The 222707-nt window shown below is 49.5% G+C and overlaps 2 protein-coding genes across 3 annotated transcripts; both read right to left on the bottom strand.

Moving 5' to 3' along the window:
- Positions 1–57288: 57288 nt before the first annotated feature.
- LRRK1 (leucine rich repeat kinase 1) lies at positions 57289–178281 on the bottom strand. Of its 2 annotated transcripts, none has more exons than XM_047736287.1 (34): positions 177890–178281; positions 172642–172858; positions 137611–137774; positions 129012–129183; positions 125645–125824; positions 125081–125229; positions 104762–104988; positions 103585–103712; positions 103331–103494; positions 102317–102454; positions 100266–100378; positions 98901–98977; positions 94054–94183; positions 93389–93501; positions 92748–92962; positions 90492–90656; positions 89829–90001; positions 88726–88846; positions 88285–88444; positions 87587–87863; positions 83931–84102; positions 81166–81329; positions 79787–79926; positions 77550–77799; positions 76183–76349; positions 74073–74270; positions 72567–72844; positions 70485–70679; positions 69797–69948; positions 65539–65656; positions 64350–64466; positions 60994–61844; positions 60539–60640; positions 57289–58672 (listed from the first exon to the last, which is right to left on the bottom strand). In XM_047736287.1, the coding sequence occupies exons 2-34, from the start codon at positions 172736–172738 to the stop codon at positions 58495–58497; spliced, it is 6045 nt and encodes a 2014-aa protein (XP_047592243.1). In that variant the 5' UTR covers positions 172739–172858; positions 177890–178281; the 3' UTR covers positions 57289–58494. The 2 variants fall into 2 exon arrangements, with proteins under 2 accessions (XP_047592243.1, XP_047592244.1); XM_047736288.1 differs by lacking the exon at positions 177890–178281 and adding an exon at positions 175775–175793.
- A 2687-nt stretch (positions 178282–180968) lies between these two features.
- ALDH1A3 (aldehyde dehydrogenase 1 family member A3) lies at positions 180969–218404 on the bottom strand. The gene is made up of 13 exons (XM_047738267.1): positions 218130–218404; positions 212288–212392; positions 210116–210256; positions 205154–205283; positions 204751–204812; positions 201980–202108; positions 199871–199984; positions 197543–197645; positions 195261–195445; positions 191731–191895; positions 190396–190553; positions 189056–189130; positions 180969–182840 (listed from the first exon to the last, which is right to left on the bottom strand). Exons 1-13 carry the CDS (start codon positions 218226–218228, stop codon positions 182768–182770), a joined length of 1539 nt encoding a protein of 512 aa, XP_047594223.1. The 5' UTR covers positions 218229–218404; the 3' UTR covers positions 180969–182767.
- Positions 218405–222707: the final 4303 nt, after the last annotated feature.

Here is a 222707-nt window from a genome sequence, read left to right as displayed (position 1 = left end):
CCATCACAGGCAGGTGGGTAGCCCCTCATTAGACGCTGCCAGACTGTCCCCTGGGACCATGGTGCTGAAACACTCTCCCATTTAACAGATTCCCATCTGGAAATTGGCTTTCTTTGCCATTTGAGGTTAAACAATGTTTCCTTTCTTTGCGATGTGAGCTCCTACTTTTGCAAATGCCTCTTTGTGGCTTTCGTTCATTTTTCCATTGGACTCCTGTCTTTTCATTTTTCCACTGGACTCCTGCCATGGATCGGAGGAGTTCTTTCTATACTTTGCCTACGAACTCTTTGTCAGTTCGAATCGCTGAAGATCCTGTCGGTTTGGGGCTTGTGTTTACCCTCTTCATGGTGCCTTTGGAGAACGGACGTTCTGTTGCTGTGTGGTCAAATAAGTATTTCCCTTAAGGCTGGTGCTTTTTTGTTTCCGGCTTGAGAAAGCTTCCCAGGCTGAAGTCTCAGTCCTGGCACTGCCTGGGTGCAGACAGCCTTTCAGATATTTGGGTAACGAGTTGCGGGCCAAGAATTGGTGCCCAGGTTCTGACCTAGCCTGTTCCCCTCGAGGCCTTGCCAGCTCAAACTGGTCACCCAAGGCCAGAGCGAGTCTGGGAGGTACCTGTGTGTCCCTAGACCTGCCAGGGACATGTTGATGCTGTCTCCTCTGCTGACCACCCTAGGCGGGTCTCCCCATCTTCACACACCATAATCATCCCTTCCTTTGGGCTTAGAGTTTGATTTTTCTAACAGGCTTCCACATAGTGGGACTGGCCTATATTCCTTGGGATACAATCCAGGATCCATCTCTGTGACTGCTACATGGTGCCTTCCAGGGGTGGTCTCTCTGGGGCTGGAGTCTCTGAAAATACAGATTTATTGGGGGGCAAATGTGGTTTAGCATGGTTCTGGCTTTGATGACAAGGGCAGTGCTGATGACGATGCCTTTTTGCTATGTGGATCGTACACGGGCTGAGAGGTAGAGCAAGGAGGTCCCCCTATCTTTACCAGGAGGCACCCAGGCGGCAGGCTCTGGTCTCTGCCTCTTGAGGACAGGCAGAAAACCCCAATGGCCTCCTTTAAAGGCAAGAAGAGGGAGTGGAAGTAAAGAAGGAAAGAATGAAGGAGGGAGGGAGCATCCCCTGCAATCCCGACATCCCAACATCCCAGCACGCAACCTCCTTCCAGGTCGCTGGCTGGCGGTGGGTGCATTTCATGTCAGTTACTCCACCAGCTGATTTGTGTTCCTCTGTTTATCCTTGTGAAACAGACGTCATCGGTAACAGCCCCCGAGGGCTCCATGGAGTTGACAGCTGTGCACAAACACAGCCATCCTCCTGGTGCTGGACAGACACAAGGCCATTTCCAGAGTCACCTTAGAAGTTTCAGTCAAACCCTGCAGTGGGTAGCTTAAACTATGCCTTTTTATTTCCTCCTTCCTTTTAATTATTCCCTTAAGCTACATCTCAGCAAATGAGATTGCTGGGTAAAACGGGATGGACTCTTTATGGCCTTTGACAGATGGTGGCAAATTTCTTTTCAAAGATGCTGTGCTAATTTGCAAAACTGCAAATGAGTTTCTTACAATTTTTGTAAAGCTCGAGCGAGGCAGGAAAAGCTCACCAGCCTGTCTCTCTGGCACCCCAGAGGGCACTGGCCTTAGTGCTTTGGGAAGGTTCTAATCAGTGGTGCTATTTTTGAGTGGCCTGGCTGTGGGGACAGGAAGGCTCTGGGCTATCTGGACTGATAAGATTCTTTGAGGACTGTTCTGGCCAGTGTAAGTGCCTGCTGTGTGGGGCTCCAGGCTGGGGACCTGGAAGGCAAGCAGGGCAGGCTAGTCAGCCAGAACATTTGCCTTTGGTGACTGGGCCTTCTCAGGACTGACTGGGACCCACAGTGCAGGGATGAGGGGCAGGTGGTCCGACGCTGGCCGAGCCGGAGACCCATATGCGTCCTGCATCAGACACTGCCGATCTTCTTGACGGTGCCTGGTGTGGCCCCAAACCCCCTCTTCTGGCCACCCCCAAAGAGAGGCCAAAGCCTCAGCAGGGGTCTGCTCAGGACAAAACTACGGCCACAGTTCACTTCCCCTCGGAGAGTGGGGTGGGAAGCTCAGTGGGGACAGGAACCCGAGAGGTCTGCATACTTAGAACAAGTATCATACAAAACCAAACCACTTCCTGCGTATGTGGGGGGGAGGGTGTGCAATGCCTGGGGCGTTGGGGCCCCAGTGGGCTTGTGGGGCTTCTAGGGTCAGGTGGATCCTGGCCACCTTCCCCCTTTACTGCCCCAGCCCCATGGTTTCCGGGGCTCCTCCACCTACCCTGGCTTTCTCCAGAACACCAGAAATCATAAAAGAGCAAAAGCAGGTAGTCAGCCCACATGCCAGCCACAGCTCTGAGCACCTTACAGGGTCTAGCTGCGTGCCTGATGCAACTCTCCTGACCCCCATCTTCCAGATCAGGGAACTGAAGCACAGAGAGGTTAAGAAACTTGCCCCGGGTCACTCAGCCGGTGAGCAGTGGAACCGGGAGCCGCGCCGAGACTGGCCATCTTGCCAGCCTGTGAGTTTACTCACCTTCAGTTTTGGAAGAGGACAAATGCACACACATGCACGCCTCCAAGGAAATGCAGAGTGGCCGCAGCTGGGTGTAGGGTACGGTGCTGGCTTCCAGACCTGCGCTGGGGCTGCCTGCGAGCACCGGGGCTCACTAGCTAGGCAATGTCGTCTAATGACTCTGTTTCTCTTAACCTGCTACTTTATCTGTAAAATGGGTATAATTCCCCCATCACAGGGAGGCTGGAAGGATTAAATGAGATCACATCCGTGACCGTGAGCAGCACTGGAGCCCCCTGGCTGTGGCGGACATCTAGGAAGCGTGGGCTCCCAGCCCCAGTCCTCTTCCTTCTGTTTGCGGAGGGTCCCTGAGCTGTCCTGGGTGCAACACAAAACAGTGACGGCTCTATGCCTGCTGCCACATGAGGCTGTTGGAAGAGGCAAAGACACTCAGCACCATAAGACTCTATGGCACAAGGTTGGAGCCTTCTGGAATTCTCTAAGGTGCTGAGGGAAGGATAATGCTTTCCCCACACTTTCCTGCCCACCAGAAGGACCTGTGGTTTAGCTGCCTGACGTCCCGCTCTCGGTCTCATCATTTCATCAGATGGCTACTGGGGACGAGCCAGCCTGCAAGCCCAGGGCACAGGCCCCTGTGCAGTAATCAGTTTCTCCTTCCAGAGTCACCTCCGAATTCCCAAAAGGGCCTTTGGGGAATTTACACGTCTTGCTGACCTCCCTGTTCTACAGGAAAAGTCAGCCTGCCTGGCCAAAGCAAGAGTGAAATATTTATGAATGCCATAAAAATTTAATGTTGATTTAGATTTTGGTTTGGCTTTTCGATTCCACTTAAATAGATTGGGAGAATACCCAGTGTGTAGATCGCTGCCTCGTGAATATCACCGAAGTGGTGTTCCTGTCTTCGATAATAGATGGTATTAGAAAATGCTTAGCAAGCTTGTTTACTCCTCTGGGCTGCACTCTCCCTTCCCCTCCTTGTCCATCTCCCTTTTATGTTCCCAGCGTGCTGCGTGCTCCTCTCCTAGCACTTCCTGCCTTGGTTCCTTGAGAGTGGGGTCGTATCTGACGCTCTTGGCAAGCTTGCTCTCCCGCTCACCACCATTTCCGGCCTCTCCCCCTCTCCTAACCTCCCACATCTCTCTGGCTTCCTCACACTGGTTGATGACCTCCCTTCACACCGCATCGTCCCAAGATGGCTGCTGCCTCACCAGCATCACCTCTCCTTTCTGTGCTGGAAGAGGAGAGGGGAGGGAGAGGCAAAGGAACGAAGGTAGTCTTTCTTCTAGCAAAGCTTCAACTTGTTATCTAAAAAGGGTTCTTCTCCCCAGAAAGCCACATTTCAATGGCCAGACCTGCGTCCATGGCCACCTCTAACAGAGAAGACGAGTATTTAGGAAACCCTTATACTTCCTTCTACACCAGGACTCTGTTAGCAGGAAAGGTAGGGTGGGATGGGTCCTGGAGAGGCCGCAAGCAGGAACTGCCACACAGGCTCCTTCTTTCCTTCCAATCTCAGATCCACCCCAGCTGCAAGTTGCCTTGGGCTCTGTGTTCAAAAATAGCCCAATTCTCTCCCCTCCCCTCTGTCCTGCTATCATCGCTATCATCTAGCTAGGCCTCAGTTCTCACGAATAGGTCTCTCTGCTCCACTTGTGTCTCTTCCAGTCCATTCTCCACACAGCAACAGAAGAGTGCCATTCCTCAAGCTTACGTGGGAGCCCTGTGCTTCCAAGAGCTTCCAACAGCTTCCTACGTAGCTAAGAATAAAATCCACACTCCTTATGGCTTATGTGGCCTCAGCTCTCTGTTCCTACTTCTCTTGTCCTGCTCCAGCTGCCTTAGTCTTTCAGGGCACTGGGCACGGCAACTTCTTCTCCGCCCCAGGGCATTTGCACATGCTAGTTGCTATCTGTCATGTTTTCCCTTGCATTCTTTCCACCACGGGCTCACTCCCCATCTCCCTATCTTGGTTGAAATGGCATGCTGTCAGAGAGGACTCTGATCGCCTAGTGTTACTGTCGTCTCAGTATGTTTATTTTCTTTGCAATACTTGAACATTTACTGGTCTGTAATAGTCTTATTTATTTGACTGTCTCCTTATCTCCTCCTCAGATTGAATACCAGGCCCATGAAGGGGAGACCGACCCTGTCTTACTCACTTACCGGCGGAGTCCCGGCAAAAGTAGGCACTCCATAAACTCATCTTGTTTGAATATGATTTTTCTGTCTCTCAAACCTAGCCCGGTCCCTGGTGCTCCAGAAATCTCTCAACTCATCTGGCTGGATTGCTTAGGCAGATGTTGCCTGTAGCAGGTGTTTCTATGGGGAAAACAGGGTTTGGCCAACCCTGTGGCCCACTCGGCTCTCAAACGGCATTTACAAGGAATTGCCCAGCAGTGAAATGCGGCCAATCAGCTGGCCCTCAGTGGGGTACAGGCCCCGTCTCCCGCCCACCGCGAGTCGAGGCTCCGTGGCTGTTCACAGGCTTGTAAAAGGTGGCTCCCCGGAGGCCTCAGACCTCCTGGTTGTTTGGCATGTTGACGTGAGCGATGAAAATTCTCCAAAGACTCAGGTGAAGCGTGGGGGGGGGGCAGATCTCCCAGGCAGGTCAAAGGTGTTTTGATTTATGACGTGTTGCCCTTTCCTGTTGGGTACAGGCCAGAGACGGTGAGCAGGATGGTTTTGTTCAGGCTTGTGAAGTTATAGGAGCAATCCTGTGGGCCTTGAGTCACTAGCTGAGAGCAGTAGAGTATGTGAGAGTGGAAAGGGGGCCCTTCTCGAATGGTAACCGTGCGTAGCACTTGCTAGGCGCCAGCTGTATGCCAGTCCTCAGGGAGGCCATTGTCCACATTGTGTGCAGTCTTCACACTGTTCTGCGAGGCTGGTGGGTCTGCATTTTGTAGTCAGAGCCTCTCGAGCTCTGAGCAGCCCCCACAGCTCAAGAGTGGGAAAGCTGGGACTGTGGCCAGGCCCACCTTTTCTAAACCCTCTGCAGGGAAGCTGAAGCCAAAAAGGCAGCCTTGGCCAGGCTCCTCTGCAGGTGAGGTCACCCCTTGGGGGTTCCTGGGTTTGTTCCCCTGGTGGGGGTGGAGACTTGGCAGCCTGGAAGTGGGAGCCACAGGGTGGGCAGGTAGGGGGCTGGCCAGAGCCTTGCCTTGGCCCAGTGGCCTGGCCAAAACAGGTCCTGGGAGGTCACTCAGCCTCCCACAAACTTCCCTTAGGGTGTCGGGCCCAGTCCCAGCATGTGGATCGATAGCGTCAGCCCACTCCGGGGGAGTACCCTCTCCTAGGGGAGAAGGGGCCTGGGCAGGCTCCTTGGTGCTCATCAGTTTCTACCATTTACGGTGTCTCCATGTGGCCTTCATTCCACATCTGTCAGAGCACTTGTCCCACCACTGACAGCTGCTGTGCCGTTGTCATTGTTATTATTATTATTTTGCTAGTGGTTTTCATACTGAGGTGGGAGACTGGCTCATTTGTTTTTGTGCCCACAATGCTTGGAAGGCAGGAGTACGGACCTGATGGAAAGCAGTACACAAGGATGGATGAATGGATGGGTGGACGAGTGGTGGGTGGATGGGTTAAACGAATGGTGTGTGGCTGGTGGGTGGGTGGTTAGATGGATGGTGGGTAGAGAGGTGGTTGGATGTGTGAGTGGATGGGCAGATGAGTGGTGGGTGGATGGATTAATGGATGGTTACGTGCGTGGATGGACGGGTGCATAGATGGAGGGGAGGGTGGGTGGGTGGATGTTACGGTGGATGGATGAGTGGGTGGGTAGATGAGGAAGTTGAGAGCAGATAGAGGATTTGTTTCCACTTGCCCCGTCAGCCAACACAGAGGCCAACAGTACCCCCATCCTCCTCAACCATCTTTCCTCCTCTCTCTGCTGGTCTCTTCTCCCTTTGGGCCCCCGCACCATCCCATTGTTGGTGTGATGGGGCCAGAGTGTGACTCTGGTAAGGGAAGAAGCAAGGGGGTGGGTGAATGGGGGCCACCACTATAGCTCCCCAAGTGGAAACGTGAGGACTCTGAACCTCATCCTTCTGAGGCAGTGTTGCCACCAGAACTTTCTTCAATGATGGACTTTGTCTGTGCTGCCCAATATGGTAACCACCAGCCCCATGCGGCTATTGAACACTTAAAATGTTGAAATATTAATGTGATAGAGGAGCTGACTTTTTATTTAAATTTCCTGTAATTTTTTACTGAGATATAATTATATATAACATTATATTAGTTTTAGGTGTACAACATAATAATTTAATATTTGTCTATACTGTGAAATGACCACCGCAGTGCGTCTAATTAATATCCATCACCACACGTACTTAAAATATTGTTTTCTCATGATGAAAAGATTTTTTAAAAATATTTTATTTATTTATTTGACAGACAAAGATCATAAGTAGGCAGAAAGGCAGGCAGAGAGAGGAAGGGAAGCAGGCTCCCCTCTGAGCAGAGATCCCAATGCGGGGCTCGATCCTAGGACTCTGGGATCATGACCTGAGCCAAAGGCAGAGGCTTTAACCCACTGAGCCACCAGGCAACCCTTGTGATGAAAAGTTTTAAGACTGACTGTCATAGCAACTTTCAAATATGCAACGTAATATTACTAATTGTAGCCTCCATGCTGCGAATTACATCCACAGGACTTGTTTTATAACTGGAAGTTTGTCTCTTTTGACCACCTTCCCCCATTTCACCCACCCCCACCCCTACCCCAGCAATAACCAATCCGTTCTCTGTTATCTATGAGTTTGGGTTTTTTGTTTGCTTGCTTTGTTTTTTAGATTCCACGCATAAGTGAGATCATATGGTATTTGTCTTTCCCTGACTCCTTTCACTTATTTGCCATATTTTCTTTACCCATTCATTTCTTGATGGACACATAGGTTGCTTCCATGTCTTGGTTCTTGTAAATAAGGCTGCAGTGAATATGCGGGTACAGATACCTTTTGGAGTTAATGATTTCCCTGCCTTTAGGTAAATACCCAGAAGAAGGATCGCTGGGTCATGTGGTAATTCTGTGTTTAGTTGTTCAAGGAGCCTCCCCCCTGTTTTCCATATCAGCGGTGCCAATCTGTATTCCCACCCAGAGTGCACAAGGATTTCCTTTTCTCCACCTCCTCGTGGACACTGGTTAATTCCCGTCATATTGACGACAGCCATTCTCATGTCTGAGAGGTGACATCTCATTGTGGTTTGGGTTTGCATTTTCCTGATGATTCGTGATGTTGAGTGCCAAAATTTATTTGATTTTAATTCATTTTAAGTTTCTATGTCAACAGCCAAAGACGAGGAGTGGCTGACCATTTGAGGAGGCCCAGCTCTGGTGGGCTAGATCAGCTCTTACTAGTAAAATGACCTCATCCAAAGAGTCCTAGGCCAGAGAGAATCCCTGCCTCCAGAGCCTAAGAACCCAGAACGGACAAGGGGGAGAGATGTTGCTACAGCAAAGACGCTGGCAGGCACAGTCTTGGGCTCTCGGATGCCCTTTGCTGTGCAGCAGAAGCTGGAATCTTACAGGGCAGGCTCCGAGCATCTCCTGCTGGCTCATGGCCTCCTGAAATAAGACCCCACTTGGGCTCAGCCTCTCTGACACTCGGTGGGTATCTGTCCTCATGGAAGGGTAAAAGTAGAAGTGTTGCTGGGCAGGGATTGCTAAATATCGTGAAGACACATCTGTGGGACAGCCTTTGCTCTCCTTCCCCTTTTCTCCCTCTGCTGCTTAGAGCATGGATGTGATGGGAAGAATTCCACCACCTGTAATGAGAACCAGGGGTCCCCCCTCACCCCCCTCCCCGGCCAGGGATGATGGAGGAGAAAGCCCAAGTGGCCTCGGCCCCATGTTTAAGCATACGAGCTCACCCGCCATGGTGGGCAATCCTGGCAGGACCCGGCTTACAGGGCCTGACTCTCTTCTGTCCTGTCCGGACTCCACGAAGCCGTGGCCATGTGCCCCCATCAGGCATGCGCACCATCTAGACCTGGACTGAGGGGCTCAGAGTGGTCGCCGCTCCTCCTTCCCACCCTCCCCCTCCTCCTGCCCTCCTGGACCAGCTTCTTCCAGGAGGCAGCACTGGCTTTGAACGCATTCTTTCTTTTCTATGGTCTAACCCTTGTCCTCTGGGGGTTTTTTTGGACCAAAGCCAAAACACAAAACCAAAACTTTCCTTCTCGAAAGATCTGGGCTCTTCGAACATTAAGCTTTGGCACCTCCTGTTCCTCTTCCCCGAGTCTCAGAGCCTGCAGTGGACCCCAAAACCTCCTCGTGCATGCTCTGTTCTCTGCTGCCTGACCCCCACCCCCCCACCCTGAGGACCTCCGGTCTGAAATAAACCCCATCTGAATGGGCTGAATGATCGAGTAGCATGAAGTACCAAAACCCCCCAGCCAGGAAACAAAGCCCTTAGATGAATAGGTCAGAGTAGTATCCCGTCACAAACAGAAATAGCTCCGTGTGAATCGAAAAGAACCCTTTCCCTCATTCTGTCAAGGAGGAAGAAACTTCTTGGCCTGAAATGTGTTTGGATCCCACAGGGAGCAGGTGGGAAGGGCAGAGTGGAGGGATGGGGCCAGAAAAGAAAACTACTCCTCAAAGCAGATTGAGGAGCCTGAGTCAGGCCCCATGACTACCCCCTACACACACTCACGCACGCACGCACGCACACACGCACGCACGCACATACCGCCGACCACCACTCTTGTCTGGTTTGATGTTTTCACTCCCTGCCTCTCAACTCCTCAAAGATTTCCATTGCCATTTTTTGGGTAGGAGACTAAGGGGTTACCAGGGAAAAGGAAACGCATGGAATTCTTCATTGACCATCATGAGTTCAACGTATTGGAGCCATAGAGGGCGTCTGTGCCCCAGCAGAAGCTAGGGGTTCTGCAGCTAGCCCTAGGAGCCCTGGGGGGGGTCTTGGAAGTTGCTGGGGGGTGATGTATTTTTTTCCTAGAGCAGTGGGTGGGCGGGGGACTGGGCCTGCCAGATTGTGACACATGTCTGTGAGGTGGGGCCTAGGCCTAGACGGTCCCCAAAGTCTGTCTAAGTCCCCACGCTCCTCCCCAATGCAGGGGGGGGGGGGCCCTCTTTCCAACCTCAGGGCCCAGGCACCTCAAGGTGTTTGTCCCATCGGTGACATCTGCTCTTGGGAACACCGGAACCCTTAAAGTGAGCCCTTCAGGGAGGTTGTGCATAAACACGGATCTACTCCATGTTTAAGAATGAATGGTGGAATTTCAGGCATCAGCTAATGAGTGGACAGCTCGATTTTGGTGTCTGGCCTTTCCCGGTACCCTTGAAATTACTCATCGTCTGGGTTTAAAGCCCTGACGGCAGGGCTGAGACCAAATATATGAAGAGGACCTTCATGAGGCCTCTCGAGATGACCATGAGCTCCAGGCTGTATGCCTAGAACGGAGGAGCTTAGCAACCTCTCCCCACCCCAGAGAGTCTTGGGGAGTCGGGAGGCTGGAAGCTTAGTCCCCACTCCGCCCCAGCGGCCTGTGGGAACTGGCGGGCCCCAGCCCCTCTCTGCTGTTGGATCTTTCTTCTGTAAAGGGAAGTGGGTCACCTTTGCAGCAGTGAGCACAGGGACGGGACGATCCTGGGTTCTAAGTCCTTCTCCCATGTGGGGGCCCTGTGGCTTTTTGGGACGCCAACTGGTACTAGGCCTGGGCCAGGAGCAACACGAGGCAGGCCTGGGACATCTTGTGCCAGAAAGCAAGCAAGTGCCGAGAGATTTCTGGGATAACTAGGACATCAAAAATCATAATGACCATAATTGAGCACAAAGAACAATACATACAAATCATAGGCCTATTGTGATCATTGGAAAAAAAAAAAGAAAAAGAAAAAGAAAAAAGACAGGGGGTTAAAGCCTCTGCCTTCGGCTCAGGTCATGATCCCAGGGTTCTGGGATTGAGTCCCGCATCGGGCTCTCTGCTCAGCAGGGAGCCTGCTTCCTCCTCTCTCTCTGCCTGCCTCTCTGCCTACTTGCCATCTCTGTCTGTCAAATAAATAAATAAAATCTTTAAAAAAAAAAGAAAAAAAGAAAAAAGACAAGGAAGGGAGAGAGGGAGGGAAGGAAGAGAAGCCCATTTCCCACCATTGGGGGTGAGCCTGACACCTTTTTCAGAGAAACGCTTGTCCCTCCCAGGGAGTAAGGAAAGATCTTCATAGGAGGTTGCCCGAGGCAGAAAGGAGAGAATCAGGAAGTCAGGGATCTGCAACCCTCAGTGTGTAACTGATTCAGGCCGGGACTGTCTGTGGAGGCTGAAACCATTTAGTGAGAGGTTGCTGGGGACTGGGGCATTCACAGGGCACCAAAATATCACCCTATGGATAACTTGGCATCACAGAAGTACACCCGCCCTTTGGGAAAGAGAGCGAGCCCTCTCTGAGCTGACGAAGAGCTGCCCTGGGTGAGGGTCCCTGCCCCAGCTTCCCAGACCCCCCCGTGGGTCCTCAGGAGTGGAGGGCAGTGAGTCTGGTCATGTGTGTGGCTCAGGGGTCAGGGGCTCCAGGGTCCACTGTCCACAGTGTCAGGGGCTGTGCTCCTGACAGATGCTCTGAGCTGATGCTTCCTTTGAGCGTGGTGGGCAGGACCCTGGGGTTCTGACTCTACCCTCTGGCCACTGTGTGGCTTCTGGACCTCTCGGTCTCTGAACCTGGAAAAACACCCCTGCCAGTTTTGGACAGTTTAAGAAATAAAGATACGATAGCAATCTATCATTACTGTTTCTCGGTCATTCTTTGTCTTGAGTGAGTTCTGAGATAATCCAAACACCGCTCAGCAGGGGCACCTGTCTACAGAGGACGTTCTGATGTCCCGTCAGAACAAAGACCTCCCTAAGTCCTGGTGTTAAGTAACAAAAGCAAGTTGGAGCAACACATATGCTACGAACAGATCTCCCAGGTGCACGTGCGCATGCGTATGTGCACGCGCTCGCACACACGCAGACACACACACACACACACACTCCTCATTTGGGGTGCCGAGCGTATGGGTACTAAGTGTAGAAGAACAGGACCCAGCCCACTCTGCTACTGATGGGGAGAGGAAGCAAGGGTTTGGTGTGTGTGTGTGTGTGTGTGTGCGCGCGTGCGCGTACCTCTGCACACATGCACACCTGTAAGTCCCTGGCTTGGTCTGTCCTTGTATGTTACCTGCAGAATCAGAAACACAAAACAGGAAGCCCAGCAATCTGGAATGTATGTGGAGCCGGGAATCATATGGAGGAGGTACTACGTGTCCCAGGGTGTTAGATGTCTGTGTCCAGATCAGTCTCCATCACATCCCTTCTCAGGAAGCCACACAGCCACCTTGGTGCCAGCACCTTCCCTTCTGTCCTCGCTGGCGCAAACCGGGGGACTCTCCACATTGTGTCCCCTCCCGGCTCACACAGCTTATCACAGCTGTGGGCTTGACTTCCAGCAGGTTGGCTTGTGAACCACACTTCACAGAGGAGAAAAGCAAGGCTCAGAGAGCGTGGGGGACTTGCTCAAGGTCCCACAGCTGGGAGCGGCTTCTCCTAAACCCACATTCTTTCCACACCCTACTCCAGGCCCCACGCTGCCCCTCCACTCCACTCCTGCATTGACACCCAGCTCCCTGTTCACGTACTCTCCTGTTCCGGCCCAGAAAGAGACCCAAGTCCTTTTCTTAGTGGTTCAGCCCTGCCCTCCCTGTGTCCTTAATCCCAAGGGCATTGTTACCCACACTGCCTGGTGCAGCTATGACGGCTGCTCCCTCCTCCTGGAGTGCCCAGACCTTGGTCTCTGCCTCACCACCATGGCCCACAAACACTACCCAGGAGATGCTGGACCTAGATTCAGAGGAATGACAGTCTTCCTGGAAGATGCATTGCATCTGGATTGAGATGTTCCTCCTGGTGGGACAGACGCATGAGGTTAGTCTGTGTGTATGCAAGATGAGGACTGCTTGAGACCTCTAGAAGAGGGCAGGTGACAGCAAGCAACACCAACAGAAACCCTCAGAGTCCCCCTGTGGGTGTGGGGATTGTGTCCTGTGGGCCGTGCATGGGAGCTGAGCCCAGCTCTGCAGAGACGGACAGGTCTAGAGGGGGCCTGTGACACCTGGATGACCTCCGCCCAGTGCTGGTCTCTAACTTGGGAGCCTGGACTTCAGGTTCAATGAAATCCTGAATTAGCAGATTATAATAATGATAAACGTTGACAATGAGCACTCGCAGGTTGCTTGGCACTGACTCAATGTTTATATGTATGTCTTCAACTTAAAAAAAAAAATTATTTTGGGGCACCTGGGTGGCTCAGTCTGTTAGGTGACTGTCTTCAGCTTGGGTCATGATCCCGGGCTCCTGAGATAGAGCCCTGCACTGGGCTCCCTGCTCATCAGAGAACCTGCTTCTCCCTCTCCCTCTGCCTGCTGTTCTGCCTACTTATGCTCTCTCTCTAGCTCTCTGTCAAATAAATAAAAATCTTAAAAAAAAGAGATTTATTTATTTACTTATTTATTTTAGAGAGAGAGAGAGCGCATGAGCAGAGGGAGTGGCAGAGGAAGGGGGAGAAGGGAAGCTGACTCTCTACTAAGGGCAAGGCTGACCCTGGGCTCTATCCCAGGACCCTGAGATCATGACCTGAACTGAAACCGAGTGTCGGATGTCTAATTGCCTGAGCTACCCAGGTGCCCCCTATCCTATTTTGTCTTTATAGGTACTATTATTTACTTTTTCAGGAAACTCTGCATTCCTCCCCCTCTGGGCCCCTGTGGGCATTGCCCACCAGAAGGGCAGGGCATAGCCTGCGGCAAGCTCTCACTTTAGTACAGCCTGTGAGGTGAGTCCACGGGTCAGGAGAGAGCATGACATGTGGACACTTCACAGCCCTGAGTTGAGAGCCCCCTGCAGGATAAATGGGCCCTTCCCTGGCCAGGGTTCAGAGCTGTGTTCATGACATGCATGTACTCATTTCCCCAAATGCTAGGGAACCCTTTCAACATTTTCATGAGCCTTTTAAAGAGTGGGGTAGGGGGATTGGGGGGGAAGATTTGAACAGATACTTCATCAAAGAAGATACACAGCCAATCAGCACATGGAAAGACGGAACGTCATTAATTGTTAGGGAAATGCAAATACATTGAGGATAAGACGCCACCATATACCTGTTAGAACAGCTAAAATGAAAAACACTCACAGCACTCGGAGCTCATGAGGACTTGGAGGAACTGGAACTTCTGTGCACTACCGGTGGGCATGGGGAGCCGTAAAACCACGCTAGAAACCAGCGCGGCTGCTCCCTATAAAGGTAGGCAGATAACCTACAACCGGTAGTCCTACCCCTAGGTATTCACCCTGGAGTTGAAAATGCGTGCGCTCACAAAAACATGTCTGCAATTGTTCACAGCAGCATTATTCGCCACGGCTACGGAGCGGAAAAACCCAAACATGCATCCGCTGGTGAACGAATGAACACAGCACGGTGTAGCCTCACACATGGGCACTACCCGGTGTAGGTAACAGAGTTACACTCTGAAGCTCGCAGTGATATGGCGGAAGCTCAAAAACATGAATAAAAGAAATTAGAGCCACAACTTTGAGGGTTCCAATATGATGACCCTCCGGAAAAGGCAAAACTCTGGGGATGGAAAAGAGATCAGCTGTTGCCAGGTTTGGGGATGGGGTAAGGAGAGTGACCAGAACAGGACAAGGTGATGGAGATATTCTTTATCTAGATTGTGGTGGTGGTTGCATGACTCTTGCATGACTAGCCACTTGTCCCAGAGCATCAGGTTGTATGCCTAAAAAGCCAAATTTTATCGTAGGTAAAGTACACCTAAAAAATTTGATTTAAAAATAGTTCAACCTGGGGGCACCTGGGCGGTTCAGTAGGTTGAGTATCCGACTTCTGGTTTTGGCCCAGCTCGTGATCTCAGGGTCGTGAGATTGAGCCCCGTGATGGGCTCCATGCTCAGTGCGGAGTCTGCTTGGGATTCTCTCTCCCTCTCCCTCCGCCTTCCCCCTGCTCACGTTCTCTCTCTCTCTCACTCTCTCTCTCTCTAAAATAAATGAATAAATAAATAGACTCTTTTTAAAAAAAGTTCAACCTGAAGGGCCCCTCCTCCCCATATGATCAGGCCATGCCAGTCGGTAAAGGCCTCCCTTACAGAGTCCACAATTGAGGAGGCCACAGCGGAGAGCCAGCAATGAGAATCACATTCACAGAAAAGATCCAGCTCTATCTCGCAGGCTCTGGGGAAATGGCTTGGTCATTGGGTCTCCCTTAAAGGAACACTGGGCAGGCTATCTTTGGGGAGGGATTGTATCAGGACCTTTCAGAGCCAGATTCTAGAAGCATCCAGCCTGGGAAGGACCCCTTCCAGCCCCGGCCCTGCTGGGCACTCCTTGCTCCCCTGGAGGCTCTGGGCACCCTGGCAGGAGCTCCCTGGGGGCAGGCCAGGCCTGAGTGGGCAGCCCCTCCTTGTTCCCACCCCCTCCCCCACCACCAGTGGCCTGGGAGCCCGTGGGCATGGGCTGTCCCCTCCCACCTCATGGCCCGAGTGTCAGGGAATTAGAAACATGTGGCTGAGATGCTCTGGCAGATGGGTAGGTGTCAGAGGCCCCCAACAGCTGTGGCCCAGCCAGACCCAGACCCTGGGACCCCGGGGGGCCTGTCAAGCAGGAACATGAGGCCGGGGTGCAGGACGGCAGAGGGGAAAGGTCAGGGAGCACAAGGACGTTGAAAAGAGCAAATGGAGAATATTTCATAAATAAAGGAAGAGTTGCTGCTGGTCGAGAAGGGCCTTTGTGGTGCTGAGCTGGGCCTGGGCCGGGCTGGACAACTTGGCTGCTTTCTGGTGGGGCTGGCCAGAGCCTCTTTCTAGAACATAGTGGCCAGATTTGGGCTGCTGGGATGTAGAGAGTCAACCCCTCATTAGGCCCAAGCGTGGGGGTCTATGCTCTCCCCCCATGTCACTTGGACCCATGGCCTTTATCTTTAGTGTCCTTATCCTTGACCTCAAGTGAAGACCAAATCAGGCAAGGTGGTGGGAGGTGAGGGACAGTGAGGGTTGGGGTCTGGGATCAGCTCAGACCCTAGAAGCCATAACCTGTCACTTTGCTCCTATCTCAGTGTGGGGGGGGTTACTTAGGTGAGAGAAGCTCGGTGGCCTTTCCTTGATGGACAAGGCACAGTCACAACACTCACCTTCTACGAGGGGCTATCATGGAATGACATGGCCCGATGAGGGGGAAAGGGGTGGAGCCAATGGGCCTCCTAGAACAGGCTGGGTGAAGACACTGCATTTCTCCCCTCCCCTCTAGCTGACGGTACTCACTACCCTTCACCCTCCAGGCAGCTACAGGAGCTCAGGAGCAAGGGGAGCTTCTACCTGCGTGTGGAGTGGGGACCACAAGGGAAGGAGGACAGGCTCTGAGTGGGGAAAGATGGGAAGAAAGGAAGAGGGGCCATTGTGGGAACTGCAGCTGAGTCGGACCTCCCTACCCGGGCCCAGAAAGGCCAGCCACGGGCCTCTCCATACACGTTTCACAGAGACTTGAGCACTCCCAAGGCTAAGCCATCTCTTCCCTTGAACGAGCCTTTACGTTTGTACCATGTTTTAGTCACAGGGGCTCCACCAAGCAGCTGTGGTGGCCTCTCCTTGCCAGAGCTGAGGCCGAGGAATTGCAGTGGTCAGCATTTATGGTCTCTCTGTGCGGCCCCATGCCCTCCCCTCCAAGGGCCATGTCCCTCCAGTCCCCACTGGAGTGGGACTGAACGGACCCAGGTTTGTCCGTTGGGCCAAGGTGAGACGAAGTCAAGGGATGGGCCAAAGCCCACACTTGCCTCCACTCTTACTAACCACTCATACCACTGGCCTGGTTCTCCTCCCCGTGGAGATCAGAAGTGGCCTTCCTGTGGATGCCCACGGGTGATGGTGGTTATAGATGTGTCTGGTTTGGGGTCCAATCTGGACTGTGCTACAAGGAGCACCTGCACCCTTGCCTCACTCGGGAAGAGAGCTCACCCCACACCTGGGTTTGTGCATTCACGTGTAGGTTCCGTGTGTTTCCCAGGATGGGTGTTCATACAGAAAGACACTGAGCCATGGGGATGAGTGACTCTCTCAAAGTCAGAACAGGCCCCAGGCTCCTGAGTGCCACGAAGTCCAACGTTAATTCCCATAGGAAAACAGGCACGGAGGGTGGTGTTCTGATTCTTCCAGCCCAACCTCTGCTCTTCCCTGGCCAAGCACCACATTCCCATGGCCAGTGTATTATATTTCTGCAAACATTTTTTTTTTTAAATTTCTGAATTGTCAGTAGTTGTTCATTGGTACAAAATTCGAAATGCATCAAAAGGCACATAGTGAAAATCTCCTTTCCCATCCTTGCTTCCAGCTCCTCTCCCCTGGAGGCCAACCCTTTTCTTGGATTCATTTTCTTAGGTGTCTTTCTAAAGATAATTTAACTTACTTAAGTAAATACATTTATAGATTCCTTTGACCACGTTCGACCTGAATGGCAGCCTACCATAAGCACCATGATTTGTCCCTTCCATTTTTCCATTTACCATACAATGGAGATTCTTCCTTGTGCTTGTAGAATTGCCTCTTTCATTTTAATGGTTGCCTGGTATTTCAATGTAGCAGACAGTATTGTTCTTTGCACAACTCCAGGGAGGTACCAGTGTGGTTTTCAGGGTAACTCTGGAGAGATATGCTATAATTTATTTGACCCATTCCCTATTAATGGGCTTTTAGCCCATGATTCATCTGCTCCAATTGCTGTAGCAAAACACCATAGACTGGGAGGCTGGAGCAACACTCATCGATTTCCTCTCAGTTCCGGAGCCTGGAAGTCTGAGATCTAGGTGGCTAGGGTTGGTGCCCGGGGAGGGCTCTCTTCCTGGCTTGCAGGCAGCCACCTTCTCACTGTGTCCTCACATGGCAGAGAGTGAGTGAGCTCCGAGTCCCTTTCTCTCCTTATCAGGCCACCAATCCTACTGGCTGAGGACCTCGGCCTTATGACCTCAGTTAACCCTAATTGCCTCTTTAAAGGTCCGTCTCCAAATACAGTCACACTGGAGATAAAGAATTATAAGAATTATAAGAATAAGAATATAGAATAATAATAAGAGGAATATAAGAATAAGAATTATAAGAATATAAGAATTATAAATATAAGAATTTCAGGGGGAATGCAAGTCAGTCCATGTAGCTTGTTTCCATATTCAATTATGATCAAATAAAAGACAAAACTGAGGATTAGGCAACCTGCACATTATGCATCTTGGAACCAGAAGGTCGTGTTGGCCAAAGAGACAATGTAGGACCTGATTGCCTGGTGTTCTGGTCTGACCTCTGCTCAACATGCTATGTGTTTAACGAACAGCCACAGATGGAGGGTGTCTTGGATGTGTCTCTTGTTATTTCTGATGAACAGCAGGTCTTTCCAGAAATGGCCTCTAGGATTATTGGACCTGGAATTTCATTGGTTGTAGCTGATACAGAAGAGTTGATGATTGTGGTAAATGAAACCGTAATCTTGCCCTTATTAGCCACCTCTTTTCCTAATGAGCTGCTTATGCAAGCCTTCTTTCCCCACTGGAGATGCACATCGACAAAAACCCTCTCTGAACCAACACACTGCTTTGTCACCTTGCCAATTCCCTGGCTGGGACGTGAATAAACTTTGACGTAGGCCTGAAGCCATTTGTGCTAGGAAATTTTGCTTCAACGCCACTACGAACAACCCCGCAACATCATCGGTCATATGTCATTTTGCACGTGTGCGAGTCTACTGTAAAGTGCATTCCTGGGAGTGTGGGTGATGGGTGGTGGCTTGGTAGCGAGCGTCCTTTCCACCTTCCCTTTAGTGTTCTTTCAAAGGCTGGAAAGTGAGCAGCTGCATTTCCTGCTTCCCTTGCAGCTAGAGTGGTGTGCCGGTAAATACTTAACAACCAGCTCTCCAAAAACCCAACATATAAATAAATAAATAAATAAATAAATAAATAAATAAATAAATTACACTCAGGCTTGTTGTAGTTCTTGCTGATTTTCATGGTGTAAATACTCCCAGCGTGGTCTATTTCGATTTAACTATTTGTATGATGCCACTGAACGTGAACTTGGGATGCTGTGTACCACTGACACTTGTCGGGGGAGCTGGCTCCAGCACATGCCCAATTCTGCCACTTAGGGGCACGCTACTATGGTTCAAGGCCAAGAGCATCTCCCCCTCTGCTTTTGGCTGTTCCTGCTGGCAAGCAGAGTTGTGGTGGATGTTTCTGTGACAGCGGCAGCCCAGGGTCCACTTGGTCCTTTTGTGAGGTCTGGAAGCAGGTGCAGTCACCAGCGGTGATGACCTCCTAACCCCACCTGGCTGGCAGGGTTGAGGCAGCAGCATCTGGCTGCCTGGTCCCCAGGCATCGTTCTGGGCATCTCTCCAATAGGCCTGCTCCTCCAGCCCTTTCAATAAAACTGTAAGCCCATAATTTCCTGTCTAAACCCCCTTTTGCTTCAAAGTGTTTGAGTGGTTTCTATTTCCTGCAAGTAAACCCTGATGATATCAAGTGGAATCTGAAACTTTTTTTTTTTAACAGATATACATATCCCTCAAGCCCATTCCCTCATCTGTCTGTGCAGAAGGATCATAATGAGTCGTAAAGTCTTGGAGAACGATGATAAAAAATCGGCACATGTTAAGCTTGGTAAATCTGGCCAGTCTGGAGGGAAGCAGCTGAGGGCACTGAGAAGGACAGGACCCATTTCCAGAGTGTGTAAGGCTCTGTCCTTCCCCCTCCTCCTCTCCAGGCCCTACTGAGGCCCTTCATCAACTCTAGGCTTTCACGAGGCCTACTGTCAGGGAAAACCGTTAACCAGACCTATGCTGTTGGAGTATTATCAGAACCTAACTGTTCTGGGGGAAGACGGATAATAAACTCCAGGAAACTATAGCCATCCTGTCCCAACTTAAGGGGAGAAAAAACCCGAGACACTCCTGTGAGGTTCACAATCCAGAGAAACAGTCTCACTAAAAGACTGAGACATAATTCTAGGACCGTAGAACACTTCCCCTCCCCACACATCTGACCACATTACTAAAGGTTACTTATGGCAATTCCTTTTACCTGGTACATCATACTCAACTACCAAGAAAAATGACAAAGGCATACCAGCAAAGGCATTACAAGAGAAGAAGACTACAGACCAATACGTCTCATGAACAGAGATGCAGAATTCCTCAATAAACTATTAGGAAATTACACCCAACAATATGTAAAAAGAATTATACAACATGGCCAAGTGGGATTTATCCCAGGGAAGCAAGCCTGCTTCAAGACTTGCAAATTATTATAACCCATCACACCAATAGGCTAAAAAGGGAAATCACTTGATCATATGAAGAACAAGCATTTGACAAAACCCAACAATTATTCATGATAAAAACGTAGTAAACTATGAATAGAAGGGAACTTCCTCAACCTGATAAAAAACATTTACAAAAACCTATCACTAACGTCATACTTAATGGTGAGAAACTAGAAACTTTCCCACTAAGATCAAGAACAAGACAAAGATGTCCCTCTCACTACTCCTTTTCAACATCATATTGGTAGTATTAGCTCATGTAATAAGACAAGAAAAGGAAATAAAAGTATATAAACTGGGAAGGAAGAAATAAAACTGAAGAACAAATCAAGAAAGTTAAATATTACCAAAAATGTAGTAGTTGCCCAAGTTTTATCTGGTTCAGATGTTTTGGGGTCTTCTGCCAAGATATAATTTACACACCATAAAACTCACCATTTTAAAGTCTACAATTCAGTGGTTTTCAGTATTATTCACAAGGTTTAATAGTCATCACAATTATTTAATTCTAGAACATTTTAGGGAAGATTTTATTTATTTATTTTGAGAGAGAGAGAGCATGAGCAGGGAAAGGACAGAGGCAGAGGGAGAGAGAGAGAATCTCAGACTCCACACTGACTGTGGAGCCCAATGCGGGGCTCACTCTCACGACCCTGAGATCATGACCTGAGCTGAAATCAGGAGTTGGATGCTTACCTGACTGAGCCACCCAGGTGCCCCTAGAATGTTTTAATTACCTGAAAAATACCCCATTTATTAGCTGTCACTCCTCATTCCTCCCCTTCCAAATCTCTGACAACTGCTAGTCTGGGTCTCTAAGGATTTGCCTATTCTGAGCATTTAATATAAATGGAATAATGTAATATGTGACTTTTTGTGTCTGGCTTTTTCACTTAGCATATTTTCAAGATGCGTCTACACTGTAGCATGTAACAACACTTCCTTCCTTTTTATGGCCGAATGATTTTCCATTTATGGAACTATCATATTTGTTTATACATTCATTAGGTGATGGATATTTGAGTTGTTCCTACTTTTTGGTTATTATAAGTAATGTGGCTATGAAGACCCATAGGTTTTGTGGGGAAATGTTTTCATTTCTCTTGGGCATACACCTAGGAATGGAATTGCAGGTTCGTATAGTAACTCTGTGTTTGACTTTTTGAGGAATCACCAAATTGCTTTTCAAGGTGGCTGCATCATTTCCCATTCCCATTAGCAGTGTAAGTGTTCCACTTTCTCTATGTCCTTGCAAACATTTATTATTTGCCTTTTATGTTTTGTTTACTTATTTATTAAAGATTTTATTTTTAAGTTACCTCTATATCCAATGGGGCTTGAACCTATGACCCCAAGATCTAGCGTCTCACACTCCACCAACTGAGCCAGCCAGGAGCCCCAGCTTTTTTAACAATTATAGCAATTCTAATGCATTTGAAGTGGAATCTCATGTGGTTTTCATTGCATTTCCCTAATAATCAACCATGTCAAGTATCATTTTGTACATGTTTTGTGCGAATACTCATTAGCCAGTTGTATGTCTTCTTTGGGAAAATGTCTATTCAAATTCTTTGCCATTTTAAAATCAGTTACTGAGTTTTTAGAATTCTTTGTGTAGTCCAGAAACAAGCCCCTTATCAGGCATATAATTTGCAAATATTTTTTTCCCTTTCTTTAGGTCTTTTCACTTTCTTGATGGTGTGCTTTAAAACACAAAAGAATTTAATTTTGATGATGTCCAATTGATTTATTGTTTTACTTTGTTGCTTATGGTATCATGTCTAAGAAACTCTTGCCCAATACAAGATCAAGATTTATGTCTATGTTTGCTTCCAAGAGTATTTCAGTTTTAGCTCTCACATTTGGGTTTTTGATCCATGTTCAGCTAATTTTTTATATTGTGTGAGTTGGGGGTCCAATTTCATTTCTTTGTTGGTGTATGTACAGTTGTCCCAAAATTATTTTTTGAAGACTTTTCCTCTCCCATTGATTTGTGTTGGCACCATTGATAAAGCATCTATTGACCATATGTAGCTATTTAATGTCTCATTTCTGTTGGACTCCCCCTTCTTATCTTGAAAAATGTAAGTTGCAGACCTTGACTCTTCCCTCTTATTTCAGTTAAAAATTCTTCCTAAATCAGTCAACAGGTGGCCCCATTCACAACACTGGTGGTTGGTTGGCTTCCTGGCTTGGTGCCTCTGTTGTCCTCCACATGCTCCCTGCAGCAGGCTGACTCAGTTTTCCTCCTAGAGAGTTCCAAACGAATGCAAGTGGAAGCTGCAAGGTCCCTTCAGTTCTTGCTTGGAGTCACATGGCTTCACTTGTGCTACACTCTATTGCTCAAAGCAAGTTTACAAGTTGGCATCTATTAGAAGGGTGTGGAAATAGACTGTGCCTTTTGGTAGAAGCTGCAAAGAACCTTCGAAGAATCTGTGGCCATTTTTAATTCACAACAATCTCTAAACACACCTGTGTATTTTCTAAGAACAAGGAAATTGTGGATTACATATGGATTACACATGGTTGTAGAGCCAGCCTTTTCAGGGGAAAAGACATTTAATAGAGGCCCAAAGGAAGGGAATACAACATGGGGAAGAGTGCTAAAAGCAGGAGGGAGAGCATGTGCAAAGGTCCTGGGGCAGGAAAGCATTTGGTGTGTTCAAGGAATAGCACAAAGACCAGTGTGACAGGAGAGAAGTGGGGCTGTTGAACATCAAATGGAATAAAATATGTAATCATGTTATATTATGGGATGGGAGAGGTGTACTATTGCCTATCATTGCAATTCTCTCAAGATGTTTCCAGAGGGTGAGAGAAGACAGAAAACAACAACAACAACAAAACCCAAACCAAACACACCTTTAGTAGTAATATCCAGCTGTATCAGGGCCAGGGAGAAGCATCAGGAATCCCACATTCAGGGTGCCTGGGTGGCTCAGTTGGTTAAGCGTCTGCCTTTGGCTCAGGTCATGATCTTGGGGTCCTGGGATCAAGTCCCACATCAGTCTCCCTGCTCAGTGGGGAGCCTGCTTCTCTCTCTTCCCCACCCCCTCCTTGTGCATGCTCTCTATTTCTCTCTCTCTCTGACAAATAAGAAAAAAGAAAGAAAGAAAGAAAGAAAGAAAGAAAGAAAGAAAGAAAGAAAGAAAGAAAGAAAGAAAGAAAAAGAATGCCACATTTCCCTTAGTGTCCAACTCCCGCTACCCAAAACGGGCTCTGTATTGGGAACCTGGGCCAATCCATTCTGGTGGGCTTGAGCACCTGCTTTGGATCCCCTTTATTCCTGGCTGCTCAGCCCCAGCTAGGTGGACCTCTCATGTGCCAGCTGGCTCCCCAGGCTCCCCTGCCTTTCAGGGTCCCTGATTTCAGTGACTTCTAAGGGGCAAGAGGGTTCAAAGGTCTTAGCATTTAGCAGTACAGGGCTTTCCCTGGGGCTGCTCTAGGGCCTGGAGCAAGTGATGGAATCCACAGGAAGCCAGTCATGCTCTCAGCTGGGGCATCTCCAGAGCCACACTAGCCTTCCAGGTGACCTCAGGTGGAGGTCTTGGCCGCTCTTGCTTTTGGAGGCTTTCAATATATTAAGAAAAGAGAGGGAAGGGAGGAAGGAAGGAAGGAAGGAAGGAAGGTTGGAAGGAAGGAAGGTTGGAAGGAAAAAAGGAAGGAAGGAAGGAGAGAATGGGGGGAAGGACGGGGAGAGGGAGGGAAGGAGGTCAGCTGAGGAGAGGGGAGCCGGGCCTTGGAAGCAGGGAGCTCTGCTCACATGCTGGTTGGGGAGTCAGTCCAGCAGGAGGGCGGGTCAGGAACCCAGGCGTTCAGGAGAGAGCTGCCCCACCTCACCATGATTTCCAGCTGCCCTTATCCTGTCTGAGAGTTAGAAGTTCTCTCTCCCCGTGTCTCTGTCTCTCTCTTCTTTGTGTGTCTTTCTTTGCTCTGTCTCTGTTTTTTTCTCTCTCTCTCTCTCTCATTCTAGCTGCTGACGCAGGGGCCTTCCCCTCCCCACCACCAGGCCTCCTAACGGTAAAGCTGCCTTTGGACATCCCAGCCTCGGAAAATAGCAGAAGGTTGCTGGCAGGCTAGGGAATTTCTTCTCTCCAGGCTGGCCTTCGTCCAGCTGGAGGGCCCAGCCGGCCCTGCCCCCAGGACCCCCTGCCGTGTGTGGTTTCTGGCCTGGGCTATGGCCAGGGCCCTGGTGTCTGGTGTCTCAGTGGGGCCCACAAGGCTGGAGCAGATCAAGGATGCGGTGGACCGTGAGGGCGTTTCTCGCAGGCCTGCCCACACTCCAGTGTGAGGGAGAATGTTCTGGAGAGGCCTTTCTTTCTTGGTCTCCTTCTGACCTTCTTTCCTCAGCAGTCACTATTTTCCCCAGATGCTGGGAAGTAGGAATGTGTGTGGACATCACAGGGTTTGTTCTCTTTCTTGGCCCTGCCTGGCCCCTCCAGTGCTGGGGGCACGAGAGTGTCATTGTCCCAGCTGGCCGAGGGCAACGGCGTGCCTCTGAGGCCCGGAACAGCCTGGTTCAGCCACACAAATGTGGTGTTTCAGTATTTATTTTTAGTGGCCACTAGTTAAATAGAGCCTTCCCTTTGATGGGGGCAACCCTAAAAAGTAAAAATAAATGAAATCTTTGCCTTGTCAGGAAGTACTACCGGTCCCTGCTGGGTGGACCCTGAGCCCAGTCCCCAAATGTCCAGGGCAACCATCAAGTCTCGTGATTTGAGGGCCCCTCAGGGAGCCAGGCCAGTGGTGACCACAGCCCCTCACCGGGAAGACCACGGACCTTCTCTCCCCAGCCTCCTGGCCCGCACCCAGTTCACCTGCCCCACACGGGCCCTGTAGAACCTGGCAGGCTATAGACCACGACTGGGGGCTTGGGTTTCCTGCGAGCACTAGCTGACCTCTCTGACCTTGGCTCAGGTCAGGAGGTCCTACATGCTTGGAGAGACACATGAGAGTCTGTTGGCTTAGATGTTCTGGAAATCTGTATGAACCCAACAGCACCAGCTCTCGGGGTCATACCGGCCAGAGCCCTTCTGATTGTTCCAACTGAAACTGGCTTTGGAGGTCAAGGGCTATGGTAGCTTCTCTTGTGCTAAAGCATTGGAAGGCTCAGGTGAGGCTGAGTTCACCCTTGGGTTTGGATTTGAGAGTGTCAGGTGGGGGGGATCCTTGCTCCCCAGCAGAAAGGGCGGCTGGCCCTGGTGGGTCTTGGGGGACACTGCCCCAGAGCCCACAGCCAAGCCATCTCCTATCCTGTTTGTCAGGGGCCTGGCATCTCCGCCAGAAAAGGGTTTTTCTTGGTTCAAGATGTTTCTCCAAAGGCGTCTGGGTGCACCTGGTCCACCCTGGATAGGGTGATACCCCAAGGTCAGGGACCACCTAATCTTTACCCATGTTCTGGTTTTCAGCTGTGAAAACTGGCCCAGAGCCACCAAGTCCCTTTTCCCAGAGCTCATACCCAAAACTATCTCTGGGTTTTTGACCCTTTCCCAGGCTACTTTCTCATTGGGCTTATTGTCCCTTGTCCCTATTGCAGAGGAGATTGATTATTTTATCACAGTGTTTCTTAAACCCAAATAATTTAGGACCCTCCCCGCAGCAACCCGCCTTTTGGAGGAAAAGCATTATCTTGGCTTCCTAGGACTGATCTAAATTATTTTCATTATAACATTACTTAAATACATTAAAAAACACCCACGAAAACAGGCATAACCCTTATGCTTGTAGCTGTTCTGGACCCAGACCCCCCAAGACCATTCACCAAGCACAGACAAAATGAAAAGAAGAAAGAGACTCCGACTATGGCCATCAACCTCATGAGGTAGGGCGACACCCACCCGGTCTGTGGCGGCTCCCCCTAGTGCCTATACTTGAGCTGGGAAACCCTTTGGAGCGTGTCACAGGGTGGAGTTCCTTCGTCCTCTGCATGATAATGGCAGGAGCCTCCTCACTCTTCAGGAACTGGTCCACGGGACAGAACACCATGGGGGTGAGGCTGGGGTCTGCGCCCTGGTCACTGAGCAAAGCCCCAGAGACACATGGTGCTGGCCAGGGCGGTACTGGAGCAGGACTGGAGCAGGGGACCTCAGCGCCCAGGGTGGACGGGGGAGTCCTGGGCTTGGAGCAGAGGACAGGAGGGGACAACTTTTGGCTAGAGGAAAGGTGGCAGGACAATCTCAAGGCTTCCAACCGGTAGGTACATGTGAGTGGGGGAATCAGAATGAGCTTCCTGCCCATTAGCAGTTCTAGAAACCTCCTAGGCAGGTCTCCCCTGTGGTGTTGCCTGGCCTGGGCCCCCAGGAATGGGCCACTTGGGCCACCTACCACTACTGTCCTGTTGGGCCCTCACTGCCCCCGACCAGTCCCTGTGTCTCTGAGAATGTAGGGTCAGCGCAGCATAGAGCAGACCCCAGGAAATGACCGGCAGATGGGGTAGGGAGTCCCTGTTCTCAACCTGGGAATGGCAGGTCACGAGCGCCTGGCTCACAGATCTGAACCCCACACCGAGGGACGGACTTTGTTCCATCTCTGCTCTCAGTTACCCTCTTCAGCCCCCTCTCAGACGGAACGGGGCTGCCAACAAGTGTGAGACCCTTTGTCTCTTGGGCCTTCTGTTTAAAGCCTCTCCACTTACTAGCCGACGGCCTTTGGGTTTGTCAGTCGATCTGACTGTTTCTCAGTCTGTGAAATGGGTCCATGTGTGAATTCCACGAGGTAATAAGGATCTTCTGCTCTAGATTCTAACTCACCTACACATACCTGTAACATGTATGTGTGTACAATTACACATATGTGTATAGACATGGATATTCTTCTATAAGCAAGCTAAAAACAGCAGCAATGAAAATAACTGTGAGCTTCTCTCCAGGGGCCTGGGGCACCAGGCTTTGCCTCCCTAGGAGACCCAAAGCTGTGTGACCCCAGGAGGAAGGAGCTGGAGCAAAATGGCCACCTCAGGAGCAACCCAGCAACACAACAGCACTTTCGTTGTGTCTGTTCCTGGTTTCATCGGGGAGCAGGGGAAGAAAAGCAGCTCAACTTTAGTTGACCTCGGTCAGGTCACAGGGCACCTCAGGCAGGAGATTCTGCTCACTGGGGGCACCCACTTTTTTGGCTTCCATCGCTCACCATGGGCACCCAATGGAAGCCCTTTGCAAGGACTGCAAATAAGCCAAAGATACACGGTGGCCTTGGATCACTTTTGGAAGTAGATGACATGTAAATTATTATTAAGAAGATGCAAAATATTATATCAAAGGTTTTCATGCCCAGAACTGTCCTGGGGAACACAGTGAGTGACAGAGGATAGTCTTCCACATCTCTGAAACTTGCCTCTTTCGAGCTCTGTTTTATCAGAGCTGCCAGAACTTTTACTTTCCCAGGAAAGAGACTGTTTTCAGATCTGGATGGGGATGGAGCATTGACAGCCTAACCATGAGGACCGAGGGGCTGTCCTTCCATGGGGTTGCTAAGCTGGCAGGATATACATTTCTAGCTCCCCTCATAAGAGGGAGGCCTGCCTGGGATAAGGTTGAGATGGAGAGATGAAGAGGAGATCCTGGATCAAGCCATGCCTTAAGGCACATACGCAGATATCTGTTATACGAACTTTCCTTCCCATCAGCAACCCCATCCCTGCCCCCTCATCTTTTCTTACAGAGGTGGTTTTAGCCAAAAGCATCCTGACCACCCACCAGTACCATTAGGCAGTAAGAAGTATGTGGACCTGCTCACCCATCCACTCACAGGCTACCATTGTGCCAGGCCCTGGGATAGGAGCCAGGGGCACAGAGACAAATTAGATCTTCAATTAGCACCTTGGTTGGCTGAGGGGGCAAATGCGAGATGAAACCACACCACCTAGTGCTGAGCATTAGAGGAAGAAAGGAGCGGGGAGAAGAAGTCAATCTAAGAGGACTTCCCTGAGGAGGCGACATGTGCCTCAAACTTGAGGGAGAGATAGCATTTTGCTAGACAGCGAGGAGGACCTATGGGCACAGACCAAGTTGCTGACAGAACACGGAGTATGTGCAGAAACCCCAGGCCGGGAGCTGGCAGCCAGTGTTCACTGAGCCGGGAAGGGTGGGAAGACAGCTGCAGCCTCCGCCCGGCTTCTGCGGGGGCTCCTGGGGCCAGCCCTCCGACTCAGTCCCTGCCTGCAGCACTGGCAGGGAGAGACTGCAGGAAGCCTGGGGACACGCACGGCTGGGAGAGGGAGGGATGTAGTCACTTTCTTTCCAGCTCTTCATGGTAAAGAAATGACTTCCCTCCTGCACAAGTGGGACTTCCTCTGCAGCTGGAAAATAGATATTAATGCTGTGTTTGACGTGTCACCTGGCAGGATGGGGGCCCCCCAGTAGCCCGGTGTGCTCACGGCCAGCCCCGCTGCCCTCCATAAGAGCCCCGCGACTGTCCCGCTGGCCCGGAGGCCCCCGCGTCCAGGCAGGGAGAAACTTGGCTCTGCCGCAACTCTCCGAATAAGTGGTTTTTATTTCGTGTTCACCAGGGAGGTTACAAAATAGAATTGGGGCTGCAGCTCCACATATTAGTTATGCCATGTTCACCCATCTCCCTTCCCAAAAGCCACTCACAAAGGGGTCTTTGTTCTTCGCAAGTTCAAAGTCAGCTTCTCCAACGGGAAACGGATTGGCGATTACAAGGAGGAGACTGAGTTTTACTGGCCGTCCGACCAGAAATGTGGGACGCCAGGGCGAGTGCGGTCTGCTGGCCGCAGGAGCCCGTGTGAATGGATTTCCAGTGTGAGCCGAAGGCAGGCTGCGGGGGGCAGCCCACAGCGGCTGCCCCCCGGCGGCCATGGTCCACTCTCTGCCTCCACTGCCTGGCTTTCCCCACCCAGAGCGTGAGGGTCCTCATACCCCAGACTAGAAGTAAATCAGAGGGTTTTGTTCAGTTTCTGGACCTTCTGGGGCTGTTAAGAGGGTCTCATAAGAGGGTGGGCAGGTCTCCGGGTACCCACGCCGCTACAACCCTTCCAAAGCTTGGACTGATTGAATGAACGTCCAGGTCAGGCTTTAAGGGAGAAGCCTTTTTCAAAGAAAGTTTGCCAAGGGCTGACCTGGGTGCCCTTTAGGCCTAGGAGATGCTGGGCGCCAGGAGATCGTGGGGTTAGGAGGCTCAGAGCCCAGGATCCTGTGCAGCCTCGAGCAGGGTGCCTTACCTTTCTGGGCCTTGTCTGTCCCTTTGGAAAGTGGAGTCACAGTCGTCTGTGGGAGTGGACCCTAGGGCTGGGGACCACTGGCTCAGAGGTACAGAGGTGAGCACCCACTGCTTCACTGAACCAGACTTTTGAAGGTCACAGAGCCTTCTCAGAGCACCTGCTCCTCGCCTAACGTAGGCCCATCACCACGGTGTGGCCCTCACTGAGAGCAGGAGGGGCAGGGGCTCAGCACTGTGGGCCCTGGGCTGGGACTCCGGCTTTCATCCTAAGGGGACAGTCCTACACAATGCTTCTTACAGTGGGGGGCTCATTCCCAGCATCCTGGAGGAAACTGAGTAGTAGCATGTCCAGAACCTCGGCTCAGCTGCCCAACCCCCTCCACCCCGACCATGGTGGTCCCGAGGAGGAGGCCAAACCACAGGGCTCTCGGTTGCCAGCATCGTTAGGGTCTTAGGACACAGCAGGCCCATGGAGGCCCTCAGGGACTATGCTGGCATCCTTGGCTAGAGAGCTGGCCCGGGACCCATGTGTGGTTGGGAGTCTTTGAGGCAGTGGCTGTGGTCCAGATCACACCCTCAGACCTCAGACCCACTCCCTGGGGCCTGCCCCCAGTGGAGCCTCCCCACCCTGCCATCCCCTGCCGGCCTGTCCGTAGCCTGCAGCTCACAACACCCCAGGTTTTGTTCCAGCAACAACAGCCTCGGAATTTGGGGATGGGGAAGGGGCACAATGGTGGGTCCCAGGTACCCGTCCTGACTGTAGGGTTTTCTCCATCCCAGAGTGGGGGCTAGTGGGATGACAGTGGGGACACCTGCCTGCCCCTCTGCCAGGAGCCAGAGCCTCCTTTGGGAGGTCACTCATGTGTTTCGATGTGTTTCTGCCGCTCAAGGGTCTCGCTGGGACAGAGCAGGGAACTGCCGGCAGAAACAGGAGGGGCTTTAGGAAAACAAAACCTCCCTCTGGGCCTGTGGGAAGAGACTCTGGGCTCCCTGTGCCCGCAGGGAGAGGAGGCCCCTGTGTGAGTCTTACAAAGCTAGGAGGAGAAGGAGGGTCTCTCAGAGCTCCCCCGCCTGGCTCCAAGATTCCAGATCTTTCCAGAGCCCTGCTTTCAGGGCATTTCAGAGCAGAAGTCAGGCCCAGATGGAGGCTGATACAGGGGCCCTTTCCAAGGCTGGGTGGGGGCTTTGCAGAAATGGCACTTCCCGTGGCTCCCGAACGGCCTCCCTAGGTGTCCTGTCTCCGCCTCCAGCCATTGCATTCCCTGATAAACACCGGCTCTGGCTGTTGAGCTGTCGGGCCCTGGTGACCTTCTGGGCAGGCTAGAGGTACTCTGTGGAAACCACATCTCAGGGGAGGCCCCTCCGCTCACACCGTCAGGCAGAAAAGCGGGGTTTTGCAGTAACGGCTTCCACATCGACCAAGAGGCCAGCGGTGGGGGTGCAGGGAACTCTCCGCAATCGTGGGACCCTCGCCACCACAGACACAAGTCCCCATGGGAGGCAGGATGCTCGGGCCGCCTTGCCCCGGGATCTGCTGTCATCTAACCAGAGGACGGATCGGGATTCTCCCCACGTTTTACCCGGGGAATACCTAGGTCAGCAAGTCAGGAGAATTTAGGATTAGGGTCTGCTTGCTCCAATCCCGGGGTGCTCCCAGTTCACGCTGCCTCGTGGGGAGCAGACGCTATGCTCTGCGTTTCCTCTTTAATACTCTCCCCACAGCTGCACTGTGGGTATCTACCCCTTTGACAGATCAGAAACTGAGGGTCTGAGCGGTCAAGTGAGTTGTGCTTAGCGAGCTAGGGTTGAAACTCAGACCTATTTGACCCTAAAGGTCTCACCCACCCTCCCCCTGCGGGGCTTTGCTGCCTTCCTGTGCTGCTCCCCGAAAGCTTTCCCTAACTATTCCCTGGGGAACTCCCCAAAAGGGCCATGTCTGGACTCCAGGCCCAGAGATTCTGGGGTGTGGCCTGGGTGTCAGGGGTTCTTAGAAGTCCCAGGGCCTTCTGAGCCACAAAGACCCTTGGTGACTAAGCCAGTCCTCGGGACCCCAAGGATGGGTGAGAGGGGCTTGGGGAGGCCATGATAGGGGATGGGGATTGAGCCAAGATGGAAGGTATGTAGGTTCTGGAAGGGAGCAGGCTGCATTCTAGGCAGGTGCAAAGGGCTAATAGAGTAGAAGCGTAGAAATCAGAGGCAGGTGGTTCATCCTGGGAGAGCCCCCAATGGAGGCAGGACACATTAAAGTTTTAGTTCACAGGTGAAATAGAACAGGGACATCTGCTCCTTTCCCGCCACTTCCCCCCACCCCCGCACCATAGTTAGGAATGACCTGGGTGCCACCCAAATGTTAGAAAAAGTCGGTTTTTGTGAAGGAGTCCTCTCCTTTGGCATCCTGGGGGGTGAGTTGGACCCTGTTACCCTATCACCCTGTTAAGTCCCCTGTTACCCACCAATATTATTTTCTTGGACTATAACAACTAGTACCTTGGCTTCTGATTTCCCTGGACTGGAAGCAATGCCTCGATGTTTAAGAATTACATAAATGAGGGGCACCTGGGTGGCTCAGTCAGTTAAGCCTCTGCCTTCAGCTCAGGTCATGATCTCAGGATCCTGGGATCGAGTCCCACGTCAGACTCCTTGCTCAGCAGGGAGCCTGCTTCTCCCTCTACCTCTGCCCCTCCCCCTGCTTGTTCTCTCTCTCAAATAAATAAAATATTTTTTTAAAAATTACATAAACAACATCACAGCATGTCATGAAGGCAATAAGTACCTCAAATATTTCTGTTATTATTGTCATAATGTCCTTTGTGTGGTAAAGATCACCCTCACCCCCACCAAGTTGAAGCCACAACACCAGCAACCATTGTGTGCCTTTCCTCCTTGAGATCTCAGGCAGATACATCATAAACAAATACATGAAGAAGGGTCCTATTTTCAGGACGAATACATGACATCCTTATCTGACAAAAAATATATATTTTTTTCAGATTTGTAAATTAGGTCTAAATATTGCAAAATCATTTTCACAAATTTATGATTTGCCAAAAAACAGAGGCATAAAATCAAAGTATGCTTTGTTACCCAGTCAACAAAACCACAAGAATGACATGACATGAGCAAACGTTAGGACCATTGCCAAGAATGAGTCTGTGAAGGGGACATTTGAAAGTTTGAAACGGAAACTTCCCCCCAGCTCTCATAGCCTGGTTAGGCTGAAATTCTCTTTTCTTCAGATTAACCTGTGGGTCACAGGGCCATGGATGGATGTCATAAGGGCAGCAAGGAGATGGACTTTGTGAGGGGAAGGCTCCTGGGCTAGGGCTGGGGGGGGTGGTGCAGACCCTTCCCCATTGTACCTCCATCCACCCTGCTGAGACTCTACACCAGGACATGTGCCCGCTGTTGCCTGGCGGCATTCCTTGCTTATCAGAAAAAATGACCCAGGGAGGTCACACAAGGTGGGAGCACGCTACATTGTTCCCCTAGTGGCCTCAGCTCCCTTGGGCCTGCCCGGAATATTTCCAGGCTCCGAGGCAAGGGCACAAAGGGACCTCCACATACGATATGTAAAAACATTGACAAGTTATAACTTCCATTTTTTTTTTTTTTAGATTTTATTTATTTGACAGAGAGGGAGAGACATTTATTTGACAGAGAGATTTATTTGACAGAGAGGGACAGCGAGAGAGGGAATACAAGCAGGGGGAATGGGAGAGGGAGAAGCAGGCTTCCCACCGAACAGGGAGCCCGCTCTCTGGCCTTGATGCTGGGCCCGGGGATCATGACCTGAGCCAAAGGCAGACACTTAACGACTGAGCCACCCAGGTGTCCCATTCCGTTATTATTTTTTTTTTTTTTGAGGAAATATTTTCTTCCCTCCCACCTGGGTAGATATATTTTTGTAACGATATGAAAGGCCTGGTTCACATTAGGGATTGTAATGCTTTATAAATCTTGCTGCATGAGAATGGGATAGAGAGGAGAGCCCTGGAGCCCGGCCATGGCCTGTCCCCTTCTCCTCCTCCCACACCAGGCTCTGTCTGTGAGGGGTCACGAACCCGCAGGTTCGAGCTTTATCCGGCATCCCTGTGGTGTGCAGCCCAAGCGTGCACCATTAGTGGTGTGGCCTCCCTAGAATGGATAGATCTGGCAAGAGGCCCAGGCAGGCCCATGAGGATAGGGTGGGGGATTCTGGGCTCTGGGGCGTGGGCTTTGTGTGGGCCAATCCCTTGCAGCCCCTCGCTCCTGGCCTCTCTGGGAGAGGATAGCGCTGAGTAGGCTCCTCTCCACGGCAGGTCCTGGGGTCCCCACACTGCCTTTGCTGCTTCCTGGCACTGTTCACAGATTGCCGGCTGAATGTAGCTGGTGCTGCCTCACGGGGGGGGGGGGGGGGGGGGGGGGGGTTGGGCAGTGCAAAAGCTGGCAATCAAGGGAGGACCAGCACCTGGAACAGGTCTTGAGGTTGGGACCTGGCTAGGGAGCCTGCTTCCCAGCAGAAGCAGGGGACCCCAACTTGGTCTCTGCTCCTTTTGCCCTCATGGTTACCTCTCAGGGGCTTCCTCTGTGTTCTGAGCCTCCCAGGATGGCTCAGGTGGGCAGGGACTCCCAGGCGGGGAGGGAGGGAGGAGGGAGGGGGAGGGGTCCATCCACATTGTAGCAGGTACCAGAATCTCCTCCCTTTTCAGGACTGAGTAATATTCCATCGATGGATCGGCCACATTTAGTTTATGCTTTTATTCGTCAGTGGACACGAGTTTTGGCCACTTCTTGGCTATTGTGAATAATGTTGCTGTGAACATGGGTATGCTGCTTTGGGGGAAAAAAATCGTATCATGAATATTTTCCTTCCTGGTGTCTGGCTGCAGCAGGCAGTGGGAGGCGGAGCGGAGAAGGTCAGGGAGGGGGTGGGTACATGCTGAGCAGCGCTTCCGAAGGGGCATCAAGTCAGGAAAGATGGTGCCATGAGTTCGTGACTTGAGTCCGGTCCTGGCTCAAGTGTGTGGAGTGTGTCAAGGGTTGGGGAACTCTGCTCTCGAGATGTTAGATCCACTGTCTGCAAATGGATCATGACAGTATCACTTGGCTGATGTTGGTTGCAAGCAAAGTAGCCAGTTGGCAACTGACATTAAACAAAGAGACGGGTTTTGAAAAACAGCCCTGTGTGAAAATGTAGTCAGCCAAACAGAGAATGAGCGACTAACTTCCCGAGGAGTTTCTGTCTCCATGGAAGGGATGAACGGGTAGGGTTTGGAGTGACTCTGAGAATATGGGACGTGGCGGTGGGGCGTGTAAGATCTGCCATCTTTGAGCCAACACTGAGTGCCAGGAGTTGTGGGGATTGCTTCTCAAACAAACAGTAACAATGGGGGAAAGGTTGTCCTCTGCATCTGGTTGAATGGTGACTCCCCAAAACATCTGTCTCCATCCAGATCCCTAGAAACCTGTGAATACAATCTTGTTTGAAAAAAGGGTCTTCGCAGATGTAATTCTGTTACAGGTCTTAAGATGAGATCATTCTGGATGATTCTGTAGCCCTCATCCAGCGACAGGTGCCTTATAAGAGACAGAGGAGACACAGGTCATGTGATCAGGGAGGCCAAGACTAGGGTGACCAAGTCACCAGGTCATCCCTAGACCCTCTGTTGGTGAGCATGACCCTGGGACCCTTTAACTTGGGACTTCGGGCTCCAAAACTGTTAGAGAAGAAATTTCTGTGGTGTTAAGCCACTTGGTGTTAACACTTGGTGTTAACCAAGTTTGTAGGAATTATCATGGCAGCCCCAGGAAACCAGTTGAAAATGGAATCATTAAAATCTGCTGACAAGCAAATTCCATTTAATGGAATTCCATTTAATGGAATCATTAAAATCTGCTGACAAGGGGGGAGTGGTTTAATTAAAGTGAATTCTGGGATTATCTGTTGGTTTGACATCAGCCAGCACTTGGGCTGGGTGAGGCAGGACAGGAGAAAGATGGGGGGTTAGAAGGAGGTTTGTGGAACGAAGTGGTGTCGTTCTGCATGAGGTGGGTTATAGAATCCTGAGGCTCTGTGGGAAATGGCCCAAATGTTGGATTCGAATTTCATTTATCAGGTATTTCTAACTACAGATGACCTTTGAACAGTGAGGGTTCAAACTGTGTGGGTCCACTTATATGTGGGTTTTTTTAAAGTACAGTCCCATAAATGTATTTTCTCTCCCTTATGATTTTTTTATTATTGCTATTATTTTTTTAAGATTTTATTTATTTGAGAGAGAGTGAGAGTGAGAGAGAGAGAGCACAAGCAGGGGGAAGGGCAGAGGCAGAGGGAGAAGCGGACTCCCCGCTGAGCAGGGAGGCTGACATGGGGCTCCAGCCCAGGACTCTGAGATCATGACCTGAACTGAAGGCAGGCACTTAAAGACTGAACCATCCAGGCACCCCTCCCTTATGATTTTTTTATAGCATTTTATTTTCTCCAGCTGATCTTATTGTAAGAATACAGTATAGAATACCTAAAATACACAAAATCTGTGTTAATCTATTGTTTATGTTATTGGTAAGGCTTCCGGTCAACAGTGGCTATTAGTAATTAAGTTTTAGGGGAGTCAAAAGTTTTATGTGGATTTTTGACACTGGGCAAGACAGTCGGTGCCTCTAAACTGTGTTATTTGAGGGTTAACCCTTATATTTGTAAATTGTCTTGAAAATCTCTCCCTCCCTGCCTCCCTTCCTCCTCCTCTCCCTCCTTCCTTCACTTTCTCGCACACACATGCACACTCGTTCAGTGTGACCAGCTATTTACACACCGGTGGCCACCAACACATTGACCTGTACTTTTGGGTTCACTTGATTTCATGTAAACCTTAAAATAAAGCTTCTGCTATGTCTCTGACAAACTTATTAACAACAGTTACCATTTGCAACTAATTGTCTTTGTGAATCAGAATTTCCTTAAAATTCTATAGCCAGGAAAAAAAAAAAAGAATTGGAAAACAAGGCTGATAAGGAGCCATCAACCATAACCTTCGATTTTTAATTGCATCCAGACCCAAAGCTGTGTCTTGCTTGTACTGAAAGAAACACAACCCAGATCGTAATTTCCAACTTGATTCACATCTTCCAAAAACATTTAAGAATCTGGTCCATAGCAATTTTTACTAAAACCTCCACATGGATTCTTTTTTTTAAAAAAAGATTTTATTTATTTATTTGAGAGATTGAGAGAAGGATAGAGCGGAGAAGCAGATGGAGAGGGAGAGGGACAAGCAGACTCCCTGCTGTGTGTAGAGCCTGATGTGGGGCTTCTTCACACAACCCTGAGATCATGACCTGAGCCGAAACTGAGAGTCAGACCCTTGGTCTGGAGGCAGGATCTCCCACAATTCCTCACCCCTGTGCACACCAGTGCCGCCATTCTTACAATTTGGCTTTCTAGAAATTCCAGCCAGAAATTCTTCTGGGCCATCAATTAATGTCAACCCCTTGAAAAGAGCATCCCATCAGTGTGAATGATCACTTGGCTGTTCTGTTTCATCAAGAGTTGGCTTCGGCAAGTCGTCTAGTTGCAACACATGGACAAGATCCTGGGCCAGCCAAGAACCATGGGCCATTTGCCTGTAGAAGGCCATGCTGGGGTTTCCTGGTGAAAACCCAGGTCGTCACCAGCTTTTGCCAACTTTTGTCCAAGTGCAATCAGATGGTAAACAACAGAGGGGTCAGCATTAGTTGGTCGAGAGTGGTACACTCTGGTGCAAGACACCCAACTTCAGGCAGACCACCACCAGACAAGGATTTGTGGGGCGTGGGACACTCTGGAGAGACTCTGCCCATGGGGAGCTGTCCCCCATTATCCCAGCCTGAATGTCATGGTTCTTCTTCATGGATGCTTGGCAGCCACTCGGGGTCTTTGATCTGTGGCACGGGTCTTGAGGGAGGCTTTCTAGTGTGTCTAGAGCCTTGGAAGAGTTTCTGTGTCCAAGTGTCTGAGAACAGTGGCTGAGTCCCTTAGAGGAGGGTTTTTGGTTGAAGCTTGGATGTCTGCTAATCTCATCCCAAACTGTGTCTCTCAAGGAGCTGGGGTGAGGGGTGGGCATGTTTCTGGGCGTCCAGGGAGGGAGTCCTGTGCTTATCCATGAGGCTCCCCTGCAGGGACAGACTCTAAATGAAATCAGACTGTGGATGGGTAATGACCCTGGGCAGCCTACCTCCTGGATCATGACAAAAAAGCAAGCAAACAAACAGAAACCATGCATTTAAAAAAGGCTGGGCTATCTGCAGGTTCTCTTCTACCTTTCTGGCAATGACAACGTTTGCTTCTTTTAACACCTAGAAAGGGAGCCACCCCCGTAAGTGCACTCAGAGCTCTGAAGGCTGTGTGTGTGGGGTGGGGGGAGGGTGTCCTGTAGTAACTTGTGCATTTGGCCTTGAGATTGGTTGGCAACTCCAAAGTGGGTCTGAGAGTGAAGTTGCCTTTAATTTGGAATTGACGGAGCATGCCTCCTCAGTTCCTATTAGCATGTGGGACTTTGAAAGGAGCTTAATAAATCCCCTAATGCTGGCGAGAAATCAATGTTCTAATTAGCATTCAGAGCAGACAGCCATTTCCAAGAAAAACCTCCTGTCCCAGTAAAATCAGTGTGGATTTCCTCTCTCAAACTTCTTTGGGAGAGTAATATCGCACCCTTTAAATTTATTAGGGCACCTTTCAAACAGATGAACACAATTTGTGGGTATGGGGAATAGCCCCCTGGGGTCTGGCCCCTCTGTGTCCAATGGGGAGAATGTTCTGGGCTTTTTGGTTTGAAGATGGTGGCTCCAGGAGGACTCTCGGGGCAGACATCTGGGCCACCTCCTCCCAGCATCACGCCTGGGGCAAACATCACCAATTGATCACAGCCCCTCTGCCTGGCTCACAGACCCTTCCAGACATGGTTGCTCAGGCAGCACTCAGCGTGGAGCAGAAGAAATGAAGTCCTTGCTCTGGCACAGTTTACAATCTAAGAAGGGACTGGTGGGGTGAGGGGTCCCCAGGAAAACATGCACAATGACACCAACAGTACAGGGAGGGAGGAGTGGTTCTAGAACATCTTATCCTGGGGACACTGAGGAGGGACAGTTGAGTTCTGGAGGATTGGTAGGTAGTAGCTGGAGGAGGAAGGCTTGTCCAGGGCACAGAAAAGCGTGGGTAGCCATAGCAGACAGGCTATGACTCTGGAGAGCTGAGAGGACCAGGCCGCATGGCCTTGAAGGCCACATTGAGAATGATTGTCTTCATGGAGAAAGTGAAAAGCAGCCCCTGATGCCCAGGAGCTGGCTTGGCCCCCAGAGCGGGGACCTTGGCTTTGGAGTAGCCTGGCCTGGCTCTCCCAGCCCAGCCCCGGTGTCCTGTGGGCCCAAACAGCCTCATGGAGCACCCGTGCCAGGCAAGACATCCCCGAGGCCATGATGGAGTACAACAGAACAAGGCCACTTCCTAACCGTGTCTAAGCGCAGACGCTAACAGGGTTGCTGTGCATGTCACAACACAGCAAATGTCCTCTCTCAATTAAAACGGGTGACCGCTGCTCCCTCACCTTGCTCTAGGCTGCCCTCCCGGCAGACAACATTAATTTATTGGGACACTCTTCACCACACTGCATCTGCTGCCCGAACAGCCAATCTAGAGCCACGTCCGGCTTCCTTGGGTCGGCCCCAGAGCCACCGCACAAGCCAGGCCTTCTGCCCTTTCTCACACCCTCCGCCCTGGTGGCCCTCGGTAGCCCTGGGTATCCGGCCTGGTTCAGCAAGGTGTTTGTTTCTGGCATCTTCTCTTCTTCCAGCTCCTCATTCAGCTCAGGTTCTGATGTCCTCCTGCTCAGAAGGCAGAAGGGAGATGAGGGGGAAGCCAGTCAGGAAGCCATCGTTTGGCTGGTATTGTCACTGTGATCTCACATGGGGTCCCCCTGGACCAGGTAGCTGGGTTTTTTTGTTTTTTGTTTTTTGTTTTAAGAACTTGCTTTCCTGAGCACTGAGTTCTCCAGGGAACCCTACCCCCATCCTCCCTGGGGTAGGCTCTGCTGAGTGCCCTTGGCCTCAGTAAGCATGTTTCCTCAAGGATTGGCATGCCCAGCCTGTCTCTAGCCAGGCCCTTCAGCGGCTCTCCATGACACGTGGCCTGCGGGACTTACCCTTTGGACTGACTTCGGGGGTGTGGTCCCCCCTCACCCTCACTCTGCCATCTGAGCGGTGAGCCGGCCCACTGCATGTTTCTGATTGTCCAGGAGGTGTCGACCGATTGTGTGTCTTGTGCTGCAGGGGACAATATGAACATTCGGAGGGTTCTTCTCGGGGCTCTGCTTATGAGATTTAAGGGGAAGGGGGAAATACCCTTGACTCTTCTTCTCTTTTGCAGGGAATAGAGGAGGGACTCACAGGACATCAGTGACTCTTTCCAAAACTCTGCTCCCCATCCCCTGTGATCCCTGGGGCTTTTGACCCTCAGTGTGGGTGAGGAGTTTAGGTACTGTCATGCTTTCCGCTAGAATGTGAAATCAATTGTCCTGGTGTGCCAGAGGACACTTCTACAATATTCAGATGGCCCCCACTGTCCCCGCTATCTGCCCTCACCCCTCAGAGGCACCCTGGCCTGGAATGAATGATATCTTGTCTTACACGTCCTCATCCTGGGGCGGCTGCTGATTCTGGCTGGACTCCAGAGGACCAGAGTTTTTGTCTCTGTCCCATGTCCCGTGGTACCAGGGCCCGTGGCCATCAGGGTGGAGTGGAGCTCCAGAGCCAACGTTGGTGGTAGGACCTGGCCGACAGAGAAGCCAAGGGGCCCATGCCAGACGGCCTCCCCTCACGAGGAGAGGCTGTGACAGCCACCAGTAATCCTTGGAGTCTGTGTCAGACCCGGTGTGAGTTGAGTGGACCCCATCGGTCCTCCTTAAAAGCGTGACCACTTAGTTTGAGGGGACAGGGGCGTCCTGAGGCCCAACAGTGGCTAAGAGGGCTTCCAGCTGCTCATCGGTCTTCCCTGCTCCGCCACGGAAGCCGTGCCAAGACCCAGCTGCGGGACAGTCTGCAGTTCCCCATGCCATCCACTTAGAAAGGCTCTTGGCACAGCCAGGGACCGGCATGACAGGGAGAAAGAGCCCAGTTTTCTTTTCGGAAGCTGCAGCCAAATCGGGCTTGTTGAAGCACTTTACTGAATCCCGAGAGAAAGACCCTTTGCGTCCAGCTCTGAATGTAGGATTCCCATTCTCATGTGGATTCTCTTCCAGTGGAATTTGGAGAGAGGCCTGAGCTTGGAGGCCGCCACTCACTGCGTGATCACAGGCGAGCCACCCAACCTCTGCGAGTTTGGGTTTTCTTGTTTGCACGGTAGGCAGTAGGAAGCACCCGTATGCTGAGTAGTTTCTGGACACTGGATCGCCTCTGGTGCTGGTCACGAGCATCATGGCTGCCTCACAGGTGACGACTGTCCCGGGGGCCACTGACTGGCCCCATTGGGTGACCTACTCTTTTTCTTCTGGCACAAAGTCCCCAGCCCCTCGACTGCAGAGATTGTGTCTTCCATTCCAGGCCCTCAGCCCTGTGACTACCACACGGAAGGTTCCTGACTAGACGTTGCAAGGATGAGTGTTAATTGGGAGGGAGTGGACTTCCGGCGTTCACACGTAAAATGAAGTTTTCATGAACTCATGAATCAACAAGAGAAAATAAGTAGCATTTTACCAAACACCTACTGTGCCCAGTGATTTACATACATTTTTTCCTGTGATCTTCACACTAGTCCTGTGAGGTACCATTTCCCATTTTACTGGTGAAGAAATGGAGGAAGCTCAGGCTTGGTCAAGATTGGTCAATACGTAAGGAGGAGGGGTAGGACTTGTATGGAGTCTGACCCCTCACATGGTGTTCTTTGCATGTCTGTCTGTCTGTCTGCCCACAGATAGACATCTGGTAGACCATTACAAAGTAGAATCATGGTCTAGCAGGGAAATAATGAACCCCAGACCCGAGTCTGAAGAAGGTGCCGGCAGATGTCTCATGTTTCCCATTGGTTGTGGGGATGAAGGACTGGCATCCAGGGCTTCCCAGGGAGCGCATGGAGACTCCTCCACCCTGACTGACTCAGCCTCAACCTCAGAGTCACCCGAGGAAGCAGCAAGGGGTGGCTGGGCCAAGCTCGGTCTGTCACCTCTTAGCCCCTTGACCCTCCAGGTGCTGCTTCTGCAAAAACCACACTATTTCATTTTGTCTTCCTCTGGGGTTCCCAGAAAGTTTATTCACAGAGGTGAGATTGCCTCATAACTTAATTTTTTTTTATTATGGTAAAATATATGTAACGCTAAACTTCCCTTTTTAACCATTTAACTTAAAAAGTGTACAATCTCATGGCAAAATTTGCAATTATGCATGCATTCCCAATGTTGCAAACCATCCCCACCATCTGTCCTCAGGACCCGCAAACTATTAAACACTTATCTCCCATTTACCTCTCTCCCCAGGCCCTGGTAATATTTAGTCCATGTTCTTTCTTCCTTCCTCTCTTCCTTTCTTTCTTTTCTTTTCTTTTTCTTTCTTTCTCTTTTTTAATATTTTATTTATTTATTTGACAGAGAGAGAGCACAAGCAGGGGGAGTGGCAGGCAGAGGGAGAGGGAGAATCAGACTTCCCACTGAGCAGGGAACCCGATGTGGGGCTCGATCCCAGGACCCTCGGATCATGACCCGAGCTGAAGGCAGATGCTTAACTGACGGAGCCACCCAGGCACCTCCCATGTTCCTTCTTTATGAATCTACCTACTTGAGGTGCCTCATAGAGGAGGAATCATACAGTATTTGTCCTTTTATGACTGGCTTATTTCATTGAGCATCAGGCCCCATGGGTTTATCCACATGGCAGCCTGTGTCAGAATTTCTCCTTTTAAAGGCTGAATAATATTTCACTTTTTATCACATTTTGTGCGTCTATTCATCTATCGATGAACACTTGGGTTGTTCCCACCTTTTACTTATTGTGAATAATGTTGTTATGAACAGGGTTGTACAGACACCTGTTCGAGTCTGTGCTTTCAGATCTTGGGGCGTATACCTAGGAGTGGAATTGCTGGATCATGAGGAATTCTAAATTTAATGTTTTGGGGAACTGCTATATTTTTTTCCACAGTGGCTGAACCATTTTTACACTCCTACCCACACACACTGCTTGAGGGTTCCCTTCTCTCCGCATCCTTGCCAAAACTTGTTATTTTCAGGTTGTTGGTTTTTTTTTTTTTTTTTTTTTTTTTTTTTTTTAACAATAGCTATCCTAAAGGTGTGTGCCTCTTAACTTTCTGGAAACCTCATGCCCAATTAAAAAAAATTGTCTGCCCTGTTTTACCTTATTCATTATAATATTTTTTATTACATATGCAATACCTGAACATATTCTTTGGAAAAAAAAATATGAAGGGGCACCGGATGGCACAGTCAGTTAGGCGTCCAGCTTTTGATTTCAGCTCAGGTCACAGTCTTGGGGTCATTGGATCGAGCCCTGTGTCAGCCTCTGTGCCGGGTGTGGAGCCTGCTTGGGATTCTCCCTCTCCCGCTGTCCCTCCCTGCTCACGTGATCTCTATCTCTCTCTAAAAATAAAATTTAAAAAAATGATAAAATAAAAATAACAATAAAATAAAATAACAAATCTTAAAAAGAAAAAAAAAGGAAAAAAAAAACCTTTGAGGAAATGGAAGAGTTGTGTCTAAGGGTACACGGATTGGAGTTTAAAGGCTACTGTCAAATTGCTCTCCAAGGCGGGTGTTCTTAACATACCTTTCTGTCGACAGTATCCAAAGGATAAAGTTTCCTCACAGCCTCACTAATATTTAATATTATTCATTTTTTAAAAACTTGACAATCAATGGGGGAAAATGTGGCAGGTAACGAGATTTCCAAGGTCTTGTTGTTAGATGTCTCTTGGGTCCCTGTGGTCAGCCCTTGGAAAGGACAGGAAACAGCACAGTCATGTTGTACCAGCCCCCTTCCCCTCTGCTTGGCTGCCCCGTCTCCCCTCACTCAGCCCTGCAGATGGGTGTCCAGGAGTTGCGCTGTGATCCTCCTTCAGACCTGAGATGTCTCAGGAGCATTTGGAGAAGGAGGGCAGGGCAGCCCTGTGAGAAGGAATGGGGGCCTGGGGCGACGGCTGGGAGTCAAGAGAAGGAGGTCAGCTCTGGACAGTCTGGCTGGCTTCCAGGTTTGTCCCAGCAAAATGCTCAGGATGTAATGAGTGGAAGGAACCTCTAGCCGGGCGATGCTAACTTGATTTCTTTTGAAACGAGGGGAGCTGGAATTCTGCCACTAATTATCTCCATGACTCACAAAGAAATCTGGAGTCATGTCCCACGCAGCTGGATTAGCGCTGCTCTTTGGTCTGATGTGACAATTAATCGAATGTGTGTGACAACATGAAATCATGACAAATGGCCCTTCCACTTGGAGATTTCTCACTGTTCAGAGAAGAGAAAATATGGCAACCGCATCAGATCACGAGCAAAGAACTCAATCTTTTAACTTCCTTCGTGCATAAAAGTTGCTGGTGGGAATGAAAGGGACAAATACCCAGAGGAAAACTTTGGTCTTGGGCAGGAGCCGCGCACGGGTGTCTGGGAATCTGCAAGGGTTTCTGTTGGAATGTGTCTGTGCTCTGCCTGGATCAGCCCCTACGGGCCGTCTGCAGTGGGACTGGGTCCTGGGGCAGAATTTTAAAAAGTTGATTTGGTTCAAGCTTTTAAAAAAATCAAAACAAAACAAATACCCACCCCCACTGGGCTGGGACAACAACTCTTTCCCAGGCTGGGGAGCAAGCAAGCCCCTCGGCCAGGTTGCCCCTGGTGACGACACATTTTGGGTTGGCTGCTCCTCTGGGCCTTTGTTTCTCCTTTGCGCAATGTGGTGGGAGAAGGTCAAGGTCGTTTCCTGCTGCACATTGTGGGAAGTCAAACCCATACCTTGGAGCCTCTCACTTACCTCCTGGCTCCCTGGTGGGCAACCGAGCAGGCAGAATAAAGACATCTGTGTTGCTGGTTTCCCAGAGGCCTGGGGGGAGCAGATCATCTGTGGCTAACAAAGGCGGCCATCTTGGGGCCCTGAGTGCTGTGGACCCCTGGGGTCCCTGGAACTGGGAGCCCTTGTCCAGAAGACCCAACCCCCTGCCCAGCCCCACCTCTGCAGCCCCGGGGACATGACATCTTTTTTCCCTTTCCTGGAAACCTCTGTTCATCTGTCCACTCCCAAGCAGTGAGAGTAGTTGAGGGAGAAGAGGGCAGAGCCCAGGCCTACAGCAAGGGGCAGAGGGAAGGCCTGTTCCCTAAGTTCACCAGTCAGTGGTGACAGGGGTTTGCTCTCCACTTGTGAGGACTCGGGTGCTGCATTCATCTGTCAGGCTCAGAAACACTGAGCACAGCCCGGCAGGTCCAGCTCTGGAGCTCCGCCAGAGTCAACGGCCACTTCTCGGCTACCAGTGCCTTCCTTGGGCCTGGAGGACACAGGCCAGCTCTGCCTGATGGGACTCTGGTTCCCTGGGCCTGAGGCCTCAGGGGCTTTTGGTTAAGCTGTGTCATAGGAGGCAGCTCCCATGGCCCAGAACCCAGGTCATTAGCTGCTAGAGAGGGTGAGGGGCAACCCTCCAAGGGACCCGTGGCCTCTTGCAGCCTGGTGGCATTCACAAAATGGGAAAAGGACAGGAGGGTGGATTGGCCCAGCTTTAGGAATGCCCTCCTTGGCCACCTGTTCCAGGTTCTGTCAGAAAATAACCAGCTACCCCCAAACGTCACTGCGTATAATGATTGTCCAACGCTCACAGTTCTGTGGGTCTGGAATTTGGACAGGGCACAGGAGGCTGGCTTGCCTCTACCCTGTGATGACTGAGGCCTCAGGCGACAGCTAAGCATGACCAAACAGCGGACAATCATCTGCAGGCACCTTCCCTCATGTTTCCCCCACATGGTGCTGACTGCTGGCAGGGGCTGGAGGTCAGGGCAGCTCTGTGTGGTGTCACCATGTAGCTTGAGCTTCCTCACAGCATGGCGGCCTTGTCATCGCCACACTTCTCACAGGGTAGCTCCGGGCCCAGAGGTGAACACCCAGCTTCACTGCCTCTTCTGCCTGAGTTTTGCAAGTCTCCTGGCATCATGTCTACTGTATTCTTTCACAGGAATGATGTCAAGGCCAGTGGGAGTAAGAGGGGAGGCTGTCGTGGCCATCTTTGGAAAGCACTCATTGGTTTTCCTCTCACTCAGCCCCAGCCATGGTCCAGCTGCACAGGTGGCCTTGAGCAGGCCTCTCCCATGCCTTCTCTTCTTCCTGATCAACAATCGGGCAGGTCCTCCGCAGGCCCATTAGTGAGCCGGGCCTCACAGGATTGGGGAGGTCCCTGCATCTCTGCCTTTCTCACCGTGGCTGAGCTAAAGGGGCACATTCAGGGTTCATGGGAGCTCAGAGGGCCACTTGGTTTCGAGAAGGATCCCAGGAGGCCTGGGCTTGCCTGCCTCCCTCAGTATCTGTGGCTGTTCATGTGGCTTTGGGTCCTGTGTTTCTTGGCTATTAACCCGAGGCTCTGGAATGAGGGGAGGCAGGCAAAGCCTCACTTTGGGGGCCCAGGAGCCCCCCCAGTGGTCCAGAGGTTTCTCTGTGGATGGTGGTCCCCTCTGTAGCTGTGGTTCAGGGGTGTTGGGACAGAGCCCTTTCCTATTTGTGTAGAGGTCGTTTTCTGTGGAATGCAGTGTCTGTGGGGCTGAGACAGAGTGAGCTGCCAAAGTGCTTCCTGTGGCCTTTGGGACAGAAGCTGTAGACCGGGAAAGGAGAGTAAGTCCCAGCTGTGAGAATTGTGGCATCTTTGTAGTTCCAGAAGCTACTTTTTCCAGAGACTCTCACAGGAATAGTTTTCTCTGGATTTTCCAGACCCCCCCCTCCACTCTCTATCTGTTGCCCATGTGCTGCTCACCCTCCGACCCGAGCAATCCCCAGAGTGGACATGGGGCCTGACTCAGGCCTGCACCTGGCTGCAGGCAACATGCCAGGGATGGAAGCCTGTGTGTCTGTGCACATACACACACACACAAACACACACACACACAAATGGACGTATCTACCACCTATGACACCACACATACCTCATGCCACATACCACACACACCCACACCATAGGTATACCATACACAACCACCACACACGCACACGTGCACACACCACATTCTACACACACCCACACTATGCACTCCTCACACATCATATACCACACCCCCCCAAAAACCACACATATCTGTACCACACACCACAGGCCACATACACACGTACACTTCCACACTCACATCACACACACACTCACCCCTTTATCATATATACACCCATACCACACCCCCCAGATAGACACACATCCACAAACCAGACCCATACCTGCACACAGACACCAGACACAGCACACACACATTCACCTGCATGTGCCACACATGCACACTTACAGACCACACATGTACGCTAGACATACCTATGTACATACAAGGACACATATCATGCAAGGACACACTATACACCACATGCACACCCACACCCTTCACACGCACACATGCACACACCGTACCCATGCGTGCACAGACTACATGTGCTCATGTACACACACACCACACACATGCACACACATGCCACACCACACACATGGACACACACATGCACACACCGTACCCATGTGTGCAGACACATACCACACGTGCACATGTACACGCATACCACACCATACACAAATACACACCACACATGTATGCACACACACACGTACACCAGACACTCCCTCACATGGGGACTCACACTACACACCACACCCTCTGCACACATGCCCATGCACCCCGCATACACAGAGAAAAGACTCCACACCAGCCTGCAGCGTATGCAGAAAAGCCAAGTTACATTCTTAAAAATTTCTATTACACGGAGAACGCAAGCTGTCAGTCAGAAAGTTCCAAGGAGTCCGGAGGAGAAGACAGGCGCCGCCTCTCCCGCAGCGGGCCCGCCAGGCCTCCCGGCCCTCCAGGCCTCCTCCGGGCCTCGGCTCACCCCTGCAGCTTCGGTGGCTCTATTTACATAGGTCCACACGCAGCCACAGGGTTCCTTCTTCCCTAGATGGGCTCATACTTGGGAATACTTGGTAAAGTAAACTCATCAAGCCCACAAACTCTCCTCAGAGGGCCAGGAGCCTGGAGACATCCATTTCTCCTTAGACCCCATCGAGGCGGGGAGGGCAAGGGCCGGGCCTCCGGGCGCAGGGCGCCCCCTGGCTGCGGATGGGGGAACAACCGCGGGGAGTCTTGAACTTGCTGGGGTAGCCGGTGGCTGTAAGGAATGGGGGTGGAGAGGCGGCATCCCCTTCTTTCCTGCCCTGGGCTCCAGGGAGGGAGAAGGGCTCTTCTGTTTTGGGAAACAGCATATCCTTTGGCTGAGCACCCAGCAGCTGGCCACCAAGGTCTGCCAAGTCACCTCTGTGCTGTGTGAGAGGCGGGTCTCCACCTCTGGCCTTGCCCATGGTGTTACTGGCACCATCTAGAAGCTTCTCCTAACTGGGGCCAACTGGTTTTCTGAGAGAACCCCATAACTGTGGCACACTTGCTGGGGTGCAGAGGAAGAGTCTGCCCCCACCCCCTCCACTGCCTGGCTCAGGGTCCACCTGCCTGTCACCCATTAACTCGTAGGTCCTCTGGGAGGACTTGGGGGTCCTGGTCCTGAAGGGAATATTCAGGAAGGTCGGCCTATGAACATACCCTCACAACCTGTTGTGCCAGGCCTGTGTGAGCTCCCCAAACCCGGCCACTGCTCCAGGGACACACACACACACACCCCCCAATGGGCATGCTGCTGGGTCAGAGACATTCACTCTGACTCTGTCGAATGCCTATCCTGGTCCCCAAGTGGCCCTTGCATTCCGTGAATGAGGAAACAGGAGCCACAGCGCTGAGACACTCTCCTGGGCCTTTCAGGGTGGTGGGCAGTGGCAGTACCTGAACCTGGGTCTCCAAACCCCTCGCTCGCCACCTCTTTGGGGAACAGCTACTCCTTTAGACCTCGCCAACCCTGAGAGGGAAGTTTGGGGTGAAAGTTCGGGCATTTGGCTTTGGGGGTTTAGAGAGGCTGACTACAGGACCTGTCAGAGACCTCAGGCCACCCCTTATCAGGACTTCTCTGTTCCGAGGACCGCTCTCCCCCCATGCTGGGGCTGAGGGGTGTACTGAGTGCTCACTATGGGGTTTGGGTCACCGCCCAGGAGGTGGATGGGACAGGAGCTGGAGGTCCCAGGAGAAGGGGGCTGCTGTGGCGGGGCCAGGCGGGGGTAGACGGAGGGAAGCCCGAGTTTCCTGACTCCCGCCCAGCTGCTGCTCACCACGCAGCATAATTCAGTGTGACTCTCTCTGCTCTCTCAATTCCGACGTCTGAACATGGCTGTGAATGCAAAGCAAACCGCTAGCAGGCAGCGTCAAGGTCAGGAGTTTGGGGGATGGGAGGCCCAAGGGCTGGAAGGGGTCCCCGCCCAGCAGACCCCCGTGGAAGGAGGGCTTCCTCACTGATGCACAGGCTCAGCCCCAGCCCATACTCTGCTCCACAGAAGGCGACAAACACCTAGCGTGTAAAAATATTTTAATAAATGAAATTGAGGGGAGCCTGGGTGGCTCAGTGGGTTAAAGCCTCTGCCTTCAGCTCAGGTCATGATCCCGGGGTCCTGGGATCGAGCCCCGCACCGGGCTTCCTGCTCAGCAGGGGAGTCTGCTTCCTCCTCCTCTCTCTCTCTCTCTGCCTGCCTCTCTGACTACTTGTGATCTCTATCAAATAAATAAAATCTTTAAAAAAAATAAATGAAATTGAGCTTAAATGTGAATTCACTTTCATTTCTCGAGCTGGATTTGGTTGGAGGCCTCAGTGTCGCGTCCCAGCTATCACAGAGGTGGAGGAACCTTCTAGCTCCCAGGCATAGACTGTCTCCTCTGTGGAAGCTTCCACCCCACCCGCCTCTTTCCTGCCCTCTCTCATCTCTGCCATACCTGTGGAGAAGTAGACAGCTCTGAGAGCAGGGTTGACACAGGCTGACCTTGGCTGGCCTTGAAGACAAAGGACCTATTTGGGGCCCATAGGAAAGATGTCACCTTGCCCCGTGCAGCACACAGCACATCTGGGAGGCCACCTGAGGAGGAAGTGAAGAAGCTGGCTCCATGTCTGGCTGCAGCGGAAGTCTGGCCATCAGGCAGAGCTCCCGAGGGACCAGTGTGTACTTGGTGGGGTGGGCAGGACAGGCTCTCTGGGGCCGTCCTGGAGCTTCAGAACATGCCCCGCCCCCTACTCTGATGTTATATTTTCCCCAACATTACTGAAGTATCATTGGCAAGTAAGAATTGTGTGTATTTAAAGTGTACAGTGCGACTTTTAAAAACATTTTATTTATTTATTTGAGAGAGAGAGAGCATGAACAGGGGCAGAAGCAGAGGGAGAGGGAGAAACAGACTCCCTGCTGAGCAGGAAGCCCGGTGCGGGGCTCGATCCCAGGACCCCGGGATCATGACCTGAGCCGAAGGAAGACACCCAAACCATAGGGCCACCCAGGCGCCCCGTGTGACGTTTTGATACAGGTGTGTCCATTGTGAACTGAATACCGTAATCAAGCTAATCACCACCCATGACCCGAGACTTAACCACTTTTTCTGTGTGGTGAAAACTCTTAAGATTTACTCTTTTAGCAGATTTGAAGCATGCAGTCTATTACTAATTTTTTAAAGATTTTATTTATTCATTCGACAGAGAGAGAGATCACAAGTAGGCAGGGAGGCAGGCAGAGAGAGAAGAGGAAGCAGGCCCTCCACGGAGCAGAGAGCCCAATGCGGGGCTCGATTCCATGACCCTGGGATCATGACCCGAGCCGAAGGCAGAGGCTTTAACCCACTGCCACCCAGGCGCCCCAGTCTATTACTATTGAGTACAGTTGCAATGCTGTACATGAGGTTTCCAGAGCTTGTTATTGAAAGTTTGTCCTGCGGCTCCTGACCGGCTTGGTCCGAGGAGCATGTGACTCTTGATCTCGGGTTTATGAGTTCGGGCCCCACATTGGGTGTAGAGATTATTAAAAATAAAATCTAAAAAAAAGAAAGAAAGAAAAGAAAAGAAAGAGAGAGAGAGAAATAAAGAAAAGAAAGAAAGTTAATTTGTACCATGTGATCAGCACCTGAACCTGAAAGGAGTTTCCATCTGTCCCCCAGCCCATGGTAACTACCATTCTACTCTCTTGTTACTGACTTTGACTTTATCAGATTCCATGTGTGAAACCAACCAGTATTTGTCTTTCTGTATCTGGCTTATTTCACTTAGCCTAATGTCCTCCAGGTTCATCCGTAGCGTGGCAAATGCCAGGATTTGTTTCCTTTTAAAGGCCAATTAATTTTCTGTATATATGTATCCACACCACATCTTTGTCCATTCATCTGTTGACAGACACGCTCTTTCCGTATCTAGGTGGCTGTGAGTAACGCTGCAATGAACGTGAGAGGACAGGTATCTCTTGGAGATAGAGATTTTGTTACTTTTGGATACATACCTGAAAGTGGGATTGCTGTATATGATGGTAGTTCTATTTTTAGTATTTCGAGGAACCTCCATACTGTTTTCCACAATGGCTATACCAATCGAAAATTTCCACCAGAAGTATGTATAAGACCTCCTTCTTCTCCACATTCTCACCAATATTTATTATCTTTTGACTTTTTTATAATGGCCGTCCTAACAGTTAGTGAGGTGCTATGCCATTATTGTTTTGATTGGACTTGCTAATGATTAATGACATTGAGTGTATTTTCATAGATCTGTTGGCCATTTGTACATCTTCTTTTTTGCCCATTTATAAATCAGGTTGTTTGGAGGGTTTTTTTTTTCCTTTCTTTTTGTTTGTTTGCTTGCTATTGAGTGGTACAATTTCCTTATATATATTTTGTATATTAACACCTTAGTGGATACATGGTCTGCAGATATTTTCTCCCATTCCATAGCTAGTTTTTTCACTTTCTTACTGCTTCCTTTCCTATGAAGAAGCTTTTTACTTTGATGTAGTCTCACTTGTTTGTGTTTGCTTTTGTTGCCTTTGAAGTCAAATCCAAGAAACCATCGCCAAGACCAATGTCAAAGAGTTTTCCCTTTTGTTTTCTTCTAGGAGTTTCATTGTTTCAGGTCTCATATTTAAGTCTAAATCCATTTTGAATTGATTTGTGTGTATTGTGTAAGACAAAGTCCAATTTCATTCTTTATGTGTGGATATTCAATTTTCCCAACACTATTTACTGAAGCGATGATGTTTTCCCCATTGTGTATTCTTGGGGCTTTTTTTTTTTTTTGAAGACTAGTTGACCATATATGGGTGGGTTTATTTCTAGGATTTTGACTGTATCCCATTGGTCCATCTGCCTGTTTTTATGCCAGTACCATACTGTTTCAATTAGCATAGCTTGGTAATATCAAGAAGTTTGATACCAGGAAGATAACTCCAGCTTCGTTCTTCTTGTTCAAGAGTGCTTTGGCTATTTGGGATCTTTTGTGGTTCCAAACAAATTTAGGATTGTTTTTCCTATTTCTGTGAAAAATGCCATTTGAATTTTGAGAGGAGTTGCATTTATATAGATCACTTTGTATAGTATTTATAATATTAATTCTTCTAATGTATGAAGGGGTATCTTTCCATTTATTCATGTCTTCTTCAATTTCTGCCACCTGTGTTTCTGGTTTTCAGTGTACAGATATTTCACCTCTTGGCTTAAATTTACTCCTAAAGTATTTTTTTTTAATGCTATTGTAAATAAGATGGTTTTCTTAATTCCTTCTTGGGGTAGTTCATTTTCATTGTATAGAAACACAGCTGATATTTGCATGTTGATTTTGTATCCTAAAATCTCACTGAATTTGTTAGTTTTAACAGTTTTTGTCTATATATGGAGTCTTTAGGGTTTTCTTTATATAACAACATGTTACCTGCAAAGACAATTTGACTACTTCCTTTACTATTTGGATCTCTCCATTTATTTTTCTTGCCTAATTGTTTTGGCTGGGATTTCCAGTACTATGTTGGGTAGAAGTGGTGAGAGTGGGATCCTTGTTTTGTTCACAGTCTTTGAGAAAAAGTTTTTAGCTTTTCACTGATGAGTATGATGTTAACTGTGGGCTTATCATACATGATCTTTATTATGTTAAGGTATATTCCTTATATGTCTAATTTGTTGAGAATATCTTTATATTGTGAAAGAATGCTCAACTTTGTCAAATGCTTCTATTGAGATGATCATATGATACTTGTCCTTTATTCTGTTAAATGTAATCTATTGACATTGCATATGTTGAAACATCCTTGCATTCCAGGAATAAATTCCACTAGATCGTGGTGTACCATCCCTTTAATGTGTTTCTAAATTAGGGTTGTTATGTTTTGTTGGGGATTTTTGCAGTTGTGTCCACCAGAGATATTGACCTGTAATGTTATTTTCTTGTAGTGTACTTGTCTGGCTTTGGTATAAGGATTGTTGCTGGCCTCAAAAAATGAGTTTGGAAGTGCTCTCTTCTGAATATTTTGGAAGAATTTGAGGATTGGTATGAATTCTTCTTTAAATGTTTGGTAGAATTCACTAGTGAATGACTTTTCTTTGTTGGGAGATTTTTGACTACTGATTCAATCTCTACCCATTATTGATCTGTTCAGATTTTCTATTTCTTCATGATTCATCTTGGTAGATTGTATGCTTCTAGGGATTTATCCATTTTTTCAAGGTTATCCTATTTTGTAGGATATAACTGTTCCTTGTAGGTTCTCAGACCCTTTCTATTTCTGTGGTATCAGTTGTAATCTGTATCTACCCTTTTGTTTCTAATTTTATATATTTGAGTATTTTTTTCCTAGTCTAGCTAAATGCTTGCCAATTTTGTTTATTTTTTCAAAAAAGCAAGTTCACTTTCATTGAGGTTTTCTATTATTTTTCTAGTCTCTGTTTCATTTATTTCTGCTCTGATCTTTGTTATTTCCTCCTTTATGTAAACTTTATTTTTTAGTTTATTCTTTTTACAGTTCTTTGAGGTGTAAAATTACATTGTTTATTTAAAATCTTTTTTTCCCTTCTTATTGTCGACATTATCTCTGTAAACTGCCCCCTTAGAAAGCTTTTGCTCTGTCCTATAACTTTTGTCATGTAGTATTTCCATTTTTGCTTGTTTCAAGATATTCTTTGATTTCTCTTTCAATTTCTTTTTTGATGCAATGGTTGTTCAAGTGTGTTTTGCTTAATTTCCACATATTTGTGGTTTTTCCAGTTTTCTTCCTGATATTAACGTTAGTTTCTTACTATTGTGGTAAGAAAAGATACTGATGTGACTTCAATCTTCTTACATTTCTTATAACTTATTTTGTGTCCTAACATATGATCTATCCTGGACAATGTTCTGTATGGACTTGAGAAGAATGTGTATTCTGATGGTGGTGATGAAATATTCTGTGTATGTCTGTTAGGTCCATTTAGTCCAAAGTGTAGTTCAAGTCCAGTGTTTCTGTAATGACTTTCTGTCTGGGTGATCTGTCCATTGTTGAAAAGGGGGTATTGACCTTCAATGCTTTAAAGACCCCAAGAATCAGATAAAACATACATAAAATGCTACATCTATTATAAAACTGAGTACTACTATAAAACAGACTCAACAACTATTGCCTTAGCTTCACACCTTCCTTGTTCCAGATGAGCCCCCTTCTTACTCATAGCCATAGTTCTTCCAAGTGTTTCTGAGCCTTCCTAGGTTGTAATGACAGGAGAGAGGGTGGTCACAACCGGGAGGCAGGGGAGGGCGTCCTGGCCCTGGGTAGGGGGCTGGGTTGGGGCTGTCATGTACACTGCCTCTCCTGATCCCAACAGGGTGAGAATTGTCATGCCATTTCACAAAGAAGAAACCAGGGCCACAGAAGTGGGGTAGCATGCTCAGAGTCGAGGGTTTAGATTTGCAGGACATCAAAGCTGGCCTTTGGGTGACTAGGGTGCAACCCTGAACCTCTTTGTGATTGTGGTTGTTCCAAGGAAAAGAACTATAGTCCAGGTCCAGCTCTCACGATGCAGATGTAAGCTCTTGGGGCAGTTCTGGCCACGGAATGTTCCAGTTCATCATTGCTCAGGTCCCTCTGCTTGAGCTTAAACAGAGACTTGTGAAGACCAGCCTGAGAGCATCCCTTGTTTGCCTCGGGGCTTGGGTTGTGCTAGTGGAAAATGTACCTTCAATTTTAGGAATTGCACTGGGCCGCTGGTAGTGGAGAGTTGGAAAATACTGGTTTAAACCAGGAAGTGATTTCCTGGTCCATGAGGTAATGAGGAGGCTAGAGGTCGGCATCCCGGGCTGGAGTGGTGGGCTGTCTCCCCATCGCTGTCCCCAGGTCTTCCTGGTATCCCTAGAGGGCCCTGCCCTCAAGCTCTGTTGAGGACCAGGTTGCGGGGGAAGGATGGGGTTGAAGGGCTCCCACTGAGTCAGCCATCCGATAGTGCTTCCCTGAAGTCCTCCTCAGCCATCTCTGCACCATCCCCAGCTGAGCTCCGTCCCAGCCTCACCCCTCCCTGGGGTGGGAGGCTGAGAAACGATGTGCCAACAAAAGCAGGGTCTATTACTGAGCAGTTTCTGCCAGTGGCTCTCCAAGTGCTATTTTAACTAACCACCCCCACCTTCCTGCCCCTATTTCCTTCAAGGCTGCTCCATTCAGCCCAGGATGGGAAATACCACTGGATGCTCAGGGAGGCAGAGGTTTTGAGGCCCCGGGGCCCTGACATGTCAGACACTGTGGCTTCTTCTGGGGCATGGGTCTGCTGGCATCTAGAGGAGGGGGTTCACCATGATGTCTTTCTGTACCCTTGGTTGGGGGGGGGTTCTGCATCCCCATGCCTCCTCTGGGGGATCAGCAGATACTGTCTGCAAAAGGTGCAGACAGTCTGAGGGGCTGTGCAGGGAGGTGGGATCTAGGGCCCCCCAGGTAGGGCCATTGCAGAGACTCCGAGTGACCAGTGGCCCTGGCAAGTGGTGACCAGCTGAGGACTGGTCATCAGAAAGGCTGCTGTGTTCCCTGGTGCAGGGCGGTGGCGGGAGTTGGGAGGAGGCTGGGTGCTCATCCGTGGGTGTGGTGGGTGTTGATCCTGCAGCTGGGCTGCACGTGTCCACAACACCAGGGCAAGGGCAGACTGGGGACAGAGTCCATTGGCCTTTGTCAACTGTTCCCAGTCCCTCCCACCTGTCCTCCTCAGCCTGGGACTCTCTGCCTACATCCCAACGACAGCCGGGCGAGGGGGCATGGTTTCTGTTTGAGCCAAGCCATGGGGTCAGGTGGATGTGATAGATTACTGGCCCCGCCCCTGGGACCTGATATTCTCCATGGGAACTTCCTATGACCTCTGGACACCAAGGTCGAGGAGTGTCCTTCCTGGGGCCCTGGGGAGAAGTCCCTCCCAGCCTGGCTTACCGTCATGGAAAGGCTTATCTATAATTTAAACAGTGCAGTGAGGAAGTATAAAACAAAACCTGGAGACCTCCTGCTCTATGCCAGCCCTCGACTGTCCTCCCCAGGGGCAGCCAATGTCTGCCAGACTCCTGGGCACCTTTCGGGATATTTCCCCTGTGCATGCCCATGGAGCTTTACTTTTTTCACTCAAAGAGTAACTATATACACACCACACTGTGAGTCGCTTTTTAGGAAAACAATGCATTTATGACACCCTGGAGAACATGGCAGAGCAGGACCTCTGGCACCGCCCCGTTCCGTTCTCTGACCAGCTGCAGAGGACGGCAGGGTTGGCTGGTCAGACATTTTTTACTTTCCTCCTGCTAGAGGTTTAGGTCTCTCCTGTTTGGGGCCACTACAGGTGATGTCACAATGACACTTTTGTTCTGTAGCATTGGGCCCTTTCACGGAAGGTTTGGGATCAAATGTTGAAGTGGGACTGTTAGGTCAAAGGGTATATGCATTTGAAATTTTGATGGGTATGGCCAAAAAGCCCTCTAAGGGGTGGCCTGACTGTCAATTAGCTCCCCTTTAGCCCACTTGCCACTCAGCAAGGAGTTAAAGACAATTAGGTCACCAAACATCCCTGCTTAAAACTACCAGCAGCTTTGATGGATATCTATGCCTACAAAGCCATGCCTAGCAGGCCTCTGATCTCCCCCTTCTTACAAATACTCCAGCCCCACCAGCTCTTCATCTGTCCTTCTGGCACAGCAGCTCATTCCCACCACAGGGCCTTTGCACGGGTGGATCTTTCAACATGGCATCCTTGGATCCCCACAGGAATGCCAACATGAGGGGTAAAGGACATTTTGTTGTTGTCCTCATGACTACTTCCCAACTGTTGGGGGAGGGTGAGTGCTATTTCTGTCCTCTTCCTGTTTTCCTTTTGTGTTTTCTCTTTCTTGTCGATAGGTACCAACTCCTTGCATATAAGATAAATTAGCTATTTGGCTCTCATTTGTCACCAACATTTTTTTCTCCAGTTGACCGTCTTTTGACTCTGTGGTAGTTTTTCTGTTTGTTTCTAATTTTTATGTAGTGAAACCATTTCCTGCACGGGTTTCTGACTTTTGTGCAGAGGTGCCCTAAGCCGGCTCCGGGAGGCCATGGCCTAAACACCCAGCCTGTCCTTGCGGCAGCTTTGGGCCTCAGGCTGGGAGGAGGCCAGGTCAGAAAGTGGGTTAGGACTGGATGGTGGGGGCCCTGAGCATTGGCCTAGCAGTCTGGCTGCAGGTGGTAGAGCATGGAATGGGGGTGGGGGAAGGATGGGACCCGGTTTGCATGTGGGGAGCAGTGGGCAGCTGTGGGGTGCCGGGATGGCAAGGGAAGGAGAGTGATGAGCACCAAGGCCGAGCAGGATGTGTTGGTGACGTAGGTGGGAGGCATAGACTTGCAGTCCCCATTGGACTCGATGCCCAGGCCAGCAGCGAAAGGAAGTGGGTGGGCTGAGGCTGATGCAGCGGCTGTCTCTGCTCAGGGAAGCTGCGATGGGGCTGCTTGCATGGGGACAGCTGTGCACTGGAGGTGTGGGGGGCTGCCATGGGGCTGCTTGGATGGGGACAGCTGTGCGCTGGTAGGGGGGTGCTGCCCATTCCACCCTGGCAACAAGTGGGCCTGTGTCCTTCCAACACGCTCTACAGACAGAGGCTGACATCATTCTCAAGAGAACCGGTTTATTTTCAAATAAAAGGAACCACCTTTGCCCACATATCCCAGCCAATCTTAAGTCTGATCTGCATAACTTAATTTTAGAAAAACGTCTACAACTTGAACCAGAGGATGAGCTCACATTCACACCACCGTTCCAGGTCCAGTGGCCTCCAATGATTACTTTTGGGAGCCACATGATCCGTGGGCACATGTGTGTGCATTAATTTATATAAACGGTGGCTCTCAGACCCATAAATCCCCCATTAACCATTTCGCTCCTTGGATTTCGCTGTCCATGAGTGCCGTCAATGCTGAGCCAACTCCTGATTTGGTGGAAGCTCCGAACGAGGTGATTTTACAACCAGAGCCTAACTACCGAGCTATTACTTAATTTGTTAAAGTGATAAACAAGATTATTACGTGCAAACAAACAGGGCTTGTGCTCCAGCTGCGTCCGAGTTTACTTTACGAAGCTATAAACACACGGCCCTTTCTTAAGTCCCACTGATTGAGTTTCCCCGGCCTTTTGTCGGCAGGAGAAGAATGTAGGGGCCGAGTAGGTGCTCTGGGCCCTGCTTGAGCTCTTGGCTTTCTGGCTGTGTCACTTAAATGAACTCATTCATCCCCTAGATTGGGCAGTGCTCCTCCCCGACGTCCTTCTGAGGGCTTCTCACACAGAGACTTTCCTGAGCAGGAGACATCTGATCTCAGCTTGCCCAAGTGGGGCCCCAGGGCCCCAGGGACTTGTGAAATGGGCTGAGAGCCTGGAGACCACTGGGGGAAGGGGCAGAGGTCACGGCACCCTCCCACCCCTGCCCCAAACTGCTCCCCAGCTGAGAGCGTCTAGTGTAATTCCATCTGAGACCTGGGGAGGGACTGGGAAGACCCAGCCCTGCTTTGTGTGACCCAAGCCTGAGCCTGGCCCCCCTCCCACGCTCCTGGACTTCCAGGGAGGAAGCAGGGGCAGTGGCTCCCAACCAGGGCCCACCGTCTTCCCTTGGGTTGTAAAACCCGTAATGGGAGAATGGAGGTAAGCAGCTAGCTCTGCCCTGGAGAACCGGGGAGCCCCCCAGACCACGGCCAAGGTGGTGACTCCTCAGCACTTCTAGCAGCAAATGTTTCAGGGTCTTCTGGGTCCTCAGGGGGCAGCAGGCAGCAGGTGGAGGGGTGGCCCAGGGCAGCCAGGTCTCCATGACTGTCATTCCATAGGAATCACCTCCTCTTCCGCGTGCAAGCTTCCAGCCTGCCCAGCTCCTCATAGGACTGGTAGAAAATGTCAAACTCCCTGGTGCCCCAGCCCCTCCAGACAGCGAGGCACCACTCCGTGTTTTCGTTCTCGAAGCCACACACGACTGTGTCCTTTGCCACCACGGCTGCATCCACAAGCACCCTACAGAGAAAGGAAGGGTCTGAGAAAATCGACAGGGGTCCCCACTTGGTTGGGGCCAGGACCCTCAGTGTGCAACTTCTTGGGAGCCTGGCTGAGGAGGGGCATCTGGACATCCTAGCCCGGTGGCAGGCTGTGCTCTGCTGCACCTGCTTCCCCCGGGGGTCTGGCCCATGGGCGGAGGCTTCCTAACTAAAGAAGAGCTTAGGGCATCCCTTCGTGTGCATGGGGACCATCTGCAAGGGACTCACTCCACAGAGATCAGAGAGCCTCTGTCACTGGACTGAGACCCGCAAGTGTCCAGAAAGCACCATCACCTCCGACTGCTGCTTGTCAGCGGACACTAACGGATTTGAAGCACTGACTCGGTTCTCCTTGCTGTCAGCTCAGGCCCAGCTCTTCCTCCCACGCTAAGTTCTCGGTGCTTAGGAAATCCAGGGCGGTATAACCGACAGAAACCCGTGCCAACATGCCCTAACTATACGCATTTGTTTTCGGAGGCTGTGGATTGTTTTGCCGATCTGTGTACACACCACAGGTTTCCTGCTGGGCCTCAGCCGGAGCGGGCAGCCCATGTCCCAGCGCTCACCGCCTTGCCCTGTGGCCAGTGTGCAAACCGGTATGACATGCAGGACCTCTGGCCACCTCAGGGCCGTGCACGCTGCAGGAATTCACTAGTTATCTGCTGAGAGAATCGATGTCTCAGATGCATGGCAAAAGGCTGGTGGGATCGGGCTATGCCCCTCAGTGTCAGCTGGCTGCCTGGGCTGCTTTCTCCCTACAGAGAGTAAACCTGCCTTTGGGGGCTGCACAGGAGAACACCACCAGTGAAAAACTTCGGGACATAATGATGGGCAAGGTGAGGTCCACAGGCCTGGGCTCTACAGACATGCCTGCTTCCCCAGAAGCCCCTCGACCCCCCTGACCTGTGATGTCGTCACTACTTCACCCACAAACTCAGCTGCGACTCAGCGTGCGCGCGTGCGCGTACGCGCGCACACACACACACACAGAACACATCCCAGATCTTGTTTCTGGACTCACTGGCAGACCAGGCGTCAGTGGATCTGGTGGGTCCTTGAGGATGCCCTGTGCTTTCAGGCAAGGAAAGGGACCTGCCACAGATGTTTCCTCTTTCACCATTACCCTGCTCTGCGGCAAACAAGCCACGTGACATTTCTCCATCAAGGAGGTTCGCGGGATGGGGCTCAGTAGACAAAGTGAGGTGTGCATACTGCCAGCTGGCAGGGGACTCTGGGGATACTGGCCAGTGCCAGCCTCCCACGCCCATAGCCATGCACACTGCATCCGGATAGGCTGTCTTGCCCCAGAACAACCCTCACAGTGGAGTCTGGTCTGCCTCCTGGTAGGGCCCCCTGACAGATGGGTATGGAGCCAAGGCTGAGCCTGGGCTTGGGCACAGGGAGGGGTGGTGTGTGCCAGGTCTGTGCCTCCCCTAGGGGCTGTCTGGGCAGGTGGAGACCCCAGAAAGAGCCCTCCTACTTGATGGGAAGAACAGTGAGTCAGTCAGCTCCTCGTTTCAATGGCAGCTGAACTCCATCCCTGGACCTATGGACCCCAGGCAGGACCCTCAGTCCGCAGGTGCACTGGGAACCCCAGAAACAGCCAGCCATGATCTGTGGACCCATGACCCGTGATGCCCGGTTCAGCTAGTATTTGCTGATCAGGCTCCGAGGAGCTGCATGGAGGACCTCATCTTGTTCCTTCTCTGCCTTCTGGCCACCGTGGTATTTATTGGTGGAGGACAGAAGGGTGAGAAGCCCCTGCGTGTGTAGGGGGTGCTGGCAGAGGAGTCCTGATTCCCCGCACCACAGCTGGGGGGCCTAAAGGAGGCACCTTCAGGCTTACCCATGCGGAGTCAGCTCCCGGGCTTTTAAGACGGCGAGGACGCGGCCCCGCTGGCCCCCCGCGTCCTTCTCCAGGCCGATGACAATGACATCGCCGCCGCGCCTGCGAAACCAAACCCGAGAAGGGGAAGCGTTTTGTCCAGGGCCGTGCTCTCGGGGGGAAACTGAGCCAGCGTGCACAGAGGCGAGGCAACAAATGCGCCGTCTCTGAGAATGGATTGGGTTACCGCGAGGGCGCCGCGGCCGGGCCCAGGAGGCCTTTCCCAGCGGGAAACCGAATCGCTGCAGACCAGGGCTCTGCCTGGCGGTCCTCGGGGGGCAGATGAGCACTTGTGGGGGCCCTTCTCAGGTTTCCTAAAGAGATCCCTCCAGGCTCCAGAACACAGGGAGCATGGTGGCCTCGGCAAGCTCCCGTGGGCAGTATGGGAGAGTTGCCCCACTCGCAGGGAAACGTACCTGGGGACCCAGATGACGTCTTTCACGGCTAGGATCCTCACGGCCTGCAGGTGCTGGCTGAAGGCGTCCCCGTCCACGGGCGTCAGGTCGTGCTCAGACCTGTCGGAGCCCGCAGCGGGCTCGTGCAGCCGGTCGGAGTCCTCGCAGTCGGTGGAGAAAGGCACGCTGGAAGAGCTGGCCGGGGAGCAGGGCAGGCTGGAGGAGGATGCGGGGGCCCGGTGGGGAGAGGATGAGGAGTAGGAGGACATGGAGCAGTAGTCAGTCAGTGAGTCCTGGTGCGTCAGGATCTGTGTGCCTAGCTCCTCGCTGTACATGATGCTCACGTCCGCGATGGAGTCCCCCTCGGGCTCTTTGGAGCCGGCTGCGTGGCTGCCTGGGGACTCCGGACCCAGAGGGCGCACTGGAAACATGTCTCTGAGCGGGCTGGGGTCCCCACAGAAGTACCGGGCACACAGCTGGTAGGTGGCCGCATGGTACATCACCAGCGAGTTGGCCCTGTCGTCCAGGCACCAGACGACCTCCTCCCCGCGGCACTCGGAGCTGCACACGACCGAGGTGACCACCGAAGGGGCCAAGTAGGGCTCCAGCCTCCTGCTGATCTCCAGGGCCGCACAGTCAATGACCAGCAGGCCTGGCCCGTTGCTGTACCAGACCTCAGAACCGCTGTTGACCACCTCCATGGCCTTCACGGGGTAGGGGTTCTGTCGCGTGTCTTCATCTGGGATGCTGAACTTGGACCTGTTGGCCGTGTGTGAGCACAGGTAGGAGCAGCTGTTGTCCGGGGCACCCCGCACCACAGGAAACACTGCCACAAGCCCGTCATCCAGGCCTGCCAGCACCAGGTAGGAATTCTGCGAGGAGAAGACAGGACTGCCCATGAGCCTCCCGCAGGCTGGGAGAGAAGCGGAGTGGGCACAAAACTCCTCTTTGCACTAACCCCAGCACCCTCAGAGGAGTGATGTTCCCAGAAAGGCAGAGAGCCGCCAGCAGGAGCTTACGGGCATGCTCCCAGAGCAGGTGCAACTCAGGCCCAGAAGAGCCACACCCACCCTCCCTGCCAGGAGCAGGAGAGGAGCGTGCAGGGGAAGAGCGTGGTCCCTGGCACATGGGGGAAGGGCGGGTGTGCCCTGAATCAAGGGGCCTGCCTGTAGGCTGGCTTCCGGCAGTGTGAGCGGGAGGGGACTGCCTTCTGCCTCGGGTCACACGGGCCTCCTTCAGAGGCAGGATGTGGTTCCCTCCTTCCCATGAGCTCTGCTTGTTAACGATGTGACAGCAGTCATGGGCAGCATGTGGGTGTGCTTGCGACCTCCTGCCGTCTGCCCCACCAGACGGCGGCTCCATGACAGCAGGCTTGGCGTGCCTGCCACTGCCTCCTCGGTATGGGCCTGCCACGTGGAAGGACTGAGTCTCCACCATCTCTGTGAATCCACCTGGCGTTCTGCCCTAGCAGATGATGTGTGCAGCTGAGCCTACCCTTGAAGAAATCGCTTCCAGCTCAACCTTCTCATGGAGGCACTTCTCGGACCCTGTGCCTATACCCCCCACTTCCCACACCTATTCTGAAATGCCTAGATGGCCATGCTAGGGTCCTGGGGTTGCCCTCCGCCCCCACAGTGAAGCGTGCCATCTTCTATAGCCAAAGGTGCAGGGACAGTGCTGGATGCTGGGCCCACCCCAGGCCTCCCTGGAGCATCTCTGCAGAGCCGGGAACAGAGGGCAGCTGCAGAGCCCAGATGCCTGGCAAGGGCTGAGGTGGGAGGGAGGAGTTCAGGAGAACAAAGCCGAAGCCACCACAGAGCAGGGACCCAGGCTTCATGCCAGCATGGGTGGGCAACAGAAAGTCCCCTTTCTGGGACCTGGAGCTACCTGGGAACTGGGGAGGCCAGGCTGTCCAAGGTAACGAGAGCACAACAGCAAGGTCAATGAGCCCTAAGAACATTTATCAAAATCCATCCTCAGAAATTTCGGGAAGAAGGCAGCCAAAGCAAATAGGAGCAGCGTCTCTATCTGAATCCCAGCTCTGGGCCCCAGTCAGGGCGGTGAGCCCCACGGTCCGGCTGGGTGTGAATGTGCGCGTGCAAGAATGCAGGGGCCTGCCGTCGTGGCCACGGGCAGCACAGCCTCCGAGGCATAGGCATGCTGACAGGGAGGCTCTGCACAGAGCCCGCTTTATTCCCCTTGGTTGTGCGGGTGGTGGTGCCCTGGTTCGGGGGCTCTGGCCAGCAGTGGCCTTAAATAACGCTTTGTGTCATGTCCTCCTGGGCTCTGGGCAGACGGGGTCCCGAGCTGCCCAGCCTTGCCCATGGGGCACGGTCGTAAATGATTCTAGGGTTCATTTCAGACTTTTAAAAAAATTTTTTTTAAAGAAATAGACTGTAGTTGGGCAAAGAGCATATCTATTTCATGACTGTTAAGAAGTCATAATAATGCTCTCACATTTATCCAAGTGCACAGGTCCAGAGCTTGGAGGATGTTATGCTCAGAGAGCCCTTTTCAACCTCTTCTTATCCTTGTTTTCCAGATGGGAAAACTGAAATTGGATGATGACAGCCAACATGTTTTAACCAAACACCACTGATAATGACACCCTGAGCGTTGACGAGGAGCAGGGAGGACCAGCAGGGGATGGGGCGGCGGGGTAGGGGGCGAAGGCAGAAGAGCAGTGCCTGGGGTCGGAGGCCCGAGAAGCCAGATGGCACCACTGAAGGGCTGGGGCAGCTTCTCAGAGCAGGCTCAGTGGTCCCTGACCTTGAGAACTGAATAAAAGGTGGTGTGGCAGAGGTGCATTCCTAGCAAGAAGGGTCACCCCAGGGTGCGGTGCTGGATGGGCGGGGAGGCTTGTCCACCCTGCCGAGGTGCCGGAGACCCAGGCTGTGGGGATTGACCACCTGGGGCTCCCTTTCAGAGAGGTGGGGGCTAGAAGATCAAGGACAAAGAGGGACCCAAGGTGTAGGGCTGACTGTGAGCACTCCAGAGGCACATGGAGCTAGCTGCTCCCCAGGGGTGTGGGCAGGACTGCCTGCACATGTCCACTGCTACCCGAAGGGGAAGGGCACACGTGCAACGGCTATTTATACCATCTGTACCCCAAAAGCGCTTCACCTGAATCTGGGACTGTGGCATTTGCAGGTGGAATGCAAGCTTTCCCCTCAGCCCTGAGTTCTGCTCTGCGAGTGCCATGAGGTCCTGAAAAGGCACTCATGATGGTCTGTCTCTCTGAGGCTGACTGGGACCTTTCCCCAGGCTCGGTGGTCCAAGTGGAACTGGCTTTGCTCCCGCTTCTCATACCCCTACCCCCAAGCCGAGGGGGGACACCCCAACAGAAGGGCATCCACCTCCCCCCTGCCCGACCTTACCTTTTTAATAACAGGCACTGCCAACAAGCAGGTGACGACCGCCGGGGTGTCCAAAGCCCGTTGGGGTGTGTTTAAGGGGCACATGCCCTTGAGGCTATAGATGTAGATCTTCTGGTCCTATAGAGGTAGACAAGCCAATGTAAGACCCCAGTGGGAACATGCCTGCCATTTTCTCTCAGGGTCCCTTCTGCCTTGGGAATCCCTTTGTGCCTTAGGAAGCAACCTTGACCAGGACTTTCTGGTTGGCTGGTTGCATCTTCCTGTGCTTTGCAGGGATCTTGAAAATGACACGAGTTTAAAGAAGAAATATAGAATCGCCCCTACCCTGTTACCTGGAGAAAACCACCACGGGGACTTGGGGCCCAGACTTCGTTTCCCCTGAGTGTCTGTGTGTGTGTCTCTGCATTCCTGGCCAAAGTGGGACTGCCTGACTGCGCTGTTCCCTCACGTTTCCCGTGACAACTCATGGCAGGTGGAGGGAAGCCTGTGTGAGCGCACTGCCCATCGCCGGGGCCGGGGGGACAGCACAGCCTAACCTGCTGTCAGAGCTCGGTCTGTTCCCAAGTTTTCACTACTGGGACTTGATGAGCCTTCTGGCAGACACATGTATCTGTCCTCTGAGAGGCGGGGCGGGAGGCACCAATGCCACGCCCCCTCGCCACGCCCCCTCGCCACGCCCCCTCGCCGCGCCCCACACAGCTCTGGAGCGTCAGAGCATTCACTGGGGCCTGTCCCTCTGGATTTCTCAGAAGACAGCTCCCAGGGCCTTCGGCTGACTTCCTTGATGTGAAGGCAAAATGCCTTCAGGGCTGAGTGGAGGATTGGCTGGGGAGACCCTGCAGTGCTATAAGAAACCCGGTGACTTCACCAGCCTAATGGAGTTCTCCTTTCGCGGGATCCCGCCCCTGAGACTTCTCTCAACTGAGTCCAGGTCACGCGCAGGGACAAGGCCGGTCGTTACCTTTGGGGACACGCTGCGCTGCTGCTTCTTCCCAGGGCTGCTGGCACTGCTCTGGGGGGGTCTCACACGTGCGGGCTGGGGTTATCTGGTAATCCCACATACCTGGGCATCCTGTGATCCTCTTTGCTAAATCGCTACCCGCCCCCCCCCCCCCCCAAAAAAAAAACACAGCATGGATTGCGCCCTGTGTTGCCCAGCTGGATGAGAGCCCTGCGTGGGGGCACTTACCTCGGTGGCCGTCCACAGAGAGTTCTGGACCTTGAGCTGGCAGCTCAGCTTCATTCCTGCACAGCTCATCCGCTGTACTTCCATAAGGCCCTTCTCCGTGTTCACCACCGTGTAGTTCCTAGAATCGGGGACAATTGTGGGGTCAGCACGCGGTGGCCTCCCTTCTCTTGGCTTGGCCTGAGCAGCCTTGGGGGAGGACGTCAGCTGCCTCCTCCAGCCCCTCCAACCCAGGGCTGAATTTGGCCACGTTCTGAGAGAATCGAGGACCGTTCACGGCGTTGGGTGCAGGTGGATTCTGCTTCCCTTGTTTGAACGTTCAGGCTGTGGGAGGGCATTCCCCATGGGAAGAAAGGCTCTCTTCTGTCTGTGATGTTGGAAGGTCCGAGAAGTTGCCCCCCGGTGTGAAGAAGGGACACAGGTGGCCGCATTTCCATCAAAGCCACTCACCCCTCCCGCTGGCCCTACCTGCTACAACTCAGGAACAGAGGAGCCCCTCCATATCAGAGCAGACAAAGTCAAGGCTAAAGACAGATGGGTACATTTCAGAGTAAGCTGGGGGTCCTTGAAACACGTCCCCCAACACGAGTGCTCTGAGAACTAATAAGCTGTCATTTATGAGGGCTACTGTTTGCTCACTGGAGCTGACCTGCCCCTCGCATTTCCGTCTCCCCACTATTCTTCATGGGCATCCAGTGTCCTCACTGTCTGAAGTGGAGACTGAAGTTATTGACCAAGTCACACATTCTTTTGCACATTCATGTCTCTCAGTCTATAGACTGGCTTCCCCTCCCCTTTCTCTTTTTTCTCTGGCAGGTTATGTGCTGAGAATGCTGGGGGTGTCTTGTGCAGTCCCCACATCCCTGGGGTGTCGTCTGTCTCCCCTCTCCCCCAAGTCTCGAGTCTTGATCAGATTCTGTCTGCTATTTTTAAGGCAAGAACATTTCCTCAGTGGGGGTGTGGATTTCTGTTGGGAATGTCCTGTTCTCACTCCTTCTGTAATCATGAATGATCACTGCCTTATATCCATTATTTCAATAGAGATTGCAAAAGGCTGACATTCTATTTCCGGCATTCTTTACTTATGTATTAGCCTCATTTATTCTAAAAAGAGAAACTTCCTCCTTTTCTCTCTTTTGCTACCCTGGGGTAGAGTTCACATAGGAAAGGCAGAATAAAACCTTGATTCTTTCTGAATATACTAGTTTTCAAAATAATGGGTCAGAGCCTCCAATGGTCATCAATGAGGGGCTTTTGTTTAAGACTTAATTTATTTAGAGAGCATGAGCAGAGGGAGGGCACAGGGAGAGGGAAAGAGAGAGAGTTTTAGGCAGACTTTGGGCTGAACATGAAGCCCGATGTGGGGCTTGATCTAAAGACCACGAAGTCATGACCTGAGCTGAAATCAAGAACTGGACACTTAACTGACTAGAGCTACCCAGGAACCACAGTTTGTCTGTTTTTATTTATTTATTTTTGTTTTTATTAAGTAGCATTAGAAACACATGAATTAAAAAATTTGACATGTCTCATCCCACAGCAATTCTTCTTACTAATGGCCAACTGCCCTATCCTTGGCCAGCAGGAACCACTCTGGGTTGACTCCTAAATCCCTTTAATCTCTCCTCACGAGTACCTGATGGCATCCTTGATTCTGGTGTGTCAGATGTTCCGGCCATCTTCCTGTCCCAGACCTGGAGTCAGCCACCCCTCCAATAAGCCCTGGTTCCCTATGATACTTAGAGTACTAAGTACTAGGGTGCTTAGACCCACCATCTGGGTCCCGGAGGTCATCATTGCTAGGTGGTCATTACTGGTAGGCCTTATCAATGGGCAGGGCTAGGAAACATGAGTTTATTTTTCTTAAAGATAAAATCTATCATGAATCCAAAAATTTAAATTCAGAAGTACTGTTTTTTTTTTTTAAATTTAATCTATCTTTCATACTTTGCATGCTGAATATCACAATGTGTAATGCCCGGTGATTTAATTACTGAAAAAATATATATTTGCATATATAAATATTAGTAAAAATAAATAAATATACACATGCACCAATATACATATTTCTTTAGGGCATGGTTTCTTAGACCATGTCTTATGTCAGAGTGCTCAGTCCCCACGGCATTCATCGTGGCCCAAACATCACCTGGACAGATCTTGGGAAAATGGCAAAGTTCTTCCATTTATCTCCTCGTGTCTCAAGCTCCACTTTATCTAAGCATTATTGCCTATGTTTGCTATGAGGCTTAGATTATTCAGGCCATGAAATGCTCTTGTGACTCTGAAGATGTCCCATGAGGGGGTGGAAACACCTCATACCCTGACCAGGACTGGAGGATCTCACACCAGATGGTGGGTTTCCAATACCTGGCATCTTGGTCCTGTGACCTCCTATTCGTTTCCCAGTGATCTTATTCTCAGTTTACCCCAGCCACCCTCTCCCAAAGTTGCATGTTGCATCCGTCTTTGCTAATATTTGCACCCCTCCCACCCACTCAGTGTCAAGGATCTATTTTCTGACCTCTACCCCTGAGCTTTCCAGAACATTCCACCCACTACCATAACATCACAGAGTTTTTGGTTTTGTTTACACTCTGCTAAGATCTAGGACTCTCTGGTACTTTCCATGATTCCTTATCCATTTTATGGCCCCATCGTTTTATGACCCATCTCTATCATGACCCTTTTGAAAATACCTGCACTGCCCATGTCCTTCTCTCCCTCCTGCCAAAAACCCAACTCTGCTTAAAACCAACTGTTACCCAGCTTGCAATCTGGGGGCAGCAAAGCATGCTGGGGGCACAGAACCCTGTGCATGAGCCTTATTTCCAACACATGACCTCCATCCCCCAGAGGGCCTCAGGGCTGCCCTGTCACCACCCTGGTCTCATGTGCCCATGCTCATGTCACATGTTGTGGTCTTCTCGAATATTCAAAACCTATCCCGATGCTTCGTCCTTCCTGTCACCTCACTGAGAAAAAGATGCGACTAGAAGGGAAGGCCCACAAATTGCTTATGCAAGGGCATAAGATTTAGGCAGAGGAAAGGGAACCCTTGTGCACTGTTGGTGGGGGTATGAACTGGAAAAACAGTATGGAGGTTCCTCAAAATATTAAAAATAGAATAGCATAAGATCCAATAACTCCACTTCTGGGTATTTACCTGAAGAAAATGAAAACACTAATTTGTTCTTTTTTTTTTTTTTAAGATTTTATTTATTTATTTGACAGACAGAGATCACAAGCAGGCAGAGAGGCAGGCAGAGAGGGAGGGGGAAGCAGGCTCCCCACTGAGCAGAGAGCCCGATGGGGGGCTCGATCCCAGGACCCTGAGATCATGACCTGAGCTGAAGGCAGCGGCTTAACCCACTGAGCCACCCAGGCGCCCCGAAAACACTAATTTGAAAAGATATGTGCTTTGCAGGGTGTCTGGGTGGCTCAGTTAAGTGGCTGCCTGTGGCTCAGGTCATGATCCCAGGGTTCTGGGATCGAGCCCCGCATTGGGTTCTCTGCTTAGTGGGAAGTCTGCTTCTCCCTCTCCCTTTTCCTCTGCCACCCCCATGGCCCTGTTTGTGCTTGTGCACTCCCTCAAATAAATTTAAAACAACAAAAAAGAAAAGATATGTGCATCTCTGTTCACTGCAACATTTTTTACAGTAGCCAAATATGGAAGCAACCTAAGTGTCCATCCACAGACGCATGGATAAAGATGTGGCACACACACACACACACACACACACACACACACACACACACACGGAATATTACTCAGCCATTAAAAAGAATGACATCTTGACCTTTGCAACAACACGGCTGGACCTGGAGGCATTATGCTAAGTGAAATAAGTCAGAGAAAGACAAACACCATATGATTTCAATTACATGTGGAATCTAAAAAACAAAAGAAAAAATAAAACAGAAACAGACTCCTAAACGCAGAGAACAAACTGTTGGTTGCCAGAGGGGAGGGGGATGAGGGTGGGTGAAATAGGGGATGGGAATGAAGAAGGAAAAAATAAGTACAAGAGCAAAGGCCTCTGTTGACCCCACGCACCCCTTCTCTTTGCCCCTCTCAACCGCAAACGCCTACATGCCTTTCTATTTGTCGGGACTCAGTTTTCTCTCTGGAGTGAACTCTGCCAGGCTTTCAACCCACTGTCCACTAGACTCCTCTCAGCATGGTCATCCCTGACTGCTCCCCAATTCCACAGTCCCCCCCTCCGATACTAGCAGGGTGCGGCCAGCCTCGGGACATTACCTGTACTCCTCTTTCCCATCCCAGAACACCACCATGTACTCCTGGCCTTGGGAGGAGAAGAAGGACGTCTGCTTCCCACAGGGTAGCTGGTACATGAACGTGGCAAAAGTTGGGTCCTTCATCTGGCTCACCACCGACAGGGCCAGCGGTCGCTGAGGGAGAGAGGCCACCGGAACCGTGAGCAAGGGTCTCTTGTGGCCAGATGGACGCCTACCCTGCCCATGAAACCGATGGTCTTGAACAAGGGAGGAACGACTAGAAACTGCTCAGAAGAAGAAGCCAAGACAACTCCAGATGCCAGTGTCTGGTGGCCTGGGTCCTCACTCTCCATGGGAACTTGAACTTAGGCAGTCCCATCAGCTTAAACTTGATATTCCAACCCCCATGCCCACAGACATGCTATCTTGTGGAGAATTTTCCTCAGACCTTATTTTACTCCCAATACATTAAATCCATACTGTCTAATTTGATAAATGCATTTTATTTAACCTTGAAACCCCTGGCCTCTTACCCCAAACAGCTAAGCTTTAAAATATTATGACTCCTGCAGAGAAGGGTTGCCCCATTTGTTCTAGACCCTTAGCAAAGGATGGGCAAGTAGACATACATGTGGGCTCTGGACATCCAGAGCCTCCACTACCACAGGGGCACGAGCGGCCAGGCCCCCAGACCCCAGGCCATCGGGTACCTTCTCGGGCTTCGTGTCCCAGCACTCCATCATGAGTGCCTGGAGCCGATGGAACTGGACTTCCTCTGGCTGCCCCAGGACAGGGCGGATGCCCTTGGACAGCTTCTTGGCAATCTGAAGCTGGTGGTGGCCCAGTGCTGGCCGTTGTCCCGACAGCAACTCGTAGAGCACCATTCCATAGGAGAACATGTCTACCTGGGCAAAGAGGCAAGCCAAGTCAGGTCCCCAGCCCGGGCCCAGCAGTTTTCATAAGCTAGCCCTGAGACGGAGGGAGCAGAAGACCAATCGGACCAGGGATCCTGCCCAAAGGGACACAGTCATCGATCCATCCATCAATGCATCCCTCACTCCCCACCTGTCCAAACCTCCAACCAACCATTTGACCATCATTCTGTCCCTTTAGCCATCTTCCAATCCTTCCCTCCTTCCTTCCTTTTCTTCTTTTCATCCATTATCCAACCATCCATCCATCCATCCATCCATCCATCCATCCATCCATCCATCCACTTGACGGCTTATCCTTCTGTGTATTTATCTATCTATATTCCTGTCTACCCATTCATCCATCTGGTGGTCTGTTCTGCTGTCCACATACCTATCCATCCTCCCATACTTCCTTCCATCCAACCATCCACCCATCCACTCATCCATCCATCCAATAAATACACACGGGGACCATGCTAGCCATCAGGTTAAGGGCTCCAAGGATGCTACACTCCTCATCCTTGAGAATCAAGAAAAGGCAAGAGAACACGGACCCTCAGCTAAATGTGCTTGGCACCAGAAGGGCAGTGTATGCAAATCATAAAGGGGGAATATCTCCTAAATCACGAAATGTTGACTCCTCTAAGTTTAATGTCCTCAAAGGGCCCCAAAAGGAGAAGTTAGTTTAGGCCTCCATGAGGGCCGAGAGGTAGATAACATTTTAGCAGGAGGATGGCTGAGGTGGACCTGAGAGTTTTCGATGTGAAGGTTCCTGTTATAATCTTAGTTTCAAGGTGCCTGGTCTGTGTCACCTGCCACTTAAGAAGCTCTTATTTTTATCACTGTGATTTGCCTTTTCTATTTTGGTTAATAGCCACAGGTGATGAGTTAACCCACACATGCTAAGGTCATTCCTTTTTTTAGAGGGATGGAGGATGGGCAGAGGGAGAGGAAGAAAGAGATCCCAAGCTCAGTGGGGCTCAATCTCATGACCCTGAGATCGTGACCTGAGCCGAAACCAAGAGTTGGACAGTTAATTGACTTAGCCCCGCAGGTGCCCCACTAAGGTCATTCTTTTCTCCTTTTTTTTATCTGAAGGTGGCCACTTATAAAATATCATGGGGATGTAACATACAGCATGGGGACTACAGGCCTGTTTAGGTCATTCCTGAAGCAATCAGGCAATGACTCATCTGTAAATCACCAAATAATGAAAAACTGTAGACCAGGGGAGTTTCAGTGCTAGGGGACTGATGAACCAGGGCTGGTACTAGCTAGAACATGGGTCTAAGTTGTCTCTGTGCCTGCCGCTACCAAGTGGCTTTCAGGGAAGAAAGTAAACCTTCAGCTAACATCTTGGCTGAGGCGGGCCAGGCAGCAGCTCGGGGAGGCCATGCTTGTCCTGTTAGAATTCACTCTCTTCTCCTGGCTTTGGCGATGCTGCCTCAGCACTGACCTTGGGAAACACCTTGGGGACAGCACCTATGGGCCAGGAGCCTTTGCCGTCCTTCTTCTGCTCCATATGAGCCCCCACGAGGCTGGTCCACTGTCCCCACTGTATATGTCTAAATGGCAGAGCGGGGAGCCAAATCCAGACCCGTTTCTGTCCTGGACTCACCTTGACTATGTCTCTGAGTCAAGGTTAGAGACTTCAGAGGTGAGAGACTTCACTGTTCCTAAAACTAAGGAGAAGTTAACCTTGACTTTCCTAGTGGGCACAGACCCCTGTGCATTTCTGGTCCAAGCCAGAGCCCCCTGGTGAAGCACGGGAGAGGGAGAGGACTGTGCCTGGGGAAACAGAGCTCAGAGGCTGCATGAGGTCTGCCTGGCTGGCCTCCCAGAGGCCGGGGGGCCGGCAGTGGGCCGGGGTGTGGGTACCTTCTCGTCATACACGATGCGAGGCCTGATCTCTGGGGCCTGGTAGCCGGGGGTGCCCTCCACGCCGAGGGCACCCTCGTGAAATGACTGTCGTGAGATCCCGTAGTCTGACAGCTTGATGTTGATGTGGTCCTTGACGTCCAGAGACCAGACCAGAATGTTGTCCGACTTCAGGTCACAGAAGATGATATTTTTCTTGTGCAGGTAGGCTAGGCCGGATGCGATCTGGTAGGCTATTTTCTGGGTGAGCATGTGTCCCAGGGGCATAAAGGAAGAATCTTTGCAAAGAAAAAAAAAATACCAAACTACCATTATGACAACAGTCTTTCCTCACCTTCTCTCTCCCCAGATACTTTGTATCCTATGGACACTTCTCATTCTCCATGCTGGAGGCCCACGGAGACAGAGAGGGACCTTCTGAAATAAAACGGTATTTAGGAGAGAGATGCTCATTTCTACAGCGCCATACATGCTACTTCATGCCTGGAATTGTTGGTGTTTTTAATGAAAAGGGCAAGGATTCAAAATTCCTAGAGTTTATCGCAGGCCAAGCTCGTGCTACGGTCAAGGGGTAGACTGCGGGAGTAAGAGTTTCATTTAAAAAAAGTTCTCCTGGGCGCCTGGGTGGCTCAGTGGGTTAAGCCGCTGCCTTCGGCTCAGGTCATGATCCCAGGTCCTGGGTTCGAGCCCCACATCGGGCTTTCTGCTCAGCAGGGAGCCTGCTTCCTCCTCTCTCTGCCTGCCTCTCTGCTTACTTGTGATTTCTCTCTGTCAAATAAATAAATAAAATCTTTAAAAAAAAAAAAAAGTTCTCCTCCACTGAGGGAGACATGATTTGAGTTTAACTGTGTTTCTTCTGCCTGAGTCATGAGACCACAACCTCTCTCCTTCTGTCCGCTCTTTGGAATTTAGTTCCCTATTCATGTCCTGAGGAAAATTATTGTAAAAATTCATTAAAAAATAATAAAAAAAAATTGACCTCAGTTTTTTGTTTGTTTGTTTTTTGTTGGTTTTGAGCGATGATGGATATGCGTTGTGCGTTCTGGAGAAAGGAGAGCTTTACGTGGCTGGTGGGCGTGTGGGCACCAGGCTGCTGCTCAGGCTGCCCTGGGCTGCCTTGTTTGAGACCCTCAACTGCCCCCCTCCTTAGTGGGACTATTATCACCCTCCTTTTACAGGCCAGCACACGAGGCACTTACAGGATTACAGCAGAGAACCAGGACTTGGAAGGTGGTTCCTTCCAACTCTAAACCATAAGCTTCTGTAGCCTCACCACCACCACCACCACTCAGGGTATAGACCCGGGGAAGTGCCTTTCTTGACCCACAGGGAGTTGGTGCTCTGCCCCTGACAGCCAGGCCAGGCAGGAGGAGGGAACCCCCGGGGATCCAGCTTCTCTGGGGTCTGGGCTGCCAGCCTCCCACGGGGGTGGGGGGTGGTGTTTGGGCTGTTATCTGGCCGGGCCCCAGGCAATGCCCCGGGAATGTTCCGGAGCACGACTGGTACCTTTGGCGTTCTCCGACAGCACGGTGTTGAGGCTGCCAAGCGGGGCGAGCTCCAGGGCGAAGCAGAGCGGGTGGATGCTGATGCCGATGAGCGACACGATGCAGGGGTGCTGCAGGGCGTGCAGCATGCTGGCCTCCTGCCGGAACTCCGAGAAGTTCTTCATGGCGTCGGTGGCCCGCAGGTGCCGCAGCATGGTGTCTGCGAGGGAGGGCGCGGCCGTCAGGGCTGTCCGGGGAGCCCCTCTAGGGACACTCAGGGGGGTCCTGCCACACTCAGAGCTGCCCCGCGGGGACCGGGGACCGGAGGGGCTGAGGGGGCAGCACTCACATTTTAAGGCACTGACACATCAGGGGTGCGAAACTGTCCCCCAAAATTCAGCCCCAGACGGTGGTGTTCCTGAGGCATTCAGGCTGGTACGGGGCGCCTTCCTCCTCAGGTGCTAAACTCATCCCAACACAGTGGGAGGTTCCTGCCCCCGCTCCTGCGTGTGTCCCTGCCATCCTGTCACTCTCGGAGCCCTCACCCACCTCCCTGCTGGCCCCCGGAGGGTCACAGCAGCGGCTTATTCTGGTTCTGCTTCCCTGAATGTCACCCGGAGCCTGGCTCGAGCCCCAGGACGGGCAGGTAACCGGGCCCCGGCTGCTCGCCCACAGGGATGCTGAGGGCGGGCCCACCTGACTCCCCGCTGGTAGCCTGGACCTCCAAAGGCAAGAAAGAGCCAGCTTTCTCTCCTCAGCCAGAGAGAGACCCGGGGCCACCGTAGGCCTGTGACACGTCATCTCAGGCCAGAGGAGCAACATCTATCAGCAGGAGTGGCCAATTTCCAGCCTGTGCTGTAACCCCTGGAAGGTGGCTGCCCAAGGGGTCCCCTTCTTCCCCACAAAGGGCCTCTCCTGCCAAATGAGGGGTGGGCAAGATGCCACCCACTGGTCTGTGGCTGGCCCTGAGGTCACCAAGTGGGCTCAACCAGGCCTTGCTTGTCCTCCTGCGTCCCCATCTGTACCTCCCCTACGTTCAATCTCAAAATCAGGGATCCTGCTGGGCAGGTCTATTTCCTTCGTCTCCCTCTCTAGGACTCTCAGCTGTTCTGGGGATTTTGCCATTTTATAGGCATTTAGACTCAGTGAGTGAGGCCTCCTTCTCTCTCTCACATACACACAGGCACGCACATCCTCACTAGGATTTAAATGAGAACTGAACGATATACAGTAGTTATCCCTCCACACTCGACGCTTTATTGCTGCCTTCGTCGTCTGTGAGAACGCTGCAGAATTCTGAGGTTGAGCTCACGTCTGGCAACTCTGGGAAACTTTTACTGGCTCTCACACTTGTCAGCAGACTCTCTGGGATTTTTCTGTGCAGGAAGTCATTCTCTTCCTATGGTAACAATTGGTCTCTTCCTTTCTGATCTTTCTCTCTCTCTTTTTTTTATATTGCTCTGATTCTGATTTTTCTACCAAGCGTGTAAATGACCTGAATGATTGTAAGGATGAACACGCTGAGCCGGGGCAGGAGGGGGGGTGAGACACATGATATCCCGCTGGCTGGGAGTGAGGGGCTCACCCAGTACCCGTGCCAGCCGGGTGTAGAGTGGTGATGGGTTGCTCTAGGTAGAGGACATCTCTGAGCTGCACACAGAGTCTGGGCCTGGATGTGCCAAAGCAAGAGATGGTTTCCTCCTTCCTGTGGGTGGCGGAGAAGCCGTCCCACGCTGGCTTCCCCATCCATTCACCCGGACCTGGCCTCCCACCTTCCCTCCTTTAGTGGACATGGCTGAGAGGGGTCCTGCGGGATGAGGGTCCACCTGACGTCTGAGTGTGTACTCATCACGTGCCAGGCTTGTGCTGGCTGCGGAGCCGATGGAAACTGCAAGGATGGCTCATGCTCTTGGGGTCTTGCCTCTAGACGAGAAAATAATCTCCCAATTTCCAAGCGTGGCTCAGCCCAACCTTTAAGCCTGTCCCACATCCTGCCAGGAACAAGGCAGGTCGGCTGCCCAGGGACCTCCGCCGGCCTCGTCCACCCTCCTCCTCCAGTCTTCCCAAGGTGGTCGCAAGTTTGGACCAAGGGAGCACGGGTCTCGAAAGAAACGACACGGGGCCCTGTTTACCCGCTGGGGCATTGGCCAAGTTCTTGAATTTCTTGATCTGGAACCGTTTCACCGCCACAGGCTGGCCTTGGTACCGGGCCCGGTAGATGACAGTGCCGCTCCCGCCCTGGCCCAGGACACTGCTGTCGTCCTCGCTGTGCTCCAGCTTGCTGTTCTCCAGGAAGAGTCTGCCGGAAGCACAGCACACGGGTCAGACCGCATCTCCCCAGCTGGTCCCTTACCGCCCTCCAGAGGGGCCTACTGAGGCGGGGGCAGCCCTGGGATAGGTGGATGCGAGGACAGCCTTGGTCATTTCTCCCACAGCAGGGAGTCATAGTTCAAAGCCACCCATGGGGTCAGAGCCAGGATAAGCCATGGCCGCGGGCAGGTTACGTAGCCTCAGCAAGCGTAGTTCTCCTGCATAAAGTGGGCTTGTAATGGAAACTGCCTCGTAGCGTGTTGGTGGCACAGGTGGATAGCACAGGGGATGTCTTGCAGAGTGGCCCACATGGAAAGAATCTCATACAGTAGACGCCCCAGCCCAGATTCAGTGTGGGCAAAAAACCCAACAAGGTTCAGCAAATAAATGAAAATCCTAACATTTGGGGCTGCCCCATTGGGCGCCCCCCGAAAACCTGGTCCATGCTTCTATATGACTCTGGATATGGTCTCCGAGAAAAGATAATCCTCACGTTAGGAATAAAGGGAGCTCGTTTTGCAGAATTATCATTTCGACCAGCGAGGTAACTGGGGCACCTGGAAAGGGTTATGGGGTGACATCATCCAATGTAGGAAGCAATTTCTTAATTCGATACACTGACCCATATCCTGCACTATCTCAGACTGCTGCACATGGATTCTCCGGGATAGGGGCAATTTGGAAAAATGAGAATATAAATATTCTTACCCCCACCACCCAAAAGTTTACTTTTCTTTAAAGAAGCCAGGTATAGCCATCTTTTGACTAAGGCAACAACGGGACTTCATAATTGCAAAATAGTGGGTCACCGCCAATGTCAAATTATCTCCAGGGAGACCTAGTCATAGCTTCCGGTTTCCACGACTACAGAACAGCCACTCTCTGACCCAGCACTTGGATTTTGTGACCCTTTCCTGTTGGGTGGGACCAAAAAGCCTTCTCTATTTCTCCAGCCTTCTCTCTGAAGTAATTATCTGAGGTTATAGGCTGACTTAACTGCAGGAACAGAGAGGTAGGGGACCCAAACGCCCAGCCTCGGGACAGCCGGTAGGAGTCTGCATTTGCCAACAAAGGAAAGCGAGGCTGTAGGTCTGGGAGCGCCCCCTTCTCGAAGGCCAAGGAGAATTTTCCTTCTATTCCTAAAGCTGGCAGGAGAGTAGGGATCAGGGGAGCAGCGCTGTGGCCCTACCTGGCCGGGAAGTCGGTCATGAACAGCTCGGGGACCAGCTCCTGGAGAGGCACGGGCAGGTCGGGGTGTCTGGGGCAGGAGATGAAGTCCTGCTCAATGGCCGTGAGCACGCAGTCTTCCATGTCAAAGTACTGCACGCCCTCCGCCTTCTCACTCGGGTCCGTGTGCTGGGCCCAGGAGGTCTCGCACACCGGGCAGGGGACATACTGTTCCATGAGCGGGGTCCCATCACTCTCTGTGGCTGTCAGGGCTAAGTGCAGACAGAGCAGGAGACAGTTTACATGAAGGCGGCCACAGGTGGGTCCCCAAGCAGTGTCCAGGTTGGGTGGGCTTTTCATAGGAGGGGATCTGGGTGCCCCTGCCTGGACCTAGGGAGTGGCTGAACCATGACTGTGTCCTTGGGTTCTTTCTTGGAGAGCGAGATCCTGAAAGCTCAGCATCGGGAAAGGTCAGGGATGCACTGGACAAGACAGTGGGTGGTCTAGACCCTCAGCAGGCTGGCTAGGGAGGGGCTGAGAGGTTGGGGATCCCTCCTGCACAGCTGGGCCCCGACAGGATGCCGCGGGCTGTGTCTGAGCTATGCCATGCTCCGGCAACTGAACCACAACCAATAAGGAGCCATTCTTAAAATTAGAAACATAAGGCTTGCAATTACTATGATCCCTCCTAGAAGGGCAATGCAGGGGAGAAATGAGTACAAATTATAACAGACAGAACCCCGTCATTTTACCTGGGGTCCCTGGGGCAGGAGACACACAGCTTTTCCGCACGCCTCTGAAAGGAGGTGCAAAGAAGTAGCCTCCAAGGCGTCTCAGGGAGAACTGATGGCCTGCCTTGCGCAGGGTAGGAGGGGGGACTTCTAGAACTTTCTGGGAGCATCTTATATCTGCAGGCCTGGTTGTAACACATCCTGCCTGCTGGCTCGTGGTGCTGTCTCCTGAGCAGCCCTGTCACAGGTGATAATGGAATGCCCCTCCCCCACCCCAGCTGTTAAATCTCCCCCGGGGACCAGCTGTGGGAGGGGGGGGGGTCACTGGTTGGCGGGGCATCCCCAAAGCCCAGTGAGGCTCATATGGGTCTAGAGGCTTCCTTGGATGACCAAGGACACCCAAACTGTCACAAGTCACACACCAAATGCCTTCTCTTGGGCCCCTTTCTTTCATTTTTTAAAAAGACTTACTTATATATTTTAGAGAGTGAGAGAGAAGGGGGGAAGGGGAGAGAGATCGCAGGCAGACTCCCCGCTGAGCACGGAGCCTGACATGGGGCTCGATCCCAGGACCCCGAGATCATGACCCCAGTCGAAATGAAGAGTCAGATGCTTAGCTGACTGAGCCACCCAGGTGTCCCTCGTGGGCCCCTTTCTAAGCTTTTTTCCTTATAGGTCAGCTTTTCCATCAGCCCTAGAAGGCCCCCAGGCCCCAGTGTCCAGACCATGCATCTGAAGCATGGCCTGCCATGCTCCTCTCCTGAGGCTGGCCTGGGACGCAGCGATGGCTGCAGGAGACACACCAGCTCAGAGAGGCGAGGGCACTGGCCAAGCAGGTCTTGGCATCCAAACCCATTCTCCACTCTCTTGCACACCAGCCTTCAGAGGCTGGGGGCTCGTGGGGAAGAGGCTGCCAGTTCTGCCCCACGCAGCCTCCGCCCGCAGGACATCCCGCGGGTTTGTCTCTACTCTGGTAGCAAAACAAACAGAGGGCCTCAGAAGCTTCACTTCAAACAGTATTTTCTTTGGGTGGATTGTCAATGAAGAAGTGGATCAAAGGACCATGTGGTGGTTGGTCACCTCTGAGATTTGGGGGTGGGAGCTGGCAGGAAAGGAAAATGACAGGTGTGGCTCCCTTGCCGTCCCACCCCATCCATTGGGTCCCCCCAGATTTCAGCACCGTCCTCTCTGTGTAAACAGGACTTGTGTGAAGCATCCATTGAGGGTCTCCTTGGACCAGGCAGGGCATCCAGGCCTGTCTGTCTTCCCAAACACTGTGGGCAGCCAGGAAGCCAAGGCCTGCACACGCCCTGTGGGGTCTGGGCCCACATCTTCCCCATAGTGCCCAAACCCATGTCACAGCCAAGCTCCGCCAGGGATCAGGATTCTGCCAAAGGGCCATTAGGACCTCTCTGGTTTCCATGGGCTGAATTCCAGTGAGACTTCTGCTCCCCGCAGAATGAGCCCCACCCTGATTTGTAAAGAAATATTAACTGAACAAAGACTTGGTTCCAGAATGTTCTCTTACCGGGAAACCACTGATCGATCAGGGAGTTGACATGGTCTGTGATAAACGCCATGGCAGAGAAGTCCCTCACTTCTGACTGGCAAATGATTTTTATTCCTCCACTTTTCTTCTTTTTCCAGTTCACATCTGATGATTCCACGCTGCAACCCAAAAGGGAGAGCCCACTGTGATCTCGCCGTGGAGGGCCCTGGGATGATCTCCTTGCCTCTAGGCTGAGACCCGAACTCCAGGGAACACCTCACCCCTACCCTGACCCCAGGAACCTGTGCCCAGGCAGGACAGTCAGGGGGACCCCTGTGTTTGTGTACTTGTGTGTGTGACCCTGCCTTGTCCGCCCACCACTTCCCAGTCCAGTGACGCAGACATCACGGGGACTTTGCAGGAAGGTATGTTCAGGCAGGGATCCACCCCTACGGGTGACCTTGGGGAAGGTTCTCACCTTCTCTAAACTACAAGACACTCATTTGCCAGGTGGCAGCTGTGAGCTTTAAGTAGGAACATCCATTTTTTTAAAAAGTTTTTAAAGATTTTATTTATTTATTTGACAGAGACAGAGACAGGGAGAGAGGGAACACCAGCAGGGGGAGTGGGAAAGGGAGAAGCAGGCTTTCCGCTGAGCAGGGAGCCCAACGCACATGGGGCTTGATCCCAGGACCCTGGGATCATGACCTGGGCTGAAGTCAGATGCCCAACGACTAAGCCATCCAGGCGCCCCTGGGAACATCTATACGAAAGCACCAGCCACCGAGAAAGGTTCAAGTCAGGCTCTCAAGAGAAGATCCTTTCTCCCTCCCTTCTCATGGAGCTGAACAGTATTTTGAAAAACTCAGTGTAAATACAAAACCATCTTGTGTGTTTATTAAAGCTGATTAAAAGTCATTTATCAAACCTCTCGAGCTGGCTTTGTCTTTGTGTCTCTCAAAAACGGAAAGAAACCAGGAAAAGGGAGCTAAGTTATGTATCTTGTTATGTCACGTGAGGGATCAATGGCGTCCTTTGGGCTATCATCGCTTAGGACCAGGGGACAGGGCCAGATGGCAGCAAGGCTCCTGAAGGTGTCCCCTAAGTGACCACGGGGTTGCCGGCATCTCTTACCCCAGAGCTCAGTAGCTACCCACTTCCCTCAAGTCCTGGGCTGTGGTCACTATACCTCCCTTCACCTTTCCTGTCCTGCCAGGGGAGAGGAAGAGGGGTGAGGAGATGGGGGAGCTTGGGACAGCTGCTGGGGAGGGTCTCCTCTTTCTAGCAGGCTGCCATGATAAGCTGCTCTTGGAAGAACTTTGGACACCAAGCAGATGGTCCCCTGGAGGAGGCTGCCTCGGGGGCTGCTCCCACGGCACCATGGTGACCCAGTCAGGCACGTTTCCGACCATTCCTACCTGAGGTAGCCCCCATCAAAAGTGACCAGGAGCCCTTCCTGCCAATAGATGGTCTGATTTCTTTTCACTCTGAATGTGCTGCAGCGATTTCTCTGGCTTCCTGTAAAACTATAAATGGTGACTTTCCTGTGTCTGCTTTTAGTATTCTTCCTGTTTTCGAAGAGCTGAAAGACAGAGAGAAAAGACCCTGCTTACGGATTCCAGCCTCCTCGCCAGTGCCGGACAGAGCTCTGAAGAGGCCGGCCTGGTCCCATCGTGATAAATGACGCCCGTCCTCCCCAACTCCCTCCTACCACACCGCACATCCCGTTGCCAAATTAAACAGTGCACGATCTGGAGGGGTCCTCACAACACTCTGGGAGCACAGTTTTCCCAAAGGACTGATAATAGGCTCTTCTTTTTCAAACCTTTTCCCTCCCTGATTTGACAAGCAAAAATTCATGTTAGAAAAATGTAGAAAATACAGGAAAACATACAAAAAACAAAAACAAAAACCCCAAAACAACTTAACACTAAGCAGAAAGATTTTGGTGTCTTTTATTCCAAGATTTTTTTTTTTTCTGTCTACGTATATGTTTGGGAAATGGCCGAAGCCATATTTTCTAATTTTGTATTTCTAATTTTCTAAATTTCTCATTTCGGATGCTTTCAAAAACTTCATTTCCCCTAGGCCACTAAAAAACTCACATAACAGTCATTTTTCTAAAGCCCAGTGTTTTGTGAAATATAGTGACTTCCGGATCATTCGTTTCTTGGAATGTCTGGATTGTTCCCATCGTCTGCTCCCTCAAGCAAGCCAGGCCAATGATCCAGGAAAAGTCACAAAGCGTTCTCTGATTCCAAGTGATTTCCTTCGCTCACGTTTTTAGCGGTAGGATTACTGCGCCCAAGGGTCTGAACGGTTTTTAGGCTCTGGATATGGACCGAGGAGCCGCTGTGGGAAGAATTCGACAGTATATACACAGGCCACGGCATGGGAATGTGTCCTGCTTCTGGGGCTGCCCACTATGGCTTCAGTCTGGGGCTTGAGACGTGCAAAGTGGTCAACATTTCATCTGTTGCTTGAATTTGTATGCCTCTGACTACTTTTGAGACTGAACTCCTCCTCATCTGAATTTTAATGGGACTTCTCCTCTCATTGGGAGGGAGGGCTGCCGCCTGGAAGGGCGCCCGCCCCCACGCCCAGCTGGGCCCCCCACCCTCCCTCAAGGAGCCCACTTGGGAGCTCAGGCCTCCCACGATGACAGCAACGCTGTATTCTGTGACCTCCCACTTAGAACGCGGCAGGAGGACAGTTCAAAGGGAGGGCAGAGTGACCGAATCAGAACTGTAGACCAGCCAGCTCCTGTACCCACTTTTCCCATTATCACTGGGCCCCCCAAGCCTTGCAAGCAAGCCCTTCCCCCACCCCCCACAACATGGGCCATAGCAGTTACGATTTTCAGGCTCTTGTATTGATTTTTTAACATTTCAGTAAAATGTTCAGAAGATCAAAGAACATCTTTAGTCAGCCATGGGGTTGTTAATTCCATAAGGGCCTTTTTCATTAGAATGTGGCAAAAATAAAACTCATAGTGAATTTAGCATCAGTTATTCAACAATTATTCATAGTGAATTTAGCATCAAATATTCCAAGTTTTTGCCAGGGGTGCTCATACTGGGTCAGAATCCTCTGGAAGGCTTGTGAAAATCAGAGCACTGGGCTCCGTCCTGGAGTTTCTGACGTAGTGGGTACATGTGTGGGGGGCATGGATTTGCATTTCCTTTTTTTAGAGAAATCTTAAATATTTATTTGTTTCCTTACCATTGTATTTTATTATTTTTTAATTTAATTATATCTTTTCAGTGTTCCAAGATTCATTGTTTATGCACTATACCCAGGGCTCTAGGCAATACGTGCCTTCCTTAATACCCATCATTTCTAACAAGTTCCCAGGTGAGGTTCTGGAATCCCACTTTGAGAAACGCCATTCTAGACAAATACTACTTCCGTGTTACTGTTTTGCATGAAATTAAGGGTGGCGGAAAGCCAGCACTCCTTTTGACCCCCTACCGGGTGAATCCACGGAAAGGAACTGCTTGGGTCAGGTCTTCATTGCTTCCAGCCCAAGTTAAAGATCCACACCAGTCATTCTCGGACTTGACGGTGAAATCACCTGGCAAGTTCTAAAAACTCCCAATGCCTAGGTGGCGCCCCGAGAGAGTCTGATTTAGGCAGCCTGCCCTCTGTCCGTGTCTGTCAGAAACTCCCCAGGTGAGCTCAGGCCACTGCCTGAGCGGCAAAGCCACGGTTCTCTAAGTGTGGTCTCCAAACCCGGGGCATCGCGGGGGACCATGGTTATATACGCAAAAGGCCGGTTCCCAGTCCTCACTCACTGCATTGGAGCCTCGGAGGGGGCCCGGACATTTCTGTTCTAACAAGGGGATTTCTGATGTGGACTGGTTTACAACCACAGCTCCTAAAATGTGGACTTTGAGCCAGCTAGGGGCTGGTTTCTTATTCACAGAAGGGCGCAAAGGGGTCTGTCTGCCAGCCACAGAAGAGAAGGCAGCTGTGCTCATGTTGGCCTCCTGGGCTTAAGGCAGCAGCTTTGCTACAGAAAAAGGGGTTTCAGTCAACCCCTTCCAGCAAAGGGCCTCTCCTTCCTGGGAGAGCTCAGCTCTGGGTGCCCTGCGTGCATTCCCAGGAGAGCTCAGCTCTGGGTGCCCTGCGTGCATTCCCCTTCCCTCCACCCCACCCCCCCCGGGGTAGAAATGGCCGCTACCTGCAGGTCCATCTCCGCCAGGCTGATCAACATCCGTGCTATAAACCTTTGCCAGAAGCCGACGGGAACAAAACTCATCTTAAACACTCTCTGAATGGTGTTGGCCTTGGGGTGCCGCATGCCGTGAGTGTCCAGGCCGGGTTTGGATGGAAGGAGGTGTGGCAGAAGGTAGCTGGAACACATCAATGGGGACAGGTGAACGGTGTGGCCTGGCCTGGGACCCCTGCCCCAGTGCCTTCCCCCTTGCAGAGCCTCTGGAATTCTACTTTTATTTTTTAGTTTGTTTTAAAGATTTTATTTATGTATTTGACAGAGAGAGAAAGTGGGATCACAAGTAGGCAGAGCAGTAGGCAGAGGCAGAGGGAGAAGCAGACTCCCTGCTCAGCAGGGAGCCCGTCTCAGGGCTTGATCCCAGAACCCTGGGATCATGACCTGAGCCAAAGGCAGATGCTTAGCCAACTGAGCCACCCAAGTGCCCCTGGAATTCTACTTTTAGACAGACAGGGTAGTTTCTGTGTTTGAGAATAAATGGTCCAAGAGGAAATGAAGAAGGGGACAGCAAAGGTACCTCTTGAAAGACCTCTAGGACAGCGACTAGAATATGTTAAGGTAAGACATGAGAAAGTCTGTGGTCATAAACACATCAGACATAGTAAGTCTCAGTCTGTTCACTGCAAAGGGGGCTGTGACTGGGGAATTGCTTAAAATTAACTTTGGATGGCGAAGGAAACACAAATACAGCCGCACAGTTCCAAGGGCCATGGAGACATTGGGGTCAGAGTCATGTTTCTGGCCTTCGAAGCTATTTATTGTTCTTGGACGGCTGAGATAACACCATCGCCTTAAAAGTTAGAATGAGGCTGTTTGTGCACGGAGGGATGTTTTATGAGAGCCCTCTTGCTCAGCATAAAAGTGCTGAGTCACCGAGTCAGCTGACAACAGCCGAAACTGGGGAGGCCCCTCCAAGAGCGTGCCTGAAACCCAGAATCTTCTGTGTGCAGGGAGCTGCGGGAGCAGGCATGGGGTGGCCTTTTGTGGGTTCTTTTCTGAACAAAGACTGTGCCTTCAGTTCCCCTGAAGCTTTTAAATATATCAGTTTAGCTCCAATAAAGTGTCTTTAGAATGTTCTGGATTCTATTCTGAAAATATCATAGAAGCGTCCATCCCAGCTCTGTGCCTTCAACCCTGCAACCCCATGCAGACTCTCCTTTCCTGACATGGGAAGAGAAAGGACACCTGCCCCACAGGGTTGGTGGTGGTGGGGGCCCGACAGGGCAAGCCAGTGAGGTTTCAGGTCCTTTTCAGCCACTTCGGGTCTGGGGGTAAGAGGACCTTCTCATTCACCCCAGCTAGAGTGTCTCTCCCTCCACCCCCAGGCCTTTACCCAAGTCTGACTTAGTCCTTCACGTTCTGAAAAGTCCTTGTACATCTGCTCCCCGTCCCTCCCCAATCCAGAGGTCCTCATCAGTGCCTTGCCATGATTTATGCCACTTCCTCCGCCCACACCACACTCAGCGTGGAGCTCACACCGGCCACGTCCTGCAGCTTCCCTCTCTCCCGGGTAGTGCCGAGTGAGGGGAGGGAGTGGGCTCTGGGCCCAGGGGCACCGGCACAGCCCACACTGAGCAGCTGCTCCATGTGGCCAAAGGCAGAGACCGCTCCGAAGCCAGCATGGGAGAGGAGAGATGCCAGCCGACGGGCCACGGCTGCTCTGCTCCAGACCACCGACACCGGCTCACCTGCTGGAAAGTGATCGTTTGTGGCGAAAGGATGAACTGGGGGATGAGCAGACGGTCAGCAAGATGGGGATGGAAGAGGCAAATTCTTCCTGTGTCTGCTGAACAAAACCTTGGTCGGTGCGGGGTGTGGGGGGGAACGACCGTGTCTCTACGGAGGAGCGAGCTCACGCTACACCACCGTGACTGCCAGGAGCTCCGTGGGACAGGAGCTCTCAGAGACGCTGGGCAGCACTGTTAACCAAATACACGTTCATGTGCAAGGAGAGGGAACTTGCCTAGGGCACAAGGGAACCATTACACCTGTGCTAAAATGGAAAATACCCGGACATTTGTGACTTTCTAGGGAACCAGATGCCATTGGCTTTGAGTACTTAATATAGAGGGAGGGTAACAATAATAATGCTTATGACACCTGATGTCTTTGGAGGTTGTTGTTTTTTTTTTTTAAGATTTATTTATTTTAGAGAGAGAGTGAGAGAGCGAGAGAGAGCACGCATGTGTGCACATGCACTAGCAGGGGAAGGGGGAGAAGGAGAGAGAGATTTCAAGCAGACCCTGTGCTGAGCAAGGAGCCCGACTTGGGGCTTGATCTCGAGACCCGGAGATTGTGACCCGAGCTGCAACCAGGAGTCGGACACTTAAACAACTGAACTGCCCAGGCGGCCCATCTTTGGAGCTTTTAAGGGTAAGAGACACTTCTCATATTCTACATGTATTATCTGATTTAATCCTCACAATAATTATAATACCAGTTGACGATAGTCTTATTCCTGTTGTACAGATGAGACAAGAAAGGCAGCTGGGATTCGTATGCAAGCATTCTGGCCCTGTGGTCTCACCCACCGGACTATAAGCCTTCCAGAAGACTCGGCCATAACCTGGGTAATTTTATGGTTCAACCGGTCATACGTGTGTGCAGAACCGACTTGCTTTTATTGAGTCCTGGTAACCCCTCATTCCTCTTACCTGTTGGTAAAATAACTGGAAAATTCTCTGATTTCGGCAATACTGTAAACTTAGAGGCTGCCTCATTTTGCATGGACCAAAGTCAAAGACATCCCTTGTTCAAGATATGAGGGATCATGCAGACTTTCAATCCCTCCTTGGGGTTTCTCCTTTTAGATCCCCTCATGGCTCCCAGGGGGCTGGAGGAACAAGAGGCCCTCTCCCACAGTTACAAGGTTGAGTGGAAATCTGCGGGGTGCCTCGGGCACGGTGGCCCAGCTCTGGCTCCTAGAGGCCCAGTCTATGCAGGTGGAGTCTCTGGGCTGGCCACACAGGGTCCAGGCCAGCTTCCCAAGAGTCTCAAGTGGGCATGACCCCAGAGCTCTAGGACTAGCTCTAGCTCTAGGGAGGCAGGTGGTGGCACAGTCTATAGTACGTGCGTGGAAAAGGTCTGCGGGTTTGGGGTCCTGGTTACTGCCTTGTGGGCAACATCAATATCAGACCCAGGAAGCAGCTGAAACTGAAATTGGGACACGGAGGCCCTGTGTGCCCAGCCAGCTCAAAGGCAGCATCACTGGATGGGACCCACACGTACCACCCCCACCCCGGGCCCTGCCCCCCTGCATTTGGAAACCAGGCTGTATAATTAGTGTCTCCTTGTCACTTATCCCATTTGCATTCACCAAATAACCAAACAATCCACTCTCTAAAATATGAGCCCCCGCACCCTGCAAGATATTTTTAATGCCATTCATGCATGTTTTCTTGCATTTTTTTTTTTCAGTGAATGTGTTTCTTTGAAGCCCCTGAAAAGAGACCCCCCCACAGGGCCCAAAAAGGAGAGGCCAGCCCAGGCGGGCAGGTCATCCGTCCCCACGGCCTGTGCCTGGAGCTCTTGGTCAAGCCCCCAGTGACCCCAAACCCCACTCCTTCCCTGGGGACGCAGCATGAGTGGCCCGGCCGCGGCCTCACCTGTCGTTGGCCACAGGCAGGGCGATCTCAAACTTGGCCAGGAACTGGAAATACTGTTCTTCTGTCTGCTGTGTGAAGCCGGTCCCCACCAGCAGCATCCTGAGGTCTTCTGCCCGGATCACCCCGTTCTTGGCCACCGACCGGGAGCCCTTGATGTTGAAAATCCTCTGCAGACATTCAGACAGCCAGATGGGGTCAAGGAAGTAGAGGTTCCTCAGGCCATGGCTGGTGTCCGGGAAGTGGAGCAGGGTGCCAGTTTCTATGAGGAAGCTGATGGCTACCCAGGGAAGGGGAGCAGCGTCAGAAAGAGGGTGACAGGGACTCTAGGGTGACCTAGTCCCTAGGGGGCCGGGTCACTGGTTATTCTTGGGAAGCAAGCAATGCCCCTAGCACACGTGGCCCTGCAGATGGCTCTGATGCCCTGTCCCGTGTGCCCTAGTGGCACCCTGGAACTCTTGCCAACCTGCTGATCTGACGGCCGGCTGGGGAGCTCCGGCCCGCCCACCTCCAGCATTCGCAGATCCCATCTTTGCAAACGTCCCTACTCTTTAAACCACGGACCCCCCTTCGTGTCACAACCACGCCAAGTGCTCTGACAGTCACTTGCAGACAGGTGCCAAGCAGTGAAACATGGGACTGCCCCTTCCCAGGGCTCCCCCTGCCCCCACCCCCCCGCCGCCCTCTGGGGCACCGCTCACCGGACTGCAGGTCCTCGTAGTCCTTGATGTCCTTGTCGGGCATCTGCTCTACCAGCTGCTCCAGCTGCCTGTCCGTCAGGTACTGCACGTCGTCGCCCAGGCTGCGGCGCTGCTGCTCGGCCAGCATGGCCTCCCGGAGGCTCAGGTAGCTCCTGGGGATCTGGGTGACAGGCGGGCTGGCTGGGCCTCCACAGCTCCCGAGCCGCGCCCCGCCTACCCGGCCCCGCCTGCTGCCCCCCGCTCCCCGGAGGTCTGAGTGGGTGACCTTCTCCTCTCACCCGCTCACCCCTGCACCCCCTCAACCTTGCACCCTTGCACACCCCTCCCCCAAAACTGCTTGCACGGGGACCAGCGTGACTGAGCACGCAGCATAGGTGCTGGGATTCCCGACAGAAAGGGAGCGCCCCACCCCGGGTTGCAGCCGGAGGCCTGAGCACGCACCAGCCTCCCCGCCAGTCTCTGACAGCCGATGGTGCTGCCCACGTCCTTCATGTTGCACGTGACATGGAAGATCAGCTGCCGCAGCCCCTCGTGGCCTTCCAGACTCTTACAGGAGAGCTCGCTGCGAGTGCAAAACAGAATGTGATCCCTCGCCACACGGCTCCTCTCCGGACAAGCTGGGCAGCATCTCTGTGTCCCCGGGTTTTGTCCCTCACGCTGGCATGTTAAAAGGACCCGGGAAATGTGAGCGCAGAGACACGCATTAAGGGCTCACTTGGTGCAACGCTCTGTGCGGAGAGCGACGCACCGTGTCCTGAGTGCACCCATTTTACAGAGGAGGAATGTGAGGCCCGAAGGTGCAAGGTGACCCCCAAGGACACAAGCTGGAAAGGCAGAGGCGGGTTGGACCAGGTCCTGTTATCACAGGCATCAGGGGTGTTCTCAAGGGCACATGAGGGAGTCCTGAAGCTCTGCATCAGGGTCAGTCCGATCCTGTGCTCTGAGGCAAGCGGAAGTGACCCCAGGCTCATCCCTGCACCAAGACTGCAGCACCCCACCCAAAGCGGGGGGAAACCCAAGAGCCCCCAGCACAGCATAGCAACCCACACTTGCTTCCTACGACAGAAGTCGTGCTTAACTCACTGAGCTCCTTCCATCATCTGTGAAGAGGGCACAATGGTCCCCATAACCCACGGGACCGTCAGGAGCCCAAGGGCAGGAGGGGAGAGAAGCAACAAGCTCAGGGCCCTGATCCCACTGGCATTGGCTCGGACCACTCAGACCCAACGTGAGGACCAGGACCACATGGGGGGTCTGTGATCCGTCCGAGATCAGCAAATGTGACAGGTGGTACACAACTTTCTACATCTGGGTCTCATGGGGGCCGTGCACGCTCAACACGGGCCACAGGCAAGGAGGGGACCCTGAAGAGGTGACCCATGGGGTAGGGGGGACCCACACACCTGGGGAGGGGGTGTCCGTGCTCTGCCCTGCCAATCCACGAGCGGGAGCTTGTCCTGCCCGGGGCGGGGAAGACGGACATGTGAGGGCGCCGCAGCCCCAGCAGCCGCTGGGCACCAGGTGCGAGAGCGCAGGACACTCACTGCAAGTGTTTGAAGGTGATGTCGGGGAAGCCTGTGGCCCGGGACCCGGAGGGCGAGCGGCAGAGCGCCAGCACGTAGGCGCGCAGCGTCGCGATTCTCTCCACTCGGAATTTGGTTTCGATCAAGTCCAGGTGCGTCCCGACCACCAGCACCACTGCGTTTGGGGCCTTGGCCTGCCGAAGACAGCCCCACAGCTGAGCACAGACGCGGGACTGGGAAACAGCTCCCGGGAAACCTCCGGAAACCTCGAGGGCATGCTGTGCACGGAGAGGTTCCAGGAGAGGCATCCCAGATGGGCTGGATCTCTGTTCCCTCAGCCGGTGTGTCTGCCACCTGTGACCTGGCCTGCATCCAGGCTCTTACCATCTTTACCCATGAAAGGGCGGGGGGCTCTGTCTTCCTTTTGGGTCCAAGGTGGGGGTGGGCTCTTAAATTTAAGGTAGAAGAAAATGACGAGGGCGCAGACAGCCATCTGGCCGAGGAGGGTTTTAAGGGCTCCATGGTGACCTATGAATCAGGGGCCCTCCTAACGCCCGCCATGATGCCCAGCGTTTCCCCCTGACCATTTCCTTCCCCCCCACATAAAGGGGGATGCTTCGGAGAAGTGGTGGGCCCCCCATGAGGCTCCAAGGCCCGCGACCTGAGGGTCTGGCGTCTCCTCACCTCGATGTTGAGCAGCCAGAACTGGAGGCTGGCCACGGCCTCCTCGCCCAGAGCCAAGTTCCAGACCACCACATACAAGGCTTTGTCTGTGAAGAAGCACTGGTTGACGGTGGCCATGCTTGCAGGGCCACCAATGTCCCAGACGGTGAATTCCACAGACTCCACCTGCTTGAGCAACAAGAGCTGCATTTAGGAGGCATTTAGGACCACAGCCATAGTCACAGCCACATTGAGGTCACCGACAGCTTCCGGTGCTACGCCTGGGGCCTAAGAAAGGCACAGCCATGGAAGGGCTCGGCCAGTCCTGCTGTCTCTCTTGGGAATCAAGGAACCCAAGCGAGGGAAAGGGACCCAGCAGTGCCAAGGTGGGACTTCTGGAAGCTTCTATCTACTGCTCACAGAGCACAGGGCCAGGCCCTGGAAGGTGGGTGCCCGTGGGCTGGGGTGTTTGTGTCCACCTATGTCTGTGGAACACTGGGGACACGGTTGTGTCTCTGTCTCTGCAGCAGACGGTTAGACTTCCTGCTGGAGGGAACCCCCCGGGGCTGACGTTGATGCTCACGCCAAGGCTTAACCTTCATCCATGCGAGGGCGTGGCCGAGGACACGGGCAGAGTACAGCGCCCAATGTGGGAAGCCGCCCCCCGAGGGTGATGGGAAGCCGTCCCATCGTGGGAACCAAACAAAAGATTAGCTGTTGTGTTGCCGGGAAAGGCTGTGTAAACAGTGGTTTCTCTGTCATCCTGTGAGCTCAGAGTCTGGCCCGAGCAGAAAGACGGCAGCCTTCTGCAGCAAAGGGTCGTTTCCACGACGTAGCACGCTGGCCGCCGAGACAAGGCGTGCTGACCTGCTTTTGCAAAGGAATGAAAACGGACAGCTGTTCTCAACTGGCTGAGGGCCCAGACACACGGGCAGGGACAGGCCTCCGCGTTCGAGAGATCAGGTGCTGGTGGTCCCTTGACAAAGGAGGGGAAATTATAGCGCCGGCTGAAAGGAAGTGGGGGCCGAGGGACAGGAAAGATGGAAACAGCAATTCACCCCTCGGACCTTGGACAATCATTTGCTGAAGACCGGCTGGAAGAAAGTGATACTGAGTAATTACTCAAAAAACAAAAACAAACAAAACAGAACAAACAAACAAAACCCAGCAAAACGAAACAGAAGAGAATCCAGAGATCCTGGGTGGTTTTTAAGAGCCTCCGGACATGAGTTAGTGAGATTCACTCCTAGGGAGTCCTGTGGGGGCAGGGGTGGTGGTTCTGATACTACCAGGCGGAACTCTGCTCTCTAGAGAACCGGTGTCTGAGTCTGTTAAAATATATAGCTTAAATGCTTAATGACCTGAACTCAGAAAGCCTGACTTGGCAAGTGATCTTGTGCAGAAGACTCTGCAAGGGAAGCTGTCTCTAGTCGGCCCTGTGTTGGGGGCCACGGGGGGCCATCGTGCAGCCTCTGGCCCCAAGACCCGTCTGTTTTGCCCTCAACAGCCTCCTCGCACCCGGGTTCTGGTATGGTTCCGTGTAACCACAAATACGGCAACAGCTAAGGGAGGCTTGATAGGGGTGCGTTCCTTCCCTGAGCTGGGAGAAAGAGCTAAGCACTCGTGCTGTGCTCTATCCCCCCAACACTTCTGCAGGCTCTTTCCCCTGATTCCAGGGCAAGCCCGTGTTCCTTTTCCTTTGGCTCATACTGAACAGAAAACAAGATGATTAATGGGGTCGCCAGAGGATTCGTTTTAAATAGGGCTTAAGAACTGGACTTTTCAGAACCTGGGGTGGGAGCCGGTGTCAGCGGGGATGGACATTCATTCCAGGGGCGCCCTCAGCCTCCCCATCAGGGGCAGGTGAGCTGTGTCTTGCTGCCTATGGTAGCAGTTTGCTCTCTGCTCTCAGGGACAGCTACTCTGGACACTTTGAAATGCCATCCTTAGGGCCAGGAGTGGCAAGGCCTGGCCACTGCTATCGTTAGAAACCCATCAGAGAAATCTAATGGACAGCCAAGACTAAGAACCACTGGCCCGAAGCCTCCACTTAACTATAACAGAACAACCACGAGGTCATGTGAAGAAATTATTAAGAAACTATTCACCACCCTTGGCAGGAGCTGGTCTAAGACAGCAGACAGCGGCTCTTGTAAATATCTGGGGCCTGAGGCTCCAGGCTGTGAAAATCTCAGGCTCTCTGGAGAGGGGAGAGAGAAGGGGCCCCGGGAATCTCCCTCCCGCCCATGGGGACTCAGCACGCCGACCATCCTTGACCTTGGCTCTCGAGCCAGCTGGCCTCTGGAGCTCCCACTTGGTGGTCCTGATGGTGGCCTCGCTGTGCACCACCTGGGGGGCCCTCCCCGTCTGTAAGATCTCCAGGAGGGTGGACTTGCCCTGGCGTGGAGGACCCACGATGATCATTTTCATCAGCTTGCACTTCTCTGCTTTCCGCAGCTGAGCACGCAGGTAAGACAGCATCGCTTTGGGGCCTGGGCAAAATCACAGAGCAGGGAAGGTAGACGCCGCTGATGTATGGACGAGAACACGCTCGCAGCTCTTGGGAAACAAAATCCTGTCTTGAAGGAACGCTTTCCACGTGTTCTAATGGGGGACGTGGAGAGGGCGATTGGGTTGGACAGTGCAGGGAAGCTGCAGTCATAATTATCCCAAAAGTGGAGTCCAAAAGTCAAGGACCTAAAGACGGTATCCTTCCCGCCCACAGAATCATAGTTTCATCACGTGGTTAATTGCAGTACAATGGCGCTCAGACACCATCACTTTCTGGGTCATCTCTCTGCACCTGCCCAACCACGGGAGCATAAGCTGCTTCCGGCCCAGGTCCTTAACGACTGGACTCGAGTCCTCTTTTCCCGGGGCGGTTGGGGTGGGGAGGGGTGCTGCCTCGGAAAGCCTACCTTCTTTTTTGATCTCCGCGGGCACGTTGGTGATGTTCAGGTCTTCGATGTCCAACTGCCAGAGGTTGCTCAGCTGCCCCAGCTCCGCCGGGAGCTCACGGAGGCCAGGATTGCTGAGGGGACACACACACCGTGGGAGGACACAAAGAACTACATGCATGCGTGCACGTGGCAGGCTGTCAGCCTCTGGGCCCTGCACCCCAAGCCCAACATCTCGAGCGTTCCATCGAGACAGTTATCTCCGAAGCCTTCCTCGCTGGAAAGCCAGCTCTGCCTTCTGCAGAGCCCCATGGCTTAGAACCAGATTTCCTCCCCCAACATCCTCTCCCTTCTATCGATTAGGACGCCATAAAGATTATCAGTGTCTCTTCTCAAAAAGGCAACGTAACCGAATTGATATTTTCATTGTTTCTCACGCTGCACCCCCCAGCGGTGCCCAGCAGTAGGGATACGGCGAATGGAAGGATGAAGGACTGAGCAGTTCTCATTAGGACAGAAGGCATCAGGCATCATGGCCCCTGCCTTTCCCTTTCCCACCTCTTTGACGAAGCCCGGTTCTCAAAGTCCCCCTGCTGCCTCCCCGTACATAGATGGCTCCCCCACCCCCTCCCCGGGGTCTGCGTCCTCAGATGGGAGACAGAAGCACATTCAGGCTGGGTACTCACTTTCCCAGGTAGAGCTCTGATAAACTCTTCAGGAGGCAAACCGAGGGAGGGATGGCGTCCACGTGATTGTCATTCAGACAAAGGACTTCCAAAGACTCACTTAGGAAGGCCGGAAATTCCAGCACCCCCGCTGCAAAGAGATGCCAAAGCAGAGGGGATGTTGGCAGAGGATTCTGGACCATTCCGGCATGGCCTGGAAGGTACCCGGGTGTGCGAGCTGGCAGCAGCCTCTGGGGGGCATTTCGGCAAGTCGACCTGATTAAGGGGCTCATCTTCCTGACCGAGGTGTTCTAATTCCAGGGGCTGGTCCTGCAGATGTCCCTGCACGTGTGTGGCCAGGTTGTAAGGGCAGGACACTCCCAGGCACACTGTTTGTAACAGCAAAGACAGAAGACAGCCCTCCCCCCGCAGGGAGGCAGCTGACGAGCGACAGGGATGATATATAATTATTGCAATGCACGAGGCAGGTCTACACGCGGGAGTGAAGCAACATTGGACAGCTACTGGTGAGCGAAAACGGGTGTGTGCAGGCGTGGGAGCAAACGCACAGCCCGTGCACTATGTACATTTCACGTATATATTTTACAGGCATAAAGATATTACATGATGCGGGCCACAGGCATACAACATCACAGGTATGTGCACACGCACCACACGTGTGTGCATGTTACATGCCGCTACAGGCATGTGAGCACACACAGGGACACATGCGTGTACACGGATGTCAGACACAAACATAACGGTAACGCACACCCCACCACTGTCACTGGGGAGGGGAGTGACTAGGAGACTGGATATTCATGCCACACCATCTGACACCATTTAAAAATTCTGTTTACTGCAGACACATCTTCAATTAAAAAAAAAAAGCCAATCCATTAGCAAATAATACAATGGGCTTGGTTTTTATGCTTCCTAAGATGCCACTCTCTGAAAAGCCAGCCAACTCTCTAGTGTTTAAGTGACTTCGTGAATGGGGTTAGTTCCATGGAGATCGTGTCATATGTGTTCCTTCCTCGGGCACCAGAGCGTGGGAGCCGAGAGCGACTGGGGCCGGGAGCTTGGACTCACACACTGATGGGGATCAGAGGCTCAGGTTTCAGCAAAATCTCCAAAGTGCCTTATCCTCCCTGGTAAGAGGGGGCAGGACTCCATGCCTGCAAGGGTGCCTTTCAGCCTCAGCTCCCAGAACTCAAGATAAAAGACGGCCCCAAAGCCCTCTCCCCCGGCCCTCTGCCAGCCCAGCAAGATAGAGAAGTGGGATTCTTTTGTTGGGCTGGAGCCACTTTCCTGCCCTTGATCACAACTTCCTCCCTTCGCTCTGGCTCTTCTCCACACGTGTCACCCGCGGTATCAATGCTAATGGGGTAACCTGGCATCCGAGAATGTTCCCAGAAGAGGCGATAACGGAATCCCAAAATCGGCGCCCAGAAAACCAGCCCAGCAGGCCCCCGTGGGAAGGGAGGGGGGGGTCAGTGCAGTGCCTTCTGGAGTGTAACGAAGGTGCCACAGACTTTTAAAGACGGCTTTGAACGTAAGAAAAATGTTCAAAAGGACTGTTTTCTCCCCAATGATAAAGAACGATTCACTTTAGCCTGCACCGACACACACCAAAGGAACATGCACGGGAAGGAAGAAAGGCTCACTTTCTTCCCCGAGAACACACTCAGAACACCTGGCCCCTGTGTTTTCTGATTTTCAGGTCGTCCCTCGGTGTTTACGAAGCCCCTGTAAGCAGCAGGCGGATGGAATAAGGAATTACTATTGCAGGAGCAGCACCTGTCGCAGAGCCGCTGCCCTGAGCGGCGACGGGCCTGGGAGAGCACAGCTCGAAGTATTTATGAACTGTAATCGTTCCTAAGTTATTTATGACTCTGTTGGTCTGAGTTTTACCGTAAAAACGGCTGTCCAAATTATTTTTGGACGAGGCCACCGCGCAAGTAGGACTACTTCATTGTACACAAATCTCCTTGGAATTTTACTATCCATCAGCACACAAGTTAGCTTTTATAGGTCATTCCTTACCCAAGGATCAGCGGCCCCCCCCGGAGGATAAGCCCCACGGGGGGAAGAATTTGCAACGGGTCTCCTTCTTTTCATGCTGGGGTGGGCCTCAACTTTTGAGACGAAATGGACAAACTCAAGAGGCCTTTGTCAAGGGCCAAAGCCACCACCCACCTCTGCCAGGGAGACTTCCAAGGGGCGTGGCCTCCTCACCTGGCTCCCCAGACGGGCTCCAGCCGGCCACCGGCAAAGCCGTTTTCCAGAACATTAATACACGCTCCTGTCGTGTTTCTTTGTGGTGTGCGTTTGGCCTTGCACTCTGGCGGCTTCACAAGGAAGCGTCTGGTCCCTCTGAGTGCTGGGCCCTACCTCCTCTTGCCCTTCTGCATTTCCATCCTGGAGACACCTTTCTGACCCACTCGAGTTCACAAGCCTCAACCGACAGTAACAGAAGCCTGACCGAGATCCATTCCCCAGCTACCCTTTCCATGGGCAGTATACCCTTTCAGCGTCAATGAGAAGAAAGTGTTTGTCCTTCCTTCCAAGTCAAATCCCTATGTTTGGACTCAGTTTCCAAAGTCCTAAGGCCCCGCATTTTAAAAAGGATGAGTTATGAAATTCCTCATGATATGTCCCCATGAGTGTGGTTTGGGGCCTTCTCATCCGTTTCTGGGCCATCTGGATTTCCTTTCCTGCCAACTGTTTATACCCACTGCCCTCCCCTATTTTTTTTTTTCCAATTGAGTTGTCCTTTTCAAAAAATTAATTTGTAAGCAGTCTTTGTGTATCAGGGACTTAAGCCAATTTGTGTTGCAATGATTTGTGTTGAAAATATTCCTTCGCAGTCTGTCTGCATCATGGCTCAGTTTATGATGCCTTTTACTGAACAAGACTTTTCAATTTTTACAAAGCCCAAGGTTTTGGTCTTTTTCTAGTGACTTCTGGATTTCCCACCTAGGTTTTTTTTTTTTTTTTTTTTTTTTTTTAAAGATTTTATTTATTTATTTGTCAGAGAGAGAGGGGGAGAGAGAGCAAGCACAGGCAGACAGAATGGCAGGCAGAGGCAGAGGGAGAAGCAGGCTCCCTGATGAGCAAGGAGCCCGATGTGGGACTCGATCCCAGGACGCCGGGATCATGACCTGAGCCGAAGGCAGCTGCTTAACCAACTGAGCCACCCAGGTGTCCCTCCCACCTAGGTTTTAAAGGACTTCTCCATCCACAAATTATACCTATATTCTCTTAATGTTTATGGTTTTCTTTTTCTTCTTTGTTTAAATCTGAAACCTACATGCACATTTTTGTAGTAAAAGTAAAGTAGGGAATCCAGTGTGGTGACTTTCTCCTTCCCACTGGACAGGCAGGTACACCACAGTATTTATTAAAACAATTAAGCGTGTTTCCCCCACTAAACTGAAATGCCCCCTTTGTCATATACTAAATTCCTATTATTTACTTAGGTCTGTTCCATGTTATTTTTAAATCACACGTAAAAAAACATACACACTCATTCATGACTGATACATATGGATATCGTATGTATAAACACACATATCAGGTCATTAAGAAGAGTAACAGGTGGACAGACTATTTAGGTCCACCTCCTGCAAATGTGTCTTGGCCTCTGGCATTTCTTGTCCCCGTCTTACACCACCTGTACTAAAAGAGTGCTTGGCCAACAGAAATGGAGCCAAAGAAGAAAGTTATGTTACACTGAGGATGACCTAAATACTGGTTCCTGTTCTCCGGGACAGCGTCTTGAGGAATATTTCTGTGAGCATAGCTGGCTTTACAAGTCTTCACTTTTGGGTTAAAAAAGAGGGCTGGCTGAGGAGCTCGAGGGACAGGTCCACACCTTCCCCCGTACCTCCCAGAAGACAATGAACGAGAAGAAGTAGTTTTCCTGGAATACCGTTGGCTGATCTGGCCTGGTTGTGAGACCAGTCAGAACACTCTAGCAACAGACCCGTTTCTGATGAGTTTGGGGGAAGAGGCCAAGCTCCTCAGGCTGGCCAGGGCAGTGGGGCTGTGTTTCCACGAGGCCTTCACCGGCTGCTATAGTGTGGCCGTGAGGACTTCATGGTGCTGCTCTCCCCAACCTCGGAGCTGGGGTCACACAGTGCTGGGGTCCCACAGTGCTGGGCTGACACCTGGTTCTGTCACCGAGCAGCCACATGACCTGGGCAAATGAGTCAGCCCCTGTGCTGCAGAATGGACTGTGTCCCCCCACAAAGCCCTAGCCTACCCAAAGTGATAATTGGAGTTGGAGGCTTTGGGGGGTAATTAGGTTTAGATGAGGTCATGAAGGGAGGGTCCCCATGAGAGCACTAGTGTCTTTAGAAGAGATACCAGAGAGCTTGCTCTGTCTGTCTGTCTCTGTCTCCCTCTGAGAACACAGCAAGAAGACCCTCACGAGGAGCCTGATCGCAGACTTCCAGCCTCCAGAACTGTGAGAGCATACATTTTCAGTATCTCAGCTGCCCAGTCTGTGGTTCTCTGTTACGGGAGCCTGAGCTGACTGCAACCCCATAGCCTCCGCTTCCTCATCTGCAAAATGGGGAACCCCAAGCCACACCCCATGCCATGACCCTTACAGAAAGGCACTAACAGGTGTACCATCTCTAGGCGGTGCTCACTCACAACAGAGCTATCCACACATATATATACCAGTCTCATCAGACTGCAAGCAGGAAAGAGGGTTTCAGGGTACATGCAGGCCAAACCTGTCTGATGAGGCACCGGGCACGCCCAGGTTTTTCCGGGGAAACGCCGTGCGAGGGCGACCCCCGGTGGTGGAGCAGGGAACTGCCCGACCGGCTGTCTCATCTGCCCCCATGGACACACACCTGTCTCGGTCCCAGAACGCTGGCGCCCTCTGGTGGTGAAAAAGGAAATACGCTTTGTTTTCAGTCCGTCTTCATTTCTGCAGGAGCAAAAAAAAAAAAAAAAAAAAAAAAAAAAAAAATCAGATTTTGAGGAGACCGTGACAATTTTTGCTGTGACTATATAATGCCGAGCCATGCGGAGATAAGGGAGAACATTCCACCAGGAAGGTGTCTGGGTCCCTGCAGCTACTATGTAAGCACAGTCCTTGCCTACTAATTGCACTGATTATGCTCTGGAGTCTTTGGGGAAAAAACAATGTCCAGAGGAGGTGATCTAATGCTGGCATGGCCAATGGTGATTTCCATTATTGAGATTTCCATTACAGGCAGGTGGGAGCATTTCTGTGCCTGGCAAGAAGGCCCATTCCAGTCGCTGCTCCACATCACACACTCTCACCTGGGGGTGGGGGTGGGGGTTCCCTTTTGGGGGTCAAGTCCTGCTAAGAAGTGGGCTTCAGCAAGTGAAATAGGGAGGCTGGTCTCCAGGACCCCAAAGGCAAGCTGTGCTCATCCCCAGATTTTCATCTTTTATTAGACAGCTCTGGGACTGACTGATTTAAAGAGGTGCATTTTTTGGCCAAAACTTTAGAACAGAATGACAGGTTAGGCTGACGTGAGATCTTCCAGGAGCCCTTAAAAATTAGAAATGGAAGGATGTTGTTACAGGTGAATTGTGAATCCCCTTCCAATTTATGTTTTGAAGTCTTTTTTTTTTTTTTTTAAAGATTTTATTTATTTATTTGTCAGAGAGAGAGAGAGAGCACACAAGTGGAGAGGCAGGAGAGGGAGAAGCAGAGTCCCCACTCAGCAAGGAGCCAGATGGGGCTCGATCCCAAGATCCTAGGATCATGATCTGAGCCCAAGGCAGACGCTTAACCGACTGAGCCACCCAGGCACCCCTATGTTTTGAAGTCCTGACCCCCAGGACCTCCGAATGTGACTGTAATTGGAGGCAGGTCTTTAAAGAGGTAAACAAGTTAAAATGATGCCATGTGAGTGGGCTCTAAGCCAGTCTGACTAGTGTCCTTCTAAGAAGAGATTTGGACACAGGCATGCACAGCGGGAAGACCACGGGAGACACGGGGAAAAGCCCAAGGGAGAGGCCTCAGGGGAAACCAGCCATGCTGTCACCTTAACCTCGGATTTCCCACCTCCGGGCATGCGGGGGGAATAAATATCTCCTCTTGACGTCCCCCTGCCCCTCCCGGGCCCGCGGTGCTCTGTTAATAATCGCCCTGACAAACTGACATAGAGACACCGGCCCACAGGGCTGCCGGACTGAGGTCACACACGCATTCTGGAACTTGTCAGAGCCTCCATGCTTACTTGCCAAATTGGTTTCTGGAAAGATCCAGGGTTTTGAGTTGCCTGCAGGTCCACTTCTCTTGAGGCGGCAGTGCCACGAGCTGGTTTCCCTGTAACCTCAGGAACATGAGGGCCTGGAGAGAGAGAGAGAGAGAGAGACACAGAGACACCATCAAACACCACATGGAGAAGGGTCAGCTCCCTGAGACAATGGCAGAGAAACGATGACAAACCGATTTCGGCCTTCGTGAAGGATTCCAACAGCATCGGGCTCAAGAGCCTTTTAGGAACTCGCGAGAATTAATACCCCAACCGCAGCAAACAGGACCGTCTATACACAATCCTCCCTCCCGATCAATGCGAGGCAGTTATTCAGAATGGAAGGAGGACAAGTACGTCTCAGTGTTGGGCCCTCTGAAGAGTGACAATTATGCACGGGCCTGTCCGGGGAGCAGCGGTCGATGCTGAGGGTCCTGGGGGCTGAGGCATCACACGGGGGAGGGACTACAGCACACTGTGGGGCGCCCCTGCCTCCCATAACCTCCTCAGGTGATGCCCTGGGCAGGGGAGGGTGGCGGGGACAGCCGGTGTCCCCTGCTGGCCTGGTGGCCCCTGCTGACTCCCTGGCCACTGGCCCTCTGTCCACCCACCAGGGACTGCGGGGGACAAGCTCCGTCCTTGGACTTGTCACATATTTTACCTTAGTGGGCGCATAGGGGGCACCCTGCAACCTTTCTCAACACCTTCCCTAGGGACACGGACTCTCCTGTCCTCGGTGGCCGTGGCTCAGGAGTGCGAATGGATTCCCCCCACCACTTTGTACTCCTTACCCATGTCCTTGCCTCTCCCCTGTCAAGGGGGGGTCCAGGCCTTCCCCACCGTCACAACCAGTTTGTCACCGAATGTCTCACAGGGCCGTGCACGCGCCAGGCTCCAGAACCCTGGGGTCGTGTAGGGCCTCCCAGCACCCCCATTTGAAGGGGGAGACCCATGAGCAAACACAAGGTCCCACAGGGCCAAGTGGTAAAGTCCTGGGCAACATTCTTTCCCTCAGGATCTCCTGCTTCTGGCCTCAGTGGAAACCAGAAAACCCAGTCAGCACACGGCTGGTGTGAAATGAGGAAACCGACCCAGAGCAGAGGACTCAACTCGTGGCCAGGGGGGCCTCTGAGGGTAGCAGTGACCTATGCCCTCACCTACCAGGGCCCTACCTGATGTGTGCACGCCTCGGGGCCTGAGACTCAATGGCCCTGCTTCCTGAGAACACACAGATGGAAGGTACCTTCCTGGCCCTTTAGGGGTCACTGAACACGAGGGGAAGCTGTGCTTCTCCCTGCACGAGAACCTGTGGGGACCCATGAGGCTGGCATGGCAGGACGGGGGGCCGAGGTGTGCTCGGGTGCCTTCAGCCAACTCTGGTCAGGCCCTGAGCCGGGGCGGCCCTGGGTGCCAAGAGATGAACAGGAGCTATGCTTGCTTTCAGGGGCTCCCGTCTGAGTGGGGAAAACAGACGGATCAGCAAAGCACCTGAGACAGGAAAGCAGCCCCAGGTGGATGGGTTGGGGGCTGGGGGTGGATGGGTTCTGGAAAAGGGCACTCTCTTGAGCTCACAGCCAAGGAAGATTCTGAGCCCCAGGAATTCCAGTTCTGCCACCTCTGGGGAGGGAGGTGGGCAAGAAGCTCCTGCCCCACAGTGCTCCCTCAGCTTTGCACACCGGTAGGCCTTGAAGGGGTGGGGGAGGGGTGGGCCCCCGGGTGCAAAAGACAGAGGCCAGAGAAGGCCGGAGAAGGCCAGACAGGGCTGCGGGGCTATGCTCATGCTTTTCAACAACGAAGAGTCCTAGAGGATGAAAACCTATGCTCTCCCTTCCCCTCACAGAGCTGTTTTCATGCTGCTCACTTCCTCCCAATCTGTGCTCATAAACACGCACAATTTTGAGAGTTGAACCTTTTTTCCTTTTTCTTTTTTTTTTTGTCTCAGCAGCTCAGGAAAAGCCAACAGATTGTACTGCGACGTGGACTGATTTCCTCACAAAAGCCAACAATGAGAAAGAGAGGGCCATGAGGCTTACGTCAAGCTGGAAAAGCCCCAGGGGAACTTCCTTGAGAGCATTTTCTGAGAAATCCACATCCCGCAGGTGGTTTTTCCAGAAGACAGCCATCTTGTCCGGTAGAGATTCCAGGGCATTTCTGGATGCTTTACAACATTTCTAGGAGTTTGACGAGAAAGAGAAGGAGATATTAATTTGCTTTTGAAGTGCAGTGAAAGACCTTTTCCAAAACTGACGTGAAAAATCAGAACTCGACAGCTAAGGCTCTGTCATAAATACAACACGGTTACGAGGCTACAAACTGTCATGTCCCGTGTTCCTGTCCTTGCTCCAAGGAAGGGATAGGAACGGTTTCCTGAGGGAGACCAAGGTGGCTCCTGCTCCTATCCCTTCATTCCAGAACATCTGGCCCATTGTCCTTGGAAATAACGGCATCATTCAGGATCAAGCTCTAGGGACGAGCGGGTTTCCCACACACATCTGTTGAAGCCAGAAAGCGCATGCGAGCGATGGAGAGTTTCTTGGTTTGAAACCAACAGCAATAACACATAAATATTCTTTATGCTGGCCCATCTGTTTTAACAAGCAAACTTCCCCAGAAACAAAAACACCATTTAATTGGCAGGGAGGTGGAGGCGAATTATTTCTTCTTCTCTTCTTTGTTCTTATTTCACAGCTCGTGGAAAGGAACCACACAACCCCCGCCCCCCTCTTTGGGGCAGAACTCCTCCTATGCCAGATGGGCAGGCTGTAATGGTGGAAAGTTCTATGGGGGTTACGGCAGGAATCTCAAGCCGGGAGCTGGGCCTGGGGTGTGGGGAGGAGAGGAGGCAGGGCTGGCTTTCAGGTGAGTCGCCTAAGACACTCAGGGGCTCGATGCCCAGTGACACCTCTGAGTGGTAACAAGGGAACAGCAGTGCTGCTACCCAACCTGGTCACCAAGAGGAGGAAGTGAGACAGAGCCCTGACCGGAGCTTCGGTGCACGTGAGATGCCGGCTTGACTGGCCTTTCCTGATTTCTGGTACAATACTCACCAAAGGGCAGGCCCAGGCGTCTGGGAACACCTTCAGGTTATTTCTGGAGACGTTCAGAAAACTGAGGGACTTGAAGCAGTGGAGGAAAAGTGCAGGGAGTTCCGTCAATTTATTGTCAGAAATATCGAGTTCCTGCAGCTTCCGCAAACCGATCCAGTTAGTGGCTGGGGAGAAAGAAAATCGTAACGCGGTAAGAAGACGGCGGCCAAGAACAAAACGACGACTGAGGTCAGGGTGCCGATGATACAACGTACCACCTTCTTCTTCAAACAGTTTCTCTAAGTAGTTTTTGGAAGCTGTCAGTTTTTGGAGTTTGGAGAGGTGCAGGAATCCCGGCGGGAGGTACGGTAATTTGTTGCTGGAAATGTCAATCTCGAGGAGCCTGTGGTTGGGGAGGGAGGCAGTCAGGGCATCAGAAGAAAGAGGAAAGGCATCCCTGCGACATGTTTCTCTGTATTTCCCCTCATGCAGTGCTGAAGAGCGTGCACTGAAAATGTCTTTTCATCCCATTAACTGTTACCACATCCCGCAGAGACAAAGAAAATCACACGTGTCTTTGGTGGGCCCTGGTCTCACTGATCAGTAGGGATGCAAACCTTTCTCAGGAGATGATAGCAAAGTCAGCTGGTGCCCTCGAAGCTGCTGGAAGGACACAGGGCTGTGTTTCGAGCCACCTGGACCCCCACGGCTTGCCCTGGCTGAGGACCCCACTCAGAAGGCCCCTGTTCTTGAAATGTTTGTGTGGGGCGGGGCCTTCTTCCCCATGGCTTGCTTCCTGACCCTATGCCCTGTGCAGCATTCTCTCTTAGCTCACTCTAAGTGAAGCCTTAGCTTTTGAACTTGGCTCAGATCCTTACAGAGTGAGGATCACCGCCCGTCAGCGAAGATAAGGCCCTTCCCCTTCTCATGGAGCTCCAGGGGCCACGCTCAGGCTTCCTCCCAAGGCCTCCCGAGAAAGGAAACTAGGAGCTGCCCACGCCATCCACCCGCTGCCAGAGCGCCTTCTGGGTAACTCTTTCTGGAAGGCCCTTCCCATGTCCCTGGGAGGTCAAATAAAAACGGGCGCCCCTGGGCCTCACTGTGTCCCCCAGGCAGGCGACGTCCAGCCTCCTTGGATTTCCGTCTGCAGGACCAAGAGGGGACATCTCAGGTGAGCAGCGGGCATGGCAACCATGCACGGTATAAGGTTGGGCCGCGACAAACCGTCCCCCCCAGATGTCTCTGCATCCTCCTCGAAAGGAGGGGGGACCGCATTCCTCGGAACTGTGTAAGGGCAGCAGAATTCCCCTCCTTTTACGGAGAACTGGATCTCCAACCACAAACTCTGATTCAGGAGTACATAGCAGGAGGACTGGGAGGAGTGGGGGGTCGTGCTGGGTTCGGAGGTCCACGTGCACACCCCGAGGGGCCTGCGAGGGGGCGGGTGCCCACCTGGAGCAGATGATTTCGTCCGATGACTGCACGGCAGGCAGCTCCCCCAGGTGGTTCTTGGAGAGGTTCAGCTTCCGGAGGTTGATGAGTCCCCAGGGGATGACGGAGGGGAGGGAAGCCAGGCAGTTGGCAGAAAGGTCCAGCTCCGTGATCTGGCAGGAGATGTCTATGAGCCAGTCGAGATCTACCCAGGGCAGTTTGAGGTGGGCCCACTTCACACGGAGAGCCTGGGTTTGGAGAAAGGGGAAAAGCCCCCTTGGGCGGGAAGCCCAGGGGCCAGTGTCGCCTTAGAATAGAGCAATGATTTATTCGACTGTGAGTCTGTCTGTTTCTGTTCATCTCAGCTGGAGTCCCAGGGTGTCAGGACCTTGGCCACCTTGTGGCTGGCACTGGGGGGGGGGGGGGTAACCTATTTCCATCCGCATCTGCATCTCACAAGTGACCTCTGCAAAACTTCGCCCCCCAACTCTCCAGCCTCTAGGGGGAACCCATTTGTGGGGGTGGGGGGGTCCATGAATGTTCCCTCTTCCAGGGCCGGAATCCGCGGGAATGACACCTGTTTTGTACAGAGCCGCCCATGCTTGGAGGGGTTTCCCTCAGACTGGAGAAGAAGACAGAAGACCCAACCTGGGTCTCCCGACCCCCCTAAGAAGGGCTGCTGCTTGCAATACGGCGGATCCCACACTGGGAGCTTGTGGATGGGCTGCTTTCAGAGTGAAAAGAACCAAATACACAGACAGTGGCCAGGCCATATATAAAAAACAGAACTTTGACACGCCACGTGTGGCAACCTGCCTGGGAAACTAACCCCCTTCTCTACAATAATGAGCCCAGGAAGCCAGCCCACTTTGAGCCAGACTTGTAGGGAGCCACACCACCATGGCTAGCACCGATCCAGTAACTTCTGTAACAATCAGCCCCAAAGGGCCAGGAATCACAGGCAGATTCCCCAGTCTTTGTCCCCACGTCCCACTTATATGAGCCAGAGGAAGCCAAAGTGCTCCCCCAACCAATCACACAGGACAACCTCCCTTCTCGTGAGCTGTCTCCAGCTTCCCCACTGATGGCCCCCCAGGGTGGGGGGGGCCACACCTGAGGCTTCCCATTTCTCCCATCAGAAAGTGTTCCCACGGCTCTGCCAAAACGCAGGAGAGTGTAGCTGACTCCCTTGCTACAGCAAACTTGGAATAAATTGCCTTTGCTTTTCTCATTTGGTTGGCCTTCGTTTATTTCCACAAGAGGGAGTCAGAAAGGCCAGTGGTTTGCTGGGGTGTGGTGGTTAAATACACATGAGCAGGGTTTTTCTCTTTTTTCTGTATTCTCAAAGGATTGGGTCTCAATTCGGTTTCTGGGGGCAGGAAATCAGCTTTTTGGCTTGTTTCTCCAAAGCAACTGGAAGTCCAGATGAAACAAAAAATCAGTGCTTGGCCAAAGGGAAAATGTTACAACCATTGTAACAACCAAGCCAGGGGCCTGGGTGGGGGGTGGGGTGGGGCGGAGCCGGGACCAGTAACGTGGGTTAAGTTTGGGTTCAGAATAGGCAGCAGCAGACACGCTTCCTTATGTGGCCACTAGATGGCGATGTGTGCCTGGTCTTTATCTCCTTAGCAACGCTGCCCGGATTGGAATGCGTGGGTCTGGGACACCATCTCCAAACTCTGGTCTTGTACCCACGAGGTGAAGGACTCTGTCTTGTCTCCCCATTCACCTGGATGGAGACGGACAGGTGAGGCTCTGTTGGATTTGGGGTCAAGAGAATGAAGTTTTAGCCTCAGCTGATTTTTTTTAAAAAGACAAGGTCACTCTACTGCTGCTTCCCTTGTCATTACGGTTTTCCCCACACTTTTTTATTTTGAAAAATTTCAGAACTGCGGAAGAGCTGAACTTTGTGAATATGCATGAAATGCCCTTCATTTAGATTCCACTGTTAACCTGACATCACATTTGCTTTCTCTCTTTTTCCTCCACACACACTTTACTTTTTTTTTAAGATTTACTTATTTTAGAGGGGGAGGGGCAGAGGGAGAGAGTCCCAAGCAGAGTCCATGCTGAGCATGGAGCCCGCACAGGGCTCGATCCTGTGACCTATGAGATCATGACCTGAGCCAAAACCAAGGCTCAGATGCTTAACTAGCTGTACCCCCTGGGGTGCCCCATACTCTTCCTTTTTTGCTGCATTGTTTCCAAGTAAATCAAAGCTATTGTGGCACTTCAGCCCAGAATACTTCAGCATGTGTCTCTACAGAACAAGAATATTTTCCTACTTTGCCGCCTTATACTGATCATTTTCAAGAAATGAAATCAATACAATATTATCAAATCCACCGTCCATGTCCACATAGTCCCAGTTATCCCAAAGGGTCTTTTTTGACTATTTTGTGTCCTGATTCAGGATCCCATCCAGAAGCACACATTGCATGTCCCTCTACTTTAATCTAGAAGAGTCCTCGTGGCTTCTTAAAGATTTTATTTATTTATTTGGCAGGGAGAGAGATCACAAGTAGGCAGAGAGCAAGCAGAGAGAGAGGGGGAAGCAGGCTCCCCGCTGAGCAAAGAGCCCGATGTTGGCTCGATCCCAGGACCCTGAGATCATGACCTGAGCCAAAGGCAGAGGCTTAACCCACCAAGCCACCCAGGTGCCCCGAGTCTTTGTGGCTTCTTATGTCTTTTTCAACACTGGCAATGCACTTTTTCAAGTCATTCCAGCAGCCTCGTAGACTACCCCAGAATCTGAATTTACTCAGTTGTTTCCCCTCGTGTTCAGATTCAAGGGAAGCATTTTTGGCAAGCATCTCAGACAACCCTGAGTCCTCTCAACAGAACGTCACCATAGGTCACCTGCGGTCAGCTTGTTCTGCTACTGATGATGCCAAGTCCGCTCCCTTGTTGAAGGTAGTGTCCATCGGACCCCCCCGCCCCGACCTTTGTAAAGGTGCATTTTACTCTGTGATTCGTAAGCACGGGTAGAGTGATATTCTGAGTGATATTCTGTCTTGCGTTCCTACATCATTTCACCCAGTGGTTTCAGTGGCCATTGTTGAGCCTAGCCTGGCTCAGTCAGTACGTTGATGGTTACAAAGCAGTGATTTTCCTAAAACTACCATTCCTTCTGCATTTGTTACCTGGCATTCTTCTGTACAGAAGGGGGGCCCCTTCTCCTTTTAAGTATCGCTATGGAGTCATGGATTCTTTCTTTATTCTAAGTGTTACAATTATTATTATCATTATGTCTTTTGCCGCTCTGGTCACCCCCAGTTTGGCCAGTGGGAGTCCCATCAAGGGGGCTCCTGTGTTCCTTTGACATATTCCTACCTGTTTGGGATATTTCCTTACTTCCTGGCAACATCGGACACCCCCGTTTCTATTGCTTTCCAAGCCCCAGCCCCCAGAATCTGCCCTGATTCCCTTGAGCAGAAAATGGTATTTAGAAACTAGAATCTGGGTGCTAGGTGTGCCCACTGCTGCTGGGGTGTTGCTGCTTCTCAGCGGATCTGACACAGCTCTGTATTCCACAGGAGTGAATCCTGATGCCTGAAGTTCAAATCCAGACACATGGGCTTCTTCCTAATCTTTCTATAATTCGTAATTGCATCACCCTTGGTCTGGTTATTGTTGGTTTTCATTTGTTAAAGAAGTGGTTGGGGCCAGATGATGTCTAGGTCACTTCTGGACCCAGGATTGTCCCTGGCTTATGTGCTGAGAAGGACAGTGTTCTCCTGGAGGGAGCCTTGGGATCAGCATGACAGCTGACCCAGGCACAGGCTGAGAGGAAGGTTCCAGGCTTTGCAATACCCAGTCAAGGAAGGCCCTCCAAGGGCCTGGTGGCCTCCTCTTCCTGGGTTCTTGGAGACACACACTGGTCCTGGGCCCAGGACTAGAGAGCTGGGCACAAAGCCAAGAGGCCCAGATCATAGTCTGACTCTCCACTTACCCTATGTGCCCATTTCTGGTCATTCAACACCAAGGGGATCTGTTTTGGACTGACCCGGCAGCCGAAAGGAAGCTGAAAAGGAGGCTGGTTTTGATTTTGATTTTTAAGACACATCTTAGATGTCTACGAAAGTCTTATAAATCAAATGACAGGACCATCAAAAATCCTAACAAACCGGAAATGAGCCCGATTGAGGTCTCCCTCCTGCATTTCTGTCATGTTCTGGGAGCCCTGAGCTGCAGCCTATAATCCCATTAAGAGCAGGGCTGGACCTCAGGAGCCCCGAGCCCGGCGTCTGCCTGCCTAGCTCTACGTGGGTCCTCGGGCAAGTTGTAGCAGACATGGACACCTTCTCGGGCTCTGTCTGGCTCGTCCCCCCTTAATAGGATCCCACCTGCTGATTTTGCTCCACATTAACTCAGACTTGGGGCTCATCCCCTGTGCTCCAGGAGGCAGTCCAGAGCCCAGCCCATGGGCTCCTGCTGCACAGAGCCTTGACCGACAGTCTCAGGTGGTCAGCAGCATGCCCCGCGTGCGGCAGACACTAAATAAATGCTTGTGCACTGGCCCAGAATCCAACCACTGAGAACCTCGATCCGTCCATTCACACCTCCAACCCAGTCGATCGCCGGAAAATGTCACAACCTTTCAGCCTTTCCCCACCTCCCCCACCTAGGCTGCCTGCAGCAGGGCCCCCGAATTCCTTCCCTGGGGAGCCCCCACACCGCCAGTCTCCCCAGCCACTTTCCAGCTGTCTGCCTCACTGTCTCCTCCCTGCCCTCTGCGTCCCCGCTGGCAGAGGGCTTGCGGAGTTAATTCATTGTAGGTAGAAGTGACTGGGGGATGGGTGAGCTCCCAAGAGCAGAGGAGTCAAGGCCAAGGAAAAAATGTCAATGAAACACAGAAACTGCCTGTTCATGAAGGAAACACAGGCCTCAGAATGAGGACCCGATGCTGAGATTCTCTGGTAGGCTGTGGGGACCCAGGGAGTGTGGCCTCACCGTCAGTAACTGACCGGCCCATCTGCCAGGGGGGCTGGCTGGGGAGCTGCCGACCCTCCCCCAGGAATGTGTGTGGTTTGGCAATGCTTGGACACTGTGGGAAGCACAAGGCTGGTGGGCTGGAGCTAAGAGAGCTATTCCTGAAAACCAGCCTCGTTTTGACAGGGGGTGTCATGAGGTCTCTCGAGGGTCCGAGCTTCTGCAGGCCTGGCTGGCCTCTGCTTTCACACCCAGGTCTGTCCCTGAATTGGCTCTGCACCCTGCTCTGGGTTGTCTCCCCTGGAATTCACAGCCCTTCTGCCTCCTGTCTAAATCCTGCCAATCCTGCAAGCTTGGGTGCCTGGACTGCCTCCTCGTCTCCCACGAGGGTCTGTGTCATGGCGATGCCATCTTGCTTCATTTGGAGAGCACTGTTCTAGCAGAAGAAAATCATCAAGAAGAAAAGAGTGGCTGTGCGCGCCGCCGAATTCGCCAGACACAGAGAAGTGGAGGAAGCAGATGCCGCCATTTCCTAAAATTGAGAGTTCTTTCTAGGTCTTACCCACCCCCCAACCAGAGGTTCTGCAGGGGGAAATCTGTTAAACTCACACCCCAGAAGAATGAGTCAAAAGCAGAAGTCTGAACACAGAACAATACACTCGGAGTCTAGACATCCTTGGGAAAGGACTTCTGGGCTTGGCGGTTGAAAAAAAAAATGTGTGTGAGATTTCTACCTCGTCTTGGGTTGGTTTGAAAATTTTCATTGACAAAAGTGATTTTCCTGTTGGTGCCCAAACATGACAGGGTGTCTGAGTGTTTACAAAGCGGCAGAAGGGAAGCCAACAGGCGCACAGTTCAGCAGATGACAGGACACTTGACGTGGAAACCAAGCAGGGCGAGCCACGAAGCCCTTGTTACTTATTTGTGTTTAGCCGGGGGAAGGATCACAATAAACAAGTTTCCGAGGGACAGAAGCCAAGTGCTTGCATAATGAAAGCCATGCACGCCGAATTGCAAAATCAAAGACAGCTGGATGCGGAGGACCCCTCCACCCCCCGCCCCCATTCACCAGTGCTGTGGCTAAGGCACCCCCCACTCCCACTCTGGAGCAAACCAGACGGAAACACACTCATGTTTGTCCTCAAGCACGAGCCCCCTGAATGTCGGGCAACAGAGAAGGAAGTACTGCTCTTCCAGAAGGCACAGGGGCTGACCTAGACACATGCTTCCCGAGGCTGTGGTAACCATTAGGACCGAATCAGGGAACGCCTAGATGTATGGAAGGGCATGGCTCAGCACAGAGTGACACTTGGGGTGCTTCTGTGTACCAAAGACCTCCTTGTCCTGCGATGGGGGCTGCAATCAGGTGGGGGAGGGAACGGCGATTACCGGACTTTACACAAACTTTCTTGAAGCCACCGGACCTAAACCATCACAGTGGAAGAGCCAGAACACCACAATTATATCACTTTATGTTTGCTTTTACATCAGTGCAACCCTCACTGGTCGAAGAAAAATGATTGGTAAGCGAAGGGCTAGGGTCTACGAAGCTTTCAGCCTGGATTTTGACCTTGACAGTTGGGGGTTGGTAGGGAGCTGTGTGCCTCTGCCACTGGTTAGGTGGGGAATAGCCTCACCAGAGTGGAGAGTCAGTTTCACCTCCTCCCCGTCTCTACAGAGCCCAGCAGAGCGGAACTCAGTTTTCTCTCTGTGTTGCCACTTCATGGTTCCTATCAGTTGTTCTGTGTTTGACCTTGGCCTATGGCTAACTCTGTAAGAACCTTCCCTCCTTGAGGCTATAAATCTCGTGAGGGGACCAATTCAAGCTCCAGGACACGAGGGCATGACACGAAAAGGCAGCTTATAGAATCAGTCCATTCTATCAAGACACACATGTTCAAAGGGGGTGGGGGAGACAGAATCTTCTAAAATGTATTTGTGAGGGGTGCCTGGGTGGCTCAGTGGGTTAAAGCCTCTGCCTTAGGCTCAGGTCATGATTCCAGGGTCCTAAGATGGAGCCCCACATCAGGCTCTCTGCTCAGCAGGGAGCCTGCTTCCTCCTCTCTCTCTCTCTCTCTCTCTGCCTGCCTCTCTGCCTACTTGTAATCTCTGTCTGTCAAATAAATAAATAAAATCTTTAAATAAATAAATAAATAAAATGTATCTGTGAATCCTTGGCAACATAAAACCCAAGCCTTCCTTTTGGTGGTTAAACAAAAATTCCTGGGATGAAGACAGAGGGTGCCTTCTCCTCGCTTGGGCCAGCCAGAGAGCCAAGAGCCACCTTCTGACGTGGGAAGCAGCAGTCAGAGCACCCAGATGGCTGGAGACACGGCAGAACCCACAGATCTAATTGAAATAGAATGAACTTGGCAAAGAGCCTGAAGAACAAGTCAAAAGAAACCCTGCAAATGAAGACGTCTACAAATGTTTTCTGGGAACCCCGACTAGTCCGAGGAGGCCAGGGAGGACAGGGATTTGGCTAGACAAAGGATCGGCACATTGGAGACAGTGCTCTGTCCCAGCCTCCTTGTGCAGGTGAGGGCTACAATGGACAAGACCTGACCAACGGCGCCTCCTTGCCCCCTGGGGGGAATCCCTTGGTGTGACACTTCAAAACACCTGCTGCTCAAGTCTTTGTGCTCTGGCAGGGAAAGGCTCTCAAGAAGAGATGGGACATTCAGGATGTAAGGACAAGCAGGAGATCGGACATCCACCCGTGCATGGGAGGTGACCGTGACCAGGGGACCCAGGCCATGGGCAATGGAGCAGTGGCCACAAGGATGGTGTTATGGGCTGAAATGTGTTCCCCATAAAAGATATGTTGAAGCCCTAACCCCTAGTACCTCTGAATGTGGCCCTCATTGGACAGAGAGTCTTTGGAGAGATAAAGTTAAAATGAGGTCATTAAGGTAGGTCCCCAAGTAATATGACTGGTGTCCTTATAAAGAGGGGAAATTTGGTCACAAAGGCAGGTAAGTGCAGAGACAGGATGATGTGAAGATGTGCAATGACAAAACAGCATGTGGGTGGAGTCATGTGTCTACGACCCAAGAACGCCAAGGACAGCCAGCGGCCACCGGAAGCTAGGGAAAGGAGCTCCCTTTCCTGGAGCTCAGAGGGAAGAGAAATTTGCTGCTACTGCCACCTTGATGTCAGACTTCTAGCCTCCAGAACTTGAGACAGTAAATCTCTGTTATTTTAAGCCAACCAATTTTTGTTACTTTGTTACTATAGCACTGATACAGATGGTAACAAGTCAAATAAAGATGGGAGAAGTCAAGACCTGAGAACCCAGAACATTCCATGGACAGAGGCCCACGCATTAAAGAAAGGAAACGAAAGGAACAGATTCTTAAGGCCAAAAGGATGCCTGTTGAGACAAGCAGATTAGAAATATAGTGAACAGGTAGGAAAAGAACAGTAAGATCGGTCATTCAACAGGCCAAAAAGCCTGTGAAGTCTCCATAGTGTAAAGGAGAGCTTCAAACTGACCTGAGAATGATTACAGGGAGTAAAGGAAGGGAGAGATGAGAGAAAGGGGGAGGTCAGCCTTCCTCCCAGATTCAGGAAGAAGATGAATTCAATGATTTAGTTAATGAATGACCAAATGAGAAAAAAGGGGTAATCAGCGCTGAAAAAGCACATCTGCTCAAGATACTGTAAATATCAGAATTAGTAGTGGTTAGCTGCCACTATGATTTAAGGCGAACAAACAGAAGGAAATATTACCATAGAAACCAGATGGGAAATAGAAGCACAAAAATAACTTAGAAGCAAAGCTAGGATAGCATTTTAAACTGTCAACATGCAGCAGTCTATTGCCTCCAAAGGCACACTCAAGGTCAGACTGTAGGGAAACCCTCTGTAGGGAAATTGAGCTGTGATTTCATGATGACACCATCTCGCTGACCCTTCGCAACGCACATGCAGACTTCCATGGCCACTTTTTCAGCTCACCCTCACAGTAACCCTGTAAGGTCTAGCAGGTGAAGAACCTCAGAGAGAGGCACCTGGGTGGCTCAGTGGGTTAAGCCTCTGCCTTTGGCTCAGGTCATGATCTCAGGGTCCTGGGATCGAGCCCTGCATCCCTGCTGAGCAGGGAGCCTGCTTCCCCTTCCCTCTCTGCCTGTCTCTCTACCTACTTGTGATCTCTCGTGATCTCTCTCTCTGTCAAATAAATTAAAAAAAAATCTTGAAAATAAAATAGAACCTCAAAGAGACCACTTGCTCAAAGGTAGCAGAACCAAGATGGTGATTCAGGTGCCTGATGCTCTGGTGCCTTCTTACCCGACCAAAATGTTCCCTTCCCATGGCCGGGGAAAAGCAGACACAGTATCGAAGGCATTCGGAGATGCTCAAATGGTCATAACTCCAAAATATAACCATGTTAAATCTTTACGTTCCAACCCAGGGCAATATAAGGTAAAGGAAGAACTAATGCAAATTCAAGAAAAATGCCGGCACACTACGGTAGATCAAAGATGCAATGAATAGAGAAATTAAAGAGTTACGCACTGTCATAAAAATGAGCGATCACCAAAGGGGGGGGCAGGAGAATGAATCCTATGTTCAAATAGATATGAACTTGCACGTTATTTTTAATTAAATTCTGAGTATGAAGGAAAAGTAAAGAGGGAAAGGGAGCAAGAAAAAGTGCAGGGAGAGGCAAACATCCGCTCTATCTTATTTGAGGACAAAGGCAAACTAGAGGCAGAACCAATGAGAGAAGCAGAATTAGAAGGTGGCCAATCCTTTGAACGTGAAAACATGACCTTTTAGTTCATGCTCGTGTAGGAGAGGAAAACCAAGTCACAACAGAAGATATTTTTAGAACAACAAAAGTATTACAAGTAATGGAAAAGACAACGCACAACTCTGATCGCTGTTACAAACAGAAAAAATGAGACATAATAAAGCAACCCCGCCCTACTTAGAGTAGCAAGCTGAAAGAAAACAGGAAAGTTAAAACAATTAGACCAAGCATAGAGAAACCAGAGGGAAGTCAAACAAGGAAGTCGATAAACAAAGCCAATTCAAGGGTCTTTGAAAAAAATAACAGTTGACAATTGACTAAATGAAAAAAAGACTTAAATGTAACTTTAATAATCTAAGAATGAAATGACATTCTGACGACCAATGTAAAAACAATGTTTAAGTTATGGGAGGGGTTGTCCTTGGCCACAGCTGATAACAAACCAAATAACGATGTTGAAATGCAAGATTTACTTACAAAAATTCTCAAAGTGACATAAAAAGAGAAAAACAAAATAATGTATAAAAGACAAATAAGGAAAAATAACTAGAGACTCACTCCCCCGAGGCTCCAAATTCAATATAATTCTTTTTTAGTATTGTATCCCAAAGTTTTTCTTGAGTTTTTAATTATTTTCTCTAAATTTCAGTGGAGCTAACGTACAGTGCTATAGTAGTTTCAGATGTACAAGATGGTGACTCGGGATTTCCACACATCACCCGGTGTTCATCACACAAATGCCCTCCAGAATCCCTGTCACCGATTTCCCTCACCCCCCACCCACCTCCCCTCTTAGTAACCATCAGTTTGGTCTCTATAGTTAAGAATATCTGGTTAAGGGGGTAGGAGAAGAGTAAATGAAACAGGATGGGATTGGGAGGGAGACAAACCATAAGTGACTCTTAATCTCACAAAACAAACTGAGGGTTGATGGGGGGAGGGGGGTTGGGAGGGGGGGGTGGGGTTATGGATATTGGGGGAGGGTATGTGCTATGGTGAGTGCTGTGAAGTGTGTAAACCTGGCGATTCGCAGACCTGTACCCCTGGGGATAAAAAATATATGTTTATAAAAAATAAAATTTAAAAAATTTCCAAGAAAAAAAAAAAGAATATCTGAATGCCAAAAAGTGTTAATAAAACTGATCACCTTTTCTTCACTAAAATTTTTAAAAAATAGATAGGTTTTTTCCCTTAAAAAAAAAAATCACAGGGTGCCTGGGTAGCTCAGTCAGTTAAGGGTCTGCCTTCGGCTCAAGTCATGATCCCTGGGTCCTGGGATCCAGTCCTGCATCGGGCTCCCTGCTCAGCGGGGAGCCTGTTCCTCCCTCTCCCTCTACTGCTCCCCCTGCTTGTGCGCTCTCGCTCTCTCTCTCTCTCTCTCTGTGTCAAATAAATAAATAAAATCTTTTTTAAAAAGCACTGTTTTTTCCCCCTGTAGTATTTCAGTCATTCCTTTTAAAAATAGGAAGCTTACAAGAATATTCCGTCACTAGTTCCAAGTTAATATTGCCAATATCTATTTGAGAAAGAGGGGGGGCAGGAAATAAAATGTCTGCAGTTAACTAAACTACTTAGCATACTATTGAGAGAAACAGCAGTTTCCTCAACTTTTAAATAAAGGCAAAAATTTTACCTCATTGGACTGTGTAGGTGATTAAAGTCATTGGCACAGTCCTTTATCAGCTCATAAGTTTTGCGTAAATGGGAGATTTACTGCATATATAAAGTTTCAACCGTCCATTTGTCCATCCATGCTAATCATCCTGTTCCAGCCCTATACCGGGGCGGGGTCGGGGGTTCAAACACAGGGTAAGCAAACCTGGCTAAATCCCCTGCTTTTGAGAAGCTTCCTCTCAAATGGGAGAGTTGACATTAGATGAGAATGTCACCCAGACAACCTCCAACTTTGTTAATTGCTATAAATAAAATGGACAGGAAGCTCTGGGAGATATAAGGGGGATCCGACCAAGCGTGTGGGTCAAAGAAGGCTTCCTGAGGATGTTGTGTGGGGCTCAGAGTTCAAGGGTGTCCTGGTCAAGGAGCAGGGGTGTGCTGAGTGCTGAGGACACAGGCAGGGTTGATCCTGGCTATGTGCCATCCACTCTGAAGGTACAACATGGATGGTACAGTTTCTTCCTGCAGCTGGACATTTCTGTTTCCGTCCCCTAGTTTCCTCTTCTTCTTTTAAATATTTTATTTATTTATTCGACAGATAGATAGAGAGAGAGAGCACAAGCAGGGGGAATGCAGAGGCAGAGGGAGAAGCAGGATCCCCACTGAGCAGAGAGCCCGACATGGGGGCTCGATCCTAGGACCCTGCGTTCATGACCTGAGCTGAAGACAGACGCTTCACCCACTGAGCCACCCAGGTGCCCCTCCCCTAATTTCTTCTTATTATGAATAGCAGTGTTTTGACCATGTTTGTGGGAATTCTTTTTTCCCCTTCAAATTATGTCCTAGAGGTATCTCTCAGAAAGGAAATACACATTCAGAACAGTTCCCTGGGAGAAGAGTTTTATGGCTTTTGTCACATGATGCCAGTGACTTTCTGCACATATGGAACAGACTGTGCCAGCAAAGGCATCGGTGTGCCCATTTCTCGACCATCGTGCCAAGTGTCTTACTCAGCATTCATGTTTATCTTTGCTCATTTCACAGGCTTGTGTCAGTACTCTCGAGTTGCTTTAATGTGAATTTCTGTAATTGTCAATGAAGTTGTATCTGTGTTCATGCCATGATGTACTGCCTTGGTCTGCTTCTGGGTAAATTAACTCCTCATTTCTCTTCCTGCCTGGTAGAATTTGTGAGCAATGTGGTGGCAAAGGTCACGGTCCTGGCTTGGTCACTGCTGAGTCTTGGGCATCTAGTGGGTGATCTATAAACATTGGCTGAATGAAATTCAATGATCGACTGACATGTACATTGTATCCATGATCTATTTGTGTTTTGGTGAGTTCAAAAATCTTCCATTGCTCTTTTACATTTCTTTTTTTTTTTTAAGACTTTATTTACTTATTTGTCAGATTGAGAGAGAGAGCACAAGCAGGGGGAGAGGCAGGTGGAGGGAGAGAGAGAAGCAGACTCCCCGCCGAGCAAGGAGCCTGATGTGGGGCTCGATCCGAACCCCGGGATCATGACCTGAGTTGAAGGAACATCTTAACTGGCTGAACCACCCGGATGTCCCTATATTTCTTTTTAAAACTATATTTTCCTGCAAGTTTTTTGCTTTAATATATAAAGCATTCAGGGGCGCCTGGGTGGCTCAGTGGGTTGAGCCGCTGCCTTTGGCTCAGGTCATGATCCCAGGTCCTGGGTTCGAGCCCCACATCGGGCTTTCTGCTCAGCAGGGAGCCTGCTTCCTCCTCTCTCTCTCTGCCTGCTTCTCTGCCTACTTGTGATTTCTGTCAAATAAATAAATAAAATCTTTAAAAAAAATAAAAATATATATATAAAGCATTCATCTTATTTCTGACGATGTACCTTTATATCTATTTCTAAATTTGTAAAAAAAAAAAATAATATAATCATCTCCATTTTACAACTGGGATAAACGCCCTTTTAAAAATATATTCTGATGACTTTCCAGTGTTTACCCCTTACCTGTTTGAAATTGATCTGTATCATTACCAGTGTAATGAGAGGCAACTGTCTACACGGATATCCACAGTTATGCCAACATTGGACCCCGTTCTCATACTTCCCCGACTGTATTTTCCGGTTTGTCATTTAAGCTCAAAGAATAGTTTTACTCTTCCTGCGTCTCTGTTTCATACATGATTTTCCCCATTTGAACTAAGTGCAAGCGGTTTCGTCCCCCGCCATGTAGTATTGTTTTAAGATTCAGCAGGAAGCCTGTCGCCAGTAGCAGGAATGGTTGCTCCTTGGCTCTGCTCCTTGGCTCTGCTGTGTCACCTGCTGCCCGATTTCAGGCTCTGAGGGAAAACTAACAGCGTGGCCAGGAGCCACGGGGAGGGCACCCAAACGAGGAAGGTACAAGGGACAGGGAAGAGTCAGTATTTGGAAACCAGAGGAAACAGACGTGTGCGGAACAGGACACAAGAGAAGCCGAATTGACGGACAGAGGCCAAACAGTCCCGAGTTTGCTTTTACAACTTTTGAGGAGCTGGTGAAAGGCTCGCTCTTCCTCTCCCACCAGTGAGGGGTGAAAGGGCCAGGGTCCGGGCAGTGGGTCGGAACCTCGTGCTGTCCCTCACCCGCGGGGCACTGCTGCTCCTCCAGAGGCTGACTTCTGGGGACACGGGTTCCAACCCCACTAGGCTGGCAGCTGTAAGCTGTGAGGCATGAAGGACCAAGAAGGTGGGGATGTGCGTGCATCCACGTGTTCTGGAAAGCATAGAGCTCTGGAATAAAGACTCTTTGCGCCAAGCAGTAGGCCTAACCCAAAACAAAGGTGCTCCTCAGAGGACTTGGGGTCCCCCAGGAAAGGCTGCTTGCCTGTACGGTGACTCAGGGACTCTCGGGAGCATGCAGCCCCCACTCAGCCGACTCTGCATGAAGGACCCCCCCACCCCCGACAGCAGCTGCGAGGCCCATATTTTCTTGCTGCTTCCTATCCTTTCCGAGCATCCTGCGAACAAAAGTCCTCAGACCCAGCAGGTCACCTGGGTGGAGAAAGGCTGGTTCAGCTGTGCAAACGTGCAGCCAGGATGTTTCCTACTGAGCACAGACACAGGCATCTGAACGGTGGGGCCACAGGGAATTTTTAAAGTACACAAGCCCAGAGCTGGTCCAAGGAGCCACCATGACGGTCATAATGATACCGGTTCCTCTCTAGGTGAGCTACCAGATTTAAAACATTAGGGACTTTTAAGAAGCAATTAGTAATTTCTCCATTGGGTTGTTTCAAAATTCAGTCCAGCTCTGTCTCCTTGCAATGCTCAGAACACCTCCAGAAAGCCCTCTCACTGCTGCATGGGGACAAACACCATGGTTATTCCAGGATCTGCTGGGCCGGCCTTTCCTGGCATTTCGGAGTTTTCCTGCTCCTTTCTGGGCATGCCAACCTCAAAATGTTGCTGTTTCTCATGGAAACAAAGCAAACGGCGACCGGGCTCTTGCCACGAGCACAGCCGTCTCGTTCCATGTTCAGGCAAGAGTTTGGCAGCTTTCAAGAGGGGCGCCGGCCAACCCGAGCCAAGAAACAGCTCTGGCCAGGTCCGACTTGGCTTTGGGTTTGCTCTTCTGAAAGTATGTCCAGACCACGTGGTGTGGGCTCTTGGGCCTGGCTTACCAAATGCCCACAAAACCGAAATGGCCTGCTCCTGCCAATGGGACACCAACGTGGGGTTCTCTGCAGTCCCCTCCCCCCCGCCTGTGGCAGCCTGGGAACGAGGGAACGCCTGACCCAGAGGCAAGCAGGAAGGCTCTGAACCTTCCCTGGCGGTGGCTTCCACCAAAGCAGCAATTATATAAAACAAAATAAAACCCTACTAGCCGGTGGAGAAGGCAGAGCATAAACACACCAAAGACAACATGACTAATGCAGCAAGGTCACTGTCACGAATGCCAGTAAGGCCAAGAGAGCTCTCAGGCCATGTACTCAGGGCAGCAAAGCGCCCTTTGCATGGCCGCCCTTGTCTACTCCTTGGAACCAAAAATGCCAAGTCAGACCCACTGCACACCTGGGAAGGTAAGAGGGCTCACCTGCGGTTCCTGAGTCATTGTTCCTGATGGCCCGGTCCCTCTGGGCGGCCTGCCTCCCAGTCTTCTGCCAGCAGCACTGAAGGAATGTGCTGTCGCAGGTTCTGGATCACAGGCAGCCAGACACACCCACTGCAAGGCCCTTGGCCTTTGAAGTTCACATGAATAATCAGAATACCACCTGCTTTGGGGAAGCCCCCAAAAAAGCCTCCTGACTCAGCCTGCAGTGTAATTTCATTTTCTCTTCTAGGTCAAGGAGAAGAAAAGTAACATTGTCTTTTGTCTTCTCCTTCTAAAATGCAACGATCACTTTCATGCTCTATCTCGGCAAATGTTGCTCAGTGGAAACGACAGCAGACGGAGATGCCAATCACTTCTGCTTTTAACCTTTAGCCAAGAAAATCAAAGTCGCTGGCACACTGAAATCACCTGGGGAATTTTTTAAATGAAACTGAGGCAGGTCCCATTAGCTATTTAGATTCAATTAGTGTCAGGTATGACCTGAGCGCTGGGGTTTTTAAAAGTTCCCAGGGAGTCAGTGTACAGAAAGGTGTGACAACCACTGATGTACATGGGAGGGATGTCCAGGAATCATGAAATGGGAAAAGCCCTGAGTTCAGGAGACTCAGGTTCTGGGCTGAGTATAACTGTGTTGTAGTTGCTATCCTTGGACAAGTAACAGGAGGTCTCTAAACCACAATATTTTCATCAGGAAAACATTCTGTTCCCCACAGTTCTTACTGAGGTGTTATAGCGATCAAGTAGGAAAGTGTTGGGAAAAACACCAAGCACAATATAAAGGAAAGGGCTGCATGGTCCCTATTTCCTTTTACTAGGTGAGGCAAATATTAAATATTTATTGTACATTTACTATTGATAAGAATGTTGGCATTCTTTAAAAACTAGGAAACCAGCAAGAACAAGAGAACAGTTAAAAGGAAATAGCAATAAATATAATATCATAAATAAGTATAATAAATATATTAAATAACACACTTAATATAAATAATATTATATTAATATAATAAATATTATTGATATTATTAATAGCAGTAAATATAATAAATATAATTAAAAAGATGTGAGTAATAGATGACTATGTCAGGTCCCACACAAATGTGAATCGAGTGGACTCCTCAAAGACACACTCTCAGATGGGATGAAAACTAAATGCTGTCTATAAGAAATACACCTAAGAGGGGCACCTGGGTGGCTCAGGGGGTTAAAGCCTCTGTCTTCATCTCAGGTCATGATCTCAGGGTCCTGGGATCGAGCTCCACATCGGGCTCTTTGCTCGGCAGGAAGTCTGCTTTCCCCCCCATCTCCACCTCTGCCAGCCTCTCTGCCTACTTGTGATCTCTGTCTGTCAAATACATAAATTAAAAAAAAAAAAATCTAAAAAAAAAAAAGAAAGAAATATACCTAAGACAATGAAAAAACTGAAGATGAATGTCTGGGAAAACTTGTACAACCCTGATGCAAAGAAAAAGAAGGCAGGGTGGCCATGTGAAGAGCAAAGAAGACACAAATCCCAATTTTAAGGACAGAAGCACGAACAGGATGAAAGCAGGTGTTTGACATCATGAAATAAGTCAAAAGGGGGCATAAAGCCATTAAACGGGTCTGTAGACCAAAAACTTGTAGAATAATGTGAAGAAGTAGAAAAAAATCACAAGTAGGCAATACATATGTATATATATACATGCATATGTATATTTATAAATATGTAAATGTGTACATGTCACATGTCACGTGTGTGTAGTTCAGATTCTGATAAAGAAAGCTAGCACAAATCGACAGCACATGAAAGACTTGCATCTACAACTGACAAGATAAAATTAGAGGAAAAAAGAAAAATATTTAAGCCAATAAATCTAAAAAAAGAACTCCAATAGTACTAGACATCATCTGTTAGATACTTACCATGTGCCAGGCATTGGTTTTAGAATGTTGTAACTATTACCGCATTTAATTGTCAAGTATCCTTCCAAGATAGATACTTTCTCTCTCTTTTTCCTACTTCTCAGATGAGGAAACCAAAACACAGAGTGGTAAAGTTATGAGATGAAGATCCGGAACCCAGATCAGACCATGAAGTCTCAGTGCTGTGCCCTTACCTTAACTACAACACCGTAAAATACTCAGAGACAAATAAAATACTTGAAGAAGAAAATATGAAGATTTTAGTACAGATAAAAGCTAAAGTTAATGAACTAACAGAACAAATCATAAAGAAGTGAATAAAATCTAAAAGTCCTTTGACAAAACCACTTGAACATCTCAATCCCTGGCTGGTCTGATTAAGTTCCAAAGAGAAAAAGTAAAACTGTCTGATGTTATAAATGAAAAGGAAAAAATAGCATCATCATTCATTATAACAACACGTTAAAGTAGAAAAGCCACATGAATATATCAATAGCTCCTCCCAAAGTGGGATTTGACAAAATCCAACAGTCTTTCCCAATAACAACTCCTAAGCAAAAAAGGAATACACGGAAACTACCTAAATCTAACAACAGTCTATTTACCAAAAATCTACAGCAAATGCCTATAAATTGCTGAGGTCAAGACCTTTAAAATCAGGAATAAGAGAGATACATTTGCTATCCTCATGATGATTCAACTTTTGAAATTCCTAGTGATACCATGAGACAGGAAATAAAATAAGTTATATGAATATTAGAAAAGAAGGGACAAACCTATTTGGACTTGATCATCTACCTAAAAGTCTCAAGGAACTCTTCCAAAAACAATTAGAATTAGTAAGAGAAGCTGGTAAAGGGGCTGGATAAAATATAAATAAACAAAGGAGCTTTTCTCCATATCAGTAACATTGGATTGGAAATAGAAATGGAAAATAATTATATTCAATTCATACAGTGGCAGAAACAAGAAAGAAGACACAAACATGGCGGGTCCAGGTTGTAAAATCTCATTAAAAATATAAAAAATAATATAGATAAGATAAACAAAATACAAAACCTTATTAAAGAACATGAAAGCTGTTCTTTAATAAGCTGAAAGCTGCACAAATAGAGTCATCATGGGAAATGCACAAAAGAAAGAAAAAATGTCTAATAACAGTCAAGATATTTTCAAAGAAAAAAACCAAACAAGTAGAAAACATGCATTAATAGTCTGTAAGACTTAAATGAAATGACTGTTCTCAAAACCAGATGGCATTTACCTAGAAACAGATTAATAGGCCAGTGGACCAGTACGGAGAATCCCAAAATGCATACAGATAGATACTGGGGAGAATAACAATGATGACATCTCAATTCAGAAGGGAGAGGAAGCTTTATTTTAAAAACTGTGCTAGAATAACTGATCATCCATATAGAAAAGATGAAAGCTAGATTCTCTCCCTCATACCTCACATACAAATAAATACCAGAAAAATTAAAGCTTAAAATGTAAAAACTAAAAGAAAAAAAAATATTGTGAGATATTCCAGGAGGAAAATATTTATATAAAATTGATGGGGAAATGACCTTCTTATATAACCCAAATACCAGAACAAAAAAGAGATTTGATTACATATTCTCATATCTTTGCTATCACAAAAGAAAAAGCAGGGATTGGGGAAAATATTAGCAACATGTATAATTAAAAAAAAAAAAAAGGTTTAAAGTCTGAGATACAAAAAAAGATCCTCTCAAATGAGAAGGAAGAGATGACCAACCCTTCAGGAAAATAATCAACAAACAGTAACAGGCAACTCAAGTGAGAGGAGATGTAAAAAGTTCATGAAGACAGGAGAAGGTGCTCGATATTCTTCATAACAACAGTTTGGACATCAAAACAAGGAAATCTCATTTTCATCCAACAGACTGATAATATTAAAAGGCTCCTGGACATCTCATGGTGGCCAAGGTGTGGGAACAGAGATTCCCACATAATGCTGGTGAAAGTGAATCACCATAGCTTTTTGGGGAAGTGATTCCCCAAAAAATCCACTTTGGGGACTTTGATCTACAGAAGCCAATATCCTAGAAAAACAGGTTGTATAACAACGGGCAAAACCCAGAAATAATCCAAATGTCCACCAATGGGATAGATTTAGGGCATGTATTTAAAGAATGAGTTGTGGCCACAGTGATCTGTCTAGAAGGAGTCCATGATAGAGTGCTGAATTTAAAAAACCAAGTTGAAGATAATGTGAATAATACAACACTATTTTTATTATTAAAAGGAAAACTAAAACTATGTCCTGCGTAGTTTTCCAATTTTATTCAGATATAATTGACATATAATTGTGGGTAAGTGGGGTGGGGGTGGGGCACTTGCGTGGCTTGGTTGGTTAAGCAATTGCCTTTAGCTTGGGTCATAATCCCAGGATCCTGGGATCCAGGTGCATCTGGTTCCCTGCTAAGCAGAGGGTCTGCTTTTCCGTCTTCCTCTGCCCCTCCTCCCTGTTTTTGCTCTCTCTCTCTCACATCAAAAGAAAAATCTTAAAAAAATATTGGGTAAGTTGAAGGTGTACAACCTGCTGATTCAACACACTTATCGCAAAATGATTACCATCAGAGTGTAAGCTAACACCTGTATAATGTTATCTAATTACCACTCTTTTCAAGTGGTGAGAACACTTTAAGATTTACTCTTTGAGCAACTTTCAAGTCTAGAGCACAGTATTATTAACTATAATCACAGAGCTGTGTATTAGGTCTCCAGAACTTAGCCATCTCGTAACTGGCATTTGTACCCTATGACCAATATCTCCCCATTTTCTGCACCCTCTAACCCCTGGCAAATCATTTATTCTCTGTTTCTAGGAGTTTGGCTTTTTTCTGGTTCTACATGGAGGTGAGATCATAAAGTATTTGTCTTTCTGCGTCTGATTTATTCGTTTAGCACAATGCCCTCAAAGTCCATCCACGTTGCTGAAAATGACGGGATGTCTTTCCTTCTTATGACTGAAAAATACTCCATTGTATATATGTACCACCTGGTCTTTATCCATTTATCCACGGGCAGTGGCTACTCACCATTTTCCCTGGACAGCTGCTGGACAAGGCACTAGCTTCGATGAAATACTTCCTGAGGAGATGTTTGCTGGGGTCAGGACTGTCCAGTAAGATGTAGGAACAGAAAAAAGCCCCGTGCCGAAGCAGGAATATGGCGATGTCTTCATTTCCTAAGGGACAGAGAATGGCGTTCAGATGTCCGAGTGTGTCGCAGCTGGTCCAAAATGGCAGATGCTGATGTGTGAAATGGGAATGAAAAGGGTCGTTGTGCTGGTGGACCTTCTCTATGACTTCCTTCGAGGTGGCAAATTCCTGTTCGTGGGAGATGTTTTGTAGCACTCTGCCCTGTGGAGTGTCTCCTACTATGGTCCCATTTGCCACAGTTGGTACCTGTCACTGAAATCCCATTGCAGGTGCAAGTGGGACCAAAGAGGGACGATGCAGACATTTTGAGAGAGAGCAAATAATGGAATTTGCAAATGTCTCTACACAGGTGTTTCAAGAGCTAGAAGGGAGTGGGAAGACAAGGTCCCACATCTCCAACCTGCAAGTGTTCCCATGGGCGGGACTGACGGGGGAACCCACCTGACTTGATGGCTGCATACAGCGGTAAGCGCACGATGACAGGAAACTCGTTCTTCCTGACTGCATAGCTTTCTGGGTCGGCCCCGTGGGTCAGGACGAGGAGCTTCACCAACCCCAGGTGCCCTCGCTGGCAAGCCAAAGCCAGCATCCAGTTCAGCAGCCGCTGGGGGCTGCAGGGACCTGGCAGGAGAGGACAGGATAAAAGGAAGGTGCCACTCTGGGGTTTTGGTTGTTCCCACCCTGATCTCGCCTCGGACCATTGGTAATATTAAGCTGTCCCATTTCCAGCCAAAAGTCACTTCTGTCAAGTCAGTAGTGTTTCCCGGAACAGTCCCTCTGAATTGCATATGCCATTTTCCCATATCATAATAAATCCGCCTCCTCGGCACACAATGCCGAGTGAGGAAAAGTAGCATATACAGTATGATTGTAACTGGATAAAAAAATGCATGTGTGGAAATAAGACTAAAAGGTACTACCCCGTGTTGCAGTATTATCTCTCGGTAGTGGGGATTGTGACCATTCGCCTCACCCCTTTCTCCATCCCCAGTCCTGACCTCATGTCCAGAATAGCATTACATACAGGGACATGAGCTTTGGAGACAAGCAGCTTAGGGTTAAAATATTTTAGCTGTGTAATCGTAAACAAATTTCTTAACTTCTCCCTGCTCAGTTTACCTGTTGGTAGAATGGGAGTAATAGCACTCGTCCTCTCAAGTTTAATGTGAGGATTGCATGACATAATGTATATCAAGTGCCCGGCTTAAAATATTCTAACTCATTATTTGTCATTATGTTTTTAGAGTACTAACACTTTCCTGCATTTCTAAATTATCCATGAGTACATATATTACTTTCAAAAATGAAAGAAAAAGGGCTTTGGTGGAAGAAATCAATCTAACTATCCAGCCTAAAACTTTGCAAATTACTCCCTGCAAGTACCACCTACTTAATTCCAGGAGGAAATAACACTTAGCGCACTGAAGGAACAGGGACAGCGTGGGCTGAAGTATTACAGTATCTTCAAGTTCAAAGTAAATGCAATGTCTTTTGGACGTAGCGGTCACGGAAAAATGATCTCATCCTCCATGCTGCCACTTCCCAATTGCATCATAATCCTGTCTCATTTCCAGAGGCTGGGAGTCCTTAGGAACCCAAGTGCTCCCAAGCATGGAGGAAGGGACCCTCCCCTCCATGGTAGGAAACTGATCAGGAAGCAGGGGGGAGGTCGGGATGGAAGAAATGAAAATCCAGCACAGAGGGTGCCTGGCGTAGTGCCTGGGTTGCAGCAGATGCTAAATCAGTGCCTCCTCTTCTCCCTCTGATAACTAGAATTAACAATTCAAAGGAGGTGGTACTCCGACAGATATTAACAAGTGATCTCCAACTCGCTTCCTGCAACTGTATCTAGAGAAATCCAGTCATCATGCTGTTAACGTCTGTTGAGGATGGATGTCTACCGATCCGAGGAGGTTGTCTAAGGCTATATTTCATAGCCATGATTTTAATAGGAGGAAATCAGAGCTCAGAGGAGTTTGGGAATTTACCAGAAGTCCCACAGTTGGTAAATGACAAAGTCAAGACTTAAACCCTGTAAAGCTAAAGGATTTAAACACTCAAAACCAAAGGGTGCTCTCTCAACCGTATAAACCCCACACGTATCTTCTGAGGCCCAAATCCAATGATACTCTGGGAGAGTCCCATTAGGGTCTCCATCCTTCCTCTTCCTCCTTTGCTCCATTTCCACTCAGCTATGGAGACCAGACAGTAGATAACGACGTACTTGAAATGACGTCCACAACTACACAATGATGTGCCTACCCCTATGAGCCTCTCATCTCTCCTCTTCTCAAACCCTCCCTTGTTCTCAAGTTGTGTCTTGTGTGTCTTCTGGTTTCATCCAGTGGCTGCCTTCCTCCCGATTTGGGAATTCATAGGGACACGCTGTTTTGCCCATCTCTGCACTTCCTGCAGGGTCCAGAATGATGCCCTAGACTCCTTTCGTCCTCAGCCACTCTGTCCCTGGTTGAGGTGAAGATAGGACGCCCCAAAGCAGCTGAAAACCATGCTCATGTCCAGCCAAGCTCCCTGCTTTGCAAAAGTGGGCGACCGAAGCCCTTCCCTCTCTCGTCTGCCAAGTAAACTACGAACCCTGCAAAACCCAGCTCAGACGTCAGCTCCTTATGAAGACCAGAAAAGACCATTCTCAATGTGTGCTCCCAGATCACTGTGTAAATACTTCACCCTCACCATGGTTATACTACATAGAATTACTGGGCTTTCTGCTTCTATTGTCTCTGCTTAGCCAGGAGCTATGAAAGATCTGGGATCACCTTTTTAAAGAAGTCTGTGTATCTCTTAAGTTCTTCAGAATGCACGGGAAGGCAATAGTGAGAGACTCATAGGATGAATGTTCAGTAAATTCAAAATGCACAATTAGGTCATGAGCCAGCCGGCATGGATGCTTTGGGGCTAGAACAGAGCTAATCTTGGGGATCCCTGAAGAGAGGGAGTCTGCCCTCAGGGACACCCAAGCTCCTCCTTGCCCTCCTGTGTTTCACTGGACCCAGTATGCACCTGTGAACCATAACACGATCCTGATTTCTACCTTAACCTCATTCTCCCTCCAGACGTGTGAAGGGGGCACTGGTTTAGAACCAAGTCCGAGCACAAATCTACTCAAAGCACACTGTGGGACAACCCCCCTACCCCTGACAGGACGGCTACATAATATGTGGGGACCAGTGCAAAATACGAAGGTGAGCCCCTTGTTTAAAAAAATATCAAAAATTTCAAGATGGCGACCGTGGAGTGTTGAACCAAGCACGGGCCTTCTGAGGGCCCACACCGTTGCACACCCATGACACTGGCCGTGCTCCCAAACAAACCCTAACTCCCAAACCGCTAAGGTAATAATGCCTTGTGAAGAAATGAGCTACCGAGCCATAAAAAGGCACGGAGGAACTTTCAATGCATGTCATCAGGTGAAGGAAGTGAACCTAAAAGGTAGACGGGGATTCTCTGCACTTCCACATCCACATTTCCGAAAATCTAAAACTTCTTTAAGGACAAAAACTATTAAATTTTTAAAAAAGGGACATAGGTCCATATTCTCTATCAAATATGGTGTCAGAAAATTTACCTCCTGAGCTCAAGGGACTGAGACATGGGATGTGGCAGTTTTTACTGTGGACTGTCAGTGTGATGGCCCAGAAATCTGGTTCTCTCACTTGGTGAAAGTGTCAAGGAACAAGAAAGCCCATGCCCATCCCCACGCCCCCCAACCCCCACCGGCAAATGTGTGTCTGATTCCAGAGAAGAGGTGACTCCCGAGAGGTGGGCAAGGAGCTCAGGGCCTGGGATTTACCTTGCAAAGATTCGAGCAACTCCTGTACGACGTCAGTATGCCCAAAATGAGCCGCCACCACAGCTGGATTGTCGTCGGTGGGCTCGGTGGGCAGCTCCACCCGTCTCTCAGTGAGAAGGTACCGGACAGTCTCCAGGTCACCGTAGGCCGCCGAGATGCTCAGAAGCTGGCCCTGGTCAACACAGAGCAGGGACAGGACTTCAGTGAGGTGGGAGCTGTTAGAATAGCCAAGACAATCAGCTGCACTTGCTTCCCCAAGCCCACAGGCGAGCCTGGAGCCAGGCTGTCTGGGATCATGCCACAGGGTCATGGGCGGCTGCAGAGGACTTGAGACAAGGCTCATGCAGAGTGAGAGGGGCTGGAAGCGTCCAATCACACGCAATTTCAAAGATTTAGTGCAAAAATGTCAACTATCTCGTTGATCAGTTTTCTATGGAGTACGTGTTGAAGCGATCTTTCATACATTCGGATCAAAAAATATGAGTATTTCACCTGTTTCTGTTTACTTTTTGAATGTGACTGCTAGACCATTCAATATAAACGTGACTACCATTCTGTTTCTTCGGGACAGCACGGCTCTTCGCCTTAAGTTTCACGAGGCCGGGGAGTACGTATCCTCATCCGAAGCAGTGTATTAATACGTGTATTAATATTAATATGGGGGTTCAGAGACGTGTTGTGACTCGCCCAAGATCACACAGCTAGAAATGGCTCTGGAGGACTGTACAAATGGCCCCGACTTTTCATGGGCTTGCTAGGTCTGCAAAAAAATGCTGGATTGGCATGTACAGAGTTTGGCTGCGTTACTGAAACTTTAAGTCCTCCTGAAACCTGGCTAGTTCCGAAGGACTTGGGCATCTGTAGGGTTCAAGGAGGTGGATGCAGAATTGATCAACATTGGAATGAGGCAGCCTGTGCCAGTGCTGGCATTTCCCGAGGACCTACTGTGTCTAGGATACCCGGGGTCCTTCCATGACCTTCATGAGTTTACAGATAAATCTGAGTCTGGAATCTGCATCAAACAGCCACAAGCAAGCATAGTTTACTCCTAATACAAGTGTATTAGGAGTCAATTTCAGGTGAGACAGGCAGGGATGGGTCAACAGGATCCCAGGGATGAGAACTGATATATTAGGTAGGCTCTTATCATGTGTGGGATACTGCAAGGAGCGTTTTATTTACGTGGTCACACTTAGTCCTGATAACAGTCTTAACCGTCTTATCTACTGTTGATTAAAAAAAAAAAAAAATGGGAATAGCCAGGAATTGCAATTCAGGACAAGGAGACTATGGTGAACCATAGGCAAGTCCGGAGAACAGAATAGAGGGGCTTGGTTTTATAAGGGAAAGGAGGAAGCTGGGAGGGTGTTTTACTGAGTTCCCATTAGCTGGGCTGTTGCTGAGCAGGGAGAAATTCTTCCTTCTTCCTGCTGGGCTACAGAAAGGAAGCCGCTTCTCCCTGGGTATGCAAGGATTGCTTCTTAAGGTGAGTGGTGATGCATGAGAACTTGCCCTTCAGGGCTTCCAGACTCCCATTTTAAATAAGGTTTCCTTTATTTATTTTCACACTGTGTTTCCATCTTGTGGGTGAGGAAGGAGGGAGTTTGCCGCCTGCAGAACTATCCAGGATTTGAACTGGGCTCGGTCTAGCCAAAGCCCATGTTCTCTCCACTCTGTCCAAGACTTCCCAGGAGATGTGGGACTTGGAGGGAGGCCCGCGTTGTCTAAGTGGAATGAATGAGCTGGTCATGTGAGGTATGCATTCCATATGGCCAGGAAAAGAAAAACCCACTGGCCTGCCAATCTGCCCAGGGTGGGGCCCACCAGGCCTGCCATTCCAGGAAAGCACTTGCACTAGGGAGAAAAGCCACAGGGACTGATTAAATGATTCACCACGCACAACCAACAGCTGTCTAGACTCTCGCGGGTGAGAGGCTAAAAATCCCCATCCTCATGAAGTGATGATGTCACAGGAGCCAACCCAGAGGCCAAAAGGAACCAGAAGGCAGGAAGGGTCAAGGCTGGCCCTCTGGGTAGAGACAGCCCAGAGGCTTGATAGCATGTGTTTGTTTATTTGTTTTTTCATTCAAACAGCATAGAAAAGTTTAAAATGCAAAGGAGGTCTCCCTCCATGCCTCTCCTTCCTAACGCCCTTTTGCAAAGGCAACTGCTCTGACATAGCCTTCCAGAATGTGTTCATCTGCATCCACACATGGGTAATCCCACATGAAACCAAACGCTTTTTTTCACTTCACCCATGACAATTTTTACTGGCATATAACAGCCCTGCAGAAAAGAGCACACACTGTGTGTTCAGTCTCATGAATGGTTACAAAGTGAACATATTCATGTAGGGAACACCCAGACCAGGGATGCGAGATTATCTGTGCCCAGAAGTCCCTTTTCTGCCCCGTTCTGGTCACCATCCTACCCGACCTAACCACTACCTTGACTTCTGACACCATAGATCACTTTTTGCCAGTTTTTATATATTATTAAAGAGGAATTATACTTTGCTTATTTTTTATGTTTTTTTCCCCTTTTTTGCTCTGAAATAGAGATTCTTAGCAAAGACGGTCCTGAGGGGCATCCATATTTCTGTCACTCCATGTCCCCCAGTGGTGACAGCTTACACAATTGTAGTTCAAGATTAAGACCCGTAATTTGACATGAGTACAATGTGGGTATTTCGTTCTGCCATTTTGTCACATGTGTATCCATTAGAGTGATCATCACCAGGTAGAACTACTCCATTGAGAGATCAGCCTCTCCTGAGCCCTCCACCATCACAAACCCCAGCAACCATGAATCTCTTTGCCATCTCGATTATAGTTTCCATCATTTTGAGAATGTTATACAAATGGGATCGTACAGAATGTGACCTTTTGGGATTTTTTTTTTAAATTTCCTGCTCAACATAATGCCCTCGAGATTCATCGGAGTGGTTGTGTATTTCAAAGAGTTTCTCTATTTTTTTTAGTTTTTAAAATTTAGATGCAACTAACTAACATATAGTGTACTATTTGTTTCAGAGGTTGCATTCGGTCACCCATTGGTATTAGAAAACACCCAGTGCTCATCACATCAGGTCCCCTCCTTAGCGCTCGTCACCCAATTACCCCACCCTCCACCCCTCCAGCAACCCTCAGTTTGTTTCCTATGATTAAGAGCCCCTTATGGTTTGTCTCCCTCTCTGGTTTTGTCTTGTTTTATTTTCCCCTCCTTTCCCCTGTGATCCTCTCTTTTGTTTCTTATGTTCCACATATGAGTGAGGTAACGTGATAATTGTCTTCCTTTGACTTATTTTGCCTAGTTTAACACCCTCTAGTTCCATCCACGTCATGGCAAATGGCAAGATTTCGGGGTTTCTTTTGATGGCTGAGTAATATCCCATTGTATATACACACACACCACATCTTCTTTATCCATTCATCTGCCAGTGGACATCTGGTCTCCTTCTATAGTCTGGCTATTGTGGACATTGCTGCTATAAACACTGGAATGCGGGTACCACTTCAGATCACTACATTTGTAGATTTGGGGTGAATACCTAGTAGTGCGATTGCTGGGTCACAGAGCACCTCTATTTTCAACTTTGTGAGGCACCTCCATACTGTTTTTCAGAATGGCTTTACCAGCTTGCATGCCCACCAACACTGTTAAGAGGGTTCCTCCTTCTCAAAGAGTTTCTTTATAATGCTTAGTATTATATTTATATTATATTTGTAGTATTTTACATATTTTAGTGTTTATATTACATATTAAATATTTTATATATTTTATTACATATTTTATATATTTGCATATTTTATATACTTACATATTTACGGTTTACATCTATATTATATTATTTTCCATTGTATGTTCAATAATTCATCTGCTAGGAATTCTATGCTGTGTCCAGTTCTTATTACTAGTAAAGTTGCTATGAACAATCACACTTAGATTTCTGTGTGCGCATAAGTTTTCATTTCTCTAGGCGAAATGTTCAGGAATGCACATGCTGGGTCATAATGTAAATGTATTTTTTGTTTTTTAAGAAACTGTTGAATTATTTTCCAGAATGGTTGTTCCATTCTATATTCTCACCATGGTGTATGAGAGAGAGTTTCTCTACACCCTCACCAAAATTTCATGTTGTCACTATTTTTTTTTTAAATCTTGGCCATCCTAATAGATGTACGGTGATATTTCATCCTGGTCTTAATTTGCATTTCCCTAATGGCTAAAGATGTTTAACAATCATTAAGTCTTTTCATGTACTTATTGGCCATCTGTGCTTACTCTTCAACAAAATGTTTCTTCAACTGTTTCATCCATTATTTAATTGGATTGTTTGCTCTTGTTGTCAAGTATTGGGAAATTTTTATGTATGAACTAGGTATGAGCCCTTCATCAGATAGGTGATTTGCAAATATTTTCTCCAAGTCTGTAGCTTGTCTTTTCACTCTTAACACAGTCTTTTCTCAAAGCAAAAGCTTTTTAATTTTGATGAGGTCCAATTTATCAATTTTTTATGGATAATTTCTTTCATGGGTATTCTTATTTTTTTAAGATTTATTTATTTTAGAGAGAGAGAGGAGGCAGGAGCAAGGTGGGGGGAGGGAGAGGGAGAGAGAGAATCTCAAGCAGACTCTGTATTAAGCATGGAGCCTGACATGGGGCTCAATCCCACAACCCTGAGATCAGGACCTAAGCTGAAACCAAGAGTTGGATGCTTAACTCACTGAGCCACCCAGGTGTCCCTCTTTTATGGATATTCTATGTAGACTGTCATGTCATTTGCAAATATAGTTTTATTTCTTCCTTTCAGATGTGTATGCCTTTTATTTCTTTTTCTTGCCTTACTGCACTGGTCAGAACTTCCAGTAATAGACCGAATATAATTATGTATAATTATTCTAAAATAAAACTGCTAGTATTATATTGAGAGCAGATATCCTTGCCTTATTCCCAGTCTTGGGGGTAAAGCAGTCTTTCACTATCAAGTATAAAGTTAGTTGTAGGTTTCTCTAGCTGTTCATCAGGTTGAAGAAGTTCCCCTGTTCTTTTTTTTTTTTTTTTTTTTTTGTCAGAGAGAGAGGGAGAGAGAGCAAGCACAGGAAGACAGAATGGCAGGCAGAGACAGAGGGAGAAGCAGGCTCCCCGCCAAGCAAGGAGCCCGACGTGGGACTCGATCCCACGACGCTGGGATCATGACCTGAGCCGAAGGCAGCTGCTTAACCAACTGAGCCACCCAGGCGTCCCAGTTCCCCTCTGTTCTTAATTGTCTAAGAGTTTCTATCATGAGGGTATTACATTTAATCAAATGCTTTTTCTGCATCAAGTGTTATGATAATGTGATTTTTCTTCTTGAGTTTATGGCTTAATTCATCCAAATTGTTGTAACAAAATACCATAGATGGAGGGGCATAAAAACAATAAAAATTTATTTCTTACAGTTTGGAGGCTGGAAGTCTGAGATTTAGGGTGCTGGCCTGCTCAGGTGAGGGCCTTCTTCCTGATGGCCCATCTCTTGTTGTAGCCTCATGTGGCGGAATAAGGCTTGGAGGCTTTATGGGATCTTTTACAAGAGCACTAACCCCTTTCAGGAGACCTCCAGCCTTATGACCTAATCACCTTCCAAAGGCCCCAGCTCCAAACACCATCACATTATTCAACATACACATTTTTGGGGGGACATCAACATTCAGTCCATAGCAGTCTATTAATAATGGAGGACTTCATTAATTGATTGTTGAGTACTGAACCAGTCTTATATCTCTGGAATAAATTCCACTTGGTCACGGTGTATTACTCTTTCTATATGCTGATGAAATCTATTTATAATATGTTAAGATTTTTTGCATCTATATTCAAGACGGACAGTGGTCTGAACTTCTTTTTGTACTGTCTTTATCTGCTTTAGGTATCAGGTAGATTGGACTCACAGAAGTGTTGGAAAGTATCCTTAGATTTGGTATTAATTCTTCTTTAAACATTTGGTAGATTTCTTCCATGAAACCATCTGGGATTTCTTTTTAGGAAGTTTTAAATTGTAACTTGAATTTCCTTAATAATTAAAGGGTTATTAAAAGTATGTATTTTATACAGGATGTGCTTTAGTTTCTGTTTTTCCAGGATTGGTCCATTTCATCTAAGTTGTCAAATTTATGTGTGTAAAGTTGTTCATGTCGTTCCCTTACAATCCTTTTGATATTTGCCGGGTATGTACTGATATTCCCTCTTTCCTTCCTGATATTAGTGATCCTTCTCTTTGTTAGTTTTGCTAGAGGTTTGTCAATTTTGTTGATCTTTAAAAAAAATACCTTTTGTTTCATTGATTTTCTCTATTGTTTTTCTCTTTAAATTTCATTAATTTTCTACTCTTATTTCTGGCATTTCTCCCACTTGCTTTGGATTCATTTTGTGATTTCTTGTAGTTCCTTCAGGTGTGAGTTTGGATTATTACTTTGAGACTTTTCTTCTTTTTTAATGGACGTATTTAGTGCTATAAATTTCTCTCTCAGCACTGAATTAGCTGCACCCTATTAATTCTGACATGCATTTTCATTTTCATTTAGTTCATTTTTTTTTTTCTTTAGGGATTTCTGTTGAGACTTTCTCTTTGACCCATGGATTATTTCAAAGTTTGTGATTAGTTTCCAGGTGCTTGGAGATTTTTCTATTATCTTTTTGTTATAAATGTCCAGTTTGATTCCACTGAAGTTAGAGAACATATTCTGTCTGGTTTTAGTTCTTTTAAACGTGCTGAGGTTTACCTTGTGGCCTAGAATATGCAGTCTATCTTGAGATATGGTTTGCGGACCCTTGAAAAGGATGCATTCTGCTCTTGTGTGGAATGTTTCATAAATGTCAGTTCAGTTCTGTTGGTTGGTGGTGGTAAGTTCTGTATCCTTGCTGATTTTCTGCCTGGTTGTTCTAGCACTTGTGGAGAGAGGGCGTCAAACTCTCCAACTATTATTACAGATTTATCTAGTTCTCCTTTCTGTTATATCAGTTTTTGTTTTGCTATTTTGCAGCTCTGTTGTTTGGTGCATGCGCATTTAGGATTGCTATGTCTTCTTGGTGGACGGACCCCTTCATCATTATGAAATATCCTCCCTGTCCATGGTAATTTCCTTTACCCTGAGGTCTACTTTACCTGATATTTAGCCACTCCTTTCTTTTTTTTTTTTTTAAGATTTTATTTATTTATTTGACAGAGAGAGATCACAAGTAGACAGAGAGGCAGGCAGAGAGAGAGAGAGAGAGGGAAGCAGGCTCCCTGCTGAGCAGAGAGCCCGATGCGGGACTCGATCCCAGGACCCCGAGATCATGACCTGAGCCGAAGGCAGCGGCTTAACCCACTGAGCCACCCAGGCGCCCTAGCCACTCCTTTCTTTTGATTAATATCTGCATGGTATATCTTTTTCTATCCATTTACTTTCAACCTACATCTATCCTATTTGAAGTGAGTTTTTATAGGCATCTTATAGTTGCTCATGTTTTTTTAAAAATATACTCTGCAGGGGCTCCTGGGTGGCTCAGTGGGTTAAGCCTCTGCCCTCGGCTCAGGTCATGATCTCAGGGTCCTGGGATTGAGCCCCGCATCAGGCTCTCTGCTCAGCGGGGAGCCTGCTTCCCTCTCTCTCTCTGCCTGCCTCTCTGCCTACTTGTGATCTCTCTCTCTCTCTCTGTCAAATAAATAAAGTCTTAAAAAAATAAAATATACTCTGCAATCTCTTTAAGTTTATGTATTTGGACTAATTGTGTTAATATAGCTATTTATTTATATGTTAAATCTAAGTCTGTCATGCAATTTTTTTGTTTTGTTTTCTGTTTACTTTTTCATTTTTCTGATTTTTTTCCCCCTGCCTTTCTGTGGCTTCTGAGACATTTTTTTTTTTGGTCTGAGACATTTTTAAAATTCCATTTTGATTGGTCAATAGTGTTTTTGAGTGTATTTCTTTGTATTGTTAAGGTGGTTGCTCCTGGTATTACATACATAGCTTAACAATTCTACTGGTTCAGTGTTTTATCAATTCAAGTGAAGTATAAAAACCTTTCTTCCTCTACAGAATTTATGACCAGATGGGAAATGCCTGATATAATATTATGTAAGGATAGGCAGCATACAAATCTATATATACAATATGACTGTATCTATATCAGAAACAACAACATATGCACAGATCAGCAGACAGAGAGAAAATATAACAAAACTGTTAAGTGGGACTGTTTGGATGCATTAAGAATAAGGTTACTTTCTTCTTTTCCTCTCTACTTTTACATATTTCTAAGTTTTCTTTTTTTGAGCATGTGCTATTTTTATAATGGAAGACAAGTGAAAAGACTACAGTAAGTTGAACCTTCAGATTGGCCTTTCGGTGTTCACATTTGTTACTCCTCTGTCCTCCGGGAAGGTGAAAGGGTGTGCATGGATGGTGGCAGGTTCAGAAGTTGGTTTGAAAGGACCAGCAACCATATGTTTACATGTGAAAGGAGGTTAAAAAGATCCCCATTATGATTATGATGATAACAAAGGAAATAATCTGAGTGGTAACATTCATCCAAGCCAGATCCCCAGTCTGGCTTGAGGAGCCAGCATCGACCCTACCTTCTCCAGCTGGGATGTGCTTTCATCACAAGCCTCTCGGAGCAGGTGCCGGGCCCTGCTGGGGTCTCCTTGCTTGTATGCAGCATGAATGCCTTCTGTCCTGGGGCACTGTGCTGTGGGGTCACCGCCTGGTGTGGACGGTTTGCTGCCCATGTCCTCAGCACCTAGTAGACAGAAGCACACACACCAGGTCACTGTCACTGGCCAGGGCTGCTCATGGGGATCACGGGAGAAGAGCTGCACGTGCTCTCTATGACATCCATCTGAGGCCTTAGAAAGAGAAAGGGATGGGCCTGAAATAATGCCGGTGTCATGGATGACAGCAGACCCCGGGCCCTGCAGCCCTGGGCCAGGGTGGGGGGATGGGGGGTACTTCCAGTGTGGGGCTGGTGCTCAGCCGAGCTGTCTGCACAGCCACACTGTGCTGTCATGGAGGGGGTCCAGGACACCTAGGGTGGTTGTCTGGCTGGTGACAGCCAGGCTGATCTCTCTAACAGGAACAGAGTAGCAGGGATTTTGGTGGGAGAATGGGTGGTCCAGCCAAACTATGCCCCTGCTATCTCCCTCATGGGGATATAGTATCCATTGGTGGTAGAAAGAAAGGTCTCATACTAGGGATTTGGAAATCTACCCCCTCTCTGCCTAGAGAACCCCACTAAGGGCATGGGATTTAGAATCAGCAGCCCTCATCCATACCTGCCCTTGCACAAGTATGCCACATTATGATCTTGGCAATCCCCTGAAACTCTGGGTCTTGGGACCCTGGCGCAGGGTGTCCCTAGGATGTCTCCTGACTCTGCCATTGGGTTATCTGCGATGTGGCTCAGCCATCGGTCAGTATCTTGCTGTTCCCTAATAGTGGACACTGGCTGTACGGGGTGGAAGGTGGGCCAGGCTGCTCCACGACAACTGAGCAGCTGGAATTATTTAGCAGGCAGGGTCAGCTTTGCAGGAGGCCAAGAGGCAGAACGCTGGGGCATCTACTGAGTGGCTGTGATGGGCCGAGCACTGTACCGGGTACTGAAGATGCAGAAGTAAGGGAAGTCAGCTCCTGCACTCACTGAGCTAAGTAATATTCCTTAAAAGACTCCAAAGAATGAGGAGTTATGTCCTTATCATGTTGAATGAAATAGGGAGAGAGTCTAACCATTCTTGGCCAGGTCCACACAGTCAGTAAAAGGCAAACCTGAACAGAAGTTTGGTCCCCTAGCTCTCAGGCTGGGGTGAACCCCCTCCATCTCTCTGTGGCCTCTTTGAAGGAATAAACAAAAAAGAAGCTTCTTCTCATGTGAAAATCATGCTGAGCAAGGCTGGCTTCCAAATATTCCTATCACAGAAGCAAATCACACTACAGCAGCTAACTTTTGGGAAAAAAATTAATTTATTTACAATAGCATAAAACTACATACTTAGAAACAAATTTAACAAAAGATGGGAAGACCCAAATAAATGGAAAGAAATCCCACATTCATGGATTAGAAGAATCAATATTCTTAATATGTTAATTTTTCCCAGTGTTATCTATAGGTTCAATAAAACCCCAACCATAGTTCTCATAGGCTTTTGGGGATAGAAATTAACTATCTGGGGGCACCTAGGTGGCCCAGCTGGTTAAGTGTCTGCCTTCGACTCAGGTCATGATCCCAGGGTCCTGAGATCGAGCCCTGAGTCAGGCTCCCTGCTCAGTGGGGAGTCTGCTTCTCCTTCTCTCTTCTGTTTGTGCTCTCTCTTGCTATCTTTCTCTCTCTCTCTCTCAAATAAATAAATAAAATCTCTTAACAAAAATAGAAATTAACAATCTGATCTTCAAGTCTGTATGGAAATTCAAAGGATCTTAAATATCCCAAGTAATCTTGAGAAAGAATACAACTGGAAGATGTATACCACTGGTAATTTCAAGACTGACTATTTCAAGACTTACTATAAAGCTATAGTTATCAAGGGGTGCCTGGGTGACTCAGTGGGGTAAGTGTCCAACTCTTGATTTCAGCTCAGGTCATGATCTCAGGGTTGTGGGATCGAGCCCCATGTCAGGCTTTGCACTGGGTATGGAGCCTGATTGGGATTCTTTCTCTCCCTCTCCCTCCACCCCTCCCCAACTCATGCTCTCTTTCTCTTTAAAAAAAAAAAAAAAAGAGAGAGAGAGAGAAAAAACCCTACAGTAATCAAGATATTGTGGTACCAGTATATACAGATAAATCCATGGAACAGCATAGAGAGTTGAGAAATACACTCATACTTGTAATACTTATACATCCAATTGGTTTTGGGCAAGAGTGCCAAAGCAATATAATGAGAAAAGCAGTCTTTTCCACAAAAGGCGCTGGAACAACTGGATATCTACAAGGAATGAAAAGAAACCCAGGCTCCCACTTCCTATTGCACACAAGCATTAACCTGAGACGGACCATGGACCTACATAAAGTTTAAAATTAAGGAACTTCTAGGAAAAAAAAAAATGACAATAACTTTATGCCTTGAGAGGAAGCAAAGGTTTCTTAGATGGGACAGAGAAAACAATAACTATGAAAGGAAAACTGCTAAATCAGACTTCACCAAAATTTAAAATTTCTGCTCATCAAAAGATTGCTCTACCATTTAAAAATGAATAAGCAAGTCATATACTGGAAGAAAATATTTATAAAACATAACCCCCCCACCCCACCCTCAAAAGGAGAGAATGGTATCCAAAACACACAAAGGACTCCTATGACTCAATAATAAAGGACAGCCCAATACAAAATGGGCAAAGATTGGAACAGAAGATATTAAAAATGCTCAATATCGGGGCACCTGGGTGGCTCAGTCAGTTAAGCGTCTGCCTTTGGCTCAGGTCATGATACTGGGGTCCTGGGATTGAGCCCCACCTGGGGCTCCCTGCTCAGCGGGGAGTCTGCTTCTCCCTTTGCCTACCCCTCTGTCTGCTTGTGTGCACTTTCTCTCTCTGTCAAATAAATAAATAAAACCTTAAAACAAAACAAAACAAAATGCTCAATATCGTTAGTCATCAGGGAGATGCGAATTAAAACCAGAAGGAGACACCAGTCCACTCCCAGCAGAATTACTAACATTTAAAAAGTCTCCCAGTACTTGGTGAGGATACGGAGCCACGAGAACACTCATAACTTATTGGCTGGAGTATAAAATGGTATAACCGCTTGGAAAGAAGTCTGGTGGTTTCTTATAAAACTAAATATACAGCTACCCTCCGATCCAGCACATCTATTTTCAGATATCTACCCGAGAGAAATAGGTCTAAAAAAACCTATCCAAGAATTTTCAGAGCAGTTTCATTCACAGCATTTCCAAACTGTAAATAGCACAAGTGTCCATCGGCAGGAAACCGGATTAACGACGACTGTGGTTTAGTGACTCTTCAGCAATAAAAAGGAATGAAATACTGATCTGTGAAATGAGTGACAGGAAATCTCAAAACATAATGCTGAGTGAAAGATGACTGCACAAGATGATTCCATTTATATGGCGTTCTAATCGACGGGTGGGGGAAAAACGTCAGTATAGTGCTTCCTGGAGGCAGGGTCAGGCGTGAAATTTACTAGGGAAGGGGCACAAGGAAACTGATTTTTTTTTTCATTACACTGGTGTTATTTGTCAAAACTGACCAAATGGTCTAATGAAGAGTTGTGCATTTTGCTCTATACAGATTTTATCCCCAAATGCTATATAAACAATATTGAACTGTAGTAAAAAACACGAATGCCGAAGATTGTGAGGGGGAAGTATACAGATACTTGCCACTTTCTTTGAAATGCACTGAAAATATTGGATTGATGGATGAATAGAGGGATGGACAGATGGACAGAACGTGAGAGAGCAATTTCAGAAAATGTTAATTGTAGACTTTAGGTGGTGGGTAATGGATGTACATGGTTCGAGTCTTTCAACTCTATGTTTAACATTTTTCGTAAGAAAATGTAGAGAGAAGTGAATCAAAATGTCATACCCTAAATGCAGGGCTCACCATATGGCATCCTGAATGAGCTCCACCAACGGGGCAGAAAAAAATCCTGCTCTGTAGAAAGGCAAAGACAATCTTCTTACTGTAAAGGCTCTTGAACCCATTTGGGGTCTTTACAAGCATTCACTTATGTGGCTAATGCATCACACACACTCTGCACCATTCACGAAACACCAGTGCAAGACAGCCGTGTCTGAGTATTTTTGCAAAGAGGAATCAGAAAATGACTCAGTCTGTAAGTGGCCACACTTGTGAGTAAGGCAGCCTTGCTCCCCATCACACGCTAGGGATCCCATTAATTATTCACCGTCAGAGACCCTGGGACATCGGAGAGCGGGCTGGAAGGAGGGAGGCGCTGGCAGGTTGCAAGGAGGCAGAATCAAAAGCAACAGCATGCATCAGAAGAGGCACTTAATTATGTCATTGCTCATCTTTAAAAATTAAATATTTCCCTTATCTCTGCAAAATACAAGTGTGTGTGTGTGTGTGTGTGCACGCGCGTGTGCGTGTGTGTACAAGCAAGTATGAAGTGACCTCTTCTGTTTACTGTAGGAACGTAAATAAAAACAGTTCACCTTCAGTCCCAGTTAAGCAACACCGAGAAGGCAGAACCCAGGGATTAGGGTGCATGTCAAATTCTTGTGCCTGGTGGCTCAGTCAGTTAAGTGTCTGCCTTCTTCAGCTCAGGTCATGATCCCGGGGTCCTGGGATCCAGCCCCTCACAGGGCTCCCTGCTCAGCAGGAAGCCTGCTTTTCCCTCTGCCTCTGCCTGCCACTCTGCCTACTTGCACTCTCTGTCAAATAAATAAATAAAATCTTAAAAAACAATTACATGGGGGATTTTACTTTCACTTGACTTTTAAATAATGCAGCATATGTGCACTAAATGAGGTAATCAGAGCCAAGACTCTGCTCAATTCTATTTGTATATTTTTTAATATTGCGGTGTTTTCAGTTTTGAATCTGATTTTCCTAGGTTGTGTGGACCGCGCAGGTGCACCGTCACTGAGGCTGAGAGCTGGGGGTTCTAGGGCAATCGAATTGTTGGGAGGACATTATGGGGAAACATCTTGTGCACAGGCATTTAATTTAATCTGCCAACTTCTTTTAATTTTCTGAAATTATGAAGAGAATGGTTAACATATACTTATACTGAAAAGGGGAAAAAAAAAGACCACAATGCTAATAGTGAGTATTAAGGGTGGGCTGGGATGGAATTAATAATGGAATTAGAGAAGATTTTTCTTCTTTATTTTCCAAGTTCCCCATAATGGAATTAAATGAATTTATTTAATGGAATTAAATAAAACTATTTTAAATTTTAAAAAGATTACACAAGTAATACAACAACACATTCTCACTGAAAATAAAAATACAGAACTACATCATGGAAAAAGCAGAAACCTCTCTTCCCCACCATCATACACCTTTTCTTAGAGGTAAATATTTACTTTTATAGTACTTTTCCTCTGAAGAGTACAGTTTTGTAGCTGACAATTGGTGACCTCTGATTTACACTTAAAGTGGAGGGATGTATTTATCCTATGAGGGATTATTTAGTGATTTGTGCCTATTTCTCAACCATTGTCCATATTAAATTCTTGTATTCAGTAAAATAGGACAGTTCTCAATATTTTTCTCACATGGGTATGCAACTCATGTTAAAAATATAAACACTCAAAAAAATATAAACACTCAAAATGTATTCTGTTTCAATAAAATATTAATGTGCCAAAGAAGCAACTAGAACCCATAGGAAAACACAGAACATTAGAATGACTCAGCTTCAAAATTAAAAAAAAAATTCCTTTCAGTTCTCCATTACAATGTCATTACTTTCTTATATAGCAATAAATATTCCATAGGTAGACAGATAGAGACACATACTACAAATAGGCAACTCACTTGCTTTTAGTGCAAAATTAATATGCTTAGTGAAGTAAGTTACCAAGTAAAGGAGCAGAAGGGAAAAAAACCAAGAGCACAGTTTTTTTTGTTTTTTTTTTTTTTTGGTAGTGTTACTTGCTTGATTTTAGGAGTTTATTAGTTAGATGTAGGAGTTAGTGAGAGGACACTGCAAATATAGTGGATGGCTGGGGTTATGGATTCAGCCCTATTCTATAATAATAGAATTATTAAGAAGACAAGAAACATGTACCGTCAGCCATGAGGGGGTAAGTGGACAACACATCCGCAGTTGACAAATGTTAATATCTACATAGCCTGGTATTTAATATGGTATTTAATATTTGAATATGCTGGACCGGGACAGTAATTAAAGTTCATTATGTGAAGAAGTATTGGGTTAAAACAATATTTAAAAGCCTGTGCAATGAGGACATTATTTAGTCCTCGAGAATCACTTTCCATTTAATATTCTATTTATAAAGAAATACTTTCAGTAACACTTTATGTGCTCTAGATTTGGGCGTTTTGAAGAGAAATGGGTTTGGTTGCCAATGACTGGGTGTCTAAACATCATTTCTGTAATTCAGGTTCTAGAAATACAGGTTATTTTGACTATAGGAAAACTAATGGGAATTATTCTCTTATTTTGGAGAAACAGTAAAATAGAATTCCATGAATATTATAGTGATGTCCACTATAAAAGCCATGTCCCTTACATGCACAGTTCCTTGTGGACGTCCCCCCTTAAAGAGTCCTCCTTTGTTTGTCAGTGCAGAGTCTGTCCCGTTCTTACACCCTTTTTGTTGTTGTTCTGTCCTTATATCCTAAGGAGAGTCTTACCTTTCCTTTAAGAACAGCATTTGATAAGTCATCCTTCCCGACCCAAAAATCAGAATAAAATTCTCTCTACTGTTTTTTTCCTACAAATCTAGGACAATAGAGAGGTAATATGAGAATATATACATACATATATACATATATATGATCATGTGACAATATATAATTATATTACTATTATATAATTATGTTATAATTATATAGATTATGTTATAGACATATATAACATATATTATACTTAATTCTCTCTTCCCCTCCAAAGAAAACACGTATGATGGAAAGACAATGTTGTCTGTCAATTCAAAATCTGTTGCATCCTAGGTATATCCCAGAAAAGACACATTTTACTTGCATACCCATGAATTTTTTTTTTTTATTATGTTCATCTCTATCAATAGAGTAGCAAAAAGTAAAAACATCTCCACCAAGCTCTAGTTCACAGCAAAGCAAGCAAAAGTAAACTTCAGGATGCTACTGACCTGGTCACAATTGCTCAAGGACCTTGCCGCGCCATCGTCCTCCGAGTCCCTGTGCAGCCAGAGCGCAGGGGCGGGGGCCGTCCCTCCCCGGAGGGGATACCCTCCTGGCTCTGCAGGGGCTCACCTGCTGTAGCCCCAGGTTCCCCAGCCTTCAGCTGGAAGGATGCTTCTTTCTCTGCAGCTATTATTACTCTAGGATTTTAGCCTCAGTAAGCGGTTTTCATCTCTGGGTCGAATTACGGTGAAATCCAACCCTTTATTTATTCGAGGAAGAGGCAGAGGCTGGGGGTGTGGAGGGCGACATGACCCCCAGGGTGACCCCCAGTGATAATTCCTCAGCAGCTCCAGATGGCTGGGGCTCAGTCCCATCACCAGAGGCTGCCTGGATGGACCAGCATCAGCAAAGAAAGCGCAGGGAGCGAAGGCATCCTGGCTCATGACTCACGCAGAACAGCGCTGGGCTCCGGCAAGGGAAGCTGAGTGCTTCCTGTACCTCGGAGGCTCGCAGCACAGATGCACAACTTCTCTGTGGATCTTCTCACCAAATGGGTTTTTGTTAATAGAAGGGGGATGTGCAGTTATAGATACAAACAGCTCACACAAGGGAGAATCGCAAGTAAAAGTGCTATTTTCATTAGAAATAAAAAATATATATACAATTAATCGCCTGATGCTATGTGATGCCCACCGGGCACAGTGAAAAATCTAATAAATTCTAACCCTTCGTTGCTGGTTAGAGTGTGGTGACGTTTGTCATTGTGGGAGGCTGGACAAATTGCATGGCTGTTTCAGAAAGCAATAGGACAATATTAACAAGACCCCATTGTTCTAGGAAGAAATAACAGGGCACACCCAGAAAGAGCCATGTATGACACAGCCCAGCCGAGTTACCTACAACATCGGAGGGAAGAACCTGCTAACCCTGGGAATGGCCGATATCAGGGAATTAGGGAATGGCTTATGGTAAAGGCAACATCTAGGTGCCCAGTGCTGACTGGTTGGCGCTCAATTTTTGTCATTAATCTAATGCTCAGGGCGACACTCTGCATGGCTACCATTTTACAGATGAGGGAAGCCAGGATGCAGACGTTACAACAGATAATAATGAAGACTAATAACAAAAAATGCTTCCGTAACATTAACTTAAAGTGTAAGATATGGGCACAGATGGAAGCATCATGGGGAAATACCTAACAGTTGGGTGACACTATTTGAAAATATGCAAAGTAAGAGAATTTACTCCAAGTTGGTAGATAATATGGGATTAAAAGAAAGAAAGGTTTCTAATGTGCAGAATCTATTATTTTCGTTTATAAACACTGAGTCTGTCTCTCTCTCTGTTTAGAAAGAAAGCCTAACAGCCCATGTATGTTACCTGCCTTCAGCAGTGCAATGAATGGAATTTTTTTTTAATTTGGGTTTTTCTGTGCTTTCTGGTATTTTTTTTCCTCACCAAGTGTGCATTGACTTTGAAATGAAGAAAAAGAAATTACAAGATGAAAGACATCCAGCCCAAGTTTGACTGCTTCTACCCTGGTTTCATGATGGCCTTATCTAAGTTGAAGGAACCAACTATTGGAGAAACCAAATGTTTCAGTTCTGGGAAAAGCAAGAGAACAAGAAAACCCCTTGGGACAATAATCTATCTGTAAGCATGTTGCAGATTTTTAAAGATAAAATAAAATGGTCTAGTAATAATATTTAGTATGCCAGTAATCGTGCCATTTATCGAGTTTTGCCTGATGATGTAAGAGATGTCATCACCACCCTCCATGAGCTGCTCAGGGTTCTGAGGCATCACAGAAACTCCCCCTATTCAGCTCCCCACAGCGGAGATGGGACTTGGACCTGTCCCCAACACCTGCCACCAAAGTCCGACCCCTAACTCCCCAGGCTGTGCGCTCTCAGCCAAACATGTCCTGCCTATCCAGAACATTATGTGCTTGGCAAACACATAGGAGCTAAAAGGTGAGACGATCCTATCTCATTAGATGCAAAAACCCGAGGAAATGATGGATGTCAACTCCTCCATGAATCTTCTGGGACAGCAGAAGAGAAACACAGAAATACAGAGTACAAAGCTACAAAGACGAATTCTTTCCTTGCTTAGTTTCTCTTCCAAAAATTCATATATTTGTTGCTCCTTCATTCTAGAAATATCATACACCCAGTATACGCTGAGCTAGACCGCGGGGACACAGCTGGATGGAAACGGAAGGAAAAGCTAGCGTGTGAGACTATCTTCTTCCCAGATTTTAAACATCTACCACAGAAACCAGGCTCGAGAGACTTGGGACCTACCCTGGTAAAAGAAAGAGGAACCATCTTTCTGGGGAAATAAAAATAACAGAAGTAAGACAGTTCCTTTATTTAATACTCACATAATATAAGATGGCAGAATCTGAGGACAGAAACAGAAATCAGTCACACCGTGGGGAGAGGATTGTGTTTATAAACACGGAGGGTGAAGGCCACCCCTTGTCACACCAGTCCGGCTTCAGGGGAACTGATTTCCAAGGGAATAATTCCACACATTTAAAGACACGATGCCAAAAAAAAAAAAAAAATGCATGAAGGCACTGATTGTTTTGTAGAGCAAAGAAGGGTGGTTATGCCAAGGACCTAATGCATTCTAAACGCTTATGGTGTTGAGCACACGGAGGGACACTGTCTTTCTGTCAGACAGACTGACAGAAAGGAAAGACCCCAAGATGGTAACTCTCTTTTTTCTTTATGTGGTGGAATTTGAGGGGATCCCTCCCCTTTGCTCTATTTTCTAGTTACTTCTGGAACTGCTGACATGGAGGAGTGGTTTTTAAAAATATACTTTTCAGGGGTGCCTGGGTGGCTCAGTGGGTTAAGCCGCTGCCTTCGGCTCAGGTCATGTTCTCAGGGTCCTGGGATCGAGCCCCGCGTCGGGCTCTCTGCTCAGCAGGGAGCCTGCTTCCTCCTCTCTCTCTGCCTGCCTCTCTGCCTGCTTGTGATCTCTCTCTGTCAAATAAATAAATAAAATCTTTTAAAAATATATATATATATACTTTTCAGGTTAGCAAAGTAGAACTTCTTGTGAATCCAACTTCTTCCTCTTAACAAGGATGGGCACAAGGGAAGGGAGAAAAGATCTCAACCTAGAGGGAAATGAAGCATGAGGCACCCAGATTTTTCCAGTGGTGTCCCAAAACCTATGAACTATGCTAGAATGTGCTAATGGAAATGCCATTCAACTTGGATGGTAAGACTTGGGTTCAAGTCCTAGCTTCTTGGCTGCTTAATGGCTGCATGGAGCTGACAAGGATTTATGTCTGAATCTTGTCACCTCTTGTAAGAACAATGACAAAAAGACACATTAAAAAACTACTGTAAAATTCATGACCAAAAAAAAAGATGGGCTCACAAATGGGGGTTATTTGCAGGAAGCCTACCCTCCTCCCCCTTCCCTTCCCTACACTGAAGTCTCCTTCCCACCGGGGACTCTGGTCTCCCTCAGCCTTCACTCCTGTGTCTCTCCCACCTGGAAGGAGGCCACCCCCCCTTCACCATTCATCAAAATTCTCCTCTTGCTTCCAGGCTTGGCTGCTCCCCAGGGAAGACTTGGGGGGGCGCTCTCCGTGGGCTCCCCTCTCCTTCTTTAGCCTGGCCAAGACCATCCTCTTGTGAAGTGTCTGAACCCCCTCCTTTCTGCCCAGTAGTGCTGCAGCCTGGGGCCTACTTTCTCAGAGTCACATGGGCCTGGCACTGTGCCACACACACAGTGGGTGTTCATTCAGAGTCACGTGGGCCTAGCACTGTGCCATGCACACAGTAGGTGCTCATTCAGAGTCATGTGAGCCTAGCACTGTGCCACGCACACAGTAGGTGCTCCTTCAGAGTCACGTGGGCCTAGCACTGTGCCACACACAGTAGGTGCTCATTCAATGTCACGTGGGCCTAGCACTGTGCCACGCACACAGTAGGTGCTCATCCAGAGCTCCTTGCACTCAATCTGTTGAACCTCCAGAGCTCTCCTCCTGTCAGTAAGGGATTCCCCTATAATCTTGCTCGCCAGCAGTATCATTCAGCATGTGCATGGTGGGACACCAACTTCTCTGGGTAAAAGAGGAGAAGGAGGTCTTTAGGCCCTTCTGGATTTACTTTCCATGAATGGCTTCATTCTGGCTCGATGGCCTTGCCTGCATGAACCCCCCCCCCCACCTGCTCCCGCAGAGCTGCAGCGGGGTTCAAGTCAGGTCAAAATCTAGACTGTTTCAAGATAATACTCCGGGGCTTTCCAGTCCATGAAAGTATCCCAGGACTTAAACATGCTGTGGTAGGAGGAGGCCCAGGGTAAACACAGCCACATGCAGGAGTGGAAGAGTGGAAAGGCCTTGGCCCCCTCCTTTTGTACCCAGCTGGGCAAGCATCCCTACACCACCCCCTTGTGCCTCCTGGAGGTCACTGCAGCACACCTCATGAGGGTGCTTGTAGGGTCCAATGAATGGAAGTATGTCAGCATGGAAAGTGCTAGAACATGACCTGACCCTAGTGAGCTCTAGATCGATGCTTATCTCTTACTATCTTCACTTGAAATTAAGTGAAATGTGGCCTGTGTCTAAGAATCTTGTTAAGTCCTCCGGCATCTGAGGTCAATCACGTGAATTCAAATGGACAAGCTGGTGATTTTCTATATCTGCTCTACTGAACTCTGGGTCAGATGTGAGTGGGGGCCAAGCAGTGAGAGAAAAGGGCTTGCCTCTAGCATCCCTGAGCTTGCAGGGGAGCAGGGGTACGGATGCACCCCAAATGTCTGGGCACCCCAAATTCCAGATAGGGCGGTGTATGCCGGTGGACACAACCAGACCCGTGCACACTGCCTCGCACCCAGCTGAAGCTCAATAAATAGGCGTGTAAATGCTACTGGCCAACATAAGGGGCCTCCATTGTTTACTCTGGCGGTGACCTTATCTAAAAACGCTGCTGAATGAGATCAGCCAAGTTCAAGTAAGGGGCTTTAGAGTTCATTTTGATTAACAGCTCTTCTTTTAAGTTTGTCTCCGTTAATCAGGGATGCTCTAAACCAAATACCACAGACTGGATGACTTGTAAACACCAGAAACTTGTTTCTGGAGGTGGGAAGTCTGAAATCAGGGTGCTAGCTGGCATGGTTAGCGAGAACCCTAGGCTGGGCGGCTGACCTCTCACTACATCCTCGCATGGCAGAACAGGCCAGGGGGCTCTGCGGGGTCTCTTCTGCCAGAACACTAATCCTATCATCCTTGTGACTCAATCAAGGCCCACAGGACCCACCTCCTAATACCATCACCTTGGCATGAAGGTTTCAGGGGGACACAAATATTCAGGCCAAGGCAATGATCTTACTTGAAAGCATGGGGAATGCCCGATAATATTCCCATGTAACAGGTAACCTTACATTTAATATAGTTTTTAATCCTGGAGGCAGTGTTCAGAGTTAACTGCTTGGTTAATCACAGCAAAATCTCTGTTAGGAAATGACTGTGATTAAAAAAACAAACAAGCGGGCGCCTGGGTGGCTCAGTGGGTTAAGCCGCTGCCTTCGGCTCAGGTCATGATCTCAGGGTCCTGGGATCGAGGCCCGCATCGGGCTCTCTGCTCGGCAGGGAGCCTGCTTCCTCCTCTCTCTCTGCCTGCCTCTCTGCCTGCTTGTGATCTCTCTCTGTCAAATAAATAAATAAAATCTTTAAAAAAAAAAAAAAAAAACAAACAAGCAAACAAACAAACAGCAACAAAAAAAGCCAAAAAACTGGTTATCATCAAAAGCCTGACCAGCAAATTGATACTTTCTCCCAGGAAAGGTGCTAGGATCCAATGCTCACTATCCCTTCTCAGAGAAGAGAGTGGCCCAGGACAGGAGTCAGGGTAACCCTCCCCCAAAAGAGCATGCTAATAAATGGTGTATGTACAACTGTGGGGGTGGGGGCACATGGGAGAGACACGGTCAGATCCATTCCTCACCGAGAAACCAGGATGGTTCCACATGGATCAGACAGACGGATGTAAAAAAAATGAAACCACAGAAGCAATAGAAGAAAACAGGTAAATTCCCTTTTAACCTAGTAGCCTCTTAACTGTGACTCAAAACCCAGTAGCAATAAAAGACTAATAAATCTGACTATAGTGTTATTAAGTATAAGTGTTATCAAGTATAATTCACGTATCATAAAATCCACTGATTCCATTTACATGAAATGTCCTGAACATGCAAAGCTACAGAGACAGAAAGTCAATTTGTGGTTGTTATCAACTGGGAGAGGGACAGGTAGAGAGGGACTGCTCCTGGGGACAGGGTCTCTTTCTGGAGGGATCAAAGTATTTTACCTTTAGAGGACTGATGACTATTGCGTGATGCTAGGAAATATGCTAAAAACCACTGAACTGTGTGCCCTAAAATGGTGAATTTACGATGTGTGAATTTTTTTTTTTTTTTTGCACATAGATATCCAGCTATCCCAGTACCATTTGTTGAAAAAAATGATTATCTTCCCTCTGAATTACATTAGTGCTCTTAACAAAAGTCATCTGACCATAAATGCAGGGGTGTATTTCTGGATTCTTAATTCTATTCCACTGATCTCTAGGTCTACCCTTACCGCCAATCCCACACTGTCTTGATTATTACGACTCTGTAGTACATTTTGAAATCAGGTAGTGTGAGTCCTTCAACTTTGTTCTTCTTTTTCAAGATCGTTTTGGCTATCGAGTCTCCTTTGTTTCCACATGCATTTTAGGATCAGCTTGTCAGTTTCTGTGACTCTTTCAGCTGGGATTTCTTATAAGGACGGCATATGCAGACCAATTTTGGGATTACTGCCATGTTAACCTGACTTAAGTCTTCCAACTCATGAACACAGGATGGTTTTTCCACTTATTTAGGGTTTCTGTAACTTCTTTCAACCATGCATTGTAGTTTTCAGTGTATCAATCTTGTACTTCTGTTACATTTATTCTCAATTGTTTTATTCTTTCTGGTGTTACTACTAATGTGTTTTAATTTCATTTTCAGACTGTTCATTAAAAGTATATGTAACTACAATTGATTTTTACATTTTGATCCCGTTATCTTGAAAACTTGCTGAACTGACTTATTAGTTCTAAGTTTTGGTATATTCCCTAGGATGTTCTGTAGAAAATATTATGTCATCTCCAAATACAGATAGTTTTACATATTTCTTTACAATCTGGATGCCTTCTATTTCTTTTTCTTATTTCATTATGCTGACTAGACACTTGAGTGTAATGTTGATTGAATTTGTGACCCTAGAGATTGTGGTTTTGTTCCTGGTATGAGAGAGAAAGCATTCAGTCTTTTATAATTAAGTATGATGTTAGCTGTGGATTTTTAATAGATGTACCTTATCAGGTTGAGGAAGTTCCCTTCTATTACTGGCTGACTGAATTTTTTTTTTTTAACATCAAAGGGTGTTGGATATTGTCAAATGCTTTTTCTGTGTCAAGACGATCATGTGGTTTTTTTTCTCCTTTTTTCTGCTACTATGATATATTACATTGATTGATATTAAACCAAACTTGCAATCCTTGGATAAATCCCAGTTAGTCATGTTTTTATCTATTACTGGATTTGGTTTGTTAATATTTTGTTGAGGATTTACCTCTGTATTCATAAAGAGATATTGGTCTGTAGTTTTCTTGTGGTATCTCTGGTTTTGGTTTTAGGGTAATTCTGGGCTCATAGATTGGACTGGGAAGTGTCGTCTCCTCTCCTACTTTTTGGAAGTGATTGTGAGGTTGATGTTAGTTCTTTAAATGTTTGGTAAAACTCACCAGTGAAGCTATCTGGGCCTGGCTTTTCTTTGAGGGAGTTTTGGGATTACTAACTCAATGTAGCTACTTATTGTAATTCTGTTTGGATTTTCCATTCCTTCTTGAGCCAGTTTAGATGGAATTTATCTTTCCAGGAATTTATGCCCTTCATTTAGGTTACTGAATCTGTTGGTGTACAAGTATGCTTGGTATTCTATCATAATTCTTTTATTTTTGTACAGTTGGCCATGATGTCCCCTTTTCATTCCTGATCTTAGTAATTTCAGCCTTGTCTCTTACTTTTCTTGGTCAGTTTAAGCGAAAGTTTGCCAATATTGTTGATTTTTTTTTTAGAAACCAACTTTTGGGCTCACTGATTTTTCTCTCTTGTTTTTCTAGTCTCTATTTCATTTACTTCTGCTCTAATCTTCATTCTTCCTTCTGCTTGCTTTGTGGTTTAGTCTGTTTATCTTTTTCTAGTTTCTTAAGACGGAAGGTTAGGTTATTGATTTGAGATATTTCTTTTTAAACACAGATGATCATAGCTAGAGATTTCCTAAGCTCTACTTTAGCTGCATTTCCTAAATTTTAATATGTTGTGTTTTTGTTGAAGCATGCTCTAATTTCTCTTGTGATTTCTACTTTAACCTGATTACTTATGAGCATGTTGTTTCATTTCCACATATTTGTGAATTTCCCAAACTTCCTTCTGTTATTGATTTCTAATTTCATTCCATTAATCAAAGAACCTATGTTGTAGGATTTCAATCCTTATAAATTTGTTGAGGCTTGTTTAAAATTCAAATAGTTAAGGAAACCCCCTCACAAAAGTCTGTGTGCCCCAAAACGCACAAAACAGGGTAACAAGACAAATGACAAGAAAAAAAACCTGCAACTTATATCACAGACAAAGGGTTAAAATGATAAAACATGCATCCATAAGTAATGATAGCAGGGACAGAACCTGTAAGAAGGTGTCCCCCCTTCCAACTCCTACCCCCCTACCTCCCAGGCAGTCTGAATGCACCTACCCTCCAGACACATACATACACCAGGACAAGATGACTTTGGGGAAAACACCTGGGGATCTCTTGAGAGAATAATGAGATTAGAGATTGAGGACAGAGACGATATTTTGTGAACTTCTGAGGAAGATCTGAGCGGAGGAGTTCTGAGGTTTGGCTGTGCACTTTAAGTGGAATTCCCCACGGATGCCTTGTCAAGAAACTTCAGTAAAGATTTAAGCTGCTCTGTGATTTTAAGATTCCAGGCTGAAGTTTCCTTGAGATACATGGCTGTATTGTGATGACAGAGCCACAAAGTGGCTCAGATTCCCCTGGATCTCACATAAATATTCATTTATCTTCTACTTCTTTATTTTTTTTTTAAGATTTTATTTTATTTATTTATTTATTTATTTATTTATTTATTTATTTATTCGAAAGAGAGAGCACTCAAGCACAAATGCAGGAGGGGCTGAGGGAGAGAAAGAATGTCAAGCAGGCTCCATGCCCGGGATGGAGCCCGACGTGGGGCTCTATCTCACAACCCTGAGGTCATGACCTAAGACAAAATCAAGGGTTGAACGCTTCACCAACTGAGCCACATAAGCACCCCTTCCACTTCTTTTTTTTTTTTTTTTTAACAAATAGATTATACCATGATTCTGTTCTGCAACTTGCTTTTCCCACCTAAAAGTTCTTCTGGATCTGCACATGGAGACCCAGACATCTTATTTTACAGCAGTTCTTTGTCCTCACCAGTGGACTTTTAGAGCATTTCTAATTTTTTTTTTTTTGTAATTCCCTTTCATCCTGTGCTGAACAGCCAGTGTGTGCATTTCTGCTCACCTGTGACCTGTATCTTCAGGTTAATTCAGAGCAGTGGGAGAAGAGACGCTATCGAGCCTTACTTTTTTTTTTTTTTTTTTAAATTTTTTTTTTTATTTTTTTCAGCATAACAGTATTCATTATTTTTGCACCACACCCAGTGCTCCATGCAATCCGTGCCCTCTACAATACCCACCACCTGGTGCCCCCAACCTCCCACCCCCCACCCCTTCAAAATTCTCAGATCGTTTTTCAGAGTCCATAGTCTCTCATGGTTCACCTCCCCTTCCAATTTCCCTCAACTCCCTTCTCCTCTCCAACTCCCCTTGTCCTCCATGTCGAGCCTTACTTTTGATAAAGATGGCCAATTTACTTTTCCAAAAGTTGCGCCAGTTATAGCCTTCCTTAGTTATCAACTCAAGATTAGTTAAAACTATGAACAATGGAAGAAAAATTATATCCTTGCTTATATTAAATAATATCAAACTTTCTGATTTTTCCCAATTTGAAAAGCAAAATAACATATCTCATGGTTGGCTCTGGTTTGCATTTCTTTCCATATCAATGACATTTAGCAAATTTTCATTGGTAGACCCACCATTTCTATCTTTTCCAATGAACAAGGCTCTCTACTTCTATTTTGTTGTTCATTTGGAAATTGGACTGTTCTTTTTCCCATTGATCGGCAAGCGTTCTTTGTGGTACATGTTGAAAGTAATTTTTACCTGCTTGTTGTTTGTCCTTTGAGGAGGATTTTCTGCAGAAGAGTGCCAACTGTTACGAAATTGCGTTTATTAATCTCCTCTATATTAACTAGGTTTGTGCTGGGATGATAGCTTTTATGTACAAACTTGTGGAAGAGGGAAGGTACACACCAGTAGCTGTGATCAACTACATTTTGTATAAAGGAGGGAGAAATAAGAATCTGTTTTTGCTTGTGTGCATACATACAAAGCAATTCTGGAATGACGTAAAAATCTAAGAACTGTAGATTGATACTTAGGGTTTTGGAACCCTAAGTATGATCTGGAGATCCGTAGCCAAATGGCTAAAGTTTTTGAATCTCGGCAAGGGGAAAAAAAAATGAGGTCATTTGCTCTTCCTTTTCCTGCATATCTTCAGGCAGAGATCCACACCCTCAAGCTCAAACAACAAAACTTGACTCCAGCTGATCCGCCTCAATCCTGGGACGGCCATCTGCTTTCCAAATCCAAGCGCAAGCGGACACGAAAGAAGCAAAAAGGCAGGATCCGGGATCCCGCGTGGCTCTCAGACTTCTAAGTCCGTGCCCATAACATTTGCATGGGGATTTGAGGGGAGCCCCACGCCTCATTAGGGGGATGACAACGTGGCCTCTGAATGGTTAAAAGCCAAAGTCACGGACGCCTACGAGATAATGCTTAACAGAAGCTAAGGCGTGCAGCCTCTCCCCGTTGCCTTGAGACAGAAACGCCGAGGAGAGCGTCCGTCTGAGCGGGAGCCGACATTCCTGGGAGCTGTGCTGGTCTGGGGCCGGGTTTCTAGTGTGGGGCGGGGGTGCACCCCGCCGTCCGCGGTTGTCGCCTTCACGGCCCCTTTTCCTATTTGTCAGTGTCCACGCGCGCAGTGCAAGTTTTCTCCGCGCAGTATTAGCAGCAGTATTAGCACCGGCCGCCTGACAATAGGGCTGTTTGTTTTTATGAGCGATATCCCGATTATTAAAGCGAGGAGCTCCGCGATTCTCTGCGACCACAAACATCCCAAGAATGCCTGGGCTCCGGACCATGGCCCTTGGCGCACCAGAACCTGCCTTCCGGCGCCCAGCACCATTCCTCCGTGACCCGTGTCCCAGGCTTTCCCTGTGGACCGCGGGAGGCTGAACGCTATTATTCTTGATACTCAAGACTATTAGAACTTCGAGTCTTACTAAGAGGGCCTGTCTCTTCCCTGAGACATTTGCATTTTGCTGATTTGGCCAAGAGTGGGGGGAAAAAGAAAAGAAAAAAAAAAAGACTCTGAACATGAGGGAAGGAAAGATTTTGGCTTTAATGAAAATGTTTTGGATTTAAAACTTTAATCGATGACTTTTAATTCAATTAAGTTTTAATTAAAACGATCCTATTTTGAGGATTGGATCTGGGCTCTGTGCTTTTTAGTTCTACCCACATTTGAACATGAGGATCAGCCCCATCTTCAATCCTGTGCCTTGGAATAAAATCAAAGACACCTCCATATTTAAGAACTCCCATTTTAATCCTCAGTATTATTGATCATTTTCCCTGGCAGAAATCCAGCCCAGGGGAGGCTAGAGAACTTGCCCCACAGAGAAAGAGAAAGAAATGGACACAAATTGAGGGGCTACGGATCACACAAGCAGGGGTTCACACCTGTCTGGTGTTAAGTATTCTGCGAACACATTCTAACAATGTCTATATTACAGAGAAGGACTAGGCTGTGGAAAGACTAGGATTTTTTTTTTTAAGATTTTATTTATTTATTTGAGAGCGAGCGAGCGAGAGAGAGAGAGAGAGAGAGCATGAACAGGGGAGGGGCAGAGGAAGAGGGAGAAGCAGACTCCCCACTGAGCATGGGGCTGGACATGGGGCTCCATCCCAGGACCCCGAGATCATGACCTGACTGAAGACAGATGCTTAACCGACTGAGCTACCCAGGCACCCCAGGAACCAGAATTTGAAACCAGCTCCTTCTGACTGCAAAGCCCACATTCTTGCCATTGTCACCCACTTTTTCCCACAAACTACACATCTCAGAGATATCAAAAAGATGCTAGAAGATGGAATTAAGACAGCAGACTGAACGCTGACAGAGTCATCACCTCCTGCCCCAAATCCTTGGAAATTTTATTAAAAAAAAAAAAATTACCTGGAGCCCCTGGGTGGCTCAGTTGGTTGAGCATCTGACTCTTGGTTTCAGCTCAGGTCGTGATCTCAGGGCCATGAGATGGAGCTCCACACCGGGTTCTGGGTTCAGTGGGGAGTCTGCTTGGGATTCTCTATCTCCCTCTCCATCTGCCCCTTCCCCTCAGCTTGTGCTCTCTCTCTCTCAGATAAATAAGTAAATCATTAAAAAAAAAATATTAGCACAAGAAAACAAAAAGGACACCTGAGAGGATAGGATATCATGGTATATCAGGTGGAGAAGGTTTGAGCAGTGCTCGGAGCATAGAGGAAGCAGGAGGGCCACCAAGGTCACCAGCAAGGGACTGCAGGGAGGGGGAAACCACAGTGAGCCCCCGTCCAGCCTTTGATGGGCAGTGGGGCAGGGGGCAGGGTTCTGCCTCTTCTGTGCCAGATGGGAAGTGTGGCACTTCTGGTGGTAAGTGACACCCGGGAGGCTCATGAAGCCCCACCCCCCACCACCAAGAAGATAGGCTCCAGGCACACTCCCGGGGAAGACGCCACAGTCTCTCTGCTCTTCTCTCTGTAGGCGGCGGTGACTGATGCCACATTCGCAGACAACCAAGGGGAATCCCAGCCCCAGAGATCAGCATCCAACTCCACACGCACAAACATTTGAGGAAGATGAACACCATAAGGAGAAGCACACGGTTTCACCTACCGAGCCCACAAGCAGAGGGCAGATTAGCAGGAAGAGGCCTCCCTACCCTCCACTCCCATGCACAGGAAATAAGGCGAAATTAAGCTCTCTGCTTAGAGCCAAGGACCCTGCACCGCTGGAAGCACATGGGCCCTGGGGCAGGAGAAGGTGGGGGCATATCCCCTCTCAGCCCTCCTTGGGCCCGAGTGTCCCCAAGGGGAAGGGAGCATACAGTGACAAGACTTGCACAGGCAGGGTCTTGCCAGGTCTGAGAGCAGGCATTGCTTTCTGTACCCTTACATACTGCTTGGGATTCGGCGGGGGTGGGGGGGCTCGACACATAACCCAGTCACTGAGATAAGAGAGTATGGGCAAACTCTGGATTCTCCCAGTCCTGATAAAACAGCCACCACCCTTATCCACGAGGAAAGGACGAGGCAGTGCCTGAGCTTCTCTAAGCAGCATCTTGTGCTCTGGCTTTCCAGCATCTCAGGGGCCCGTCTCCACCCAGAACCAGTATTTGTAAAGCGAGAACAAGACCTCTGAATGAGTATGAATGATGTGTTCCAGAGAGATAGGAGGACAGGCATCCGCAAACAAGGCTTGACTAAAAAGCTCAGAAATGAAAACTATAAGAGTTGCACAGGAAGGCTCATTGCATGGATGGCAGAGTGGAATGGACAGGGCTGGAGGACGCCTCCGTCACCTGCAAGGACAAGTGGGAGGTGTCGCATCCAGACGCAAAGAGGACCGACCAAAAAATTAAGAGACACGGGAGACGATGCTCAATGCTTTGCAAAACATTGTCTGGTAAGAATTCCAGAACTGTCTCCTCAAATAAATAAGAAAAATTCTCAAGGTGATAAAGGATGAGTTCCCCGAAGTGAGAGGATAGCACTCCAGAAGTTGGAAAGGAAAAGTGAGTTTAGAAAACAAGAGAAAAGAAACAGAAAATCAGAAATTGTATAAAGTGAAAGCTTAGAGATAAAAAAGAACAAGAAGAAAAAGATCCAGAACTGATTCTTTCAAAAGATTCATGATACAATCTCACTGGAAGATTGATCGACAGAAGAGAAGATGGAGGGGTGGGGTGGGGAGGGAGAGAGAACAATGGTGTCTTCAATGAGAAGGGAGATGAAACTACACAGTAGAGAATTAAATCACGAGACCACCAGAGGAAGTGGGCCTCCTTAAAGAAATGGTGGATGGCAGGAATATTAGACAGTAAGTTCTAGTCCTGGAACATCTTGTCACATCAGAAAGCAAGGAGGGCACCAAAGACTCCTGGGGTCATGTCCAAAGACAGAGGAACCAACCCAAAGGAGCTTCTACTGGTCAAAGATGAGTAATTTTAGCATCAAAAATCAAGTAAGTTAAAATCCATGAGCTAATGGTGATACAAGACAGACCTGTCACTGGTGATCTTTGAAAAATACTAGGGAATTGACTCATTTTCAGAAAAAGGAATAAATAAAGGGAAAGAATGACCCATTCGTTCTGACTTCCCCCCCAAAACTGTAACTCGAGTTACCACAGAGGTGATGGGAGAAAGCCCTTTGAAGCCAGATCGCAGCCAATAGATGAAGGAGAAATGACAGACTCAAAATAGCACCACTTTGCAAGCCCAAATGAGACAGCCAGTCAAAGCAAGAATCAATGACTAATAAAACATTTGGACCTTTATAGCAGGTTATGAGGGTGACAACATCCGAAATCACTGGACAAATCCCCCCACCAAGGAGAGACCATTAGACATCATTTGACTCCCACCACGGATGAAACGGGAAGTACAAACTGTCTAACATTTTTGCCAGAGCATCTTAGGGAATCAGGAAGCCTCTGGATCTCTGGAAACACAGATAGGAATGTGTTAAGCAACACACACCGGATGCAGTCACCAAAATCCAGACTGTGGGAGACGGGCCAGTGTGGTCTGAGCAACAACCAAATTGCAAGGAAAAAGTAAAGGAGGGAGACAGGAAGAAATGAAGAACCTATCACCAGACGGAATGCAGGGACCTTGATTCAAAACACCGGATTCAGACAAAACAGTGATAAAAACACGTGAAGGGCACAGGGACGCCTGGGTGGCTCCAAGTCAATTAACTGTGTGACTCAGTTCAGGTCCTGATCTCTGGGATCCTGGGATCAGGCCCTGAGTCAGGCGGGGATTCTGCTTGCCCCCCGCATGCTTATGTTCTCTCTCTCTCTCAGATAGATAAATAAAATAAAACAGAACGCATTACGGGCACAATCAAAGGCATCTGAACACTGACTAGATATCTGATGTTACTAACAAAACGTTTTTATTTTTTAAAAAAATGTATGTGAAAGATACTGGGTTTTTTTGTTTTTTGTTTGTTTTTTTGTTTTTTGTGTTTTTGTTTTTTTTTTTTTAGTCTTTTAAACATGGAATTGGGTTCTAAAATCATCTCGAAAGAGAGGGACCGGGATATGAACAGATCAAGATTTGGCTGTGGTGACGATTATGGAAGTCGGAGCAATGGACACAAAGAGATCCATGACACCATTCTCCCTACTTTTGTAATGTGTTCAAAAATTTTCAAAATAGGGGCGCCTGGGTGCCTCAGTCGGTTGGGCGTCTGCCTTCGGCTCATATCATGATCCCGGGGCCCTGGAATCGAGCTCCACGGAGGGCTCCCTGCTCAGCGGGGAGTTTGCTTCTCCCTCTGCCCCTTCCCCCAGCTTGTGCTCTCTCTCTCGGTCACTCACTCTCTCTCTCCAATAAATAATAAATAAAATAAATAAAATCTTTTTTTTAAGTTTTATAATATAGAAAATGAAAAATAACTAAGATAAAAACATAACATTTCAAAATTCTGCCTAAGCTAAAGATTTATGAAAAGAAAAACAGCTGTTTTAAATCCAGGCCAAAAAACTGTGGTTTCTGAGGAAAAAAAAAAAAAAAAAAAAAAAAAAACAACCAAGACGGGGTACTTTTTTCTCTGACTTTTTGGGAAAGGAACTGAAAGACTGGGGCCCAGGGTGGGAGGGAGTACTTTTCATTATATTCCCTTTATATATATATATATATATATATATATATATATATATTCTGAATTTTATATCAGGTATATGATTTATCTGTGACAAATGAATAAGATAACTAAAAAAAATTTTAAATCCCAATGCCCCTATGAACTTTACTCTAATACACTTAAAAATCTCGATGAAACAGACACCTATCTAGAAAAATATATTGCCAAAATTAACCCAGAATGAAATGGAACATTTCAATCTTCAAAGAACCGGAAGCAATGGTAAAATATTGACCCATAAAAAAAGTACCAGGTCTCGATAGTTTTATAGGGAAAAGGTTTTATCCAGCTTCTTGGAAAATAACAACCTTTATCCTGCGCAAACTTCATGTGGGTTGAAAAAGCATGTTACAACAAGAGTAGCCGGTAGGAAAATACTTATTTTTACATTTTTAAATATTTAAACTGTTCGGAAAGGAGCAGGATTGCCAAAATGTGAGTTTGGATGCCAACCGCCAGCCCCCTGCCCCACCCCCACTCCGTATATGGGGATAGTGAGCCAGCGGGGGGTGCCCCCTTTCTCTCAGCTCAAGGGTTGGAACCCAAGCTCGGTTTCCCGAGTCCAGTGGCTGAGGGATGGTGGCACCTCGTGGCTCCAAGATGTCCTCTGTTCACAGCCAGCATACACACCATTGATAGGCTAGTCTTCCGAGAGGGCAGGTCCATGCTGGACCCTTTGCGGGACAGGAACCCACCTCTTTAAAGCCCTGGCAAGCCTGCCTAAGAGAGGATCAGAGACTAGGGACCACATGTGCTCCATCTGACAGAGCCAGGCTTTGGGATTTTCTTTTCCTCCGTGAAGCCTCTTCCTTAACCCAGGCAGGAGATGTTGTGAAATTTATGCTGACCCAGCCCCAAGGGGACCCACCTGGCAGGACAGAGATAAGATTACTAGACTGCTGGACTCTAAAGATTCCCATATATTTAGCAATGGTATAAATTAGGGCAAAGGGTTCTAAGTATCTTCAAAATAATGGTTACCTGGGGTGCCTGGGTGGCTCGGTGGGTTAAAGCCTCTGCCTTCGGCTCGGGTCATGATCTCGGGGTCCTGAGATTGGGCCCCGTATTGGGCTCTCTGCTCAGTGGGGGTGCCTGCTTCCCTCCTCTCTCTCTGCCTGCCTCTCTGCCTACTTGTGATCTCTGTCTGTCAAATAAATAAATGAAATCTTTAAAAAAAAAATAACGGTTACCTTCGGGGGCTAATGGGGGACATGATCAGGGAGAGGTCCAAAGTCATGTTTTGCATCTGAGTCTCCTTTCTCTTCCTCCTGTAATCCATTACCAAGTTCTTCGGTGTATTAAAGAGGGCCACAAGTTTTTGCTTTCCCTCCCTTTACGAGGCATCATCTCTCCCGCCCTACCTGGCACCCGGACTGGCCTTTTCAACTGTTTTGACCAATGGGGGCAGCAGAGGTGATAAGGAGACAGTGCCTGGCCTGAGCTTCAAGAAGGCCCTGGGAGCTTCAGCTTCTGAATTCCCCTCCATGCACCTGCTATGCTGCAAGGAAGTGGGGGCAGGTGTTTGATGGGGAGAAAGCACATGGGGAGGGAGAAGGCACGTGGAGGAGCGCTGAGGGGGTCAGATGTGCCAGAGATGGAAGAAGGGCCCGCTGCCCGGCCGCTTCCTGGCCCACAGAATCCCGGGGAGTCACACACTGTTGCTTGGAACCAGTGGGTTATAGGGTGGTTTGCTACAAAACAATAAACACCTAAACAAGTCGTGATGGGTTTTGCTTCAGAATAGATCCCAGGTCTGTCCTCCTCTTCTGGCTCCTGCCCCACCCACCTGGGCCACCACCCCAAGAGCCTATGAGCTTCTAAATCCCACCCTGTCACTCCTCTGACTGCTTTAACTACTCTCAGAATAAGATCTGAGCCCTTCCCTGGCCTGCCACAGAGCCCTCCCCCCCATTCAGCCCCCACCCGACACTTTGAGCACCCGCTCTCAGCACACAGGCCATCTCGGGGCTGTGCCAACACACCCAGCTCAGCGCCACATCATTGCTCTTGCCCTGGGTGGCAGTCTTGGCTGGGAGAGTACTTCCCCAGCCCTTTATGGGGCTGACTCCCACCTTCTGTTCACCTAATTCTGCTTCAATAATGCCAGCTCTCCCCAGAAGCCTTCCCTGACCTCTGAGCTAAAAGAGTGCCCTCTGCCCCACACACCCCATCCCTGCACACTGGTTGGCTTCCTTTGTGGCCTTCGCACACAGTGTATTTCTCCGGTTTCCCCCTTGAATGTAAGTATCATGAGGACATTTTCCGGCTTTCCCGGTCCTCAATCTATAGAAGGTTGGAAACAATGTGGGGTGAATGAAGGGGCACAGGAAGGAGAGCTGGGCATATCATCCTGTCTTGTTTTTCAGGACTTTTTTTTTAAACTCTCTTCTTCCCAGTCTTCCCTTGGCTCCCTCCTTCTGCTCAACTGAGCAGACCTGAAATTCAAAGTCCCCTCCTCAGAGAGGTCTTACCCAATAACAATGAAAGAGAGCCCCCTAGTCCCTCTTGAGGCCCTCCTCTTGCTGTAATATTCTCCTCATCCAGCATCATTCTCTGATTTTTCCTGTTCTTCGCTGTCTATTCCTGCCAGAATTATAGGCCCTATGAGAGCAGAGGCTCCTGTTTTGTTCTAAGAATCTAGAACAGTGTCCACCACAAAGGGATGCTTAATGACTGTTGACAGAATCGTGCTGAATGAATAAAATGAACAGAAAGTGAGGTCTCAGAAGAAACACCGAGAATGCAGGACATTAAAAAGAACTCACAAGGGGCACCTGGGTGGCTCAGTGTGTTAAAGCCTCTGCTTTTGGCTCAGGTCATGATCCCAGGGTCCTGGGATCGAGCCCCACATCAGGCTCTCTGCTAGGCAGGGAGCCTGCTTCCTCCTCTCTCTCTGCCTGCCTCTCTGCCTCCTTGTGATCTCTCTCTCTGTCAAATAAATAAATAAAATCTTTAAAAAAAAAAAAGAACTCATATAATAAGTGACAATGGAAAAATACTTTTCTAGCAGCATGTTCACTGGCTTCTCTTGGCATCATGGGAAGTTGCTTCCCGGGTCATTTATACACGTGCTCTGCCTATCAAGTCAACTGACTGCAAATTTCCTTAATAATGCTCTGAACCATGTAATCATCGGTTTACTGTAATTCATTGTAAAAATTCACTGTAAAAATATTGATCTTAATAAATCTGACATAAGCAATCAATTTAAAAATCAACTGAGAAGGTAATAAGACTGACATTAAAATAAAATAAGATAAATGCCCATCAGGATCCTCAGGAGAATTCAAGAAGTCACCTCAGATGTAACACAGGAACAGAAGGCTCGGAAAGAAAGAACCAAGAAAAGGAAAGAGCTTTCTGGAAATCACAGATGAAACATTCAGGAGACGGGACAGAAAATGAGTCAAGAACATCTCTCAAATTTTCAGAAGCAGCAGAGGCACTGGAAAACGCGGGAGAAAAGATGAGCAACATGTATCATAACTACAAGAAGTTCCAGAAAAACCAATAAAACCAAACCCAAAAGGGAAAAAGCAGAGAAGGAAGATATTATCAAAGCAAATACAAGGAATTTTTCCGGGCCTGAACAGCTGGCCTAACCAGTGCCAAGCAGCAGGAATGAAAAAGGACCCTCACCCAGGTCTTGTGTTACGAAGACCAGGATTGCAGAAGACCAAGCATACAGGGAAGATTCTAGAAGCTTCCAGAGAGGAGAAAAAAAAACAAACAAACACCCAAAGGTCACCCACAAAGCAGTGGGAGTCAAACCACATTAGAGGACAACAGAGTGGGCTCCTTCATGGTCTGAAAGTGGATGATTTCCAAGGGGGACCCCAGGGAGGGCAAAAAGAAGATGTTTCTGGGAACGCCCAGTCTCTTTGGTGTGCCTGCATAAGTCCCGGGCTAGGAGTCTTCTTGATGTGCTTCCAATAAAAGAGGGGCCAACGACTTCTGAGTACGAGCCAGTAACGTGGGATGGAGGCAAAAAGAAAAGAAGGGGTCCTCGCCCCCAGGTCCCCACAGGACAAGGATGACATGGAGTCCTCAGGCCAAATCACTGTGATGGGAACATATCACTGAAGACTATGCATACGACCCAAAGATGAGAGGACACCCACAGAATTCAGCATGAATGGAGCAACTGGGAGACGTGGCATGGAAGGGAAGGAAATCGTTTATCACGGTAGACAGGCCACGGACACTGGCTCGGCCAATGGAGCAGATGTGCAGGCATATATGCTCCACGTAGAGAAATGGTAATGACCTGAAGAACTAGACTCAGATGCAGAAAATAGAGACCCTTTTGGGAGCTGACATTGGCGCTTTGCCTTAGAGCCGGCCCTGTATCCCCTGCCTCTTTAACTAGGGGTGTGTATTACTTTGATAACATTTCATGTGCGTATTCTTGGGTCCTGCGATCATGCTGGGTCATAGGCAGTGATAATCAACTCTTAACCATAATAAGCAAAACGGAGAAATCATCTAGAGGGACTTGAACAGACGGCTGATTGGATAAACATTCTTCTATTCGTGCTATCAAATTTGGCTCACGCAGAAAAAGCCTCCAGGACAACTGGAGGGGAAAAACGTCGCACAATGTCTGTACAGTTGAATATCATGCAGGTAAAACCAGAAATACACACAGGAGAAGTGTGTGTGTGTGTGTGTGTGTGTGTGTGCACGGACATGGGCACAAGTACAGGGAGAGGTTGGGAAGGAAACTCAATGAGTTTTGTTTTTTGTCTTTTGCTCTTTTCTTCTTCATGACAAATGTCAATAAATAACAAGATGTCTATGTGAAATCTGGATAAACTGAACCCAGGGGGAGGCCAGGCTGGTGAAGGACTTCGAAGGCATATTGGGAGTACCCTATTTTCCTTCATCAGGGTTCCTGGAAGTGTGTGCGGAAGATAGATACTGAAGTTCAGATTTATAGGCTACTGCTGAGAAGGGGTCCATTCCCAGACAACTCAAGAATTTCATACAAATCCCTAAATATGGCTGCTTCCAGGTCTAACTCATGGGGACCAGGAAATCCGACAGGTAGAAGAAAATCCTTGTTCTTCTGATCCAGGACCTGGGGAGGTCTACACAGATACCTTCCTGCTCACAGTCTCCTTGGGGGCCTGGGGGTAGGGCTGGAAAGAAAAAGTCCCCTCTTGGCCACTGAATACATGTCAGGTGGGCCTGTGCTACTCCCCAGCTAGCACAGAGGCTGTCCAGTGGGTCGGTCCTGCCTGTCCCTGAAAAGCGGAGCCAAGTAAGGGCCAATGTCGGGCGGGGGGAGGCTGGAGGTCAGGGCTGAGGGCTGGGTGAGCTTCAGGCTCTTAGCCCCTAGAATAGATATTCCCAAGAGCTCACCCGCCGCAAGGCAGAGGCGGTTGTGGCAGGGGAAGAGGGGAAGCAGCTCTTTCCCTGGGCCCAGGTGGCCATGGCCTAATGGCTCCACAGACCAAGAAGCCAGAAAAAAAAAAAAAAAAAAAAAAGCTCAGTGATAACCAAGTAGAAGCCTGCTCGCTCTTGAAGGCAGTGGGTGGTTTACTGAGCCTGAAATGGAATCCTCAGGGAGGAAGGGAGCGCAAGGAATAGGCTTCTAGTTATTTCAAGAAAGGGCATGTTAAGGGATTCTTATCAGCCCCGGTGGGTGGAGCTACATGCCCCGAGGGCAGGTCTGGTCTTGCAGCATAAACTTCCTAACAGAGTTGCCCACAGCCAGGCTGGCGTTATCTGAGAGGGAGTCAGTTCCCCATCGCTAGGAGTAAGCAAGTACATTCTGGAGAAATATCCAGATCTAAGCCTCAGATTAAGGGTAATGTTAGAGGCCCCATCGAACCCAGATCTTCTGTTTGGGCAGGACTCTGTGGGCACGAGGCACAGCTGTACTAACCACTGCCCTCATGGATGGATGCCCACAGCCGTTTCTCCCACCCCCCAGGCCACTGCTGGGCCTCTCATCCCCTCACCTTCCTCAGTAAGGGACTCCTTACTGGGTACTGGCCACAGTCCCCGCAAGGCCTAGTGCTGCTTCTGAGGCCAGGCTGAGGGTGAGGCCACCCTATGGACCACAGACTCCTTCCAAGCAAAGCCCTGTCTACCCTCCTGGCTCCCAGAGTGTGAACCTGGAGGGACACGGGCTCCGGAAACCTGCTAAAGATGTGGGCGGGCAGTTCTGCTGGGAGAGGCCCGGATCAACGCAGACCAGCCCCCTGTCCCTGGTAGGATTTCTAACATTGGTCCTCCAAGAAAGCACACTCCCCCTGGAGGGGCACTTCCTGTTTCAGCCTCTTTCCTGGTTCTCTTTCTGGAAGGCAAGAAGAGCCTCGACTTGAGCCAACCACCTGACTCTTGGGAAGTCCTTAATACAGATTTGAAAAAGCCAAAAGAAAAAGAGGAGGGCACTGAAAGTAGTTGTGTAAAAACCTGGGGTTTGAAGACCTTCTGGAAGGTTCCTTGTCCTCCTTTGGTCCATGCTGGTTCAGGGGAGGACAGTGCTCTGAAAGGCAGGCAGCTGAAGTCAGGGCTGCTCGAAGAGCGGTGGGGTCTCTGAGCCACCCCTGCCCCGGGGAACGTGACGTCTCCCCTAACCCTCCAGAAAAGTCTCGCCAAGAGTCCTTGGCCTGAATTATCTAGAAGTTTGTTCACCTCTCCACTTGCCAGGGAGCCTCACCTCAGCTGGCAGAACAGGTTTTTCCACTCTGAGGAGTGTCAGGCACTGAAAAATGTGTCAGGGTGTGTTTGTTCACACAGACTGCCCCGCAGCCCCGGCCCCCTATCTCACTGACCCTCATTCTATCAACTCCTGCTCTCCGCTCCTCCAGGCTTTCTAAACGTTCCTCTTGCACCACAAGCCAGTTGACTGCTGACGGTGCCAATAAGGTTGCAACGTGCCTTCCTGGGACACACTGGTGCCCCACAAACACGGGACAGGCACACCCAGACTCCTGGCCCCACCCGGCAACTGGAGAAGTGCTCGCACTTTCGTGGGCTTTGGAAGGGCTAGCCATTCTAAGCAGGAACAAGGTGACTTATATGGTCAGAACAGGTAGGGGCGCGAGAAACACACCTAGGATACATTGGTATGCAAACAAAATGCCATCACCCAAAACCCCGAAGTAAAACACCAGTTCTTCCCTGATTTTCATTAATGGTTGGATCTTTTTCTAAACTATGTTTGGAAGCCTAATAATAACTTCATCGTTTCCAAAGCATGATGTCTTCCAAGCATTTTTTAAAAAGAGAGAGCTTCTAAAAAAGAGAAAGCTGCTCCTACATGGACTATAATTTGAGTCTTATCAGTTTGCTTCCCGGCCAATTTTCCTTCCTTGGCTCTGGGAGGGGGCTGTGTGATAAGCTTCCCTGGGGGGATGTGGGAGGTGGGTGGATGGGGGAGGTGCAGAGGGGAGGGAGGGGAAGCAGGGCTCCCTGGGATCCCAGGAGGTCTGGGGAGAAAGTGAGCAGAACAAATCTGGCTCTTCTGCTGGGGACACAGCCCTGGACGGTGGGTACAAATATTCCTCCATTGGTTTCAGAAAGAAACGAGGAGGAAAAGAGGCCAGTTGGAGCAACGTTGGCCTTCAAAGTGAGCACTGAGCTGTGCCAGTTAGGTGTGCCACAAAACATCGGTATTTAAAGAGTCAACACTTTTAAAAATAAATGGCAGTGTTATTCTTCCAGCTGCAAATGTAATGCAAAACAAAACAACACGGAAAGGGAACACATGCTCAGTGCAGAAAACATAAACCCTACTCATGAGCCAAGAGCAGTGGCTCTGATCTCCAAGTGACTGTGTTACCCTGGGAATGTGCCCTGCCCCCAGGCTGTGGTCTCGGTGTGCAGATTTGTGTTTTGTGAAAATAAAATGCAAACATGGGGCGTTTTTAAAATTGGGCCTGCAGAGCTTTGAGGTGAAGGGGAAGGCCAGCAGGGGGGATTCACCAACCCCACCCCTCAGGATGGCCCATCAGGGCAACTCCATGGTCCACTGGTACACAGGCTCCAGGCAGGAATTCCTCAGGCTGCTTAACCAGATAAATAACAATATATAAGTACAACACATCGTACTTTTCAAAGGATTGAATCCCACCAACTCCCGTCGCGGCAGACGGAATGACAGGCACCTCCGTCTGCATCCACAGCCTGGCCACGGCCTCCTGGTGGATGGCTGGAGCTCTTCATTTGGGCTCCTCCACGTGACTTGCTTTAGCCAAGGGCAACAGGGCACCATTCTGGGCCATGGCCTTAAGAGAAATGGTGTGTTTCTGCTTTCTACACTAGGAGTCTCTGCCCCTGGTGGTGGCAGGTGGGGGTGGTGGACGGACGTCATTAGCATTAATGTTCATCACTCTAGCTAATGCGCTTAGTAGCGGCTCCTTAACCCAGAGTCACAGGTAACAGACTAAACCTTCTCAATGCCTGTGAGGTCCTACGGAGGTCCCCGCAGGGATACTGTTCTGAGGAAGAAACAGACAGGAAGCACAGGGGAGGGTCCTCCTCTGCCCTCATTCTTCCACTGCTGTGGGGGGAGGGGGTGGGAGGTGCTGGGGAAGGAGGGGCGGGGCTGATGTCTGGCCACCAAGTAAACAGTCCATGGCCAGCAGGATGGGAGTGCTGAAAGGTTTCGTCCCCTCCCTCAGCTCTGATGGCCGCTCTCCCCTCTCAGAATATGGACACCTTTGCACTCCATGCAGTCCTCATGAGAATTCAGTTACTCTTATAATTCCGTAATAGAGAATATAATTTCCATAAAGCTGAGCCACAAGACAGAACTTTCCAGTGCATTTCAGGCCACTTGTCTCTTACCTTCTTCAACTCTGTGGTTTAGGTGTTTTGTCTGCACATAAACACTTCCCTCAGCAATCCGGGATTTTCAAGACATCACCTCCCATGTGGGTCCCCCTCCCTCCAACCCCAGCATCTAGAACAGCACCCAGTGGGGGCTGCGTGACTCCCCTAGGCTCCTGTCCCCTTGTACGTGTTCTGTGGTTCTCTCAAAACAAGGTAGTGGGGGGTCCTGAGATTCCCCTGGGGAAGAGGCCCTGTAGCAGAAAAGACATTTCTGAGCTGCTTCCTCCAGCCTGGTGGGGAACCTACTGTAGGAGTAGGGGAAAGTCCAGACAGATCTCAAAAGGAAAGAAAAAAAAAAAAAAAATGGGGGCTGCGGCGTCTCAACGCTCAGCCTCCCAGTGCATCTGAACATTTTCTGGTTATCTGTCCTATCTCAGGCCTGGAAGGTGGGGCTGGTTTCAGGTCTGTTCGGTGTCCCTTGACCCAGGTCCCAAGGATCTGTAAGACTCAGTGAGGATCCCTGGGCCCCTCAGAAAACCATCACGTCAGTCTTGCAACTCTATGGGTAGAACAGAAGGTCAGCATGGCCTGAGCATCTATTAGAAACACAGAATCTCGGTGTCCTCGGACTGACACAGTAAGAATCTGCATTTCACCAAGGTTCCCAGGGGACTCGAGTATATACTGCAGTTTGAGAAGTTCTGTTCTAAGGGACCCAAACACTGTAGACCAGTTGATTCTCTGCACATTAGAATCATGGAAAAGGGGTGGAAAAATTTTTTTAAACGCCCATACTTGCCCTTCCCCAAAAATGTTGCTCAAATGAGTCTAGGGGGTGCCTGGGCGTTGGTGGTGTAGACACCACCAGTGTTTCTGGTAGGGTAAAGACCTACTCATTTAGATCATTAGATCACCAACTCCTGACCAGGAAGGGGACAGGGCAGATCCCCTCTGGGCTTTTCCGGCTGACACTGTCACCCACCCAGTAAGCCCCAGTGTCACCGCCCCATCCTCATTCCTCAGGATTGCTAAGAGGAGAGACAGATGGGATAACGGAACTGGAAAGTACTGGAAAGTAGAGGTTCTACTCAAAAACCCAATATCATGTTCTACTGCAGGTCACCTTGATCTCATGCTAACAAGGGGAGGCCTTTCTAACGAGTAATGGAAAGAAGACATAGTCTTTTAAGACAGAAACAACTGTTCAAAAGATGCGAGTAGAAGATTCTGAGAACATTTAGTGCTCGGCGATGTTGAGAAACCAATTATTCTCCCCTTTCATAATTTGATTTATGTGCAAAGCAATCTTCCAGAAACATCGCCCTAGTTAGCTTTGGTGCATTTTCAATGGAGAGAGACACTCAAGTTAATGAACAAAGTGTTTGCCCAGCCAGGCACGATGCTGCACCCCTAACTTCATGGCCCTCTCAAACCCAACATACGGGCCGTCTCGAACTCCACACGGTGGCCTAGAGAATTCAAGAGCGAAGACAGGGTTCCAATAGCAGTTCTGCCACTTCCAAATTGTTGACCTCCACCAAGTGTCTATGCATCTTTTACTCTCAAGTTCCTCGGCTATAAAATGGGGATAAATGACCATTTTCTAGGTCGTTGTGAGGATCAAATGAGACGATTTCCTAAAGCACCAAATCCAGTGCCTGCTATGCACCCAGGGCCAAATACTTTTCATTAACAGTGTCAATGCCAGAGGCACCTGGGTGGCTCAGAGGGTTAAGCCTCTGCCTTCGGCTCAGGTCATGATCTCAGGGTTCTGGGATCGAGCCCCGCATTGGGCTCTCTGCTCAGGAGGGAGCCTGCTTCCCCCTCCCTCTGTCTGCCTCTCTGCCTACTTGAGATCTCTCTCTCTCTGTCAAATAAATAAAATCGTCCCACATCGGGCTCCCAGCTCCTTGGGGAGTCTGCTTCTCCCTCTGACCTTCTCCTCTCTCATGCTCTCTCTCATTCATTCTCTCTCAAATAAATAAATAAAATCTTAAAAAAAAAAAAAGAAAAAAACAAAAAACAGTGTCAATGCCATCCTCTCAACTTGGGTGAATGGTGTTAAAAGTGGTACAACTCTAGCAGAACTCTGGCAATCCACAGAAAGAGGCTTAAAAGTGTTCAAACCTAATAATCACACTTCTACACCTGTATTTTATGGAAATGGTCTCAAACCATGTAGAAAAAGATGGTAGTGGGATGGTTTTGGTAAGAGTCAGTAAACAGAAGCAACCCGAATATTCCCACACATCTGACAGGAGAGTAAGGACTAAGTCGATCACTTTATACAGTGTTCCCACATGAAATGGTGTTTTACTAGATCACATGAGCTAGGTGACTGGCAAAGTTAGGAGAAAAAAGTAGGATACTAAACTGTATACACTATAAAATTAAAACAAAATCCCTGACACCCAGAGAACAGGACTGGACAAGAACGTACCAAGCTATTAACAGTTCTTAGATTTAGAGCAGTGGGACTCCTAGCGGGTTTTTTCCCCCTACTTCTCTTTATTTTTTTTCCTTTTTTTTTTTTCAATTTTTCTTTAATAAACATGCATTACTTTTATCATGAGAAAACAAAATCAAATCCCCATTAAAAAAACTTTTTAACCAACATGATGTAGTGGCCTGATTCTTAAGGTCTTTGGCTCCATAATAAATTTTGTCCCCCAGCCCTTCAATGTTCAGAATTTAAGTGAGAATCCTAAGATATACTTTATGATGAGACTTTCGCCGAGTCGTTGGCCTTTTTAACCTTTGGTCGAAAACCCTTTGCTCTGGACTCCTCACAGCACGCCAACGGCAGGTGACACCCCGCGCCAGGCTGGCCTGGCTCTTACCATTACGGGTCTCCATGGCACGTTCCGGACACACAGCTGAGCCCTCTGGCCCCACACACCAGTACATGCTGGGCGGTCGTCGAGACATGCCAGCCATCGACTCTTGGGTGGCCGCTCTCCAAGTCAGTCCTGGCCGGGGTCACCGCCGCCACCGCTGCCCAGAGGATGGACTAAGGCCCAGACACACAGTCATGGCTGAGCAGAAAGCTGTCTGGTTCTGGTGGTGAAAAATATAAAATCAGAAAGTTTCTTCTTGTCAAGTCCCTTCCTGCTCCCTTGCATACATTTACTATTTTATGTCGCCCTTTGGTGTCCTTCTCCTTTGCCAACATTCCTCCTTGCATTCCGTCTGTCTAGCCACGCCCAGTCAGGTGGGGGCAGGGAAAGACAGAGCTCCCCCCACCCAACCTTGCTCCCCAGGGATCATGGCTACTTAAAGAACAGTCTCCAGGGGCGCCTGGGTGGCTCAGTTGGTTAAGCCTCCGACTCTTGACTTTGGCTCAGGCCATGATCTTAGGGTTGTGAGACTGAGCCCCACACTGGGCTCTGCAATGGGTATGGAGCCTGCTTAAGATTCTCTCTTTTCCTCCCCAAGACCCCCCTCCCCGCTCATGCTCTCTCGTGCTCTCTCTCTCTAAAACGAAAACCAAAAAACAAACAAAAAAAAACAGTCCCAAAGAAACCCCAACAATTGCAGACACCCCTGATAAAGGGTTCAGTCATTGTTCAAACAACATGTCAACGTTGTCAATAGCACAGCGACACCAATAAAACTAAATGAGGCTTCTGCCTTCCGAGGTTCACACTCTGAGTTAGGGTAGGGCAGACGTACTTCACAACTGAACACAATACAAGATCTTCCTTTTGCCCAGAACAAACTCTTCCGGAAGCCCAGAGGCGAGATTGTAATCGCAAAGAGGCAGGTAGGCAAGGATCCCGAAGAGAAGGGGTCCAGAAGGCATTGGTACTGGTTATGAAGAGAAGTCTGTCTGAGCCCTGGGGGATAACAGAAAGGATCCCCACATGTTTTGCCTGCCTGGGTACCTTTGGCCGTGGCTGGAGGCATTTCTGGTTGTCACAACTTGGGGTCTGGGGTTCTACAGGCATCTAGCGTGTAGAGGTCAGGTTCATTACTAAACATCTTATAATACACAGAGCAGCCACCCACAACAGAGAATTATCTAGCCTGAATAGTTCCAATTATCTGGAGAAACCCCGAGTTAGATTAAGCTTGATCTCCCCAAACTAACCAGGCTGTGATAACTGCTGAAGCAGGGTGTTGGTCTCTCATGCTGGGCTCCCACTGAGCCTGGGGCCGGGTGGGGGGGGTCCCCCCAACACAGGTGCCTATCCTGCTATAATGATTAAATCTCCAGAATTGCCTTGAGGGCAAGACCCAGGTCCAGCTAGGGCCTGGCATGGGATAAATTGCACAATGGGAGGGGATTACTATGTGAAATGCACGTGTTTCTATTAGTGTTTGCAGAGTCTATCTATATGTAAGCACGGGGTCATTAGCCACTATCCTTTCAGACAAATAACAGAAATGGAAAGTGATCTAGTGTAGTAAGAAAAAAAAAGTCAAGGTCATGTAAGTCATGCCCAAGACAATATGGAAAGGAATAAAGCACAATCTGAACATCAAAGGCTTAGACCGTCTCTGTCACATGTCAGCAGTATGACCTCAAGCCGAAACTTACTTACATGTGTCTCAGTTTTCCCATCTGTTAAAAATAGACATGCACCCTCTCACCCAGGTGACCTCGCAGGGTTGCTGTGTGAATTTTTCCGCAGTCACTTTCTATAATAGGGACAGAAGTGGTCCTCCCCTACAGTACCAGTGGGAGGACAGAGAGACCATCTAATTACCAAGTTCAGAGACAATATCAATGCTGGAGGGCAGACACATGGTCTCCCCACCGAGCAGGTTGTAGACGGTGTCCTGAACAGTGTGGGCACTGAGCAAGCTACAGAATAAGGCTAGGAGGGCATTGGAGCTTTCTCATCTTAGGTCCTGGAAATCAGGCCCCGGTAGGCTAGACTCCTACAGGCAGGGGAAGGTCAAGGAGCTAGGAAACTCCTCCCCTAGAAGCCATGTCCATTATGACCCCCCCCCACAACGTTTCTGAACCGAAGAGTGAGAGGTTGCAGCAAACCATATTTAGGAAAACCTGTTTGGAGTCTGGGAGCCTGAACAATCCAAAGAGGAATGATCCACCTAGACAGAATGTAGGAGACCATCAAAGCTTTCTAAATTGTAAAACCTGATTAGGAAAACCAGCTTGAGACAAGAACACAGTAAAGCACCAAACCATCTCATCTCTGTTTTAAACTAAAAGCTCCGAATCCTACAGTAACATTCAGAAACCAAGGAACACGGTGGCCATCTGCTTTCAAACACCTCTTAAAATCAGCTACCACATCTACCCAACAACACCTTAAAAAAATCCAAATGCTAGTAGATATTCCTTCTGAAAACAGAAGTGTCTTACCATAGAATGCTTTTAAGTTAAAAAAAAAAATCTTTAAAATATTTTAGGCCAACCCTTGCCCAGCACATTTTGTTCCCCTTTTCATTTTCAGTTTCCTTTTGAAAATCTCTTTACCGATGGAGGATGGAGGATATTACAACCGAAGCAGTTTTTCAACTGTAATTTGTATGTCGGCTCAGACTCTAAGGTAGAAGTTTTAAAGTGAGGTAACTCAACTTTTGCTTAATCTTCGCCCTCAAACGGATCTTTGCTTCTTCCTACTTCCTTTGGGTTCAGACCAGTGCAACAAATCATGGTTATAACTTCCATGTCTTGTTTTCATTATGGTGTATACATCCTTAAGAGGGCTTCAAGAGGTTTTCTGTCATGATCATTTTAATACCTTTTAAAACCTCACCAATTTTTCGTTTGCAAATCTTTATACTGGCATTAATGAACAATACCTGAATACTTAATGGAAAAAAAAAGGTGGGGGGAACCTGACATTCATTGGGCAAATGTTTTTATTGGGCCCTTTCTATGAGGAGGGAACTCCGTGAGTTCAGGAAACTTTACAGCTTGTGGGGAAGGTACAGTTAAGTGAGTGCTTGCTACAAAGTTTCTGACAGAGGAGAAAGGCAGGAGATTCAGAACCTGCTCACCTGTCTTTTCAGGAGGCTTGGAAAGGATTGCCAGTACCAAAGGGCTGGAAGATGCTTGCAAAGGAAGCATGTTAGCAATGCTCATATTATCCGGTAATTTTTTGAATGAAAAGTGTGGTGGTAGAGATGCTTGGTCCAAAGTCTTCGATATCCCTTTGGCACTACTAGCCTCCCCTGATCAGTTACTGGCTTGTCTCCAAAATGTGTTTAATGGATTCATGGACATCAAAATACCAAGGAGCTGCAGACAAGAAATGTGTAGGTCTCAGTCCCAGATGAACACCCAAAGGTTTGGGAACAGAAGTTTTTCATGAGTCTGAAACCACAAATAAGTTACGCCTGTCCATTCGCCATTTGATTTCTGCGTCTGTATGTACTGGGCACCTCTTAATTCTGGCAAAGAAGAGCAGCAGTGAGCAATGCTGGTGCCTACAAATGGTCTCGAACCCCTGGAGTCCAGTAGAGAGTGCCAGGCAGTTAAAGGAGAGAACTAATAAATGAAGGAAGACCATAATACCAGTGGGGACCCCAGATGGACACTGAGCAAGGGATGTAAAAAAGAGGCTGGGTTTAGAGGGGGGTGGCTGGCCCTGTGAAGAATCAGGGGTCAAGACAGCAGACACCACATGCTGAAGAGTGAGATGGGCCAGGGTGGCTGGGGCGGGGGGACTGTGGTGGGGTGACATGGGCAATGATCATGTGGTTCATGATGCCAGACTCCAAACAAACCGAGGGAAAGGAGGTATCCTATATTTCATGCCAGTCACAAGGAGAAATTATTGCAGGGTTCTAAGAAGAGGACTGACACATTCTGATTTACCTATTTAAAAAAAAAAATCACTCTGGATGTCAAATAGAGAACTGGAGAGGGGGAGGATTGTAATCATACAGAAATGGATGCTCCTACTTTAGACTAGGATGGACACTGAGAAAGAAGGGTTGGACCCAGACACACAGGTAAGCCCAACTCAACTTGGTAACAGACTGAATTCAAGGGATGAGGGTACAGGATAGAGGAAAATTCCCAGCAACTGAGCAACTGAGTTGAATATGGGCCTATTCCCTGAGATGTGGAAGCTTGGGGGCAGGAATGTTTGGCTGACCCCAAAACCTCCTTTAGGGACAAGTCAGGTGTGAGGTTTGTATGTTTGTAACTTACTTTTTTTATTCTTCCCAGACAGAAGCAAAAATACTTAGTCAATCTAGTCGACCGTTTAATGTCTGGGTACCTAGTTACAATGTTGACTGGCTGGCAAACTCTAAAAAGAGTGTATTCAGTGAGACCCTTGCTAAAAACTTAACCGCGGGCTCCTGTTTTCTCTCTCTCTGAACCCTGCCAATGTGTTTGGGGAGAAAACTTCCTGGCCTCTAACCATGCAGGGACAAGATGGGCTGGCCAGAGGTTCCTAGATTCTCCCTTACCATCTTCCTCTGGCCACCAGCCTTCCCAGGCTCCCTCCTTACCCTGTCCTGGACCTCACTCATCTCTGCACCCCTGCCAGGCAAGGTGGCAGAGATGGCGGGTTTTACGGGGACCTGCCAGAGCCTCGTCCCTTGGGCAGAAGCCCAGCCCAGGCTTTGCAGGGCGGGGTGGGGGGGCTGGCGCGCTTGGCAGACCCTCAGAAGCAGCTCCCCGACCCCGCCCCGGGGGCCAGAGATCCTGGGCAGAGCCTCCCCGTCACACACACACGCACACGCACACGCACACGCACTCACACTCACCCGCACCCTGGCGCGCTCACACTGGGCCCGTGCGGGGCTGAAGGAAATGTCTGTAGAGACATCTGTAGAGACGCCGTGTATCTCTTCCCGACTTTTGTTTTTTTGCCCCTGCTCCTCCCGCCCCCGGCACGGCCCGCGCGGGAGTTCGGGGTGGCCCTGCAGGGCCTCGCACCCTCCCCCACTCCGCGGGCCGGGGAGGCCGCGGGGCCACAAGACGGGGGTCGCCCGCGCCCTCGGTGCACCCCCCCCCACCCCTCCCGCAAGGGCCACCTTGGCGGAGCACGCAACCGCCCGGAGCGCGGGCCTGGACTGCGGGGGCCCGGGGCTCCCCGAGACCCTCCGCAGGAAGCAGCCAGCGCCCCCGGTTGGAGCGCGGGCCGGACGGGTGCTTACCTGCGGCTGCGGCGGCGGCGGGGCAGGACCCGGGACGCCTGGGACGCGGGGCTGGGCGAGCGGGACCGGGCGGGGCGGACACCAGCGGGCCGGGACCTGGCTGTCCCCCTGCCCTCCGCCCCCTGCGCCTCCGGCCGCGCGCGCCGGGGCCGGGCCGGGCCCAGACGCACTTCCTCAATCCTGCGGCCCGCTGGCGGGAGGCACGGAGAGCGCGCACGGCGAGGGTCGGCCGAGGTTGCTGCGGCCCGCGACGGGCACAGGGTGGGGGGGGGGTCCCTGTGGTGGCCCGCCTCAGTTTCCCCAGCCGGAGGTGCCCAGATGCACCGCTCCTGCCCGGGAGACGACGGGGCCCGTGGGCCCTTGCAGCGCGAGGTCTCCTCCAGGTTTGGGTACCCTGCCCGCTTCTGGCGGGGCAGGCGCAGCGACAAGATTGGTCGGTTCTCAGCTCAGCCCAGCTTTCACTGTCCCCTTGGCTCTGCTCGGGGGCAAAATCCAACGACTAACGTCTGACTTGTACTAGGTGTAGACTCGCAGTAAATACTTAAAAGTCAGGCAAATATTCATTTATGTACAATTCTGTATAGGGCAGTATAAAAATACATATTTTTAATGCTTTTGTATTTTGCAAACTGTGCCCCTCCCGTCACAAGAATTTATTTAATTATGGATGTACATATAAAGATGTCACTATGTGGTGAATCATTTTAAATGGTGTGGTCTGTTTTAGTAGATAAGACAGTGTGGAATGTTGGCAATTTGTTTTGTTTCGACTGAATGTAAGTATGTTCATCACACTGCGGAGGCCACTCTCTGAAGGCGGACACCCAGGCTGCCGACAGCCCTCAGATTTGGCTCCACGTGCCAACCCCAGAAAGAGAAGTCTGCTCAGAAAAAAGCAGTTGGTTCTGCAGCCTGGCAGGACCCGCGCCCTAAACGCTTCTCATGTAACGTTACATGAGATTTAGGGCAAGACGGAGGCAAATCCCCACCACCCTCACTGCCATTTCACAAAGGCCGGGCGGACGCAGGGCCCCCGCACGACCCCCGCACGACGTCGCGGGCACTCTGAGCAGTGGCCCATTGGCAAGGGCACCCCCGGGCAGCCTTGCTTTGCTCCCAGGAGACCCCCAGCTCTCCTGCCACGGAACGCCCTTACAAAAGGGTGGATGCGGTTTTCAATCCTCTCCTCAATACTTCGGTCCTAACGGCAGAACTCGAAAGGCAGCAGTGGGATTGCTACCGAAAAGTCCCTAATAATTTGCAGGGCGTGGCGTCGCAATGCTGAGTGAGCCGGACAATCCCGGCGCGGCGCCTCTACGGCGCGCGGCCGCGCCATCTAGCGGTACCATGAGGAAGAGCACGCCCAGTGCCGGGCGGACGCTATAGCTCCTGTGGCCAATGTGGTTGGGGCAACTCAGCTTCCCTTTTCCAAGAGTTTGGGAATAGAGGCTAGGGAATGTCTCCAATGTAAAAACAAAACAAAACAAAACAAACAAACAAAAAAAACAGCCTACTGGAGTGTTTTGAGCTGGTTACATCCCAGCATTTAACTCTATTCATTAGGCATGAGTTAGTTAGTCACAGGTTTGCACGGGGTTATTACGGGTCAGTTAAGATCTCTTCCTTCTGCTTCTTGGTCACTTCCCCTGCCAATGCTGACCCGTGGTCCTCTAGCTTTTGCTCTGCATACCCAGGTTCTCAGCATCTCAGTTGGAATGACCGCTCCTAAGGTGTAATCAACTGGAAGCTGCTTCCCCCACCTCACATTTCTGCCTCCTGAAGGCCTAGTGGCTGACTGCTACCTTGCCATCCCACCCCCACAGACTTTTAGTCATTTCTTCCGCTGCGAACTTAGTTTCCTCAGACATTTTTCTCTGGATACTTTATAAAAAAAATCCTTTATCATCTGCATTTTAGGCTCAAGTCAGATACATGCTAGGGGCAGGACAGTAATAATTCTTTGTCCGCTACCAGGAGAAGCTAGGGTATTCCATAAGGTCCACTTTGAGAAAATGTGCCCCCCTCCTGTGCATCCCCCACCACATGCACACCCATGACACCCAGTGTGTGTCCCCAGAATGGTTCCCTTCAGAGAGTAAACCAGTAAAGGAAAAATAAGTAAACCAAAAAAGGAAAGGTAAACCAAAAAAGGAAAAAATAAATAAACCAGTAAAGGAAAAGGCCATTTTCCTAGAATGTTCTGCTCACACTGAGATTGAGAAATGAAAGTTTTCTAAATAAATGAATACCTATGTAATTGGGTACATTAAGAGAGATCTGATCCAGGCCTCTCTTAAGTGTTCTCTTAAAAGGTGGCACCTTGGGGGTCGCCTAGGTGGCTCGGTGGGTTAAGCCTCTGCCTTCGGCTCAGGTCATGATCTCAGTGTCGTGGGATCGAGCCCTACATCAGGCTGTCTGCTTGGCAGGGAACCTGTTTCCCCCTCTCTCTCTGCCTACTGTGATTTCTCTCTGTGACAAATAAATAAAATCCCTTAAAAAAAAAAAAAAGGAGGCACCTTGTCACCCCATAGCCAAAGTGACCTTGGATGATCAACATCAAATACACAGATGTAACTCAATGGACCTAACCAAGTACAAGGGAAGCTTTTGATCCAACTTCAGTGTCAGCTCACGACTTGGTGACTGAGGCATGTTAGAAACTCAAACTTGGGTTAAACCCAAACACCAAGATCCTCGTGACAAAAATGGAAACGTGTGCAGACAGGAGCAGAATGCAGTATTTTCTCTAAACCCCTGTGCCATCCTCCCCACCATTTTCCAGACTCACCTGCTCATTAGTAAAAGGACACTCAGGCAGCTTAGGTGACAGCTTACACTTCACCAGCTAAGTCACGGAGCCTTTGAGGCTGAGCTCCCTGTCTGCTCAACCCGCAAACACAGATGAGTAGGTTTCACACTCAGGCTAAATGTGAGGCCTGATCGATTGAGCAAGTGGAATTTGAATCTTAAGCCACAGATACTGCTTAATGACAAGCCATTTTGTACATTAGCTCTGAGAAAGAGAAAGGTCTGCCGCAGAATTAAAATGAGTTTGGTCCTTAAATGAAAAAAAATAATGTTTGTCAAATATCCAATTTTATTTTATCATTGTTGCATTGTCGGACATAATCGGTAGTTGGGGGTCAGAATTCCCAGGCCAATAGATTTTTCTGAAACCATACCACAGGAGTAAACCTTAAAAGAAGTGAAATCTATTACTATATAGATTTCCATTTCTAAATACAGTATATTACAGAAGGTTGAATATACCACCTCTGTTTACTTACAACTATAAAAAGATACATTAACTACACCAATTATAAATAATGTAGCATTTCATAATAAAGGCATTATTGTACAATGAGAGAATAAGAACCCTCTAATGTATTACCAACAAGGTTAGTGTCTGTAGTTGCTTGAGATAAAATCCTGAAAATTCAGTGTACGAAGTCAACCCCTGACCTAGCGAGTTGCTGACAGTTTAAGTGGTAAGTGTTTACTGATGCGGAGAAGGTGAATTGCATATTGCCTATTTCTGACAAGAACGACAACCCATTCCATACAGGGCTTTCTTTCATCCATACACTGGTTTTGACGTTTGTCATCTTATTGCCCTTCTCCCGATTTAATTCTCAAACATAATTGAATTCCCAAATAGAAGCACCCTCAGAAAAGTAACTAATTAGTAACAGTGGAAGTATCCAAATAGCGCAATTCCATTTGGTTTTGTTTTTTTAGAAGCAATCGGGGAACACTTTAAAACTTGGGATTGCACAGCATTTGCAGATATAAAGAGGAAAAGAAACATTCACAACATGTTAGTGCAGTCCTCAGGCCACTTTAGTACTGAGGGACCCAGTTCTTCCACGGAGTCCCGGTGTTATTTGTTAATTAATCATTAATATCAAAATAGGACTTTAAAAAACCAATTGGCATTAAAGCAACAGCCTTTCCAGTTGTGTATGCTTTGCTAATCTAACATAGATCACCAAGCTGGAGACATAGAGAGCTACACAGACGGATCATAAACCGTTAATGCAAGTAGCAGAAATTCAGAATTTGTAAAAGGGAATTATGGCTCTGGTTTGTAAAACGCAGCTGCTAAGCTGTCATCACTGAGTCATCAGCAGCAAAGGTGACACTAGCGATGTTTTCTGCCTAAGAAAGTGCCTTGGTTAAGGTCGCCCATGACATAGTTTTAGATAAGCATGTTGGGCACTGATTCGGTCATATTCCAAAAGGAGTTTTTGTTTTAAGCGGAGTCCCATGGTCAATGTCAAGAGGCAGTCCTTGAAGAACCCACACCCTTTCACACCCAAGACCTTCAGTACCTTTCCATGGCACCTGCTTCCCCAAAGCGGCCCCCATTGTATCCTCACAATCCTGTCTGTTTGTTTTGAACTTCGTTCTGTTTCTTTTCCGCTAACTGGTAGGAGGGGCTTGGGTCGTGGGCAGGTAACCCCAAGAAGCCTCAGGTGCAGGGCCCTGTTTGCAGAGCAAGCCGGGCATTTTTCCAAGTTCTTACCGAAGTCAGAATCGGCCAAACATTTTTAAGGGACCGCTGGAGACTTCAAATAACACTTCCTGTTCGCCACGCCCTGAGCCCCTTCACTGTCCCCAGAGGGACCTGGTTGAAAGGGAAAAATGGAAAGGACCCTGAGCTCCATCCCCAAGCAGGACTGCAATTCCACATATACAACGGATTGGTCACTAAAACAGGAGTGTGAAAGGAAAGTGGAAATCATTCAAATCCAGTAGATTTAAAGTCTCCAGCGCAAAGGAACCCCAGGAAGGCGGCAAATGCAGTTTTTTTCTTCGGCAAAATTTGATCTGCCACATTCAGCTGTCAGATGCTTGAGGAAGGAGCCCGCCTTTCCTTCAGGGGCTCTTGTCATCGAGTTTGATGGTGACAGTTTTCACCTCTGTGTACTCAGCCAGTGCGTACTCACCACTGCGATCACAGAAAAGAGGAGAATATAAAACGGGCATGTCACCTTGCCATTCTGTCGCCACTGTGTTCTAACGCTTGGCTGGCCAATTACTCGGCTGGACAGTTTGGAGTCGGCGCAAAAGGTCAGAATGTGATGACTTCATAGGGGAATATCCAGGACAGTCACACCATTAGTATGTTTGAGTAACTTGATGTATAACTTAAGTTTAAATATGAGGTTTTTTGGTGTGTGATGCTTTGGAAATATTCAAAAAGATTTGCCTTAAATGAATGAAAGGGATGGGGGGGGAGGTGGATCCCCTGGGTGGGGAGTACAGAGTGAGAAGAGGGCCCACATGGGTGGACAAGGAGGGGACCGGGGGATGTGGCCAGAGGATCCACAAGGAAGAAGGACATGGAGGGGCCTAGAGTGGACCTCGGAGCCCACAGCTGGCGACCAGCTGTAGGAGGAGTCAGGCCAGACCAGAGCATCGAGGGGAGCAGATGTGAGCACAGACTAGACACGCGGGGGGCCACAACCTCTGAGTTCGCATCTTTGCTCTGTGTCCTTTCTCTACGTCCTGCAGAGCCCAGGGGCCCCTTCTCAGGTATCATGGGCCTTCCTCAGGGCAGCTCCCCTTCCCAGAACTGAAATGCGGCCTTGGACAGATTTAAATGCCTCTACGACACTTTCTCTGCTGTTAGGTAAATACAAATGTGTCCTTGTTGAGGAAGAGCTCAAAATTGAGGCGGCCACTGGAGGGTCCGCAGAGTCCCATTTCGTCTCTTTGAGCTGTGGTTCTCAAAGTGTGGTCTCAGCGCCTCAGTGACACCTCAGAACTTGCCCCAAATGCAGATTCCCAGGCCCCTACCCTTCCCCAGGGGTTGACAGAAGAGCACCCCAGAGTCGGGGTGACCCTATCTGAACCTTCAGAACTGGTGTTAGGTTACATGGCAAAAGGGGATTAAGGCTGCAGATGGGATTAAAACTGCCAATTAACTGGCTTTAAAATATAAGGTTAGGAGCGCCTGGATGGCTCAGTGGGTTAAAGTCTCTGCCTTCGGCTCAGGTCGTGATCCCAGGGTCCTGGGATCGAGCCCCGCATCAGGCTCTCTGCTCAGCGGGGAGCCTGCTTCCCTTCCTCTCTCTCTGCCTGCCTCTCTGCCTACTTGTGATCTCTGTCTGTCAAATGAATAAATAAAATCTTAAAAAAATAAAATAAAATACAAGGGTATTCTGGATTATCTGGGTGGGCCCGATGTAATCACCAGAATCCTTAAGAGGGTACAAGGGAGGCAGAAGAGAGTCAGGGAAATTAGACTGCAGGAGCAGGGTTTAGAGGGCTGCAACAGTGTTGCCTTTGAGCACAGAGGATGGGGCCGCCAGCCAAGGAATGTGGGGAGCCTCTAGAAGCTGAAAAAGACAAGGAAACATATTCTCTGCCTGGAGTCCCCAGAAAGAAATGCAGCCCCATGCATGCCTTGATTTCAGCTCAGTGAGACCGTCTGATGTTTAGCCTACAGAACTGTGTAAAATAGTACATTTAGGTTGTTCAAACCACAAATTTTGTGATAAATTATTGTAGCGGCAATAGAAAACTAAGACACCTACTGAAGTGGGGCCCAGAAATCTGTAACAAGCCAGGAGATTCTGATAGCACTCAAGCTAGAGAACTACTGGCTTAGACCCATGCAGGCAGGTACTTAGGCCTTCCTAAGCCTCCAATTCATTATCTTTAAAATGGGCATACCATCGCCTCCTTGACCTTATCTTGTTTGGAGATGATTTATTATAGAGCACCTCCTACCTACAGGTAAAAAATAAAGGGTAGGGGTGCCTGAGTGGTTCAGTCCTTAAGCATCTGCCTTCAGCTCAGGTCATGATCCCCAGAGTCCTGGGATCGAGCCCGGCATCGGGCTCCCTGCTTGGCAGGAAGCCTGCTTCTCCCCCTCCTGCTCCCCCTGCTTGTGTTTCCTCTCTCCCTGGGTCTCTGTCGAATAAATAAATCTTTAAAAAAATTTTTAAAAAATAAATAAAGGGTAAAAAGTATTATTATTTCTTAATGAATAAGTCATTGAGATTTTTTTTTTTTTTGGTAGTTCCCTGAAACAAATAGTTCAAGAACCCGTGAGAATGAGTGAAGTATTTTGTAATCTTTTTTAAACATAACACAAAATATAAAAGCCATACGCAGAACGCTGAATTCAATTTTTGCAGAGTGGAAAATCCATTTCAAAAACCCCCCCAAAAACAAATGACAAGCTAGAAAAAAATTACAATCACAACCCTGTGTGGGAAACAGTGCCATTTTCCTTCATATACAAAGAGCTCTTAAAACCCAATTTAAAAAACCCACAAACAAATGGAAAAATCAACAAAGGGCATGAACAGTCAGTTCACAGAAAAACAAATACAGATTACTAGTAAGTGTGAAAAACATGCTCAACGCCCTTGCAATTAAAGACACACAAACCAAAAGACTGGGAGCTCATTTCTCATGGAGCAGATTACCTAATTTTAGGAATTTATTCTGAAAATAATCTCCCACAAGTGCATAAAGATTTATGCCAGAATGGTTCGTAATAGGAAAAGCCCTTGGATATAACAGAAAAGTCCATCACAGAAGACCCTTAATAAAAAGAATGGAGGAATATCCAAAGCCCATTCTCAAGCCCCCAAAAAAGTTCACTCCCATTTCATTTGAAAACAGAAAAAATGGAGCCCCTAGGTGGCTCAGTGGGTTAAAGCCTCTGCCTACAGCTCAGGTCACGAACTCAGGGTCCTGGGATGGAGCCCCGCATCGGGCTCTCTGTTCAGCAGGGAGCCTGTTTCTTCCCCCTCTCTCTCTGCCTGCCTCTCTGCCTACTTGTGATCTCTCTGTCAAATAAATAAATAAAATCTTAAAAAAAAAAAAGAAAACAGAAAAGAATGTACTACAAAGAAAATACACAAGTAAATTTTAAAAGTGAATATCTAGTATTGCGTTGTTAAAAACACGAAATAGTTAATGATATAGCGACTTCATAAAGAAAAGTAATAAACCAAATGATGAAAGCACATTCAGTTACTTAGCTGATTAATCAAGTCCAGTCTTAAACCATTCCTGTAGGATGAAGTACACGAATCACCTTATTCTTCCTATTCCTGCAATCCCTGCCAAAGTTCAAGTTCTGGACCCCCTGTGGCGTCTCCTAATGGGTTTCTTGCCCAGTCGTGACAGTCTTGGCGCTCGAGGCCAATCATGAACCCGGCCCTTCTCCTCTTGGACCCCACCAGAACGTTGGCAGGGGAAGGTGTGATCGCTGCTCTGGGCTCAGAACCCAGCACGTGCCCCAAAGGTGCTCATTAAATATTGGCTAAGTAAACAAATGGGGGGAAAAATGAGTGATGGGACCGTGCTTATCTCTAACAAACGGGATTAAGGATCCGCGGAGGGAGGCCTAGCTTTCCACCCTTCTCAACTGTGTGGATTTTGTTGCTTGTTGTTGCTGTGATTGCAAAACCACCAAGAAAAGTGCCCAGGACGAAGAGAACTTGGAGGCTTCGTCCCAAGACACGCACAGGACCAGATCCCCGGAGGGGCTTGTGGGTGGGCGGCAGAGAGCCAGCCCGGTCCAGGCGGCCGGGGCTGGGGAAAACCACGGAATCCCCCTCCCCGTGCTCCAGCACACAAAAGGAGAACTCGATGGAACATGAAGACATTAATCAGAGACCAGTGCAAATGGAAATTGGTTTTCAAGTCAGTTTCCAGGCCCCTTGTGGATTACGTTAAAGTGCTTTATCAAAAGTCTTGAAAAAATATATGCCAAGGGTCAAAAAAACACATGCAAAAAAGTCCCGGCTGCGGCGGGATGAGAGCCGCGCTGCGCTCTGCGCCCTGAGCCAGACAGGGGTGCTGAGACCCTGAAAGCCCGTTAAAACCTGGGGTTGGAGGGGAGTGGAGACGCAAAGACACAGGTGAGGAAAGCCATAAGCCAGAGTCGGTGTGAGTTAGTACACACTAGAAGTCAGGAGGGCCCCACACACCCTTCCTGCAGCTTTGACATCCAAGGTCGTCTGCTTGGGGCCCCAAATTCTTACTGCATCTGATCTCTGAGGGGAGGACCGTGTGGGGTCCTGGGTCCCCTCCTCATCAGTCATGACCTGACTGGTTGAAGGCTGCTGATCAGAGGAGACAAATGACCACATATGCCCTGTCTGGCTTCAGTCCATGTGGCTTACAGAGGTGACACCCCCGCTGAGCAAGGAGTTGTGGTGTGGTGGGCCCAAGGGCTCAACCCCACCTTTGTCCCTTACTGGCAGTGTGACCCAGGAAAGGCAGGGAACCTCCCTGGCATCCCTGGGGTAGTACCCGGAAACATGGGTGGTTAGTGGTAGTAGCAGGCATCTACAATGGACCCGATGTTTGTGTCCACCTAAAATTCCTACACTGAAGCCCCAACTCCCAATGGGAAGGTATTAGGAGGTGGGGTCTTTGGGAAGTGGTTAGGTTAGGAGAGTTGGAAGCCCTCATGAATAGGGTTAAGTGTCCTTAAAAAGGAGACCCCCGAGAGCTCCCTCACCCCCTCCACCATGTGAGGACACAGTGAGAAGACACCCTTCTATCAACTAGGAGAGGAGCCCTTGCCAGACCCCAGATCTGCTAGCACTTGGATCTCAGGCTTCCAGCTTCCAGAATGGTGAGCAATCAGTGTCTCCTGTTTAAGCCACCCCGTCTACACAGTACTCTGGCATGGCAAGCAGAACAAAGACACACCATCTTGTGGACTGTCATGAGCGTGGCGTGAAGGCACATGTGAAAAAGTGCTTATACAGAGCCTGCACAGTCTGTGCTCAGTACCGGCCAGCAGTCACCCGTACTGCGGCTGGTGGCGGGCCCTGACAGGGACCCAGGTAACCCCAGCCCAGGCCCCATGCCTCTCTCAAGCAGGAGGGTGTGGAAAGAAACTGAAGCAGAGGCACATAGAACAGAAAACAGACAAGCCATGTGGGATAAAACATGATTTCTACAAAGGGTTCTCACGGCTGAGAATTTACTGAGGTTCCCTGAAGGGGAAACGCGTCATAGGCATAAGAGGGACACCAGTAGACATGTTTTCCTCAGATGTTTGGATGTTTCTGGCATATTTGCCATGACTCAGGAATGGATCAAAAAGAAAGACCAAGATGGGGGGAGGGACCCCAGTTCCATGGAGAAGAGTCGAAAGGATTTGTTTAGGAAGGGAAGCCAGCCCCGTTCTCTCATAACGTCTTTAGGAAGAATCTGGAAGGGGAGCTGCCCAAGGGCCCCACGAAGGCCCAAGCTGAGGGGAAGCATCTGAGTTCTCCCATTGGAAGATCTACAAACAAGTACGGAGGTAATACATTTGTATATAAATAACACAAACTGTTTAACAAAGAGTAAGAGCTCAGAGCCCTCTGAAATGTTCCAGGAGCAGCCCTGCCTGTTGTCACAGATGGTCCCCCTGGGAAGATGGATCCCAAAAGCTGTTTGTCCACAAAGGCTAATAAAAACCACCAAGAAGGACGTGGGAGAGAAGGCCTTGTCCAGCTGGAAACGACAGTGTGTCCACTCCTGGAATGCTCTGTCCGGCTCTGTGCCTGGACCTTTTATCTTGGGCCAGACACAAGAAAGCCTGTCCATGACTCTCTGCCCACGGAGTGCTTCTTCCCAGCGGGCAAGATGGAAAGCAGCCCTTTGGGAGCATGTGGTGGATTTGAGGGAGCTACGAAGGGCACCGCAGTATGTCTCCCAGAGAGGCACGGAGAAGGAGTCAGAGTACCCCGAGTCTGCCCGTGGAGCCTGGGAGAGAGCCTGTCTTCCTTGCTGAAGGCTGGGGTTTGTGTGAGTCTGGCAAAAAGGGCCCTTTTCTAGTTCTGCCCCTGTCCTCGTGTGGGGAGCCTGGGCCAAGTCTCTACTGGCATCTCAATGTGTGGTAGGTGCCGGGGAGGACACAGAAGCTGAGGCTAGAGGTTAGTCCTGGGGCCCGAAGGAGCAGGGGATGAGGATGAGGGTGGAGGACAGCAGAAGCGGGAAGGCAGGAGGGACAGAGAGGGTGAGAGAGATCCATCGCAGCCCCAGAGGGAAAGGGGCACCAGCTGTCCTGACATGGCTGACACAGTGGGGCACGGGGCAAGGCTGGTGGACTAGAGCACCTGCCCGCATTCCTGCCCACCGCGAATCTAGGGTGTGTTTTGTTCATCTGCTGGCAGGTGTGCGAGAGCAAATACTTACAGTTCTCTGCCATTTCCTGACATTTTAAAGCCACCAAATGGAGCCTGTGCGTAGATGGCATTATAGCAGTTGATCCTAGAGGAAGAACAAAAGATGCTCACGATTACCTGGGGAAGGCCGACCAGGGTCACGGGTGTCCCGGCTCTCAGGGGCATGAAACAGACCGTTGCCTAAAGGATGACTTTCTGTCAAAGTTTTAGTAATGACAACAGCGGGTTTTCAACTTCTGCCTTCTCATTCTTCCCACCAGAAGCTAAAATTTAAATAATCCTTAAATTTTTTTTTTAAATTTTGGGGCGCCTGGGTGGCTCAGTGGGTTAAGCCTCTACCTTCAGCTCAGGTCATGATCTCAGGGTCCCGGGATCGAGCCCCACATCGGGCTCCCTGCTCAGTGGGGAGCCTGCTTCCCCCTCTCTCTCTGCCTGCTTTTCTGCCTACTGTGACCTCTCTCTCTGTGTCAAGTAAATAAATAAAATCTTAAAAAGATTTTTTTTTAATTTTAATTTATTTATTTGACACAGAGAGAGAGATAGAGGGAGAGCACAAGCAGGGAGGGCAACAGGTGGAGGGAGAGGGAGAAGCAGGCTCCCTGCTGAGCAGGGATCCCAATGTGGGACTCGATTCTGGGACCCTGGGATCGTGACCTGAGCTGAAGGCAGGTGCTTAACTGACTGAGCCACCCAGGCACGCCTAAAATCTGAATATTCCTAAGCATAAAGCTTTTTGCTGAGATAGGAATGGAATGTCAAGGCGAGAAGAAAGAAGAGGGAAACTGCGGCATCGGGGAATAAGATTTAGCTTTGAAATCGGCCAGACCTGACCTCAAAGCTCTCCTGCTTCTTGGCTTGTAAGAATTCTGGGCTTGTAACTTAGCCTCTCTGAGCCCCAAAGCATTATCATCATTCCAGTGAGGATAATGTCATTGGCAAGATGACTGGGGAAGCAGGGACTTTGGTTCACATTTTGGACAAGACCATGCACTGCTTTTAGAGTCAGAATAAAAAATAAAGGTGGAGGGAGTGGAGTGCGAGGGACAGCACAACACGGTGGTCAGCAACAGGGGCAGCGGAGCTGGCCGGCCGGCTCTGGGCTCTGCTCTGCTCTGTACCCGCTGTGTGACCCTAGGCAAATCACCCAGCCTCTCTGTGTCTCCATTTCCTCCTCTGTTAAACAGGGACAATGATGGTGTCCGTCTCAGACGTAGTCATGAGGATGGACCAAAGCTCTAAGACAGTGCTTGGCCCAGAACATGTGACTAGAAGCTGTCTGTCCATAGAAGGGCGGTGTAGCGAGCAAGCTAGCCACTCCGGAGAGCAGAAACGCACGCATCTGCTACTCACCAGACGGTTCCAGACTCCAAGGCGGAAGCCAGCTTCAGTGCTTTGTCGAGGTTTTTTGTGAACACAGCTGCCGTGAGTCCATATTCAAGGCTGTTGGCCCTCTTTATCACTTCTTCGATATTTTTGAACTTCAGGATTGGCTGCACCGGTCCAAAAATCTATGTGGAATTGCAAAAACGACGGTGAGAGGGGCCTCCAGACGAAGGGCGTCCGTTCTGAGCAAGTATGGCCTTCGTTTCATCCAGAGCGCTCACACGTGTGAGGAGCGAGGACTGGAGAGCAAAGAACCTGCGGAGATCTTTTGAGCTACTGGACAGTTGACATCTGAAGGGAAGGATTACGACTAAGCCGAACTTAAGATACCAACCGAAAGCATGTTCCAGGCTTCTCTCTCTTATTGTCATCAGGGCTTCTGAGAAGCCCCAGCCTGCTGACGTGCCCACAAGACAAAAATTGGCGAGTTTTTTGTGGAAAGTTATTGCTGAGGGGGTTGTAGGGCACAGCTGTAGGACTGTGTGCCCCGGCCTCTTGGTGGTACGTTTTCCATCAACAAAGGCACCATAAAATGTCTCCCTAATAACTCCCAGGGGACAGAGGAAGACACTGTTCCTCGAAATGTAAAATAAAAATAAAAATCCCATAAAAACCTCCAGGAGAAAGTCTATAAAATACCCACACAGGAAGCGCTCAGCAGTGATTCACTTTCTCTGCGTCCCAAAACACCACACAGCCCAGGGTCTGACCCCCTGGAACCCTAGGTGGGAACCGGTGTCCATCCAGACTCACAGTGAGATTGAAAGACCAAGTTAGAATCCCACTTTTATTGGGGGGGGGGGTCTCCTCAATTTCTACCATTTCCAAGGATGCTCGTGACAGAAAACTTCAAAGAGAATTCCAGCCCCGATGGTTCTTTGAATGAACACACTTTTCGTTTTAGTTCAGTCTAGCGGGGCTGAAGGTAGCTTTGGGCTGTGAATCCACTGGTATAACCCACAGGGGGCAAGAACCCTCCACCATGAGCTAACCCGAGGACGTGTTAGAAGAAAGAAGAGGGACTGTGGCTCCCCAGAGACGTGTGAAAATGGGGGGTTTAGGACAAACTCTTCAGCTGCTATATAGGGCCAGGGGTTCCCAAAGGCAGGTAGGCAAGATGGCTTCCCTCAGAAACCAAAGGAGAGGAAGAAAGCCACGGGAGAAAGGAAAACTCTCCCCTCACAATGACTTCCGGGGTCCCTGAGCCCTAGAGAAGACTTCTGTTTGTAAGACTCCGTCCTCTCGCCCTCCCACCCCACAAGAGTCCCCTTGAGATGAAGATTTTCCTGCCACCTCCAGTACCTCCTCTTTGGCAATGCGCATGGTGTCTGTAACTTCGGAGAAGACGGTGGGTTTGATGAAGAGCCCCCTATCTTCCATGGCTGAACCCCCACATTCCAGCTTGGCTCCCTCCTTCTTCCCACTCTCAATCAGATCGAGGATTTTGTCAAACTGCTTTTGGTCTATCTGCAAAACACAAGGAGAGGTATGGCTTGAATTCCTTTCGGGCGGCGGCTGCCATCTTATGGGTCCAACGGCCATTCACATGATCAGCTGTCCCACCCCTAAGTGTTCTCGCCAAGTCATAATTCACGGGACAGATGTGCCTTGTATGCGAATATTCCTCTGATGCACAAGTCTAGGCCTTTTGGAGCAGAGGAGAGATGGGGAAATAGGCTCTCCTCATCCTTTCCCGTGCACCGTCTATCCTACCACCAACCCCTTCCATGCTATTAAGCAAACCTGTGAATGAAACGAGATCTGAAATGGTCACATTCTTTGCTCTCCCACCTTCTTGCAACCTGCAAGGGTTGCTAGATTTCGCAAATAAAATTACAGGGCACCCAGTTAAATTTGCGTTTTTGAATGACAATGAAAGAATTTTTTAGCATAAGCATATCCCAAGTCATGATTGGGATATGCTTATGCTAAAGAAGTCTTTCCTTATTTGGGATATGCTTATGATTTAAAAAAAAGTCTTCTTTGCTTATTTCAACTTCCAGTCTAGCTGAGTGTCATGTAGGTTATCTGGAAGCCCTGCCCTCTTTCTTACAGGGCATGTTGGATGAGGGTGACAGTTATTGGAATTGCCCATCCATGGTGCAGAGGAGAAGGGAGAAGGAAAGCTGACCACCTTACCCTGTACCCCCACCCCCCAGCCAATATAGAAAGCCCTTCCAAGTTTCTTACAAGGGCACAAAAACCAAGGTGAAAAACAGGATAGATATCAGTTACCTTTTGGGTAAAAAAACAGGGAAAATGAGAGCACACATTCATATTTGCTTCTATATCCATAAAGAAGTTCTGGAGGGATACATGAGAAACTAAGACTGTGGGATACCCATAGAGGGAAGGTTAAGAACCAGGCCTATGAATGGAGAGGGGGGGATGAAAGAAAGCCTTTTCTCCACTGATCTCTCTATGTGTTCTAGGTTTTAACCCCTGGGAATGTACTCCCACCTAAGCAAGTAATTCAAACAACTGCAATGATTCCAGTAATATCTCAAGGTTCTCTCAACTTCTCTTGGGTGAACCCAGTTTGGAGTTAAAAGTTCCAAGATACTCTTCCCTCCTCCCCAGAGGCCAAGAGGGTTTGAAGGGCTTAACCAAATACAGGTCCTGAATGGCTGTGACCATTTTCTGTCTGTCTGTCCTGGGGGCAGGGCTGGGTCCTCGTGGAAAGCCTGCATATCCAGACTCCATTCTTCCTGATGAGTCCATGTGAACACATTGTCTCAATCTAATAATCCCCCAAGAAATGTCAGCTGGTGCATTCCTGTGCTGGAAGGAGAACCTTCCAGAAGTAAAGGACGTGGCTGGGTACAACACCAGGGACAGAGTCAGGCAGACCCCAAAGGACAGGTCGGAAGCTACACTCGGCTCTGCTGGAGAGGGCACCAGACCCACCCCCACCAGGTGTCTTGTGCAATGTTTATGCGCCTCGTTGCTCAGTTGCCAAATAAACCTGAACGATTCTGGAGCATTTGGCTGGCTGTCTGCAGTAGACACTGATCTAGGTCAGCTAGCTCTTTAATAGGCAGGAGAAAGACAGGACTATTTGGACAGCTGTAAATCCTCTCTGAGTAAAAATCTTATTACCGTAGATGAAAAAGCACTTTGGGAGAAAAAAATCCAACATCGTCCTAAAATAATATGCTGAGGTTAGGCGGCTTAAGTGAGCTTTCAGAAGGACTTTTAGCAGCAGCATCAAAAGCACCGACGAAATCAACACCCATTCTGCTTGAATCTGCTCTCTTGGAAGAGATTTTCTGTATCTGGCTTCAGAAGTCAAGCCTGGAGCCTTGGAAAGAGACTTACGAATAATGATGGGGTGAAAGGTTTTCCTTAGTATGGGATCAGCTCACATATTTCCCATGGAGTCTGGATTAACTTTACAATCACGGTGGATTTGATAATGGCTTGTGGCCATGTTTGCATTCAGACCTGAAATCCAAACGAGGTCACTAGACAACTTCGTGTCACTGGCCACTAGGTTTGGAGTTGAGGTCTGGCAGGGTGGAGAGTTTTGGCCACAACTGGGATGCTTCTCTCCACCAGGGTCACGTGGTATTGGAGCCGCCGTGCATGTGGGCTGGGGCAAGGCAAGGATGGGCACAGTGGCCAGAAATGCACCTTTTTCCACATGGTCCTCCCCCTTCCCCGGCCAGGGATGGTTAAGCAAGACCTGACAGACATGGCCTGAAGTCATACACTTCTTTCGCTACCTGGATCAGGGAGCCTGTCATTGAATGCGCCCCTTGCCTCCACCTTTAAAAAATAAAGACTTATTAGGTACCTTGAAATATTCACAATATTCATCCATTATTTCCATTTTCCAGATGAGGAAAGTGAGGTTTGGCAAGAGCTTGGGACTTCCACAAAATCACAGAGCCAAACTTGTGTGGTTTCCCATGTAAACATGCAGTGCCAGTGCAGTGCGGAAGCACTGAGCTCCCGGGACAGACACAAGTACAGAGTCTGGACATGTGATTTGCAACTTCGTGGCTGGGGCAGGACTTTGGCTCCCAGCAAAGTGGGTTGCTGTCGAGCTCTATTTCAATAATGCATAGATGGTCAGGCTGCCCTCTTTTAAATATTTATCCATCTGCTGTACTGCATAATTAGTAAGAAAGCGATACACGATGTGCCCTTTTAAAGAGGTTATTAAACCTCGTGGTTATGATCATTTTCATCCCGTCCTTAGTTTCGAAAACCGGGCCTCCGGAGACAGGCTCCGCCTGCCCAGAGACGAAGCCCTGTTCCCTGAGCCCTCTGCACTCCCTCTCCACTGGGATTCTTTGGTTTCTGACAGTGACCTTGTCCTACAGTGCATGTGAGCTCCAGGGAGGGCCTGGAGGCTCAGACCGTGGGCTCTAGGTACTTGGCCTCTGCCTATACTTTGCTGCCTTTCGGCCATGGTTACAACCCCTCTTCTGCAAGGAGACCAGCCAGGTAACACAGCCTCTGCCTGAGTCTCTCTTCTGGAAATCCTGGTGGCTCAGAGACTGGACAGTCCTCTTGGCTGGAGGGTGCAGGCATGGCGCCATATGAACTGGGAATGCCTCCCTCCTTGCCAGGGCCCTGAGCTTGGCATTATCAGCCACAAAGAGCAAAACCTCTGTGTGTCTACTCCCGCTTTATAAGCCCACAGAGACCCCAAGGGATGGTGTCAAAACGAAAGCAAGCGGAAGGCGAGGCAGCCTCCCTTCTGTTTGGGAGGGACCCGGGAATCGATGGAAAAGCAGCAGAGCTGTAAGGGGCCAAGGGCGAGAGGGGCTGCCTGGTTCAGCCCCCAGAGGCACACTGCGGGTTCTGCCGCATCAGTGGGTTACCTGCGGCCCCTGCTCCGTTCTGACGTCGAAGGGGTCTCCCACCGGACGCTTCTTGGCGTGCTCCACGCTCCGCCTGACAAACTCGGCGTAGATCTGCTCCTCCACGAACACCCTGGAGGCGGCCGTGCAGCACTGACCTTGGTTGAAGAAAACTCCCTGATGGGCGCACTCCACTGCCAAGTCCACTGGATGGAGCGGGTGGCGGGGGCAGGAGGAAGCGATTAAGTCGTTAGGGCAGGACGGGTGACAGCTGCAATGCTAATTGCCCGCACCAGAAAACAGGCCCCGGAACGGCCGAGTTGCAGAAATTAATTTTATTCCCGGCATTTCCCAACAGAGAGGATGGGAACAAGGATTTTCTGGGTGCACCCAAGTGTGGGGGGAAATCAGTCCCCTGAGTGCAGGACTTCCTTACTCTAAGGACCACACAGAGTTTGCACTCCCCGGTTCACCCTCTCCCAGACCCCCACTCCTCCCCCTTTCTAGAGGACCTAATTCTAGAGAGTTCTAGAATAGTCTTCCATAAGTAAGTACTGATGCAGGCCGACAGGTGAGAGCTAGTCCTCCTTGAGGTTCCTTCACTACCAAGTCCTACGAAGTCAGCTTCTTTTGCTTATTAAGTCTTAGTAATGTTAACTCCATGTAGGACAGATAGGGTTAAAAAGAGAGCACCGATTCTGCCTGAGGAGGTCTGTATCCCAACTCGAGAGCGGTCATCGGGTTAAAACCAGAAGGGTGCTTAGTAAGGAAAACCTTCGGGGCCGTGCTTCAGGGAGAAGAATGCTCAGTGGGGTATCACTTACAGCTCACAGTGTGGTCTCCAGCGCTCCACAGTGAGCTGGTTTTTCTGCACCCCCCGCCCCCCTCCAACATGCACACTACGCTACTACTTAGGAAATGCACTGGGCACACTTTGCATCTTTGCACTGGGCAAACACATGGCCCCTGCAGGGCACGGGCAGGCTATCCAGACACCCCGGCACCGCTCTGAAGCAGCTCCAGGGAATGCTGCCCTCGGCGTTCATGAGCCTTATAAAACCAACCCCCGAACGGGAGGGAGTTTTGTGTTCTAGCTGCAGTGTTCTTCAGTGCCAGTGAGAGAGGAGGAGCTGAGGTGGAGACCGGGTGCCCAGATATGGTGGCACGAGAATGAGAAACAAGGGTCCTGGCTCTTCAGGACTGGAGTTTGGGACCCCAGATGTGGCAACACCCAGAACTGCTCTGTGTGGTTCCAGAAACCATTACCAACACCACCAAGGCTTCTACAAGGGAGCACCAGCCCAGGTGACAAAGGAGCCATCTGCCCTCATGCCCAGCTTCCTTCTCCTTCCCTGAAGCTTGCTGCCTTACCCAGGCCACTCGCTCCCCACAGAAAGCCAGCTTCAAGGAGAGGAAGTGATATCAGTCCTTTACACTTTAGCAAGAAATTGTACTAGGGTTCTTTTTCTCAGGGATATTTGCAGCGCCCACCTTATCTGAGAGTGGAATGTAAAGCTTTGTTCTCCATGAAAGGAATTTCCAGGGGGCAGGTGAGGAAGGCTTTTCTAGAAGGTGCTTCAGGGTACCTGGGAAGGCACACCTTTTGGCAGCTGACCCTGTCAGCAGGAGACTGAATGCCCAACATGGCCCTTCCTTCCTCTGGACATGGTAGCCAAGAATAGCATACAGTTTCATATCATCTCAGGAACCTCTAGCAAGACACACACCGCCCCCAAGCTGCTGGGCGGGGATGCTTGCGCAGAGAAGAAGTGGTGGCGAGAGACAGACAGACAAATAGGACCCAGACTAGGGGGACATGTTTAAGGGTCCGCTGCCACTGTCCTCTCATTTGTCAGGCCTGAGACAAAGAAGGAAGAAACATCTCAAGTTTCGGAGAGGGGTGGGGGGTGATTAATGCCTGTGAGTGGGGGAGCACCTGCCCAGCAACTCCCTCTCCTGGCTGTCTCCCTGCACAGGAGAGTCTGGAGAAGGATCTGATCGGCTCCTTACGGCCCCAGCTCTGCAGGGACGGGGAACACAAACATATTCTTGAAGGGCAGAAACAGGCAGCCCCTTGGCCCCACACAGGACACATATTTCCCCAAAGCAGCTTTCCATGAGCCATAAAGCTGGTGTTTTGATCTCATCTGCCTGCTTAGGACAGGACAACCCAAGGGGGATAAACATTGCCATTTCATGTGTATACGTGTGTCTCTCTCTCAGCTGGTTCTGAGCTTGCACAAGGAATCCGGGAGAGATTTAAGGACTAAACCCCAACAACGTCCAGAAGGGAAGACACTCACGGTCGGCATCTGCACACACGATACAGGGGTTCTTCCCCCCAAGCTCCAGGGTCACCCTCTTCAGATTGCTCCGAGAGGCGGCTTCTTTAACCAACTTTCCAACCTTCAGGATGAAAAACAGACCAGATGAAACCTCGGCTGGGGCCAGACTTGGCCCGCACGTTCTAGATAAATCTATGGGTCTCCTGCCTCTGCCCAGGGGCCTTAGGCCTCTGAGGCTGCCTCCCCAGCCCCCCGGCCTCTCCCTGCGTCTCCTCACGGATCAGACCTTGACATCACTCAGTCTGAGCTGCTCCACTTACAGGGGTGGATGGAGCGGGAGCCTCTGGAAGGCCCAGCGATATGCCCACAGCCACACAGCTGGCTAGTGGCACAGCCGGCTCCTGGCACAGCCGGCTCCTGGAAGCAGGCCGGTCCAGCTCGTCTGGAAAAGGGCTCGAGGGGACCAGGGGTAGCTGTTCCAGCGCTCGCTCATGGGGGACGGGGTTCTGCGGGGCTCTTTGGTATAATCTGCAGGAACCTCCAAATGTATGGTAATAGGGAAGCTGACCTTCAGGAGGAGAAAGAGCCAATTCTCTGGCAACAGACTCAAGACCGAGGCTTCCCCAGGGGGAAGGGAGAGAACCGGTACATGGGGCAGGAACAGGACGCCTCACCAACCTCCTTCATGTACCCGGAGGGTCTCTCCTATCACAGCACACACTGCCAGAGTGGAGGCCCGGACCATCATACGGCGGGCCCCACAGACTCTCAGGAGACCGAGCCGCACACAGACACTTAGACCCAGACAGCCAGCAAGAGGCTGTTCCCCCAAAACTAAGGTGTGAGTACATTTTAAATACTGGCCAGCTCATAGGTGATGGAGTAAATGACATTTGGAATAGTCCCACAGTGACAGGGATTGTCCCCAGAGAGCAACAGAAGTAACACCAGTCTGCCATGGACTGGCAATTTCCTGTGGAGTTGAGGTGGGCTTTCATGGCTGGGTGCAGCAGGGGGACCTAGGGTGGGAAAGCACCCCTGTCCCCCTTCCGGAGATGCTGGCCAGCCGAGCAAGGTCACTGGAAGAGGCCACTTTCTTGTCCCTGAGTTTGGCTGCCCAGTTAGAAAAACACCCCACTGGACCCATGGGGCAGTCCTAAAGGCTCCTAGAGAGGTTCGGGTGTCTCTGCAGAGAAGCCGGGGATGGGCAGGAGAAGGGACGAATCTGCTATTGGGGGAGAAGACAGCTTGGGCTCCTGGCTGGACTAAATTTTTGGGGAGATGGCGGGGCAGGGGGGGATACTTCGTGCTTGGGAAGCATTTATTTGTTTCGTTCTCAAGGACAGAAGAATATTACATATAATTCCACAAGGAGATGTGTGTCAGGGCAAAGGGGGAAAGTTTTCATCTCCCTTCTCCCCTATGCCCCAGGACCTGCACAGACGTGGCCACAGGAAGAACTTCTTGGGTATCCTTACGGATTTCTCTCCACACACACTTTTCCTCGTGGGATCATTCTGTAGCTACTTTCCCACGGTTTACTTTTTTGTGTGCTTCAAACTCAGACAGCAGTCTTCCTTACTGTAATGGCTGTAACGCCCCGTACAGAATGGACACAGCATACGGGAAGACATGTCCTTGAGGGCTCGTGAGAAGCCCTCTCTCCGACCAGTGGCTTTGAAATGGAATTTCTGAGTCAAATGTGGGATCGATACTACCAGGCGGCCCTGTGCCTGGGGACTGCCATGGGGGAGTGTCTGTTGGTTTCCCACGGCCTCAGACCAGATTCCAATTTTTACCCATCTGACAGACAAAGACTCTGACTTTCACTGGAATTTGCATTTCCCTGATGACCAATGAGCCAGGTCAAGCTTGTTGGACATTCGGTGTTTCCCTTCTCTGAGTTACCCACTGCCCCACCACTTAGAGCGCTTGTTTTTTGTTCGTTTGTTTGTTTTTCCTTTTTCACTGATTTTTAAGGGTATTATGGATTTTAAGCTTTGGAGAGCTGCATACATCATGACTGGGCTTCTCCCAGCTTGCCATGTATCCGTGAACTTCAATTATGACACTGTTTGTCCTCTGGATGTTTTACATTTTTATTTTATCTTATCTACCAATCTTTTCTTCTCAGGCTTCTGAGTTCTATTAGATACTTACTTAGCTTGGAAACTGGACCAGTGACTTTATTTATTTGCTTTTTTTTTTTTTAACTGGTTGTTACGCACTGAAACGTGGCCACACTTAGGAGAAATTATCAGAGCTCAGCTGCTCAAGGGGAAAGTTCCCAGGTCTCGGTTCAGACAGCGGCTGCCATGCTGGCTGACCGCGGGTGAGGAGGGTTACCTCTGTGGACCCCGTGAAGGCGATCTTGCTGATCTGAGGGTGAGAGGAAATCGCTGCTCCCACTGTGGGCCCAAATCCTGGCACGATGTTGACCACTCCTGGAGGGAATCCGACCTGGATGGAAATTAAGGTGGCCATCAGTGGAGGAGAATGGACAGATGTCTGCCACAGACCACGCTCAGGCCGAGGGAACCAGGGCTATAGAATGTTTCCCTCTTTGGGAAGCCAGGGCCCGAGTCATACAGCCACCCGAGGACCCAGACCGAGGTGGGCAGGGTGCAGGCTGGGCCCGGGCGAGGCATACATACGCCCTTCCTTCCAGGCAGTACCTCATAACCCAAAAGGGACTTGGAGCAAAATGGCAGTGAACCCCCATAGCTGAGCTCCATTCTGTGTGTGTGCTTGTGTGTGTGGCTCTGTCTACACATATGTATTCTCAGGGAAGAGAGATACCCTGGTTACATCCTCCAAGATTCAGAGGCCCCTGCAAAATATCCTCTTCCTGGGCGCCTGGGTGGCTCAGTGGGTTACGCCTCTGCCTTCAGCTGAGGTCATGATCCCAGGGTCCTGGGTTCGAGTCCCCCATCAGGCTCTCTGCTCAGCGGGGAGTCTGCTTTCCCCATCCCCGTCTGTCTCTCTGCCTACTTGTGATCTCTCTCTCTCTCTGTCAAATAAATAAATAGAAAATCTTAAAAAAAGAATATCCTCTCCCTGGGCTTCAGCTCCCATTTCTTAAACCTGCCCCTCCATGTTCCAAATGGCAATGCGGTATCACGCCCTCAAAGCTCCTGCTTGCTGAACCTGGGCCTCACCCCGAGCTGGCATACCCCGAAGGCTGGGGACAGTCCGCTCTTTCACATCCATGCCTCCTACCCTGCTCCTCCCAGGCCTCTTTATTCACCAGGAACACCACAAATGAATGAGGTGGGGGATGTTATTTAATGAACAATTTATCAATTACCATCTCATGCAAACACACTATTTTAGAAAGGCAAGACTTTGGGACATAGTGCTTGAGTCTTTCGTTTTCCTAGGTGCTGTGTGTTCACGGCTGTGATTTTAGAATCTGTCCGTCTCATTAATATGATGTATTTCATGTCCTACATCCCCAGTCGAAGGAAAGTGGGAAACGGGCCAGTTCCTGGCGGCTGTAGCATTATTTCTAAGTAGTAGAGATCCTGCTTCCCAATCGTATGAGCCAGCTGAGAAGTGAAAGGAATGGGTCTCTCCTTCCATCCCTCATTCCTTCCTGTTTCTTTTCTTTTTTTTTTTTTTTAAGATTTTTTTATTTATTTGTCAGAGAGAGAGAGGGAGAGAGAGCGAGCACAGGCGGACACAATGGCAGGCAGAGGCAGAGGGAGAAGCAGGCTCCCCGCCAAGCAAGGAGCCCGATGTGGGACTCGATCCCAGGACGCTGGGATCATGACCTGAGCCGAAGGCAGCTGCTTAACCAACTGAGCCACCCAGGCGTCCCCCTTCCTGTTTCTTTTTTAACCTCTTGGCGACACACAAGCTGGGCTCGGTAGGGCTGAAGCATGATGCCAGGTGTGTCTGGAAGGAGGTGTTTCTTCGGGCTGCTGGTTTCCCAGCATGGGGGCTGCAGGGGGCGGGGAGTAGAGGGGACAAGACAATGGCCCGAGCGCAGAGCACTGGAAGGGAGGTTCGGGTGAATGAGCCTGGCTTGCCGCAGCCCCTTCAGTGGGAGCTGGCAAGAGGACCCCTCCAGGAGAACAGCGCGGGCCATTGCCTACACCACAGAGGCCAGCCCCAAAGAACCTCTGACACTTGGAGGGACCCTCCTGCAAACCCTCCAGACAAAACATTTGCTCCTAAACCATAGGTCTGAACCCATAATAAGAGCTAAGTCTTCTCATTAGGATCTGTGGGAGGGAGGAGTTTCTTCTAGCTCAGTGACCACAAGCAGGAGAGAGGGCGCGCGTGCCTGCCAAGGGCAACATGGGGAGCCATTCCATTTCCCACTCAGCTGTGAGCCGGCTGGCACTGCCACGCACCCCTCGGCTTGATGGGGCAGCTTTATCTGGTGACGGTGGTGGGGTGGGGATGTTATCAACAACACATAATATTTTCTTTCTTTCTCGAATACCTTACCTCTTTGATCAGAGAGCCCAGATAAAGGGCAGTGAGGGGTGTCTGCTCCGCCGGCTTCACAACGATGGTGTTCCCACAACAGATGGCGGGTGCCAATTTCCACACCAGCATCAGCAGAGGGAAGTTCCACTGGGGACAGAACATAGAGGAGCTTGGTGGGGGTGGGGGGAGCCCGATCCACCCCGCTGCCCTGTCCTGGAGGCCCAGTAAGGTCTCCAGGGAGGAATTTGCTTTGGATGGTCTAGATTTGGGGTGTTGGAAGTAATATAGGAGTGTGCAAAGATCAGACCTGCATTCCTGCCGTAAGTAGTCTTTGCAAAGAGGATTCTGCTGTAGGCGTACTACCTTCTCCTCTTAGAGGTTTATGATGCTATCAGCATGTTAAAGGGTCTGAAAAATACTGCAGGAATGAGGCCCGCCTCTGCTAAACTCAGGTATTACAGGATCTTTTTCTCTTCTTATAGAATACATACTGAACCCCCACTGGATTGCTGTTTGGTGGAGATCATGTTGGGAAATGTGTCTCTTGTCGTCTTTCAACTACAGAAGCAAGGATACCAAAATCACTGTGATAAGAAGCCTAACACAAGAGGTAACAGCCACAGAGCATTTACTCTGTTCCAGGTGCTGTTCCAGTCACTGAACACTTAACTCATTTGATCCCTATCAATGCATATGAGATAGTCCTATTATCCCCTCCATTTACAGATGAAACACAGAAGGGAGAGGTCACTTGCCCAAGGTCACAAACTAGCAGGTGAAGGCCGGGATTCACAAGAGCGAGCCTTGTGTCCCCCGCTACCCTGCCCCTCTGAGTATCATCTTTGATGAGGCACAATGAAACCAAGCATCTACAAGAGAGCAGGTAGCTTGATTCTAGCTGTCCCCCAACCATCCCATCCCAAAGCAGTCCCTTTGGCTCCTTATGTTCCAAGGATGCCAAACAGAGGAGCTTTCTGTGAAGCTATACGCACGGGGCTGCCAAAAGGTAGCCACCTCGAGATCAGGCCACTCTAATTTCTCTCCCAGTTCCCTCTGGAATTCCTACCACGAGACAACAAATCCAAGATCTCAATTCCCAAGGGCCAATGTGCTCGGCTAAATGATGGCAGGCATTGTTTGGGGGTACCCCCCAACTAATGATTGGGGTCCCCTCTTCTTCCTGGACCCCCACTCCTTAGCACACAAATACCATCAATCTCTCCTCTCTGACAAGCAAATCTGTACCTTCCCTTGGCTTCTGCCACTTCCAGCAGCTCCCTTCTCTCCCCTCGAAGCTTCTTGGAAGAGCTGTGCCCACATGCTTAGGTCCCCTTCTGTAAGCCCCAACAATGGGGCTTCCACTGCACCCCAAATTCCCCATACTGCTGTCAGCGAGCAAATCTAACTGTTATGTCTTTTTTAATTGCTACGAAGGAGAGGACCCTATTGACCATAGTCTTCCTCTGGAAATGTATTCCATTCCTGGGATGCCCCTGACCCTAGCTGCTCAGACTTCTTAGTCAGATCCCCTAACAACATATGGGATTTGGCCCCGGGCCCTCTTCTCTCACTCTGCATCCCTCTCTGGATGATCCCCCCCTCCCAACCTGATGGACAGGAAACACCTCTGTCCTGACCACTGCCTGTGGGTGTCTCCAGGCCTTGCCTCTCTCGAGCCCCCAAGCCAAATATGCAAATGTCCGATGGGACCCTTTGCTTGTCTCTTCCACTAGCTCCTCTATGACAATCTGTCTAGAATGACCTTCATCTGTCATGGCACTCCACCCTAACCCGCTTCTCCCCCAGTCTTCTGCAAATCCACCAGCAACACCATCCACCCAGTTCTAGCCATGACTCACCCTTGACCTCTGATGAGACACTAAACTCCACCAACTCGACCTCCTTAGGAGTTTTCAAATCCATGCTTCCCCTTGGTCTTCCAACAGGTCCTGTCTTACCATTTTTCTTGGGGCTTCCCTTCTCAGCCTTTTAATTGACCTGCGAGTTCCTCAGGGGCCCTCAGAGAGCTGAGCCCACTGGCTTCATGTCCTCAGTACCTAGGACCCTGACACCATGCCTGGCTCACAGTGGGCTCCCAACGGCTGGCGGAAGGGACACACGGAGCACACTCCCAGTCCTCTCTCCACGTTGCTGCCTCTCTGCACAGCCTCCTGCCCAGGTGCTGCAGTGGCCCAAGGCTTTCTCCAACAGATGGGCAGCATCACTCTATTCCCTGCTACCTGTCAGGCTCCCCACTGCCCAGTGAATAGAGTCCCAGGCCCTCAGCAGCCACGCCCTACGGGGTGCCCGGCCTGGACCACTGGACATGTGCTCCTCCTCTTCCTCACTTTGTCCTTATCTAAGTGTGCCCTCACCAGCTGTCCTGCTATTGCTTCCCCCTCCCCCACAGCCACCCCCCAGTAGCCCAGACACCTTGACACCCTCACTGGGGCCATTCCTACTGCTTGGAAGACCCATTTTCCTATGGAATGACTCCTTCTCATCCTTCAAGGCCCTCTTAAAAGACCCCTGCCCTAGAGAAACTGGCATTCTTGAGCCCTCCGGCTGGAATCCACAGTGCCTTCTGCTGTGCTCCAGGAGTCAGCCCCGTGAGAGCAGGCACGGGAGCTAACCCACCCCAATAACTCTGAAGCACCCAGCCCCATGCCACAGAGAAAATACTCAGTTAATGCCAGTGTGACCGAAACACATCAGAAACTGATTCCAGAGGCCACCGGGGAGTGGGGTGGAATCTACATGGATCTCTCTAGAGAAGATGCCATACTTACAGGAGTGATGGCCCCACACACACCTATGGGCTCATGCCTGGTGAAGCATACCACGTTGTCATCTGCAAGAGAGGTTTTGTGGAGTAGAACATATGGGATTAATCTCGGCTGAGCGTTTTATGTTGCAAAAAGATAAGAAAGAAACCCAGAAGCCCACCAACGTGTCAGCTCCAAGTCTTGTCTAGTCCACAAAGAAGGGACATTTAACTCAATGTTAAAAGTAAAATTCCAAAGGAGAAATCAGCACAAGCCCACTTCCTTTTGCAACAGGGAAGGGGGCCCCGAGGGGAGGAGTGTGGTGGTGGGGGGGAACAAGGGTGCTCTGGAAAGGCTACCAGAAACAATGAGAAGACAGAGCCCCCGGGGGGCCCCCAATGAGGCTGCGAGTCCCACGTTGGCTCACCTGTGGGGATGGTCCTGCCCTGTATTTTGTCAGCCCACCCTGCAAAGTATCTGAGGGTTTTAATACAGCCCTCCAGGTCGATGAAAAAGGCGTGAAGGAACGGCTTCCCCGTGTCCATCGTTTCCAGGGTCTGCAGGGAAAAGACAGTATCTGTGTCACATGCAGTTTCCTTCTTTGCCATCAGGGGGTTAAAGCAGGGGTGGAGCAAGAGAACACAGTCCGAGGACACCGCGTCTGCCTTGTTCCCTGTGTCCCTTCCAAAATCAGGCCACTGTGTTTCCCCCTGTCAGGCCTGTCTCAGACTGTCAAGGATTACTCTGCTTTCAAAAGTGCTCAGTTTGGGGGGCACCTGGGTGGCTCAGTCGTTAAACGTCTGCCTTCGGCTCAGGTCATGATCCTGGGGTCCTGGGATCGAGTCCCGAATCGGGCTCCCTGCTCGGCAGGAAGCCTGCTTCTCCAACTCCTACTCCCCCCTGCTTGTGTTCCCGCTCTCTCTCTCTCTTTCTGTCAAATAAATAAATAAAATCTTGGGGGGAAAAAAGTGCTCAGTTTGGAGGGGAGGGGTTGGCCAGGGCATGGGCAGGCATCCCCGCGAAGGAAGGCAGGTGGAGGGACGCCTGGGTGGCTCAGTTGGTTGGACGACTGCCTTCGGCTCAGGTCATGATCCCGGAGTCCCGGGATCGAGTCCCGCATCGGGCTCCCGGCTCCGTGGGGAGTCTGCTTCTCCCTCTGACCTTCTCCTCGCTCATGCTCTCTCTCACTGTCTCTCTCTCAAATAAATAAATAAAAATCTTTATAAAAAAAAAAAAAAAAAAAAAAAAAGGAAGGCAGGTGGAAGGGTGATCTGGAGCCTCCTGGGAAGGAAGGCACGGTGGCATTTGGTCTTCTGTCTGGACCCCAGCTGGGGGACCTGGCCACATGGGCTTGTGGCATCCCAGGGACGCTCTCAGGAGGTTAGCTGATTTTCAGGGGGGCTCTAGAGAGGGCTCGCATCCTCTAATAAAAGGGGGGATGCTGCGGGTTCTTCCTTCCTGGCTGGGCTGACCAGCATGGCTGTGGAAAGAGCGACGGAGCCCCGAAGGGTAGAGGCACCAGCACAAAAGGCAGTGTCCTCCCCAACTGGGCTGCCCAAGCCGGATGCGCAGTCGGGAGGGAGCGGGCTCGCCCTCGGTGGTGAGGGAGGTGATTACCCAGGGCGAGTGGGCAGCCACTCAATGGCCGGGATTCTTTTCTATTTCCAGCCTGGGGTTTAAGAGGACCCCTTTGTCCCTCAGACAAGCGGCCCCAGTGGAGCCCGGCGCCGAAACCGCCTGTCATGGATCTCTGCAGGAAGTGGCCACCCGGACACATAGCCTGGGGCTGGATTCTCCTTTTAGAGTCCATGTAGTGAGACGGTGACTCACTGGGGAAGAGAGGCGCCTCCATGTGCACCTGCATCGGCCTCATCTCTGACCCTGACACCTCTAGGTGCCCACACCAGGGCTAACAGAGCCAGGTGTCACCTAAGGTCACTCAGCAGGGGCACTGAATTCAGTGGCATCTAACTTCTGGCCAGCACACTGACTACTCCTTAGGCTGCTGCCCCAGGACATTTGCATCTGGGAAGACTGCTCATAGTGACTGTCTCAGAACTTTGCTTCGGGGAGGAGCAGAGCCTTCCTAGGAAGGAATGACCACTTCCCTGAATGGTAGGCCACCAAAAAAATCCCTCCCTGACTCGGTTTCTTCATCTGTAAAGGAGAATAATAATAGTAAGAGTGGTACTTGCCTCATGGGGCTGGGGTGAGGGCTAGGACGGGGCCTACCCCCAGGAAGTACCATGCTAACTGTTTAATGATGACATTTTTAGGCGGGATGACTATGTTCATTATCCTTTTTGGCAGCTTCCTTTTCGGCGATCCTTACTTGGGGACACCAAGGAGACAGGAGTGTGCGTTGCTGAAGATGACAGGGCTGGTCTAGGTCTGGGATGGATCCTAACCCCTGCAGGATGCTGTTCAGGGACCAAGTCAGGCCAAGGTAACATCTAGTACACTGTACTTTGGCTCCTACTGTTTCCAAGCTGAAACTTATTTTTCCACGGGAAACGCAATTGTGGCAAATCGTGCTGAAAGGTCCTGGCCCAGGCACTCCGGACAGCATCTGCAGATCTGTCTGTGGGACTGGAGGTTTATTCTTGGCCCTTTTCTGGGATCATATGAGGAAGAGAAAGGCAGAGAACCTTAGTGTAGCATTGTGCGGCAGTCCTGCCTCTAGTCCTGGATGACTTCCTCTGGCTGGATAACCTTAGGTCCCTTAACCTCTATGGGCCTCAGTGTCCTCCTCTCTGAATGGGATAATAAACATGCAGGACAAGTGGCTACGATAAGCCCGGCCCATGGTGAGTATTTGGCAAGCGTTGGCTAGCTTTCGTTATTAACTTGGGTGCATTTGCTTCCTGGAGTGACAAGACGAATTTGCCAGATTGGTTCTACGGGAAGCTATCCAAGCGAATCAGGGTCATAATAGATTTAGACAAGAAATTCTTTTTAAACACAAAAAAGGATTCGCAGATGACCAGATAGGGCTCAACCCGAGAAATCAATCGTTAGCTACCGATGAGGACTTTTTTATTCTTTTTTTAACAGTTATTGGGGCTGGACCGTGAGCAAACCACAGCTGGTCCCCAGTTTATTTCCCTTGACATTTGAAGAGGAAAAAATATGCCTCCTGAAAAATTAACACACTGTAACCTTCAGATAGGAAAGAGTGAAGACAAGGGCTGAGGGAACCTGCCCCGAGACTCAGTGACTGTGCCAATATCTTAAAACGAGGAAGCCCAGAGATGGGGTTTGGGTCAAAAAGAGAGTAAACAGGAAGGGCCCCTATTTGGGGGTTTCCAGAAAGAGCACCCACAGAGCCAGAGTCTGGACCCCAGGTGCCTCAAGAAGGGGGAGAAAGCTAGGGCTGCTGGATCCCCTCACATCTGTTTCTAAACATCGAATACAGAAGTAAATACGGAGCTTTGTCAAAACCACTGAGCCGGCAAGAGAACATGATGGAAAGAAGCACTTCGCAGCATGAAAATGCAAGAAAACCATATCAAGGTGGAGGGCGAGGGTGCTTTCCTATGATGTGGTCCCGGTTTGAAAAACCATATTTGCCAGTAATTCTCTTGTTCCTTTCATGATGTGGCAAAGAGCTGGATCTTATTTCTTGTGGGCAGTGAGGTCCTGATGGCAAGAGACAACTCTCTCCATCTGCGATCGTGACCCAGTCCTGGCCAGGACCGTGGGGCAGGCTGAAGGCAGAGGTGGCAGCCTCGCCACTAGCTCCCACAGATGATACTGACACTTGAGGACAGGGTGGGGAGGGGTGCCCAGGGCACATCCTTTCCTGCCTATTAGTCCCCACGGACATTGCAGACTGATGAGCTCATGCTGGGTGAAAACAGAAATGTTTTTGAAAAAGCCAGTCTGGCAGCTTGAGAGTTGAGGCTGGTTTTCGTTGCAGGAAGAAACCAGAGGCTCCGTGGACAGAAACGCTGACCCTGGGACGGAGCCATCTGTGCCCGGACTTGGGGGCAAACATGCTGGCCTGGCTGGCGGGGCGGGAAGGAAGGAGAGCTGAGCTCCCTGGGCAGACGAACTCCCAGATACAGAGCTCCCCCACTGTCCAGCCCCCAAACACACATTCAGGCACAAAATCAGTATCAGACTCCTGGATGACACGGTCTCCAGGAAGGTCGCTACTCTATGGCTCGGTCCAGACATCAGATCAAGAGAGGAAAGAACCATTTGTTCAAATCGGAGGCTGAAAAGGAGATTTAGTCCTCCTACCCCCTGGGCCGCAAGGTTTGGAGCAATTTTTCCAAACAGGAGCCCAAGAGACGTGGGAGGGCCGCGTGTGCAGGTTGAGAAGGACCTCAAGGCAGGAGGCGGGCCTGGGATTTCCTCTGCTCACTCATTGCAAGACCAGAGGAAGGTCTTAGGATCCCTGTAAATAATGCATTTACAACCTATAAATGTCTTCACAGCCCGGTCTGGCAGGAGCGACCCAACCTCACGGAGCGGGCTGAATTCCCATGCCTATTCTGCTGCACGGGGACTAAGGTGCCCAGAAATTACTGGCCAGGAAGGCATGAGGCTGGGTGGGCAGCATTATTATGAGGACCGGTGTTCCTAATAATAGCTATCATCTAGTTAGTGCTTACTGCATGCCAGGGACTCTGCTAAGGATTTAAATGGATCATTCTCACACCACTGAAAGATCATTATTATTGGTATCTCATAAAGAAATACATGCTCAGAGATGTAAAGCAACTTGTCCAAAGTCACACAGCTAGTAAGTGACAGAGCTGGGATTCGAACTGAGGTCTCTCAGAGCCTGAGCTTTTCCCCATAATCAGGTTACCCTGCCCTCACCATCACTCCACATGTGCTCACCACTGCCCAGTTCAGGGGTGAAACAGGGGTGATTTCTGAGTTCTATGGGATCAATGTTTTCTATGCTAACAGGCGGCATCTATTTTAATAAGTATTCAAAAAAATATATACCAAAACATATATTCAAAAAAATATATATGGATTTTGTCACCTAAGATGAAGTTCAACTTAACAGTAAAAGAGATTTCATGTATCAAAAAAAAAAAAAAAGTTAATTTCCTAAACATACAGGCAGGACCAGGATATGACCTAACTCATCTGCCTGGCTGGGACCGTCTGGAGTATGGGAACCACCAACGCATCTGAACTTCCTCCAGGCAAGTTCTTGGTCAAGAACATGAAGGGCAGAGGACAAAAGTCTGACTTCTAAAGGGAAAGAGTTTGAGCCGGATGGCGTGGACACATGCTTACTGCCAGAGAGCTTTATCTCAAAGCAGCTGCCGTACAGCTCCACACAAAACCAGAGCCCTGGGTCTCCCCACAAGTCCCGTGGGTACTGGGCGGTTCCGCACCTGTCCGCCCACGGGCGTGTACTCACAGCCAGAATGGCGCGGTCCCTCTCCACAAGGTCCGCCAACTGATGCAGCAGCAAGCCCCGGCCCAGGGCATCCAGGCGGCGCCAGGGTGAGCCCCTCTGGAAGGCGGCGTGTGCGGCCTCCACTGCCTTGTCCACGTCGGGCTGAGCAGCCAAAAACCAGAGAGAGTGTGTCACCTTGTGTCGCGACCGTGTTTTGGGAGAGTTCTGTCTTTCTTCACTTACAGAGAACGGCAGAGACCTGCGTCCATCAGCACAGCAGAGGAAGGTAGCAGCTAGGCTCGAGATTGCTGGGCCCCCCGTTTGGGGCTTTCAAGTGACTTTTTCCTTCTTTATAGCTTGGGTCTTTTTCAACATTTCTACAATGGTTAAGTATGAACTTTTCTTCTGATTATAAAAGCATTTTAAAATAGCTTGCAAGACTACAGACCTTAATTATTTTTCTTGGTGACCCAAGTAGGAAAAGATTTTCCACTTGCTCGCCCAGTTTGGACACACGCACACTCCCACAGTTCATCAGTTAGGTGGGACATGTCTGTCTCGGCATTCTATTCAAGCCGAGGACTGTGGTCCCATAGTGAGAATGGGGCGTGAGCGCTTGTGGGGATCTCGGAACTGACCACATTGGAAAAGTCTACAGACAGGGAGGATCTGGAACTTCTTCTCTGTCTTCAGCCTCATCTCTACTGCCCCCCCCAACCCTGCCTGGAGGCAGAAGGGCTGCACCATTCCACCGGCAAGGAACTGGATTTTCTGTGCACCCATAGAAGAATTACAATGGAATCTTCTTCTTAAAAGGCAAAAAGTGAGAGTTGTTTAATGTCACCCATTCTTACTGCAGGAAAATGAGTTTGAGGCTCTGGTTGCTGAGGAACAAAGCCTCATCTCCCAGGCCCCTCCCCCAGGCCCCTCTGAGCCTCACTTCCCTGGGGCAGTACGATAGGCAAGGGCTGCCCAGTGCAGTCAAGAGAGACACCCCACCAAGACTCTGTGCCTCCAAAGCATGCTTGGAGGCAAGTGACAGCTTTGGCAAAGGAGGTATTACAACTATGAATTCCTCGTCCCACGCTCTAGGGCGGTGGGGAAGCCTGGGCCTCTCTAGCTGCAGGGGACAGGACCATATCTGTTTGCGGGTGCTGAGAGCAGTCCCCCAGACCAAGGGAAAAACCAGAGCCTGGGGCAGGGATCTCATTCTCCTCTTTGATTCCTGGGTCCTGCACCTGGGAACCACCCACGGGAAACCCTGCTCCACACCTTGCCCCCCCGCCCAGGCGCCCCACAGTCCTCACACCATACAAAGATGAGCTCCTTGATGCTCTTATCTTTGCAAACAGAGCTTAGCTTGAAGCACTGTGCCTGGGAGGGTCTGGATGGGTGAAACCACTGCGTGTTTCCTGCCTGTCATGGAACTCTCACCAGTGGGATCCAATTCAAGCCTCTTTTTGACTTGTCTTTCACCTTGTCCCCATTCAACATTACCCCTCCACATTTCAGAATGTCAGATGATTATTCTGGGGGTGGAAGAGAGGGTTAGATTTCCTTTCCCTCCTTAGAAAAGTTTCAACCTTTCCTCTAAAGTTCAACCTTTCCTCTAAAGGAATGTATATTTAAAAGATACTTTGTGGCTTTGCAATGTATCAAGGATACATCCAGAAGTTATATATATACACAACTACATATATAGTTATAAAGACTATAGCTATCCATGATCCCTTCAGGTTCTGATAGAAAAGAAATCTGGTGACGGCATGACGTTGTTAACTTTGCATGACTTGGTTAGCAAGTCTTTTCCCCTTCCAGCCCTTCTCTTTCAAGTGTCTCCTGCCAGAATGCGGCATTTGGTGAAACATACCAGCCGGAAATGCTTTCTGGAAAGAGGGCTTCGTGCCTCCAGGTTCAAATCACTGATAAAAACCTTTCATTTAGCCACGTGATGAGGATCGCTGAGGTCATCCTTATAGATGGGGAAACTCTATCAAAGGAGAACGACTCTGCAGTGGCTCGTCCCTAATTGATCCCATTCTGGGCCACGTGTGTGAAAAGCAGCAAACTCAGGTCCCACCCCCAGTATGGGCCAGGTCTGTCTTAGAGCTGAGCCATACCTCCTCCTTATCCTCTAGTTATCTGTAATTTAATTACTTGGGGGGGGGGAGTGGGGGTAGGGGAACCACTCACCTTATCTCCTTCTTCTACTTCACATATTTTTTCTAGAGTTGAAGGATTATACGTGGCAAACTTTTTTCCACTCTTGGATTCGTGCCATTCGTTGTTGATGAATATCTAACCAGGAAAGGAAGTTGTAATGCATTAGGGCTTAAATCAAAATCATATCATTCCAACATGCTGAGGACCTTAGGTAATGTCTTGTCCTCCCCCACCCTCTTCCTCCCCCCTCCCCACTCTTTTACAGATGGGACCAGGAGAGGAGATGGAGTCATGTGCCCAACCAAGAACACACTCCGAATTAGAATCCAAGTCTCCTGACTTCTAATATGTTTTCAGAGAATTACTTTTTGTCCTAATGAAACTAAAGTCATTTAGAATTTTTCTAAATATCTTGTCTCTCTTTTTTATTTGTTTCAAAGATTTTATTTATTCATTTGATGCAGAGAGAGAGTCAGCACAAGCAGTGGGGAGCAGCAGAGGGAGAGGGAAAAGCAGGCTCCCCCCTGAGCAGAGAGCCCACTTCGGGGCTTGATCCCAGGACCCTGGGGATCGTTACCTGAGCCAAAGGTAGCCATTTAAATCATTAACGTGGATTCACGAAGAGCCGAGTCAAATAGTTAAAGGGTATAAGTTAAATCCTACACCCTCATCGAGTTTGGGGGGAAGATCAAATAGGTTTATATATACAAAGTGCCCAGGGATCTCCTGACCTTGAAGGATAGGTCAGTAGTGAGCACTCCCTTCTGTTTCCTCCCTGTTGAAACCCCCAGCGGGATTGCCAAGGAACTAGCTCCTCCCCCATTCCCTTTAAAATGCTTATTTTCATGTTGGGCTTAATAAAAGCTTGTGTTGGAAAAGAAAGATAAGCTATCTGGTCTGGGAAATGTTCTGGTTATATGAACAAATGTAGCAAATAACCATTTATATCTAGAACCAAAGAATTAATCCACAAAAATCACTTCATCAGGAGCCTCCATTATCTAGAACACAGCTGAGAAGGACGTTAAAAATAAAAACAGGGGCGCCTGAGTGGCTCAGTTGATTAAGCATCTGCCTCCCGCTTATATCATGATCCCAGAGTCCTGGGATCTAGCCGCACATAGTGCTTCCTGCTCTGCAGGAGCCTGCTTCTCCCTCTCCCTGCCACTACCCCCTGCTTGTGCTCTCTCTCTCTGTTAAATAAATAAATAAAATCTTTTTTAAAAATAAAATAAAATAAAAAGATATCATGAACAAATTAAAAGGAATTCACAGAGTTCCCACGGTGAAAAGTGTGTACTATTTATTCTTAGTTTACTCTTACTGCTAATTGCCCTAAAAAAGTGCCTCATTAGGGGCACCTGGGTGGCTCAGTGGGTTAAAAATCTCTGCCTTTGGCTCAGGTCATGATCTCAGGGTCCTGGGATCTAGCCCCACATGGGGCTCTCTGCTCAGCAAGGAGCCTGCTTCTCCTCCCTCTCTGCCTGCCTCTCTGCCTACTCACGATCTCTGTCTGTCAAATAAATAAATTAAATCTTTAAAAAAAAAAAAAGTGCTTCATTCAAAGAGAGGACCTTCAGAAAAAAACCAGGAACAGAGGTGACAGATGATACACAAAGCACGTTCTGACAACGTGGAGGTCCCGCCTACCCAGAAGACAGCCGATCTGCCGCTGTATGGGTGTGGGACAGGCTGGTCATCACACCCCATCATAGCATCACAGAGACCCCAGTCACAGACATGAGTAAGATCCTTTAGGAGCATTTCCCTCAAACAAAATGCCATGAACAATTTCTAAGCACAAACCTAGCTCATCGAATTCCATTTCTGTACCTATATGCATATCATTTGCTTCTTTTTGAGTCCTTTATAAGAATCGTGTCCCTCTAAGGGCTAATTTCAATTACTGTGAATTTTATTCATTTGGAACACTTGACTTCCCAGTGATGACAGATGAGAGAGTGTGGCTTGGTTACGGTCTCCATCCTGGGCTCTCCTGTAAAAACTCCAAAGCTTCCCAGGAAAGAAACTCACTCTGGGAAGCTGCTGGGGGAGACCGTTTTGATCACTCTCCCTGGAAAGCAGGGACGGCTCAGCCGGGCAGGGACAAAACATGGAAGGCCAGTTCTTACGGGGCAGGTGGGCAGAGGCACCCTGTCTCCCGTGAATCCAGAGCTGAGAGCATCCCTTGCCCGTAGGATGTGCCCATCCGACTTCTGGAAGCTCAGTGCCTTCACCATGAGGCCAGGCCCCCAGGGAAGCACGTGGAATCGGCCAGGCTACAATTACAGGTTTATTCTTCCAGCTGAAACCAAACCCAAGAGTTCACTCTTGCCATCCAGCAAGCAATCGCTCGGTAACAGCGAGAAATTAATAAGTGGAGAGGAGAGGTTCAGTTAGGGTGGGGAGGGAAGTGCAGCCAGAGAGAGAGGCCCATTTGTCGGAAGATGAAATTTCGTGGGTTAGAAAATACAGACCATCAGTGAAAACTGCTGATTCTAGATCCTTCCTGGTATCAATTCCAAGGGGGAGGGAAAGTGAGAAGACGGTAGAAGAGAATATAAATAAGGAGGATGGAAACAGATTGCAACGATCAGATGTCTGTTATACTTCATCTCCAAGCATGTTCCTCCAAAAAAAAAAAAAATTATTTGGTCGGTCATGACATTGATCCATAGTCCCTCCTAACCAGAGACTTAAAAAAAAAAACCAGATTCTCAACTCTGACCATATTTTCCCATTGCGAGGCTGCCAATTTTGCAAAAATTTTTCTCTGTATACTACGCTGGTAAGTAATCTTGTAAGTGGTTTCTACTGTTGATTTTCTCTCCACTAAAACAAAACAAAAACACAAAGAAGGGGTCAGTAAGTGTGGCCTACCAATTATGCTGCCTGGACTGTTCTGAGCCCCAATTCAGGATAATGGGTCCAGAAACAAAACAAAACAAAACAAAACTGTACTAATGACTTGTGAATTGGTTTCAGATAAACCTTACAGAGGTATAAAAATTAGGTTCCGGGATTCACATTTTACTGAATGAGTGGAAAGGCATGTCACCCAGGCTGAGCCGGAAAACCACAGCCTCTCAGAGGAGCCGGGTGCCTGGGGGGTTGGGGTAAAGATGGCGGCCACACAAGTGAGGTCTGCTGATGCCATTTACAGTAACTTCCACCGGACTCCAGCTAAACCTGAAGGAGTATGTTTTCAGAACAGGATATTGGAGCGATTTGTAGCTTTTATAAAAGAGATCAGAAAAATGGGTGTTTGAGTGAACCAGAAAGTCTTACAGAGAATCTCTGTGACTGGAAGACATTCTCTAAGGAAAGGAAAGGACCCCACCCCCCAAAGTGAAAGAGGCTGCTATCCTCTGAGATCTGGCGGGGGAGGATACAAAAGGGGATCCTTGCCCCCCTGCTATTGGAGTCACATAGCAAAGCCCAATGTTAAAATGAGAGAACAGGGGTGCCTGCGGGGCTCAGTCAGTTAAGCGGCTGCCTTCGGCTCATGTCATGATTTCAGGGTCCTGGGGTCCAGCCTTGCTTTGGGCTCCCTGCTTAGTGGGGAGCCTGCTTCTCCCTCTCCCTCTGCCCCTCACCACCCCTGCCCATGCTCACTTGCTCTCTCTCTTGCTCTCTCATAAACAAATAAGATGAGAAGAAATGAAGAAGTCGGGACAAGGTCATCCTTCTGAAAAATGGACTTGCTGGGAAATGGTATCCCCAAGGCTGGGGCTCAGACCCACCATTTCTGGCGTGTTCTCCATTAGCAAGAAGCTCCATGAGTCAGGTTTGAAAACTAACAGGACTTTACGGGGCTCACACACTGCACCTCTCCCCACTGCCAGCTCCACTGTCTGCCCCCAGGTCTCCGTTCTGCAGTTCTGGCTCTCCTGCCTCTTTCCTAGGCCCTGTCTGCTGCCTCTCTGGCCAGAGGCTCTCTAAGCATTGCTGGCTGGGGTTCCTGTCCCTCAGCCATCACCACACAAGCTGCCTGCGGCCCACAGTTCCTGAGGTAGGCCTCTGCGGTGGTGGGCTTGAGGGCCGGGAGCAAAGGACAGAGCGGCTGGAGGTCTCATCGCCTCTCTCCAGCCTTAATCACACAGCCACTTCTGTTCCACTAGAAGAGGGGGCACCCAGCAAGACCACAGACACTGGTGGCTCTGTGAATCTGTTAAGATCCTCCCTCTATCCACTTGTGAAGGGCCACAAAGAATTGCAGAGAAAGAAGGAAACTTCCCATAAGTGGCTGCACTGCTCGGATAGGACTCAGAAAGGTAGAAAGGCAAAGGACAATAACATAGTAATTTCTGGCTTCTGTAGCATTAAAAAAAAAAAACAACCCACAAAAACCTTACAAAACAAAAATAAAACAAAACCGCACCACCACCACCACCACCAACAGGCCAGCACCAACAGTATAACGGCCTGAAAAGAAGTAGGTACTCTGCTGCCTGTTCCCAGAATTGGTGATTGGAATTTTCACTCTGAAGCTGATACCACTACAGAAACTACATTAAAAATAATCTCCAGCGTTTATGGCGAAGTGTCTCTGTTGATTACGGAGCCCTCTGAAAACAGTTAATTTAAATGTCATGTGATCAGAGGCAGAGCCGACATGAAGTGCCAACAGACCAAAATCTGAAGGCCACACATAGTGGCCGGCAACTTTCTCCGCTTGATTAAAACTATTTGAGAGACATAATTGCTACTTTTTGAAAGTAAAATTGATGGGGAAATTTTCTCAGTGCTGTGTCAGCTGGAGTTGGGGGTGGGGAGGGTTATGGATAAGATGCAAATTAAAAAAAAAAATTAAAAGGAGGGAAAGTTGGGGAAAGAGAAGTCAGCCGAGGCTCTCGGCTGGCCGGCGACCCGGCCGCACTCCCGGCCCTAGTCCGCAGCCTCCGGAGAGCCTCCGAGGGTTCTCCCACGGGACGCGCCCCCCGGCAGCCCTCTTCAGCCTGGGCTCCAGGCCTCGCCATCTTCCTTTCTGCCCTAGGCAGGTGATCTCACCGCTTTCCAGACGCTCCAGCCTCCCAGCCCAGCGCAAAATAGCAGAGACTCCATGGTGCGCAGCGCTGCGGCCTGGCCACCCACGGCTTCCCAGACCCGGGTTCGGAGACCATTGAGAACGCAGTCTCTGTTAACACCAGGGCCGCGGGGCTCCAGGGCAGTTTCATCTGTGCTCACCTTCCTACCCGCCCTGGCTCTACTGGTAAGGTAGGTAGGCCAAGCACGGAAGGTACGACGTCCCTCCTGTACTCCCGATGACCTGGTTCTGGAATCTCCAAGTCGCAGGTCCCCAGTGCAGCCCGAGCTCTCAGACCAGCTGGGTGTTCTCAGGCACCTTCTGACCCTCGCGAGGCCCGACCCGTTGAGCCCCGGAAACCGTGCCGCAGGGTCCGCGGGGAGACCCGCGCGCCAGGGGCACAGCGGCCCGCACCTCGGCTCGACTTGCAAGCGGACCCGGCAAGGGCACGTCGGGGCCGCGCCGGCGGAAGCCCGGAGCCGCGCGGGCGCTGCGCAGCCGCCCTCGCCAGGCTTGGAAGCTTAAAGCGCTGAGCCCCGCCGCCCGAGAGCCTGTCCGGGAGCGCAGATCGCCGAGTCCCCTCGGGGTGCGCGGCGGATGCGCTCCCGCCCGGGACGTCCTGCGCCGCCGGACGCGGCTTCTAGAGGACCGGCCTCGGGCGGAGAGGCTCCGGTCACGGGAGCGGGGGGACGAACTCGGCTGAGGGCGCGCTGCCCGAAGCGCCCCGAACCCTTGGAGCGGGGCGGCTGGGCTCCCCGCCTGCTGGCTTCTCGTCCCCGCCACCCTGGCCAGGACAGCCCAGCGCGGAGCCAGGCGGCCGTCGGGTGGGCTGGGCGCCCGCCTCACCTGGGTGAACTTGACCTCCAGGTTGCGGACCGGGCGCGGCAGGGCAGGCGGCTTCCTGTCCGGCTGCCCGTTCTCCACGGCCCCGTTGGTAGTGGCCATGGCTCTTCTGCGCTCCCTGGCCCGAGGCGCCCGAGTCTGCAGCGCTGGCTCCGGCCTGGATGGTGCGCAGCCTGCTCGCGGGGTGACAGCTCCGCGCCGCTTTATGGAGCGACCCACGCCTCCCGCCCAAGGGGGCCGTCTAATTGGCTGCAGGACCGGAGGAAGGGAGGGCGGGCGGGAGGGGAGGGGGCCGGCCTGCTTCACCCCACCCCGCCCGTCGCCCCTGCGGGAGCCGGGCCACCCCCCGCCCGGCCACCGCGCCGCACGCTCCCCCGCCCCCGGAGGCTGCCCTTGGAGGAGCTCCCCCGAAGCGCCGCCGGGCCCCGGAAGTGCCAGGGTTCGGGCAGCGGGCCAGGGTAGGGAGCGAGGGCGCCGGAGCCACAGCGCCCGGCTCTCTCCCCGAAGGCGGGCGAGCTCGCCCCGCCGCACCTGCCGCCCCCTGCCCAACGCGGCTCCGCGCACTCGCCGGACTTTGGTCGGCGCGCCGCGCTCCGGGAATGCGCGCTCCCCCGCCGGGGGGCCCCCCCACCCCGAGCCGCATCAGGGGTCGCGGAACCCGCCTGGGCGGCCCCGCTTTGCAGCCCACGTGCCTGGGCCTAGAGTCCGGCCGCCGGGTCCCAGCTCTCAGGACAGACGCCCGCCTAGCGCCCCACTCGGCCCCTGCTGGGACCGCCTCCAGGGCCAGGCTAGCCCAGATGGCCCGACTTTCCCCGTGGCCCTGGGGCTTCACACGCCGAGGGCCAGAAGGCCGGGGGGTAAAAGCGTTTGGCCCTTCCTATGCCGCGCTGGGCCTCTGACCTCAGCAGGCGCAGACTGCCCTTCAGCAGAGGCCCTGGGCGCAATTATTTAGACTTCCAAATGCATAAATTATACGTCAATTTAACAGAATGAAAAAAAAAAAACAACCCAAAAAAATAAAGAGAGGAAGCACAGGAGATCTTTGCGGCTTAACCAGTAGGCTGCTCATCTTTTCCCGGGGAAGCAGAGGCCTGTCCCGCTCCTCTCCTTTTGCCCTTTGGCAAACACTACACCAACCCTAGGGACTTGCGCTGGGTCCCATCTGAGATATGGCCGTGGCTTCTCATGCTTGTCATACCTCAGGTTTCTGGAACAATGATGTGGGGCACGAACTGAGCAACAAAAGCATGGGTTTAATCCCCAGTTAGTCTCAGCCCCTCGGCCCGTTTCCTTCTGTGAGTCATCTCAACTGGCGGGACCGGAAACGAAGGCACTCCTCGCTGTCGCGATGTTCTTTCTGTTGGTTTTGCGGTCATGGTGACCACCTCTGTCCCCTCTCTCCCTCCTCAGGGCAGTGCTACTGGGTGTCCTTCTTGATAGTGGAGTAAGTAAGTTTTTAAACGTTTGCAAACCCTTCCTGGGATCACCCGACCGCTGGGGGTAAAAGTGTCCTACGCTGTTATGGGTTAGAATACACAGGTGAGGGGCACCTGGGTGGCTCAGCGGGTTGAGCCGCTGCCTTCGGCTCGGGTCATGATCTCAGGGTCCTGGGATCGAGCCCCGCATCAGGCTCTCTGCTCAGTGGGGAGCCTGCTTCTTCCTTTCTCTCTGCCTGCCTCTCTGCCTACTTGTGATCTCTCTGTCAAATGAATAAATAAAATCTTAAAAAAAAAAAAAAAAGAATACACAGGTGAGGGAGGGTAAGGGGGTACGAGGTCCCCTGCCTTGCTTAGCACCCACCCGCATCAGTGAGTCTGCCTCCGGATGCCTGCCGTGTTCACTAACACTGATGAGTCCCCGGGGCAGTGCTGCCTCTTTTCTTCAGTGGCTCCTACCCAGTCCCCTGGGTTCCCTGCCCTGCCGGACTGGCCCGTGGCCCCCATTCAGCCCTGTTGGAAACACGTGGGTGGATGTCTCATGTCAGGGCTCCTGGCTGAATGCTGAGCCCCAGCGTCTGGGTGTCTGGGCCCACAAAGGCCTTTGGAGTCTGGCTGCAGATTCTCCCTGCCCTGAGCGCCAGGCCCCCAGCCTGGTGGGGGAACCAAGCCGGAAAAGGCTGCAAGTGGACAAGCTTTCTAAGCGGAACTCCCCTTCCAAGAGTTTCTGGAGGATTCCGAGTGGTTGAACTTATGTCCTTTGTGTTGGGCTTAAAAACAAGTCTGGGGACGCCTGGGTGGCTCAGTTGGTTGGGCGGCTGCCTTCGGCTCAGGTCATGATCCCAGCGTCCTGGGATCGAGTCCCACATCGGGCTCCTTGCTCAGCGGGGAGCCTGCTTCTCCCTCTGCCTCTGCCTACCACTCTGTCTGCCTGTGCTCATGCTCGCTTCCTCTCTCTCTCTTTAAAAAAAAAAAAAAAAAAAAAAAAAAAAACAAGTCTGAAGATTTGTGGAGGAAATTCTGCTAATAACCGCTGGATGGATGGGGAGAGGCAGACAGGGCGGGGACTTAGAACTGTGTTCTCCAAGAGAGCGGAGTCTGATTGCTCGAAGGTAGACTGCTGCTGCCTCGCTTGTCATGAAATCTGGAAGAGAGGCCACCTCAACTGCCACCCAAAGACACACTTGTGACCTGCTGTATCTGGGCTTGTGAACCAGTTGCAATGATGCCGACCACCTCACCTGCAAATCGTCCTGACAGCCACCCACAGGGTCCTGGGAGCCTGGGATGGGAGTGGGGCCCTCAGCCGGAGCAGGGAACTCCCAGAGAACAGGTCAGGAGGATGAGCCTGCTGCCAGGCTTGTCTAGACCAGTAGGCTACCGCTGCTCCCGTCTGGCCACCCAGTGGGAGGGATGAAGGCAAGATGCTCTTCTCCCCATTTTACAGGTGAGTAAACAGAGGCATGCAGACACTTGCCCCAGACAGCAGCAGCCGTGCAGGAATCAGGGCCAGACTGTGTGGGGGTGGGTGGGGCAGACTGTGGAGGAGGGATTTTTCTCGCCTTCTTCTGTCTGCCCTTCTTCTCTCACCAAGGTGAGCACCTGTGTCCCGTGGCCCTACGTGTCTGGAGCAGCACAGAACGGAGTGAAGGTCCTGGTGCAAAATGGTGGCCACATCCCGGGAGGCTGTGCCTTCCTTAGGGATCAGACCCTGAGGTCCTGACCTCTGAGGAAGTGTCCGCTGTTGCTAAGGGAGGAGGAAGGACCCCTTCCTTCCACAGTCCACTGCTGGGTATCCACGTGCCAGAGAGAACACCAGGGCACCAGAGGCCCAGCCCCTTCTGCCCACATCCCGGGGCTAGATTCCAGCTGTGTTTTCTTGGGTCGGACACTTCATCCCTCTGAGCTTCTCATACTTTCTTTGTAAAATGATCTCCTTCCCACTTCGGTGTTTGCAGAAACTCAAGCGAGAGAACAGTGCAAAGGCATGCTTTCTAAACTGTGAAGTGTTGTCTAGATGCTGGTTCTCCGTTTTGCCATTCCTCTCGGAGACTGATTTCCTCTCTGCAGACTTTTCTTCTGGGAAGTTCACTAGCTCCCCAGCTTCTCTGACTTGTGGAAATGTCTCTGATCCGTAGTCGCTTTACTAGTGTCATTGTAAAAATACTCTTTTTATTTCGTATTCAGCTCTGTGGTGCTGCTATGGTCTGGCTTCTTGGCATATCTCATTAGAAGTCGGAGACATTGCATGTGGAGGGGTTGGTTCTTGATGAACACTGAGTAAAAGGAATCGTGAAGAAAGAACTCAGATAAAATCGAAGTTAGATGACCTCTCCACTCCTCCCCCAGCATTGAAAGCTCCACCTAATTCCATTTTAAACTTATAAAACATTGCGGGAGATACAGAGAGTCTGTAGCAAATGAATAATGATGGAGATAGTCATGGATCCCACATTTTGTTGTACTTTATTTCAAGTCTCAGCAGGGGGGCCCAGAGATCTCCTGAAGGTCCTCAGCATCCCCATAGCCGGTGGTTTGCTGCAGAACTGCCTCCCGAAGGCCACTCACCTCACTCAGCATCTAGACGTCAAGGCCAGGCTCTGGAACCCCTGGGTGTTCAGAACACTTTCATGGAAAGCCAGGCTCCTCATGGGGACAGTGGTTCTCAGAAGTTGGGAAGCAGGGTGCCTCAGGGCAGGTGACCTAACCTCAGTTTTCTTGGCTATAAAATGGGCTGAGAGGTGCCCTCGAAATGAGGGAAGATGGTGGGACACCTATAATTTATTTAGGCCAGTGCCTTCAGCTCACGTCATGATCTCAGGGTCCTGGGATCAAGTCCCACATTGGGCTCCTTGCTCAGCAGAGAACCTGCTTCTCTCTCTGCCTCTGCCTGCCACTCTGCCTGCTTGTGCGCTCTCTCTCTCTGACAAATAAATAAATAAATAAATAAAATCTCAAAAAAAGAAATGAGGGAAGATGAACGTTACTGCCAGCACCTCCCCGCTGGTGTCGATAAGGTAGCTTCCCCCTTTCATGTGAAGTGTTCAATGTGGCCTCAACTTTACTTGAGTAGGGAGCTACTTGGCTTTCACAATCACTATAAGTCAAGGTCTGTGAAGATCGCTCTATGCTTCTCCATCATTCT

This window comes from Lutra lutra, chromosome 7, assembly GCF_902655055.1.
Source record: "Lutra lutra chromosome 7, mLutLut1.2, whole genome shotgun sequence".
NCBI lineage: Eukaryota > Metazoa > Chordata > Mammalia > Carnivora > Mustelidae > Lutra > Lutra lutra.
This window is presented reverse-complemented; position numbering and strand designations above follow the sequence as displayed.

Coding starts and splice junctions, on each gene's coding strand:
- ALDH1A3 (XM_047738267.1), bottom strand. CDS start 218,228: ATGGCCACTACCAACGGGGCCGTGGAGAACGGGCAGCCGGACAGGAAG. Junction 210,257..212,287: donor AAGTAGAAGAAGGAGATAAG/GTGAGTGGTTCC, acceptor TTGGCTGCTCAG/CCCGACGTGGACAAGGCAGT. Junction 204,813..205,153: donor GGGCAGGACCATCCCCACAG/GTGAGCCAACGT, acceptor CCTCTCTTGCAG/ATGACAACGTGGTATGCTTC.
- LRRK1 (XM_047736287.1), bottom strand. CDS start 172,738: ATGGCTGGCATGTCTCGACGACCGCCCAGCATGTACTGGTGTGTGGGG. Junction 77,800..79,786: donor GATCGATCAGTGGTTTCCCG/GTAAGAGAACAT, acceptor GTCTGCACTTAG/CCCTGACAGCCACAGAGAGT. Junction 72,845..74,072: donor GCTGTCGGAGAACGCCAAAG/GTACCAGTCGTG, acceptor TTCTTTGCAAAG/ATTCTTCCTTTATGCCCCTG.